The 286,449-nt window shown below is 36.8% G+C and overlaps 27 protein-coding genes, 3 long non-coding RNA genes and 1 pseudogene across 60 annotated transcripts; 9 read left to right on the top strand and 22 right to left on the bottom strand.

Annotated features, from left to right (window-relative positions):
• Nucleotides 1-8,710: 8,710 nt before the first annotated feature.
• On the bottom strand, nt 8,711-12,527 carry LOC124638855. Its single transcript, XR_006985410.1, has 2 exons — nt 11,895-12,527; nt 8,711-9,158 (listed from the first exon to the last, which is right to left on the bottom strand). It is a non-coding gene; the product is annotated as an uncharacterized LOC124638855 (long non-coding RNA).
• Nucleotides 12,528-31,646: 19,119 nt separating this feature from the next.
• Nucleotides 31,647-33,648, bottom strand: LOC124639235. The gene is made up of 3 exons (XM_047176508.1): nt 33,611-33,648; nt 33,407-33,446; nt 31,647-33,110 (listed from the first exon to the last, which is right to left on the bottom strand). The coding sequence occupies exons 1-3, from the start codon at nt 33,646-33,648 to the stop codon at nt 31,647-31,649; spliced, it is 1,542 nt and encodes a 513-aa protein (XP_047032464.1).
• A 1,033-nt stretch (nt 33,649-34,681) lies between these two features.
• Nucleotides 34,682-35,894, bottom strand: LOC124639134 (wiskott-Aldrich syndrome protein family member 2-like). Its single transcript, XM_047176369.1, has 3 exons — nt 35,885-35,894; nt 35,521-35,638; nt 34,682-35,414 (listed from the first exon to the last, which is right to left on the bottom strand). The coding sequence occupies exons 1-3, from the start codon at nt 35,892-35,894 to the stop codon at nt 34,682-34,684; spliced, it is 861 nt and encodes a 286-aa protein (XP_047032325.1).
• Nucleotides 35,895-36,786: 892 nt separating this feature from the next.
• LOC124638998 lies at nt 36,787-38,385 on the bottom strand. Its single transcript, XM_047176205.1, has 5 exons — nt 38,127-38,385; nt 37,683-38,040; nt 37,543-37,608; nt 37,191-37,352; nt 36,787-36,854 (listed from the first exon to the last, which is right to left on the bottom strand). The coding sequence occupies exons 1-5, from the start codon at nt 38,158-38,160 to the stop codon at nt 36,815-36,817; spliced, it is 660 nt and encodes a 219-aa protein (XP_047032161.1). The 5' UTR covers nt 38,161-38,385; the 3' UTR covers nt 36,787-36,814.
• Nucleotides 38,386-38,685: 300 nt separating this feature from the next.
• On the bottom strand, nt 38,686-40,716 carry LOC124638983. The gene is made up of 3 exons (XM_047176165.1): nt 40,357-40,716; nt 39,191-39,374; nt 38,686-39,031 (listed from the first exon to the last, which is right to left on the bottom strand). Exons 1-3 carry the CDS (start codon nt 40,466-40,468, stop codon nt 38,686-38,688), a joined length of 642 nt encoding a protein of 213 aa, XP_047032121.1. The 5' UTR covers nt 40,469-40,716.
• A 4,993-nt stretch (nt 40,717-45,709) lies between these two features.
• LOC124639005 (3-oxoacyl-[acyl-carrier-protein] reductase FabG-like) lies at nt 45,710-46,481 on the bottom strand. The gene has a single exon (XM_047176213.1). The coding sequence runs from the start codon at nt 46,479-46,481 to the stop codon at nt 45,711-45,713; it is 771 nt and encodes a 256-aa protein (XP_047032169.1). The 3' UTR covers nt 45,710.
• Nucleotides 46,482-46,781: 300 nt separating this feature from the next.
• Nucleotides 46,782-77,175, bottom strand: LOC124638929. Its single transcript, XM_047176085.1, has 4 exons — nt 76,739-77,175; nt 52,258-52,376; nt 49,893-49,986; nt 46,782-49,694 (listed from the first exon to the last, which is right to left on the bottom strand). The coding sequence occupies exons 1-4, from the start codon at nt 76,886-76,888 to the stop codon at nt 49,533-49,535; spliced, it is 525 nt and encodes a 174-aa protein (XP_047032041.1). The 5' UTR covers nt 76,889-77,175; the 3' UTR covers nt 46,782-49,532.
• Nucleotides 77,176-84,052: 6,877 nt separating this feature from the next.
• LOC124639055 (glutaredoxin-C4-like) lies at nt 84,053-86,121 on the bottom strand. Its single transcript, XM_047176274.1, has 3 exons — nt 85,911-86,121; nt 85,585-85,689; nt 84,053-84,444 (listed from the first exon to the last, which is right to left on the bottom strand). Exons 1-3 carry the CDS (start codon nt 86,055-86,057, stop codon nt 84,346-84,348), a joined length of 351 nt encoding a protein of 116 aa, XP_047032230.1. The 5' UTR covers nt 86,058-86,121; the 3' UTR covers nt 84,053-84,345.
• Nucleotides 86,122-99,637: 13,516 nt separating this feature from the next.
• LOC124638978 (clavesin-2-like) lies at nt 99,638-101,861 on the bottom strand. Its single transcript, XM_047176161.1, has one exon. It carries the CDS (start codon nt 101,761-101,763, stop codon nt 100,771-100,773), a length of 993 nt encoding a protein of 330 aa, XP_047032117.1. The 5' UTR covers nt 101,764-101,861; the 3' UTR covers nt 99,638-100,770.
• Nucleotides 101,862-114,820: 12,959 nt separating this feature from the next.
• Nucleotides 114,821-126,099, top strand: LOC124639094 (protein quick-to-court-like). 3 transcript variants are annotated; one of them, XM_047176320.1, is made up of 6 exons: nt 114,821-115,095; nt 120,279-120,546; nt 120,857-121,897; nt 122,105-122,206; nt 122,591-122,683; nt 124,278-126,099. In XM_047176320.1, the coding sequence occupies exons 2-6, from the start codon at nt 120,310-120,312 to the stop codon at nt 124,479-124,481; spliced, it is 1,677 nt and encodes a 558-aa protein (XP_047032276.1). In that variant the 5' UTR covers nt 114,821-115,095; nt 120,279-120,309; the 3' UTR covers nt 124,482-126,099. The 3 variants fall into 3 exon arrangements, with proteins under 3 accessions (XP_047032276.1, XP_047032279.1, XP_047032278.1); XM_047176322.1 differs by lacking the exon at nt 114,821-115,095 and adding an exon at nt 116,643-116,660; XM_047176323.1 differs by lacking the exon at nt 122,591-122,683.
• A 165-nt stretch (nt 126,100-126,264) lies between these two features.
• LOC124639093 (protein smoothened) lies at nt 126,265-136,716 on the bottom strand. 3 transcript variants are annotated; one of them, XM_047176318.1, is made up of 10 exons: nt 136,553-136,716; nt 131,278-131,935; nt 130,990-131,203; nt 130,045-130,165; nt 129,854-129,932; nt 129,369-129,593; nt 128,799-129,000; nt 128,222-128,392; nt 127,637-127,840; nt 126,265-127,512 (listed from the first exon to the last, which is right to left on the bottom strand). In XM_047176318.1, the coding sequence occupies exons 2-10, from the start codon at nt 131,933-131,935 to the stop codon at nt 127,116-127,118; spliced, it is 2,271 nt and encodes a 756-aa protein (XP_047032274.1). In that variant the 5' UTR covers nt 136,553-136,716; the 3' UTR covers nt 126,265-127,115. The 3 variants fall into 3 exon arrangements, with proteins under 3 accessions (XP_047032274.1, XP_047032273.1, XP_047032275.1); XM_047176317.1 differs by lacking the exon at nt 136,553-136,716 and adding an exon at nt 136,256-136,385; XM_047176319.1 differs by lacking the exon at nt 136,553-136,716 and adding an exon at nt 133,393-133,594.
• LOC124639092 (pre-mRNA 3' end processing protein WDR33) lies at nt 133,657-136,698 on the bottom strand. Its single transcript, XM_047176316.1, has 2 exons — nt 136,553-136,698; nt 133,657-136,460 (listed from the first exon to the last, which is right to left on the bottom strand). Exon 2 carries the CDS (start codon nt 136,440-136,442, stop codon nt 133,860-133,862), a length of 2,583 nt encoding a protein of 860 aa, XP_047032272.1. The 5' UTR covers nt 136,443-136,460; nt 136,553-136,698; the 3' UTR covers nt 133,657-133,859.
• A 6,653-nt stretch (nt 136,717-143,369) lies between the features above and the next one.
• Nucleotides 143,370-148,190, bottom strand: LOC124638862 (cytochrome P450 4c3-like). The gene is made up of 10 exons (XM_047175988.1): nt 147,936-148,190; nt 147,771-147,860; nt 147,566-147,676; nt 146,776-146,961; nt 146,213-146,409; nt 145,511-145,559; nt 145,045-145,222; nt 144,557-144,708; nt 144,054-144,236; nt 143,370-143,732 (listed from the first exon to the last, which is right to left on the bottom strand). Exons 1-10 carry the CDS (start codon nt 148,090-148,092, stop codon nt 143,581-143,583), a joined length of 1,455 nt encoding a protein of 484 aa, XP_047031944.1. The 5' UTR covers nt 148,093-148,190; the 3' UTR covers nt 143,370-143,580.
• A 1,128-nt stretch (nt 148,191-149,318) lies between these two features.
• Nucleotides 149,319-159,758, top strand: LOC124639088 (cytochrome P450 4V2-like). Its single transcript, XM_047176312.1, has 11 exons — nt 149,319-149,471; nt 151,582-151,747; nt 152,740-152,829; nt 153,671-153,781; nt 154,702-154,887; nt 155,139-155,335; nt 155,412-155,478; nt 158,048-158,231; nt 158,441-158,592; nt 159,205-159,390; nt 159,560-159,758. Exons 2-11 carry the CDS (start codon nt 151,591-151,593, stop codon nt 159,712-159,714), a joined length of 1,485 nt encoding a protein of 494 aa, XP_047032268.1. The 5' UTR covers nt 149,319-149,471; nt 151,582-151,590; the 3' UTR covers nt 159,715-159,758.
• On the bottom strand, nt 159,751-162,945 carry LOC124639089 (azurocidin-like). The gene is made up of 7 exons (XM_047176314.1): nt 162,471-162,945; nt 162,324-162,394; nt 161,888-162,071; nt 161,350-161,555; nt 160,883-161,008; nt 160,492-160,518; nt 159,751-160,107 (listed from the first exon to the last, which is right to left on the bottom strand). Exons 1-7 carry the CDS (start codon nt 162,505-162,507, stop codon nt 159,817-159,819), a joined length of 942 nt encoding a protein of 313 aa, XP_047032270.1. The 5' UTR covers nt 162,508-162,945; the 3' UTR covers nt 159,751-159,816.
• A 2,409-nt stretch (nt 162,946-165,354) lies between these two features.
• On the top strand, nt 165,355-187,878 carry LOC124638722 (dyslexia-associated protein KIAA0319). Its single transcript, XM_047175762.1, has 15 exons — nt 165,355-165,784; nt 166,115-166,348; nt 166,637-167,172; nt 167,741-167,861; nt 168,130-168,359; nt 168,671-168,893; nt 169,200-169,357; nt 170,379-170,519; nt 171,250-171,490; nt 172,360-172,550; nt 172,867-173,157; nt 173,918-174,134; nt 184,112-184,279; nt 185,183-185,640; nt 186,035-187,878. The coding sequence occupies exons 1-14, from the start codon at nt 165,622-165,624 to the stop codon at nt 185,347-185,349; spliced, it is 3,081 nt and encodes a 1,026-aa protein (XP_047031718.1). The 5' UTR covers nt 165,355-165,621; the 3' UTR covers nt 185,350-185,640; nt 186,035-187,878.
• On the top strand, nt 174,870-180,617 carry LOC124638724. Of its 4 annotated transcripts, XM_047175768.1 has the most exons (5): nt 174,870-175,222; nt 175,594-176,863; nt 177,074-177,434; nt 178,475-178,534; nt 178,742-180,617. In XM_047175768.1, coding segments are annotated over exons 2-5 (1,326 nt in total). In that variant the 5' UTR covers nt 174,870-175,222; nt 175,594-176,861; the 3' UTR covers nt 179,645-180,617. The 4 variants fall into 4 exon arrangements, with proteins under 4 accessions (XP_047031724.1, XP_047031726.1, XP_047031723.1 ...); XM_047175770.1 differs by lacking the exon at nt 175,594-176,863; XM_047175767.1 differs by having other exon boundaries at nt 174,870-176,863.
• LOC124638723 lies at nt 180,611-183,363 on the bottom strand. 3 transcript variants are annotated; one of them, XM_047175763.1, is made up of 3 exons: nt 182,195-183,363; nt 181,932-182,111; nt 180,611-181,845 (listed from the first exon to the last, which is right to left on the bottom strand). In XM_047175763.1, the coding sequence occupies exons 1-3, from the start codon at nt 182,805-182,807 to the stop codon at nt 180,653-180,655; spliced, it is 1,986 nt and encodes a 661-aa protein (XP_047031719.1). In that variant the 5' UTR covers nt 182,808-183,363; the 3' UTR covers nt 180,611-180,652. The 3 variants fall into 3 exon arrangements, with proteins under 3 accessions (XP_047031719.1, XP_047031720.1, XP_047031721.1); XM_047175764.1 differs by having other exon boundaries at nt 181,932-182,331; XM_047175765.1 differs by having other exon boundaries at nt 181,705-182,111.
• A 7,950-nt stretch (nt 187,879-195,828) lies between the features above and the next one.
• LOC124638706 (androgen-induced gene 1 protein-like) lies at nt 195,829-197,291 on the bottom strand. The gene is made up of 3 exons (XM_047175736.1): nt 197,131-197,291; nt 196,824-196,975; nt 195,829-196,742 (listed from the first exon to the last, which is right to left on the bottom strand). Exons 2-3 carry the CDS (start codon nt 196,962-196,964, stop codon nt 196,185-196,187), a joined length of 699 nt encoding a protein of 232 aa, XP_047031692.1. The 5' UTR covers nt 196,965-196,975; nt 197,131-197,291; the 3' UTR covers nt 195,829-196,184.
• Nucleotides 197,292-199,966: 2,675 nt separating this feature from the next.
• On the bottom strand, nt 199,967-205,191 carry LOC124639158 (dynein regulatory complex protein 1). The gene is made up of 15 exons (XM_047176394.1): nt 204,928-205,191; nt 204,315-204,502; nt 203,362-203,597; nt 203,043-203,249; nt 202,779-202,946; nt 202,332-202,710; nt 202,107-202,186; nt 201,894-202,019; nt 201,629-201,800; nt 201,372-201,462; nt 201,216-201,295; nt 201,011-201,151; nt 200,833-200,935; nt 200,561-200,724; nt 199,967-200,372 (listed from the first exon to the last, which is right to left on the bottom strand). The coding sequence occupies exons 1-15, from the start codon at nt 205,059-205,061 to the stop codon at nt 200,176-200,178; spliced, it is 2,466 nt and encodes an 821-aa protein (XP_047032350.1). The 5' UTR covers nt 205,062-205,191; the 3' UTR covers nt 199,967-200,175.
• A 586-nt stretch (nt 205,192-205,777) lies between these two features.
• On the bottom strand, nt 205,778-208,043 carry LOC124638974 (60S ribosomal protein L11). Its single transcript, XM_047176158.1, has 5 exons — nt 207,894-208,043; nt 207,494-207,646; nt 206,834-206,983; nt 206,336-206,483; nt 205,778-205,931 (listed from the first exon to the last, which is right to left on the bottom strand). The coding sequence occupies exons 1-5, from the start codon at nt 207,897-207,899 to the stop codon at nt 205,804-205,806; spliced, it is 585 nt and encodes a 194-aa protein (XP_047032114.1). The 5' UTR covers nt 207,900-208,043; the 3' UTR covers nt 205,778-205,803.
• A 1,586-nt stretch (nt 208,044-209,629) lies between these two features.
• On the top strand, nt 209,630-226,838 carry LOC124639180 (zinc finger protein ZFP2-like). 15 transcript variants are annotated; one of them, XM_047176419.1, is made up of 21 exons: nt 209,633-209,817; nt 211,846-212,017; nt 212,415-212,628; nt 212,890-212,955; nt 213,183-213,275; nt 213,687-213,770; nt 214,370-214,514; nt 216,090-216,200; nt 216,353-216,463; nt 216,675-216,785; nt 216,921-217,031; nt 217,523-217,606; nt 218,621-218,791; nt 218,915-219,085; nt 219,347-219,517; nt 220,470-220,539; nt 220,851-221,012; nt 221,355-221,489; nt 222,025-222,131; nt 222,348-222,430; nt 222,521-226,838. In XM_047176419.1, exons 2-20 carry the CDS (start codon nt 211,983-211,985, stop codon nt 222,416-222,418), a joined length of 2,223 nt encoding a protein of 740 aa, XP_047032375.1. In that variant the 5' UTR covers nt 209,633-209,817; nt 211,846-211,982; the 3' UTR covers nt 222,419-222,430; nt 222,521-226,838. The 15 variants fall into 15 exon arrangements, with proteins under 15 accessions (XP_047032382.1, XP_047032385.1, XP_047032375.1 ...); XM_047176420.1 differs by lacking the exon at nt 209,633-209,817 and adding an exon at nt 209,831-210,263; XM_047176426.1 differs by lacking the exon at nt 218,621-218,791 and having other exon boundaries at nt 209,630-209,817.
• Nucleotides 226,839-226,975: 137 nt separating this feature from the next.
• Nucleotides 226,976-234,826, bottom strand: LOC124639182 (actin-related protein 5). Its single transcript, XM_047176435.1, has 13 exons — nt 234,779-234,826; nt 233,912-234,090; nt 233,644-233,809; nt 233,031-233,197; nt 231,522-231,713; nt 230,845-231,075; nt 230,293-230,414; nt 230,125-230,205; nt 229,889-230,050; nt 229,271-229,434; nt 228,160-228,300; nt 227,657-227,811; nt 226,976-227,321 (listed from the first exon to the last, which is right to left on the bottom strand). The coding sequence occupies exons 2-13, from the start codon at nt 234,015-234,017 to the stop codon at nt 227,017-227,019; spliced, it is 1,992 nt and encodes a 663-aa protein (XP_047032391.1). The 5' UTR covers nt 234,018-234,090; nt 234,779-234,826; the 3' UTR covers nt 226,976-227,016.
• Nucleotides 234,827-235,523: 697 nt separating this feature from the next.
• On the top strand, nt 235,524-237,371 carry LOC124639063 (annotated as a pseudogene).
• Nucleotides 237,372-237,376: 5 nt separating this feature from the next.
• LOC124639064 lies at nt 237,377-238,253 on the bottom strand. The gene is made up of 3 exons (XR_006985439.1): nt 238,235-238,253; nt 237,866-238,140; nt 237,377-237,543 (listed from the first exon to the last, which is right to left on the bottom strand). It is a non-coding gene; the product is annotated as an uncharacterized LOC124639064 (long non-coding RNA).
• A 1,812-nt stretch (nt 238,254-240,065) lies between these two features.
• On the bottom strand, nt 240,066-250,861 carry LOC124638641 (V-type proton ATPase subunit H). 3 transcript variants are annotated; one of them, XR_006985385.1, is made up of 12 exons: nt 248,819-249,016; nt 248,652-248,733; nt 248,392-248,572; nt 247,976-248,188; nt 246,788-247,000; nt 245,991-246,125; nt 245,532-245,717; nt 244,971-245,158; nt 244,247-244,435; nt 243,801-243,914; nt 243,015-243,376; nt 240,066-240,179 (listed from the first exon to the last, which is right to left on the bottom strand). XR_006985385.1 is itself a non-coding variant. In XM_047175627.1 (12 exons), the coding sequence occupies exons 1-12, from the start codon at nt 250,759-250,761 to the stop codon at nt 243,301-243,303; spliced, it is 1,629 nt and encodes a 542-aa protein (XP_047031583.1). In that variant the 5' UTR covers nt 250,762-250,861; the 3' UTR covers nt 243,067-243,300. The 3 variants fall into 3 exon arrangements, 1 of the variants encoding a protein (XP_047031583.1); XM_047175627.1 differs by lacking the exons at nt 240,066-240,179; nt 248,819-249,016 and adding exons at nt 249,043-249,066; nt 250,734-250,861 and having other exon boundaries at nt 243,067-243,376; XR_006985386.1 differs by lacking the exon at nt 246,788-247,000 and having other exon boundaries at nt 248,819-249,015.
• LOC124638642 (tRNA-splicing endonuclease subunit Sen2) lies at nt 250,201-252,444 on the top strand. Of its 6 annotated transcripts, none has more exons than XM_047175633.1 (4): nt 250,201-250,335; nt 250,884-251,777; nt 251,861-251,985; nt 252,314-252,444. In XM_047175633.1, exons 2-4 carry the CDS (start codon nt 250,970-250,972, stop codon nt 252,440-252,442), a joined length of 1,062 nt encoding a protein of 353 aa, XP_047031589.1. In that variant the 5' UTR covers nt 250,201-250,335; nt 250,884-250,969; the 3' UTR covers nt 252,443-252,444. The 6 variants fall into 6 exon arrangements, with proteins under 6 accessions (XP_047031589.1, XP_047031584.1, XP_047031586.1 ...); XM_047175628.1 differs by having other exon boundaries at nt 250,275-250,783; XM_047175630.1 differs by having other exon boundaries at nt 250,276-250,650.
• Nucleotides 252,445-253,065, bottom strand: LOC124638644 (COX assembly mitochondrial protein homolog). Its single transcript, XM_047175636.1, has 2 exons — nt 252,889-253,065; nt 252,445-252,805 (listed from the first exon to the last, which is right to left on the bottom strand). Exons 1-2 carry the CDS (start codon nt 252,941-252,943, stop codon nt 252,507-252,509), a joined length of 354 nt encoding a protein of 117 aa, XP_047031592.1. The 5' UTR covers nt 252,944-253,065; the 3' UTR covers nt 252,445-252,506.
• Nucleotides 253,066-253,360: 295 nt separating this feature from the next.
• Nucleotides 253,361-255,300, top strand: LOC124638643 (26S proteasome non-ATPase regulatory subunit 14). The gene is made up of 4 exons (XM_047175635.1): nt 253,361-253,519; nt 253,657-253,857; nt 254,039-254,195; nt 254,550-255,300. The coding sequence occupies exons 2-4, from the start codon at nt 253,680-253,682 to the stop codon at nt 255,148-255,150; spliced, it is 936 nt and encodes a 311-aa protein (XP_047031591.1). The 5' UTR covers nt 253,361-253,519; nt 253,657-253,679; the 3' UTR covers nt 255,151-255,300.
• A 23-nt stretch (nt 255,301-255,323) lies between these two features.
• On the bottom strand, nt 255,324-269,029 carry LOC124639133. The gene is made up of 19 exons (XM_047176368.1): nt 268,819-269,029; nt 268,314-268,408; nt 267,712-267,951; nt 266,423-266,585; nt 265,315-265,453; nt 264,825-265,037; nt 263,852-264,053; nt 263,140-263,314; nt 262,505-262,690; nt 262,011-262,170; nt 261,633-261,753; nt 261,052-261,183; nt 260,550-260,704; nt 260,080-260,182; nt 259,377-259,542; nt 258,732-258,902; nt 258,059-258,123; nt 255,579-255,665; nt 255,324-255,512 (listed from the first exon to the last, which is right to left on the bottom strand). Exons 1-19 carry the CDS (start codon nt 269,027-269,029, stop codon nt 255,324-255,326), a joined length of 2,973 nt encoding a protein of 990 aa, XP_047032324.1.
• Nucleotides 269,030-279,764: 10,735 nt separating this feature from the next.
• LOC124639160 lies at nt 279,765-282,481 on the top strand. The gene is made up of 3 exons (XR_006985444.1): nt 279,765-279,830; nt 280,136-280,286; nt 282,080-282,481. It is a non-coding gene; the product is annotated as an uncharacterized LOC124639160 (long non-coding RNA).
• Nucleotides 282,482-286,449: the final 3,968 nt, after the last annotated feature.

The following is a 286,449-nucleotide window of genomic DNA, read 5'->3' as shown; positions in this document are numbered from 1 at the left end:
ACAACAGGAGTTACCCATCTGCTCCATAAATCGGGCAGTGCCGCGGAACCCAAAAATTATAGACCGATCACTTGTTTACCGACGGTCTATAAACTTCTTACATCTATTTTGAGATTAAAAATAAACCAACATATTGAAAAGTATTCAATTATGTCAGTTTCTCAAAATGGATGTAGGAAGGGGTCCCGTGCTACTAAGGAGCTGCTCCTCACTGATATGGTCATCAGCCAACAGGTTCGGCGATCCCGAAAGAATTTGTCGACATGTTGGATAGACTATAAGAAGGCCTACGACTCGGTCCCCCATACATGGCTTAAGAGGGTACTGGAGTTGTATAAAATAAATACAACTCTACGTGCCTTTCTTGCGTCATGTATGGAGCAATGGAGAACGGTTCTTCACTATCCAGGATGTAGACAAATTGAAGGGACCGGCGATCCTATTAAGATCGAGCGGGGAATATTCCAAGGTGACAGTTTGAGTCCACTTTGGTTTTGCCTGGCCTTGAACCCTTTAAGCACATTGCTAGAGGGTTCGGGGCTGGGCTATCCTTTGCGGAGAGGGGGTCAGGTTATATCCCATTTGCTTTATATGGATGATCTGAAACTATTTGCCACCACAGAACTGCAGCTGATGAAGCTACTGAAGATCACTGAAAATTTCAGTAGTTGCATCAGGATGGAGTTCGGTGTGGACAAATGTGCAGTCATGCATGTAAAGCGAGGGGGAATTGTGGAATCTGAGGGAGTACAACTCTCAGATTCTATAAACCTGAGATCACTCACCGCGAACGATACATATAAATACTTGGGTATGGCAGAGGGGTTAGGCATCAATGTGGTTGTCATGAAACAGTCATTACGGGAGCGTTTCTTTGGCCGCCTGAATAAGGTTCTAAAAAGTTCCTTATCAGGCGGCAACAAGGTTCGCGCCTATAATGGTTGGGTCATGCCAGTCCTGATGTACTCCTTCGGCATACTCAAATGGACTCAAACTGAATAGGATGCCTTGGATAGGAGAGTCCGCACACTGCTGACCGCAGAACGAATGCATCACCCACGATCGTCGGTGATGAGACTGTACATCCCACGGAAATGTGGAGGCCGAGGCTTTTTAAATGCAAAGACGCTCCACAACCATGAGGTGTGCAGTCTCAGAGAATATCTTCTCAAAAGCGACGTGGGTATGCATCGTGATATGGTAGCAGTGGACAAAGGACTCACCCCGCTATCGTTGGCAAATGAGAACTGGCACAGACCTGTGGTACTAACTACCCATGATCGCAAAGGGGTATGGCAGAGCAAATGAAAAAGTCGATGTCACCGTCCCGCACGACGAGAACCTCGTGAAAGCTGAGAAAGAGAAACAAATAAAATATCTTGACTTAGCGCACGAGGTTGTCGCCATGTGGGATGTCGACACGGCTGTTATTGTGCCGATTGTCATTACGGCCAATGGTCTAATAGCCAAGAGCCTCGACCAACACCTCAGGAGGCTCTCGTTGGGCGGCTGGATCAAGGGATTGATTCAGAAGGCAGTACTCCTTGATACGGCGCGTATTGTGAGGAGGTTTCTGTCTCTGGGACCCTAACCACCGGTACCTTGGACCCTGTGCCCGATATCGGTGGCCATCTTTTTATAATCTAATATTTAAAAATATCTATCTATATACAAATAATAAATCTGTAAAAAACTGTGTCTGTATATTGAATATATTAAAATAATAATGATTGGGTGGGGTTTAGAAACAGTAATGGAGCACAAATCCAAAAAAAAAATTCTGTCTGTATGTCTGTATGTCTGTTTGTTTGTACACGCTAATCTTCGGAACTACTGGACGGATTTCAATGATTTTTTCTTTGTTGTATCAGTATTAAGCCTGGTTAACATATAGGCTATAATGTATCTTCGAAACTTGAAGACCTGATGCAGGACACCAACAGACCAACAAAACTATAAGAGATACAAAAATGATGCCATGGCAAAAATTGTTTCATGTGATGAGCATTTTCAGCTGAGATAATAAATTTTAAGATCTGGAACACCTGATGTGGAACCCCAAGAGCTCAGCTTCTCTGTACCATATACAGGTATGACGTTTTAGCAAAAGTTGTTCAATTTGATAAGCACTTTCTATTGACTTATACAAATTGAAGATCTGAAATACCTGATGTGGAACTCCAGGGGCCCAGCTCGACTATAGCATATAGAACTATGACGTTTTAGCAAAAGTTATTCAATCTGATAAGCACTCTCTAAAACACCTGATGTGGAACTCCAGGAGCCCAGCTAGACTATAGCATATGAAGACATGACGTTTTAGCAAAAGTGGTTCAATTTGATAAGCACTCTCTATTGACGTATAAACATCGAAGATCTGGAACACCTGATGTGGTACTTCAAGAGCAATACTGCACTTGAAATGTATAGAAATGAATGTTATGAAATAGGTATGGTGAATCAAAAAAAGTAATTATAGTTCGGCCATTCAGAGAATGCGTTCCTGACACGTCGCGATTGAACTGACGACGTAATAACATTCATTGATTATTGATATAATAATGTTGTTTTAATGCTCCTCAATTGTTAAAACGGTAAACAACCAGCAAAAATATTTTTATCGTAACTGCAACGCCATTGCAAAGTTACGTCGTCAGTTCAATCGCGACGTGTCAGGAACGCATTCTCTGAATGGCCGAACTATAGTCCGTTTTTAGATAACCCTAAAATAATGGACACGTATTTTTCTTTTCTCTCTCTCACAAGCAAATAATAACGAAGATGCAACAACGCTTGAATTTTGTGTTAAGTCACTGCTTAGTACAAATTTTACATATCTAGACGTGGCGTCACGAGCCCCCACTCTCCGACTTTGTTGCGTTATATCTCATTATTATTTTGTATGTCTCTTCCATACCTCGGGACTACAGAGTTCCGAATTTTTGGGAGGCAAACGTGGGGCCGGAGCCAACACGCTGAAGCCCTTTTGAGACAACTTTAATTAAATGGTGACCCAAAACCGACGATTATCCCTTTATACACTATAGAAATGAACCCAAGGACAATCCCCGGTGGACGTCGTTAAAAAAAAGACAATCCCCGGTTCTGTGCTAAACTATTGCTAACTATGGAGGAAACTACTTGGGCTATTGTGATGGGATTTTAGTGGATGACAATGTATTAGGTACATGTAAAAATGGCAGGTGGAGACTCGCCACCTCACTTACTGGGCCCCCGGGAACCAGTCACTGAATAGCAACAAGAGGGCAACAGGGACATGAGCGGCTGAAGGATGAGGATACCTCGGCGGACTTTAAACGCAGATTACGCGCTCCCTGTGCTTACCATGAGGCACCCACCCTCCGAGCAGGGCTACTAATAGTGCTCTAGCGACTCCACTCTGGACGGCCAAGCCAAGCCAGAGGCGTGAGACCTACCCCCGTCATGGTTCACTCCGACCGGCCGGAGATGGGGGCAGTATACTCTCCCTGGAGAACTCAGTATATATAGCCCCGCGGGGTCGCTATTCCCCGTCATCAGCCTCAGATGTCCTGCGGTGCCTATATCTCATTATTATTGTCGTTATTATCTCAAGAGCCTTTGTCCCAATTATGTTAGGGTCGACTTCCAGTCACGATGCAACTGAGTACCAGTGTTTTACAAGCCAACACCCCTTGGTAAGACTTACTGGCTTCTGACTATCCATAACGACTGCCAAGAATGTTTAATGACAGCCGGAACCTACAGTTTAACATCCCCTCCAAATAACGGTCATTGGTATCCAAAATATACGTAGAAAGTACATACGAACTTAGAAAAGTTGCATTGGCAGGCACTTGCCAGACCTGGAATCAAAGACGCACGCTCATATTTGAGAGATTGGTTCTCTACCCACTAAACCACCACGACTTCCATTAAGTCACCACGACTTTGTCATCTATTTAATGTTTTTTTACGTTATAATACGTGTAATATTTTTGCCACACACAACTTAAATGCGGACTAATTAGAATCACTACTTTTATCCCTATGGTCACGTCTATTGCGGTTCAGTTCTCAGCGTTTTGTTTAGTCTGCTGTGCTTTTGCCGTTAAAGTACAAAAATTAAATATATGGAACATTTCTAATGGCTATGCATATTCCGTTGTTTTCAAGTCAACGGGCCCTTAAAATTCAATATCAGACAATTCAGATCTGTCTGATCAGTCGCTGGCATAAGGGACAGGATCCGCGTACGAAGTCGCGGGCAGAAGCTAGTAAATAATATGTTAAAAGTTAAATAAATGCACTAGGATAACATTACATTTTATACCGTGCTTAATCTCATGTCAGTACCATACTTATTCATTTCACATCGAGTTGGGGGGGGGGGTGTCTTTAATTATGTGACCATGACTGTAAATACTTACATATAATTTGATAAGTTTTATTAAAAATATTTTTTGATACCTACGACAGTTGTTACAAGTGTGCGATTTACAGCTTTTAGTTTTTAATTTTCTCAAATTATATATTTTTTTCATCTACTTGCAGCATTCTTAGGCTAGCTAGCTGTGTGATTTTTTAACCAACTTTTTAAAGTATGTTATGTATATTATGTATGTATGTGTGTACGTGATTATTGCACCGATTTTTAATGCGATTTTCAGTATAGTATTTGATAGACTTACAGCCAGTTTCTTCATCAAAAGTAAAAGTCAAAGTAATGTCTAAAGTAAAAGTAACGGTCAAATTCGTTTTTTCAAGGCTAAAATAACAGCAAAACTAATAGAAAAAACTAATTTGACCGTTACTTTTACTTTATGACATTACTTTGGCTTTTACTTTTGATGAAGAAACTGGCTGTTAGAAGAAGGTTAGGTTAGGCTTAGGCATATTACTGACGTCGGTTTTGTATTTTTTTAAGCTTGTTAAGCATCGTTTTCAATATTATTTTATGCAGTGGCGGCGTAGCATCGGGTGGAACCCGGGGTGGACTACCTATTCAACTTTTTGTAGAAATCATTCATGGTGCTTTTTGCTAGCTTTAACATAAAGAAACCGGAGACAGATCACTGCAAACTTATAACAAACAAAAGTCCTAAAAAGAGACTCAGTTACAAAGAATTTTATACGAAAACCGAACTTCGCTGTGCGATGGAAGATTTTCTTTTTGAGAATTAATTTAAAAAATAGCTCCCCAAGAAAGTGACAGATGGCGTTGTAGTGATGTGTGTAGTAGGTATTATACGTGAGTGAGCCTTTGCCAAGTTAAAATATTGCACCGAGCCCTTTATGATAAAGATACCTACGTTTATTTACTTTGAGACGATACCATTGTTTTTAGCGTTGATGACAAAACATTTCGTTATACGACCTGGGGCCCGATTCTCCTAATTTTACAGCGACATTCGACTGCCATCCAATCACGACTCGATTACGGATTGAATTTTTGAAGCGGCATATGTGGCAGCAATTTTTTCTTTGATATAAACGTTTTTATCCTTTTCTGTCATTCAATAATGAATCATTTTGTCTGCAAATGATTTACGATTGCAATATGATTGTAGAGCAAACTACCGTATAGACCAAAATAACCAAAATAGCAGACCAATCTCAAACCAATCGAATGTCGTTGGAATACGATTGGTCTTATATTAGTAGAAGAATGCCCGATATGGTTAAAACTGCTATTGCGGTCATATTGCCAGGCCCGCCGTAAGCGGGCGTGCAAGGCGTGCACCGCACGCGGGCGGCACGTCCTAGGGGGCGGCAAATCGAGTGACTTATCACGTAATATTAAAAAAATACAATATCTTTTTACCAATTATTTGATTTCAATATTTCCGAACACAGCAATAGCCGCCCTCGCTTTGGTCGTCCCCTATCAATTTTGACGGGTTCACCCTTTGCATCCCCAAAAAAATTCGCGCTCGCTGCGCTCGCGCCTCCATGTCAGATATCGCAGTTAGTAGCGGTAGGGCGCGGTTGGGCGACGGCCCAGGGCGCCGGATATAAGGGGCACCGCAGGCGCCCCTAACCAATCCTTGATCAGAATGTTACTCCTATTTTTGTTTTAAAGGACCATGAGTCAAATTGGGCTCATTGTCCAACAGAGTTATAGCATATGCCGTTGTGAAGGTTTTTGTTTGTACTAAAATTGTTACCACCTTCAATTCCATGGCAAAAAAAAGATATGCACCTAAATAGGTTTACATATTACGTAGGTATACATTCTGGTTAACAGAAACGAAATGGGTCGAGATGCCATCGCTCAGTATTACTGCTCGTGTCTAACAGGTAGACGCTCAGTAGGAAGTTGTGCTCATATCATTTCAATAAAATGGTATCTAGGGTGAGGCAGGCACTCACAATTTAATCCACCGGCAGGATATTTAGACGACATTATTATTGATATTGATTGAAATGTTAACAAAAATAATTTTAACTGTTAGCAGCTGTTTTATTTTTTATGTATACATTAAACCTGGAATTAAAACTAGTTAAAGGTGTTCAATAACAAAACCTACACTGCCATAACAGCACTACTTTTTGCAGAATATTAGTTAATTTATGGTCGGAGAAAAATATTTATAGCAAAATAACCCCATGGATTCTTAGCAAAAATGAGTTGAAATCTTTATATTTAGTGCTTTACAAGTATATTCAAAGTGGTCTTATCTCTGTTGGTGGGTGAGCCCAGGCTTCATACATTTTTTCCCATGGTCCTTTCATCAAAGATTGCAACTTACAAGAACTGTATCCAAATGAATGGATAGCATCAGGGCCATCTTAACTTATGGTGCAGCGTATGCGAATAACCCGGGCGCCGCGGGCTCAGGGGCGCCGAAGCGAATTTGTGTTTAATTCCGCGTTAAATTTGAGAAATTCTCGAACAAACACTACTTTTATGTCCCAAAACTCAAAAATTTTCGCGCTCGCTCCGCTCGCAGTTCCCTTACTTTACGCTTCAATTTTTTATCACATATAGCTACTTTTAATGTCCCAATACTCAAAAAAATCACGCTCCCTTCGCTCGCGGCTTCTTCACTCCACAGTCGTTTTTTATTATATATGTTTAGGACTTTTAGTGATCCAAAACTCAAAAATTTTCGGGCTTGCTTCACTTTACAGTTGTTTTATTTTTCAACAATATTTTAGTCTACCCTAGCAAAAAGGTAGCGTCGTTTTTGAGTTCTTTTATTAATAAGAAAGTAACTTCTAGTTTCCATATGAACTTTCTTATTTACGGTACTACTTTAAGTCCCAAAAATATAATACATAGGCGCCAACACCAACAAAGAGTTATGTACGTTTGGGCAAAATTTTAAGTAATTTTTGTTTTGAGTTCTAAAATATAACAAAAAAATTCGCGCTCGCTTCGCTCGCGCAATCAGAAGACATGTTCCGGTGTTTTTGCATTCACCAACCAGCAATAACTTATGTACGATAGGGCTACATTTTTCGTAATTTTTGCTTCGACTTGTTAACTATAAAAAAAATATATTCGCGCTCGCTTCGCTCGCGCAATCAAATTGCAGTTGAAGGGCGCCGTAGAAATCTCGCCCAGGGCGCTGGTAGAGTTAAAACCGGCACTGATCGCAATTTATCTTTGTTTAATTGTTGAGGCATTCTATTCCGAAAAATAATTTTTCGCGCACGTCCGTTATAGCTTTTTGTTCACTTTGGCTTTTTATGATATGTTACTTCATGAAAACTCTAAGGAAAAAATCGCGCTCGCTTCGCTCGCGGCTTCATGTACATTAGCACTTCATTTCTGTGCATATCTTACTTTTTGACTTTGCTTTGTTAATTTACAGTGGTTTTTATTTGTTTTGTGTCCTTAGACTAAAAAAATTTCGCGCTCGCTTCGCTCGCGCTTCCTTACATATGAAATGTGTCTCATGCGTCGACTTTTTCAACGGGAAACCCACCAAAAACCATTAATAACATATTTTACTGAAATTAAACATTGCTATAGATATTTAAGTTCGTTAGTTTAAGTTACCCATAATCTGTTCTAAGCACTTTGATATACATTATGTTGGTACCTACCCATTAATCACAATCTTTCAATACATAGGGGCCACTTGGGTAATGATTGCACTGTATTGATGCCCTAAGCAATTACTTAGTCTGCTTATGGGCTAACCCAGGACTTCTTAGGTTACTCTAAGACTTAGAGCATTTCAAGTAAATAAAAAGTTATGTGTAATATGTTATGTACCTATTGCAATATTTATGTATCCAAAAGGAAGTGCGTTTTTTGCAATCAGAGCGGTGCATGTACATATTTTTTTCTGTTGGACAAGTAAAATGGATATGAATGGGCGGGGGGGTCCGGTCCCCCTGGACCCCACCCCTTATATATTTTTTGACAAAACCCAGTATAATATGTAGTCGTAGGGCGGCATAATCGGTTTTGCACGCGGGCGAACAAACAGCTAGCGGCGGGCCTGTATTGCGATTCGATTTCTATTCAATTTTGACATTGTAAACTTAGGAGAATCGGGCACCTGAAAATTATATGACGTTGATAAGATATGACGTTCCGTTCCATACATTCACGTACCTTGGTCACCGCCATCTAGTCATCAGCTAGGAAAAGAATAAAAAAAAACATTTCTCACACTTCATTACTTAATAATGGGTGGACGGTCATTATGGTAATTCGGAGTAATACTAATCGACTTGTATTGCAGGTAAGTAGTAGGTATATTATAAAACACAGTTTTGGGACTTGCTCCAACTGCCGAAGCGTGTGACGTGAGACAAGTTGGCCTTTATTTGATTTAACGAAACATTTAACAACTAATCACATTAGTGTTACTGCAGATATAACCACTGATAACAAGTACCTAATAAAGATCTATTTTTGCCTATTTCTACAATGTCTAATTATTGCTAGCTTCACATCTTTGTTGAATAACAATGATAAACTGAATTGTCAACTTTCTAGGGCTTAACAACCCTGTTTCATCATAAGATCTGCAAGTTTAAAGATTCGTAGCCAGCTAAATGTTTCTGATGGGCCTTGAAGGGCCGTGGCCCCAGCGGCAGAAGATGCGGTATTGTCGGTGCTAGAGGGCACTCTCTCGGGAGTGCGCGCCGAATGCGATGGAGACTTTTTTTCGGCTTTTTGGTTTTCTGGAGATTTTGTAATTGCAGGTGACGTCATCCTGTAAAAAAAATGTTAAAAGGTAAGTTTAATGACTACTAGAGACGAGTCGAGACGTGTTGTAAGATTAGGTAGGTACCTACCTACTCAAAAATCTTATTATAGGTCCTTACAGATGAAACTAAGTGTGTGTGTGAAAAAATACATTATCGCTAGGAATTGTACTTTTATTTAAAAAAAAATGTATAGGTAGGTACTTATTGGCAGTTGATTGATGATAAATAAAGAAAAAAGGATTACAACAAAAAATTATAAAGTAGGAAGGTAGGTACCTACCTAAAATCAAAAAGTTTTTGAAGGTCAAAATGGGACAATAGGCATGATGACAAATTTTTAAACACCTTTGTATGATGTAGGTATACGTCTATTTTATATGAAAAATTATTAATTTTAAGAAAATGCGAAGTTTTTTTATCAAATAATTGCATTTTTCTCTGTCCACTTTGAATCCGGCGCGAAAACGCTTGTCAGTGTCATGTCGTCACTTGTGACGTCACGACTGAAATTACAAGACGCAAGTAAACAACGCTTGTGCAATAATTAAGTTTTTTGTGTTATTAAATATGAATTCGAAAGTGCATAGGTGTTGTGGGGTCCCCCAGTGTAAGAACACATCCAAAACAACTCCTGATAAGTTATTTGTGTACGTTCCTCACAATAAAAAAATACGAAACAAGTGGCTTAAACTTGCAAGGCGAGATTCAAAAGCAATATTGCCCAGGGTACAACTTTATTTTTGTGAAGATCACTTTGATGTAAGTTATTACATAGTTCTCTAGATTCTAACATAGAAGTTTTTTTAATTAAACTAATACACTTACATGGAAGTTTTTTTTAATTAAACTAGTATACTTACATGGAAGTTTTAACATTTCTAAATTCAGCTGAACAAAAATCTTTATTTGATGCCAAAAACTCTCCCAGCATTATGATATCAATTCTAGGCAAATTAGCGCTGTTTGCCTTGATAAATCCGGGCTCCATAACTCGTGTTATACACAATTAATTAAATAAAAACAAAGATCGCAGTGGAAGTTCACAATAACGAAATGTGACGTTCGCGCGCTTTCGCGCGAGTTGTTTTGAGAAATGACGTCACGAGCTCTGATTGGTGTTCAAGATATCATGGCGGATTGCCTTATTTCGTAATTTTATTTTATAAAAATACATATTAATCACATTATTAATAAAGAAAACAATGCGCGTTTTATATTCCAAGCTTCAAGTTTAATTTAATAAATATATTATTTTAATGATTTTTGATTACTGTCATCATGCCTATTGGTACCTAACGTGTTTATTAGAAACTTTTGTTTACATAAATCCAGTTATAAAGAGTTCGCTTCTGTAGATACGATCTAGGTAGGTAGCTCTAGGTAAGCGGCATTAAAGCAGTTTTGTTCATCACTACTATCGAGACGGTCACATTGTACCTACCTAGGTAGTTTTACATTGCGATACAATTCTATTTCCGTAATTAGGTATCTTTTTAAACTTCATATTTGTGGGAAGGGACCATTTTGCGCTGCTGCTTTTTCTATCCTTCTTATCTGTCAGTCATCATATGGCTCTGCCTGCCCGCCCACGTCCGATAAAATTGGTGGCCGATTTTTGTAAGAGAAAAGTAGAACACACTAATAGCAAAAGTGCAAAATCCTAGTCAGAACGTCCTACTGTTAGGTATTTGCTCGGGAAAAGACAAACTGTCCTACAAAAAGACTAACGTGATCGGATCGGGCAGCCTTAACCTGCCACTTACCTACCTACGTATTTTTTTTTAATATAATATTTTTATGTATTTTTTCATCTATGTATTATTATTTTTAAAACATAACACCATACAGAGATTTTCCCGTTCCAGTCGGAGCTTCAACCTTAACAATACAGTTGTAGGTGTATTTTGTCAATACAAGTAGGGCAATGACCTCTTAGTGACCTAGCGAGGTGGGTGGAATATCTTTAGCGACCTATTTTACTTTTCGTCGTATCTTTAGATAACCGGAGCGGCAAACGCGTAGGTATTACACATCATTATTAGTTAGGTATGCAGACTTCAGATTAATATTCTTGTACGTTCATAATCTGCTTATCAAAGATTTAAATCGCATCACCCAATTTTAAATTTAATTAGGTAGGTACCTACTGAAGAATATTTGTCAGCCTTACTTATAAACGTGAATTAAATAATAAGTAATACTTAAGGGCTATTTAAGAAAATTCTTACTTATAAACGTTGCTTAAGCATGTCTTAACTAACATTTAAACACTACTTAAGACTTTAAGTAGTGATTAGCTAAAATGTTGCTTAGAAGGTGATTAGAGATTTTTATAAGTAAAGGGCTTATTACACTTGGCTAAATTCAGTCGTCTAAATGATTCAGTCACTAAATTCAGTCAAATGTAATCGCATTTAGGAAGGTAGTTTTCATTAAATCATTTAGAAACCTAATTAGACAAACCTATTTAGACGACTGAATTTAGTCAAATGTAATAAGCCCTTAAGTGGTGTGTATCTGACTAAAAGCTAGTAGGTAGTCCGCATAAACAATGACATGAGATATTTATGTTTTGAAATAGGTAGGTAAGAACCTTTAATCTTAGGTATATGAAAATTCACGATCGCCATATAGGTAGGTACTATACCTATGTACTTTTTAGGTGATTGGGTGTTTATTTTAATATTTAAATCAATCATTAACAAGGCAGGTACACTAAATGACTTCTTTTTTTTACTTACCTACGTTCTGTTCTAGTTCTATGCAATGAGAAATTAACACACAAAAAAACAAAAAAAAAAAAAACTTTTCAGTAAATAGACTTAGGCTAAGCAGATTGTTCGTATTTTTATTCGTGTCACAATCACTGGCAACTTGTACGTCCGTGAGTCTGTGAGACAACTGCGATTGTGCTGTTCAGTCCGCGACTGGCTTCATTGTTGATAGTCTCTCAGGGGCACGCCGCTCGTGTAGCTACTGACCTAACAAAATTGATGTCACAATCACAACGCGACTGTTATGAATTGGTCGAATTGAATCTACCTACGGAGTAATACACTAGCTTTAATGACGTAATAGCAATATTATGGAGGAACGTCCTGCAGATTTTAGTTATTTTTTTGAAAATATTTAATACATACTTAGCAGAGCACATTCGTATATTGAACACACTGCCTTAATTAGGTAACAGTTACCTAGGTAGTTAGTCTGTGACAACGCTGCGTTTTAGGCATTGCATTTGCATGGCCGATTACGTCATCTACGCAGATAAATATTAAACCTGTATTCATGTCACGCTCGCGTACTAGCTCGTATGTTGCCTTGAATACTGATAACAAGTACTGTTAGTAAACTAATAAAACGTGGGAAACTCTACAGTAGGTGTCTATACTATAGAAAGCTCTATGCCCTATAGCCTAGGGATAATTACGGCGCCAAAGTCAGATGTCATTCAAAACACATTCTGTAGATTACCATTTTCGTAATACACATGTATGGGGACATATGTGAAGTTTAGGAATTATATCATACATTTCCTAGGAAATACCTAGTTCCTTAACTAATAAAATAAATAGATAAATGGGAGGAGGTTGCCTATTTAGACAATGTTTAAAATATGACTTGAAATATAGGTACCTACTTACATATTTACAACACACACTTCTTAGGAAACGTAACTAACCTATACATTTTTAATTTTATATTAGGAAGTGTATATAAATATTGTCTTCACTGAATACCTAGTAGCGTAAAGTAAATATGAACAGTTACAAAATCTCGTATTTGCACGTCTATTCCAAGAAGATAGACTGAGGTAGAGACTGAGATAGATATGGTGGGACATTATTTTTGAGTGGTTTAAAAAAATCAGGGCTGTAGCGTGGCTGAATCCCAATTAGGGTCAAAGAAAGGAGAGATTTCTGGGGTCGGATTGCTTTGTAGGGGTTTTTGCATAATGATACACCCCCCCTAACATCTTGTATGAACGATGACGATGAACGTATGTGTGTGTATATTTACTAGAAACTTTGTCTAATATAATAATTAAGTTCACACAGTTTTAGGAATTATACATGCTCCATCCTCCGAGCCTTTTCCCAACTATGTTGGGGTCGGCTTCCAGTCTAACCGGATTCAGCTGAGTACCAGTGCTTTACAAGAAGTGACTGCCTATCTGACCTCCCCAACCCAGTGACCCGGGCAACCCGATACCCCTTGGTTAGACTGGTGTCAGACTTATTGGCTTCTGACTACCCGTAACGACAACAACGCCAAGGATGTTCAATGACAGCCAGGACCTACAGTTTAACGTGCCATCCGAAACACAGTCATTGGTGTCTAAGATAAACTTAGAAAGTACATACAAACTTAGAAAAGATGCATTGGTACTTGCCTGACCTGGAATCGAACCCGCGCCCTCATACTCGAGAGGTTGGTTCTTCGCCCACTAGGCCAACACGACTATTAGGCATATACAGACAGACCTCGATCCATTGAAAACATAATTCAGTTCATAATGCATACTTTGTAACATTGGCTTAGCAATAGTTTTCTTCCGAAAAGAATGAGTATTTTGATAACACAGTTGAATAGAACAGTACGTTGAATTGAGAGCAATTAACCTATTACTTAACATTCGAAAAAAGATTGAAAATATTTTTTTTTTATAATTAGGTAGGTACTTAAGTAATCCAAAAAAAAAAATTATATGAACACCAATAATATTTATATTACGTAGATGTAAACAGACGCAGTGGTATTCATCCGCAAGAATTCGACCTAGTGACACAGAATCATGAAGTGAGGCTTCAAATTATAGAATAATAAAATAAATATCAGGTGAATTAAATACATTTGAAATGTTACCTTGTTATCTGGTTGGCCTTCTTGGAACAGTAGTGATGTGTTTGATATATGGGAGGTGTTGGATATGTTTAGGTGCGACACAGCGGAGCGAGCGAGCAGGGCGGGCGGTAAGGCGCCAGTGCCGCCCGCCCTGCGTGCCTGCGCCGACACGTATCCAAACTGCGCACTACGTACCTACCGATTCTATGTACGATGCCTCTCAGAGCATTCTTACATAACATTGAAAGTGAAATTCATTCTCAATTGCAATTATTACATCAATATATGCGACACATAAAAAACTTAGAATATCATCGTAGGTAAGTCAATGGTTCTTTATTCGAAATGCATTTAAAAACGAAGCTTGGTGTCTGGTGTCTTACCAGTTTATTACATAGATGGCATAATGCTGCAGTGTTGTGCCATAGAGCACACACTCAAAGCATTTAGCATTAACCTTGCTCACCTCACTTAAAACGCACCTTTGATCGGGAAGTATTCATATTTCATTATAAGGTTATCGCAGAGCGCTTACTAAGACATGCAACATTTAAAAATACTCATCTCAAGTCATTCGTAAATATGTATTACTAGCTTCCGCCCGCGGCTTCGTCCGCGTAGTTCCGTTATATCGCGTTTCTAAGAGAATTCTTCAAAAGTCCGGGATAAAAACTATCCTGTTCTTTCTCAAGGTCAGCTCTATTTCTGTACCAAATTTTACTAAAATCAGTTCAGTGGTTTAGACGTGAAAGCGTAACAGACAGACAGACAGAGTAACTTTAACATTTATAATATTAAGTAGGGATTAAATAACATGAACATAAAGCTTTATAGGAAATACGGTTAAGAACAAAACACACTGTACTTAGTTTTGATCTTTATTTTTGATACGGGGATTTTGTTCTCAGCGGAAATGTATCTAAGTGGTGGACCACGACTGTTCTGGAGCTACTTTATGAACATAATATTTGACACACAGAAAGTGCTGATTTTCAGTCTATTTTAAATATATTTTTAAATCCGAAACTGAATTGAACAACTATGCACACAACTTTATGCGGTGCGTGTGGAAGATGGGTAGATAGGTATTAGGAAAAAGCTAGGCAGATATAATCATCGGCAAGGATATTGAGCCCTGACCTTCACCTGCGCAGAAGTGATTTATTGGTTTATTGCCTTAAGCGTACAGTGCGCAAAGCGATTCCGATTCTTCCGCCGAGAGCTCATTATCCGTGCCGATAACTATACTGATTATAAGTTAAAGTGAAATATCAGGGTTTTTGTGTCAACAATCTATGAGTTCAGTTTGAAGAGTTCAATTTATCCTCTAGCACTCATGTGATTGGTTCTGGCAATCTACATATCTACGCCCGTTATATTAAAATCCGCTCCATCTTGAAACTATGTTACTTATCATATGATCGCTGTGTGACATAAGATGCGCGTGGGCATGTACCTACGAGAACTGCTACAACCGGTTTCGACTAACATCTAACACTGTAGGTATGTTTTCGCTGTGACTCCACATTTTGTAATGTCATATGAGGAATTAAGCAATCCTTGTTATAACATTATAGAAGACGAAAATTTCACCTCTTTTGGAATAGATTGACTAACTTGTAACACGGCCTTGTTGAATAGTCTTGTATGGAGAATACTTATTTTTTTTAAGAACAAGAGGAAGTTCATTAAGTGGTGAGAATAGGTACCGTCAATTTGTGGTCAATTCAGTCTCTGCCTCTGTTAAATTGGATTTGATGAGATGGCAAGTCGCCACAGCGGGCTATGTAAGTAGATTGAACAAGACACATGTACTGTTTAGATTTTAGATTTATATTAAATTATGATGCAACCATCAGTGCGTGGTGGGTCAAGGTATAAATTACCTACTAGCTTCCGCCCACGGTTCTGCTTACGTTGTTTCTACATAATAGAGAACTAGGCCTATGGTCATATAGCTTACTACGTATAGTTGTGTGTGTTTTAATGCCACGGATGATGAACAGACCTAGTTCCAAGTTTAAAAATATTTATAAAATCAGCAGAGCTATGTGCTGATAACTTAATTAAGAAAAATAAAACTTAGGTATTTTTAGGATTAGACATTATCTTCTTTTACAAAAAGATGAAATAAGTGTGATGTCATAAGCAAATTAGGGTTGTTATGTTCACAGTGCCTACTACTATACGGCAAATCCGTTACAGGTTCTAGAATAGCACCAAGGAAGCGGCAGTGTAAATATAGCATCAAACAATTTTTACGATATTTAAATCGTCGGCTTGTCAGTCTGTTGATCGTCACCAAACTTGGGCTATTTACAGAGTTCGGTGATTTACGACCATTTGCTGTGATGTAACTCCGCATTTGGGGCACATTCATCTATCAAACTCGACTCTCTTTTTGTTTTAAAACGCATTTAGATTTTTTTGAGTAATTATTACATTATTGCTCTATGGGAATCAATTAGTGGGCAGTGTATCGAGTGATACCAAATAAGACTGAGCAAAAGCATTGACATTGTAGTTAATGTCAGTGTCGATGCGTTTGCATTAGTGCCAAGGCAAATATCTTAGATAATCTGGGTTACGCAGCATTTAATAAAGCAACGTTAATGGATAATAATTATGTTATACATGGTATTTAATATTGATTTCAAATAATGTTCCAATACGTATCGCAAATAGGTGGTTATCATTCCTATGTCTTATCGTGTTCGTAACGACGAAGAGAGAATAGAAAGAGGTTAATGGTAAACGGTATCAGGAATAAGTACTTAGCAAAGGTATACGAAATTGTTCTGTATAAGTACCTAGCTACCTATATATTGGCATTTGTTTATTTAACGGAAGGTCATGTAAGTACAGATAAAGTCGTTGAGATGTATCAACAAGGGCTGCGGGATTGTTCGAAAGAGTTACTGCGGCCCTGGTACATAAAAAGCCTACGATGGAACATGACGGTGTTTAGTCAGTAAGAGTCTGACACTCCCTCACCGCGCTGCTAACCCACAGTGGGAGGGGTCATTTGATGATTTTTGACGTCTTAAAAAAAAATGGATCATCAAACAAATACCAGCTATCAAGCTACATCTACCTGACTAGATACGTTGAAATAGGAAATCGTTGTTTGCTATGCGCATCGCAATGATAATGTAAGGCCTTGCCGTTTCCTGCACATATATGTAGCTACTTTGTCAAATCAACAAACACGGCATCTTGCATGTTTACGTAGAACTATTCTTGCTTAGTCACAGAAGTTGGGCCTCTGCTATGCATTTGATGTTCGTTTTCAATACAATAGTTCCAATTAAACGCACTAGATGGCGTAGGTGTTCATATAAAGCGACAAGAACTGAATTTCAGTGGTAAGACACGTGTTTTCTGTAGCTGTACTGAGAGGGCGGTAAGATCAGCACAGGATTTTAAGGAGATCAAATCATCAAATCTAGAGGGAGGGAAGAACTCTGTGTAATGGTAGATTCCATCCATATCCATATCCATTGATGGATATATCCATCAATGAGCTTCTCTTTTTTAAGAAAAATCTAAATAGGTTTAGATAGTCGTTTTTGAAGTTGTTGCATTGATGTAGTAGGCAGTAGGTAGTAGGTTGTTGCATTGAGGTTGTATAATCCAGTAAAGTTAATTACTTACTTAGTAAAGTATTACTTGAGAAGGTACCAAACTACATACTGTTTTTAGGGTTCCGTACCTCAAAAGGAAAAAACGGAACCCTTATAGGATCACTTTGTTGTCCGTCTGTCTGTCTGTCTGTCTGTCTGTCTGTCTGTCTGTCTGTCTGTCTGTCAAGACCCTTTATCTCAAGAACGCGTGGACGTATCAAGCTGAAATTCACATGAAGTACTCAGGTCTATTGTCCCTTTAAGCTGTGAAAATATCAAACTTCTAAGCCAAGCCAATCAAAAGATACAGCCGATTATGTCGCTATTTTCAACAAATTTTCGACACTCGCAAAGGAATCAAAACCTACAGGGTACTTCCCGTAAACTCAGAATCTTGAAATTTGGCATGAAGCATTGTCATATAATGCAAATATAGGAAAAATTGCGAAAATCACATTTTTTTAGTTATGTAATATAATAAAAATATTTTAATAACATGAAACTTACTACCTTATTTCTCACGAACGAATGAAGGTATCAAATTGAAATTTATACCAAATACCTAGGTCTATTGTCCCTTTAAGCAGTGAAATAATCAAACTTCTAAGTTAACGCGATCAAAAGATACAGCAGTTTATACCGACACCTTAGACGAATTTCCGTCACACGCTAGGGAATCAAAACCTACAAGGTACTTCCCGTGAATTCAGAATCTTGAAATTCGGCACGAAGCAACATTATATAGTACAGATAAAGGAAAAATTGCGAAAATGATATATTTGAAGTTACATAAAATATTATTTTTGCTTTTATGACATAAAATATTTTTTTAATATTTATAAACTTACTACCTACCATTTTTCACATGAACGCGTAGAGATATTAAAGTTGAAATTCATATCAAACACTTTTTAAATCTAATTGCCTCTAAACTGTGGTAAATTCTAAATCATTCAAAGGTCATTGGGCACCTTAGTACCTTATTTAGCACCTTAGTATGGAAACCATACCCACGGCGGACACGAACGAAGTATAGCACAGTATAATGATATAAGGCTCTGATTTACTATGGCATTAGTCGCATCAATGTGAACCATGAGAATCTAGAGAAAATCAGGTTTAAACATCAAATATTTTCCTCATTTCAATGGGGAATTTAAACGACCAAGTTTGACGGATTTGAGAAATCATTTCTTTGTGGTGAAAGAGTATAGGTACTCGCCGTTTATTTCCATTGTCAGCAGGTCAGGATCTGATGATGGAAATCCTGAGAAATCGAGGGCAACTATCAGAAATTGTAGGCATGCATAGGGTTAAAACTTGATTCTCAGATGTATGTCTGATGATACTATCAAACAGTGAAGGTTTAGAGCTTACCTGATGATGGAGACGTGAGAAAGTCGAGAGAACTCCTCAGCGGTATGTTTTAGTTACGTCGTGTTTGGGCTTATATTATTCGTATTGACGAGAACTTTACACAAAAGTTAAAAATAGAAAAAGAAAGACTTTTTACAAAAAAAAAAAAATAACAGCTTCTAAAAACAACAAGAAAACTGTTTATATGCATCGGTCTAGATCACGGTGGTTAAATAAATATAGATGCATCCTCTAGACACCGACTTCTAGACCGATGCACCTAACATCTTCTTCCTTTCTTTCTTGTTTTTGTTTTCTTTTTACTTTTTTTAGGGTTCCGTACCTCAAAAGGAAAAAACGGAACCCTTATAGGATCACTTTGTTGTCCGTCTGTCTGTCTGTCTGTCTGTCTGTCTGTCTGTCTGTCAAGACCCTTTATCTCAAGAACGCGTGGACGTATCAAGCTGAAATTCACATGAAATACTCAGGTCTATTGTCCCTTTAAGCTGTGAAAATATCAAACTTCTAAGCCAAGCCAATCAAAAGATACAGCCAATTATGTCGATATTTTCAACAAATTTTGGACACTCGCAAAGGAATCAAAACCTACAGGATACTTCCCGTAAACTCAGAGTCTTGAAATTTGGCATGAAGCATTGTCATATAATGCAAATATAGGAAAAATTGCGAAAATCTCATTTTTTTAGTTATATAATATAAAAAAAAAATATTTTAATAAAATGAAACTTACTACCTTATTTCTCACGAACGAATAAAGATATCAAATTGAAATTTATACCAAATACCTAAGTCTAATGTCCCTTTAGGCAGTAAAAAAATTAAACTTCTAAGTTAACGCGATCAAAAGATACAGCAGTTATGCCGACACCTTAGACGAATTTCCGTCACACGCTAGGGAATCAAAACCTACAAGGTACTTCCCGTGAACTCAGAATCTTGAAATTCGCCACGAAGCAGCGTTATATAGTACAGATAAAGGAAAAATTGCGAAAATGATATATTTGAAGTTACATAAAATATTAAAATATTATTTTTGCTTACACGACATAAAATATTTTTTTAATAATTATAAACTTACTACCTACCCTTTTTTACATGAACGCGTAGAGATATTAAAGTTGAAATTCATATCAAACACTTCTTAAATATAATTGCCTCTAAACTGTGAAAAATTTTAAATAATTCAAAGGTCATTGGGCACCTTAGTATGGAAACCATACCCACGGCGGATACGAACGAAATATAGCACAGTATAATGATAAAGGCTCTGATTTACTATGGCATTAGTCGCATCTATGTGAACCATGGGATTCTAGAGAAAATCAGGTGTAAACATCAAATATTTTCCTCATTTCAATGGGGAATTTAAACGACCAAGTTTGACGGATTTGAGAAATCATTTCTTTGTAGTGAAAGAGTATACTCGCCGTTTATTTCCATTGTCATCAGGTCAGGATCTGATGATGGAAATCCTGAGAAATCGAGGGCAACTATCAGAAATTGTAGGCATGCATAGGATTAAAACTTGATTCTCAGATGTATGTCTGGTGATACTATCAAACAGTGAAAGTTTAGAGCTTACCTGATGATGGAGACGTGAGAAAGTCGAGAGAACTCTATGTATGTTTAAAAAAATAAAAGATCCCATTAGTAGTGAATTCTCATCACCTAAAATAAAATAAGCTCCAACACTAGGTTACGTTATAAATTGTAAAGGAGTTCCCATAACTATATCTGATCTTTGCTATCGATGCCACAATGGCAGTTAAACCTATCTATGTGGAAAGTCTTCGCCAATACGAATAAAATAAGCCCAAACACGTGGTAGTTGCAACATACCGTTCAGAAGTTCCCTCGACTCTCTGTAGTCTCCATAATCAAATCAGCTCCAAACCTTCACTGTTTACAAGTACCCTCAAAAATACACTCACATGTCTGGTTTTGACTCGATGCGTGACTACAATATTCAAGAGTTGCCATCGATTTCTCAGGGTTTCCAGATCCTCATCAGAACCTGGTCATCCGAATTGGCATGTTCTTTCTTTATGAAAAGTCTTTAACAATAAAAACTAGCATTGCAACCTGTACAATCCTCTGAAACTGCTTGTCTTTTATATTTTTCAAACGATCCTGGACATTCGTCTCCATGGAATTTTAATAAAATATTTATATTCAAAGAAACGTCATACCATTCTCCACGATTTAAAACTACTTTGATTCATGTCCGCCACTTTTTACAAAGCGGGTCAGATATGCCCAATGACCTTTAAGACATAATTAGTTATTTTCAATCAGATTTCTGAATGATGACTATAAAATGTTGTATATAAATAACTTTAATAAAATAACTTTTACAAAGTACTGGCCTACTATTTTAGTTATATTATAAAATAAAAAATATTAGCTATTTTGACTCTCACGAAATTACCATAACTATGATTGTTCTAAACTGAACAGTTGGCGCGAGACTCACTTTTTATCTATACAGGATTTGTACGGAACCCTCGGTGCGCGAGTCCGACTCGCACTTGGCCGGTTTATTTTTTGTTTAGGTATAGTTATCAGCACGAATAATGAGCTCTCGACGGAAGAGTGGGGATCGCTTTGCGCACTGTACACTTATCTAAGACAATAAACCAATAAATCACTTCTGCGCATGTGAAGGGTGAAGGTCAGGGCTCAATATCCTTTCCGATGATTATACCTATGTCTTATTAATTTGTTTTATTCATCAATGCCTGAATCAAATAGCTGAACAACAATACTTTTCATATATTGTAATAGTAGGTACATTTTTTTCATGCATTATCATAATTATAAATGAATCATTATGTTGAAATATCAAAACTATATGTCCCTCGCACATGTAAAAAACACTACCTATACGGTGCATTCTTACCTACTACATTCTGGATTCGTCATCGTATGAAGCTGTCCAGACAGCCTGTAATAGCAGTATCTATGACGTCTATACAGAGGTGTGGAGTTGAGGGTCATTTACATTTTAAAATGTTCCAGAAAGCTATCTCGCAGAGCTTAGGGCGACTTTACACTTGATTTATAGGCGCAGGTAACTGCTAAAAAATTCAAATTTCCCGCCGCGTGCTGTAGTTCTCATTTATAAAGTTCGCTGAAACTTCGGAGGACGCCATATGTAGCTGCTGTTGCAACCGCCGTTATGAAGCATTTCAGCTATCTATTTAGAAACAGTTGAAGGTTGTTATAACTACGTACCTAAGTTAGAAAACAAAAGAATTATTTAATTGATTTTTGTAATATCACCAATCCTAGACAAAATGAACCCTTAAAACGTATTGTCGTAGTAAAATCAAAGCCCAGCAGCAGGCAGATTACTGCCTTACTTCTATACATTAGAGAAGTCACAGACATGATTGGCTATATCAGAACATCGGCCTTCAGTCAAAACCTACTTCGCCGCCGATGATGATCAGTTAATTCATACCTCCTATCAAGTGTCACATACCTTTACAAGATGCAGGTATATATACACTTAATTGTGACTGTGGTCTCTCATACATAGGCCAAACTAAAAGAAGCATAAAATAACACATCGCCGATGTCAAACACCGACGTTCCAGAAAGGCAGCAGTTTGTGAACACAAACTTGAAAAAGCCCAACATTACATCGGATTTGATAAACCACAAGTCCATGCTAAAGAAAACCAATCCTGCCTGGGATGATTCGCTAGGCTATTGAAATTTAAAAAAACATCCAAACGATAGAGAAGATGGCTGGAGTGTACCAACTGCTTGGAAACCCAGCATAGAAACATTAAATCCCAATCCAAACCAAAAACTGCTAGACTCTGCTATAGCTCGTTTATTTAAAAGATTATTGTGTTACATTTTTTTTAGTGCGGCAAGCATCCATAAACATCGACAGAAAAACGGTGTATAAATGCAAGCAAAATAAGATACGTTTAAAAAAAGGTAGGTACATAATTATATTACATGCCATAGCAATGCCTTAGTTTGTTTACACAGATGGTTCAGCCAGACCACTTTTTTGTTATTCTCAGGTTTCGATTGGCGTCAAATCAAAGCTCCCGGACACGTTTGGTATCTACGAAATGTTCGAAGTAAAATGTGAAGAAAAGAGGATTTATTAAATGCATTAATTATGATGTGAAGGTAAAACTAGCGCGGATTGTGGTCGTGTTAGTAATTTATATGCGGTGTTGCTAACATCTGCTGTCTGCATATTCAAGCTTGTAATACAAACTTAGTTCAAGACGCGCTGAAGAGACAACTTCAATCACTTACTGGATATGACTTTTGCTAACCATATTTTAAAATATTAGGAAAAATATGTAACGTTACGTTGATTCCGCAGGATAGGATTTTTACAACATTTTATTTCATGGATTTCTGCAAAGTAACGCTTAATTTATTAATTTAACTATATTTTATTTTATTTGTAAGTTATCAGTCAGTTAATGTGAAATTCGTGTTATTTAACCTGGACCACTTAGTACTATTCTGATAAAATCAAAATTTCTTTGTCAAGGGAAAAGTGCCACACTGCCTGCGATATTGTCATCGTACGAGTCATAACCAAGTCATATCGTAGATCATACTGACTTTACTTCACGGCTTCTTTAACAAGATCATCCTACAGCGCTCCTGTTCTCAAATTAAAATAATTTGTGATACATTTTGATAGACGTCATTAATATTCATATGATAAGTCGGGATCCACGAGCACTTCTTGTAGTACCGTCTGACGTCGTGTTGTGGTAGCAAGTTACGTGGGTGCAAGCGGTGACTTATTAACTTAAACATATTATGTAACAACAGGTGCTCGGCAAAAACATCGGACGAGGTGCATTTAATTAAGTTGTATCGTTCACTTACACTTGATATTGTTCCGCAGAACTAAGTTTATGCATCATTTGTACGAGATACAAGTAGAGTTATAAACTATGGAGTTTTAAATTAATTTGTTAAAAAACTTGAAATTCTTCTCTTGCAACTACAAAATACTTACCTACCATGTATTATCCAAATTAATAAAGATAACGGCACGGTCCAAAGAAGGCCACGCGTGGCAAGGATGGTTTCGTCAAGGTGGAGAAGAAAAAGAAGAAGCTGCATTTTCAGCTTCTGCAAATACTCTAGCAATCGCACGTGCCTAATTTCCACCGATTATTCCTTTTAATTTCATATGGAAATCACAAAAAATACATATCATGTATCTGTCCAACATGTAGTATACCTCTAAATACAACTACATATAATCCAGGGTCGAACTATTGATTAGAATGTGTGGCTAGATAGTATACGTTCTATCCCTAATTGAGGATGGTTCGTCCCGGGCCTATCCCATCCGCCTCCCAGATCGAAGTGGTAGTAAAATAAGCAGTTTTACCGATTGCACGTTTTATCTGTAGCTTCGTATTCTCAAGCCAACATTCGTTTCTCGAAAATCGAGTTCGATGTTCTGAGGCGGTTTGTGCATTGGAATTACCTATGTCGAACGTATTCATGTATGTATTGAAGTTTTTTTTTTTTTTTTTTACTAAATAAATGGTATTAATAACTGAATAATAGATGTAGTTACTCCTGCGTTCGAACATTTTTTTTAATAAAGTTTTTTTTTGTTTCTTAAAATATTGAAAAAATATCTGAAAATTACATTTTGACAATTTTATTTAAACATGTTATCTACATAGTTACACGTGGAGGTTCAATATTTATTTTCTCGTTACTGTAAACCTAACATAAAATTTCTTTAATACCTTAATACATGTGCCTAATAAGCACGTAAGCCAAGTTTTCACATAAATCAACAAAGACTTTAGAACACTTCCCTCGCAAGGCTCCCGAGGAGGGCTAAAGGTAAAATTATGTCTTCGCTGAAGTTAATTTGTATTTGGTAAAATTGTGTGTCGTGTATGATGTCACTCAGAGTAAACAAAACGATCCGACAAGTACATAAAGATTTGCTTGATTGACTGTGTTTTGTTTGTCTGTGTTGCCATCCTCTAGAGACGCGAACACGGCGTTCTTTGTTTCTGCGAGTTGTTTTTATTTATCCGAATGATAAATATTTGGTACATGTGAAATATAGAAAGCTATTGATATAACAACACTAGGAAGACGGTTTTGTTACTTAATCTAATTGTTTAATTGATAAAACTAGAGTTTGGTAATGGTATTCTACTGTTTTAAAAGTATCTTTAACTTTTAAGTCAAAAAGAATATATAAAAACCTTCCAACGACCGTTTAAATTTCCATTTTTAGATTTACAAGATGACGTGCTCAAATGCTTCACGTTTATGATGATGTACGTACAAAATACCTTCACAATACGCACCGCTCGGGTACAAGCGGCCCGACGCTCGTAAGTAAGGGTTGATATCTCAGAGGAACGATACACTGCTTATTTGTTATTTTATATGAATTATTTATACGCCATAAATCAGCTTTTATATGAAAGTATCTACAGATCATTATGGTGAATTCAAAGATTTAAGCGGATATCTGGAGGTACATAGTAACAATAGTTATTTGTTATGCAAGAGTGCAAAGTTGCTTTTTAACCGCGGGCTCAATTTTGGTGACCGAGCAAGCGAAGGATTCTAAAATTGATCAATAATGAATCAATGAAATAATGAATGAATCAATAATTAGAATCCTTCGCTTGCTCGGTCACCAAAAGAGCACAAGGTGAAAAATCTTTGCACTCGTAACTTTTCATCCCACCTCATCGAGGAAATTACTAAATGCAAAAAACAAAATGGCGCGCACATAATGAGTATCAAATTAAAAAGAAGAAGGTGCCTATTAAAGTTCATTTATTTGAAAACTCCGTTTAAAAATGAAACGAGGTTAAAAATCTATGTAAAAACAATAATAAAAATTACTTAATTAATTGACTAATTATTTTAAGCAGTATTTTATTTGTTTAATATGTATGTGTTTGAAATCTTATCAAGATTGTCACAAATGGAGTATTACACACGATGTTCTAAATTCAAATCACTTTGCCGCTCTAGAGGATAAAAACGGCTTTTGCGCTCAGATATCAAAGGGTAAAACTACTCTTTCCGAGATAGTGGGATGAAAAATATATTGTTAAATCTAAATGACAAATATGAAAATTAAACAAACGTGTCATGCCGAATAGGAAGCGGTGGTGCTAAACTTGCTAAAAGTTACAAAACTTAGCTCTAAATTTCCTTAACTGGAGATATATAATCATCATCATCCTCCGAGCCTTTTTCCCAATCATGTTGGGGTCGGCTTCCAGTCTAATCGGATTCAGCTGAGTACCAGTGCTTTACAAGAAGCGACTGCCTATCTGACCTCCTCAACCCAGTTACCCGGGCAACCCGATACCCCTTGGTTAGACTGGTGTCAGACTTACTGGCTTCTGACTACCCGTAACGACTGCCAAGGATGTTCAATGACAGCCGGGACCTACAGTTTAACGTGCCATCCGAAACACAGAACTGAAGATATATAATCAAGAGGTGCTATTAAATCATCGTGAAAGTAGTGGAGCTAAAAGGGCCTACATGCGCAGAGAAATAAAATTCCTTCTACCTGAACAATTCACAGGGAAATTGAGTTTTCAATTGGTATTACATTTACTGTTTTGCCCTAAAAACACACACCCTCATCTAATCCTAATTTGTTGGAGGATTTGGTCGGAGCGCCAAATCGTTTAAGGTCGAGAGAATTTGAGGCGTGTCCGACGCCGATGGTGAGTTACTTCAAACTTCAAATGATGCAAATGATGAATGCCGTTTGTTTGTATCTAGGGACATGTTTTTATGCTAAGCAATAAGTATGAGCACAGGCCTCTTCTCGTACAAATTAATAATAAAAAATAAAATTCGAATCCAATTTAAGTACCTGGGGCCCGATTCTCCTAAGTTAATAATTTCAAAATCGAATAGAAATCGAATCGCAATATGATCGCAATAGCAGTTTTAACCATATCGGGCATTCTGCTACTAATATAAGATCAATCGTATTCGATTGACATTTGATTGGTATGCGATTGGTCTGCTATTTTGGTGATTTTGGTCTATACGGTAGTTTGCTGTACAATCATTTTGCAATCATAAATCATTTGCAGACAAAATGATTCATTATTGAATGACAGAAAAGGATAAAAACGTTTATTTCAAAGAAAAAATAGCGGAATGCCACATACGCTTCAATCGTAATCGAGTCGGGATTGGATTTCAGTCGAATCGAGTCGAACGTGAATCGTATGTCGCTTAAGTAAAATTAGGAGAATCGGGCCCCCGTGACTCAACAAAATCCACTTAAATTCTTGAGGAAAATTGGTGGTTATGTATTGTAAGTACTTTTCAGTCAAGTTTTTCTTTAAATACACTGAGGCAATTCGGCTCACTTTTACAGAACAAACACCGCCACTGGAATTACTCCGACAAAGTACCTTCGAGCCTATTGTCTCAACTTCGTGCCATTTTCGTTAGGCTTAAAACTTTTCCTGCCGAGGTTTTCTTTCCGTTTGTTATTGTTGTGTATAATTCGGTGGACATTTTGTCGGCAATGATGTTTGGAGGTGAAGATTGGGCCGTGCGCGGTGCGTCGTAAACACGCCTCGGGGAAATACCTGTCCCGCGTAGGTATACCTGCGTCGCCAGCCCGCAGCCGTCGCAGGAGACCACTTCCCGCCGCCTGCTGACTAAGCGAACGCTCATCGACGTACTTTACCTTACTTTAACTCCAGTTTTTTCTTCTGCCGCAATTGTTTAAGCTGTTATCGCTACCCAGTAAGGTAGGGGCTTCTAAATAACCTTTTTATCTCAACAGACGTCCTCGTTTAGAGGCGTGTAGTGATTTCGCGAATTGTAGGTATTTTTATCTGAAGAAAGGAAATCTAGAATGCTTCATGGTACTTTTCAGAATAAGTATAGCTGCTTAAAATAAACATTATTAACTGCCATGTACGCAGTAATGTTATCATATTATATTGATACGCAGCTGTAATGTTATATATATTAAAGATAACCAACAACTTGTATCCCTATTTCGATAATTTAACATGAAATACTTGAATATTGCATGAAACTGTTATATTCGCTGTACCGAAAGCTGTAAATCAATTCGGTTTCATAAAAATATCTGTAGGAGATTTACTAGATATCGGGGCCCGGCCCACCGTGGGAAATATGAAAATTGGAAATACATGCATAGCCCGATACGGCGCGGAATAAATTTCGACCCTATTTGTAAGCGAACCTCAATATCGCAAAGTACAGTACTTGTACGTATTCCCGAGGATGTCGACTTCACAGCACGTCGGTCGGACCTGACTGCGATACTACCTATAATTCAAATTGTGAAAAGAAATCATAGGTTTATGAGTCTACTGGTAAAAGAATGTAGGTATTCTATTAGAAATAGGGTTTCCCGTCCCTACAATTGAAAATGGTTCGGTCGATGCTTGATGTCGGTCCTGTAGGCAATTAGGTACGCTACAGTCGTGAATCTTTAATTTCAATTAATCAATCGAAAGTATCGGCGTGCCACATAAATCACGGAACCTCTATTAGGTTGCTGCAGGTACAGACTAATTAAATGGGATGAAATAAAACGATATAAACAATTCGATCACTTTATTTCTATGTAATTTGTTTACCTACATACTGTAGAGTACTTAATTAACTAGATATTACTTAAAGACTTAATTAACCACATCGTGCAGTCGGCTTAAAGTCACGTAGAAAAAGGCTATCATTGATCACTCAGTATTACAGGTTCAGGACTTATCATCACTTTTGCCCAGCCCAATTTTCTTTGTGTACGTGTACAACTGTACAGTAATAGTCAGTATGTAACATGCAAGTACCCTCAGACTTATTTCGACATGCGTGAGACTAGCAACAGCTGATGCATTAAACCTATGTGTGTTCGCTTTTTTTCTCGGCCACGTCTATTTAGGATGGACGTCTCGATACGTGGAGAAAGCTTTTTGAAGCTTTTGGAGAATTTACAAGCATTGAGACGAGCAAAGCGAAAACGGAAAAGAAAACTATTGGAGCGTTTATAGCCTTACTATAGAATACATGGACCTTATTATAGAAATGTGATCGTGGCTTTCTTATAGCATTACAACTTGCTAATCATGCCACGTTTTAGTTTGAATTTTGAACCATTAAGCAGTGGACGTTGAAGTATTAAGCTTATAACACTGAATCAATGAGTCGGTCGGTCCATTGCTAGAAAAGGTTTTCTCACATAAAATAAAAAGGTCTGTCCTTGCGGCGTGTGACCCCGTTGGGTCGAAGTGGGATTACTGACAGGCTTGGGCTTGTGTTTTGTTCATCAGAGTTTAATATGTTCCCTGGTGTCCCTACTCATCCCATCCTCCGCTCACTAATTATAATCTATTTTCTGTTACTTTCACCTGTTTATTTTTGTTGTGACTGAAGCGTGCAAAGTAACATGTGCAAATTACATTTTGTTTTCTGCGTACAAATTAAGTTAAGTACTCTTGTTGACAAAAGTTTTTTTAAAAGAACTTACTTGTCCTGAATTTGTTTTTAGGGTTTCTTGATAAGTACAAAGTCATAAAAATTAATCTAGCTCTGAAGCTGATAAATTGCTAAGTTGGACTGTAACTAATCGCAAGCCGAGACCTAGAGCCGATATTGTTATTCACGGCGCATACGCGTTAGGCTCCCTAAGTTCTGGCCACTTGACCCGGCAGGCCGGGACTAAACTAACCATAGCATGTTTGTTACGGTCAGATACTGAAATATTTGGAGCATTATGAGGGAAGGCAAAAGGCGGCAAACTGCGTTGCTTAGTATTCACCGGGCGAACAGCGCCGGGCCGCTAACTCCCGCCAGGTTGTCGTTTGGACTATATTTTTGAACACGTCGACTACGCTCCTCTGTTTGGTTACTCTTTCGGTTCTTTTTATGCGTTTGCTGCTGTTAGGGAAATTTACCATAAAGAATTATGAGCGTTTACCAGAAAGAAAATAATCCCATGTAATGTTCTTCTACAATAAGTTGAACAGCAACAATAAGTAGGTATACTTATTTAGGTAAACCTCCCATGATATGCTTAATTTAAGCAATTTTTAACAAACTTAACTGAACAAATTTTAATGTGTGATGATCACCAGTGGGCTGAAAAGCCGATGACGACGTCTCGCTAACGGAAAGAGCCAGGAAACTGGTGTGTGATTGCAGTCAAATCGAATGTATTGTCCATTTCGTAGAATGTTATTTAGTATCAAAAACCTACAGCGCTAAATAAGAACACTATTTTCCAATGGTGGAACGCAAAGGCGTTTCACAAACACTCCACTCCCGCACACTGTTTGAAGGCATCAAACAAACCAGACACAATTGTCAGCCGCGTTCCTACTGGAATAAGAATTTTTTCGAACTTCCTATCTAAATGCTGTCGACATCGATTTATTTTAACAGTAAAATAAAACATTTTTACTTAAATGTATGATGGAACAAAGAGTGTGTTTATTGTGTTTTAGTGTGTTTTTTAGTGCTTTGTAGCTAATATCTATTCACGGGTTAAGCTACTCCTACAGTAAAATCTACCCTATAATACACTAAAAACAGTTGCAGGAAAAAAATAAGCACTGTTAGTAGACGTTTTCATAATAAAATAGGTACATGTCCTTAATTATTGTGCCCTTTTTCATCAATGTAGTATACTGGTATTTTATCAATTTAACAGGAATGCGAAGGTACGTGTGGTACTTTACTTGCTTATTTTAAAATTTTACCCGGAAAAAAATCCGTCTAAATTCGTAGATCTATGCTCACAAAAAGCATTTTTTTCGGGTCGTGTTTTAAAGTATTTCATAAATCGGCGTCTCACACGAACGTGTCCTGTGACTGTGTCGCGAATATGCACAGAATAAAATTCTTTTCAGTTTGCGGTGTTTTTGAAGACAGTTTTTTTGTTGTTAAATGCAGTAGATATTTTTTGAAGAAAAATCCTACTTTGAATGTATGCGGGTCATGAATATTATTTAAAAATTCCGAATGGGATTAATTCCTAATTAAATAATTTCTGAGCTGCAATACCTCATAAAATTTGTGATGGGGTCTTGTACTTTTTCTGATAAGGTCAAAATTTCGAGTTTTTATAACCAGAACAAGCAATTAGTAGCAACAAGGAGGCTGTGGTGCATAAGGTCGGCGCGTCGCTCACGCTTCAACTCCCACACTGATGGTATATAAACAGGTTTGCAGCCACAGCCGAACTACCCGCCGGCAGAGCACACGTCCCACGTTATGAAATGGGAATTAAATTGTCTGTGAAGAATACAACAGGATTACCATTCATTCCCAACAAGCGGTATTTTGTGCGAAATGGCTTTCCACATATCCACTGACCCTTTTGTTCAAACTTTGTGAAACGACTTGCAGCCCGACAAGCGATGAATGAGGAGCTGTGTCGGTGAGTTCAGGTCGTAGTGAATCTGTTGGGAGCTCTTAGTCCTGAGGTATTCACTGCACTGCAGCGGGGTACAGCTTGGCACGCCACGTCGCCCGCTCGGGTTCGTGTATCGTAAACAGTCGAAGGATTAACAAATGCAAAATCTGATTTGTAAATATTGATTCTTTTAATATCGAAAAATACAGAAATACAAAAGCAGTGTCATATCAATCGAAGAATTCAAAGTGATGTAACGAAGGGTGGAAAAAAGAAGGATGTCTATAGTTTCTTCTTATTTGTCTTCGAAAAGGTGTAAGAAGCGGGTATAAACCTTGTTCAAACATATAATGATGTTTGTTACCCGTGAAGTAATTTAAGTTATGGTTATTTCCAAGTATTGGCTCATATCTTTTCGGAGTAGTCTGTTTCACTAAAGGCATGCTTCTAAGAAATGCCAGGTGTTCAGTACGCGGCACCTTCGTTGGGGAGGGATTCTGCGGGAGCACTGCACTGACGGACAGCGGTCTGATAGGATTCTGAACATGAGGATGAAGGTCAGGATGAGAATGAGGATGAGGATGACTTTGTGTTTTATGTAGAAGTGGCTTACTTGTAGAGACAGATATCGGAATCGGTTTAACTGCTTGTTGATTACCAGAATACATCCAGTAATCGTGGAACTGTGAGTTGTAATTACTTTCCTCCTTATGGAAGACCGTTAGATTAGTTATGTTGGGTGCGTGTGTCTTTGCGTACACTTTGGGGGTTGATGTAGTGGAAATTGGAAAATATTCAACTTTTTTCGGCTCATTTAATATTCTTCTGTAAGAGTTTTCGGGTTTGATGTAATTTGGTAATAAGTTCACATTCATACTAACCTCTGATCGCTTCGTGTTAGTCGAGGGTTGTCTCAATTTAATGTGAGCATGTACTTTTTGCATAGTATTTAAAATGTTTTCAAGATCTTGTAAGCTTAGAGGTTCAGGAGTAGATGCAAATGTTTCAACCTCATTTTCGAGGTTCAGAAGACTTCTTTCATTACTATGCCTCAGAGTACGTGCCTCTTCGAGGTAATTACTAAATGGTCTTAACTGCTTCAGTGGAGATCGGACAGAGCGCTCCCAATACGCCTGAGGCATTTGGCTGTTTTCATTAAGTACTGAATGGTATGGAAGTTGGTGGTGTTCAGATTCTTCTTTAAATTGAGAATTCAATTTAAAGTCTGCATTGCGTATCATAGCAGCTATTTTCCTTCCTAAATTAGTATAGTAGATGTCATCAGATCCTGGTTTATGCAAATTTCTTTGTTGATTGACTTCAGGATGATCGTTAATAGGTGGTAAGTTATAAGAATCGAAAGTTCTACGTGTTTGTTGAGCCTGAATTCTTTGAAGTTCTTTTAAATCCTTGTTAAGATCTAACGGCATCGAGGGTAGTTTATTTTTAGTCTGACTTTCATTCACGCGATGAATAAGTTGAGATAAATACGTAAAATCAACGTCCTCTAATTTGGGCATCTTCGGCTCTTCTGGTTTGTATTTGGACCTTTTGTGATGCGGGAATGCGTCTGGCAGATCCGGAATATCTTCTTCATTTACTGAGCCCACGTCTTCTAGATTATCCATTTGTGCATCACTCGTATTTATTTGTTTTCTATTATTTTTTTTCATTTGCTCCTGAAGTTTGTGCATCTAGAAAATAAGGAAAATTATAAAAGATAATGCTCTATTAAACATGAGATCGCCAAGTTAATATTCGTCGTGATGACATCTTCTCTACATGAAAAGTCTCTTCTCTAGTATTTTACTATCTACCTTCGCTTTGTTCTCTCCCCACTCCAAGGGAACTAATTTGCACCCCTGGATACTAATAGCTTTGGCTTAGACACAGAATAAATAATAGAGAATTCGAACAAACAAACTCTTCTAGTATACTAAGTATAGTTTCAGCGTTTGAGTATTAACATCAAATATAGTATAGGACTTACAAGGTTCTTTCGTTGTTCATGCTTGAGGTTCTTTTGTTTCCTAAAAAATAATATATTTTAGAATGAAAAATTATTGTAACAGCTGGTAGTGGAACTACATACTTATTCAGTTACATTATGTGCATTTATTGATTCCTTGGGTGTAAGTAAATGTAAATGTAATATCACAGAAATGCATCTGAGTCATATAAATATTGTTTTTACCCGTGTTCGCCTGCAGGTGCTATGAAATCTTCCGGCATCGGCTTTCTGAGGCGCTTTTCAAATCTACTGCGCCGGTCACTCTTCCGAAGTCTTGAAGTCGGCGGTGTTTCCGATACTGTGGTTGAGGAGACCGTTGCGGCCGATTCGTTCGCCGGAGCCGCTGCGCCGTTTGGTGGAGTGACTGGAGTGGATGCCTCAGAGGCGCCCCCAGGCGGTGTACTCGGGCTAGTCGCCTCGCTGGCGCCGCTCCCTCCCTCGTCACATGGCGGAGGAACTATATTTCAAGAAATTCGACTTTATAGATATGTACACGATAAAATTTCTATACCTATGATTACAAAATTATTGTGTTCCTATTGCTGAATTGCTATTTATTTGAAATTAAAAACTTGACAGAATGACGTACTAGATAAACTTAACAAACAAGTCCCTTTTATATATGATAATGATGACTTATGTTTCGTCCGCGTCCAGAGGAAAATATTTCACCTTCAAAAACTGAACCTAGCCTTCCTTAAAATGGGTTACTATTTATAATTTTTCAAATCAGACTTGCTGCTTAATATATATCACTCCTAGCCCGTTTTTCAAATAATAATAGAAAGTTATCATCCATATTTATTGCAAAATATCTATTAAATTAGATTTAAATATGAACGACTTTTATATTCGACTATAAAAGTTGATGTGACCTGGTCATATAGTGCTAGTCGTACGAAGTCGTGTCATTTGTAAAAATAACATAAATCTACTGCTGGCAGCATAAACTATTTTTATAAAATATTTCTATTTTTAGAACCAACCAAAAGGATCATTACATAACATTTCAGAATGAATTGGTTCAATTCTGGCATTCTCAACGAGTGTGAAATAAAATAATTGAGTAAGTACCTTGACTTTTGGTAAAACATGGTAATCAATGCTTGATGAACGTTTAATTAATTTGGATTCGCAATTGTTTCTTAATAAAAATATTTTTCACTGATTGGGATTCAGTTAAACTACATTTTTTTAAATATCGTTTATAAAATTTAGAAATAAAAAATTACAGATTGTTTTAAAAGATAATTTTCACGAACCTGGGAATGGAGGGAACATTGGGGGCACTGGTACCATGGGGTACATGGGCATCGGCGGCGGCGGCGGCAGGCCTATCGGCGGGTAGAACGGCGTGTCCATGCTCGGCAAGAATATGAACGATGGCAACGGTGGCTTTGGTCTTCTGTTAAATATTATCACTTTTTTGTGTCCATGGTCTTTGTCATCTTTATCGTTGGGAGGCTTTTTTCCGTTTCCCTCGCTTTCCTTCGATTCAGCGGAACCAGACGAGCTTTCACTATCGTCCTCGCTACCACTGGAACTGCCGCTTGAATCAGAGTCAGAGTCGGAATCAAACAAGCTGTCGTCTTCAGTAATGCGCAACAGTTTCCGCCTGAGACCATGTCCTTTCATGTGTTTTTTCCTCCTGCTGCTTCGCATAGACTTACGAGCTTTTCTCCTGGATTTAATAGCTGGGGCATTATTACCTCCACTTCTGCGCGTTGGTGCTTTTTCCTTAGTTTCCGGCTTTGTGTTATTCGACTTATTAATAACTTGACTCTCAATTGTTTTGAAGAATTGATTGTACAGCCAATCACCGAGTTCATCTGTATCTTTGGGAATTTCATCAATCTTATCAGCATTGTTGTTTGTAGGTGATAGCGTTGACACTGTGACGTCTGTACCATGAATAATTGCAGGAGGTTCGTATAGACGCGAGGGTTCAGGTGCATAATGGCGTCGGAAGTCTTGTGTCAATTTTACACTGAAAAATAAACATGTTATTGTGTTGGGCTTTGTTTTACTTCAAAAATATATATGAAACCACTATTGCTTTTGAAATTGACACATATTGTTTAAAAGAAGATTACTTTAGTTCACATATTTTGGTATCTGTATCGAAGTAATATCCCGGGTGGCAGTGGCAGCCGACGACGCAGCCGGGGATGCCGTCGATGCAGTACTCGAATTTCCCATGAGGTCCACATTCTGAAAACAAACAAACCGCAGTTTTGTTTAGCCTATATGGCGTATTCAAGAAGCAACTATTATGCAGAGTATAGTTATTCGCGCCACAAACTAGATTAAGTTTGAGTGAGATGTTCAGTGAAACCTGCAGTTTGATGCATTGATTGATGTCGAATTTTCTTCAGGAAGTTCCACTCTATTCCAGAGTTGAAGTTGAATTGTTTCTTCTTTAATCCGTCTAAAATAAATTTTAAAAGTGTACTATACCTTGCTTCATCGCCTACGATGCACCTCAAAAGGCGTGCAATTGACACCTTGATATAAAGTTATGACGTACCATACCGCAGCTCATTGGTCGCATGTGTGCTGCAGAATGCTATCAGGTCGGTCACCAAAAAACACAACAAAACTAACAAACTCATTAGTGGAACGACGAAAAGTGTACACATTGAAAATGTTATTAATAAACAAACAACATGTACAGTGATTACGTTCAGAACTGTCTTGAACTTGTTTTTTGCCAAATGTATAAAAGTATTATTTCTATGTAGAACTTAGTTTACACAACACGCTCTATATTTCAGAGGTAGATTATAAGTAACAAAAATCTCAAATCTTTGTCCTAACAATGGCTACATACTTTGATGACTTATTGCTGTGCACTAAACAATGGTGTATTGAAATGATAGAGTGGCCAAATGCTAACTCGAGTTAAACTCATTTCTTTATCTGTGCATGACGATAACATTGTCCTTAAGACAACTTTTTTTTTTACTTTTTCCTCTGAACAGTATCGTGTAATGACAGAATGTGATGTCTGAACTACTTACTTCGTTTTTATGTTAGACTTTTTTCCTTTAAAAATTAAATGCGATCTATCCAGTTATGTACAGATCTATCCAGAACAAAATCGAATTTCATTTACAATTAATCAAGATAAACAGTTTTCTGCATGCCTACGTATGGCTTAATACTAGGTACATTAGGTTAATCTTTGACTAGAAATTAATCGTTTTAAGTTATGAAGGATACTTTGAAGCCTATTTTGAGGAAATTATCGTGACAAAAAAAAGGTAAAATAAAATAATGAATATAATGAAAATAGCTTTAATAAAATAAATAGCTCTAAATTGAATAACTCGTACGCTACAATTAAACCATCACACGTCATTGTTTCATAGTACTTTATTCATTAACTTAAATATCGTCTCCAAGATCTGGGATTCCCTTGAGGCCTCTGTAAAGGAAAATAAGACATTATAGAAAGAACGATTTATACCATCTAAATGCGCGTATCGCTAAAATTGTTAACTTTAAGACATCATCATCATCGAATACCGATCTATCTTTTGAAGAAAACGGCGCCAGAAGTTTGTTATAAACAAGTGGACATAAACTATAACAACATCTTAATAATTTAGAATTTCATCGTCATCATCTTTTTATCGTCTTACTGCTGGGCACAGGCCTCCTCTCTTACTTTATAGAAGAAGGATTCATCATTTATGTTGTATTAATTCTTGGGGTCGCTGTCTCAAAGAAGTTGTAGTATGAGTAAATCAGTAGGACGTACTTAGTGCACTCCTCGGGCAGGACGCACTTGTGGGTCCTGTCGTCGCGCACGTAGGGATGCACGCAGATGCAGCCCGGCTCGCAGAACGGGTAGCAGGGCCGCAGCCGGTCCCGGGGGTTGTCGCACGTCACAGAAGCGCAGCCAGCGAAGCACGCTTCATACCTGCTCGTTTCATTTCAAACAAACACAAAAATATTGAAAACTTAATAAATAAGAAGTTTTTTTTTTCAAGCCAGTAGAGCTATCTTCATTTAATGATTACGAAAATTGAAACATCGTCCTGGAACTATTAATTTTTTTTTTATAAGAAGCCTCGTCTATTGATCATCAACTAAAACTATTTCAGTTTTACCTTTCATGTGGTCTCTCGCAGTTCATTGCCATCGGTAGTTTCTTTTCTCTTTCTGGTTCTTTATCACTGTAAACAAATGTAAACGACTTGAAACATCATAAAAATATCTGGGTACAAATTAGGTACTTGTAAGAACGTACATGTACTGAGGTACATGAGGTGCTTCTGCACTTTTTATAGATTGCTGTAAATTCATTTTTTCATCTTCGTAGTGCCTCTGCGGCCCCGGCCCCGGACGATACGGCGATGATATATCCATGTCTCTCGGCCTGTCTATCCCTCCAAACATCTTCTGTTCCGGTTCATCCATGTACCTAGGGTCTCTATTATCATAATCATGTCTCCTTCTATCTGTCCATTCCTTGTGATCGTCTATTGGTTTCAGCAAAGCTTTCTTCCTCCAGTTTCTTCTGTCATCTATGATTGAGTGTCTTTTGTTTGCATCGATATCATCATAATCATAATTATTAACTCTCGTTCCCATTGCAATGATGTTATCTGTAAAATATAGGTGTACATTGCTTAAACCTTTGTTTTGTGATAATATTGTATCTACTTTTTTTGGATAAATTGACATTACTTACATAATAACAATGCCAGAATAAGTAATTTACGCATATTGTTAAACTTTTTGTGACTGTATTTTAGTTCATGTTGTAGTAATCAAAATGGCTGCTAGATATAGGTATCGCTCCGTTTCACCTTGTATCACATTTGTAACTAAACGACAAAATTAAACTAAGCCACACAAAAAATAAAGAAAAGAAATCAAACGGATGTGATTGCTTTCAATTCTTAGTCGAAACTAATAAAAAATGGACAACAAGGTATGAAAAACTCTTCTTTTACACAGATTTTTAGCAATTGAGTACCTACACTTGATTCACATCAGCTTAATATGAAACGTTTCTTGATTAGGTCTCCCTACTACATGTGTTTGAGAAAAGAACTATACTTGTTTTTCTTTTTATGGCAACATTAACCATGCTCATTAGAGTTTCAACTTTTATTTCAGTTTAGGTATTTTTCGATGTTTTAGAATGTACATCAGGCATTTTCAGGATTTCAATAATATGAATGAAAGGAATTGATAAAATGTAACCATGATCATTTAATTGTATAAATATTTCGTACATGGGTTATTTAGCTAATTCGTTTGGCGCCGTTTCTGAAGTTGTCATTCTGCAGTAGTTTCCTGGGTTGCAGGGCTTTGATGGGCGGCGGGGCTATGACGATGTTGAAGTAGTTGCCCATGCGGGACACCTCGTTGTTGCGCTTGAAGTTGTCGTCTTGCTTCGCGTTCACACTGGTGCTGACGCTGATTGGGGCGGGGGGACTGCCCAGAGAGTTCGGCACGTCGTCAACGAAGTCCATCGTGTCTGAGTCCGAGCGCTTGGTGTGAGTGCGAGGCATTCTGTTCTGGTATTTAGCTGGCGGTTGTTTTGGCTCCTGAGCTCTTTTGGCTGGAACCGGTATACCCATTTGCGTTCTGTAATGTAAAAATAATGAATAGAGAATATTGTCTAATATTTAGTGAGACGTTATAAGAGATCAAAAGAGTTTTTCATTCTACAAAATGGAAGAATCAATTTAGGTGTTGTTTTGCTGTTCTGAAATATCCTCTATTTTTGAAGTATGAGATACTTACGGTGAACAATCCTGGGGCAGAACACACTGGTGTGTGCGGTCGTCTCTGACGTAGGGCTCCTCGCATATGCATCCCGGCTCGCAATAGGGGTAGCAGGGTCGCAGGTGGTTGCGCGGGTTGTCGCACGACACCTCCGCACACCCGCCGAAACACGGCTCATATGCCTCGTTCGGCCAGTAGCAAGCTGGAAAAAGAAATAGGGTCGATTGATTCTGCCAAAGAGGTTATACATACATTGGTTGTGGAAAAAGAATGTTTATAAGATTGACTCAAGCTCCATTTACGATCATTGAATTGAACTATTCAAATGGTGCAGTCTCAGAGGTCTTGTTAGCTTAGAGCTCTAAAGTTTTCGGAGATTTATAAAACGCACGATTTGTAAAGCAGACATTGTGTGACCCTTATTTGATTATTTTGTTTATTTGGGGTGCATCAAAATAGGCTTAATCTTGCTAACTAAATAATGTTTATCAAATATAATGGAAAAGTTTGTAGCAATGTTTTATCAAATAAAATTTATCCTACTTTTAAGATACCGTAAACTTTTTAAGGTAAATCCTACTTCTCTGTTTTACTGTCACTTTACAGGTAATAAGTTATCTAGAGCGATAAAGTTTCCTTAAAAAGCTTTTAAAAGATTCTGAAAATCCGAAGTTACAACTGGGCGTTCCCCTGTGGATGTTCAAAATACATTTTCCTTTTTAAATAGTGCGCAATATCTCACATCGGCACATTATTGGGTATCTAAGGGCACTAAATCTAGTTGTGGACTAGACTTTTCCTTTTGTAGTCGTTTCCACAGGTCCATTACTGCTCCCAGGGGCGCTACTTGATATCCTTCGACTTACACTAGTAGTTCTAAACTTAGACAACGTACTTACACTAGATAAAATCGAGTGTGGGGAGTCTCGTGTGTTATATATGCGCGATCCTCACTCTGAGTGGCTTACGTTGCTAGAACGCACGTCCAAACTACCACTAGAATTAGCCTTATTATTGCAAGATTTAGATACTATAAATTCATGTTGTAGGGGTACCATTGCATGTTTTTCACATCATGTTGAGTAGCGATGTGATTTAGTCTTTGCAATGTACATTACTTTCAACATTGGACCTGACGCTATTTTGAGATGCAGTAGTTTTAGTTAAGAATCACAAAAAAATACCTTTCATGATCTTGTCTTCGTCCCTGCAAATTCCGCATTGGAGCCAGGTCGCCAGAATCACCAAATAAACCAGATTATACATATTAGTAACTGTGTCGACACAACTGCCCATTGCGATTAGCACTATGTGACTATCGGCAATTGTTTTGAAAATGTTTTTTTTTCCCTGTTTGTGTTCATACTCGAGTGGAAATTGCTTTTAATCATAATTACTATATCGGAGGGACACCTAGGTGGGATAAGGTCGTCATGCAACATGATAAGGGTAGGTGTGTTTGGTAAACATGGAGAGAGGTCGGTTAAGCCGAGTCTGATTGAATTATTGCTTGCGTTGTAATTTCTAGGCGGGGCGTCAGGTCACGTACCGCCGATACTATGAATATTGTGTTATACTTGTAGTAAAATGTATTTAATATGCGATATGTTGGGTTACGAGGGAATTTTGGGATTTTAAGCTTGTGTAATTGACTCAAGCGTAGTTGTTTCGTCTTAGCTTCGCTTTAGCTAGAAAAAGTAAAAGAAACCTGTTAACATGGAATCATGCGTAGTATGTCTACTATAAAAAAAATAAGAGTTATGTTTATGACCTGATTCATGCGTAGCAGTAATTTGGTTTTATTCATGGGGCTAGGATATGAGGTATAGGTATATTTCGTAGCTATAATGTAGATTTTTTTGGTTTGAAGCTTACTTTTAATTAAATTACCGAGGATTTTATGAATTGAGCTAATCTTGAATTGGTCTAGGACAGATAAATACTTTCATAAATGTATACAACTGTAATTAACTTGTTTTAACTGTATACAAAGTCTATCCATACCATACCGGATCGCATGTTATCCCACCGATACAGAGAAATATACATTACGGAGCGAAATTAATGAAGTTACAAATACATTTGCCCAAACCACCAGCCGTCACCTTAATTATATTCAGTTACACAGGAATGATCGGGAAATCACGAACGTGTAATTGCTTACAGATTTCTCTGCAGAGCGATATTTGATTAAAATGTACGAATGCTCCTACAGGCACAGAGGTATATGTTTATACTTATTATATGTATGTTGTTTACCTTTCGTAATATTTATGTAACAAGTGTACCGTATTGACAATAAATTTGTCACACAAACTGCTGAAGGGTCAAGCGGAAAACTAAAGGTGTTGTTTTACTGGTTTTATCGTAACTTACGATCGACTCGGGGTATGTTTTCCGGGGGGTATTTTTCTTTTCACCGTGTAAGGGAAATATGTGGACACCTGAATAGAGATGCGTTGAGATGAATGTTCGGACAAACGAGACAAAGCAGGGAATTTCTGAACAGATGATATTATAGGATTCCTCTCTTGGCCGACACCTACTTACTTATATTCTGTTATCTAATTACATAACATTCACTGACTTCCTCAGTTTTGAAGTAATTACGTGTACTATCTTCATTACCTTGTAACAATTTGTTAATTTTGTGCATTTTGTATGCATAGCCGTCGTCTGAACTAATTATAACTAAGTGCTAAAAGTTCGCCAACCAGTTTCGTGCACCGAGCTATCTTAAGAACTGAATGTCTTAATTCCTGACAGTAACCAACTTGAATTAATGGAAAGGGTAATTATCAGTGTAATTAAGTTTATTAATTCTCAATTTACAGCTATACTGAAATTAATATAATTAAGACATAATATAATCATTTTGACCTGTACTACTGCATATTTAAATATACTTCAACCTTATGTCCTCTTACAGGCCTAGGCTATATAACTTCCAACCAGTATAGAGTCATTAATAAATTTTCTGTTTGCAGAAAAGCCGTCATGTAGTCTGTCAATTTTGGTATTTATTGAGGACCCACAGTTGAATGGCTCTTTCAAATTTTCACTGGACCATTTATATTTGGATTCACGGTCCGTCTGCTATGAATAACAACAACGAATGAGTGGTTTTTTGTTCCGAGTCGTTTGCGTTTTTATTTGCGAATTAGGTTCGTATAAAAATAGGGAATATATTTGTATAACCTTGGCTTAACGCTCACGTGTCATGTTTGTATAACATTTGCATATGAATTGTTATAACTTATCTGGGAGCTGGAGGTATTAATTACTTAATAAGCATGTTGTTTGTTGTCATAACTTTGTTTGTGAAAATTTTACTCTGCGTAAATTAACTGTTATTCTCTTTACATATTTTGCCTTCACATTATTAGTCGATTTTGTAAGTAGCTGAAATAATATAGCGGGAATCTATAATATAATCACTGAATAAGTGTCGTTTATTTTTACTTTTATTAAGAATTTTTATTTTACTTTGTTAAACAAACCAAATGAATCTTACATAAGTATAGCTACCTAGCTGCAACATTGTAGGGTTCCTTTCTTAGCAAATTAACACCATGGCTAGTGCTTACCCCATTATTGTTAACAAGTCGTTCCATGTAGGTGAAGGGAGATTGAGGCGTTTCACATAAACGGAGGTCGAAGTGGGATCCGTCTGCGAAAAATAGCTTTCTCGATAAAATATGATTGCGTGGGATCTTTTTATTGCTTCGGGTCCTCACCGGTACGGTGTTTGTAAATAAACAGGAGCAAGGTGAAGGCTCTTTTATTTGTTTTGTTTGTTCGAGAATATAACTAGAAAACTAAAAGGAACCTTGTCACATTTTCATCGGTGAACATTTTCCATGTAGGACACAGAAACTGCCACATCGAGCTGTTTAAATTGTACGTCCATGTTTCGTGTTGCATTAGTGTCCAAAACTAGCATTGGAGCAGAGAAACAACACTTAAAACTACTTAGAACGACAAACTTAAAGATAACTTTAGTAGAAAGGACACCGTTTACAGTTGTTTCTGTATCTTTTCTACGTCCCGTCTTAATTAACTTATGCATATGCATAACATTTTCCTCGTAGCTGCAATTTATACATTCCCAACACGCGCAATACAAATTACAAGTAAAACGATCTTCTGTCCCTTTAAATAGACGTCTCTCGATTGCACATCCCTTTCCTATCAAAACAAATATTAGCTGGTTGATGAAGGGATTGCAGCCTTCTACACTTGCTCATAAGGTCGGAAATAGTTTGGTGTCAGTGCCAAAACAAGAAATGATCACCTACAACCCGCACTGGCCGGTCTCTGGGGGTTAAGAGTTCCAATATATTTGTGCGGGCTCGGGCTGGCAACTCTTCAAGATTACTGTCAGCAAATAGGACAGGCCGACGTGCTCTGCAAAGTAGATGTCCGATAATGCGACCTAGTGCAACTTCCGATCATTGGCTCGACTCTCGGGATACACTGATACTTCCGTGGTAATCTCTTTTTGATATTGCATAGCGGCTACTCAACTATATAGCGAATATTTGTACAAATATATTTTATATTTCAAAGACGCGGTGGTAATACTCGTAACTATGTGTGTTCAGTATCTAGCGGAGATTTGAAAACAGAAATAAATCTAGTCAATACTTATTATACGTTTTATCTGTACTTGTATAACAATTTGATCCGGATTTATCCGGTACGCAAACATATTCATTCTAACCACAATGAAATAAATCAAAGCTCCAACGAATATCAGAACTATCAAAACATTAGCACCACAGACCCGTGCAGTTGACAAGTTACCTGCCAACTAAATACTTAAGTGCACTAATGCATCGAAGTCCCAACTAGAAGCAACTACAGGAGTTTATCACGGGGCTTATAAAGGAACACAAACTGCCGAATGTTACGAGTAATGCAATCGACGTGAGCTTGCAACGTCGCTTACATTTATGACTTATAAATCCTATTCTAATCGCTTCACTCCTGTTTACTGTTTATACGTGGCACGTGACACGAACGAGCTCTTAACTGCATTGTCTAACCAAACTGCATGTTTATAGATGTATCTACATAATTTATTTAGTGAGTTAGTACGCTAAAAGTTCATGTAGCCGCTCTCACTGCCTGAACGTTGTCCGAACTTAAAAGGAGTAACAATATGTTGTACCTTTTTTGTAGATTCGGTCAGTCAGGGTATCATTATTTATCAGGAAAACCATTGCAATTAATTTAATTTTACTTTCCATTAATTATTATAGTACAGTAATAAAACAAAACGAAACAACGCTCATAAAATACAATGTCGAGCTTGCACACGTATCTCTCAAGTTAATGAGGAGATTTTAACTTTATAGTTTTAAATTAAAACATAAAATTAATTACAATAAAAAAAACATAAAAGTCTAGGTAGCACGCAACAGTAAACGTATTTACGTATCTTCACTTTAATCTCTCACCAAAGAGTAGCTGAAGGCACACCGGGTGATAAATCCCCGTGAAACGTGATGAGAAACCGATAAACACGCGACAATAAAGGTGGAAAGAAAGACAATTACAACACTCATTGACAAAGTTAGCGAGCTCAGTAATATCTGTGTGAGTGGCGCGTAATTGAAAGCCGCGGTTTGGCCCAATAACAATGGAACCCCGTACAGTAACGTTCGCCGCGTATAAATTAGGGAATTATATTAATCGCGTATAACGCGCGCCGCCCCCGCCCCCCGCCCCCCGCGCCTAACGAGGTTACTCTTGTTGCGGATTACGTACTTGTAGCTGGAAATTACACTTTATTACGGTTACAGTCTAGGAATCCGAGAACTTTAATTAGAAGATCCTCTATGTGAATATTAACGTTTAAATATTCCGCTACTAACATTTTTACGCTCAGTATAAAATTAAGTTACACTATCTTTTGAGCACTAAAGAAAATACCTGACAAGATTTTCTCGCTGCAAGATTTTGTGGAAGACTAATAACGAGATAAAAATCCAGGTAATTTTTGAAAGCATTAACGTCCCCAGCGTTATTATTTATAATTTAATTTTCAGCGCTGTTGCAGGGAGCACAATCAATTTGCGAGATAATGCGCGGGAAATTAACGCAAGATAACGCGGTATTAGCGACCCACCTGGGGAAGGATTACGTATTCCAGATAAGTAAATATATTGCCCGCCATTACCAGAAAAGAACAGATATATTAAAGAGAAAACACTGTAATGTAATTGTCGCTGCAATCTAAACGAGCCTCGATGAAACGCGAGGGAGCATCCAACAAGCTTTATCAGTAGTATGCCGCGTAGGCCTTTTGTTTATTACGAGGCTCGATATACCGCGTTACATATTTTAATATTCCAAGCTTTTGTTCTGGAGAATATCGTCGAGACATAGAAGTTCTCAACAAACTTATCACAGTTACATGTTTTGTTCGTGAGCACGGGAAGTTGGGAATTATCTCGACAACATGATGTAAATTGAAACACATAATAATCAAATGCTCTTTGTGTACATTAATATGTATTTATTCGTTCATCAATCACAAATTGCCGGCATCGCCCAGCATGAGTCCGCAGTCGATGACATAGCAACTTCCATTAATACAACTTGCTTTATCACTGGCTAGGAACATTACTAGTTCCGCCACATCTTCCCCTTTTATTATTTTCTTCAAGGGGCTATTCATTTCGATGCCAACAAACATTTTGTCACAATCTGCATCACTCATACCAGCCCTTCTGAATAGTTCAGTTTTCACGGGTCCCGGATTCACAGCATTCACTCTTACTCCTTTTGGACCTAATTGTAGAGCAGTGCACTTTGTAAGCATATCGATGGCTGCCTTTGACATGCAGTACGGTGTCATGATCGGCAGAGGTTTGTTGGATAAGATACTTGACATGTTTACGATGTTCCCTTTCGATTTCACCAAGTAAGGCGTCACTTGAGTAGTGAGCAGATACGTGCCGCGCAGATTGGTAGCCATAACTCGATCGTAAGCCTCTGCTGACGTGATTGTTCCTGACACACAGTTTATTCCGGCATTGTTTATCAGGATGTCAATTTTGTTATATTTACTTACAGTTTCTGTGACGATTTTTTCTATATCACTTTCCGATGTTAAATCAGCGACTATGAGGAGTGGTTTGAGATGACTTAGTTTTTCACACTGAGTGCCTATTTTGGTGAGGTTGTCTAAATTTCTGCCTACTAATGATAATGTAGCGGAGCACTTGGCGAAATGTAATGCACAAGCAGCTCCGATGCCGGAGCTGGCGCCAGTGATCAGCACCACTTTATCAGTGAACATGGCGCAAGTTCCGAGTGTGCACTGAGTGCCGGTATGCTGGGGCTTGCATTATACGCGGCCGAGCCGGCAGTGAACACACTTCCGCGTGCTTTGTGTGGCCGCACACACTAACTGCAAGGATCTAATGTCAACTTAGACTTCCTCGTGTATTTTATTTCATCTAACTAACAAAAAATATGGTACTAAGGTTTTCGTTATTTTGTTTTTAAAATCTGATTAATATATGTGTGGGGATGGGGAAAATAAAAATGTTGGTAAATGAAAAGCGTTTGAATTTTTATACAATTTATTGGAGTCATCCCGATATACGAAAGACAACATTTAAAATTTGAAGCGAATTTTTATTTACATCATCATCACTTAATATCAAATCGAAACTTATGATAAAAGCTCCCTAAATTGTCTTTGGCACTTGCTTTACACTAATACTTTAATACATTTAAATGTAATTACGAATAGTTTAAGAGAAGTCATGAATAATGAGCAAGAGGAAGCTGCTAAATGTATTTTCTTAGTTTACGTATTTTGGAAACACAAAATGTTCACAACCAAAGTATGCCTTTCAAACATTCAGGCATTTGGACAAATGCTTCGCAACATAAAATGTGGAATTCTTTGTAGCGATCGATTTAAGTTGCTCGGACATTTGTCCAAATGTCCAAACGCGCTGAAAAGAGGAATTGGACGTTTGTCAGAGCTTCGTCATCTCCGCAGGTGGACACTTAGCCTTAGGCAATAAGGATCGTGAGCCCAATACTTGAGGAGGGAAACCGTTTGTTCCCCAAGAGGGATTTGTAGCGGGTGTATGATTTGCATATTTATGTAGAGCCAACAGAATTATCATTGCAGATTAGTTTTCTATGTAGCCAATATTAATAAATAAATTGCATCGCTATTAACTCAACGAAGGGGTATGAATAATGTGCGCTATCTTTAGTGATTTAGGACGATAAGTTTTTCGCGTGAGCTCATTATTTAGTAGTCGGGGATCACAGTGAGATCCTAAATTATGTGTCTACGTGAGAATGTTAGCGCCGCCATTTTTCAGTTCAAAATCGAGCGAAGGTATAGGTACCGTGTTAAATACGAGTGTGATGTTTTTTTATTCGTTCAATAATTTTTATAAATGTCAAACTATTGTGTCACAAAATAATGCCAACTCGGTACCATCAATATCTACATATAAGTATGTAGCATGGCTTTATTTGTAAATTTTGTAACCGATGATAGGTATCTGAAATCCCCGCGGTCTACCAGAATTATCATCTTCATTAAGTAAACTATGGTGAAAGTTACGTATATTAAAATACTTAAACCACATCAGTGGAGTTTAATAAAGTGGATGAAACGGACTACGTATTTGTGTTCCTTCTAATGGCAAGAACTATCCGTCATTTAAAATGTTTGATGAAAGCCAATGAAAGCAGAATATTAACAGACTTTACTCGCTACCAGGCATTATTATTATCTACAAACAAAACATATTTTCCCAATTTCCAATTCTGATAGATATTGCCTAATGGATGTTAAGTCATTGGACTACAAAAGCTTTATTGTAAAATGGATTTTATTATCATGAAATAGTTCGCGGATATCAGAAAATAGGCCTATGTACGGTCGGCAAAAACATTTCGAAATACGAGTAGAATAAAATTCACGATTACGAGGCGAGTAAAATCTGTTAAATGCACTCTACCGTACACTAGTAAATATAGCCGAATAGTAGCTATAAAACACTCGTAACTTTGTACAAAAATGATGTGTGTAAACACTGGAGGGAGTGCGATACTGGACGTTTGTGTTATACCACCCTTTTACAATTAATACCTTATCGTTAACACGTACTTATACTTAGAGTAGACTAATTAAAACTTAAGTATGTGCTACTTAGTGTAATACTTTCGGTAGAGGAACTTAGCGATAGGGCTGACGGCGCGCGGTTCTTACATACTTGAACACACTGCTAGCTATCGATTATATTCTACGCTTCGCAATATGAAAGGTGTTACACATGTAACACACGATTCAATAGTAAGGTGCGGCCATCAACAAAATATCTTAATATTTTGCGGTATGTAGGGCAGCGAGTCCGGCCGATGTACGTCGGACCAATATATTATTATTTTGTTCAGCGAACCGTGGGGGAGCTACACCAGAATTCCGCTCACAGCCATTTTTAAATGAATTTCGTTTGACTTATGAAAAATATTTTCGATGAGCTGGAAACTTTTAAAAATAATGCATTAGCATTAAACATTGCAAAATATTAGCTTACATTAAAAGTTAACATGTTTTTAAGCAGGTACATGTGACTCCTGGCTTACATTTTACATCGTGTTTAGACAAAGAAGGTTACGTTCAAAACACGCAGTTTACATCCTACTTATTCGAAGTTACCCTTACAAATGCTGACATTGGAATCAACTACCTACACAATAGAAAAAAATACAATTAAGTTCTACATAATGACTAGATAAGAACTAGATTTTTTATAAAAATAATTAATAAATGTTTCTACTTCTAACACTAAAAGCGGCTGTACATGTTAAAAGTAAATTATTTACATCTACAACTGTAATCCATGCCTAAATATTATGCTAAGTAATTAGAAAAATCTAGACGATAACTAGAATCTAGACACCGAATTAGAAAATGTCACTACTTAAAGTCTAACATCTAAAATTCGAGATCACAATATCGCTTGGCAATATAATCTTATAATAATGACTAGCAATCTATTCGAGACCGACACCTACAATGATTTTGATGTAAAATATTTATCGTTGATTAAATTTGATTAATAAGCTCACCAGATTTACTTGTTTAGAATTATGCAAATAAATAGATTAGTTCTTATAGTTTCGAACCAACAGCTTTGTTAATTAAATTACATAGAAATTCTTTGTGTACATGTTATGGAGTAAATAATAGAATAACATTCTTGTCTCATCGAATTCTGTCAGATATCGAAAAAGGGATTCTTTATTTGAAAATCAACGGCCATTGGCGTTCCTGTCAATCAGACAAATATTTCAGCCAGTATATCTAGAGCTAGGCGTTCTTGAGATGATGTGCATCATGGTCGCAGCGGCGCAGCACCGCGAAGTGCGTCATCTGGAAGGTGTTGGAGGAGCGACTGCCTCGCTCCAGCGTGCCCGTCATCGTGTAGCCCATGTTGAAGTCTGCCTGCGTCACGTTCGTCGTCAGGTATAACTGGTGGAAGAATGATTATTTTATATCAGGCTTTGTTTTTAGACGCAGTAAAAACTTCAAGAAAGCAATTGGGCAACTCCGTTCAGACAGAAAACAGGAAGGAGGTATTCAGTTTATTACATTATGTTCAAAGAATATAAGAGAAGGAAGATCAAGAGAGACCAGAGAGATAGTAGGAGAGAAAAGTGTTTCTTTTACCTTAAAGTCAGCGTCAGTCCCCATGTGCTTGAAAGTGCCCACTATGTAGACCGCGTTGGCGCCGCTTATCACCATGCGAGCGTGAGTGCTGTGCCTGCAACGATCATCAGTGGTTATCAACATGCTTTAACAGGTACACGCCAAAACCCTATACAAATGGTCCCCAAAGTATAGACGACTGTATAGAAAGGAAAGAAAAAAGGTGTTTTACTCCTTAAAGAGTTGTGGAATAAGAAGGTAAGGTAGACCTTTGTTTAGAAGCAGGTCCAACAGATAATGTGTGACATCGGCGGCCGTTTGTCACCGCTGCGAGAATTAGTGCGAGACGCTCACCTCGGCCCGCAGCCACCTTGTAATACGCCGCAGACAAGCGGTGATTTATCTACGCTCCACTGCCTCATAACTACTGCCCCTAGGAATTATTTGCTCTACGACATCGGACACGTTGTACCTAGTGATAAATTGCCTTCTACTCCTAAGATTTTCCTACCTACTTTTAGAAGATGAATGTCTAAAATAAGTTACGGTATTCGGATTAAGGAAAAACAAATCAAATTATCTCGCACGCCCTCCGGCAAAGGTGACGTATCGCTGAAGAGTAACCGAACAAACTGTCAAACTGTCTCCGAGTTACGCAAACTAATTTGAAGAGAAAAAGTCACGTGTAAACTTGGAAATTCGAGTGTTCCTGATGCATTTAGGAAGGCTGAGGTGTCGTATGCCGGTCACGTATCCCAGTTAGTAGGGCGCGAATCCAACACGTACCTACGAGCCTCTAACGGCCCTGTAATGGCCACCGCCCTATAATAGTCCTGAACACTCTCGCCTCTGACTACCCACCACCAAATTAAAATCCCTTTATGCGTGCTCTGACCTTACTTTCTCCGGACTAAACGAAATTAAATTGACATTTCCGAAATTAGAGCCTCCGTTGGCAAAGTTCCTTTTAGAATATTTATATCAATGTTATTGTAATCGGAACTCCCGAACACTGTGTAAAGCGCCACTGAAACAGCTATTTGTAACATTAGCTCGACCATTGAAACCAAATCTGGTCGTTACTTCATTTATTTTAGTGCGTGAAGATGAGCCCGAAAGATAATAAAAGCGAAATCGCATCTCTGATTAATTTTAATGTACTCTTTATAGGTAAATAAATACCTCGTCAGATGAATGCTTCTGTACATAGTTTTTAAGAAAACGTAATAAACATTTACTTTTAAATTGTGAGCATTATCTACATCGGCAATACGCGGAAGCACAAAGCTATCTGAGAGGAGAATCGTGAGATACAACTCATTGAGGCAGAGTAGTGGGACGGCTGGCAATAATCATTAACGCTAACTGCCCCCGTTTAACTGTCGCCTCGCAGCTTCGACGTTTTTCTCCAACCAATTTGTTCTCCACAATTTCCCGGTTGTACGAAAGAGCAACCTATATGTTTCAGTTTAATCCTGTATTTAACGTAATGCCAACTACGATTAATGTCGATGATGCAATCAAAGAGAACTTATCAACGTGACCGAGTAGTGGCTACGCTATTCAGCTTTGGATCCGCAACATCGACAAAACCGTCTAATTTACAAAATAAAGCTGTTTAGCTGCCATTAAATAAATGTTTTATGTTGTGGCGGTGTGATAATAAATAGCACCTCATTCGCACTAAGCCCTTTAGCATCCGCCATCTTTATTTACGGCACGTTCGCGCCACTTCTCAGTGGCGCATGGCGGCGCGATCGCGCGATAGTGGCGCCGACCACTTCCCGCCGTTTGTCAAACAACGGCTTAGCGAGCTCACCTGAACCACGCCGGTTAATTGCGAAAAGCACGTTAACGTGCAACAAACATGATATAATGTTTCCTCTCGGCTGTGGAAGCGTTAATTATATTTTTCACTTTAAATCCCCGTTTTGTTAAAATTGTTATTCGAGATTTTTGCTAAAATCTCTTAGCTAACCGCGGTTTTATAAATTGCATTGTCTTATTTTCCTGTTTCGCGAAAATAAGTCGGCCTGCTCTTCAGAAAACCTACTTGGCGCTTTGCACAGTAGCTGCCGCACTAATGGAGAATATTATAGAAGAGTAAGTACCTACCTAGTAAGTTAATGCTAGTCCTACTGACTTTTACAATTAATACTGACAAGCTCAAAGGGACTTTTGTATGCATTTTTGTACGCTATCACAGTTCAGAAATGATTGGTGAAGAGTTTCTACTGACTGTTAAATAGTTTGGGGCATTTCAGAAGGGTGAAACCAAATACTTTATCGTACCTACATATATAGTTTATTCTTATTTAAAGCAGCGGAAACATTAGCAACAAAAAGGCGTATTAAGGCGCGATGGATTTAATTTAAAAACCCTCACCGCCTGGTTCCGGCGACCTCGACGACCTTGCAACGTGACCGGCGCCACCAGCACGGCTGCAGGGTCCAGTAGGAGGAGGAAGCACTGCGCGCCCACCCCTCTTCTGGGAACATCAGCACCTGAACACAACATTCATATTTGAATATATTATTATATTGATTATATATTATGTTGAAACATATGCCATAAAAGAAGTATTTATATCTAAACTAAAAGAGTCAAAAATTCCTCCACATTGCTGTCAAATGGGAGTGTGCGGTTTCGAAGGCTTGCAGCATTGTCACATTGAGTAGCAATGCTTATACTTTCCCCAAAGTAAGTAATAACCAGCCTTTGAGACTGGGAAACGTCAACCAGCCGCTTAGCTAGATACTCTTGAAGGGAACACTGAATTCAACAACATTACTTTTATTTAATGTCCTCCTATTTCTACTTTCTAAACTTTGTAATGGGAACAGACGGGCTTATTTACATTTCCAAGTCCGCATAAATTAATTTAATAACTCCACCAGCCCCAATCATATCTACGCAGCGAATACTCGATTGATGTTGTTTTAACAATCATCGCATTGTTCCCTCGCGATATTTCACGAGAGTCTATCTTCAATCTAAGAACCTGAACGAGGGTTTCACGAAACGTTGAGTACGAATTAACGAAATTACAAAACTTTACAAGCCTTTCGACGGCGGGTTGAAAAATAGCTTTTTGACTAAAACTAATATTGCAGGCCAGAAACAAAACAGAGCGGAGTTGTAACGAAGTTGTTTGAGTCTGTCGAGTTTACAACCGCGGGCGGCAGGAGTGTGTTACCCGCTCGGCGCTCGTTTACGTTTACAGCGGGAGTAGTTGCGCCGGCTACGTCATCGATAACGCAAACGCGAAGGCATATTGCCACCGAGACTCGTTCGCTCGATTGGCTGCTGGCATTCCGTCCTCATTTTCTTCGCCGCGTCTCGGGCAATATTTTTTTTTCGTAAAATGTTTTCCTGATTTCGACAATATTGCGCCAGTTTCAAAGGGGCGGAGTCGTCGAGGATAAAATCGCTTTCACATTGAGTGAGCACACTAATGATTGAGTTCCGTGCGGTGCGGCCGAGCGACGGGCGCGTCGCGGCGGCGTCGCGCGCGGGGACAGCGTCCGCTCACCCTGCACCCGGCCCTTTGATCAATGTACTCCACTGTTTAATGGATTTAAAAGCATTTCATTGTTACGGATTTTGAAATGCAAGGATCTCATTTAATCTAGCCGCATCTGAACTCCTACCTATTCAGAGCTATATAACTCATAGTAGCGGAAATGCATTTTCGTGTAGACGTCACCTGGTTATTACTAAATATTTATATTTAAATAGGTACTGATATTATGCCATAATCTTTATACTACGTAAGTACCTATAGCAAACTTATCTTAAACGTACAAGTTGACTGGTAGATGTGTCAATAGAGCGGTGGCCAAATTAATACAGCTGTTTAATGTTCAAAGTACGTCCGTGGGTCTGACTGGTCGTAATATAAAGCTCTACGGGATAGTTGGAATTTGGAAAGTCACGTCTATTCCCTGTGGTGTGTGCCAACTCGCCGATGGCCATTACGAGTTTTGGATAGATAATTCTGGCTAACATTTGACATAAGCATTTTAGTACTTCTCAAACGGAGTCTCCACAAAGCTTTAACATCGTTACGAGAAATTATTCATCAAAGAACGTTAAAGCTTGTTTTCCATAAAATATTAATAAAGCGTAATACGCGTTTGAAATTTTGTTGAAATTATTTTGTACATCAGTAAGATATTATTTATTCAGCAGTCAGATACATAAATTAAGCAAAGCTAATACGCTTACTACACTATTTGAGTTTAATACCTCTTCTCGTAACTGACATAAAGGCCCTTTAAACAGCAATGGAGTAAGTCTAAAGAGCATTATTTCAGGCTTCTGTACTATGTAGTATACGGCAATAACTATGAATACAAAACTGCCATCAAATTATACGAGTTTTCTATTAAATTCGAGCTTTTTATATGGGAGCAGACAAAACCACTTCAATGACAGCCATTAATATTCAGAACCTCTCGTCGCGCCATCTATCAACACCTTTTTATATGAAGCAATCAACTCGCGACTCGACAGTCGTCCAATTACGAACGTTCTCGAAACGATCTATTAATTACTTGGTGAACTGCGCGCGATTCAATCGTATGTACTCGTAGGTACTTAGGTACTAACCACGTTCGTCTACCTAACTCTAAATGACTAGGTAGTTTGCTGTGTAAGAAAATATTTACTTATAGTTCTATAAAGCTTCAAAAAGTCTTACTTCACTCCAAGATTGGAGAAAGTTCATTCTGGCTTATCTTTGCGATGCTTCCGTGTGTCCGAAGTATACCTAAATTCATGATGGCACTGTACTCATACGTAAAAAATGGACCACGCAGTTTAAATATTGGTCGTACCCTAGTTGTACTTGCATAATTATGGGATATGAAAGAAAGCAAATCTGCTTGTTTACTTCAAAAAACAAAAGTGAAGCTACATAAATTAAAACAAGTTTTATATCAATTACCGAAATTGGCAAAGAACTTCAAATCCCTCTCCAAATATTTGTCGATTTCGAATCGAGAACAAAAGATTGGATGAGATGAATTTATGCTGATCGCTGCAAATGTCGGACTTTGCTGAACTTGCTGAAAAATTTGGCGAGCTACATAGTCGTGTGTCCTCGGATTATCGAAGTATTTACTTCAGTAAGTAAATGAGAATGTTGTATGGGGGCATATTGAAGTCAGCGAAAAATGTTTTTCCTAGACAAATAAATATGCAAACAAAAAGTTTTTGATTCTTATCTACTTGGCCGACCTCTTTATCCAGTACCTACTGGCCGTAAAAACAAAAAAAAAATCATGCAAACTGAATTCGCAATTCGAAATTCAAAATGTCGATGCAGATTGCATGTCGCGCGTTTGATAGTCACGCGCTGACTCTCGAGTCAAGAGTTCGCGCCTCGCCTCGACCCAGCGGCGTTTAGTGCCTCGCCGCTACATGAGCAGCAATTTACTAGACCTGCCAAATCTGCAGACTGCACTCCAAATATTTTAATGACTGCTATATTTTGGCTTCAAGTTAAGAATAAAAAATATTGTACAAAAAAAGAAGAACTTACTGTCAATTTTCAGTGTTAGGTTAGTTATCGTTACTCAGCGCAGAAGGCTATTTCAGTTAAATTACATTTTCAAATAAAATATTGATATTTCAAAAAGTTGGTTCCTCAATTCAATAAATTGCTACTAGATAAATTGCGGAAGCTTGAAGTAATGGAATTCTAGACAGTTCTACTTTATATTTAAGTAAAGTAAAACTTTTTCAGTCCTCAATTTTCTACTCCTTTTCCCGCAAATATGCACGAGTTGATATCATCACGCAGAAGTCAACTGAAAAAACTTCGTCATGTTTCCATAGTCCGTGCCAACAGGATCCTATCCAAATAACAAAAAACCTTCACTGTATTACACGGAGTTATTACTCTTCCTCCTTTCTCGCGATATGCCCAAAAATAATACGAATATTTGCAAAAATAACTAGTGCTGTTATGTTATGGCGAAGTTATGTAATTCGTTGTTCTGTGGGCTTGCTCGACGCGCAGTAATTGGATTTAGTCTGGACTACGGAGTGCGGATTACGGCCTTAAGGGCCATACTAATAATAATTTTAACTAGCTACCAAAAGTTATTGAATTAATAGTCGGTCTTTATTTGATCACCGTGCAGTTAGGATTTGTCCTGTAGTATTTAAAGATAAATAAAATAATGGGATTAGCAATTTACGCATTACGAGTTACCTATTGTTTTTCCTTAAATTGTTTGTTTAACTTCTGGCAAATATTTCAACGCAGTTAGTGTACGGAAAATTGTCATGATCAGAATGGTTCAACAATGGCGTATAATATTTGATACGAAATTCTACATAAAATAAAATACATGTTTGTATAAATGTATGACATTGCGACCTTTAATCTTGGCAGCCATATGTTATTGTAGGGAAGAAAGTTTGTTCGGACATTATCATTCTTTTATATTGCGTATCTGTTTGTTCTGTTATACGAGTTTGTTTAGGCCGCGCGATTGATTTACGACAATGTCTGCTGGACGTCTCGAAACCTGATACCATCGACACGAGTAATATCATAAATATTGCTGTTGGATGGCCATTGTTGGCTTTTCCTTGTGGCTTATATTGATGACAAATCACAGTACTGAAGTCTTTGCTTGAAGTGGTTTATTACAGCTCAAAAGGGTAGAAGAAATAGGTAATGATTTCAGCGTGTAGAACTGTTCAACTGAAAATAATGAAAGCTTTAGAATTTTCAAAAAACATAATGATGATTTTGTCCCTCATTCTCATGAATGAACACTTTGTAGGAAGTCGATGTGATGCAATAACTACACATCCTTATTACCGCTAAATAGAAACGCCTAATTAAAAGTTCAAAACACTTTTTACCCCAGTACTCGTTGAGACTGAGACGCATCTTAAGGAAGTTGTATGAAGTGACGTGAGGAGATGCGGGCGGGAGGTTATCTCTCAAGTTCCCTCATTAACTTATACGCCAACTCGACTGCGTAAATACTCCTTGTAAGTCATGTGACCCTTATACTGGTACCAAGTTATTAACAAACTAGCTTTCCCCACGTTTTCTCTTGCGTGAGTTTTTGGTTTTAATTGAGAACCTACTTTATGGTTCTCTATTGGACATTTCTTTTTTAAAGAAATATAGAAATATGTAACATTTCTTTATATGTAACAATGAAATAGACCATCTATTTTGATACTCAGCTTGAGTCAATAAAAGATTCACAAGTATCATGTTCCAAAATGTCATATGATCTCTTAATAAATCACGGCTTCGTAGCCGTATCGTAGACCGAACAAAACACACGGAAATAAAGTCTCCATTTTAAAGTTGAACGAAATCGACGTTCCGTCTCGGGTATCGGTAGCAAACTGGAGTTCCAAACAAAAACTTATGTGTAGCTTACAGTAGCACTGGTGCACTCGAACTTGCCAACTAGTCTCAACTCGTATGTTTCCTACAATTTAGTTGGGCATCATCCATATTGACATTTTCCGTGTGTTTAGTGCCGCGGTTTCGTGTCAAAATTTGATTAACCTGTGCCAGTTGGGCGGTACAAACTGCCAGACGATGGTGGTCGAGGCCCACTCCATTGCCTTTCATTAGTGACGAGTTTCTACGTGTGTTTTGCTAATAAACCTAGTGAGGATTCATTTGGTATCTATGTCGAACTTAATTAATTTGAGTCATTTTGTTATTTTATTGCTTCATATTTGATGTTTTGTGCACAATCAAAGTGTTGTTTACACAATCAAAGTACAAACCAAAATCATATACTTACTGAATAGTATCGTTATATTTCATTTTGATCAAGTATGCGACAAAGTGATGGAGTGATTATTATTTAAAATTAAAATTAACCTATAACAACATCGTATTTTACTTGTCTCGAAGTTTGTAAACAGCCTCCTATACAATAGAAACAGATTGCTAGCTGAGCACTTAGCTACAAGTGACATTAAGCGGTTGGCTTCCCTCCATTAACTGCAACAATTTACATTGCATGTTAAACAGACGCATACAAACGTACATCGTACTATATAGTACACAGACCACGTTCAGGTAATGCAGTTTAAGGAAGCGGAATGCGACACTAACCGAATAAATTGCCGAATGAAAACTTTTGTCGAAATAATCTTGATTAATAATGAAACTGCTACGTTGCCACAAGATTGAATACCTAATCGAGCTTCAGGGCATCAGAGTATAGGTCAATTATGATTGTTCCTATATTTTCTGCAAGGGGTTTGTTTGAAAGAGTTATCACGGCCCTTGTACGCAAAGAGGTCTAGAAGGAACAGAGGTTGGTTTTAGTCGACCACAATGGACGACATGACATTCAAACCGCGCGACAATTTTTGTCGTTCGGAATGTGTCGCGCGAATACGCTCGGTTTTGTTTTGCGCGGAAAATGCGCTAGGATGAAAACACTGTAAACATTCACTATTTCTCCTTTTTGGAAGATGACACGTGTCACAATAATGAAGTTACTGTAACAGCAGCTGTGGCTTATACCGTCATCGTAGAACAATGTTATACAACGCATGTTTTATTTGTCGGACGCCGATATTTGCGCACTGGCCGGCAGCCATCTACGGCAGCGGTAGCTACCGCCAATTTGCAGTTTGATGACACGACAAAGGGTCGGAACTTTCGAACACACGATAGCGTTCTAACTCAATTCCATGACCGAACCCAATTTACTCACACCGGTCTTCGGACAATTGCTTTTTGGATTTTCAGCTTTTAGACTCATGTTCAGTTGTTTGCAAATTGGTGCTACCTAAGCACCTTCGAACGCAGTGTATTGAGAGAGCATACTCCAAAATGGATATTTTGATTCACATTAAAATACTCAAGGTGTGCATTAGCTTGGTAGCCACCACGTTATGATAACGATCATCAATATCCTCTAGGTACTTGTAAAATCATTCTATTGTTTGTAGAGTAGTGAGTTAGGTTTATATTTTCACAACGGCAGTCGCTGTCCAGTGCCTATGTGCCTATGTATTTGTTTATTCATATAATTAACAAAATATTTGCAGTTTTAATTAGTTCACTAACACGAAATCAATTCATGCCAATTCATCGTTAATTTCGTTTATTTTATCCGCAAACAACGATTTCCATCGATTTTGGATTTAGAAGGTATTAGTGGCTAATGTTATTTAGAGAGAACAGTTTCCGCTAACGGTAACCAATGCATAAATTATGCAATTGCTTTGTGCATAATTAGTGAACACATCAATGATATTAGTGTTTATGGGTAACCGGTTCATAAACAACACACAATTTATATTGCAAACAGTAACAGCAAGCTTCGTTGCCGCAAAACAGTTTAATACTAGGAACAATACATAAAACATGTAATTCTTTGCCGTTTCTCTCAGTAACAATTTCCGCAACTTCCTTTCCCTGCAACATACGAGGAAATTAAAACTCGCCAGACGTTCGCTGACCAGACAATTGTGTTACAGAACGTTGATTCGACCAACAAATCAATTTTATACAACCGAGACTTTTAATTGGACGATAAAGAGAATAAATTGGAAGAAATAATTCTGTTTGCGGCTGATCGGGTGGGTCTCTGCGTTGCTAGGCAACGGGGTGACAACAGAGAGCGCCGGAGGCACGTCGCGACTCGTAGGGTGACGTGGCTTATCAGATAATTGACTGCAACTAGTGGTGACGCGAGAGGAATTGCACGGAATAATACTCCCCCGTCGAGATCACTAGTGTTATTTGTGTCACGTGCCGAATTCATGATCACTCGATATGTAAATTGACTTACTACCCCAATAACCACGTTATGTATGTTAACTACAGGATAACACATCAAAGTAACTCTAGTTATATAGTTGTCCTATTAATACAAACAGAAAATATAATTTGAGAGGTACTACTGGTTTATTTCCACGAAATTTGATTATCCTCGCTGGTAATAAAAGCGACGAGAAATCCACATAGTAGATACTTTCAGATACCCGAGATTATATCGTGAAATATGACACGATATAACACAAGGGTTAATAAATCATAAGATCTTGGCATTTATTCGTAAGTAAAAAAAACTTGGCAAAGTTCACATAAAGGAGGTTTCATGCAGAAGAAGCTACTATTTATATGTATATTGTGCGAAGTTGTCGAGCCTACCCGTCATCACCATATATTTGACTTGTAGCTTTATAGTTTATCTTTTCCGTGCGGGTTGCTGAAGTTACACTGTTATTGTGGTAAATAAGATATTTACTTGCATGATATTTTCATGACGAAACATTTAAGTATTCAGAGGCAAGCGAAAGCTTTATTTACAGCGCGCATTTGGGTAAATCTACACACGATTACGCTAATACATTATCATCATGCGACTTAACTTTACCTTCTTTCAACTTCCTACGTAATACTTGTATGAGAGTAGGTAAATATGTATTTTGGGGTAAATATGTATTTTGCGTACATAAAAAAATGTTAACGAAATAAAGAAAAATTGTACTCATTCGGAAATCGAACCTAGAAACTTATGCGCAACAACAATGAACATTTACCTCACTGTACATTTTCTGGTACTTCTAAGTTTCATTCTCAATATTCCGAGTTATACATCTCCCCGATCTATTAGCAACTACCCTGACGCACCTCCCCAATCAGACTGGTGAGAGACTGGTAACAAAATCAGCATATCACAGATATCATAATGACAGCACAAAGCTATGTAAAGTGAGTTGCCAACTAATATTGGTTGATATGCATGCGCGAACTTTGCTGATTGCAATACATGACAGGAGATCTGAAGGTATCAGTTTAATACGTTTTTGGTGAATAATATATGTAGATGAGTAGTATTATGTATATATAGGCCTTACAGTAAAGGTTGTAAAATACAAAAAATACTGTTATGTTTAGTTAACAATATTTATATAAAAAGGCAATTTATACAAATTGTCAGGTGAACGAGACCGTAAATCGCACGTAGTGGCGACAGGTGTCGATACGAACGTGCTACATGTAAACCAACGGTTATTGAAACAATAAAAACTATTTTTTACAACTCTCGTACGCATATTATTGTAACTTTGGCTTTTGTTAATATTCAAAATTGGATTAATCTAGCTTTGAATTCGTTTGTATTTATAAATATTTAATAACTGGATTCTATTCGCGTCGGACTCATAACCAGCTTCAATACAAAGAGAAAACAACACATTTTTACTCGGAAAATAACAACTAAGTAACGAGTTTGTAGAATCGAAGGAAAATCTGCAGCATTTTCTGTTTTTCTAGATACGGGTATAAAATACGCATCAGCTTATCTTCTCGATAGTTTAATGGTAGCTCGCAGCATTCGAGAAAAAGGCGAAAATATCGGTGGTAGAAAAAGTAGCCATAATTTATCGTACATGATCCAGTGTAGAATAGCCCCGGAGCGCCGGAGCGCCGGAGCGCCGGTGTCGGCCGCCCCGGGCACCGCGTAATGCACAAAGGGCCCTAAGTGGCAGCGCGGCTCATCGATGAAACAAAGGGAATATTACCCGGAACACTGCGAAAAATTGAGATATTTCTCGCACAAAACCAGAGTGGCTTGTAAGCCGTAAATGATTTTGTTTACGATTGTACCGAGGGCGTTCGTCGTAACAACATAACGGAAATAAGGTATATATTTACTTATCATTCACGTTTTTTTGTGTTACGAAAATGTATGAGTTGTTTAGAAGATGATTTATTATGATTTATGTATAACATTGCGTAAAAGGTAACTCAGGAATGTTTCTTTGTTTTTCAGCCCTTTCTTGTTTTGATTCGCTGATGGAAATTAAAGATCAGTCTTTTAATGGGTTAGTCACCGGTAATGTGTATTGATAAATAAGTCCGTCTCCTATCATTCTTTAGTAATTCATACATAAGTAGTAGTAAACTTTAAAATACTAGTCCACTCATAGCTATTTTTATTGACGATTAAATAAGGATATTTTTAAAGATATTTTAACGTATAACCGACAACTTTTGCACAGCTATACAACGCTGTACACTGCCAATCAATTTTAAACAATACATTTTATCATAAACGATTGCACGTTTAACTAACAGCCGACGATTACCGAAGGCATAAACTGCGCTGTGGGACGAGCTGAATTTAATAGCTGAGCATAATTCATTTGTTCCAGCCTGACGGCCTGTGAAACTATGTTCCTTTCGCACCGTGCACTGAGCACGAATGACAACCCTATTTAATACGATACACGATGGGAAATTATTTTCATGTTATTTTCTTTAGTTGTTTCCGAAAAAAATCGTGCAGTGAATGTTTTTTTATGATCTTACATGCGGTGTATATTGAATGCAAGAGAACTGTGGTAAAAAATGAAAGAACATGACATGTTATACCGATCATTGTTCATTTTAGCATTCAGTAGCATAATTTTATTAAGACAATACTCCATTATTCCATCGTGACCAGCACATATTTGTACTGTTTTATTAAATTGTTTCTAAACAAAAATTCTATCCTGATTATTACCTAATACAGTGAGGATTTTTTTCCTATATTTACGAGGTAAAATTCCATTTCAATAATGGTATATTTGAACACAACATTTCGTCATCCACGCACGTACAACAATATCATTACGAGGGTCATCAAAATAAAATTGTGAACAAATGAGCGTCACGCAGAGCGATATGGGTGTATCGGCGAGCGACGCCGGGACGAGACAAATAGCTCTCATTCCCAGATATAGTCCCTAATGTATCGCAAAACGACCAAAACATGTTTATTGAGATTCCGCACAGAAATCGGAGAGACGCGCAGTATACCAAATAGCTTCCTATTTACTATTCAGTTATACTCTCGCTATATCTATTGTTGATGTGTATTTTTTTCATTTCTCTGTTTTTTCACTTTATTTGGTGTCCTTGATTCAGCCCGCAAAAACGTGTGATGTCTTCTTGTAAAAGAGAAGTGATGAAATATGCGCTGTTTTCTTTGAAGACGAATAAAACACTTCATTGAAGAAAGGATATGGAACTGAATCTTGATTTGGAAATGTACTGAATAATCTCTCTAAATTGCCTTGTAACAAATTATCCACAGAAATATTTATTCGTGTTCAAAACTAATTTCAGAAGTCTAAGCAACTTTCTCAGTAAGCATAATCCATCTCATTATGTCAATATCCAAACTTTTAGAACCAAATCAAACATCTAAATTAGAAACAGGAACAATTCACACCGTCAGTATGTTTACAATGTTATAACCGCTTAAAAAGATAAACATGAAACGAGGGTGGCGGTATTTGCTACATCAGCGAACAATCGGTCTCGTTAGGTCCCAGTTGGGCGCCAATTACAGATCGCTATTGGTCTGATTGCACGGAAAATAACAGCTCAGGAAACAAGATTTATAAAGCCAGTGTATTCATCAACTGTGTTGCCCGAATTTTGGGGTTATTACAAACAATGTTGCTTTGTGAATATGAATTTATGTGCTGAAAATTTCGGGTTAAAAAAAAGATTGGTGTTAAGTTGACGATAATTTTTGAGTGTGTATTTTTAAGCCCGTATATAAAAGTAAAATTGAGACATTATTTAGAGTTGCATCGCTTTTTCATAAATACTTCATAATAAAAAGAACTCTAAACATTTTTTGTTTGCTTTTGAGATATGATTTAGTCGGTACTTCAAATCAAAGAACTGTAAGAAGACAGCATTCAGTCACGAACAGACTACAATAGCCATTCAATTTACTATCTTGAACTGAGAAGCACTCTTAATGCCGAGACATAAAACTTGAAAATAAAACTACAAAAATGTACCTACTGCATTAAAAGACGAAAATAAATACTTTTACTTTTTAAAGAAATGACTCTGTTCGTAATTTGGAAATTGTGAAATGAAATTATTCATCAGACCGAAAATTTCAAATGAAATTGCAACAGATGAACAAATGATATGTTAATGAAACAGAGCCATTTTTGTTGGTTGATTTGCAGTGTAGCATCTATTAGGTGCCCGGCGTCACCTACCCACGGTTCGCGGACTAATGTCCAATTTACAATTCACTCGTGTTCGTAATGAGAATAAAAAAAATATTAAAAAAAAAACATTTTTTTCAAACGAAATGAGCTGAACAAAGGTGTGTTATTCTATTGACTGTTTTTATTTGTTTTTAAGATATGTTAACTTGAAGATAAACTTATGTAAAACAAGGAAACGGAATATTTATAGAAAATAATTTAGTGAAAATTGATTTGTTTTTATCATACAGAGATTTAGGAATATTTCCGATCTATATCGACTAAAGAGTTTATCTTTAGGAACTTAAAAACGGTAGAAATTTTCAAACTCACTAGCGCGATCAGAACAATACAACAATTAAAATCCAAACGTAAATATTTGTTCAACCCTACACAACCGTCAATAACCGTTTACCATTTACCACAAAATGATAATGAAACGCAACCATTTTTCAGGTTCATTCGTCACTAGAGCATTCACGAAGTACGCTGCGCCCCACAGAGGTGTAACTACTAATGTCCAATTTACAATTCACGCGTGTTCGTAATGTGATTTATCCGACCCTTTGTGACGGACCCAGGCATCACGTATACGTTGCCCTCGACAAAGTATGCTAAATTCATTCGATATCATTCACTCTTTCACTCCGGGTATAAATGGAAGCCGACATTTTTGGCGCTGAGAACTTTTGAAGACTTTGACCCTCGAAAAGTTTGATTGTTTGAGAATTAAGGGTTTAATTATTTACACCCTCATTTCGGAATGGAATTCGTTTTTTTTCGCTTTAAAGGGCAGTAATTTAATTGTGTTTAATGTCAAAAGGTTAGATTAATAGTGTTTTTTAGATTTGCAAGCTTAGATATTTTACTGTACAGACAAAATACCACCTTAAAATTAGCTCTTCCGCAAGTACAAAGTTTCAAGTCACATGTTTTTAAGAGTAATAAAAACAAATAAATAAAGTAATTTGTTAGTTATTACTCGTAGATTATCCTAGCACTATTTACTATACGACAACACCATACAAAACCAGACAAAATTTCCAAACCAGCTTAAATAATCCTTATTTTCTGTGGAAACGGCCTCTCAACACACACGTTATACACGGGACTAGCTGTCGGTAGTTCATGTTCCTCGTGACAGGTGCTGGTAGCCAGCGCCGCTCTCACGGCATAACACATCATACCTACTATTTCATTATGTATGTCGTGCTCACCAGCGTTTTTTATTTCCGTCAGTAGTTTTACATACATTGCCTTCCTTTTATGAGATTGATTCTAAACACGAGGTTGTTACCAAATATGACGTACTGGGAATTTGCTCAGACCAATTGAATTTACATAAATAAATAAAGGCCAAAATAAGATTAAAGAAAATGTAATTTCAATATTTAATTCTGCCCGGTCGATTTGCCCTCTAACTATCATAGCTTAGAGCCTAAAATAGACCCCACTAAACAATGTTTGATACCCGACTCGTGTACAAACAGCGATATAGTGAATACATAATATAATGTTTTCATTACATTCTTCAGACGTTCAACGTTCCTAAATCGAGTTGAGTAAATTTTGTTACGCCTCGTTTCTCTAACTAAATAAGCTTTCACTTCTCGAAACGAAAACAGAACTACGAAAAGAAATTTTTAGATAAATATGACTAAGCGAAAATTGTAATACATCGCAAAGATAAAATCCAGATGGCTGCGAGATACTCGGGGAAAATGAACAAAGTACTCAAACTCGCCTGCAAAATATTGAATTCGTATTGAAATGATCTTTATAAATACTCAATTGCTTCAAATAATCAAATTTATTATGCAGGAATATATATCGAAAGCTATCTATTGGCAGATTGTTTGAATCTATGCAGATATTGGCAATAACATTAAAATTCATGGTTGTGAAAACAGACGTCGCGTCGTCAAATCAAATGTTTGTCGGGCACGGCGGGGTCGTTGGATTGGTATTTTTGTGTGCTATTAATTTAATGAATGTCGGTAATGTTAATACATTGGAGACGCACATTACGTTGATTACTAATGCCATTACCGTTGTTTTATTTTTATTGTAACCCGACTTAGATTTTAAATTCGAAATTTTGTAAAGATGTATGTTTTATACTCTTTCATGCGAAAACGACTTAATGCATTTTGATGAAACTTGTCATTAATATAGTTTATTTTAGTTTATATAGTTTATATACAGGATATATTTTGTCCATGTGTAGCTAGTAGTTCTCTCGATACGCGGGTAAAACCGCGAGCTGTAGCCAACTATAGAATCTATTGAGAGGCAAAACAAAGTAAAAATAGAACAGATGATAAACGAATAAGCCGTGTTTCAATGAGGTTATGGTAGTTGTCGAGCAGTGAGGGCAGTCCTGTGACCCAACTTCCGTGTAAGAGAAACGATAGGAATTCGATTTAGTCCCTCGAGCCCAGCGGCCTTCCTGCATGTAAATCGAGGGCGAATTTGCGTTCCGCTAAGTTCAACCTTAACATTTTTAAATTATAGCGAAATTGCCATTGTTGGGCCTGCGAAGAACGTTTATTGGGAAATATAAAATACGATCTTCGATGGGAAATCGTTTTTGAAAAGTACTTTTGTTTGGCATAGTCTTTACGTTTGGCATTGGTTATATTCAGCAGGGAATAAGTCTATGGAGTCTTATATTGTATGCATTAGTAATAAGGATCCTCACTACTTGTGTGCTTACTTACTACTTTTAAAATACGCAGTTGGAAAATATTGAACGACACTTTGAGAACCGTCCGTTTCAAAAATTTGGAAATGGAACATTATCTTCATTCACTCGTTTATTATTTAATAGATAGCATAAACTGCTTCAACATATGCTTATTAACAAGAACACCAAATTAAACCCCATTCAGCGCCAACAAGCACTATCATTAAATCAACACGTAATTACAGGCTGAATATTTAACAAACAACCGAATAGCCCTATAATTGTAACGTTATAATGGGTTCAATTCAAACGTGGCTACTTGTAAACCAATAGGCCTTCGTTAATGCGACAACTCATGCAAATAAGGCTTGTACCACACATACTAATTAGCAGACCGGCTTCTCTGATTGGCTGCCAGTAATTCAGTTTAACCGCTATGTTTCATACATAATGTCAAGACACGGGTCTTGAGCAAACCTTATTTAACATCTCAATTTGGTAATTAATGTAAATGTATGTCGTAGGAAACTGAGTGAAACTATTTCGTGTGACACGCGATTGAATTATGTACGTGATCATTATGTGTGTTAATAATGAGATTTTCAGGTTAATAATTGAGACTAATTTAAACTGAGTAAAACCACCAATAATGCTCTAGTCAGTATCATAATTTACGAACACATAATCCAGCTGTATCCAGAGTAACATAAATAACATCGGAAAATCCAAGCGCATGAACCGTGGAGGTATATATTGTGCGCCGGCAGACAAACATGTTTACAAGATGTTTGTTCTGCTCAGAGAAGGCAAGTGAAATCAAATTGAAGTTATTGTGACTCCTCCGTATTGTTATTCTCGTTTCTGTGAATGCAGCAAATAAATTTCTCTTCAGTGTTCATTTTGCGGCTGACGAGGAACTTGTGTTTTCAGGCAATTTAAGTTGTACGGCTGACTCGCGGCCTCGCCTACGCCGTAGCATCGCACCGCTACGGCGCATCGCTACGGGCTACGATACCCTAGTTGTGCTCGCCATTATATTCGCAAACTGTTAAGTCGAAGTTGTTCTTTATTTAAGGCACTTAAAGATACGGATCCGAGTTGAAGATGAGTTGCTCATTTTGAGAAATGTGGTCTCTTTCTTTAGAGTTGGAATGCATATGGCAATAAGTCCGCCTATGTAATATTTTTGTTGCATGAGGTTTAAAAAATAAATAAATAATAAATGCAAAACCTAACTAGAATAAATTGGTATTTAGTAAGAATTTCCTTCCACTATTATTTGACTTACAAAAACTTTTGTTTAAAACTTTTTTCATAAAAAAATCGAGTAGAACAAAGGTAATGATATCTCCATGGAAGCTACACGAAACAAAAATGCAAATTACTTAACCCTAAAAAAAAAACACAACCATAAAAATTCAGACTCAAAGCCGAGTAACATTCAGAATTTGCGTCTGATAATGTCACACAGAAAATACAATCTATTGCGGTAAATTTTGTAGTTCAATGCGACTTGAAAATATTTTCATTTGTATCTCGGCTGTGGCCACGTAATAGCGTTCTTTGTCGCGGAATTAGCAATCAGCCGACGGCACTCGGCAGCGGCTGAAAAAAACAGCCTCCGAGGTTTTTCTTAATTGCTGCGCAGATAAGTTTTCTACCACAGCCCGTGCCGCACAAATTACTAATATTTATCTAACGACGCGACTAAATGAAAATATGAAATATGCGACCCTTTTCTCGCGAAATAGCTCACTCCGCTTGCCATACGCTCCACTAAAATTAACTCCTATTACAGACTCAGAGTGTTTGAAATATTTTAAAACGACCGCCCGAATCCTTTTAGCCGCCGTATCTCGTTATACGACCAGCAAAACTTTACGTTTCTCTTTCTTAAAAAAAATGAAGACGGTCGAAGTTTTCCACTTTACCGGCGTTAAAATGAACTTCGTTTAAGGACTGAATTGTATTTGGAAGTTGATAATTCCCGTCTCCCGCGCAGTTACTTAAGTAAGTCTTTCATTAGCGCTCGTCACGTGAGTTGAATTATAAGCCACGGAGTTTTAAAGGTTGGCAAAAAATTCAAAAGACAATGATAGCGTCGCCGTCCATCCGCAATTCGGAAACCCTTCCCCGGGCCGCTCCTCTGTATACAAATGGACCTCCGCCAGCTAACAACTTTTTATTAACCGTAACCGATCACATTTTTGGCCGAAGTTACTTAAGTTGCGGTATACTTTCGGCCTCTCTGTTGTTTTAGAATCGAAAAGCAATTCCATTTTATATTCTGTTTGAAGTTGTAATTTTATTATTTCAATATTTTCTAGAGTTGGCAGCGAAATAAAATGAAAATACATTTGCCTGCCATTTTAATAAGATCAAAATATATTTTCAGCGTCGGCCATGGAAACAACTTTATACCCTAATATTTAGCACCTGTTTACCCATATTATGATCTGTCTCGTCTTGTTAATATTTCATACTGAATATCGAGTGCCTTGTCCTACATTTTCAAATAAATGTAGTCAAAATCTGTGCCCGAAGAGAAATGCTACACCACATTCCACAATTAAGTGAAATAGTTTTCCCTCAAAAGGGCAAATCTATAGGAGTTCAGTGAATACGTGTGTCGAGGGAGGGCTACAGTGGTTACAAAAAGAACCTCTGTCTGTCAGGCGCGACGGGTAGCTCTGTACGACAATGAAAAACACTTTCACCCCGCCGCCTGTGAATGCAAAATAGGGTAAAACTTTGCTTTACTGCCTACATACGCACCGAGTTACCAATGTAAGGCTATTTTATACAAACCCCGCACTCGTTTATTAAATAAAGAAAGTTACGTAAACCACTTTATTAGCGACAAAGAAGAAATATATGTGAAACATATGAAAAAAGGACGAAACAAATAAAACATGGAAACTTTATATCTGTTCGGCATGTTGAATTCTCTTTTATATTAATATTGACGATAGTATATAACCGCGAGACTCTTTGAATATCGAGTTCACTTCTTAAACAAACGGTTGTATATATTTCGCAGAGAGGGTTGCAGCACAAACATATCTCTAAGGCGACGGTAGTCTGGAGAATTGTAGTGCCATCTGCAATTATTCAGATTGAACTGCGGGTTTCAATACTATTAATCCTTCCAACAATCCATTAATATTGATGGGAGTGAAGCTTCAATGAAAAATGTACGCGTTTGTAGTTTGTTTGTGTTTTTATTCAAATAAGAACAAAAGCTTATCGTTAAAGAATATCAAGGAAGAAACTTAGCGTTTTACCAGATCATTTTCTTTGTGAACTATCTGAGTGAACAAAGGAAATTTGTGTAAGTGCGGAGGTTATAACGAGTGCAATGAGTCGTCGTCTATGTTCCGGCTGACACATTTCCTCGTTTAAATTCATGGTATCCTGCACCCGCAAATAGTTTGCGAACTTTGAATGACAGTAACGGGTGAGGTGAGGTATGAAATCACTGTTCATTTGAAACGCGGGAGTGGTGGAGCCACCCTCGTCTCCTCGATGGAGGCGCTTCCGATGGGTATTATGGATACAGAGTCGAGTGGTTCTGTATCAGACGAATGGAGCTGTGGTTCAGCTTACGGATTCAAACTTTTACTAGAAATTGAAGAAGTCATGGATTTAAGATAGCACGTCTATAAGTTAGTTCTTAAAATAAACGGAATTTTATTCGATAAAATGTCTAGTTATTTGCACCATGGCGATGAAACCATAGCAATTAAAAAGGTTGTTATTTTTATAAATGCCAATTCAGGTTCTCAAATAAACATTCCAAAAATAAAAACCAAATTGAAATCGGTAACCCTGTGTCACATCCAATAATGTCTAACCGGAAATAAAGCTATGGACGCAACGTCGGATTGCTTCTAAATTATTATTTTAGCAAAAAGACACAGGTACTGATACTCCACATTAAGAGCAATTAAGTATTCAAAAGACTTAAGTCACAGTATTTGAAAATGAAGACAAAAAAATACTCCTGAAGTAAAAGTCACAGCAGTAACCAAATGTTAAAAGTAAATGAAAAAATATACAATGTCAGTGAAACAAAAATACAGATGCTCCAAACTTTAATTTAGCTAAGGCATTAGTGACGTTTAATCTAAGCCACAGCATTTTAGCAAATGAAAAACTGACTAAACTATTCACAAAGAGCTTTTAGTTTTAAAAGTAAACGAAAACTTAGCATCGGTATTAAAAATATTAATTATAATCTTTAATTTCACATAAATTGATTTCTAACGTTTTAGGTAGATATTAAATAGTCGAGAAATCACAGAGAAATAAGAGGAGATTGAAAGCCTGGTCCGCTCGATTATTTGCCTCTTGAAATGAGTTTTCCCAGAGACCTAAATAGCTTTTGAGTCAAAGAGCGTATTTCACTTCATCGTATTAAAAATAAGTCTATTTTATGTCAAAACAAAATTAAGTGAAACAGCAAAATATTTAGTTTTAGCAAAAATGAAAACTAAGCAAAATTAAGCTACTAATAATACGGAATAGTACAAAATGTTTCCTAACCGCTGGAAAACAATCAACAGCAAAGTTTTTAATATCTTAGGCCGGTTCGCAATCCCCTGTAGTATCAGAGAGCGTCCTATAATACCCTGTCTCTGGTATGGCAGTTCTAATACTCGCAGACAAGTGGGGGTGACAGAGCCGAGTGTTTGCCGAGCACCCATCCACGTCCAACGATGGGATAATAGCCCACTCGGCGCGACACACAGCCACATCAGATTTCGCTCGGCTTAATGAATTCCCAACGTATAAATACGTTATCGGCCCATTCTATTCGAATTTAGACATTCGTGAAATGAAAACGAACGGACGTTTGGCCTTTTGGAAAATAGAATTGTGAATGTTCGTGGCGTTTGTTTGTTTTAATGAAAAAATATGAAAGCTTTTCACAATGGTTGTAATGGACATGTATGACTGTCTAACTAGTTCTAAAATAAAAACATACATGAAGGCGCATCTGTATATTTTTAAAATTGAAAAATAAAATGTATTCTCGGTAAACTATTCCTAATGATATTCATGGAATCGGTAGCAACGTCCTCAGGTACTGCAATAGCCTGGCAAAGAAACCGATCTTTGCTGTACAACAAAGCGCACGGGAATAAATACCAATTTTCACCTTAAAGGGAATCTATCTGTGGCGAGAAGCAGCCAATCGGAAAGCAAACGCAAGGTAAATATTATTTGGAGATTTCCTCGAACACTAGTGGGGGTTTGAAGTCACGTAGCCGACAGTGATTTCAATTTCGCGCGAAGAATTCCTGCAACCGCACCGAAGAGTCTCGACAAGCTAGTGAAAGTACCGAGAGGACATGACGGGAATTACAGATGTGGAAACACACTATGTTGTCCTGTAGCTATCGCCAAAATAGGACACCCTATTCCTGGTAGGCTTTAAATGTGTTTCACAAAGTTTAGATGTAGGTACTGCTGCTGAATTACTAAATTGGGACTAGTTGCAGTGGTTTCTTAAAATATCAAATGTTTTAAAAAGGTATAATGTTAATTTTGAACTACCTAAGTAGTGTGTAGTGTAAGTGCGTACCTTCCTACCAGCAGTAATTAAATACGTATAACACACATTGCATAACAACAACATAAAAAGCAAACAGAAAACATAATATCCACTTCAGTCCATCACAAAATATTGTTAATATTTTCCCTATAAAGTTCCGGTAATATCAAACGTACATCAAAACATCTGAAATAAAGTGAAGCTGACACTTTCCTGGTGTGAGTAATGAACTTTTCTGTCGACATAGCTAAATACAGTGCTGATATATAGTGTAATGGTGTTGGAATCGTCGCGGGCTCTTGTCTCTGGGGAATGTAGCGGCAGGCCATATTAAATCGCACGTCGCCGCCGACTCGTGCAGTGAGCGCCGCGCCTTATTGCGCGCTCTTTCAAATCTCACTACTCCACCTGAAGTTTCTAATTTAGAATGTTTCTAAAACTGAGCTCGTTAGCGTAAAATCTTTAGAAACACATTTATGTAGCTAAAGGAATACTTAGTTTATTTGCTAAGTTTTCCAATGCCCATTAGTCGGACGTATTTAGTTCAGCCTACAAATATTTTTCCTCGTAATTTACAAAACGATGATTGAGAGTCCCTAAAAGCGAATACTTCATAAATTAATCTTTGCAAAATTCAAACATTTAAATCCACTTTGTACTGAAGCTTGAAAATTAAATTAAACATCTACTAGAGTACGTACCTGGCCACTTTCTACTCAGGGAAGCAGTGAAGAAAATTCCAATTAATTCTTCCCGGTATTTCCAGTTCAACTTTAAATTTAAACTTGTAAGACCTTCTCGTAATAAATTTTCTTATTCAATATCTGGAGCTAAACTGATGTTAGACGTAAAAAGTGTGAGCAGCTGCCGGCAGCGGATTGGTTTAGAAACTACTGTTCCAAAGTAGTTAGCGAAGGATAAGTTCCATGTTTGAACTAGCATTAAGAGTTCAACAAGGAGATGCATTTTAAAATGTCCGGCCAGTCAGAAGTTTGAGCGAACAAAAGTAGTTGGAAACGAGCGTGACGCTCGAGATGCGGGCTAAACGCGGATTCAATGTGACCGAACGCAGTCGAGCCCGCCTAACAAAACTGACAAGACAGCCCTCTCGGCGTACACGACGTATGGTATCCGCATATTATTATAACACAAAGGCAAGGTACCCAAAATAACTACCAAGTTTTCTGTTTACTTCAGCTAACATCCATCAGATACAAATCCCTAAACGGACAAGGCGCGTATCACATCGCCCCGTCAAACAAGATTCATCAATCAATTTACTCGATTCGCAATAACAAGACCAGACTCAGTAAAAATGTTCCACACAATCCTGTACAGCAAATAAACGTCGGATTCTTTCCCTCACTTTATGTCGGCGTGTCAAATAAAAACAGTATCGAACTGTGCGACTGGGTATCGAGTCCCGCGAGCCATCTTTTATATCGGCGCTGGTAAGAAGCCAACGAGAATTAACACTCGTTTAGCCAACGGATAAACTGTAACTGTAAAAGGATCTTTAAATGGCGCTCAGAGGCGTAAATTATTGCTCTCTGCGCCCCTGTTTCAGCCACAATTTATCGCTCCAAAGTCACCTGTGGGACACTAATAACTAGCCTCTCTATAGATATTCAATGTTCGAATGTTTCAAAGAAATTAGATTACATTTCGTTCCTTTCCGACGTTTTAGGATAAGTTTGAGTGACGTTAATTTAATAAAGTTTCGGACCGTTAAATTCATGTTTGTCAAAACGAAATGTAGGAGTATTTATTCGTTTCCTCGTTTAATATTGATGAGTCGAGAAATTCATAATGTTTATTTAGTTGATTAATTTAGACAGGCTAGATTATGGGTATATTACTGTACAAAGTTAATATACTTAGCATGTATTCGCACAGACAGACAAAAGCAGGTACACCATTTATTTATAAATTAATCATAGCGTTATGTAGGTACGCTTTTAGGTGTGGAAGACGAGTAATAATAATACACGATCGCTCTTAGCGCTAATGTGTTTTCATATCAATTTAAATAATTAACGTACATAGGTACGTAATATACATAGAACAAAATTTACTGTTAACAGTCATCATCATGAATATAAGAGCCCAGCTCTTGTCGGTGCAGCTCCAGTACTTAACTTTAAATATGATTTCGTTGCCATCTTTAATAGTTCAACTTAAAATTTAAAAGTTCTACGCAAAACCTATATCAAATTCCTCAGGCTATAAAAACTTGGACAAGAAAATAAATGACTTTTGAATACCGAGCTAACTTATTACTTGAAGTTGTAACTAAAACTCCGGCGCTATGCCTTTCAATAGGAGGGTAGTATCTATACTAATCTTCGGATTATGTTAATGCGAAACTACTTATTCAGAAATCGTATCTTTTTTTCAAAAGATACTCTTTTATTTATATTCAAATCTGCGCCGAGTAAAAAGTATGTAAATCTCGGAAGGCGTAGCTACTTTAATGTAGTTTATCATAGAATTACATAATGTTTACGATCCTCAGAAATATTTTCGACGTTATTTAAAGACGACGTTAAGTAATTCTAATCTTTTATGATGTTAGTCACTATAAGGCGAATAAACCACGTGTGTTTACTTGAAAAGCTTCAATTGAGTCAATTTTATTATATTCTTGCGGTTAGCATGCAGCGAGAATTTAAAAGCTTGAAAATAAAAAGAAATCAACAAGACTGCGTGTTCGTCAGTGTGAGAACAAAGCGCCGCTGCCTCATGCTCGTAGGTACATTCGTCGAAGACTCAATTCTCCGGAACTCCACTTTTATGATTTATGAAAATGTCGTTATAAAAAAAGTCCGTCTAATTTTTTTTCCATCTAATTCCAATTTACGTAACTTTTACTTTGAAGTATTTTTTCGTTTCATCAGCATTTACCGTCAACAAAGGATTCCAAACACTTTTAATTACAAATTAGTAAACTCAGCATTTTTTCAAAGAGAAATCAGTTTTTAGAATAATTATTATGCAAAGCTTAATTAACTGGGCGTAAATTAATTTACTTTTAAGAAATTAGGGTGACAGTTTTGTAGACGTCCACGAGATATTTCGTCATTATGAAAATTGCTAATTTTCCTTTTGCGTCACGTTTTGATAGGAACCTTCCGCTTCCTCATTAGACATATTTTTCATGGAAACTGTTAGCAAAAATATTATTTTCTTATTACATTAGCGTCAATATTTTTCAATGGAATATATTTCCGGCTGTTTTGTATGCGGTGAGTCCCTCTCGATTGAAACATCGATATAAGACTCGAGAGCTTTTCACGTCTAGGTAGCTATACGTAGACACATTAGTCAGATTGAAACCTCTTTGCCAAACTTAGAATTGCAAAATAGTGACTGCAACCGTTCCCGGATGCTGTTTGATTCAAAGAATCACATTTTACTGAGGTTTGTGGCAAGAATATTCAGTGATAACATTTTATTGTTTTTATGAGTAAATCATTTAAATTTCCAACTTCTTACATAGATTTGAAATAGCTTTATCATAATCATGGTTTGGTCAGACAATAGTAGGAGTTTTCAAAAAAATAGCAATGCATTAATTACTATTAGCTAGATGTTACCTCTGGCTGCACATCCTAGATCGGCGGCGCCGGTAGATCACAATTACACTCGCGCTCTATTACACTCCGCACATACTTTAATGAGTATTTTATGATATTCCAGCTACGTATACATACATGTGTGCATTTGTTTCCCCCGAGGAGGTTAATCAAAGTCGAGAAGCGCTCCACGTCAGCCACAACTAATTCGATCCAAAGTTAGCACTTTCGCGGACAACTTCTTTGCCTTACTAGTTATGATCTTAACACAATGTACATAATATCAACTCCAGTCTCGAACTTGCATAATAGGTTTCGCTATGCCTTTGCGTGTATAGAGATAATCAAAGATGTATTTGGTAAGTGCGGTACGAGTCAACCGCCATGGCTGGAAGTTGCTTCAAACTTCGATTATATTGAGCTTAAACGCGCTCTACCTTGAAATATGGCGGATACCTTCGGGTCGGGTGTTTCATTTAAATAACAAGATTGGAGCGTCCTTATAAGTCGAGCGAACTAAATATATTATATAGAAGTCGATTCTGTATTCTCCTTAGTTACCTTCCAATATCCGTTAACAGTTATACGTAATATCTTCAATTCGAAGGAAATCGTATTAAAGTGCTACCGGGCACTCGTAGATATTCGTTTCGATCTGGCGTCCTATAATCCGACTATGTTTTGTACTTTAAGTAATATTTTTTCAGAGTAAATAACTTAGGTACGTCAGTAAATAATTTGAGTACAGATAAAACATTTTTAAGCGTCTATATGAAACAAGTATCGAAATGGATTTGAATAAAAAAAACACTAGAAAATATGAACCTGAATTGAAGTCACTTTCATACGGAAAACTTTTATCAAAAAACGGTCAGACAAAAGCATTGAAAATCCTTTGCGCGCCATCCATAACTTTATCTTTCTCATGTCTCCATTAAAGTGTCCGCTCACTCGAGATATTGTGAACAATGCCATTGGACAATGTATTTACGTAGTTAGGTTGAGATAGTAAAGGTGTGGACATACCTTCTTAGGCTTGCCGTTCTTGCGGAGCAGCTTGGCGCAGCAGAGGCCGCGCGTGTCGGGCAGCGGCGCCGGCGGGCGGCGCGACCAGCACAGGCGGCGCGGGCTGGCGGCGCCCGCCTCGCTGCGGACCTCCTCCTTATCTTCGCACATTATACTACCACCCTACCATTACACAACCCACGAAAAATCACAACCTCCAAGATATCGATGCTTTATGAGAACCTCTGGCATTGTTTCCCCTATAAAACTACCACGATACAGATATCTACCGCTGTACGTTATAGAAAATAGCCACGATTTACCAAACCGTTTTCTCTCTCGGTATCTATTTAAAGCGGTACAAAAATAAACTAAGATACCTTAAGCGATTAAGTTCGATAGCTTTGTACTATTTTTAGAAATAATTAATGATTTGAGCTGCACTGCTATGATAATTGTACGGAAGGCTGTTTTAACGTCCGGTTCAGCATCTGCAACAAAGAGTGTGCAATCTCATGAATATTTAAACGTGTGATGATCATTCATCGTCACTGAGAATGACAGTGCAATTATTGCTACGCCGTAGGTATACAATTTCTGCATTATTTATTTAAGTTTCTGATAGAAATTGTTGGGAAGCATCAAATCATCATACATTTTTTGGATTGTCTCCAACACTGGCAATAGGCGTAGTAATATAGTACGCAACACACGCTACGCCAAGCATCGGCGGCTACGCGCGTAGCGCTACGAGTGTCTATTTAGGAAATCTATGACAGAACACAACGTAGAATATTTGTGCGAGATTTCATCTTCCGAAACGGTTAATAAGATTACAACATCATCTAAAGTTTATGCCGTGCATTGAATCCGCTGTACCAGGAGAAAGGAACCCAAATAGATCAAATTAAAATCGAGATTGTAAAATTCAATTTATTGGTCCAATGGGTAGGTTTTAGAAATAACAGCTTTCGCTGATAACTGGGCAAAAGCTCTGAATAGTTTTATTTATTTTCGTTATTTTATTTGCAGGAAAATGCTTTTAAAACAGTATTTTTGCTACGAGTTTAGTTTTACGATTGAAAATCTAGTTTTACACCCGCAGGCCGAGCAAATAAACGAATGCCATAATTGCTAATACTACCTACAGGATTTTTTTTTAATCTGAATGTTCATGAATTGTTAAAAAGAATCAAGTGCCGGTATTTTTTCAAGATGATGCCATTTAATTTGATACTTTTTCGTGTGTCCAATTCGTTTAGTAATCACGAACATTTTATTTCTTATGTCTACAGCAAAATATTTTCTCAATCAATACGCTCATTTAACAAAGCTTTTCACAAAGTTAAAACATCAATAATCGATTAAGGCTAATAAGGCGATTAAGCCGAATAAGCCGACAAAATCGCTAAACAAAACAGATTCAAATCGCTAAAAACCATCACCGCCGAGGCGATTAACACAATATTCTTTGATTTTATATTCGGTACGCTTATAACACGGGAAAAGGTTCAATGGAGTGCCCAAATATCGAAGGCGAAGTGTCACGTCAGGGTACTTTAAAAAAATGAATTTTATGGTAGTGTATTGACAAAATTCAATGGCTGTTATGATACAGAGACATACGATTTCCATTGTTCTTTTTTATGTTTTCAATACTATGAATTTTATTGTCAATAAGTAAATAGAACAGAGTCCCATTATATGTCATGCGACATACACGATATCATAAAATTATTGATTTTGATAACTAGCAAATATTATAGTGTGAAGCAAAACTAGGTTATGACAATAATATTTTATTGTATTTAAGGCTTTTCCTATAACAACGTTCTAGAGCTCAGAACTACCGGCAGCCGGAACTCTGCATCCTGAACTATTATTTGTTATTCTTTTTAGAATTAATATTTATAAAATACGTAAACAATATGAACTTAAATAAAGAAAAATAAGTTAAAATATTGGAGTTTCGCAAACAACGAGCTCCACTGTCTAGAACAATAAGCAACTTCGTTACTTTACTCAGTGTTTGTAACGAAGCTCGGTTCAAAATGAACTTAGACTAATTTCCATGTAATTTACGTTCGTGGGTACCAGGGATTTGGCAGCCAGTCGTAAAGTAAAAATGTTACTTGTAGACCGCGCTCTGATGAATATTAAACACAACACGACTAATGAATGCGCCAACTTGCTCGACATAATTACGCCAACTCATTGAATTCTTTGCCAAACTCGAGCCGACACTTATTTAAATTCTTAACGGGTGCTCTCTTTAGGGGGAATCTGTGTACCGGACTGAAATGTGTGTACTTTAAAGTTTCTACTATTATTATACCTACACCTGAATAAAACTGTATGTTAAGTTTAATTAATTAGTGCAGTTCCCTTCATAGCAGATAAACTCGACAGATGTTCGTAGTGCATATGCGCTGTGACTAACTTTTAATTAAAATAAAAACGAGGACGGAACTGGAACACGGTTCAACACGTAGATAAACTCGCACCTGTACCTACGTACCCATGTACCTATGTACCTAGGTACAACTAGATACCTTCATTACTAGGCGTAGTTCACGCCACAATTTTGGAATCATTCCAACAGCTAATATCCCATTCTGTTTGTCTTTCGAGGCAATAAAATGACTTTTATGCAAATCATACGAATTCTATACATTTTTGATGAGCCACCCGACGACGCATTCGCGCCGTTTAATTAATACATTTTCCATCAAACTTCGAAAGTTTCAAACTCGCAGATATTTTTATAATGATTTATTTTCGTGAATAATTATTACTTCGTTTGTTTTTGTTTGTATAGGTACAGTTATTAAAATTGACTGTAAGCAAACACGGTCGAATAGATTCGTGAAAGCGATATTGGGTAAGCAAAAATTTTAATTGCTTTATATTTCAAAGCAAGGCAACTCAATCATACAGATACTGAATTTTCAATAATCAAAATTAGTCTACACACCAAAAAATAAAAAAATAGGCAAAATATTTTTTTAAAGGAATAACCACAAATCTTTTTATAAGCCTCACCGAACAAAGATCCACTCTGAGAATAAAATCTCTTTTATATTCAGCCTCATTAATGAGTGCAAATAAGTGCAAACCTACACTAGACCGAAGTTTGTTGACATGCTAGCGAGTAAACGGGGCTTTTTCGTTTTTTCACTTTTCCACTCTCGTGAAGTGTGCCCGCGTCTCGACGTTGGCGTATAAACTGCTTTTATTATAAAATCAAGCGCGTTTCACTCAAAAAACGATAAGTACTCTTGTCTGGCGTTTGAACAACATGGAAATGAGAGTGAAAAGGAAAATTAGCAGTACATTATATAATGAAAGTCGACGTTATTTACTCGCTTTTGTTTTGACACGCATGCTTTTAGATAAAGAGACGCTTTGTTTGTTTGTTCTCACTCGTTGTGTGAACAGATCTTATTGAAAAATAGAATAGAATCTGAGAGCAGAGTAAATAATAGGTATGCCTAAGCTTTTTGCACTTTTGTTGTCTCTTTGAGTTTTTTAAGCTTTCACAAATACGAGTTAAATTATACGTAAATGTCATAATTACCTGTCGTTCATATTAACAAATTGCGTACCGTTAATACAATGTTTTTGATTTAAGGAAAATACGGAAACTCTTGAGATAACTTTGTTCTCCGTCTGCCACGACCCATTATTGCGTGAATACATGTAAAGTCATCGACTCGTTAAACTAAACCTTAGTTTACATTCGGTTCCATGAAGTTATGAAAAATTAACTACTAAGTTTCGATCAAAAGATAAGGTTACTTTGATATTTCTTGTATTCGTGTTCTACAACGATGTTGTAGTAAACTTTTACTTTTTACTTCATGTTTAAGTAGTTTGTATTTTTCTAAAGAGCCGAATTTCAAATTGAAGCTTCTAGTTCAATCGGGTATAATAAATTGTGAACATTGCAAAATATATTTTACTAGCTTCTGCTAGCGGTTTCATCCATATCCCGTGGGCACTTCTGCATGAACCTACATAATAAGTATAGCCAAAGCCTTCCTCAAAAAATGGGCTATCCAACACTGAAATAATATTTCAAATCGGGCTTGTAGTTGCTGAGTCAAGCGCGTTCAATATGACAAACAAACAAACTCTTCAGCTTTATAACATTTATACATTAGTATAGATTTATTTTTTCAAGACTGTGGAATTAATATCCCTGGTAGCACAACTAACAACAAGAAAGTAAAAAGAATTTGCAGTAAAACAGTAAAATCAATTTCTTTGATTGGAACTATATGTTTGATTTGGACATTAACCGTCTTACCACAAAAACTTTTAAACGTCAGTTTAAGACTTGTCTAAAAAAATGGCAAATTATGACGTCGACATATGGTTCATTTTGCAGACACATTTTTTTAGACAAGTATAAAACAGGTGTTTAAGTTTTTGTAGTAAGGCGATAATATTTTTTTGACATTTTTTAAAAACCTTTATAACATTTACGAATGAAAAATAAATTCTAAATACCTCAGTGAAGCAAAATTATCGTTTATTATTTTTAAAATAAGATTAAAGTTAGTTTTACTGAAAGGTACTATCAAAATAATATGTGCAGACAACAAAAAGTTTATTCGAGCTTAATATAATTTGAAGTGCTGTAAAAATAACAACTATTTAATATTCAATGAACCTTACCAAGTAATGAAAGAGCCAAAAACAAGTTCATATACGCGCCACAAGAAAACCACCCGCGAAAACTCAAGTTCTTATTAAAATGTCCTCGTAGAAAGTTGTGTAGAAAGTTCCGTAGCACGGGCTACGCGACACTACGCCGTAGCCGAGAGCTGCTAGCGCTCTGAACTGGCGCCTGTCTGACGCCCGGCTTATATTCACCTCGTAGCAACCCGCCCTTCCCGCCGAAACATCCCCCCAGTTCGGGCTCAGAGATTCTCGAGCTAACTGCTACGGGACCGGTTTAATAATGCTCGACAAAGAAATAAAGGCTCTTACGATTTGAACGTTACGTGTACTTTCTTGAAGTTAATTAGGGATATATTAAAATTTGTGAAATACTTTGTGTTATAGAGCTTTATCGTAAAACTGATTTAATGAGGATATTTTAATACGTACTACCCGTACAGCTAGTAGGTATTGAACATAATATTTTACTTAAACTGATTTCTTTTAACCTTATTCTTGATTTACTATTGTTTTATTACTAATGAAAATAAAGGACCCGTGGACAATGCTAGGCTTTAATTCAAGGCTAAAGACGTGGGTACTGTCATGGGACAGCAGAAAAATCCTTTGTATTTACATAGATATTGAAAATGGGAAAGCCAAGCCTTCTAAAAGCTATGTGTTCACTTATTCATTATATTAGTATCAAACTCTAGTCCAAATGTTACATTCAGGTAAATAGTAAACAAAATACGTAAGTACTTTGCAATTTAACACTATAGTGAACACTATAATGCCCCTCTAATTAAGTTTGCTTAATCAAGCATCTAACCCGTCTAGTTGCACCCAGGGAGGATCATTATCCCCACCATCATCTATTTTGGTGCAAGCCCTATGTTGCATCCAGTACATTATTGTAGGTATAAGTGTAGCTAGGTATAGATATTAATATTATAAAGCTGAAGAGTTTGTTTGTTTGCTTATAATATCAGGAAAAACTATTCCGGTTTGAAAAAATATTTCAGTGTTAGATTTATCAAGGATCATTTATCAAGGAATAGCTATAGCCTTTTTATACGGGTTCGTGCGGAAGTTCCAACGGGATGCGGATGAAACCGTTGGCAGAAGCTAATATTATAAGCATAATATTATAATGCTGAAGAGCTTGTTTGTTCTAAGATGATAATCTCAGGAACTACTGGTTCGAAAAAAATCTTTCAGTGTTACATAGATTCGAGGTAGGCTAATACTTTTCCTAGAACGTGAAGTAGACTCTTCGGGACGCGGGTCTAACTGCGTGCAGAAGCCAGCAGTTTTACAATATTAGGTATTTGATATGTTTCTCTTATCATCCTTTCTTATTTTGACACAACCTTATACTCCAGTTTCATTGAATCATCACTCTGAAGTAGGTATCTGATCCGTAGGGATTAAAGCAATCTTTGTTTCGTTGTTTGTTTTCAGGGCTAGCATCAGCATTATTTAACTTTGCATGTATTTTGGAAACCTAGTTACTGTGAATTTATCAACGAAGTATAGATTCTAGTTGTAATAGAATTAATATGAAAAATCCGTTCGGTTTTAGTTCGTGAAAGAGTAACAAACATCCATATAAAACTTCGCGTTTAAAATATTACTTTATTGGTTTTATAATTAATATTAAATGGCTAATTAAATAGCATGATCTCTAATGAATTCTACGAGTCTAGTGACAAATTCTTCAATTTAATCGTCATTAATCACTGATGCTTAGAATCATTACAACGAAATAAAGCTGCTATGAACTTATCTCATCCAGACTAATAAAACGTAAACAAACATAACGTCTGATGTTTTGTACAAATTAATTTAATCCACCCTTATCAGACGCGACAGTCACATAAACCTAGTTCATTCATTTATCTCGAACACTGGCTTCTGTTATAGCAGTAATATAGCTAGATATATTTAAATAAGTAAAAACATTACTCACCTTAAGATTTCTCAGCCGCTCTTCACAACAAACACATGATTCACACAAACGAATGTTACAAGCGATGTAAAACATAAAATATAAACACTAAACACAGCACAATCCAGTTTGTTTACATGAATCTTCGCTAAATAAGATATAATAATAGCATGTTGTGCTAGGGCGGGCTCGCAGCGCCAACTAGCGGCGGGCGCGCGAAGCCTCGCTGGGGCGGCGGCGACTGGGCCCGCTGGGGGAGCGTGGGCCTGCTCCGTCTCGTTCGCACACACTTCGCCTTAATTGTCACAATACTCTATCGCGTTACGCAAAAACGACGCTTTTATCAATGACATAGGAGATATAATATTAGTAGGCACGCCAGCGGAGCCCCCGGCCCCTCGGTGGCTGCGCGTAGTGGCCTTGAGTAGGCCTGATGTTTTCATCCCGTGTGCGTAATAAAGCGCTTAGGGAGGGACAAGTGAGTTTAGCCGAAGGATTTATGGAGGAATCTCTAAAATTAATTCGGCCCGATTATGGCCCTCCCGCTTGTAGAGTGAAGTCAAGAGAGATTTAAATATTATTCGCGTAGTTGTAAAAATCATAAAGATTATTATGAGACTTGTTTGTTTTCACAATTTCGCCTCAAAATTGGTCGTTACATATTATTTCATTGATGTAAATACAGCTAATAAAGGTGTATTGAAAATGAAACCCGCAAAAACATTCCATAAATTGTTTATTTAAAAAAATACATATACATCACAAAATTAAATAAATCTCGAATGGCAAATACGTTAAGTTATTATGTGTCGTACAGCATGTTTTGTGTTACAGATCCTTAAAAGTATAATACTTTACTGATAGAAGAGAATAACTAACATGATAGGTTCTTGTACTTTGAGAAACATTACATTGACATCATTTGTATCCTTAGCAAATATTCTTTGTGAGCAGCACATTGAAAAGCAATAACAGTATTTCCCATATTTAAATGAACATTCTATTTTTAAATTTAGCCAATCAGCATGGGCTCTAACTTTCCTGAAGAATATAAAGCCTTGACGTCGGTGCCACCGCCCACACAGTTTCCATTGATGAATACTTGAGGTACCTTGAACATTGGAAAGACAGTTTTAGAAAAGGAAATTTAAATTATTAGGTAGTACATTTGCATACTTTATGTTTGGGTTTTCTTTTGTAAAAATATTTTAATATGCATGATAAATATTTTAGTGCAATAATAAGAGAAATGCTACTTTTTTTGTTAAAACAAAAATGATATCATATATCAGTGTTTGTATTAAATATGCCAAGTACTACCTAAAGGCACTAAATAAAATTACCTGTATGTAGGAAATTTGTTACAATTCAAATGCAATCAGATATACTGTTATATTTTGCATTAAATAGTATATCAGATTACATTGAAATTGTCAGAACATTTCGAGTAAAACAAACAGACCAAAAATTACTTTGAGGTAAATACATATAATCAATAAAATCATGCTGCATATCAAATGTAAATAAAATTATGCTGCATAGGTAAATCATCAAATAAAACATTTTATTCTGAATTTCCCACTACCAGTTGAATCGAAAAATCCAATCTATTTTGAGTTTGCCTGTATACTTACACATGAACTGGGTGTTGTGTGTCAAAATGTATTTATGTGCTAAAAATGTGATAAACATCAAACATGATTCATAGAAGTGACTTTTAAAAGGTGAAGATGTAATCCTCATTCTGATTAGTCATACCTATTTTATTGTCTGGTATGATAAACAATGGAACAATAAAAACTGTTATTGTGCCTTCTAATGTAGGTATGCAAGTGATTTGATTGATAAATACATACCTACGTTTACAAGATCTTACCACACATTTTTTAATATTCAAGTTTTCCTCAATATGCCTGCCATGAAAATAAATTAGAACCGAGGCCTAGTTGCATGTTTACGGCCTTTCTAAATAAGACATACACACATATTAGCAGGTAATAAGGAAAATTAATATAATACTGTGAAGGTAGTTTGTTGATTTTGTATGTCAATATAACACATTATTAGATGATGTCATTAAACTACCCATAATGTAAAAAATGCAATCTGCTACAGTAAAATAAAATTGTTAGCATCTAAAGTTAAACATGAAATCATATAATTTGTTGTCCAAATATTGAGTATGACACATCAATCAATAAAAATATATTCACAGACAAACAAAATGAATCATGACTGGAAAAAAACTTACAGTTCTGAAGCCGGTCATCTGTGCCAAGGTTTCCTGGATCACAGCTCCATCATCACGCTCATCCAACTCAATAACCGTCATGGGCTGCTTTACTTTTTGGAAGACCTGAAATTATTATCGTAATCTCTGTGTACACTGGGGGATTTTAAAGATAAAAGGCAATAAACTATTGACAAATGATTGCTGTCAATAATCAAATGTAGACTTTGCACTGGTGGTTAATATTGGGAAACGAAAAGGGTTTTTAGGAGGAAAACTAACAAAAAATATGACTCATTCCTGCTTCTAAAATTCAAGTTTTTTAGGTTTGAAATTATAATACTCACTTCTTTAGCCATCGTACAATACGGGCAGTAGGACTTGGAAAATACTACAACTTTGTTGTCAGTTACTGCTTTTTTGATAAATAGCTGCACGTCTGCTGAACTCGCCATTTTGGTAGTACGAACGATTTTGGTTGACTGAGAGCCCATGTAACCTAACTGGAACCTTTTTGGAGTTGCAAAAAAAAAGCTTGACAATGACTCAGTTGCCGATTAATGTCATTGTCCATTCTGTCAGATACCAAACTGTCATGTTGTATGTTAATGTCAATAGGCTTCTTTTTAGGCGATGGCAACATGGCAATATTCTGCCAGAAAAAAATATTAAAATCGTATGAAGAATTAATACCTCGAGATGAATATTTTTTTTGACGTATCAGTATTTCCCATATTAACGTTCTACTCTAGGCGTTAAGGACCCAAGCCACGTAGACTCTATATTATAGAGGTAACTAAAATAATTAATTCTCAAGGCAATTTTCATTGTCCTTGTTTAACTAAGTTCTTATAATTTAAATGTAATCTGAAATATTTATATATTGTGCATTAAAAGATTATCGAATCACATTTGAATTGCAAGAACTTCGATAGAAAACATTGTTTTGCGTTCGCAGTTGACTTAAATGAATATCGTTTAGTATTACGAGAGTATCAGTACAATGTTGGACAGATAAAAAATAATCGTTTGGCGCCATATTCAAAACTTGATATTGATCGACGGAAGTGTCTATAACTTAACTGAAGTGAAGATTTAACCAAGATTTTCTCAACAGGGGCCCGATTCTCCTAAGTTAATAATGTCAAAATCGAATAGAAATCGAATCGCAATATGATCGCAATAGCAGCTTTAACCATATCGGGCATTCTGCTACTAATAAAAGACCAATCGTATTCGATTGACATTTGATTGGTGTGCGATTGGTCTGCTATTTTGGTGATTTTGGTCTATACGGTAGTTTGCTCTACAATCATATTGCAATCGTAAATCATTTGCAGACAAAATGATTTATTATTGAATGACAGAAAAGGATAAAAACGTTTATTTCAAAGAAAAAATAGCGGAATGCCACATACGCTTCAATCGTAATCGAGTCGGGATTGGATCTCAGTCGAATCGAGTCGAACGTGAATCGTATGCCGCTTAAGTAAAATTAGGAGAATCGGGCCCCAGTTTCTCAAAGTTAAATACTTTATATCTATCCCTCGAGATGGTATGTGTACAGCAAATGAAACATTATAATTCATTTAATTAAAATACAGGAATCGGGCTATTATTTTTTCCTGGAAACAAAATATATTTACCGTCCGCAAATACCTATAATCTCGTCTGTGCCGTACCTTGTTCTCCTTTCAAAGTATTCTATTTACCTTCTTATTCATCTTCGTGTTTTATCCTTTTCCCAACTGTATTGTGTTCATTTTCAGATTACAGAATATCACGTGCGATTTGGGTATAAATAGGAAAGTACCATTATTTGTTTAAAACCATAATTAAAGGCATGGAACATCAAATATGTAAAGTAAACGATGACTGTATTGTATCTTAAAGTATGCAAGACATTGTGTTTAAATATTATTTTATTCAGGTGTTAAAGTTCTTATGTTGTTATCATAGCGAAGGAATCTTATCTGATCAATGTTAGTACTTGTCGGCTTGTTATCTTCTGCCAACACAAAATATCCAGAGAGCACTCGACCCCATGTGATTAGCGCTGTATTTATTTAGTTCGTTAGATTCCGTGTTTATGAACCTTGGGAAATCTTTCAGGACCCATCATATAACCTTTTCGCCTTGAAATTGGCTAACTTCACGTTAGTCATATAGGTTTGTGAATAAAACACTTTAGCACCCATGCACGAGGCGTCCAATAACATCCTTCAGAGCGGCAAAGATATTTGACGAGAAATATGGGAAGCATTCTGTTTCTCTGATGGGACAGATTGCGTTTGTAAAGAGATCAGGTGCAGGACCAACATTTACGTACCAACATATACCTATATACCAAAGAATCAATATCATTTACTGTCATTTAGACTCCGAGCTGCTTTGTAAGTTTCCTTAAAATCTACTACCTACCTAAGTTATTTCGGATACATACATACTTAGTAGTAAGGGTTACTCAATTGATTACCTACACTAAGTAGGTACCGGCATTCTGGTTGCCAAGGTGAAATATATAATTTCTTGTAGATTTATTTGATACTGAATCGAAGTCCAGAACATAAAGGTGCTCTAGCACTAATAATACCTAGTTTACAAAAAAACTTTTAGTTTTTGCAAACTAGTGTTATTAGTGTACTTTGATCTAACCATTTATGCTACAAACTAACAGAATATTACTATTGTTTGAGATGAACCCACGACCTCTAGCTTGTTTATCCACCTCGACCTTAACCGTTGAGCATTGCTGCATAACAACATTTGTCAGACAAAATTTATGTCATAGGTATTATGTATTTAAATATGTTTATTATAATAAATACCTACTAGAAAATCTCTAGGAATCACAATCATGCCTGCATGAGATGCATGAGTGTAAAAGTGAGGCTTTTCATATGTTGGAGATATTAATACTTACTTCTATGATTGTTCTGCTTTCGTCTGAAAGCCGAAAGCTACTTAGTTGGTCCAAGGAGGCGCTAAAGTTGAATTATCTTGTGGTATTATTCTACGCAAGCCCTACATATAAAGTCAATATTACCATCAAGGTAAGCACCTGACCAATCTGAGAAAGGTACCATTTAAAACAGTGGGTACCTAAGGTAGGTAGGTCTCGAAGGTTGTTCCTATAAAGCCAAACAAGCCAAAAATGGCCACGATGATGCACAGAGTACCTCATCTGCATATTGACCACCTGACCGATACCTAAGTAGCACCCGTCCCTACATTATTATTACGCAGAACACAGGTACCCAATATTTCAAGGTGTGAGTCAACTACGCTTCTTCAACTTTGTAAACAAAGAACACGCTTTCTTTATTATATTTTTAATATAGCTTATGTTAATATTTATTACTTTACTTTTATTGCATAACTTAAGTACCTATTTTAATCACTGTCGTTTTGCTTAAGTGTTAATCAAGATGGGCTTACCTAATTGTAATTACCTACCTATTACAATGAGATAATCGTTAATCCGATAATAACAATATTTTGCATAACTTTAGATAATTCCAAGTTAATGGATCTTACAACATAATGACGCGTAACTTTATTTGTTTCGGCAAAAAAATACCACGTTGGTAATTTGTTCTGTAAATTGTTTAATTGAAGCGGCTACTCGTAACAAATGAACAGCGATATATTTATACTACTGTATTGGTACCAGTATTATATATCTGAAACTCTATATGGCATTGCGAGTTGTCAGATACATTGTGGTGAACTGGTGACCAGTGATATGAGATCGCAACCACACTGCGAGCAACATTTTACTTACCGCGAACGGTACAATCTGGTATGCACCGTTAACTAATTACACAAGTTCACGACTCCTATTGGTTTATAAGACTTGTTACTAGGGGTTACTACCATTGTAGTGGATTTCATTAAACGATGTTTTGCCTGGAAGCAAAATCTAGGAATGAATAGCCCTAGTTACTGGCAGGTACACGAAAAATTACAAAATGTCTCCTCGGCCTGGTACAAATGTATCCATCTATTGTTACCTTACGTTACGACAACAAAACAAATCTTTATCATATTTGCCTGCCAACTTTAAGTCTGATGACGACGTTAACTGACATGACGCAGCCGACAGGTGTCCATCATACTAACCAATGAGCACTGCGGTCATTGTAAAATTTACACGAAGGTAGGATTTACGATCGTTAAATATGTTCTTTTATGAGTATTTTCCCCCTTTCTTCCACAGAGTTTTTTATCTACCCCGAGTAACTCTATACATGTTGCCTACGTCCAAAGTCGATGTGTCATAAAGGCATTGTACTGATTCACACACTGCATTTAATATTAACAAAATGCATCTATTGAAGGTCTTCAGAGAACCTTTTGAAATATAGAGGATTGTGACTCAGACAGACATTACAGTGTTCCACCTATTATTTCGCGTTGCAAAAAGACGGCCTTGGCATTAAAGTAGAATTATAACAATAAAAATCGGTTAAAAAACATTGCTATGTACTGCTTACGTTGAGTCAAGGTTTATTCTCTTTATCTTTCTGTAAGTGTCAATGTTTGAACGACTAAGGTTAATACAATGACTTTCACGAAGTTCATTAAGGCACAAACAGGTAAGATTCACGTGCAGAGTAAACATTCATATGTTTGTAGCTTCATTGTAACTGGACGCTATGGCGCTCGTATTCGTTGAGGTTCCAGCAACAAGGAATTCTTGTGAAATACCACGTGACATGGCTCGCTTCCGGGTTGCGCGCGAGCAGTGGCTGACGTTGTTTTGAAACCCTACGCCCGGGCGCTACACCTGCGCCACTTGTTAGCACACACCTTTATTCGCCAACACGGCTTAACCCTTTCATAATTAAGATTTGAACACATCTACTACTATGTATTACAACTGAGTTCACCGTTTTAATGCCTTAACTAAAAGCGTAGTCTACGTCTCTGATTCAAAAAACTCGTTCTTGATTAGGGGGGGATTTAATACAACAGGGCAACCCGATAACCTATTCGCGAGCTATAATCACCTATAATGTCACTATCGATTAATAATCTCGTCATTAGGTGTCACTATTAATTAGGAAAATGCAAGTGTTACAAAATCTATCGTAAGTTTACTCACTGAATGAGTCTGGTGAACGGTTGAGATCCAGTTAAATAAGAAATTGATCAGTGGTGTAATATGACTACGGCAAAGTACTCGTAATTTCAACACTTATTTAGTAATAGTTGTAATAATTAAAAAGAATCTTAATTCCCCAACAAATTCGTTCAGTCGGCTAAAAATATTGAAGCACCAAAACAACTCAAATCTATCAAATACAGACAATATCGTATCAATAACACATATAGGTGATATTGTTCCCATTCTACCTTTGCGTTGTCCATTGTTAGCCTTACCATCACTTTCCTGCTGTTAGTCACAATTCCATGACACAATTTATATATTTACACGGATGACATAGAATTACCTACATACGGATACAGAATTACATATTATAGTCAAAAACGGACCAAGTGCGAGTCGCACTCGAGTTCGAGGTTCCATGGTGGTTTGGAAATATTTATTTTATTCTAGTTTTCGTGGTTCAACATGACAAACAATCTATTGACAGAGAGACGGACGTACTGATGAACAGACCACATACCACCAAAGTATATGATCATTGAAGCGGCAAAACTTCTACTAAAAACCCCGCAATAATACCCGATATAGTACCTTTCTATACATATTCATATTTCTGCATTTACCTGGTTATTGACTCTTCCATAAATAGATGGAAATAAGGCAACGGAATAATTAATAGTCGCTAAGCACGTTATCGTAGAGATAATACCGTATGGCGCACTAAGCAAGCAAGAATAACCATAAACCGAAACGTTTCAACATACCTATACTAAGGCCAAAGTTAACCGACAAAATAAGCGTCAATTCTTTTAACAACTGTCTATGTTCCTAAGTACGAATTTTACCATTCAATTTTCAAAGTTAACAGATGTTTTAAGAAAAACAGACGGTTAAATTGTCGGTGAACTATGGCGTAGGTGTTATCAAGCGGAATGTCGTTTCTTTGCTTTATCCAAATACAAACTCAATTTTAGGAAATCCTGAGATTACCTACTTTGTATTATTTACTGTGACAAAGTTGTTTAAAGGACTTAACAGACCATGATCCATTTAGAAGCCCGCATGCGGGTATACTTTCCTACGTCCAGTTCCCACGTGCCTGCATGTATTCCCAACACAGTAATTTCATTTTGAATGCGTATATAATGAAACCGTGAAAATATCGTAATAGTTTAAACATTTAAATTTAAATAAGAACAAATATGTAGACATTAACGATCTGACCTGCTAAATAAATTTTACTTGTAGGAACAGAAGTCTATAAAAAATGTAAGTCTATAAAGTCAATTAAATAGTTATACGTCAGCATAAAGTAAATACTTATCACCTGAGATGAAATGCCAGCCATAGTCTGAGTGATGACTGATAACATAGAACCGTAATGAGTCACAGTTTAAGGCCATTGAATCACTATCGTTTCAGGAAAACAAACTTAGTTGTAATGTAAATAAACATTCAGCCTTATACAAATTATAATTAATTATGTATATCTACACAATTAGTAACGGTGAAGATATCTACATTGGAAACTTTTTTGAAAAATTCAAACACTACATACTTTATGCTATGATTACGTGAAATGTGTGACTTTCAGATTTTATTTTAATTTAATGATTTTTTGGGGCAGTGGCATGACCACATGAAGCTGACAATTACTTTTACATAATCCTTATAGCTTAGCTGCAAGTAAAACAGATGTGATCCTTTTTTCATTTTTCATGATTTTTCATCAACTGACAGTCAGTTGATGAAAAATATTATAAGAGTCAGTCGAGACATACCGACATGCGAGTAGGTAATTAATATGCTTATCGATCCGCGATATAGGAAGGTCGTATAATCTATAGATCGGATAGCCCTGAATCAATGATAAGCAAGCGCAAATGCTGACTATTCTAGCTGAAACTGAGACCGTCTTATCGAAAAGTGAGATGAGTCCAAAGGTATTTGTTGATACGGAAAGTGTGGGAACTATTGTATTATGATATGCCTACTAAGCGCAAACTATCCATTTCAAGGTTTGTTTTTTAACCGCACTACAAAATGCTGGGTTATAATTTAAAAGTAAGGTTGTAAGTATATAATTTTCGTCTGTTGAAAATGAGTGCAGAGACAGCGCATGCTGTGTCTACAATGACTAAGTTAGCGACCAATCGAAATGAGCTTGAAGATTCATAGGATCTCTCCTACTGAAAGTGTTTGAAAAACTATGTTTACTGTAGAGTAGCATTTTATCCAGGTACGAGAAGAAGTTATCCCAGAACGCTGGTGAAACAGAGACAAATAGCTAGTTCTAAATCAAAATAGTAAGTAGTTTAGAAACACACTCGAATAAAGTAGCGGGTAGAAACTATTATAACATTCATCATGAGGAGGATGATGAGATGACATGTAACAAAACGTACGTATGCTGTGCATGTCTTAGTCTGAATCAGCTAATAAGTCTCGTGCAGTCTTTTGTCTTACATGAAAGAGCACGCTTTGTTTCGGATGATGAAACTTGGAACAATAGCCTATTTATTTGTTTACGGATGGGGGAACAGAATACTCCATGTTTAGGAGTGGTTTTAAATCTAGTTCGAGGAAGATCGACGTGTAAACTTATTTGAATAGGTACTTTGTGTGTGCATTTGAAGATTTTCAGGTTTTCCTCGAGCAAGTGGGTCATAACGGTTCCAGTTTTGTCTGATTTATAGCATAATTATTTAAAAGTAATTGCTTGAGTTAGTCTTTGTTCATACTTAACATCAACATGGCGTTCATCTCGTTTGATTTATTAAAACATTCTCTTACATGCCCGACGTCAATTTGCATGATCACAAAATTGTGCAGCTGCGCCTAATTAGTTCTGCTTGGAGGGGAGTTAAAAGCGGAACACGATCATTTCAGATTTTTTACACAACTCATGCTATAACGGCTTGCAAAGATGTATTGTATAAATAACATCACAAATGTTAATAAACTTGCCATTAAATAACACACAATTAAACCGCTTAATTGAGATGCTAATTTTAAACCAAAATTGCTCTGTCTTGAGTTGATAAATAAAGTATTATACCATCTGCAGTATTCCGATCTAATTTATTCAAGAAACTGTATCTGGAATACGAGTCACCATATAAAACGCAAATCTTCTTCCTATTGTGTGGAAACGACTCGACAATCCAGTCTAAGAGAAACGGGGTCAACAAATTTATTTCTGGGTACACTAAGAGACTATGATGTTAGGTATAAGTAACTTTCATTTTATACTTCGAACACCGTATAGATAGTAAATAGAAACCTATATGGTTTTGCGTCAAAGATAACTTAACAAACTGTTTTATTATAACAGTAAAGATGAATATAGTTACGCTACACATACTTAAGAGAAATATCCCAAAAACATGTAGAACTTAGAATCTATGAAAAAATAATGGCAAACAGTAAAGAAGTTTTCCTTGGAGCAAGAATTTAAAGTTAAACACTTAAAAACTTACCATGCCTCTAATGATTGAATTTCTAAAAATAAATCAGCATTCCTTAAATTAAATAATAGGTATAATAATGCTATATATCAGTTAAACACTAATCGTAACTTAAAAAGATAACTCCAGGATTTTCAGTTAAATTGTTTTTATATAAAATAAACGACATCTTCAGGTAGTTTTCACCATCACATCTTGCTGCGTTTAATATGCATTATTGTTTGTCCAGCGTCAGTAAAAAAAAATTACAACAAAGAGGTTCATGGTATAACCATTTTCAATATCATTGACATGGTTTACGAAATCATGATTTATTAAAATTACTACTTAGTTAAACACTAGTGCTTAAGGAATAATAGCCTGTTCAGCTACTAACCAGTAGGTATCTTTTACCCTAATTCTGCCGCATAAACAGCCTCTGAATATGAATATGCATGCATACATACCTAAGTAGCATTATGTTTTGATCCGGCTCACAGTAGGTTACGAGTTAAAGTGAGGAAAACTCACCTGTGTACTGTACATTGAGAACACATGGAAAAGGAAAATTTTATCATAACTCAGATGATTTGTGAAGTCCATAATTTCTTTAGTTTTATGATCGAATAAATCTTCGTTCTCTCACTTATTATGTTGTAGCATGAGATTCTACTGACCATGAAGACACCATGAGGACCACTTAAAATTGAATGACATTAACGTGTTGATGACAAAATAATACCAATTTTGTTGTTACAGAAATCCTTGAGTTAAGGTCGCGGTTAGTATGAGAAGCAATAGAAACAGTAAATTAATAAATGTCAATGTTTTGTAGTAAATAAAACCTTTTTATTGCAATAATATTTATTGGTACGTGTGATAAAAATAGCAATAACTTATTTCTGAATTTTATTGATAAACGTTTGCATTTTAAGCGTTTGCCTCTCTTCGAAGTAGATAGTAAATATAATATATTTCAACATGTTATGTATGACATGTCAAAGGAAGTGTTGGAATGATCGAGGGCTATAACTTGACCTATTTTTATTCATTTTCCTATTAGCAAAATGTTATCAATTGAAAAAATATGATTGGTTTAGATAATCCATTGTTAATGATTACATATATTTTGCAAAAATGAGCTCAATTTTTAAAGATACATAAATTATGTAGTATCTCTGGTGGATTTTTATCGAATGATGCGTTATTGCGTCATGTTTATTTGAAAGCGATCGATATTAGGCACATGACATTCAGGAAAATACTCCTACCAGATAAGTAGATAAGATTAAGATATGTTAGTAGATTATTTTATATCCTGTGTTTACAATCTTTTCTCATTTTGCTAGGAAACATATATTTTTCGAAATGTACGATATGAAATCGTATCTTTTATAATTTCAGACATCGAACCTTACCATTTGCTCTCCTTTAGAAATTTTACCTTTTTGTCTCAATAGTCTCGAATCTTGGGTATAAATCTAAAACTAACAATCAATCTTTCACGATGTTAACAGCATCATGATTCATATAAACAAACGAGCATTAGGTAATCAAAATGTTAATGATTCCTCAAGTACAGTCGCTATTTCTCGTTATCCATCATTTAGCAAAACGGAAAGACAATTCCGATTTGATTACCTCCAGAGTTATTACACAGTCACACGTGCGTGCGTTCATACTGTAAATTAATCTCAAGGAAAATCGGAGCTTGCGGTCTGACTGGATTACAGTCAACACTGTTCGCGGTACATTTACATAATTATCACTAGCACATCTATGTATAACAATAGTCTGATTGTCAGTGGTCGGACAAAGGGGTTAGTGCGTGATTCTAACATTAAATGCGACTATTTATTACTCAGATCGACATATTCTCCTGTTCTGTTTTAATTATCAATAGTGTCGCTAAATCCCACAGGATGAAAAAGTGAAGAACCAAGTTGGGACTACTTCAATTATAATTCGAATGGACACTTAAAAGTATGTGTAAATAATTATGTAATTCTAATAAGTATACAATCGAATCTAATGTTATCCTATTAAATTCCAATTTCTGTACATGACCAAATGCAATATATAGTTATATAGCATTGTAATGTTAACGAACATTGCATGTGGCAACAGTTTAACTACGGAATTGATCTACAGTTATGGCAGAGCAGCGCACGACTTTAATTCCGGTGTATTGCCTATAACGGGCTCACCACGCAGGTTCCTAATGTAACCTGAATAAAGAGGATTAAATATATTAGGTGTCAATTAGGAGAGGTGGGTTCCTTCCGCTGTGGTCGGTGGACGGAAGCATCGCCACGTGACTCACATGCCCAGTGCGCGTGAGCACAGCACTCGATCCACTAGCTACCCATTGTCTACACAGTCCATAAAGTTCGCTCATTTATGCCATAAGCGAAGCAAAAATAGGAACGTTATGTATATGAGTGAATGAATACAGTCACATTGAAAGGAGTGCTACTATTGTTTAGGGTCGAGCGACAGAATGGATAATTATTGGAAAATGATGACGAGTCAGTGGTGAATAGGGCCCCCAATTGTTTTCAAATTGAATAATAGTAGGTGACAAGGTAGTGCACAGTACTAACAATTTTATACACAGCCTATTTATAAGTCACAACTGTATTTTTTATTTCACATAATGCGTCCAAATAGAGCTCTTATGGAAGGCCAAATTAGGAAGGGATCTTAAAGATGAGAAGCGGCAAGACAATCTATGGAAACTTTACTAGATACCTGCACCTTCTAATCATCTCCCGACCTTTTTTCCCAACAATGTTGGAGTTGGCTTCCAGTCTAACCTGATGCAGCTGAGTACCAGTGTTTTACAAGGAGTGACTGCCTATTTGACCTCTTCAACTCAGTTACTCGGGCAACCCAGTACCCCTTGGTAAGACTGGTGTCAGACTTACTGGCTTCTTTCTACTCGTAACGGCCGCCTAGGTTATAATACATATGACAGCCGGGACCTGCAGTTTAACGTGCCCTCTGAAATACAACCGTCGGTCTCCAAGATATACTTAGTACATACAAACTTAGAATAGCTGCACCTTCTAAATTATAACAATTTTGCAACAAGCCACCTTATCCTCCACTTCTCTTTCAGTCTTCGACTATCTTAGTTCCACGTTTGCCTTCGCTATTAGATACATCGAGGAATAATATAATCGACTGCTTATTTTTGAAGTGATTTCCTTCTTCAGTTACCTATTTCAGTTTCCCGTTAAATATTTGTAGGTGATCTTTTATTTATTGTCATAGAAAGATCCTTATAATTTTTGATAGGATTACTAATATACTTCTTACATAATAACCTATTTATGATCAGTAGGTATTGAAACGAGGCTATAGTTGTATCGGAATATGGGACAGTGTGCGAGTCAGTGTGAAACAATTTCCTCATGATTTTGATAACAACGCGGAAGACAAAGCAACTGTTTTCATTACAAGTTATGTCATCAATCTTTCACCGAGAAATTTTCCTTAGCCCTACAGTATGGTCGCAGGTTGATTAGTGAAAACTAATAGTGGTAACTTTCTAGATACGCACAGTACTAAAAGACAGGTTTAGTCTTTTCAGAATTATCAAATCGGTGAGAAAAGATTTAGTGAATGTTTATGTACCAGTTTTGGCTGAACATCTATCATTTGTAATGTTCTCAATAAGTTAACGTATTCTGCAATTGACTGCAGTTTATACATCAAGTGGGTACTTTACCTCTTATAGTACTTAGGAATCGCTCTACTCTGACTGTGGCAATAATACTAAGATACAGGCCCGCCGTAAGCGGGCGTGCAGCGCGTGCACAGCACGCGGGCGGCACGTCCTAGGGGGCGGCAAATCTAGCGAGTTATCACGTAATATTTAAAAAATACAATATCTTTTTACTAATTATTTGATTTCAATATTTCCGAACACAGCAATAGCGCTAAGAATATTACTTACACTGCCGGTTTCAGTTAGGTACATCTGCTGAAAGGACATTTTCAAAATTAAAGATTCTTAAAAACGATTTAAGATCAACCAGTGGCGTAGCGTGGGGCAAATGCTATTTAGGGGGCGGCAAAATTAAACCAATAAAATTTCAGAAAAAGCCGCCCTAGCTTTGGTCGTCTCCTATCAATTTTGACTGTTTCACCCTTTGCATACCCAAAAAAATTCGCGCTCGCTGCGCTCGCGGCTCCATGTCAGATGTCGCATTTCATCTTTGTTTAATTGTTGAGGCATTCCATTCCGAAAAAAACATTTTTCGCGCACGTCCGTTATGGCTTTTTATGATAATATGTTTACTTCATGAAAACTCTAAGGAGAAAATCGCGCTCGCTTCGCTCGCGGCTTTTGCACTTCGCTTCTGTGCATATCTTACTTTTTGACTTTGCTTTGTTAATTTACACTGATTTTTATTTGTTTTGTGTCCTTAGACTAAACAATTTTCGCGCTCGCTCCGCTCGCGCTTCCTTACATATAACATGTGTTTAAATAAAACTACTTTTACGGATTTTATCGCGTTATATTAATATTATTTAATCCCGACGTTTCGGATCCTTTACAGCATCCATGGTCACGGGCAAACTGCCTCTGACTGATTAAATAATATTAATATAATGCGATAAAATCCGTAAAAGTAGTTTTATTTAAATGTCTAATATTCGCGTAAGTGTCAGAAATCAATATACTTATAACATGTGTCTTATAAGTTTTCAACGGGAAACCCACCAAATAACATATTTTACTGACTTTAAACATTGTTATAGATATTTAAGTGCGTTAGTTTAAGTTAATCACAATCTTTCAATACATAGGGGCCACTTGGGTAATGATTGCACTGCATTGATGCCCTAAGCAATTGCTTAGTTTGCTTATGGGCTAACCCAGGACTGCTTAGGTTACTCTGAACATTTCAAGTAAATAAAAAGTTATGTGTAATGTATGTTATGTATTGCAATGTTTATATATCCAAAAGTAGGTGGGTTTTCTGCAATCAGAGTGGTGCATGTACATATTTTTTTCTGTTGGATAAGTAAGATGGATATGAATTGGCGGGGGGGGGGGGGTCCGGACCCCCTGGATCCGCTCCCCCCCTTATATATTTTTTGTCAAAACGTATGTAGTCGTAGGGCGGCATAATAAGTTTTGCACGCGGGCGAACAAACAGCTAGCGGCGGGCCTGCTAAGATATCATTTACATTTGCGTATTATACCCAGCCTTGTACTGATGCAAGCATCGATAATCATACGTCTAACGATCCGTGATTCCAGACGTAGGTAATATCTGTGATTCATAGCCGTTTTCTCTCTAACCGCGACCTTTTCTATTTGAAGCTCAAAGGTGTTTTGAATGCACAGAGCGATGCCTCGTCCGTCTGCACATTAATTAGACAACAATTACGAGTACAAACATTACACATTTGTATTTAATTAGCACATACTAAGTTCGTGCGCTAACTGTTAGCAACCTCAAACTTTCCGGATCACCTCTTGGTAAATAAAACTAAATGATTACATAAATACGTCGTCAATACATTTATTTTCAAATACTATAACTATAATATCAATACATTGTTTCAGTCATTTCAATATTTACAATCATTCGAAACAACTTTTTTATTAAGCGAGTAGGATTCGGTGTACGAGTACAAAAATATTATTATGACTTTCTGTTACACAGCAGCTGCCTTCCTTATTATATACATACATTTATCATACATTTTACTGTCCTTTCGACGTCTACTATGTACACAAAGGGTCCCTACACTATACAATAAGTAATGAATATGAGAGAGCTCTGGAAGTTCATTAGTGAGAGCTATAAGACCGTTAAAGACGTTACACATCACATACACAGGCCTGGCACGTACCGGACGGCTACGCGCCGACCATGCTTTCAATAATTTAATACTGTTCTTTATCCACCAGCCAAGCGTTATTACTGAAACCGATTACTGATATCCCCCACTAGCAGGACAATAGATACTTATTATTAAAATAAATCGCATCGCCATCACATATTTTTCAAACATGGACTTAAACATAATAATAAATGCGCAATAAGCCTCACATGGTTAAAGCAAAGTGTCTACAACTATCAAGTGATATCTGAAGTATATAAATTAAAACAACTGGTTAGTAAATGGAATAAATAACACGAAAAACATAGGCTTAGTATGTATGCAAGCTTATGTGGATGTAGACCGAGATCCAGCGGCTGCGATCGTGATTCGAGCGGATGCGTCGAAACGAGAGCTGAGCACCGTTACCTGCGCCCGCGCCGAGCGCTCGCCGGACGCGGGGGATGCGCCGACCTCATCGCCTCCCACCGCCACCGAAATGTCTCTGACTCATTAATTGAAATGCAACTAACCTACAAAAATCGACTTCTGTTTGGTTGCCGCTCGTATCTGAGGCCATATAAATGCACATAAGCCCCTGAGTACTTATTCATATTTCTACTCTCTAATAAGCAGTTTACTCTAATCGTCTAAGCAGTCTCAAGGCCTTACAATAAAAATACACTTGATATCACAAAATGCAAACCGAAGCACGGGAGTGCAACGACATATTGTCGCGTTTTCACGGACGGAACAGTCCTTTGTGTCCAGTGGAACCATGCTGCTACCACAATGTGCGATAGGTCAATCTTTATCACGCAATAGCTCTGATTTTGCACTTTTTTCGCTTCCATTGAAAGAGAAGTTTGGATTGTCCTTTTGTTTATATGCTTTATCCAGTTTCGCAGAAGGCGGATCATTTTCAATTGGTATCGCCGGAGTTGATGTTGTTATCGGCGCAGGGTTTATATTTTCACCTCGACAGAAGTCTTGAAGCCAAAGTTCCGAGTTGTATGAAGGCCCCTCTCCCCCGAGCTCTGCCGGCAGTATGTCCAGAGGCAGCGCATCATGAAGCGTTGACAGATTGTTTCCATGCAACATGATGCGTTCTCGAGTCTTCGCCTTAAGGTACGGCTTAATTACAGCGAGAGCAGTTTCCACATACCAAGGCTGCCCAATGAAGTGTATGCTTTTGAAACGCACAGGCATGCAATCTTGTAGACAGTCAATCATCATTTTCAACACTTTAGCTTGCAAACTACACGATTGCTTAAACGTAAATTCAGTCCAGTCTACGATAATGACATAACCGTTGGCTTGATTTTGAACATCATCCAGAGTGCGTTCAATGGTGAGTAGGAGAGCTCTGAAGACGGAGAGCAGAGGGCAGGCGTGAGGTATCCAGTTGGAGGCGAACATGAGCAGCACGCAGCGGCCGCGGCGGTCGCGCTGCGCCAGCACGCCGGGCAGGCCGTCCGCCAGCGCGCGCAGCACGCCGCCGTCCGCGGCCGCCCACAGCTCGGGGTGCTCGCGCCGGTACTGGTGGTAGCTCACCAGCAGCTCGAAACTTTGCTGCACGTCATGTTTGCGCGCGTACAGAAAGCGCCGCAGGAAGTTGTCATCCTGACATCTACTTTTGTCGCGCAGGGCGAGGTTGAGGCTCTTGTCGACTGCGTCTCGCAGGCCGTTGAGAGCACGTTGTCGGTCGCCGTCTGTGAGGCGTTTCCTGGCCACTTCACAAAGGCGCTCATTTTGCATTTGATGCAGCTTCCAGTCGTACTCGGCGTACTCGTTCATGACTGGTTTTGGTATGAGTCATGCGTCCTTTCACTGGTATAACGCGGAGCTGCGCGCGCGCCGCCTGTAGCTCGGGGCCGACTGCGCACCGAGTTCGCGCCGCGCGCCGCCGCCATCGCTGCTCGTTCATTAAACCGTGTAATGCTTCGTTCACACGCGATAGCCACTTGTTCCAGTTAACTTGCCTGATTTTATGGAAGGTATATGCACTGATTAAAAACTACGAATCAACACATGTGCAGGATTTGTTGAGTTGAGTTGCTTCAGATATTACACTTTAATTTGATACCAAATTATTTTCAATAATTAAGCATCAAGGAGAATAATACCAATTATTGTTATGTGTTTTTGAAACCGCACCCACGACCGAATCATGATAAGGAAAGTACACATTAATATTAATTACCGATACCGTGGTATTTCATGACCTAATGTTATAGTAAGCACACTGTGGTAATGGCAATATATCAGGGAATCACCTATCAAATCTCTGTGTGATACTCTTATCCATACCTTGATAAGATAGTAGCCACTTTTGCTAGTCAGGAAATGTGTCCGTCCATACTAAACACAGATAAATTATTCAGTGTAATAAAAGAATATTAAATTCCATGCAAATTATAATTTTCACCTTATCTTTCTAATTGTATCTTAATTGCAATGGCTGGAAACAAAGAAAAATAATAAATTAAACACTATTATTAAGTGCAGTATCATAAGAAAATGAGTTTTTACGAAACACGAGCTATTACTATAATTTTATGACGACCTCGATGGCGCAATGGTCACCATGCCGGACTGCCGAACCTGAGTCTAGTTTATTAGTTGTGTTAGCACCCATACATTATTATAAATTACACAAGTTAATTAATAACTTACCATGTGTCTCGACATTATTATAAAAAAAAACGATTACCTATCAGTTTACTGTAGATTGCAGTAACTGATCCATCCGTTGCTTTTTAGAGAATGAAATCGCTTGTAGACTAGAGATTGAAATTAGAAATAGTTGATTTGAAGCTAATGTCCAAATTCAATCTGACCGCAGTAACGCAACAGGCAAGTGGATAGGTAGCGTTCAAACGCAGCATAACTTACCAGCCAGAGCGAGTTATAAATAAAAAAAAACTGAAGGTTGGCAGTATTCTGGTCAATTGGCTGGCTGGTTTCTGCGATGACGTAGCGCGTGCAAGGGACGCATACGCACGTGTGAGCGAGACACAAACACACTTTGTAACAATTATTTCTATGAAGCCTTATACGTAACGTATAAACGGATGGCCGAAAATCGTATAACGTCCGTGCTTTGTTCACTTTATCGTATAAGTTGCCGTAACAGGCAACACTTATGCCGCATTAATTATTACCTGTAAGTACATCTAGTATACGCTTGCTTGTATCTATGTAGCTGTTATTTTAAGTTACTTTTGCTCTACACATTTGTATTGCATTATCCTTGCATTATGTTGCGAAAATAATTTAACTGAAAGTAGAGCTGAAGTATACAACGTTTTTAATTATGGATATATCTTTCAATTATGTTCATAACTTCAGGAAAAACATTGCTCTACCTATATGTCAAGCAGCCTTTTATAATATGCACGCGTTTCTTTCCTTAAAACTTATACAGTTACTGAAAACAATTTAAATGTATTTCATGCACTAATAATAGCATTGAAACGTTTTATTTATGCTAAACAACATACATGACGTTTTGTTTTTCAATATGAAAGACATCAACGTCATCGCATCGGGAACATGGTACAAAACCTCGAAGAAAAAATGCATGCAAGTGTGTACCTACTTATATCTATATGAAGGCTCTATCTATAGGTACTTATCTTTGTCTCACATGAATCATAACAAAGAACCTCCTTTGTCTGACTTTCACTCGAAACTTAAACATTATACTGCGATGACGGTTTATAATTCTTAATCCTGTCTTATCAACAAAGCCACGGGTTACGATTTTCTATTTATTAAGAAAACAATGGTACAATAATTGACAATAAAGTCTCCATAGAATTTGTCAATAATGACTTAAGGGCATTGACTTTTTTGAAATTAAGCGTGTCGGTGCATCGTGGTCGATGCCCCATGCAGTGAGTGGCCTAGGCCGGGCCGTGGCGCCGCGCGGTAAAAATAGACGCACTTCGTCTCAAGATGAACTGATAGAACCTTCGCACATTACCCTACTGCAAGCTGTCGAGGGCTTTAGTACAAATGGCGCGTTTTATACAACGTTATCGTAGCTTCTTACAGCAGTTTTGAAACAAAAGAGCATCAGAAATGTTTGTGTGACTGCTTTTATGGCTGGTAATATCGGAGCTGAATTACTTACCGTGAAGTATGAAGTCATAAGTAAAATTCTACTAAAAACTCGAAATTATTTGAAGCAAACCTACATATAATTTGATAGCAACAAAGAAGCAGACGGTTGAGTGAATAATGCAAACATTATTCTATATATAAATGGCATGCTTTTAGGCCACTACAAAAATATAAGAAGGATATGAAATTATTATTTCGTTGATTTTTAAAACAAGTTTAAAATAACCCGATCGCTATCAAAATGACATTTGAATCACAGATTTGTAAAATACTGGCCACTGGTAATCTTAACATTATCTATATATTATAAATCAGTTACAATATTGTGCAATAATACCTTTTACAATTAATTTATCTACGGCAATAAAGTCTTATATTTTTGCACTGTACAGTATTTTATCATTTCCACAGGATCCATAAGAAAATCGAAACCAAATCTTGAAACAGCACCTTAACTTCTTAAAAAAATTATGCCGTTCGCTTTTAGGTAATCAAACTAATTTAAAATCTTTACGCTTCATTTTCTTTAAGCAAATTCAATTAAAAATTTTATCCTATTCGTATTTTCAAATTAACTGATTAAATTATATTGAATGATTACTTATACGCTAGTTTAAAATTGACATCTGATCAAACATTTATAAATCATTTAATTGAGATCTAAATAAACTATCTTGTATCAGAGTTCTTAAATAGCATTTTCAATTAGTTTTCATCCAATTTTATATTTTATAACAATGTCGGTTTATCACAAATCACAATGTGGCTTACTAAGCGACCTTGAAGTTTATTACAATTGATTTCTGAGATTACTTATTATCGCCATGACGAATCGCTTTTCACTATACGCCCTCCGACGTGTGCAGAAAAATTGCTTATCATGCTAATGTCATTAAAGATTTTTTTATTGCTGAAATAAAACCCTTGAATCCGATCTAAGGAAAAGGATAAACATTATAATAATTTATTTTAGAATATAGGTACATGCAATTTTCACGCGGTTTTATGCGCATCCCGGGACGAATTACAAGCCTATGTTACTTGGGAATAGGGCTGCCATCTGGAATTTCGCAAAACCCGGACAAACATTAAAAAAACCCGGACATTTGGCGTAAATTGCATTTTTTCCCCGAACGAGTACGATTTATTTTAAACAAAATAGTAGCTAATTTGTAATCCATTTACTATTAACATATACTTAAATTCAATAATGTGCTTCCTTACATGAAAACCGGGGAAAACCCGGACACTTCTTGAAACCCCGCCCGGACGGCCCCCGGACGGCCTCCAAACGAGGACAAATCCGGGGAGACCCGGACGGATGGCAGCCCTACTTGGGAAGAGTGTAGTTTTTCAACAGTGAAATAATTTTCCTTTGAGATACAAACAAACAAAATCTTGTTATTTTATTAGAATGAACGTATGTATAACTTAAGTAATAATTTTTGTTTTTGTGACACTATGTTATTTTTAGAAGTTACACTACATGATTTAACATTTTTTAAAAGGTTATCAAGACAAACAACATCCAAAAAACTTTTATACTTATCTCTGTTATCAAAATGCGGTCATATTATCGATTGCCAGATAAGTTATGATAAGCTGACACTATCGTTATCTATCGCTTGTTCGTGGGTATTACAAATATTGTGCTGCGTTTACACCATGACTGTGTAGAGCGAGCCTATAATGCCAACAAACTTGTTTAGTGACTACGAAATTGATTTAAATATTTATAAACTGTTGAATCAAATTATATAGTAAGTATAGTTCTTAGAGGGTACCTACTTACCTGGATTCTGAAAAGGTAGGCTGAATAGTTTTGTTAACATATTCAAACATTTCCTTCGCTCTTCTCAGAATTTCTCACATTTACAATTACCTTATTATTTTCTCGTACAAGTACTTCAACATTAGCTGAACCTATTTATCCTTAATAAACACCTGACTATCTCTAACAATTGACAATTCATTACGCTCTACTTACATAAAATAATGAAAACGAAACTCTGAGACAACAAACTTGAGTTAAGCAGGTACAGTCAGCACCAAAAGTCGATGAACAGAATCAACATGACAAAACACCTGTTCACAATAAAATGCCATAAGTTATAGTCGCAACTAGGAAACAAAATAGACTGTACACCAGAAACTTACAAAAGTCGTTAAACACGAGTATTTCAAAAGTATCTGTGCACTAGTATTCCTAAAGTCGCTGTACACCATCAATCCAAATGTCGCTGAACATCATTGTATCAAAAGTCACTAAACAGCAGTAAATACAAAATTAGGTTAACAAAGTATATTTTTAATGTTGCCGTGTGTTAATGTACTTTTGACGCTTATGTTGTTCAGCTACTTTTGGGACAGTACTTGCTTGACCTTAATAATGTATGTTAACACGTTAGTATCTATTTCAATAATTTTAATAATTATTTTGGAAATACACTCTTTTGCAAAAAAAGCGGGCACCTATGCGAAATCTTAGTTTTAAGGACTTTACGTGTATTTCAAAGGGTTTTAATGATTGTAGTATATTTCTAGCATCAAAAGGGTTAGCCAAGCATGCGTGAGAGTGTATTCTAAATTTGAATTTTGTACAATTGCTAAGAAATTGGTTAAACCTTGTTTTGGACTAATTGCTGGCAGAAAGTTCGTCGGTGTTTTGAAAAGTTTTTGAAGTGATTTTCAGAAAACTGATAATGCAGTCTTAATTAATGTACCTTTTTGTTAGATCAAAACATTTTTGAAAAACTATGCGTATTTGATAAAATTTTCACCTGCTCTAAATGGGCTATACTGATGATTGATGGCAATGTTAAGAGTTTCGGTATTTAGTGTAAAGCGTTCTTCTGTTTAGATATTATACCCACGTGTTTTAAAATATCGCTTTTTCATAATTAAACACTATTTAGAGGAGTATCAGTACATTGGGCTGCGACAAAACCAATTTAAAGTGATGATGATGATGATGATGTCCTCCTAGCCGATTATCGGCTACGGCGGCTGTTCTCATGTAAGGAGATTAGCCAACTGCGCAGGACATATTATAGTGCACAAGCATTTGCGCAGACACAGGTGCACTCCCTATTCCTTCACTCTCATAGCCCGATGGGACGGCAATCCGACACGACCGGAAAGAGATCAGGCGCAGGACCGACATTTACGTGCTCTCCAATGCACGGGTGAATCAATCACTAACTTCCAGGCTTCGGGCTGCTTTGTGAAAGTCTTCTAAAACCCACAAAGCGATTTCGGCCCGACTCGGGAATCGAACCCGAGACCTCGTGCTCAGCAGCCACACTTGCGACAGCTAGACCAACGAGGCAGTTAAGTAAGCAGTAAGCAGTGCCGATCACAACTCGTCTCCTTTCGGACTTTAACATTTTTAAAAATCTTGAAATTCTACAAAATACAGAAAATACCGCATAGACTGAGCACGAGGTCTTAAGGTCTCGTAATCACTGATTTTCAAACAACCTCGTCTCTTGGGAAACTCCGTAGACCTCCGAAGATCTATGAGTCTGAGCGTTCAAATAGCGTGTTTTCATCCCACGGACATTTTATGAAATAAACTTGCCTGAACCGAGATTTCCTAGCATCTACAGCACTTTCCTGCTTAAATCATAACAATAATTGGCTATCTGCTCATTTCTTAAGAAACATACGTTTGGTCAATACCTTTGAATTCTTGACTCCCTTTCAGCGAAATCATCGTTTAGTAACCCGATACCTATGGAGTTATAGAGAGCTTCAACGCGGCAATAATTAGACTTTTTAGATAGCTTAAACCCTCCTCATCATTTTTCATGTGGTTAATTTTAACATTTATCACAAAATTTGGTATTTCTTAATGTCAAAGTACGATAGGAGACGAGTTGCGATCGGCACTGCTTACTTTAAATTGGTTTTGTCGCAGCCCAATGTACTGATACTCCTCTAAATAGTGTTTAATTATGAAAAAGCGATATTTTAAAACACGTGGGTATAATATCTAAACAGAAGAACGCTTTACACTAAATACCGAAACTCTTAACATTGCCATCAATCATCAGTATAGCCCATTTAGAGCAGGTGAAAATTTTATCAAATACGCATAGTTTTTCAAAAATGTTTTGATCTAACAAAAAGGTACATTAATTAAGACTGCATTATCAGTTTTCTGAAAATCACTTCAAAAACTTTTCAAAACACCGACGAACTTTCTGCCAGCAATTAGTCCAAAACAAGGTTTAACCAATTTCTTAGCAATTGTACAAAATTCAAATTTAGAATACACTCTCACGCATGCTTGGCTAACCCTTTTGATGCTAGAAATATACTACAATCATTAAAACCCTTTGAAATACACGTAAAGTCCTTAAAACTAAGATTTCGCATAGGTGCCCGCTTTTTTTTGCAAAAGAGTGTATTTCCAAAATAATTATTAAAATTATTGAAATAGATACTAACGTGTTAACATACATTATTAAGGTCAAGCAAGTACTGTCCCAAAAGTAGCTGAACAACATAAGCGTCAAAAGTACATTAACACACGGCAACATTAAAAATATACTTTGTTAACCTAATTTTGTATTTACTGCTGTTTAGTGACTTTTGATACAATGATGTTCAGCGACATTTGGATTGATGGTGTACAGCGACTTTAGGAATACTAGTGCACAGATACTTTTGAAATACTCGTGTTTAACGACTTTTGTAAGTTTCTGGTGTACAGTCTATTTTGTTTCCTAGTTGCGACTATAACTTATGGCATTTTATTGTGAACAGGTGTTTTGTCATGTTGATTCTGTTCATCGACTTTTGGTGCTGACTGTACCTATTGAACGTTCAAACATGCAAATGTTTTGAGAAAACACATGCAGATGTGTTAAGTTAGGTCAATGTCAGATAAGTAGGCAGTCGATACTGTGACTCACACCTTGATTATTATGCGTAAGAATCGTAAAACCTGTTTACAAAAGCCCATGCCATTTATTTGATATTTAATTTCCCTTCTAAATATACTTTTCAATTTAAAATTCATAATCGTATTTCAATAAAACGTTTAATATAAGTTGTAGTGCCATATAACCGTCGCCTGCTATCGAGTAAATAAGCAAATACTATTTTTAACGCACAATATAAAAAATCCTACATAACTCCTTTATTCACCTCAGTGCTGACAACTCTTAAAGATTCTAAGATACCGTCAACAGTCATTAAAAAGAAATTATAATTAATTGCTTTCATCACGAAAGATGCAGGCACCTGATACAAAGTAATTACCACATAAAGCGAAAACGGCAACCACAACAAAATTTCAAATGCTTTACATACTCAGTGATCTACATGATCGCAATACTTGCACTATATTTAGCGGCACGATCGTCCAACTCCTTCAACACGATCCGCATTATGAGGTTAGAATTTATTATCTTATCTGATGTAGTTAATTATGATTGAGTCAAATGCATGAGCATGCAAATGTTCATAGCTCCCGGGAAAGGTGGAGAGAGCGCGCATTCAAGCAAGGAGCGTGGCGTTGATGTTTCTTGCGTCAATACCATAGATAACATACATAAAATAACTCGATCGCTCGTTACTTTAAAGTTGTTGATATAGCCGCCCACGCAAATGCTACTTCTGTTCCATCGATCATTAAATTGATATTTATGTATTGAAATCTCTGACACTCCATTTGTATCACAATGGAATGCTATCTGTTGCCCAAATTATCACAACACTAAATTGCAAAAGTGTTTTGTGATAATTTGCGTGAATCCTTTTATGCTGTTGAGTATTGAGAGTGAACATGACTGGCTAATGTAATCACCGTCACCTGTGATAAGTGAACGCACGCCATTGCTCTTGCGACTGAGAGCCCTTTCACTCGCGTATTTACATAGTAAAAACAATAAAATAAAACTCATTGAGACTTTTTTCAAAATGTCAAGTGCTTTGTTCGGTCTATTGTCGACGTTTGACCATAAGGAACAGTCCTGGGAATCCTACAAGAGTCGCATTTCTCAATGGTTCATTGCCAATGACATTGATAAGAATACCGACCTTGAGGGTGTCAGAAGGCGAGCTATTTTGCTGAGCACGCTCAGCGATAGAACTTACAAATTAGCTGCGGCACTCGCTTTACCGAAGCAGCTTCAAGAACTTCCATACGATGACATCCTCACGCTACTGGACCAGCATTTTACGCCGAAACGCTGTGGATTTGCTGACAGATACGAATTCTACGCAGCGGTGCAGCAACCTGAAGAAACCTACCCACAGTGGGCGGCGAGGCTGCGTGGTCTGACTGCACACTGCGAGTTCAGTAATGTAGAGGAGACTATAAGAGATCGCTTCGTCATGGGGATGCGTTCGGGGGCGGAGAAAGATAAACTTTTCGAACTGGATTTGAAGGAGCTCACTCTAGTTAAAGCTGTGCAAATTGCAGAAACTATGTGCAACGCTCGAGCTTCGGCTTCGGCTGCGACGCCCACGACGCCACCGATGCCTTCTACTGACCAGCCTTACAGAATCGAGGAACAAATAAAAGGCCGTCCTGAATTGACTGCAAAAAGTAATAATAGTAAAATACAGTGCCAAGTATGTGGCTTTCATAATCACAAGACGTCGGAGTGCCGATATGCAAAATATAAGTGCAACAATTGCAACATGGTGGGCCATTTACGTAAAATGTGTAAAAATATTTGTATCAACGCAGTTACTGCGGACAAAAGCGATGAAGAAGATGGTAAGTGCCGTACCGTGAGCCGATAACTTTAGATGGACGATGAAATACTATAGAGCTGTTACCAATACAAGCAGTACAAAATATTCATTAGAATACCATAAATAATATGATCGAATTAAGAAACCTCCTCCGTTATTGCAGCCTTTGAATGAGACCCCAGTGTTTCCAGATACTGTATAAATTGTTAAATGTTTTGAAACAAAACTTAATGAAACGTTGAACATTTCACGAGAATGAAAGAATGTTGAAACTCACGACATTGACAATAATTACTGTTAGCATGTCAGTTTAAAAGCTATTAGCGATTTACAATTGATTTCAACATACAGTGTGGCTTTCAGCACCTGCTTTTTTAAATATTTTCTCTACAGTTTAATAAAAACCCTTCTTGTGTAAAATGTTATATGTTGTTATTTGGTTTAACTATTTTTATTTGTAGCTAGAGAGATAAAAATAATTTATTTAGTTAATCTTTCAATAACATCCCATACAATTTATTTGCATACATTGCAGAACTTCATTGTTGTTCTAATTTTAAATCCTTGCGAAGTCATTAGCTACTCGTACACAAGTTACACTAATTATTATTATCCTGCTTTACTTGCTATTTTGCTTACACATACGAGTGAATAAATGGCGACCGTTGGGTTGCACAAAAAGTGGCCTCCACAGGCGGCAAGGTTGCTGAGCCGGTTTTGTCCAAGAGCCCACCCCGATAAATATAGGCTGTAGGCACCGCATACTTTCGTCGGATCAATAGTTAGGGATCTACTGCGAAAACTCGCGGGCAATCTCGCGATTCCCTACTTTAAAACTATGTAAGTAGGTCTTGGAACGTTTTGATTTTATTTCACTTTGTTGTACTGTCAATACAAGTCCTTCATTTAGTATATACTAATGAAATACAAATTTTGGTATCTGGAGAAAAATCCGCCTCATTATTCTTGTCATAGTTCATAGTTCTTCAACCATGAACACGGAAAGCAAAGACAGACGAAATGAGTAAGGATTTCTGCTGCGTTAGTAATTGAACATGATAAATACAAGGTTAACATTAGATTGATATTGAACCTCGACTCTACCATGAGTTGGCATTTTTATGTGAACTTTGTATCATGTATTTTGCACTACTTACAAGCCAGTTAAGAACCTGTTTTAAAAAACTGTTATATTATTTTACTAGATAACTAAAACTCTGACAGTAAATGCTGCATGTTAAACCATCATTAAACAAGACACGAGAACTTCTTTCCTACGAAAAAATATTTTAGGTACTTTTTACAGAATATTCATAATATTGTTTTGGCAGCAAACCAATGCGGGCTTTAGATTGATTGGCTCGCGGTTTGATGGCAGCAAAATTGTGAATACCTATGTATCTGCAGTACCTGACTTTAATCGTGGCGGCATAATATAGTTTAACTAGAGATTTAAATGTTAAAAAAACTTGGAGCTGCGTTGTAGCTGTGCACCTATCTTTGACGTTTCGTGAGAACCTATGACAGGTCTGAAATAAAAAAACTTTGACTTTGAAAACTGTGAAAGGCCAGCGCACTGGATTTTAGACTAGCAGCAAAGGCTTTATTACTGACGCATTTGGTGGGCCGCATCTTCTACCAGTTACCTATTGGTACGAGCGAGTATTGGAGCAATGCAGTATACCTAGGTACGGTAGTCATTTTGTGAACACGTGTGTGTATGAATGTGTGTATATGTATGTGGTAAGGTTTCCTACAGTGTTGCTTGAAGCATCTTTTCAAAGTAACCTTATATTACTATGATGATGAAATATATTTTCAATACATGTCCTCGATCCAGCACCTACTTAGTGCAGACACTTGCACGTTTTTGCAAGAGATTCATTATATAAAGGAAACAAAGAGATTGCAATCCTAATTAAAACAATGAGTCATCTATATTTAATTTCAATAAACCTACTTTTAAACTGCAAATCATACCAAATGCTTTAGAAACAAATGGGCACATATTTGTAATTCTCAAGATTCTGGCGAAACCGAACGTGTTCTCCTACGAATGCATTAATAGCAAACCGGTGTAATTCTAGGTTTGTTTTTAATACAGGTGGGTGTACGATAAGTTCCAGTCGGTGCTCATAGCAAGCATTCTGTTCTGGAACGAATTCGTTTAACTATTTATTTTCAATTCAAGCGCCTTTGTCTCGGTGTGTGGTCATATGATTGCAAAAACTTGCCCCGTTTAAACTAACAAGACGTTCTAAGACCTTCACAAACAATTTTTAAGAAATAAAAAGAAATAGACATTCCGACAACAAGGTTGCATAACATAATATTGATGTTATACTCTGAATAACTGTCAGTTACTCTAACGAACAGACAATTATGAAACTGAAAATGAAATCAACAAAGATCTTGAAGTTTCATGGAAACGGTTTTTTTCTCTTCCTGGTTAAAGCTAGGTGACTATCATATCATCCACGACAAAGAATCAATAAATGGGTCTTAAGACTCATTCATAACTTCCAACTAATGATTCAAGTTTTTTTAATGCCTAGTCCGTCTCGCTGCCTGAACCCACCGCGTGCAAAACTGCTACAATTTTAACAATATCGATTTTTACCAACTGAACATTTTGAAGCCAAAGCCTTATATAACAGTTCAGCACCATTCTTTGATGTTGTACTCATTTTATTGGCCATTTGCCTAACGTTGATTACCTACTTTACGTAACATTAGTGATTGTTCGCGATATCGTCGACAATCATCAAATCTGTAAAGATTTTCACACAGTTACAGTGAAAACCTAGGCTTAAGTTAGGAACTAAATAAAACGAAAGTTAATGACAGCACATACATTTTATGTGTTTATATATGTGTTGTGGTCTCGTGACATTTTTATGGAAACGGATTATAAATTTATTTATCCACAAGCAGTTTTATTTGATAACTTTGTATGTGTAAGATAACGTAAGATTTACTATGGGTTAAATTAATAAAGATAAAAATCAAGACATGACATTTGATATCCTAGATTATAAGCAAAGAAGCATCGTTGGTGAAGTCCGTGGATTTTGTACCTGCTTCGAGGGTCATAAACTGCATGTACATAACACGCAGGAAGTGTGTTAAAATACGTAATAATATGTTGCACTTAAGCAATTAGCGCAGTGAATGGTCCAAGGCGAAATACATGAAATATTATGATGGATGTTAAAAAATACTGAGTAGGTTATGCGTTCAATTACGAAAATTCCGACGTCTAAGCAGAAAAGCGTACGCAAATATTTGAAATATTCAGTTTCAAGTTATTATATAACAAGCTCTATTTATAATGAAACCCGCTTAATTAACTGCGACATAATTCAATGTAAATATAACAAATTAGAAACTTTCATGCAATCGCGCCCGTTTACCCGTGGAACATGTTTTCATCGTTATCAGAGTATGTCGCCATTACTGTGCCAGAACAAACTAGCCGCCAATCCATCCGCGCTCGAGTGACAATGTAGTTGCTGATCGCTTATGAATTACCACTATTGGCATTTTTATAATCATAACATATAAATAACTGCATCATTTAAAACAATAACAATACGCTAGATACATTATGTTTCTGCCTTCCTGGCTACGCCGTAGCCGAGCTACGTGGTCTCTTTCTGGAATCATACATTTTGATAACGAAAAGAAAAGTAGGCCACAACATGATACATGCTGAATCTTGATAATAAAGTAACAGAACTACCTGGTAGTGGCTCTTACATAATGCCGACTGCAACTAGAGCGGACGTTGCAGCGCAATAACACCACCAGATGGCGCATCAAGCACTGGCTCTCGAGACATCGGCGTCTCGCTGCTCTAGCAAAAAAGGTAACGGGTTCATTTCTTAGATTCGCGTTTTTATGCGTTTCCAGCAGGTATTGTGTTGTAATGTAAGTGAGTACAATGGAGTAGATTCGGCGAGGCAGGCGTTGCGACAACGTGTCCGCAGAGGGGCGCTGGCGGCGGCGGCAACACACCGTGAACAAACATTGACCAAGCACGCACTGCGCTCCGGGCCTCGACAACTTGCCGCAACATTCTTAGCGTAAAAGTTAACGTGGATGGTTTACTCTATGTAATTTGCGATGTTCGAGTTGATACTAAGTTTTCCCTTCGACGACGATTGTGCGACCGACTTGTGACGTATTCCGAACTGCCTTTGTGCGATACGATGTGTTTTGCTCATGTTGCTACGAGAATGTTTTCTCTGAATTCCAAGGAGATTGGAAAATTCGTGCAAGATGCAATTAGTGAGTATGATTGATTTAATTTCACTTTCAACGGGCAATAAATAATGTTTCACTGTCGGCGGTGAGACCCGAGACACTTTCCGTGAGACAGTGCATCCGGTAAGTTTTTCGAACTTTTTAACACATTACAAATCTCTGTTGTTGCATTGAATATTTTTAATTGACGTTCGGTGTGCAAGCAGCATTAAAAACAAAACAAATTATTCGATCCTGAATATTCGCAACGTGTGAATAATGTTTGTTTTTTTGCTACATCATAATAAATAATTATATTATCGCTATATGTATACTTACTAAAGTAATTTCAAATAATGAAAATGGCCTTGAACGTGATTTAACAACGTCTCAAATTACAAGTCCTTTGGCGAAACCATACAATTTGAAAAAAACTAAGTAAACCATAGCAGATAGTGCAAAAAATAGAGAGTTTACAGTTTACGCGGAAATCAGTCTACTTGTTCATGACGTTATTATAATTTCAGCGTGTGGCATCCAAACAAAATCGATTGAGCGTAAACTTTAGTAATAAAATTGTTTAATTGAAGGCTTTTTACCTTTACAATTTCTACCTGCACACACGAATATTATTACATCCTTATGTGATATTAATTGCATCCAAATTCATTATCGAACGTGCAGCTAAGGAACATAAAATTCCTATCATTATGTATCACGAATCGACCGTTACAAACTGATAAACTGATTTCAATGCGGTTTCAAAACAATTGATTGAACGCTTCATTGTTCGGTCACGTAAAACAGTTATGCATCATTTTTGAGGCGATTTGTTGATTAATTTTAAACAACAAACACCTTATTTATTACTATCCGTTTTCTCGCGGTTCCAACTTTGTCCCGAGGGAACTTGTGCCCGTACTGAGATAAAATATTATAGCCAGCTCTCCAACAAACAAATAAAAAATGTTTCCACTTTATTACATTTGTAAATACAGATTTCTAACATAAAGTCTCAATTTTCATAAATATGAAAAGAAAAGCATGCATTTCCCACGATACGTATCATATAGTGGAAAATACTGGCACTGTTTTCTAAAAGATACCCACATAGGTTTCGATAGAAGCCGATATCAGATCACGCTACCCATAACGACCCGGCCAGAGTAGATAGCCAGTAGGGTTGGAAAATAGCTTTTCCAGCTACCATTAGTACCTACGTACCTATTTCTATCTATATATGCAGTAGGTATGTGAACTTACTGGCTGATAGGATATTTTTTTATTCCTACCTACAATAGTTTTACTTTGTTGATTACAGTCTTTGTAAGTACAAAATAATATGTTTAGTGCTGTGTTACTAAGTAATTTGTGTGTAGTTACGTATAGAATGACACAGAATGAGTGATTTATGATAGGTTGCACCCGCATGGTAGTAGATTATACCTGCTTATGTCATACTATATAATTTCAAAATGCATTTTCCTGAGAATCCTAGCTTGCGTAAAGAAATATAAGTCTTACATCATTATTTCAGACTTTTTGTAGCGTAGAATAGATAGAGTGCGTACCTTTCTTAGTATCATTTGTTGTTCAGGAAAACTAAGTCAGTGAGTACTTATTTTGTGTTTTATTTAATAATGAGGTAAGGATTTGTTCGTATGCTTGTCTCTGGTTATTATTTTTTTTTATGGATTTCTGTCACTTTAATCAGTCATAAACACATTAGTAGTAGCCGGCCGTTCCTTTACGAAAATCGCTAATTAAGTTATACCCATTAGATCCTATACTTTTCTAGTATGCTGCATATATAATAGTTCTGTGTACTAGCAGTTGATCGAACTCCAAGTAAATCACAGGAAACATTTAGTTCCCTAATGGCTAACTCCAGCCATAAGTTAAGCGAAAAAAAATGATTGATGTTGGTTTATTGGTCTAGAAATCGGCACACGTCATTCAATTGTCGTCCTAGATATTGATCGCGGAATAACAATTAGATACGCAGTTGTAGGTACTACTGTACCTGACATGTCCATACACAGTAGTTTTGCAAACATTTTGCTAATTAGTCAACTATCTAACATATAAGTATATTACTTAAACTTTAAACCGCATTTTGCTAGCTTGCATAAAGTGTTAATTAGGCTTCAAAGTTATTTCATTACTCATTATTAAGTTACTGTGCCAAATCTTGGAGGCATTTTTTGCAACCCGTGCATAATTCGAAGTTTGAAATATTGAACCCAATCATGGCTACCATAGACTAGTGCCCTTTTTATACTCAGTATAAAAGTCCACTTCTGTTTTAAACTTAATCCTTTACGGATGCAAGAACTAAGTTATTAATTAGAGATTCGTGTTAAATAATAAACATATTATTAGTTTTATAATTGCAATAAGTGTTGACTTTCTAATATCAAGGTTTCTGTTGATTTACATAATCTCCATTGTACCTATTTGATTGAATACCTATATAGGTATGTAAAATACACAGGAACTAAGTAATTGTTTTTACTTCTTTAGATACTGAAATTGTGTCCACAAATACAAGTCGTACGTGATATTTAATTTATTTAAAAAGGTCAAACAAACTGCTGAGTCGTTGTTTCTTTGTGCTGTTAAACCACGTATAAAACTCATATTTATATTGAACACCTACTGTTTCTATCTTGTGGGCTATGATAAAAATAGGTAGATTGACGTCAGAGAGTGTCTATGCTAAGGGTTGGTGCTCCCCTTCCATTGTGTCCGTACTTCTAGCTACATAAGTATTATATTATTAAGAACTCCAACTGTACAATAAAATCAAGTAAGTAGGTACATATTCATTGTTTACTAACAAATTCGAACCAACAACATTAAAAGAATACACAAACATACAAACATTGTTAATCACATTACGATAATTATTCACCTTCATGCATCTTCACGCGTTTATCTCTATTAAACCTTGCATAATCTTATTGTAAGCAACACTTTAATTTTTACGTGCCGGTAATATGCAGTGATTGGGACCAAAAGGGACATTAAGTTCAAAGCACCTTAACTAAAGACCAAGTAGATAATAGCCTACCTAAGTAGGTACTAGTAACTTGGTCAAGTAATTTCTTACAAAACTGAATTTCAACACTGTATTACGAATATTTACTACGCTACAAAAGCAGTCTAACGGTTCAGTGACCAATTTCGGCGAAGCATTTATTTTCAATGGAAGTGAATTTTGAACAAGCCTGACAGTCTATTCGTCTGTTCCGGTTAATCTTCAAAATGGCTGGGTACCGATAGACTTACAAAATGCCCAAAGTTTCGGAAAAGAGTAGCGGACTGCAAGCATAAATTAAAATTCACCTTTAGTAGGTACAGACCTCCTTAGAGGTCCTTATTGATAGAATTTTATAGAAAAGGTGTCTCCTAGAAGAGCAGTTAATGTTAAAAAAGATTGCCAATAAAAAGTAAAACAACTTAACTGTATGAGACATGAACAAAGCTATAGAAAATTAGAATTGCTTATTGAAGTCAAACGCCTGCCAGGAAATTAATGAGATGGTGAGAAATCGACAAGTTTTTGTAAGCACTTTGAAACTTGTTATGAACGCAAAAAGTTTTAAGTATGTACTAAACAATTCATGGCAGATAATTACCAACTGAATCAATCCGTATGAAAAAACTAGCAGCTATTTATTTTTCATTGTCAAATCGTAACAGGGAGCGTAATAGAGTAGTTTTGATACAAATATGTGTTCCTTTTGAACTTTTTGCTCCCCTGGTTACAGACTCTTCACTCTTTATTTAAATTCACTATCCTTGGTCGACCTCTTCGATAAATTAAGAATTGAGGTTGATTTTTTTTTTTGTGTAGGTACCTAATCAAACTAGCTGTGACATATCTCCATAGATATAATATAATGCATAGGTATCTCAGACACATTGTGAGTCAGGCTATTTATTTGTATCTACCATCGTGCTATAATTATCTATGTGTATGGACCAATGACGGTCTAATACATAAGTTCTTCTCATAATGTTTGTAAGTAGATAATAATTTTTGACCGAGTTGTGCAACGGTGAATGATGTCGTAATAATCCGTTTACAACACTGTTATATCGGCTCCTCCACACTTACCTAGGCTGCTTGGTACCTGTTGTACAATTTCAAGCATTATAAAGTTTAAGTATCAAACATTCTTATCTTGACTTATACATAAGGCAATTAAATTGCTACATATAAATTAAGTACGGTCACCAAAGGATTCTAAATATATATTTTTTTAATTTCAGGATAACTTAACAAAACTACTTAGGTATATTTAAATATGATTGCTAATGATAAGTACGTCTAAGTTGAGGCCTAAGACGACAGTTTACCTAAACAGCACTCAAAAACTGCCAATTCTATTCTAAACACGTTAAAAAAACTACTCATTTATGTTATTGTTTAAAGCAACCCATTTCCCGCAAACGAATTCCGCTTCATTTTTTAATTGCATACCTTACTTACCTACCTACTTACTTCTTTCATACCAAATCGAAATTAAGTAGACAGGTATGTGTTTAAAATGTAGGAAGTAGGTAGGTAGATAAATATAAGTGTTGCGCCAGTTGCGCTACGTGCATGCAGTTTTATATTCGCGAAGGACAGTTTTCCACGTTCCATGCGGGAACTGGGTCACTTTTGGAGGCCTGGGAAATTGTTCGAACGCTTTGTTTTTTTTTGTTGTATGTCAGTATGAATACTATGAATAGTGCTGAGAACGCAAACTTAGTACCTACCTATTGTAGAAAAATAGGCAACAAACTGTCTGAACAAATATTATTTTAGTTGGTTTGTATGAGTATTATTTGCAGGTAAGTTTAAGAATAACTAACCTCACTGTCAGCGAATTAAAAGCAGCATTTAACTTCTGGTGGTTAACACTTCAACACCTTCATAGGTAGTTTCTGAAGTGAATTGAAGGACGTGATATAAATTTGTGTCACATTTTTAAGTAGGTGCCTAAATATATTATTAACAACCTAAAAGACAGCAATTAGGTACGTACTACATAAAAATATGTTCAAAACGTATAATTAAATATTGCATTCCAAAAGGCGCCAAAAAATTTTGTACCTTTGCTTTATTGTTATGAAAAAATACTGTGCTGAAACAGAAATGTCACAGATTAGATTATTACGTTTAGTTGCCGCGCGGCGTGAATGTGTCTCAGACAGCTGTTTTATTTATCTTCCAGTACACTACGCTGATGTGAATTATTGAAGAAAATGAACAGGAATTATAGTAGAAGGGTCGCTGACTTCCACGATGAACATTGCTGCGCGGGTAATGTCACCGGGAACTTCCGACGCAGCTCCTCATTGCGGCTGCGCGGGGAGAAAATGGTGCAGCGCTCGCCTTTAGCAACGCGGAAATTAATACCAATAATCACGGAAAATACACACCAGAAACAGCGCAGCGATGTGCCACGACTCCAGGAGCCTGGCCATCGCCAGCGGAGCCATGTGAGTAGCCTTCAACTCTTGTGATAACGTATCTATAAAACATGTTCATTACCGACTGTAGTCAAGCCACGCATATGTTAAATAATTTATAACATCATTCCAAACTGGTTAGACATTGTACACAATTTGTTTTGATCGTCGTTTTGATTGTAAACCTAGATTAATTTAACAACTTACAAGATGCCACCTCATAAATAGAATCTGCTCAAGCATTTGTTTTCAAACAGTCATGTCAAGTACATCCAAAAATAGACTTAACAAAGTATAATTTCTCTGACCTAATTCTCACACTTCTATTCTTATCTTTCAGTCATTTAATTCAAATCCTCTACAAAAGCCAAAAAAGTCCTGCTTAAAAACAGAGAGTGGTCTGGACAGGAAGTTGAGTATGACTGACTCTGCTCACACTCCGCCCGGCTCTCCAGAAGACCTACCCGATGATGAATCACTGCACAGTTATGGAAGTGCTGCCACCGCTGCATCTGTTGATGCAGGGTATGCACCTTTCAATGGAACAACATTTAGTGGAAGATCTATGCGTTATGTGTTACATTGCTCATCACATGCTGGCCTCGCTGGGGAAGAATATCTAACGCCAACTCAGCGTGCACAGAAACAAATAAGAAGACTCAAAAATCTCCTCAGCCAGGCCAAGAAAGACCTTGAGAAAAAGGATAGTGAAATATTCCAACTCACTAAAGAAGTTGTAGAACTACGGCTGTATAAGGCATCAATATGTTCACCTGATGAAAAATCCAACTCCAGCGAGATAGTCACAATTAGAGAGAATGCTGATGAAGCATCCATTGAGCAAGACAGCCCTAAACATGGGGATGCTTGCAGATCATTTGACATCACTGATAGTCCATTGTTCAAAAACCAAACACCAACAAGATGTCGCAATGAAATGCAGGGCTCTTTCACTGACTCTGGGCATTTTGATGATCTCACAAATTCATCATTACATTCCAAAGAATCTGTGCATATGTTAACACATGAGGCGTCCTGTATGACTGAGATAGGAGATGGAGATGAGGAGCGTCGTAGTTTAATATCATATTACGAGAAGAAGATAGAAGACATAATAAGGGCTCATGTTGGAGAGACACAAGAGATGAAGAAACAGCACAATGATAAAGTAGAGGGCTTGCTGCAAAAGCTTGCCGATGTGAACACCCGGTATTGTGAACTTTTGCCCAACTATGAGCAAGCCAAGGAGAGGATTCACTCTCTAGAGAAGCAGCTGGAAGAGGTCAGCAAGCAGCTTCAGGAGGAAGAGACCAGACACCGCTCCATCTATCTGCAGATGTACAACAAAGGGGTTGAAGCTGCTAAGTTTGAGCTTGATAAGGTACTTCACTTTTTTTATTTATTATCTGCCCTGACTGTATTTTGTTTTGTTTAGCCACTAGGACCCTTAATAAAGTGTGTCAATAGCAAAAACACAGACACAGTTCTATATTCTACAAGTACTTATTTCTCTTTTATAATAATAGGTAATTTGAATCTGAAAATTCTAAGTAAATTGGTTAATGAACAAGTATGTATAATGTTGCAGGATAATGGACCTGGTACTTCTCAGGGGCAAGTTAGCCGCGTGTCCGTGGAGGAACTACTGGAGCAGTTGCAGATTACTCAGACCGAGCTCGAGAAAGTTCGAGTGAGTTACTCTCCCCATATCCTTCCTGTCCTAAATAGGTCACACAAATATTGTAAAATCACATTGAAAATTATCCCGCTACAGCTCAATTTTCTTGAGCAAAAAAAAATAATTTTTTTTTATGATTAAATTAAAGGATATTTTTCACAGTGATACCTCCAACATTCTCACTATCCTGTTCTAAAATCATTCTCAAACTCTAACATTTCAATTTAAACTAATCTATCTACTATCTTTAGAAATAGAAAGAGATACAATCACCATTTGAAGTTGATTAACAGTTTTGATTCTAATTAACCCACAGCATTGTACACGGAATTAGTGTTAGTGTGTGCATGTAGTGGCCATTAACATATGCCAGCTTTAACGTGTAGTGCATTCCAGGACACGGCATTCACAGAGGACCGATCAGCAAAGTCACAAGTACTACTAAGTGCAAAGGAGGCTGTTTCTTTATGGGTCCTAGGAGCTCGAAAGGTTGGATTTTTATACCGGACCAGCAGTGCTCGCTGCTGAACACATTTTCTTATTATTTTTTTGTACACTACACCCTGCTTCCCTACACAGGCTATTAGGAGAAATGTTAATTGTGTTTAATTCATTTATACATTGTTACATACCTACCTGATATTTTTAATTTAATGTTCCTTTAAGGTTTTGGACTTAAATGTTGTATTGTAGGATTTTTAAAATTGTGTTATAATGATTTGTTGATTTTGTTTATACCTACTTGCAGATTTAGTTTTTTTTATTGTAAATAGTTTCATAGGTTGTAGTGGTATGGTATTGATAGAGCTTACAACTAATTTTCACTCTTTAGCAAGGCTTCCTTTGGTAATAACTAACCCGTTTTAATACATTTTAATTTAATTCTTGCCTAACCTTAGCTTCGCATGTAACCTACTTGGTTGAAACAGCCTCTTTTGGTTTTGGGTTATCTTATGAACCTACTTTTTGATTATTATTTTTAAGTAAAGTGTATGGACAGCTGCATTAATTAGTTAAAACTTATTGACGCATTTAATACATTCGAATGGCCTAATTAATGCAGGTGTCAGACAATGGTTTTATTTACGTAGTTTTGAGTTTTGGTAATTATAGTTCGGCCATTCAGAGAATGCGTTCCTGACACGTCGCGATTGAACTGACGACGTAACTTTGCAATGGCGTTGCAGTTACGATAAAAATATTTTTGCTGGTTGTTTACCGTTTTAACAATTGAGGAGCATTAAAACAACATTATTATATCAATAATCAATGAATGTTATTACGTCGTCAGTTCAATCGCGACGTGTCAGGAACGCATTCTCTGAATGGCCGAACTATAGTAGAAATTGTAATTATGTTTATTTCTACCTAAGTCTGATTTCACACTACCGTATTTTTCACGTCTAAGTTGGGTTTATTTAGCAAACTCGCGCTTGCTATACAGTGATTTCGCGCTGCAAAAACCCTGACGCGCATCCATGCTTTCAAAACCGAATGAATAGGCCCGATAAATCCGGTGGTTAGAAATCACTAGTGTATACCTACTAAAATTATAAAGTCGATGAATTTGCTTGTTTGTTTGATTGGACGCTCTCAGGATCTGCTGGCCTGATGTAAAAAAATATTACAATGTTAAATAACTCTTTTTATCAGAGTGCACAAATTGATGCTTCGGGACGCGGTCGAAGCGGGAAATAGCTTGTATAGTAGTAGAATTAAAAAGTGTCTTCATGTTTTAAGTTATCACAAGTCTTTTTTGGCTGAGTCTCTCTGAGTATCTGTCTTCATTTATTGTATATAGTCTCAAATCACAGTATGCAATGATTTGCAAAGGTTACAGCTTTCCACATTTCACGCCGCTTATTACACGGTATTTAAAGACTATTGAAACGTTTTTGCAACTTTATAAACGTTTGATTCAATGTTTTCAAAACATTAAGAAGCATACAGATTATTTTGGGACTTGTGATTAACCCAAAAAAAAAGATTTGTGTAAACAGTTCTAACATAGAAGTTTGTAGAAAAATGCATGACCCCACACTTCATCCAAATAAAGATACTTACAAGACGTTATTTATTTCAGGCAATGTACCGTCGCATTGTCCAGTCGCAGAAGGGTAACAAGACCAACGTAGATCCAGAAGTGACATTGCAGTTCCTTAAATCGGCTATCTATTACTTCCTTACGGACCCTGAGAACCACCAGGGACACCTCAACGCTATCGAGAACATACTTGGCTTCACCGATGCAGAAAAGAAGAATATACGCAAAGCAAGGACATCGTAGGAAAGACTGCTGTGAACGTGTGATATGACATTATTACTAGATAATTTTGTTACTATTTAGATAGGTCTTATTTTATTATTTGTCGTCTGAGACGAGGTAGCTCATATAGGTTACAATTTAGGTAACTAGTTGTGTGCACATACGGTACTCATAAGTCGCGTCTAAACGGTATAAGTTTGCACATAATCATAAGTTTTCCTTTGTTTTTTTAACGTTTGTTATTTTTTTGGTTGTGTACATCTACTTACAGTTTCTAATTTGCTAGGTTTTAAACCGAATTTATTTCTACATTGTGATTTTTTAAATATTTAGTTTGTAAGCACCAAAGATCGAGTTTTCTGTAATAAAATCGTGCAATTTTTACTTAAAAATAAGCTAACAGCGGCCAATCTTTTATACTGGGCTGCTTTAGAATAAGTGTTAAAATTATGTTCCTTTTGGTGTTGATTTCCTATCTTTTTGATTTTTACTATGCATGCTGGTCAGCATTTTAATATGATTTAGAATGGCTATGATAACTAAATTAATTAAATTACCTTAATTAAAAATACCGGGTCTATAACAACTTTTTGAAAACAACTTAATTTCCAAAATCAAGACTGCTGTGAGAAAATGGTATAAGTATCTGTAATACAAAGTCATCTTGAAATTCAGTTTATGACATTCCAGTAACAACAAATTATTCTCACTAAGATAATGGAAATGATAATATGCAAATAATACTGAAGATATTTTTTATGAAAACATTATTTTACATTTGTATCAAATTACTATCCACATCTTTCAATTCTTTATGTAAAGAAGCGTTTGCTCTGCAATGGAATGTAGGCACAGTATTATTTATTTATTATAGATGATAAAATACCAAGTTTAATTGCAGAGCAAGCTATCTTTATACCATCACCTTTAGCTAGAAGATCATAAGATTTATCTTCGATTATTTGGATTCACTCGAATATTGAAATACGACCTTTTAATGTAAGTATGTGTTTAAGTACTTAATCAATTTATTCTTGCCACTCATAAAGTTGCATCTGTGATTAAATGTACCTTACGATGATGACAATGCATAATAATTTTGTTCACCTTTATTGAGGATAAGTATACTTTGTATGTTCCATTCGATAATTTGTCTTTGACATTTCATCTCATACGACACTCTTTACAGTTTGAAATTTTCAAAAACATGTACTAAGCATGTTTTTTCTGTTAATGTCAAACTGGAGAGATACAAGCGACTTCATATTTTCTTCATAGAATTTTAAGTATATTTTATTTCACTAAAATATCGAATGGAATCTTTTGCATAATATTTTGTTAACGTTTTTCTTTTACAAACTAATATATGCAAATTATATGTTGTTACATTTTATCTTGCCTCTATAAATAAATTAGGATCGCGTATGCAGTGATACTAAGCTATTTTGATAGCATTGTTAACGTCCAATAGTTATACAAATCTTGTACAATAGGTATCGTAGATTTGTAATATTTTAATTTACTATAGATTTTATCACTAGTAAATAAAATACATGACATTCATTACACAGGTAATACAAGTATTTCTGGGACACTAAGTTGCTTGCTTTGGTTCTCAATTATAATGGTAAATGGATAATTAAGGTTTTTATTTTCCTCCACGTTACAAATTAACCAACCTCAGGTTCACGACTCCACTACAGTTTCCGCACAATACCGACTTCATCTTTATACTGGGGTGTGTGTGGTCTCTGGTCGTAACAATGGAAGCACTCTTTTTCTCTCGTCTGACAAATAAAAGTCATTTTATGAAAAAAGTATCATTATATTGTACAGTTAATTAAGTTCATAAGTAAATTATTGGTAGTAAAACTTATACAAAATTATATCAAAATTTAAAGCTAGCCCAGACTAAATAAAAATAATATACATACATGTCTTATACACAAACGTGAGTCTTATTGTAGCCGCCAGGTGCAAAACTTTTGAGGATCAACATTTAATACTAAGTAGATAGTAAAAAATAAGTGGCGATGTTATTGTCCACATCATCAAAACTATAGCCTCACAAATATCTGGTATCACAACCACATCTTGTACACAAGTTCTATGGACAAGCAACATATTCTATCAAATATTCGTAAAAAATTAAATATTAGAAAGTTTTCAACATTGCTTTCAACATCATTTAACAATAATGTATGATAAGAAACTTGATCCTTACATGCTAAAACTATTTCAGTCGATTCCAATGAAACATTGAGGTGCTACCTTTATAATTTTGTTTTATGGCACATGTAGAGGTCATGAATATCACAAAAATGCATTGTCATGGATATTGTTAGTGTAGAAGAAATATAAAACATTACTCCTTTGAGATTCTGATCAGTCTTTGTTTCCTTATCTTCAATGATAATCACAAATTAACTTGCCCTAAAAACCCTTAAAATAATAAAGGGCTAAAATGTGTGCTTGATTCACAGTTAGCAGTCCATTGGGCATTTGCAATTCTAATTTGAACTTTGATCCTTAAATCTAGTGAGTGTAAATTATTATAAGTAAACAATCCACGGATACTCGTTTTATAAGTATCATAGTTTTCATAGTGCTATGCATGAGTTGCAAATTTGGATAAATATCACGATATGAGTAGTATCAGTCGAAGCTGAACTTGACCTCCTCGCGGGACGGATCGTTGTTGGCGGCGACTGCCTGCAGCCAGTAGCGACTGATCTGGCTCTCGATGGACGGGGTGCTCTCCTTGCGGTTGGAGGCGGCGCGGGCCTTGCGCTTGGCCTTGCTGTGCTTGGGGCGGCGGCGACCCACCTTGGTCTTCATCTCGGCTATCTTGACGGACAGCTGACTATCGAGCGAGTTGCGGCGCGATTCCACGGATACGTGGCGTAGGCTAATACTGATCTGTGAGTCCTGAGAGTTGCGGCGGTCGGGCGTGGAGCTGAGCGAGTGGTGCGTGTGTGTGGGCAGCACCAGCGCGTCGCGGCGCCGCACGAAGCGAGGCAGGGTCGCCGCCCACGATGATGATAATTCTCCACTGAAAGGATTTTGGTCTCTATTACCTTTTCTAATTTCAGCACTAATTAATATGCGTGTGCATAAAAATTATAGCAATATACCTTTACATGACAAAATATCGATATAAAGTGTTATAATCTAACCTTTCGTGCTTAGCATCATCAGGGTAGTCAGTAGGCGAGGTGGGGTCGATGCACAACCCCACAGGGTCCTGCCTCGAGCCGCCGAGCGAGATGGAAAGCCTGCCTCGCGCCGCGAACTCTCCGCGCCGACGGTACGCGCGAGCAATCAGCTCGTGCTTGCGAGCGCGACGCGTCACTTCTTCCTCGACTGAGCAACCGCATTTCCTGTGAATGTATGTTAGGATCAATGTCTTGTGCAAATTCTCTAAATTGTTAATACATAGAATTCATTTATAAATGTGGTAAACTGAACATCATTTGAACCTTTGCACAAAAACTATAGTGCAGAATAAATCTGAAAAAAAAAAAACTGACTTTTTCAGTCTTATGAAGGTGAAGGAAAATCATGTAAGTAGGCATGGAATGGTGGTATATGTAGCATAAAATTGCTTGGGAAAAGATCGGACTCATTTCTACTTACAAAAACAAGACGCCTTGTTACACAAAACAGCTAGCGCTATTCAGCTCACTTATCTCACCCTTAATTATACACTTCCCAGGTACAAAAAATCTATAGAAAGTAAGTAGTGTATATTCATACCACACCTTGCCAGGTAGCGCCTCCAGGCGGCGGCTGCGGCCGGCGTCCACGTCCACGACGCCATGAGCGCGCCGGCCGCGAAGCAGCACAGCAGCCGCAGCTGCAGCACCGACACCGACGGACGGGCGCCCACGGAGCACTCCTTCTCGGGCTGCTTTAGCGCTTCCAGGCGACAACTGTGATAAAATTTTAAATTAAATAATCACTACGTAGTATAAAACAAAGTCGCTTTTTCTGTCCCTGTCCCTTTGTATTTATTTTTTAATAGATAGACTGATTAAAGAGGAAGGTTTATATGTATAATAACATAGATTAAATAGTGGGGAAATACTGTTATCCCGTGCGAAGCCGGAGCGGGTTGCTAGTTGTAAATAAATGAAATATCTCAGCGAAGTTTGCTGTCTAAATACATAGCTTGCTTCGTATATTTGATCCCTCCGCATGCAACGAAGTGACATATTCATCAATGAGCATCAACCATATTTTGATCAAAAGTTAAATGTAAAAGTATGTACTAACAAAAAAAGTGCTGTTCAAAATTCAAGGTTTCTAATTTTTACATAGGTACACAATATTACTCACATAACATTCTTCTTAAAAGACTCCTTCCAGAGCTCAGCGTTTCTAAACTCGTAGATATGGCAGGCGAAGGTGACGCATATGAAGACAGCCACGAGCGCGGCCGTGAGAGAGCAGCGCGTTATAGTCTGACGGATCTTGTTGGCGGCGCGAGGGGAAATCACGTCTTTGCTTGACACCCGGACCGCGATTAAGGAGAATACACCTGGGGAAAATGTTGGCTTTAATTTTGATGAAATAAAACTTTTTTTTTAATTAGGTCAATAGCACATATAAATGCAGTTGCTCGTAATGAGTAGGCAAGCTTTACAGTTTACAGGGACAGGGCAAATGTTGGGTCTAATATTGAAAGTTATACATAAATGATTAAAAAAAATATGGTGTTAGGTGGATGTGGCATGGCACCCCGGTGAAACTATTAGCATTCATATCTGTTATTGGGATAGTTCATTTATGATTCCACATGGAGATAGTTATCTGGGGACAGAGATAGACTACTTATTTTCTAGGGGCAGTACGTGGTTTGACGAAGTCGTAGACAAAATCTAGACACAATAACAAAATTCAACAAACCTCTTAACAAAAAGTAGCCTCCCAAAACCAGCACAACCGACAAGGGCGCTAACAAAAGCGCCGCTCTCATCGGATGGTTGACGTAACCCACGAAACAGATGCCGGTCACGCTGCTGCCGTCTACTTCGCCGAACGCCATCGTCGCTATCGTGAGGATTAATGGTAGTGACCACGCGACCAGGTGGAAATACGCCGCTTTCTTGTCTATGCGGTCTTGGATTTTACCTGCAATGGGAGATTATATGGTGATGTTATAAATAAAATATTCACATTGAAATCTAGGAGTTATTTTTTTCCTGTGATTTCTACACCACCGGTAGACCGGTAGAGAATGCCTATTGGCCATAAGTCCGCTGTTTCACATTGTGTAAAAAGTATAAATACCAAGCTGAAGAAAGTAAACGGTTAAATACTCCTGAAGAGGTGTAGTTCCACATTACTGGGATGACGTTAGTGCTAAAGTAGATATTAGTGTTCAAACTTACCCAAAGCACGGAAGCTCATATGCCAAGCATATGTGAATATGACGAACCAAACACAAGCTGCCATCATGAAATAATACACCTAGAAAGAAATACAATACTTTATCCATCTTTATAATAATCGTATATGAAAACCATTTTGTTATGTATTCAGATGCTTTGATGCGCAAACTCTCAGCTTAAAAAATAATTACCAGTACAAAAACTACGACGCAGGATAGGTTTTCCTCGGCAGAAGGTTCGCCTTGTCGCCTGGTGCCGTCTTTTGAGCAGACAATGTCATCACGTGATCCTACGCCGAATTGAATCAGCCACCTGTAAAAAAAAATATGTGACAGACAATAAAACTGATGTCGCCTTCTAGAATATTTTGGGTCATAAGATATCGATTTTTTGGATCTCAAAATAGTCTCCTAAATAATTGAATAACCCTAACTTTTATAAATTACTTTTAATTGTTTAACTTTTTCAATGTACCATTTTTGTATTCATCACATTAACTAGAACATAATAAAACAACGTTGTAACAATGAGACAATAAAATGTGATATAAATCGCTGTTGAGACTACATAGTTAACGCTCAATAAAATAGTCAACGTGTCATACAACAACAATAAAATGATCACATATACGATAGTAAATACAAAAACTTAACAGCCTTGGATAATTTTACTGATTTATTACTGTTATATAACATAATAATTTAAAACCATGACAGTTGCGAAAGTGTCTACCATAAATGGAAAACGTTAATTGATCTCATGAGAATGGGCTTAATTAAATTAAAGACCGACGTGGCTGTTGGGTCAATAAGTCAACACCGTCAACTTTATTAGGACCATAATGTGACACTTCGTAGCGTGGAATAAGGACGGCACCATGACATATCTCGGGTTGTATCTTTGTCTCCCACTATTGCACTTCGCATTAAAGTAATCGAATCGCATTACATAGTACTAAGTTAGATAAATATTTACCGTCTTACCACAAAAACTTTTTAACGTCAGTTTAAGACTTGTCTAAAAAAATGTCAAATTATGACGTTGACATAAGGTTCATTTTGGAGACACATTTTTTTTAGACAAGTGTAAAACAGTTGTTAAAGTTTTTGTAGTAAGGCCATTGAAGTCGGACGTACCCCATAGATGCGACAGCGAAGCACACGTTTATATAGAAGATGACCAGTGCAGGGTACTTGTTGGCGCTACGCCAGTCTATCAGGAACGTGGCCACAGTCAGCAGGTTGAGCGCGAGACACACGCCTGCGCCCCACGCCACAAGGCGGTGTATCTGTTGGTGCTCGTCTTCAGTGTACAGCGGGTCCCGGCACGGCAGGCCGCATCCCGATATTCCTAGAATATAAACCAGCGTTTAGAATGCAAAGGTTCATTTATGACATAGAAATCACTCAGTTCACCAAACTCACCTTCATAAAAATGCAACGGTTTATCCGTATGTATAAGGGGCGGCAGACATTTCCCACTAGTATTGAATTTCAACTCCCTCACTGCATTCTCACATCTCGAAGGAAACAATGTAACATTGCATTTCAAAAAGGACGGAAAGTACGAGGTATTGTACAGTATCGAACATGGCTCCATTGTAATCTTGCACATTTCATACGAGGGCAAATAAACCATGTCTTGGCCCAGTATTCGTTCGCATTTGGGCATGAAAGTGGAGCAAAGCAAAGGCTGTATAACGGCCCAGCAGTTTGGCACATTTATTAGTTCTCTATAGAGTTCCAGTTGAGTCTGAATTTGATACTGATTTTCATGTAACGTGAGGTGAATACTCGTTTTGTCATAGGGCAGCCTTGTCCCCAAGCAATTCGTCTTGTTGAGTGGTTCGCATTGAGCTCTCCTCACGCAGCTGTCGAGCTTGATCTGCGGCTCCGGGAACCACTGCGGACTCTTGTCTGGTTTAATCAGTCTATAGTTTGGCGTGCCATTAATAGCTTCAAGGTGTTCTGTAGCATTGTCGTTCATATCTGTTATAGCGTTTTTGTCGCCACCATTGTCGAATTGGCTCGCTCGACATGCTAATATCATTAACAGCCAACTCAACCATCGCCAAGGGGTCATCTGGAACAAAAGAAACTTATGTTGACTATTTGTGTCTAGCAAACAAGGCAGGGGCGAAACGTAAAAAAAATTAAAACTACATTTCATTTCTCAACAATTCTTTATTGATGTAGGTTGACGACGGTATCAAATGAAACCCTTTGAATTTTCAAAATTTTATTCATTCAACAATGTTGTGTTATCAATCAAACCTCCTATGGTTACTTAGTTGAAATATAGCTATTGACCCAAGTTCGATGATTGTCCAAGGGAAAAGGAATTTTGGTATGTGCGGGAGAGTCAGTATATTGTCATAAAATATTTTACGACCTATAAACAGCAGCTACCTTACATATTCTGAACTGAACTACTGTTGGGCGTAAATCCAACAAATAAATAGTAAAAACTCGTATGGTAGAAATATGGTATATTGGTTGTTAAAATGTTAATGGTTAATGGTATGAGCAAACGCGGCTTGGTTGGTGACCGATCGTTAACTAACTTTATAATAATTTTAATATTATAACTAAATATTTGGGTCAGCGTGGAACTGCTGACTGCGCGCGCGATTGACATCAATAAACTGTACTTTGTACAACTACTAAAACTTCAATTAGCTCACAGCTGTCCTAAATTGTACTCACGCAAAATGATTTTAATGCATGTAAATAAAAATAATGGTAACATTTGAAAGAACAAATCATGTTTTATGTACCTATATAATGTTAATCGAAATTAGTCCCGATGACTTCGGGATAGACTATTTTTTTATGAAGTAATGGATGATAAGATGAGCATAGAAGGGAACTCGAAATCCACGATAGGATTCGAGTGAAACCGTTGGTAGAAGCTGGTGCCTAAGCAATATGCACAAAATATTTTCGTTTTTTTCATTAATGTAAACGTCGATGTTTTACTATAAAAAAAAAAATAATGCTTAGTCTTCACAGTATGGCATGCATAGCAATGCCACATAAAAACAGCGTAATCATCACGAACAGGTAATTTTACGTCGCATTATAAATATTCCACTTTCTCATAAATACTGCAATGCTTTTTACTATGGACATACAACGTGGCGATGGGAAAATTTCCAATCAATTCGTTCAGAATGTTTAACCGCTAAATATCAGAAAACAACAAAAAATATTATTGATATTCTAAAGAATTATAAACAAATTCGGCAACCTAACGCCATTACAAAATATTGAATAATGGCAACATAAAGGGTTAATTTCAAAACATAACCACTGGCGCACATTTATGTTTAACAATAATGTTGGTACTGACTAGCACGATAAGGACAGGAGGGCCCTTGGACAGGGTGATATTTATTCATTTATTAATCATTTATTTCAACCCCAATCTGTCAAATATATTTTATTACAAAATTGGATATTGGGTAAAACTTTATTCATTTGAGATTCTTTATTTCTTTATTATTGACAAAACAAATTCAAAAAATACCAGGCTCTTACTATAAGAATGGTGAAGATGTAGAGATGATCGCACGACGTATATCATCCAGACGTAAGATGAGTGTTTCTACGACCTGCTGCTGTGCCCGACTCCGGAATACACCGACGACGATGTTCCCTTTTCTTCTTGACCAAACAATTACCTGATACGATAACAAATAACATGTTAACATTTGGACAACAGTATTAATACACAAGAAACTGATTAACTTACCAATGATTGCAGCAATTTAGATGAAAACACACCTGTACAAAAATCTAATGTTTTGTGACATAATATAAATTTTATTATGTGTTTAGCTTATCAAAATAAAATACAAGGCGTAAATAAAAATTATGTACAACCTTTTGCAACATCATCACTGTATTGTCTTAACACTTTCGAAACACGTCTCGAAGTCTCGATTAAAACGTAAGAAATTAATAATAATAAAGTCTATATTAAGGTTGAACAAAGCGGCGCTGTGCTAGTTAGGTACGGGTTTGCCGCCTCTTCTAAAGCTCCTGTTGGCACCGCCGCCGCGGCGACCTCTGGAAGTGCCGCGTGAGCCGCTGTTACCCCTCCAGTTGTTTCGCCCACCATGGCCGTTTATGCCGCGACTTCTGCCGCGCCCTTGCCCGCGCCCTCTATAGCCACCCTCCCATCTCTGATTCCGCATATTGTTGTTATTGTATCCGTCGTCTCCATTGTCGTCATTATTATAACCATCGTCATCATAGTTTTGATCATAGGATGATTCATCTTCATTGTAATCCTCATCATTTTGTGAGTATTGTTGATTATCATACCCAGAGTCGAAGTGCGGTTTATTAAATCCATTATCGGGAAAAGGTGGACGTGCTGGCATATTACCCATTGGTGGCATGTTACCCATGGGTGGCATGTTACCCATTGGAGGCATATTACCCATCATGTTGGCAATGTGTGGCGGCGGCATATGCATTGGACCCATAGGATGCATAGGTCCCATTGGTGGACGAGGACCCATTGGACCCATATTTCCCATTGGCATAGGTGGACGCATCATGTTGCCCATTGGTGGAGGCATATTGTTCATAGATCCCATATTATTCATTTCAGGTGGCCCATTGTTAAAACCTTGTTCATCGCCTTGATTGTTTTGTTCACTCACATCCATTTCATTATCATAATATTCATTATCTTGATCATAATTATCATAGTTTTCCTGTTCATTATTTTCTTCATCAGGATTGTCATTTTCATTTCCAGGTTCAGGGTATTCAAATGGTTGGTAATTATCGTCATCAGCATCATCTTCTAAATGAGGCATCACATCATGCAGTTCTTCTATTTCTCCTGAAGCTATGTACTTTTTCAATGATAAAGGACCATCAGATATAGCCTTCTCCAGTTTGGAACCAGGTTCTACTGGAATAAGTTTCCCATAAATAAATATAGCTGATGGTGTTATTTGCTGCAGAGGTATAGCACCTGGCACAGATTCAACTAATGCTTGAGTCAATGCTTCAGTAGCGGCATCATCATTAGTTGGCCCATGATTCCACTGTGCTTGGAAGTTTCTAGGAATAGGTTTACTGTATGGTACCTTTTTCACCTTTTTCTCAAACTCCATTGGAACAAAAGTGGTATCCAAATCCAAACCTGGAATGACCTTATCAGTATCAGAGGAGAATATTTCAACCTTATCCTCAGGACCCATGCCAGGTATAATTGCTGGTTCTTCTAAGTCATGGTCATCCTGAACACCTGGTGGTAATGTGTTGAGGTTATATTTGTCTCTCATAAGATCTCCAGGACGGTTTCGAGTCCAAAACTTTGATGTATGGTCATTAGATCCTGAGCATAATATGTGACCAAGAGGGTGCCAGGCCATTGTCCAGACAATAGATTCATGAGCTCCTTCAATACAACCTACTTCCTTATCAGTCCCCACATTCCAGAATAAGATAGCTCCATCAGAACCACCTGAGCAAAACAAACCCTCATGAGTAGGATGCCAAACTACACTAGAGGCTTCTTTCTTATGACCTCTGAATATTTGTAGCTCTGTTCCTAATTTACGGATATCAAATAATTTAAGTAAATGGTCACGAGATGCTGTTATGAGCCAATTGCCATTATCATTCCATTTCAGATCCATTACTGTAGACTTATGTGCATGCAGAGTGGACAAAGCTGTCCCAGATTTGGGGTCCCATAATTTTATTGGTTGTTGATTGTCTTTGCTCCCTGACACAATGAGTGCTTTGGTGGGATGCCATTGTACACATTTAACATCAGCACCATGACCTCTCAATATTCTTTCTTCTTGACATCTATAGAAATCAAATATTCGCAATGTGCCATCGTCAGAACATGTAACAATTTTAGAATCACTAGGACTGAAACTAATACCTCTAACAGCTTCTTTATGTGCCTGATACATTTTAACATTGTTCATATTACTTTGCCAATATTTGATAAATCCTGAATGATCACCAGTTACCATCCAGCCTTCACCATGAGACCAAACCATTGACCTCACAGGGGAATCATGAGCTTGTAGTATTGTTTCAAAGTTAAATGTTAACCCATTCCATAGTGTGAATTCTCCAGATGATGCCCCAGTGATCAAACGACGACCCTCCGGCGTCCAAGCCACCGCAAAAATTGGACATCTCATTTTGTTGGTAGCAGTTTTAACAAATCGAGTAGTGACAGCATTAATAGGGTTATCGGGATAAGAGGGTGGCGGTAACAGATCAGGTGTGTACATAGCGTCGGGTTGCAGCGCGTGCCTGTCCCGCCAGTCCCTCTGCCAAACGCGACATTCTAAAGCTTTTATAATAGCAGCATTATAATCTACAGTTTTTCGCATAACGGATTTACGTAAGCGTTTACCATCGAAATCATCTTGAGTCATGTTCAGTGGCCCTTGAGGTGGAAACCGCATCTGGTAGTTGAACGGTCTAAAATTATGACGAATGTTGTTTCTACCGGGCGGACCCATGGGTGGTCCCATGCCCATGCCCATACCCATGCCAGGAGGAGGCATCCCCAAATTCGGCGGAGGGTGTCCGAAATCCATGGTTTAATACTTCGATACCTAATTAAAGAAACAAGTTCATTACAATCTCGGCCATTTGAGAATCAACTAAATATGGCCAATTAGACAGTCGTTTGTATTATTATTCTTACCTTATGCTTATGAAATACACTATAACATTATATACGGCTCTCTTCACAACTACACAACACACAAATTTATTTATAAGTACCACCAAACAATGCTATATGTACAAACAGAAAAACTTAGAACACAACGTTAACCTATTTGGAATGCTAGGCCAAGCAAATCAGCCATGTTGCTAAATGATAGTGATGTGACCAAAACAGACACCACAGACTTACTAAATCAAGATAATTGACTAAAGTAAAATTTCGATTAATAAATGTTACACATTTTATTTAAAGCACCAAAATATAAACATAAATTCATCAATATTATTTGTTTAATCAAATTCATCTCAATAAAAAAAATTATATTATTTTTCGTATTTGTACATCAATATCCAAAATTCCAAACTCGAGTTTTTAGAGACCTCATTGTAAGGAACTTCCTAGACGGTCAATATAAATATACAATATTACTATAAAAATACTGTGGAATTAAAATGCTGTTCACTGCAAAATCATTGCACGATCTACAAACAATATTAATCCTAAACGTTAATTTTGCACAACTTCGTAATATTGTGCAGTCCAGGGACTGCCTAAAATGTACTAAGTTTCCTAACAAAAGTAAAAACAAAACACATAATTAACTTTTAGTGAAAATTTATTTATACCTACATCTTCGCTTTCCGAACAACAAACTTATTTGTTTTACCAGCGTGTACCAAAAAAAACATTAATTACTTATGTTTTTAAGACTGGTATCACCAAAAAACGCGTTTTCAAGATGGCAGCCGTCGATTGTTCCAAGGTTTACCGCTGTGCGGCGCTGCGCGATCGCACTGCGGCGCACAGGCCTCACCTTTGTGTAGCAATATTGAAATCCGCTACTTTTAAAATATTCAATTACCAATGTACTTATCCATATTAGCTGAATGTATTTAAGAAACGGAAACAAAAAATCTAGAGGGCCTAGAAATTTAGTTTCTTTTTCAGTAAACCGCCACTGGCCATAGGTACAAGATATACCCGATCTACCAAGCAAAGTTATAAACCTCGAGGCCTAACAACAGGCCACATCGAAAAGTTGGTCATTACCTACTCAGAACAGCAAAGAAAAAGAAGAGAAAAACGAATAATTCGTCAAATAGACATTTATTTAAATTATTAATAAAAAATACATATTCTAAAGCCTAATTTTACCACACAGCTTTAATTATACACACATACACTTGATGAACTTGATCTAATGAGCGCAGGTTCCAGGTAGCCAGTAATAATAAGAGAACTAATTAGAGAAAAAAACATAGAAAGGATAGTTTGAAGTAGGTACTAGATTACTAGAAGGTTGGTAGGGTAAAGCGGTCTACACACCAAAGCCGCTGACCCGGCGGCACAGCCCGGCGGGTTAACCCGGCGGTTTCAGAATGTCCAAGCCGAACGACTTTGCCGGCGGCAATGCCGGCGGCAAGACAGCCGCGGCATGTGGTGTTCTAGTAATTGCCAAATACTCTATGAAAGCCGGCAGGCAACTGAGTGAGTGGAGAGGGATGCCGTCAAGCCAGCAGCTTTGGTGTGTAGACCGCTTTAGGTAGGATCTTTTTATTCAATTTCGCTCAACACATTTTGCATCTCCTGTTGTTTTTGCATTTCACGTTGAGCCTTTTCGTTGTCAGAAATCAAGGATATTTGATACTTGACCTTTTCTATTTCTATTCGTTCGGTAATCAAGCTTAGGGTCTTCTCGTGCGCATGATATGATGACCTTATACTGTTGATCGTGACTTTTGCATCCTCAGACAAGGTTTCCATAGGATCTGCAAAAAAGAGATTGTCACAAATACGTAGTACCTCCTTTACTATCTGAACGTGACGTGTAATTAGTTTTTTAAGATTTTTTTTTCTTCTCACTTGCATAGTAGGCAGTGGTGTATCTGCCGTAGTGGGCACTGCGGTTTTGCAACTACCACGGTACCTTAGAAATGGTTTTTTATTTTTTTAAATGCTGTTTAAGGCTGTTTCCACCTCCGGTAGCAGGAAGATAGGTAGGAATAAAGATCTAAAAATACCAATATTGAAATGATTTGTATCTACGCTACGTATCGAACAAAAGCTTATATCGCCTATTCGTGTCAACAAATAGAAATTGTTTTTGTGATTATTGTTATTTTTTATGTATTAGTTTATAAGTATTGCAATATTAAATTATGTATGTATTGTACTTTCTATGGGCCCTAGTTGCCTGATGTAAACAAATAAATAAATAAAAATAAATAAAAAATGCTAATTACTCACGATTATGGACTAAGTTGTCGAGCTTGGTTAAGATTAACTCATTCACCGTTATCTGAAAAATAAACAAAAAACATTTTTTTAAACTCCATTACACGACGTTAAATACGGATTAAAATTCCGCCCATAGGTACATAGCCTAATTACTTTGCTTTCGTTATGTCGTAGAACATAAATTGATTCCGGCGTGTTATGAACCTCTCGAATGGATGAAATTGATACCTAATTGGATAATTACAGTTTTGTGTTTCAGAAATTGTCTCGTATATATGGGCAGTTTATGAAATCATATCTGCCGGTGAACGTGAGCCTTATTATAACGAACTAGCTTCTGCCAGCGGTTTCACCCGCATCCCGTGGGAACCTCTGCACGAACCCGGATAAAAAGCCTATAGCCTTCCTCGATAAGAATTCCTGAGCTATTTAACACCGAAAGAATTGTTCAAATCGGACCAGTCGTTCCTGAGATTAGCACGTTCAAACAAACAAACAAACTCTTCAGCTTTATAATATTAGTATAGATTTCGTCACTAGAGGTCGGCAACCCCTTTACTAAAATTGTTAAAGCAAATACCAACCTACTTAAAAATTTGTGTTAAAATAAATACCAACTCTCCTATTATGTATATTCGATACAAGTGCTATTAAGGTAGGTAGGTACTGTAGCGCGTGGTGCGCTAGGAACCGGGGATCTTCAGGATATTAAATTAAAACATTCAATAATAACTTTAACTTTGCGTTTATTCGCTGACTCGGGGGTGAAGTCACATACTTCAATATATAAAAACTATTCTATTTCTATTTATATCATTGTCCGGCCAGTATCAATTACAATTAATAAAACCTACTTCTAATCTACTTCAGTACTACATCTCTACATCAGCTACGCCCTTAGGATAAAGTTGAACTTTATCTCAAAAGCGCAGCTTTAGGCGGACAATCATATAAATGTTACCTGCCTAAACCTATCAGAACTTTACCTACGCACGGAATTAACAATAACACGTCCCTTACAATGGGATAGTTAACGATAACATGCGTAGTCAATGATTTAATTGTGCCATGTTGCACCACAATAACGCACGTTAGCATTAACTCGCACGCAACAAAAACCGTGCGAAAAAGTTGCGTGGCGTGTTGCTAACAGCAAAGGATATTCAAAGTGAACACCCGTCCTGAAGGGATTACCTTTTAAGCGAAGAAAAACTCTGTATTGATAACTTACAACTTCGCCGGACGCTAACGTGTCAGATGAAGGGATAAGTCACCGTTATCAAAGTTTCTCACCTAACGTGATATAATTAAACATCTTACCCAATAATTATTTTTTACAATTTTGGAATATTAAATAATAAATAAATCAAATATAGGGATCATAAATCTTCGGCAGAAACCATTGTGTCAAGCAAACACTCTTCGCGAGGCTATGCCCCTTATTGCGAAGTTGATCTCAACCTCAATTCACCATCCAAATATTTTTTTTTCAAAACCAAATCAGATAATAATTTTGGGATCAGATTTACAGAGCAATGTAAAAAAAAACTTATAAAAATAACACAGGCTTGACCACATTGGTTATCTTCATCTTCCTTCATATTGAAGATGAAGTAGCTCTGCCGTGGACATCATCTTCTCACGAAGATGGAGTAGCTCACCTTCTTATCCCTTCACCGGCAATGCTCGTACAACTCGTTCCAGGTAACATGTAATTACAAAACACGTATTAGAAACATATAAATCAATCACAATTTTCTCTATATTTATATTTATTTACATTCTGCCTATTTAAAAATTCTAAATTGCTATTAATATTACGCAGAGGAATACGTTTTTTATACTGGGTGTCTATCCTCCCCTTTGAAGAACAAAAATAATTATTTTTACTATTTTTCCTAACATTTTTCCAATAACAATAACCAGAACTCATAAACTTCGCATTATTTAATACCTTTGATGACGTGGAAGTCTTCCTAGATTTCGAAACAACACGTTTATGTCGCTTTCGCAAAACTTTATTCCGATTATACTTTGCTTTCATTTTGTTTCGAAAATAAATATAATTAATTTTCTTTATTTTGTTGTCAATGTCACCTAATGTTTTGTCATTATTTTTATCACTATGGTGACCCTTATCTGTCAATTTATTTGACTCTGACACTTTTTTTCTTAAAGTGTCAGCATGAATAAATTTTGAAACAAAACTCCTTTTCAAAATTAAATGATTTTTGGAAAAATCTATAATGCAATTATTTTTGGAAAGAAAATCTCTTCCTAAAATTATATTTTGGCGAATATTTTTTATAATTAGAAATTTATGCCTAAATAAACACGAATCTATCAAAAGATTGATGTATGTTTCGCCCAGTACATTCAACTGCGCACCAGAGACTGAAGAAGCTTCATAAGAACTGTTCTTGGTGTATTTAATGTTGAGTTCTGAAATGAACGCCTCAGATAAACAGGAAATCGACGCTCCTGTGTCGACTAACGCCCTGAACTCCTGTTGAGCAATCAACACATTAATATTTGGACCGGTCTCACCAGACTTATATTCTACTTCCGATCCAATCGCCAGCAGTTCCACAGGCTGCTCCGCATGCTGCTCCTCATCATGCTGCTCCATCTCCACATCTTTGCTGGGCGGTGCTTCTTTCTCCACACTAAAAGCATTATGTGTATTAATATGTGAACAAGGGGCATTTCTTTTATTTCCCTCGTCATAGAATTTCCTGTCATCATTCCTCGGTGGAATGACAGGCAAATTGATAATTTGATTTTGTTCTTTTCCGAACAAATATCTCACTTGAACCAGCGTTTCACGCAGCTCAGATTTGGTTGCGAATAGTTGTGAGCTTAATATGGCTTTATATTTAGAAATAAGCCCTTTTAAATATGTTTTTATAAAAATATTGTCGTCTACGATATTCGCTTTTGTCTGTAAGCCACCCAGACGATAATAATATGACAACAATTCTTCTTCTTGCTCCTGTCGAGCGTTGTAGAATTTTTCTACATAATTTACATTATCAGGGAATTCTGCCCTTAATTGGTCGCATATGGTTTTATATTCAATCCCATCGACATAAATATATTTGTAATACGCAAGAGCGGGACCTTGCAAATATGCACCTAGTAGTAGTGCAAAATCGTTTTCTTTCCATTTATTTATCGCCGCAATTGTGCGAAATTCGAAAAGAAAGTCGTCGACTGACATGTCATCGACTCCGGAGAACAACTGAATATCTTTGGACATTTTCCTACATTAAATAAATAAATTCCACTTAGCTCTTTTCTCCGTATTCCAATATTTCATTAGAATCAGTGCCCAGGGTTCATCTTCCAGGCTTTCCTTCCCGTCTTCGACGTCGTGTCACCACGCGACTTTTTCGCGGTAATGACCTGAAAATTATACTGGGGCTTTGGCGTCGGCGCCTCCACCAAATTGTAGCGCGTGGTGCGCTAGGAACCGGGGATCTTCAGGATATTAAATTAAAACATTCAATAATAACTTTAACTTTGCGTTTATTCGCTGACTCGGGGGTGAAGTCACATACTTCAATATATAAAAACTATTCTATTTCTATTTATATCATTGTCCGGCCAGTATCAATTACAATTAATAAAACCTACTTCTAATCTACTTCAGTACTACATCTCTACAGTACCTAAATGGGGGGCACTTTTAATTCTATAAAGATTGATTTTAGATATACTTACGTATGATATAGTCTTATCCCAGTCACTCTTTGCACACAGCATTGTCGGGTTGATATCACTGGTAGCCGTGACTGACCGTGACTGAAAAACAATAGAATATAGTCATTTTAGCCGACTGCCAAGAAGGATTACCGATTTTCGCGCGCATATACATATATGTATAGGCATATAGGTTTATAGGTGTCTGGTTCCCGCGTGCCGTGTAAACTTCTTCCCATACCCGGACTTTAGCCAATGTTACTCGGGGCTAGTGATCGGGGATATATCCCCACCGTAAATATTGTTTCTAATCGGTGTAATAGTTTTGGAGATATACCATAAAGAATGGTACCAAACAAATAAAAATGTTGCTTCTTTATTATGGGTAGTGTGATATGTAGAAGTGTGGAATAGATTTATATATCATAAAGCTCTCTTTGTCTTTGTTGATATAACTCTTAACGCAATCATGAATAAATTAAATCCATAAGGAAAGTTCACAACATAAACACTTACCTACCTAGTTTTATTAACACTAGGATCGTGTTTTATGGCGCAAGATAACTCAATACAGACCAACGCCGACTGGCTAGCCCGGGAGAGCCCTAGCTGGCTAGAACGAAAAATGCAATAAACGCATGCGCGCTGATGATATCAAGTTAATGCATTTTTTGTTTTCTCTCTCACAGCTGTGTGAAAATTAGAAGCTTTGATTTGATGGCTATTTCATTATGTTTCTCCTTAGCAAGAGATATTTATTCAATTGGTATTTCAAATATTGAACTGGGTGTTATAAAAGGTTTTGAGGTAGGTATCTTCTTAAGTATCTTTGAGAAAAGAAAAACACATGTTCTAAACAAAACAAAATAAAAGTATATTTATTTATGAATTATTTACATCTACAATCTATAAAAATATACCTAAACCTTAATTAAGTATGTCCTTATTAGCTAGATACTCGTACAATTGTAATCATATATAGATAGTTATTATGAAAGAAATTATAAAATTATTGCAAAACTTCTTTGTACTGTAACCTGTAACACAATGGTGTTGATACACAATTATAACCGTTTTTCAATAGTTATTTGATGTCCATCGACTGGGAAGAGAAGTATTTCTATTTTCAAACGATCGGGTGTTTTCGAAGAAACTTTGTACGTTCTCAGAAAAGTAGCGAGGATACTTTTCATGGCAAGCATTCCAAAATGACGACCTGAAACAAAAAGATAATTGCCTTTGACTTCAACATTACACAAATGATTAGGTACGCCACACACAATGGCAAAATTCTACAGGATTAATGGCAATTCGGTTTTAATCGCAAATCACTACCACCATTACCAGCGAATTTTCAGATCGTTTATTTTTGTTTTGTTTTTTGGTGCAGCAAACAATTGACGACTACAAGTTGTTCTATAAGATATTTGCTGGTAAGAATGTGTCATTATTTTATTCGGTTACTTTATGTCAGTTTGAGGCCAAGGGAAACCTCTGTAAGCAGCATTAGATACTCTAGTATACAAAGTATAATCACCTATACAGTTCCGTGTCCCATAGCTGAACGGTATGTAAGCACAGGGATGTCTGTCCACACTGTTCTCTGGCAGGAATCGGTCAGGGTCGAAGCTGTCTGCATCAGGTCCCCACAGTTTCTTCGACCGGTGTAACACCATTGGCACTACTGCACAACCCACGCCAGCGGGTATCGTGCACGTGGCTAATGAAAAACAAGACATAAATTAGTAAGGAAAATAATAATGTTTTTGTTGATATGAAAAACCGGTCTAATATAGTACAAAAGACATAAACGATAGGAGTTGGAATTGGCGATAAATTATCTTCCTTCCTATCTTTTTTTATACCTGTTTCGAATGCTAATATTTAAAGAGGTTTATTTACACAAGGAAATCGAACAGTAGATACCTATATTTTTCTACGCTTCACGATATTTTTTAATATAATGTAATTTAGTGTGGTCACAATATGTGTATGCTATATTTTCTGATTTATTCCACTAATCACATACTTAATACTTACATAGCTTTAGTTCTTTCTGTGTTGTTCTGGCAATGATGGGCACCACGGCGTATAACCGCATCGTCTCCTTGATTACTCTTTCAAGGTATTCCATCTTCGTTAAATCTTCCTTAGTAGGCACCCTTTTTGAGTCTCCAAAAATACCTTGTAATCTAAAAATTTTAAAAATACTTATAGATAGTAAAATTACAAAAAAAAATAAACCGACTTCTATAATATACGTAAAACCCTCTCCTAACAAATACTTTGCTGAAAACCGCATCGAAGCGGTTCAACCAATGATGAGATAAACGCGCACAGACTAATAAATACGGGTCAAACTGAGAACCAAATTTTTTTGGAGTCGGTAAAAAAATAGTTTCTGGTATTGCTTAATTCTGAATGTCACTTAATAAAATTAAACCAAGTATCGAAAGAGGGACCGCCAAATCTACTACAATTCAATTTTTACCAACATTTTTTTTCCATAAATTTATAGGTATACTTACTCTTTATAAACTTTGTCCTGTGCATCTGGATGGTCTCCCAGCAACACCAACGCGTAAGATATGACGAGCGCCGTGGTGTCATTACCGGCTATCGTGATCGAGTCAATGTGTTCCCGTAGTTCTATGTTACTGAACGCTAACTTCCTTTCTAATAGTAACTGAAGAATATCTTTTCTGCCTGGAAATAAGATTTATCTTTAATAAACATTTAAAATTATATCTACTAATAAACCTACTGGTATGTAGCTGAAGAGCGTGTTTAATTGTTTTAACCGTCTAATCTTAACGACCACAGTACCGATTTTTTTTTTCAATTTCACGTAGCTCATTTATCGAGACAGGCTAAGGGATTTTATTCGGGAGTAGTTCCCGGGTGAGACTGGCTGGCTGACGCTGGCGGGAGCTTGTTTTAAATAATATAGTCGGTTTTCTATATTAACAAATGTTAATTAATGCAGATAATTACCATCTTTGTGACTCAATTTCTCAAAACTAGCTATTTTCTTGCTTATCACCTGTAACAAGAAAGAAAAATATCATCCAATGTATGGTGTTTGATCTCATCCAACGATAGGTATGTCAAATCTTAACAGGTTATAACCTTTTTTACATAAATTGTTATTTTTCAAAATCATTTTGAGTAAAAACTAATAAATAATAAAAAATTGTCGAAAGACGAGTTACAAGAGGTTGCAAGACGATTAATAAATATTTAAAAAATGTAGGTATATCTCCTTGAGGAAACAAACACTTTAAAGTGGTTCCACTTATTGTTACTTTTTTATCAAAGTTGTATTAAACTAGATAAATGCACGTTCTTATATTTTTTTTATTATTTATGTTTTTTTTGGACTTAGGTATCGTAACAGTGCACGTGCTAAGTACAAGCCGGTTGCTACACCGCAATTTGGTTTTTAACGAAACTTACAAACGGGCAACGAGGTTTGTTTTTTTTTTTGCAAAGGCCTATATGAAATATAAACTTCGGCTTGACTTTTGTCAAATGCTAAAAGTCTGTTAATTTATGCCTCCTAAAGCTAGCATTCTTGAGACATCAACACCTTTTAAACTATTCAAACATAATAGTAAAGAAGGGTAGGTGATTTGGGAATTTCTTTTGTAAATTTTGGCGTTCAAAAAGTACTGTTTGCCAAGTTTGTACTCTTACCTCATCGGTGAACTTATGCGTGGCATCAATACTCTCTTTCTGTACGTTAGCTAGTGACGTCAGACTGAAGAGCGCGTCGGGCTGCAGCCACGCCTTGAACAGGCGCATGTTGATGATCGACATGACCGTCTTGCGCGCGCGCAGGTACGGCGTGTCCGGGTTGTGTTGCACGTCCATCTTCTCGCCCATTGCTGTCTCTGTTGGGAAATAAATGGGTATATTCAGTTTGTTGATGTGCATGGAGATGATAAATATAGGCAATGGATTTTAAAAAATTAAAGTTTTAAGTTAAAATTAGAGCAGAAAGTCCGTTAAGTATATTAAAAATATTTTTAAGTAACATCGATATCATCTCCACAGGTATCTGTGGAGATCAAAGGGGGAGGCCTATGTTCAGCAGTGGACGTCCTATGGCTGAGATGATGATGATGATGATGATCGATATCTGCAATCTGTCAAATCAACATTATCCTCCATGACTGTCAAGCAACAGGAAACAAAAAAATAATAATATTCTAAGATGTCAAGGTAAACTTGCAACTGCATTAATCACAAGTTCTCACCAAACACGATGTCCAGCATACATGACGTAACGTATTCATAGACATCGAAGGGTCGCTTCCCAACTTGCTCGCCCAAAGTCTTGACGAGAATATTTCCCTGTTCCCCGAACACTTCTATGTAATCCTCAACGATACGGTTGTGGAATATCGGCAGGAGTAACCGCCTGTGAGCTTTCCATAAATCGACTGTAAATAAAAACGTCATTTAAATACATTAGGAACAAATATTAAATAAAAATTTCATAATAATTATGTATTTTGGTTACAAGTGCTACGAAGCCGCTACGCATGACTACGCGTGCTACGATAGAATTTTCCAGAACTGACTACGACCCCTGCGTGCTACGAGCGCTACGAAATGGCTACGGGATAAACAACGATTGTATATAAAAATTAATTGTAAGTTATCTGGAAAACATTGTATTGACATGACCAATGATCATCCAACTACGCAATATCATTGAGGAAATGTCAATACAGACACCTTAATGCTATGTTTGTGCTTTATTGTGTTACTTTGTAAAGTTTGAATTGCTAGGAAATTGCATGCTTATTGTTAGGACTATGACCATTTGTTTATGTTGTTCACGGGTTCAGATAATTTATTTGCTCGTTATTGTATGGTGTTAAATGGTTCTATACATTTGTAAAATAAATCTTGGTTATTTTCCTAAGCGTTTGTACGTAATATCTTTTTATTAAATAAAATATGTTTAACAGTTATTTATTATCCTGAAATAAATAGTATAATTTTAAGTTTGTAAATATGGTTCTTATTTAAAAAATATACCTGGTGCAACAAAAAGTCCATTTCCAAGCCAAGTTTGGAGGAATTTATAACTGTAATCTTTCTCGAGGCAGTTCTCCAATATCTTCTGCACGTCCTCAGGGTTTAAACTCACTAGAAGAACACAAAAATAATATTTGTTAAACCATATAAACTTTTCTTTTGAAACACCTTATTTTCTAATTTGAAAAACTGAAATTGAACTTACCTATGTAAAGAGACGGTCCAATCCAAATCTTAGTGACACTGTCCAACTTTTCAATTTTTTCAACTAACTTTCGTATATTGTTTAGAATCCCTGAAAATTAACACAAAAAGTTAACACTGCTCTAATTTCAAAAAACAAAAATGACCACGTAAAGTGCTAACTTACTTTCAGGCCCACCAATGAACCAATGGGTATGTCCTATTAATGGCAGATCACCAACATTGGGCAAAGTTTCAGAAAACTGATACAGCAATTTACGTGAATGTCTAAACTTTACATAATATAGAGCAGCTAACACCACTATTAATATCAAAACCAACATCTTCTATTTGTGAATAAAAACTCTTTTGTAATTTTATAGAACACTGTATCTATGCCGATCTTGTCACCATAATGTCGCGCGTTACACTGAAAAGTAAGACGAATAGAGTTATAGTTTTACGGACGTTTCCTTAAAAGCACTTCAAATGTATCTTGTGAATAAGTCGCCAATGAGGATCGAATTATGTGTGTATGACGTCACATGACGTCTATAAGGCCTATGTAAAGTTTGCGTACTATTGACCGAAGTCAACGCTCAGCAAAACTGAAAACATACAATTCAGTGAGTAAAGATATTTCAATGGAAAACTAATCTCTAACTTAGTATTTTTATATATGATTAGATAAAGTAAGTTGAAAGATCAAAATTTATGTTGACCCTTTCGTGATATAAAGATGCGAGATAATTAACCTGTCTACAGAAAACCGACTGAAAAACGAAGCTACTGGCATACATACTCGATTAGAATTTGTTTCAGTGTCATCAAGTTTACAGGGAGGGCAGAAATAACAGTCACTGAGGATTGTCTTGCCCAATTTGATCACTTTTAAAAGAGTGCTAATGAAATATCTTTAAAATGTTATGAATAAACTTTTCAATTATGTACAATACCTACCTACTCTGGCACGTTTGCGATGTCCATACAAACTGTACTTTAAAGATAATAAATCATCGTTTTACCTAAACGTATCCTGGCAACTGGTATGTTCTATTTGCTAGCGCAGATGTAGCATCACTAGGTCTAATTATCACCTCACCGAGATTTTAACGTTACTATGAGAAAAATTGAAGATATTTTATAAATCATGATTACTTTACCTATAATACACTTTAAGGTGATATCCTGATGTAAAATGTTCTAGAACAATTGTGGACACATTTCGTTGTCCAAAATTTAAGAATTTGCGTTCAAAAGCTAAGTACTCGTGATGCGAGTCAATATTCAAATGGTCAAATAAGTAGGTAGGTACTTACTTTGACAAAACGAAAGAACTATTTTCAAACAGTGTAAACAATAAAGGCTCTAATTGAGAGCATACATTCTATGTAATCTAATTTCTATAGTTATGTATTTCTTAGAAGGTTACAACTTATGCATTTTATGAATAATTTTATGGTTCAAGGTTCTATTTATCACTTGGAACGTGTAGTTCTGATAAACTGGAACTTATTATCGAATACCAAGCTAAGTAATATCAATATAAGTATGTTTAGATGTGAGTGAGTAAATAAAGCTCATTACTCAGTTCGGTGCTACGATTTTAACATAAGTTGATTTGTAATCGCGAGCGGCGTTACTCGTCCGCGCCTCTAATGGAAATAAGATCAAGTGCGTTGAAGGAAGAAAATTTAGTTTTTCATTTGAAGTTAAGAGAATTGTGAGTATTAGCCTTTATAATTTTAATTGTTAGGTATAGAATAGTATTTTCGAAAAAACATCATTTTTTTAACTGGAAAATCAACGTTCTTTTTTCCTCCGATACGTGTTGAGTAGGTATATTGGATAAAATGCTGATAAGGTGACTAAATAATTAAGCGAAATAGGAAGTTCGTAACAATCCTTTGCACAATTCGCGTTCGCGAACAATGTGTCTGCGTAATTAATGCGAACCCTGGGCTTGGGTTTTACTGATATAAGACAGGTAACCTCACAGTATGTATGTAAAACAAAAATGCCGTGACCTTAACCACTGCCAACTCTTTTTATATAATCACATAAATCTGCTAATTTGTCGTGAAAACTAAATTTTCATTTTTTTATAGAATTTAATACATAGACATTCAGACATAGACATAGAGTTTATTAACATTATTTAGCGATGTGGCAAATCATCGATAATTGAAAACGCGTTATCATTTAACACGTGCATTAACTGGTAGTGAGTTTAAGATTTCAATTCAGCATATAAAACTTATTTGCAGGACCCAGTCAATGCTAAAATGCCGTCTCTGCGTAAGATATCTGTAGTTAATCGTAATGTACCAAATAAACCCATTAACCGAACAAAATAATAATTATTCGCAGTCGGTAATGTTAAATTACCCCGTAAATACAGATTTTCACGCAACGATAGTATTTCGTTAATCAACATCAACGACACTTCATCAACGATATTACTTTACTCAAAGGCACAGATTTCTGGCATCGCAAACCCACGGATTGCAGCTGAGGACAGACAAAATGGCTCATTTGGCATGCTTATTATAAATTCCCTAAAATATGGTTCCCTTGGCTGCGGATCTCTAAAACCTACGTGCCGTCTGGCATGCGGCCCAGTCTTATAGTAAAGGAAAATATTTTCTCGTGAATAAAATGTTTCCAACATAATATTGATAGTTTCACTTAGCATGTCTCAGGTTGGTCTTATGTCCTATTTAACGTAGCGTAGTGAAATAACATAGACCTGACGTCACGTCGGATATTAAAAAAAACGCAATCGCTTGAACATATCCTACTAATATTATAAATGTGAAAGTCTATGAGAATGTTTGTTTGTTATTCTTTCACGCAAAAACGGCTGAACCGATTCAGTTGATATTTGGTGTGTAGATAGGCTCTGGATTAACACAGGCTACTTCTAATCAACACACCACGCGGGCGAAGCCGCGAGCAGAAGCGAATATTTTTATAAATTACTGATTGTGACTGATATATTCTATATAAAACATCGTAGGTGTCCAACTTGTCACTTTTTCGGAGAAGTATCGACGAAAATAGATCCGCAATGTAGATCGTTCATGTATTCAAGTACAATAGAACGTATAAGCGTTAAGTTACTCTTCTCTTACCTTCAAAAACGCCCAATGGAAACATTTTATTTCAGTCTTATATTATTTAGGCAATAAACAAATTAAAAACCACAAAACAAAAGGCTGACTCTAAGTACGTACCTACAATATTTTTGGATTTTTAATTAATACAGCTCACCTTAATTCTTTCTAGCCAGAGATACGCCTCTATATAGCTAAACAGTGACCGTATTCCCTGATAGCACTAAGTATAATAAATAAATATTTTCCTCAAAATCTTTTGAACTTTTAAATATCCATCTACAAGTATACCAGTCACGTGTGCATCGTAAAAATGAAGTCAAACCGGAATATTTTTTGGCTAAGATTAATTTTTTTCCAAAAAATAAGAGTGGGCCCATCACTTAGGTACTTCTTCATATGCCCAGTAAAAGATAACCAGCAGATGTGTGCATGACTTAGAAAGTAGACATAATTATATACTAACTTTTTAGGAATATCGAGGCAGGGAAGGTAACAATTTTGTTGGATTTTGAAAAGTTGTTGTCAGGCAAAAATTATTATGCATTATTGAGTAGGTACTTTTTTGGTAATAACAAGGAAAATGTACAAATGCAGTTGGCGTTCTGTCGTCTACATAATTTAAAGAATAAAATGCTTATCACCTATTCTTTATTATTTATTTTATATATATTTTTTTATTTTATAAGTTTATTTTATATTTTTTATTAATTTTAGGTGCTCGCCATGATTATTCTAACGATAATATTCATAGCTGTATGCATCTACTGGATATACTGGCTTGCGCATGCGCGACGCATGGATCGCATGACGAAATCTCTGCCCGTGCTCCCGACTCTACCACTCATTGGAAATGGCTCACTCTTCTTAGGAGATACCCAGCGTAAGTTGATACTTTTAATATCTATAAAACCACTCTATCAACAACTTCGTCAGAGCAGGAGTTGAATTTCACAATAAATTAACGATGCAATATCTACACTAATATAAAAAAGAGGAAAACCTTGTATGTTTATTTGTTTGTAATGAATAGGTTCAAAAACGACTACTTTCTACTAAATTCTTTCACCATTCCAAAGCTACATTATTAACGAGTATCATGTTGGGGTCGGCTTCCAGTCTAACCGGATTCAGCTGAGTACCAGTGCTTTACAAGAAGCGACTGCCTATCTGACCTCCTCAACCCAGTTACCCGGGCAACCCGATACCCGTTGGTTAGACTGGTATCAGATTTACTGGCTTCTGACTACCCGTAACGACTGCCAAGGATGTTCACTGACAGCCGGGACCTACAGTTTAACGTGCCATCCGAAACACAGTCAATGGTGTCTAAGATATACTTATCCACGAGTAACATACGCCATATAAAATCCCGGAAGGGTCAGAGTTCCCACGGGACGCGGTTCAAACCGCGGGAAAATGGCTAGTATAATATAAAATGCTACAGTGTCGCCATTGACGGAAACTTTTAGTTTTAGACCAAAGCTAGGACCCTAGACTCTAGGAAGCTGAGAGAACATCGTCAATATTATCTAGCCACTAATATAACCTGAAAGTTCACCTCTGATCGTCAAAACGGTCAAGCTATATCTATTATGATTTTTCGAATCTAGATAAGTACATAACTAATTTATTCAACATCCTTGTGGAACTCGCGTAACATAATACCTTACTTCAAAGGTATGTCGTAAGTACTGTGACTCTTGAACTATTTGCTCGGCCACTGCATCTATTGACGAAGTACTCGAGGGCAATAAGTAGGTACATAGTATTTACATATAGATGCGCCTTCAAAACGTTTACTTATCCGTCATTCATAACAGATGACAAACTTGCTTGTTTACTTACCTATATTAGCATAACCCTTTGTTCCAGAAATGCTTAAGAACCTTTGGACTGTCGCGAATTTGGCTTTCAAACACAAAAACTCTGCGAAGCTTTGGCTTGGCCCTAAATTATACGTAGGTAAGTTGTCACGTCTATGCTAACGTACTAAAGGTAAGGAGTACCTAAGTATGTACATAGGTATATTCGCAGAAGCAGAGAGCGTCAAAAACGTCACCAACAAACAAACACAGTTTTATTAAATTAGATATATACGAGAGTAGAATATTAATTAATTACCGTCTAAGTTATAGGTTACTTAGGGCTGATTTTTCAATCATCAGTTAACTTCTATCTGAGGAATAAATATGGCGGTTTGACATATTTTCAATACAAAAGCTGTCAAAACGTTAAAAATACTCCTCAGATAGGAGTTATCTGATGGTTATCTGGCGATTGAAAAATCAGCCCTTAATGAAATTAATAACCTGGTAATATTACGTCATCTTCTTTTTCTTGAAATTTATTAGTACCTACAAAATAAACTTCCTTGACATTCTTTCTGAATAATATCTTTACACGTGCATGCACTACCAAGCAGACCAGTTCAAAAAACTCTAAATAACCAGTCAAATTATGTATATCACACATAAACGTACAAAATAAGGTAAAATATTTAATTATGTCTATTCCTTCTCAAAAATTGATAAGATTTGTTAATTTTTGATCTCGCCTGAATTGGTAGTTGCGATAAGAAAATATTTAAAATTATATATTTTTTTCCTGTCAATTGCTGCCCGGGTTGAACGGCATATACGCGACTCTACGCCATTATGGTAGTTAACTCTCTACCCCCCATCCCAATTTTTTTAGGGTTGCAGCAACATATCTTGTTCTTCTTCCATCTTCTTTCTCTGAAATTAAAATATTTGTCCCCAAAATTACAGTAGTAAGATTTATTGTAATATGTTTGATATTCCAGCAATCGGAGATCCCAGAGACGCGCAGGTTGTACTAGAGAACTGCCTTGACAAGGATGTAGTGTATCGGTTCCTACGGCCTTGGCTAGGTCACGGGCTCTTCGTGGCACCAGGTAAACATGCCGTGTTTATCAAACGTGTTGAATCTAATTACAAATGTGAACTAAGCGCGAGCAAATGTACGAACCATGAATTCTTAATCTGTCATTTCGCAAATATTGTCTCTGATACAATATTTCTTTTGATATTGCGTCTTTACTTCATTTGTGTAAATTATTTGCTTTTTGAGTTCATGTCTATTATGCCGCACCTCTAGACGTTATGTAGGAAACCCCGCCTACATACCAAAAACTAGTGATTTTCCGATAAAACTTATAAATTACTAAAGTAAATGACCGGATAATTTATAATTCTTTCCACTTAACTGCCAATAAAACAAATAATTACAATATATTTTTGCACGTCTGCCTACGACAGAATATAAGTATTTTACTGTTTGCTTTTAACATTAGCTTGAAATTGCAATATTATGACTTCGATATTAGTTCTAGGCAATCAGCTACTGTGCTACGCATCGCATTGAGTTGCTCAATTCTATCATGAAACAAGGACATCCTGGGATATCCTTATATCTAGGATATCCTGGTTGAATAAATTGACTGACACAAAAAAAAATATGTTCATATTTTCTTTGTTTTTAATCATGACTAAAGAAATTAGAAAAAAGAATTAACTTTCCCTGATATATTAAAATTGTGGTTGACACAAACTCTCAGTGTAAATCCGTCATATAAACAAAAACAAGATTATCTAATGTTGGAGATATAAAAAATGCTCTTACGTCTTTATGTACCTACTATTCTGATTCGCGAATAATTACCTACATATGTATGTATATTACTATACTCCATATACTTAGTTTAAATTACGGATAAATCGCTCTTTAACTCTAGTACTTATTTACAAAGATTGACCCAACTAGGTACTTACGGAATGACGTAACTACTTCAACATCCATATTTATGTTTCACAGTGAACCTATGGAAAACACATAGAAAAGTGTTATTACCGGTTTTCCATAACAAAGTAGTTGAAGAATACTTGGGAGTCATAGCGGAACAAGCGGACGTGCTTATAGACCGACTCGCGGAAAGAGTTGACGGAGATAAGTTCGATGTACTTAAGTACATTACTGCTTGTACCTTGGACATTGTTTTTGGTAAGTTAAGATGGACTATTGAGAATCAGATATGAAATACACAGATCATTTAGATCTCGATCCTAAAAATATTTGGTCCATCCATGATCCACCTTGATGATAAGACCTACATTCTTAATTAAACTGTTCAATTTGGTAAGTTTTTGCAAAAACTCTTGTCAACTGACGCTTTGAACACGAAGTGTGTTCAATAGCAGTTTTTTACAGCTTTTCTTCTTAACTCAGATTCCTATTCCTTTATTTATCTACAGAAACAGCCATGGGCGAGCGTATGGGAGTCCAGCAATCACCTGATACTCCTTACCTTCGCGCTCGTCACACAGTTATGACGATTCTCAACATGCGTCTATTCAAAGTTTGGCTCCAACCAGACTGCCTCTTCAACCTTACACAGTACGCTAAACAACAGAAGGATAACATCGACTTGACTCATAAGTTCACAGATGAAGTAAGTTCAGAAATCTACGTGAAAAAAAATACTACCTAAACTGGCTTTTACTACATACTTACTTCTAACTTTGCAGGTCGTCCAAAAAAGGCGACTGGAATACGAAGAGAATAAAAAGAAGAATATCGTCAAGGAACAACGTGGTAAGTGTTTTTTACAAGATAGCAAAGTATTGCGAATTTCACACGTTGTAGTAGGATCTAGCTATTTGCACCTAATCACTAGATATTGACGTCATCTATTAGTAAATATCAAGTAGGAGTAGGTACAGGTACTACTTATGTTTGGCCAAGAGCTTGTCGGGCAACGTTTAGCTTCCTGTCTTTCACATTAAGTGTCCCCACTAGACGACTTCATATCGGTAGGTACTCGGAACATAAAGGATTTCATAACGCCAGTAAAACCACGAAAAGCTTTATTTAACTTTCTAATAAAAATTTAAAAGTAACTATGAGATTGACAATCCAACTGTTACAATTATTAAAGAGGAGACACCTAGAATAGAGATCGATTGAGTTGGAGAATTTGTAAATATTTGTATCTGGCTACATTTTCAAATATGAATACAGTTCGCAAAATAGAGAGCTTTTTGAAAAATAGTCATATTTAATGCACAGTTTGCGAGGTGATATAAGGTTTAATATTTGCATTAGACTTTTTAATTCTTTGACTTGAGCATATAGCAATTAGCATATTGTGCGTATAAGGTATGTGGATAAAGAGAGCAAAAAAAAATATGTCTATTTCGTCATAAGTCATTCATACATACTTGATGTAGGTAATCTCTAACGTTTTATGAATGACGTAAGCGTCAACGTTTTTTTAAATTGTATTTTAAGTGTTTTATAAGTTCGGCCATTCAGAGAATGCGTTCCTGACACGTCGCGATTGAACTGACTGAATTATAACATTCATTGATTATTGATATAATAATGTTGTTTTAATGCTCCTCAATTGTTAAAACGGTAAACAACCAGCAAATAGTTATTTGTTATACAAGAGTGCAAAGTTGCTTTTTAACCGCGGGCTCAATTTTGATGACCGAGCAAGCGAAGGATTCTAAAATTGAAACACGAGCGTAGCGAGTGTTTCAATAATTAGAATCCTGAGCGATAGCGAGGGAATCAAAAGAGCACAAGGTGAAAAATCTTTGCACTCGAGTGCAACACGTAACTTTTCATCCCACCTCATCGAGGAAATTACTAAATGCAAAAAAACAAAATGGCGCGCACATACGAGTATCAAATTAAAAAGATGTACCTATTAAAGTTAACATATTTGAAAACTCACTTTAAAAATGAAACGACGTTAAAAATCTGTGTAAAAAACAATAATAAAAAATACTTAATTAATTGAATAATTATTTTAAGCAGTATTTTATTTATTTAATATGTATTTGTTTGAAAAGTCTTATCAAGATTGTCACAAATGGAGTATTGCACACGATGTTCTAAATTCAAATCACTTTGCCGCTCTAGAGGATAAAAACGACTTTTGCGCTCAGATATCAAAGGGTAAAACTACTCTTTCCGAGATGGTGGGATGAAAAATATTTTTATCGTAACTGCAACGCCATTGCAAAGTTACGTCGTCAGTTCAATCGCGACGTGTCAGGAACGCATTCTCTGAATGGCCGAACTATAATGGGATTAGTTAAGTATTTATTGCGATACCTACTTATTCTTGAGTATTTACCTACTAGCCAATTTATCATAAATATTCCTATACGTAATTGTGCTTAGCTAATGTACTCCTCCTCTGAACCTTATGTACTCTCGTATGTACTCTCTTATGTAGGTACTCTCTTATGTGCTCTCTTATGTGCTCTCTTATGTACTCTCGTACGTACTCTCGTATGTATTCTCGTATGTATTCTCTTATGTACTCTCTATGTACTCTCTTATGTACTCTCTTATGTACCCTCCTATGTACTCTCTTATGTACTCTCTTATATACTCTCTTATATACTCTCTTATGTACTCTCTATATACTCTCTTATGTACTCTCTTATGTACCCTCGTATGAACTCTCTTATATACTCTTCTTATGAACTCTCTTATGTTCTTTTCTTATATAGGTACTCCTCTTATGTAATCTCTATATACTCTCTTATGTACCCTCGTATGTACTCTCTTATGTACTCTCTATGTACTCTCTTATGTACTCTCTTATGTACTCTCTATGTACTCTCTATGTACTCTCGTATGTACTCTCTTATGTAGGTACCCTCGTATGTACTCTCTTATGTACCTACTCTCTATGTACTCTCTTATGTACTCTCGTATGTACTCTCTTATGTACTCTCTATGTACCCTCGTATGTACTCTCTTATATACTCTCTATGTACCTACTCTCTTATGTACTCCTCTCATGTACTCTTCTTATGAACTCTTATGTTCTTTTCTCATATAGGTACTCCTCTTATTTACTCTCTTATGTCATCTCTATATACTCTCTTATGTACTCTCTTATGTACCCTCGTATGTACTCTCTTATGTACTCTCTATGTACTCTCTTATGTACTCCTCTTATGAATCTCAAATTTACCTACCTTCCTAGGGATTATTAGTATATTTGGAACCTTTATCTTTACCTGCTAGGATAATTTTATCATAGGAGTTACTTTCCTTTATTGCTGTCAAGGATAAAAAAGTAAGATTAAAATTATGTACCTACTATTGTTTGAAATTATTTTTTTTTTATACGTTTCAGAAGGAAAACTTCGTGCAGTTCTCGATTTATTATTTGGCAGAGAAATAGAGTTTACTGATGAACAACTGCGAGAGCATATTGACTCCATCACGATCGCTGGCAATGATACCACGGCACTGGTCATCGCTTACACTCTCGTACTGCTTGGTATACATCAGGATGCACAGGAGAAAGTTCTAGCAGAGTAAGTAAGCTCTTTGTCTTAAATCATCCTAAAGTCACGCCATCAGGTTACACTACTGATCTAATTTAGAGGAAAATTTTACTTGAAGACACTTAGGGCCCCAGGACAGATAAAGGGTATTATTTATTCGATGTCCTCTAAAGTTCGGAATAGATTGACAATTGCAAATGTGTAAAAAAAAATTAAGTTAACTGTTGTTGTTATTTAAGGCAACAAACAATTTTCGGATCATCAACACAAGGAGCTACTAAAGATGACTTACAAAAGATGCACTACTTGGAGCGAGTGATCAAAGAGAGCATGCGACTCTACACCGTAGTACCAATCATTGCTAGAAATGTCGACAGGGATATCTATTTGCGTAAGTTTCTGAATTCCAATTACATAAAAAAACTTTTTAATAAGTATATATATATAATATGTATGTAGATTGTATATATGTACCTATATAATAGTATATAAGAATATCATTCTTAGTAGAAAAAAAAAATTTAATCTACATATTTATATCGAGAATGAGGGCGCGGGTTCGATTCCAGGTCAGGCAAGTACCAATGCAACTTTTCTAAGTTTGTATGTACTTTCTAAGTATATCTTAGAGACCAATTCGGATGGCACGTTAAACTGTAGGTCCCGGCTGTCATTGAACATCCTTGGCAGTCGTTACGGGTAGTCAGAAGCCAGTAAGTCTGACACCAGTCTAACCAAGGGGTATCGGGTTGCCCGGGTAACTGGGTTGAGGAGGTCAAATAGGCAGTCGCTTCTTGTAAAGCACTGGTACTCAGCTGAATCCGGTTAGACTGGAAGCCGACCCCAACATAGTTTGGGAAAAAGGCTTGGAGGATGAAGATTTATATCTACTTGGTCGGGTTTCTTTTTTAATTCTTAAAATCGTGATAACATGTTTTCTGATTTATTGGATCCAAACAAAACTGCGCTTGGGTTTATTTGAAGATTTTTAATTTTTTTAAAGCAACTTGTGGAGTCACTCTGCCGGCGGGCACAGGAGCGGTGATCGGTGCCTTTGCGATACACCGATCGGCAGCGTGGGGCCCAGACCACGACGAGTTCGACCCTGACAGGTTCCTACCAGAACGTTCCCAGACCAGGCACCCAGCTGCTTTCCTTCCTTTCAGCTATGGCTCCAGAAATTGTATAGGTAAGGAATATTTAGGAGTAAAAGTTTAGGCAAATTAAATTAAGCTTAAAATGTCACGTGAAAAGACGCAATAAAGAGAAGAGAGGGACAAATCAGTAACAACGTAACGTAAATCTGTTAAATTAAGATTAGAATAGGTAATTTCAATTTAATTGCTTTTTTTTTTCAGGGCGTAACTTCGGCATGCTTATAATGAAAAGTATAATATCGAGCGTGGTGAGATCATACAAAATAGAAGCCGACGACATCGGTCCACTAAAAATAGAAATGCTATTATTTCCCATAAATGGACATCTAATTAAAATTTCTAAAAGAACTCTTTAATTTAGGTACTTATTAATAGTAATAAAACAATTTACCAAGACAAATATTAAGTGTTTAATTTTTGTAATAAAAAATAGCAAACAAATACTGTTACTTATGTACCTAATTATTTGGGACTTTGTCAGCAATTGGTTCTTCCATACTAATACTAGTGCTATTCTCTGGCATTATGGTTGACAGCTCTGGTGTGAGAGGTACACCGACGGTGGTGAAATCATACTCCATGTGGGTGTCATGGTCGAGAACATCGCGAGAGTCGTCCACCCCGCAAGTCAGGAACTTTGTATACTTGCTCAAATCCAGGAATCCCACGCCACAGGGCCGGTCTACCAGACGAGATGTCATAATTCCTTGTGCATAGCCAGAACATACGATTACGGAACCTACATCGTCCTAAAACGAAAGAAAATACTTATATAGAGTGAAGCTACTTTTTCGTAGCTAGCTGCAAGCACGAATTTATCCATGTTTACTTGTCATTGGACGTACAAAACCTAACTATTGTGAGTGAACTTAAGTAGTTTTGGATTAAGCAATACATAAAAAGTACACCAAATAAGGTTCTTAAAACATTTTCACGGATACAAACATATATTACGTTTTCTCACAAATTTTCACGGTCACGTGTTTTGCGCCCGCGCATGTTATTTATTGCATTATTTGCACTGTACAACATTGAACAATAAGCTATTTGTATAAGCGATAAACACGGGCTTGTGAAGGTGAAATCTTGTACATTTAATATGTGCTTTAGACAGACTATAGTAATGCACTTACTGGACACAGAGCTCCGAATTTCGGGGACTGAAAATTAAAACAAATCACTTATTGCCACAAATACCATTATTTAACTACACTAATAGCAATGTACAGTGAAGTTAAATGTCTGATAAAATGCTGCCCTATTTGTGGTAAGAGTGATGAAATTAACTCACAAACAAGAAGTTAGGGTACCGTACGTACTCCGTACAAAATTCTTACAAAAACAATGTTTGACAATGGCAAATAAGTAAGTACCTAATGCAAGATTTGAGTAAATGTCAGATTATTTTTACACCATGTTATTTGTCAGGGTTGATGATGTACCTACCTATTCAACATCCCCAAAACAGTCGGATATGAAACGCTAATTGTTTTGTCTACGTCAGTTACGCAGCGAATACATTACCCTGCACTGTCCTTGCTGGATACAAAGAAATTTGTCTTGATAGTTAAACATCGCCAAACATTTGCTCCTGGGCAAAATCACCACGTCCACGCGATATAACTCAATCAACAGGGGGATCATATAACCCTGAGGATAAGAGAAAATTCTTATAGCGTTTTAATAGTAGCTCCTTGGTACAAATAAGATTCTTACAATCAAATTATAAACTGCTAAACGAAACGATATGGTTTTTCAAAAGTATATTACTAAAATGTCTAGTCCAGATAGTAGGTAAATTTATTTCAGAAACACATGGAAAATATCGCAAAGCCAACTGATTTCTAAATATGTCATTAAAGAAAGACTAGTAACTGTTTCATGATGTGATCGGCTGATCGGCTTATAAAGGAAGGACTTCGAAGACGCATGTTCTTCATGTGGAGTTTATCTAGATACCTATGCAATCGAGTGACATAAATAAAACTTACATTTCTTCTACTGCCCCAACCAAAATATTTGCATGAGGTGTCTGTGTACAGGCTTTCGTCTCTCGGTGCACTTACACCGTAACGGACACGATTCAGCAAAAAATCGGTACCGTCTTCCCGCTTATTGAAAGAAAACTGGTGGTTCAGAACCATTAATGCCAAATTGTCAATCATACAATCCGTCCATCGCTGCGACGTATTATAACCTAAGTTAAAATGAAAATATTACGTGAGACGTGATCCCTATTAATTAAGATGAAATCGAATTACTTTATTAACTGGGACAAAGGCTTGTAGGCTACATTTAATAGTTTTAGCGGCAATACCAGCTTCCTTGAGCTTAGTAGTTTAAGAATTTATTTTAATTACAGACCATGAGTGAATGAAATCAATAAGGCAGTAATTAAATACGATACAGAAGTCCTTTAGCAAGCAGATTATGTAACAGGGAATATTTTGTTAATGATATTGATACCTAGGTATACTACTACGGCACGAGTTATCATGCATGATTATTTACACGGATTTATTTAAATACCTTTATGAATACAAAGATGCTCCACAGTCCGGGTAATTCCCGCATTTTCAAGAAACCTGTGTGTACCAGCAACTACGGGGAACTTATATTTTTCTCCGTGCACACAGGTGGCGGGTGTAAGCACTACATGAGCCTCTATAAGCACCCCCACGCAAAACATCAACGCATGTGATAAAAAGTGAACCTGAACGAAAGAAATTATCCATTATAGAGTGCTAACTTAGGCGTTTTGTTATTTGTTTTTAATATTTTCCGAGACAACGATTTTAGTGTGCAGTTATTGATTTTTTTCTTGTGAAGTTTGTTCCCTAGTTTGTTATCACATCACTTTCGATCACTCATTTAATTAATGCAATTCTAATAGACGCTCAATTAAACTACATATATCGATCTTTATTTCATAACTGAAGGATAGTTTAAATTAGGACTTACTTACAACATATTGAGCTTCTGATACTTCTGCTGGTTCTCCAATAAACCCAGGAGCATTTTTAAAATCTATATCCACTGTAATAACAATTAGTTACTTATTACAGAATACAGTAAGACATAAAATTTGTTATTGAAAAAAATGAATAGGTACCCAATGTGGCAATGCCTCCAATTTGACCTGCACCCATTTTCAGTTATTACGATCCCAACCAAAATAGGGGTTATTAAAATTTCATAGAGGTCATGTAACATTCAACATTATTGACAAAAAGAAATTGAAATTATAATTAATTCCGTTAATTTTAATTTCCGTATCATGCCTAACAACTAATCAAAACAAAATTATTTGAGCGTAACCGTTTTAATTAAATGAACTGATTACAAGTGGCGTATCTACCGTACGTAATGGCCACTGTGGAATGCCCACAGCGACCTCCACCCTAATCTACTCTACTTTCGACATGTACTTCTTCCCCAAGTGTATAATAATAGGTAAAACCCTTCGAAAGTACTTATTAAATTATTTATTTTTTACTCGCTTATGTATTCCTCTATGTACTTCCCCTAACAATACGTAAGTAACAATAATGAATGTGAATAATCAATACATAAAGCATGGATGGATGTTCCCACTACCATTTTCAGCCCCTCTTGATACATGCCAAAACAAAGAGAGTGTTTTTGTATTTATGTAATACCTGTACCTTTTTCTAATGTGCACACAAAGTTATGTACTTGAGTCGAATTGAGCTAAAAACATATCGAAGCGTAACCCGTACATAATCGAGTGACTCGATAAAGGTTACTAGAACTATACTGGTACTGACTCAGTTTTCATAATTCTGCCTCGCCTATTCCGAACAAGTGATTGTAAAAAAATCCTGTGCCTGTCGTACCTTACCTAGCGTTGGAAATAGAAATTCGCACGTGTAGATATACGAGTGGTGATTTGGCGTATAACTTGATAGGAAGGGAAAATTTCGCAGGAGAGCAATATTGTTCACGCCGACTAACTTGGTACTTTCTTTTTTTTTACAATCGGTCGCAGCGTCACCTGCCTAATTTTAAATATGATTAACTTTAAAACGGCCAATTAAAACGGGGTTGGCCGGTGATTTTTCAGTGAAATAAGAAAAATAATGAAACTGAGTCGTAATTATTAGTTACTAGCTTCCGCCAGCGGCTTCGCCCGCGTGGTGTGTTGATAAAAAGTAGCCTATGTATTAATCCAGGGTATCACCTATCTACATACCAAATTTCAATCAAATCGGTCCAGCCGTTTTTGCGTGATTGAATAACAAACATACATCCATACATTCTCACAAACTTTCACATTTATAATATAAGTAGGATAGGACAGCCGTTCCCAAATGGGGTTCCGCGGAACCCTGAGGTTCCGTGACAGGCCCTCAGGGGTTCCGTGGAAAATTCAAGATTTCCATATGGTAAATCGTTTCACTTTTGACAATATTACATTATTATTCATTTTCAATTAAATTGTTTTAAATATTGCATTCCAAAATTCCATTTTGGCACCATGTAGGTTGGTACCACTCGGGAGTGTAAGTCTCGTACTTTCGCGACAAGTGGCGGGGGAAGGCCACGGCAGCAGATAATTAAATTCCGTTTTTTAACAAATTGTAGATTAACTTAATACCTCCAGGTCTTCGGCAATCGGCAAAAGTAGGTAGCGAGGCTTATTTCATCGCCAGGATTATACGTTTTCATACATTTGACAGGACGTGAAATGAAACGGCATACGAGTATTTCCAGTGGCTATTTTTACCATGAATCAAAGTGTGACATTATTTCCAATTTTTGCACCTCCGCGAATCCGAAAATTTCGCGCTCGCTTCGCTCGCGACTCCATGTTACGTGTGATGCTTTTAGGTTCGTTTCATTGCTCAAGTATCCAACACCGAAAAAATTTCGCGCTCTTGCGTCGAGTTTTCCTTTGATGTTTATTTATTATTCCTCTGGTTCAGAAAAAGCAATAGCGCTTTCTTCGCTAGCTGCTTATTCATTTGCATTTGCTTTTTTTGTGGATTGTACTTTTTGAGACCTTATTAATTTACAGTGGTTTTGTTTATTTTGTGTAGGTACTTAAACTAAAAAAAATTCGCGCTCGCTTCGCTCGCGATACCGGCTACCACTGAATGTCTTTCAATGCTAGCGGGTGCTTGGAACTTCTTCTTTTAGTTAAAAAAAATCGCGCTCGCTTGCCTCGCACCTGTACAAACCCAATCTATTTCTTTTTGCGTTTACTTTGTCAGTCTTCAAACTGAAAACTATTCACATAATACACAAAGTCAAGGGCGGCTAAATTGTTTTCTCGCCCTTGTGGCAGATAGGTAGCCATGCTACGCCTGAGTATAATGAATATGTCTCTAACCATATAACCATTTGGTGCGCTACCACGCGCCACGACCCGTACCTAAGTGTATTTACGTTTTTAGTTTACTTCTTACTTAAGGTAAGGTTCCGCCGAAAAATGGTGAAACGAAAAGGGTTCCGAAGCCAAAAGAATTCGGGAACCGCTGGGATAGGATAACAACATTGAGTAATAAAAATATTTTGCAATTTAAATTTTCATTGTCTAAAGTCATGGCGCAATCTTCAATACTAGCTCTACTCGGTTTACATTTAAAATTAATTTATTTACAAATAACTTTTTACAATATCTTATCTTAATAATAAATATATATTGGTTAATACTCTACTCGGTTAATTTTACACATTTCGTAATATTTATTTCAATTTGCACATTTTAATTGATCGTCTAAAGAATGCCTAACATAGGAGTTTCGAATTTTGTCATTGCCTTGCCTTTGATAAAAACAGTAAAACGTCACATACGTCATAAAATAAACTGTCGCGAATAGAGCACGTTCCAGATAAACGTTCCAGTATTTAAGGCATCCCAAATTTTGAAGGAGGAGACAAAAAATGCGCACACCTACCGATAGAACGTGAAGCAACTAACTTGTGTTTCGTAATTTATGGCTAAGTTTGATTATTTTGTTTGATCATCAGATTTTCTTTCAGTCAAATGAATGTCATTCTGAAGTTGTCCGACGTTTTCAATTTACAATGCGAAATGAGGAATTTCGATTATTTCTAGCTGTATCAGAGTTAGCAAAACAAAACAGTTAAATTGGTCGTCCCACGCGTAAATTGCATATCTTTCGTTACGTTTAGGTTCCTGTGATTGAGATAACTGAATTCGTGCAGTATATTTTACCATCGAATGAAACAGTGCGACGAAACTAATAAGTCTCGGAATATTTTTTAGATAATCCAAAATGAACAGTATTCATAACATATGTTTGAGTTTATTTATTATAGTGGTTTTATTAAATATTAGACTGTGTTTGTCTCAGTACAATAAACCATGGAGTGAAAAGTATGAAAGCAATAAGTGCCCTAAGCTTTATCCAAAGAATTTTTTGAACTACATGCCAGTTGGTAAGTAATTAACCGTCTAATGCTTCAGTGAATAAATTAATAGAAGATTATATTTAAGTACTAGAAGTAACATTTTATTAATAATACTTAGGGCAACTTTAACAGCTGTTAATGAATTTGCTTCTACTAAAATATTTTTTGATACTATAAAAACAATTTCTCAGTCAAATTAAAGTTACTTATGCAACATATATCTTTAAATAAAAGAAGTAATTTCAGTCAGTGGGTTGTCTTAGGGTTTCACAAATCTTAAAAAAAAAGTAGTTGCATCAATTATGATGTTGAAGTTTACAAATCTAAAATTCACATACACAATATTTTTTTTCTTAGGAAATCTAACAGCTGGAAACTACACAGAAAAACCTAATTTAAAAGGCTTAAAACAATGTGTGATGGAATGCTGTCTATCTGATACCTGCAACATAGTATTCATATATGACTTGAGGTGCTTCCACGTGGAGTGTGTCAGTGACGAGCTGTGCTTGCCTCTGCAGAGGACTGGCAGCCGCAAGTGGGAGGCTTCACATGTATCCATGATACTTGTGAAACCAGTGCTACCTAATGGTAAACTATGAACTACATTTTCTTAAAATATATCTACATATTTGTAAATAATAATAAATATGTTAATTTGAAAAAAATCCTCATTTTATTAGCAAGGTAAAAAATAATTTGTTTGAATGCTATGTTAGATAGAAACATAATTGGGTACCTACATAATTAATATAAACCATTTTAACACTTCCTCGATTGTTTAAATGTAGGTATTTAAATGATAAGAATAATAAATAACACTGTTAATGCCTCTGCTGACAGATATGTTCAAAGCTTCATAAATATTTTCTATTACAGAAAACTGGTCAGATATATTGGATCAATCTAGTTATAGGCCAGTAAACAACAACTTCTCTCCCGAGGATGATTCCTTGTATGCCCCTTACACAAGTCACCGCAATGACTTGCTCAATGATGATGAGGAATCCAACTTTTTGTCTCATTTCCTCAACAACTTGCCTACAATGGATGATGATGAAGCAAGAACCTTTGATAAATACCGTGACAATAATGACAGTGACATGATTATGGATGCAACAAATTTTCTGGAAAAGATACCCTGTGAACTAGGGGCTGGTGATTGTCCATTTAACTCAGAATGTATACCAGTGGGTCATAAAATGCGAAATGGTATTTGCAAATGTGTGCCCGGCACAGAGGAGAATGCTCAAGGAGCTTGCGTTCAGACGATGAGACCATTTTCTAAAGGCCCGACAATACCGGTTGATGCCATGAAGAAAACTGATGATGAATTGAAAAATGATGTTCTGAAAACTGAAACTTCTTCACAAAAAAGTGTGCAAACATTGACAGTTTCAATTTTATCTAAGCAGGTAATCACTTTACTAATCCTTGTAGAAATCTAATTGAAGCTAATGTGGAGAGGCAAAACAAATTTTACTTAATCAGAGTAATTGTTCTGTGTTATAACAATAAAAATGTTAGTTGCATATCATACGTAGATAAGCCATTCTATGCTTATTTTGTTTGTTTTTCTAGTTGGTCTAGACTCTAGTGGTTTGCAAAACTCAACAGCTGTGTAGCTGATTTCCTTATAGAGCAGCCATAAACAATAAAACAATAATAATTCGACGACCTCGATGGCGCAATGGTCACCATGCCGGACTGCCGAAGCCGAGGTCCCGGGTTCGATTCCCGGCTCGGTCGACATTTGTGTGATGAGCATGCTTGTTAGCCGTGGTCTGGGTGTTACAATATGTATTTATAAATATGTATATATGTAGCTATATGTAGTTTATCAGTTGTGTTAGGACCCATAACACAAGTTAATTAATAACTAACCATGGGGCTAACCGACCGTGTGTGAAAAGGTGTCCTTTAAATTAAAATTAATTGGACAAATATAATATAATGTTAAGGTGCTATATTTGTATTTGTTAGGTACAACTGCCAGACAATGAAGTGACCTTGGCTGCATACACTATACCTGATGAGAAAGCAACAATGAGTCATTACAACTATGTATGGACGCTAGTTGACCAACCAAAGGGAGGTTTTACAGGTAACAACTATGTGCTATTTGTACCTAAACATAGTATTTAATACATTGCAAATAATCCTATAGCAGAAACTTTTCCTTATCTCAATTGCCATCAATCTTCAAACTAATTTATTTTTCACTGCATAAAACAACTACTATAAAATATCTCTTGATCTTTTAGATGTACTAGGTTTTATATCATAATATTTTCAAAAATTTCCAATAAAATTGTTCCAAATATACAACAATACAAATAGTTTTTCATAACTACATCTTTTGTTTCATCAAGGCAACATGAACCAGAACGGAGCTAAAGTCACACTAACAGACTTGACGGAAGGCCAGTACCGGTTCAAGGTCACTGTGAACGGTACCAACTCTTACGGGGAAGGGTTTGCTAATGTGACGGTGTTACCACCGCACCGCGTGAATACTCCCCCGCAAGTTGTCATCACGCCACAGACACAAACTGTGAAGCTGCCTAATACTGTCGCTGTACTTGATGGCAGCGCTAGTAAGGTAAGAAAAGCTTTATAAACTATAATGCTGATTATAACTTTAAACTGTTGCGAATAGGAATATAATCAGCCATTGTTCTGTTGATACGAAATTTTGCAGAGGTATAAGAAAGTACCTAAAATCAGTAAGCCAAATAAAGAAAATATTTTCTTGACAATATTCTTTGCTATAACTTTTTTGATCTCCCTGTTAAATAATGGACATCCACATGATTTGAGGTTTTGTAACAGTAGATTATGATAGACACGTTGCGTCATAAAGTTTACATCAATTATTTTAGTTGCATGTAACATAATATCTTAAATACACAGGACGACGACGCTATCATATCCTGGCATTGGGACTTGACATCAGGCCCTATCGGTTACCAACCTCCTTTACAAGATGGGCCTACTTTAGTGCTAAATGATCTGAAACAACCTGGCAACTATACATTTAAACTGACAGTAGAAGACTCAGATCATGTGAAGAATTCAACGGCAGCTAATATAACAGTGTTGAATCATACGGATTATCCGCCAGAAGCGAATGCGGGTGAGTTTGAAATAAAGCAGTTATTTTGTTTATCTAATAAGAATTCAATTCAAAAGATTTTAGTAAAAAAAATACTAAAATCTTGTGATTACTTAACACTTTGGTAAAGCACCTTTGACTATTTCTACTGCATTGATACGCTTCATATGCAATACTCGTATGTACGAACTCGAAACGAAATCGATATCGATAAATGTTTATTTATTAATTATGAAGCATATCGCCCGAAGCCTATCAGTTTTTACTCAATACATATAAGTGTAATTTCTTTAACTTACAATAATGTTACTTTTTTTTGTTCTTCAGGCCAAGACGTAATAATATATTTGCCGAACAATAACCTGACTTTGAATGGAAGTCTCTCGACGGACGACCACGAGATCACGTCATGGGAATGGACGAAGTCAGCTGAGGACGAAAACAAAGCTGTAGATATGCAAAACACGCACTCTCCTTATTTACAAGTAGGTTCATGGTATTTTTTAATCCATAATTCATACTTATTTATGATTGGATCGATCTCCATAACTAATAATTATTTCATCGACACATTTTTAACTGGCATGGAGTATTGAATTAATTGCCTATCTCAATCAAACTACTCACGAAAATCCTTTTTTTCATTGGCGATGGAATTATATATTCTATTATATTTAATAATGCACACTAAAGTTAGCATGTTTTGGTACATAGGAAGCTATTCCGGTCATGTTCCATTTATTCCTGTTCAATGCCACCGTCCTTATTATAAACATTACATAAATACTATAGATAAGAGTTAATGAAAAAACGAGGTTTATAATCATATCCTTTTTTGTTATCGCCCCTTATCAATCTAGCGCATGGCGTTTTACAATGTTTCCTCTTTTTATAAACATTCATGCTATATTTTAGTCGTTTGACTAGGTACTATTAAACATTTTATATTTAGGATTTGTATTTTGAATCGTACAATAGATATGACAAGGAGCAGATAATTTTGATAATCATATTTAACTGCATATGTAGGTATATTTGTTCAGAAACCTTTGGCATCTACACTGTACAAATAATAACATAATTTTTCGATTATTGAGGGTAAAGACCGTTTGACTTGGTCCTCAGAAAAGTAGGCTTTAACAAAATGCATCTCTACGTTTTTCCGCACACGCTACTGAATGAACATAGGCGGGATTTTGTCTTGTCTAATGTATGGTCACTGGCACTTGAGTAATTTAGAAATATGTACAAATCTTGTTAACAACCATCAGATACTTTATCTCGGCCTGCCGAGGCTGCGGTTCGAAAGAGTTACCGCGGCCGGCCCTGATACATAAAAAGCCTACGACGGAACAAGATGGATTTTTAGTCAGTGAAAGTCTGACACTTCCTCACCGCTGCTAACCCACAGCAGGAGGGGTCATTTGATGATTTTACCGTCGTTAAAAAAACCTTTTCTCATGGTCAGTCACATTTATAATACTAACTCCCGATTTAATATTCCAGCTGTCGAATCTATCGGAAGGCGTGTATACATTCGTGCTGAAAGTGACGGACTCGTCGGGCCAGTCGTCCACGGCTGACGTGCACGTGTTTGTCAAACCGCCAACCAACACACCACCGGTCGCTGATGCACAAGCTGAGGCTGTAAGTATAAACGAACCTAGGTTTTACGTAAATTATATTTGCTGGTAGAATTTAAAAGCTAACATATTGTCAGTTTGCATCGTATTTTTGTTTTGTAAAGAAATAAACAAAAACTTCTGGCTGTAGATAAAATATTAGTTGCTAAATAATCAGATAGATTTTGATAATAATAAAATAATTTGAATGCCCCTTTATGTGCCAAAAGCGGAATCGCTTCTTAGTCGAAATTCAAAGATTTTTAATGAATACTCAAGGTGGAAGAAACTGCATTTCAAATATGTACCTATCTTGGCAAAGGATGTTTATGTAACAATAAAATGCATGATCACTTTACTAATAAATTGTTCTCTTAACAACTTAATTATGAAGTCTTTGGATTACGTATCTAGAGGTACATATGTTGTGCACGTGCATGTTGGTTCTTAAGAATGTTATGACAAATTGTGGTGAAGGATCAAATCTATTCCACCCAACCATTGCATGATAACAACCTACTGGTTGACGACACAACTAAAAAATGGTTCCTTGCAATATTTTATCATCACAGAAGATGCTTAATAAAAAAAATATTCTGATTTTCATTGCCGGCTTCAGTAATATCAAATTACTTTGGCTTTAATGGCTTCTAAATAAGAAGTAGTCGTCAACACGAGTTAAGTAGCTGTTTACTATATGCATATCGCAACGAACCATACCAGCTAATCAACACTGTAATATAATATACTTGCAGTTCATATCACTACCGCAAACGTGGATCATCCTGAACGGATCCGCATCGCACGATGACCATAGGATAGTCGCGTACACCTGGCGTTGCCTGTCCGGTCCTACTAACTCTAACATTATCAACTTTAACGAGTCCGTTGCGAATGCCACGGCTCTCACTAAAGGGCAATACGTGTTCTCGCTGACTGTACTCGACGACAATGGAAATTCAGCGTCCGATAATGTCACCGTCACTGTTACTCAAAGTAAGTTTGCTAATTTTTTGTATGATATAAACTTCAGAACGTAGTATTAGGTGTTACGTAATTGAGGCCAGAATTTTGCGATATGTCTAAAAAAATATGCTTAAATGTCAATTTTAGCTACTTCGCCTTTTCTGGCGTCAATTACACGCAGTATAAAAATTTGTGATATGTTTTTTTATATGGGAATACGACTAACCATGGCATTCCGAAATTATTCTCAAACTGGGAACACTAGGGCAGGGAACTTACAAGAATATGTTTTTTTTTTAAACAAAATTCACACATTTCACTAATATTTTCATGGTGAAATGAAATCGTGATCGTGAATCGTTTGTAAAAAAATTGTGTAATGCATGATTGTGAATTCTATTCATATTGATTGTGTGCTTGTGGTTGAAATGACAGTTTCACTGATTGTTCATGGACTAATGTACACTGTATCATACGAACCATATAAATAACAACATCAAAAACCAAACACACTAATTACCGTCTCCCATCGCGCAAGCAAACAATATCTCTGTTATTTAACTTTACCTTATAAATGATTGAAACATAAATTCTTACAAGCTCGCTTTTATAATAATAGAAGGATTTTTTACATGCAAAACACTTCCTTACCATAGACCTAAGAAATACCTACTTAATATTGACATACAACCTCTAACAATGCTACCCACAGATAAAAACAGTCCCCCAAAAGCGGACGCGGGCGGTGATCTAGTACTAAACCTGCCAGTAACAGTGCTTATACTAAACGACGTGTTAAACGTCAGACATTGATATCGATAATCGACAAACCGTCCCTTACTATAGACGTCAGAAATACCTAATTTATATTTTTATTAAAACCTCTAACAAACCCACAGATAAAAACAGCCCTCCGAAAGCGGACGCGGGCGGTGACCTAGTACTGAACTTGCCAGTAACAGTGCTCATACTGAATGGCTCCAAATCCTCGGATGACTTTCGCATCGTGTCGTGGAAGTGGACTCGCTCGCCGTCCGGCCTGGCTGCCGGGACGGTTATACTCAACTCTGATACACAGCCTGTGCTTATGGTAAGTGGAAACAAATGGGGATTAAGACCGTTCTCAGAGTTTTTTAAATATTTGAAATTGTTGCACGAAATAATAAATTCCCTTACAGAGATAACACCACGCAGTTAAGAACGTTTTCAGAACAAATATTACAATCGGGAAAACCTTCATCAAAATAGTCGTAAACAGAAATAACGCCTCTCGAAGTGTAAAAAATTGGATTGAAAGATGCTTTTCTTAAGCACAGAATAAAATGCAGGGCCCATCGTATTATCGTCCGTCAAACATTTTTCAAATAAAATTTCACAAGACAATAATAATTTCCTACCGTCCACAGCTAACAAACATAGAAGCAGGCAGATACGTATACGAGCTAACAGTGACGGACGACCAAGGCGAGTCAGACAAGGACACAGTGAGCGTGCAGGTCAAACCAGACCCCCTAGAGATGAACCTCATGGAGTTGACCTTGAACGTGCCCATTTCGACCTTCACGCAAAGTCAACTCGACTCACTAGTGCAGAAAATGACCTTGCTTCTCAAAGATGATATCAGAGTCAATGTCACGGAGGTACACGGACAAATTGATTCTGGAAATACGCAGTTGATTTTCTTCTTATCGGAGCAGGTAAGAAAAAAAATGTTTAATGTGTTTTCGCAGATTGATATTTTATTGATGCAATATTTTCCTTTTATTTGTGAGGTCTGTTAAAATTTTCCGCCACTTTCTCTGAACACAGGAATTAGGACGGGCGTTTTAGTTCAAAAAGTACCTACTCAGATTTTGACTTTGTGCTCAAAATCAAAAGTATAGTATATATACAATAGTAACAGCGCCAATTAGATTTCCTTGGCTCAATTTTATTCCAACTTCTGACTACCGCTCGTTCGCACAAATGGATATCCCGCCTCACGCATTGCTCATAATAACGTGGAGCGACCTCCCTGAAGCCACCTCCCTGAAGCCCCCAGTACACATTGGCCTGTGATGGGCCACGCTTTGCAACGCACAATTGTAGGCCACGATCAATTGGTGTTCACACATTGGCGCATGGGTCATTGCTGCCTGGCAAGCCACTTACGATGGACGTCGAAGTAATTACGGCTGCGGCTCTTTATTTTATACTACACCACTATATTTATTTTTACACGCAACACAAAAGTGTACTATCCTCAGCGGCCGGTGACGAACTAAACATTGGCCCATTGTGTAAACACCACAGGCCACGGTACGACACGATTCCTTTGATGTGAGCCCAAAAAAGCGACAACTCCCCGATTGCACGCCACGATTGACAAATTGTCCGCCAACATATACCAATACCCCCTGTACACATTGGTGATGGCGTGAAGTAGCTTAAGTTACTTTACATATCCCAAACTTCCAGGACAAACCAGTGGAAGGTATTCGCGCCCTCTCGCTAGTGCGGGGCACATCAGGCGCGTGGGGCTTGTGGGGCGGCGGCGGCGTGCGCTCGCTGCGCTGCCTCAGCACGTGCTCGGGCCGCGGCGTGTGCGACCACGCGGCGCGCGTCTGTCGCTGCGACGCCTTCTGGATGCAGAGCCTGTTGGCGCAGCTCGATCCTGACGCGCAGCCTGATTGCGGTAACTATGTGATGCATTACTTAAGGATTTTTTTGCTGAGCACAAGAATATAAGTAAGCAAATAATATAATAATATTGCTATTTTCAGAATACTATATTGACATACCCAAGTAGCAAAATGTAGCCCTGTAATTATCCTAGGAGCACGTATTTTTTAATCCTATAGAAATCCTGTAAACGATAATATAGCCGCATTTGGGCGCAGTTTATTGGACTATTTCGCCCTATAGTCGCTTTGTTATAATCCGGTAAAGTGCTATTTGATTTTATAATTACCTTATCAAGTGCTTTAACAAAATATATTTGTCCTATAAAAATCCGGTAAATGCATCTAAAAAGAGCGATTGGTCCTTTTATGGTCTGGCGTGTGCCGCTACTAGAGTAATTGGTCCTACAGTGATCAGCGTAATATCATAAGTAGATTCATTCAGTCGATCATTCGTTCTTTTTTCGTTAATTCATTGTACTGTGCTTGTGCATGACATTGAATCCTCTTTTATTTTCAAAAGATAAGTAAAGTCACATTATAATGAGGTTTGTCATTATGTAACATTTGCCATGTGCCTGTTTCGTAAAGAGTGCCTACACAACTTGCGAAAATAATTTTATTGATGAAATGTTTGACGTTAATAAACATCGCCTTCAAAATTTAACATTTTCATTATTTGTTAATTCAGTAATAAATTAATAAATACCCCAACAAGCAAAATCAGTACTTTAAACGTTCTTTAAGAGCATTTTATTTTCACTTATAAGAATCTTGTAGCATGCTACAAAGTTGAATTTGGGCGCAGTTATACGAGCATTTAGTTCTATAACTATCTTATAATCATCTTATACAATGTTATTAAGCCTTATAATATACTTGACGAAGCTCAATAGCGCCTTTAATGATATGAGACTAAACAATTACAAGTGCAAACACTCTTGTTAGTATCTGACGTAAGTATTTTATTAGAGCAATCTTGTTTATAAAGCACTTGTAATGGTCTTAGAAAATAGTTTTAAGTATATTTTAATACAAGTTATTTTCGTTGTTGCTTTGACTGGTCGTGCCGGATTTTTTGTGTTACCACGCACGTAAAAACGTAAGTAAACTTACTATTACTATTATTACTTGTAGTACTTTAAAACATCGGTAATATATTGTAAATATAGTGTGTGAACTCGTGGGGAAGTAATATTTACTGTAAATATGTATCGAAATTTAGTTAATTTCACGGGGCCCTTCGAAAATTCCACATTAGTATAATGTTGCGAATAAATTATTTCATAAATTCTTATGCATATCGGCCATGTTTTAAAATTGCTCTTGATTAAGTCCTTTATGGAACCATTATAGGTAAACTAGTACTTGTAGCAGTTTCTGTCCAGACTACTCGCCTCCATTTTAAAACAAATTAGGGTTCCCTTGAAGTAAATTAAAGTCAGCTAGCTAATGATTGATTTTCCTTTTTAGGATTTAATCAACAAGATGGTGGTCATTTTTGATGTTGACTGTTTTTTGACCAAATCGTCATTGATTTTACTAAATCATGTGAGATGGCCTTGGACAAACACACATTTTGTGTTATCCGAAAGCTGCAATGGGTGTGGATTTCCAGTTTATTTAAACAATATGGATAGACCTACTCACTTCATTTCTAATCAAGAAAATCTAAAACTTTTCATGCATCAAAGCTTTTTTTGGTGCCCGAATTGCTCCCAGTACAGCATATATGACCATTACATAGAAGATGAATGCACAAATTGCTACTGATTTTGTATCCACATAACTTTTTACACACGCAAAAGTACTTAACTAATTTTAGAATAGTGCTATCCAATAAAATAATAATAAAAAAAACATTATACGGCTGGGCAACCGAAATAACAAGAAATTCCTTCCCGCGCCACCCTGTTTGACAAATATTTTGAAGGTACGATTATACAACTGCTATCTATCGAATTACTATCTGTATCAGTGGTTTATAGTACGGCCGCGGAGTTATAACCGATTTGACACATGACGAATTGTCAATTTTAGTGAAGTAAGGATTAATTTAATTACTTTATTTACATCGAGTATACACTTATATGTAAAAATATGTAATGTATCTACAGTATAAGGATGTTACGAAGTTTTTTTCCGATTCCGAAAAGTCGGAAGTTCCGATTGATACACCTCCGACTCTGGTTTCGGCTTCGACACTATTAAATCGGAAGTCGATCGGAGGCAGCGCCACAGGAACAGCAGTACCTAAGCATGTACGAACGAAATTAAACTTGCCGCACGGGAATCCCCTCTCTCCGCGTGCTTTCTGTCGATTACTCTATCACTTCTTGTTTTGCATGTAATGAGATCGTGTCATTTGTTTCGTGATTGAATATTTATCGCGTCCAGCAGGCTCAGTAGCAAGCGAGCAACTTTTTAGTGGTTCTGGTCTAATCTATGATCCGTTGAGAAATAAATTGGAGACAGAGATAAAGCTGCGCAGTTTTTGTTTATTAAATACAATTTGCTACTTTTGGAGTCACTTCATTTGCTTTAATTTAATTAATTGAATAAAGGGAATAATAAATATTAAGAATCTGTCAAATCAGTAATAACTCAGCGGCCGTATTATAGCGGTAGTACCTACACAGCTGCAGTACGGGCGCCAGAGGTGCGGGGGGCGGTTGCATGTCGAACCAGTAGCTGTCTAGCAGTAGTAGCACCTGAGTTGTCAGGAAGAGCGCGTGTGCTTAATGTGAGTAAGGTGTATCGCCAGAGATTTACGTATTTTTACTATATTTGAAGTAACTTTCCTAGAGTATAGTAGCTACTAGTATTTCCTAGAGACGGACCTGATCACGCGTTGTGTTGAAACTCTCTACGAGGCAAGGTCAACGTGTTTCCACAAACTTGTGGGTGATTATATTATTCTTTTTTTTCTAGTCAAACATTATTTTGTTTACAGGTTCAAAATGCCATTTAAAATTGTTCAGACCATTGAAAAGGGTAACATTGTATTGACATGTGTACCACATCAATGGGAGAGCGATGGAGTTTTGTATTGGCCCAGAAAACAAACCCAGTCACAGACGAGTAAGTTACAAAAGGATGAAGGTAGTTGGCCCGATGAATCTTGGGAAAAAATAAACTGTGCGGTAAAAAGGCGGAGCATAAAAACGTATCAAAATGCAATACATGAAATTGATATAATGAGCAATAATTCAGACACAGAACCTGACATAGAATACGTCTCATCAAAAAAACAGCGCAATTGCTCTGATCTTCCACAGCTGTCATATGATAATATGGCAGAAGAAATTTTAAAGGTTTGTACAGAAACTTCAACTCATCTTGGCGCGCGGCTCTATGTGTGCGTAAAGCTTGTAGGCATAGATACCATGACTGCGGGTGACTAACTACTAACAACCGCGGGCGGCTGATTGTGATTTGATTGTTGATCAGACTATTAAACTGATTAAATATATAGAAATGTAACAATAAAGATTTACGTGACGTTAACATTATCCTTATTACTAACTAGCCGTTTTCCCGCGGTTTCACTCGCATCCCGTGGGTATTACTGCCCGTACCCGGATAAAATATAGCCTATGTCACTCGTGGATAATGTAGCTTTCGAATGGTGAAAGAATTTTTAAAATCGGTCCAGTAGTTTTTTAACAAAGTTTTCCTCTTTATAATATTAGTATAGATAAATATATTTACAGTGTTTAATCTATACAGTGTTTTGTCACGAACTCTCTTATTTTGGAAAAAGAGCGAAAAAGACAAAACACTGTGTAGCGTATGTATACACTATGTAAATATTTTTGTTAGTAAGGTATATATATATTTATTATGATATATTTAACAACTGTATGTGACATTATAGGTATTTTCAATTACTGAACCTGCACACGTGTTGCTCGGACGACGACTGAGCGTCACCCGCTTCACTGTCACACAAATCAAAGCTGCATATTTATATATATGTGCACACGCACTCTAGAGCCGCGCGCCAAGATGAATTTAAGTATACTTATGTGCTTTTGAATTAAAGTTAATTGATTTCAAAGTCGCTTCTGAAATACCTGTTTATAGTGCATGTAGCTGACGTGATATTTTCACAGATCGTGGATCGATTTTACATTAAGTAGGTATTTCCTTTTTGTCTGAGAGATTATATGAACTTAGACTGGTACAAACAGCGTCACGCTGTGCTAGTCTCTCGTGTATTAGCGTCACTATGTGGAAAGGGCTAGCATTATCGTGACGCTCGCCGCGCCGTCTGTACCACACGAACGAAACCGTTGCTTTCAAAATTGTTGTCCGTTATTTTTTAAATGATTTCAATAAATTATATTTTCAGAATAATGAGCATAATGCTTCTTCAGCAATAATACCTGAAGATGGAGAACAAATAATGGTGGTAAGTTATAAATACGTAACATACAAATATATTGATGTTATATTACGCAGAGAATATTAGACAGCAACATAGTAAAATGTGCCGTTACTATAAGTATATCACCGTTCCAAACATATAAGCTCACTGTATTGTACTAACTTAATATTTACTTACATAAAAAATAGTATTGCCGTCATATTTAGCTAACTCATGATTGTTATTGTTTAGACTAATTACGAAATCACGACACCGAAAGAGTCAACTCCATCTGAAACACCGTTGAGCGCGCCGCAAGAAAATATTGAAAAATACATTGTTATTCCTGAAAGTAATCAGTCGGACACACCTATAATATACTCGTACATTAATAAAGAAACAAGTTTATCAGAAGAACAATGCGAATTAAAATCCATGAAAATAGATATCACCACTATTAAAAGTGACCTAAAATCCATAAATGACGATATGAAGACTATAATGGGGACCCTAAACACAACACTAAATAATCAAGCCGTATTACACGAAACCCTGAAATCGATTTTATTACAAGTGACTGAAATACAAGTTACGAACGAAGAATTCATTAAAAAATCTATTACAGAAAAACAAAACCATTCGTTGATGTTAAAACCAATACAAGATTTAAAAGATTTAGAAGAGTTTGAAAATAAATTGATGGATTCTGATTATAGAGAAGATTTACTAAGAAAGTTTAGTGTGTTTGGCACTAAAGGGACAGGGAAGGGAATCACAAGAGCATATACAATTATTGATATTTTGTTTGAAAGAAAGTTTTTCAAATCGTGTTCGTGGACTGGAGCTTCACGTTCCCAAAATGAAACAACAGAAAAAATCTGCTTAAAAGGTTTCTCTAAGATGATTGGTTTCTTTTTTGAAGTTATTTATAAACAAGACTCGTCGTTCCATTTAACTGACTGTCATAATTTTTTTAAAACAATTTTGCGAAATGCCGATCAGCGGGCCAAATCGAAGCAATTACGAACTTCCGCAAGTAAATGCAGAGGAAAAAATAGCGCCAAAAGGACTTCTTCTGAAAATCCTACATCTACACCACAAACCACTGGTAACCAATTAGAAGTTGAAGATGTTACAGAGGAAATTTTTGTCTGAAACTATTTGATCTAATTTTTATTTGACTAAGTGACTTTTGCATCAATATTAATTATAACACGAGAGACATTAGACTACCCCAATCTGTCTTTGACAGTTTGGGATAGTCTGACGTGCTGTCGTCACTCAAATACAAATAGATCAATATCCCTAGTAACTAAATCAAATCATTTCAGACAAAAATTTAGTCTGATCTGATTTGCTGAAATTATCTTCTAAGTTGTGTAGTTTTAGTAAATTTTACCAGACTGCGACGATGCTCAAAATTAGGGTTATATATTTGACCTGAATTAAAGAATATAATCTTATATTATATTATAAAAAATATTTCAATTTAAATTTGCCATAAAGATGATTACATGATCTTAATGGCGAAGTTAAATTGATATATTTTGTTTAACTCGTAAAGTTTTATTAGTTATAAGATTTATTAGTACAAGGAAGCTAAGATAAATTTAAAATTGTTGCCAGCACATTAAGCAACCCCAAAAAATCTGACAAATTTCTTTAAATGACTTTCAACTTTATTACACATAAAACATTCATAATATAATAAGGTGCTTATATGTTATGGATTACGTTCAATTTTGAAAATTTGTCAGATTTTTGAGATAGGTTGATGTGCTGGCCGCCGTACAAAGAAGCTTAAAAATTAAGTTTGTTGAGACTAGTTATAAGGACTACAATAGATGATTATAAGATTGATTAAAAAGAAAAAAGAAGAGGCCCATACCCAGACATAGGTAATGTCAGGCTAAAATGACGATGATGATGAGTGATTATTTTATTAGTCAAACTGATTATGAAGACTACAATAGATTATTATATGACTGATTATGAAGATGACAAAGATTATAAGACTGATTATAACGATTATAAGACTGATTATGAAACTGATTATAAAGATTATAAGACTGATTATAAAGATTGTAAGACTAATGTTTAATTTTGAATAAAACATAATTGTTATAAAGTATCGTTTTATTTTTTGCTCTTTAAACTTGAAATTTACAGGGTATGTAACAATGGTAAGAAAAATATCTCTGAATTGTAAGTAATACTAACTAGTTTACATTTTATATTTTGAACTTTGCATAATACCTCCGATTTTTCAATAGGAGCACAATCGCATTTATAAATATTCAAAAAAGAAGATTTTAGTGGTTTTTCAAAAGCGTCGAGGATATTAACAATGCGATATCCCGTGATTTCTATTTCAAGCTTAGTGTTGTCTTTTAAGCTGATGGATTTTAATTCTATTACATGATTTTTGTCAGTAAGAAACCACTTGTCTTCATCTTTCGATGATAAAATATATGTTTCTAGGTGTAAAACTAATAAACCGTTTCGCTGGTTTTTTTTAATATATGGATAGTGTACAATTTCTTCGCTAAGATGCTCCGTTTCGATTAACTGCCTTTCAATTATTCTTCTTGCAACTTGCTGTAATGGTTGTTTTCCATGTCTGATAGTTTGTTTAATAGCGTATAATTTATTTTCAAAAGGATATGCATTAAAAGTTTGCAGAATACCAAATTTTCTTACTTCGTCAACTATATGTGTTAAATTATGTATGTTACTAGTAATGTAGTCTCGCCCGTAGAAGGCCTTAAAACTTTCTGTAAAATCTTCTAACATTTTTTCAGCAATTGGCAAGAGTGGCAAATGCTTTTCATTTGAGCAAATCGTTATGGCGCAAAACAAGTTTAAAAAATGATAAAATGGTTCTGGTTTGAGCACGTGATTTAAAATTATAACGCTTAGATAATAAAAAAAAGAGCGGTATTCGGAACCTTTCCAATGGGCCAAAACATCTACAGATCTCATTGATCTGTGAATTTCTTTGGGCATTTGACAATTCAGTAAAAAGCTATTGACAATATCAATTTCACGAGCACTCCATTTGGTTAGGTATTTTCCCAACTTTCCGTCACGCCATCCAATCAACAACCGCTTCATCAAGCCAAGGTCTATTAGGTGTAATGAGTCTGCCACAGGAAAATCCTCTATCATATCTATGTTTAGTTTCAATAACGGAGAATCATGCTTATGGTGTTCTTCATATTTTTTAGCACGAAAATCTTTATCGTTTCTTTTAGGACAATTGGACTTAGGAAATGTTACAGTATTTGATTTATGTGAGTATTCGCCAATCACCGTACATTTCAGACAGCCATGCTTTCCATTAAAATTTGTGACACCTGTAAGAAATTAAACATCCATATTTTTCATTCATATTAAAATATCAGATATCAGATAATTCAAATAATATCAATACTAAACTTGCCTTTAATCAAGGCTCTTGCTGGTGAATCACAAATGAAGGCTCTTAATTTGACTTTGATTTTAGATTCATTTGGCGCCAACGATGTATCTAATCCATATTCTTCAAGTTCGTTCATTTCTTTCACAAAAGACTCTAAATAAGCATTTAGATCAGATGGTTTTCCTTCACCCGCATAAATTCCTTGAAAAATAATATATCTATATAAATAATTTAATAAAGTAGGTAGTTAAAGTTTCTACGATATTGAAATAGTGTTATCTTACCAATCACAAAGGGAGGTATGTGGGGAATTTCAAAGATGTTACACAAAATAGGCCAGAGTTGATGTCTTGAACTTTTGTATACAGGCAACCCATCTATGTTTACATTTAACGAAATCGTATTTCGTAAAGTATTCAAATCCAGCCCCTGCAGTGTATTTTTTAGGCATTTAATCAATCCGTTATGCCAATACTGTCCTGGATCTGAGGTTGTAATATGCACCGTTTCTTTGTTTGTATGAAGTAAAGTACGAGCATCTTTGGGTAAAACATTACCTAATCTTTTGTTCAAAAAAGTAAAGAGTTCGTTTAGGGCCAGGTGAGGTATATTAAATTTTATAGCCCAGCTTTGCATGTCTTTCAGAAATTCATGATTATTGTCATAGTCAGTGGTCTCTTCGATATATTCTTCTTCGCTGTTCTGAACTTCTTCACTTTCTGAGTCGTGGGGAAGACGTGGAAAAATATTTCTGCTCACGGAACCCTCAATTATTCCGCCTAACGCACTTGATTTTATTTCTGAAGACCCTGACATAATTAATTCTTTATACCTATTTTTTACCTTTCTCCTGTAACCACCACTTCTTTTCAATCGTTTCCAATCATTTAAGTTCATATTAAACTGAATTCTCACAATGGACGGGTACAACTGAATGTTACAAAATGGCTGACGTTTACTAATAAAGTGTTTGATCTACAAGTTTATAAGTTTTTTTTAACTTATAGCGCTCTTATTAAGTTCTAAGGCTAATAAAAGTCTTGAGCAAGACTATGACGGCACAAACTTGTAGTGGTCTCAGCTAAGGATGTTATAATATCGTTTTCTCTCACAAAATGCTAGTATAGGATCAAAATATTATTCAGGATTGTTTAGTCCTATAAGTGTCCTAAAAGATAATCTTGTAGTTAACTATAAGACTGATATATAAAAACAATTACTCTTGAGCATATCTATGCTTGTGAAATGCTGCTACTAGTAAAAGTGTCTTATAAATGTTTTAGAGGTCAGTCTTGTAGCGGACTATAAGACCGAGATATAAAATCTAATGCGCTTGAGTATGTTTAGGCTTGGCAAATGCTGTTATAAGTCATAGAGTCTACCGCAATACCATAACAAGAACGTTATAAGTAGTAATAGACTTATAATTTTTCTTATAGGATTACTTTGCTTGTTGGGACCTGTCCGACATAGGGTGCCATTACATTGCATTTATCAGAACCTTTATATGACTTTTTAATCTAAGTTAAGACGCTTACATGACATACCTACGCCACCATATTTAAGTTTCAAGGTTCCTTACTTATAAAAATCAGAGGCTGTGCTAGCTTGCTGCTAAAAATCCGTTAAGGGTCACGACTAAGATAAAATTGTTCTATAATATCTTTACCTCTAGCAGCTTTATCTGTGGCATTTATAGGAAGTGCATGTCTTATAGAAGAATGAAACAAGACGTTAACAAGATAAAACAATCTTACTAAATGCGATTATCGGATCAAAAGTCACACTTTGCTAATAACTTTTATAACTTGCATTTATAAGACTGATCCTGACTGACTGCTCTAGTAAGAGTCGTGTAAAATAATCATATTGACATTTATAAAACTAAACTATAGGGTCGAAAGTACTTGTAGTGCAAATCATCTTAGAAGATGCTTTAGCAGGATCAGTGGCCTAAGTTAATGCGTAGGTCTACTAGATTTCTATAAGGCGTGTAATCTTATTAGTTAATTGCTATAGGAGAATTTTGCTAGTTGGGATACATTTACTTATTATTTAAAATCGTGCAGTCGACGCCGCGCCGCGATTGACACGTGTCAGGCCTCTGCCTCGAATTTTGCGGGCAGCGGGGCGGCAGCGGCGGCGGACAAATTTAAAATTTTAATCAAACTCGAAAAATAAGAAATATTGTTGTTCGTCAGAATGGTCTGTGGTGTACGCGAGCCTGGGCGGGGTGGGCGCGCTGTGCGGGGTGTGCGCGCTGGGCTGGGCGGCGGCGCGCGCGCTGCGCCGGCTGTGCGCGCCGCGCAAGCCGCGCGCCAGGTCCAAGTACCGCCTGCTGCCGCTCGCCGAGCACGACGACAAGCCATGTGAGTATACTGTCAGAGTGGCCGGTGGTGTACGCGAGCCTGGGCGGGGTGGGCGCGCTGTGCGGGGTGTGCGCGCTGGGCTGGGCGGCGGCGCGCGCGCTGCGCCGGCTGTGCGCGCCGCGCAAGCCGCGCGCCAGGTCCAAGTACCGCCTGCTGCCGCTCGCCGAGCACGACGACAAGCCATGTGAGTATACTGTCAGAGTGGCCGGTGGTGTACGCGAGCCTGGGCGGGGTGGGCGCGCTGTGCGGGGTGTGCGCGCTGGGCTGGGCGGCGGCGCGCGCGCTGCGCCGGCTGTGCGCGCCGCGCAAGCCGCGCGCCAGGTCCAAGTACCGCCTGCTGCCGCTCGCCGAGCACGACGACAAGCCATGTGAGTATACTGTCAGAGTGGCCGGTGGTGTACGCGAGCCTGGGCGGGGTGGGCGCGCTGTGCGGGGTGTGCGCGCTGGGCTGGGCGGCGGCGCGCGCGCTGCGCCGGCTGTGCGCGCCGCGCAAGCCGCGCGCCAGGTCCAAGTACCGCCTGCTGCCGCTCGCCGAGCACGACGACAAGCCATGTGAGTATACTGTCAGAGTGGCCGGTGGTGTACGCGAGCCTGGGCGGGGTGGGCGCGCTGTGCGGGGTGTGCGCGCTGGGCTGGGCGGCGGCGCGCGCGCTGCGCCGGCTGTGCGCGCCGCGCAAGCCGCGCGCCAGGTCCAAGTACCGCCTGCTGCCGCTCGCCGAGCACGACGACAAGCCATGTGAGTATACTGTCAGAGTGGCCGGTGGTGTACGCGAGCCTGGGCGGGGTGCAAGCGCTGGCAAAGGCTTTCTTAATCCATATCCAGAAGTACAAACTATTGTTAATCCTCAAAGATATCTACCATTCAAACTGATGTAACAAAACACATGTTCTCACATTTTGCAGTTACAAGTAAAGACCTATCAGAAACAGAGACGGATTCGGACGTGTTGTTCGAAACCAAAAGCAAGACGACATCGTTCGGCACGCGCGCCATGAACGGCGAAGCGTCGCAAGGCAACGGCTGGAAGAAAAACGGACACTACAAGACTTCTAGAAAAGTGAAGACGTAGTTCATCGCTCTACGCCTAAGCTGCCTACGTATACAGACAGCTTTTGGTCACTGTAAGTAAACTTACATATTCCCAACACGGACATTCATAACACGTTGCCATTCCAAATTGTGTATAATAACGCAAATAGTGTTACTGCAGGTAGGATAGAACAAATGCTAGAGTGAATTATAATCGCCTAAAATGTCGTTCATGTTTAGGATAAGTAGGAAGATAACGTCTTTGACATTTACATGTATTGGTTTCATTATGTATGTGTAATTTGTTTTGTATTTCTTAAACACGCGTATATACAAGGTGTTGATTTGCATTTGTGCCATACTTCAGGAGGAGGACATAAAATACGTAAATAATCGATTGGAAATACAGTAGATGGGAAATAGCTAATATGCACTGTTTTTTTGTCATTGTAATGTAGTAGTATTTCAGAAGTAATCCAATTTTATGAATGAAATTAATGAATAATCGTTGCGTATGCTTTGTGTTCGCGTTTGTGTGAGGGAGCAGCACGGTTTTGAGGCCAGTAACATACGCGCCGAGCTTGAAAACGGGTAGGTGACATTGACGAATTTCCGAAAAAAAATTAAAATCAAAAATTTTCGTACCAATTTTTTGTTGATTTGGGTTGAGAATCATTAGTATAATTACGTCCTTGACTATGGCACGCATGCAAAACAACAGCTTGTATATGTACCTGCTGTACAAAACTCGTATGAAATTCTAAAGATTCAAACAACCCTGTTTGTATAACTTCTCAAGAAACACAATTAACTTTATGACTCAATAATAGTCTATTTCAAACAATTGAATGAGACGGAATTTGGTTTTCAATGTGCTTAATGAATAGCCTTTTTATATGAACGCATTTTGTTGATTTAACTAAAAATGACAGCTAGATATTATATTGCAAATAAAATATGTCCAAATAAAATCGGTCAGGTTCGTTCAGGTAGCTCGGTTTTAGAAATTAAAATGCCACAGAGACTATAAGAGTTTAATGTTTAAATGTGTGTAATGGAGTCGCCAAAAATTTCAGAATTCAACCGCAAGTATCGTTAAACAAGTACAGGGGGACCAAATCAGGTTTATTATGCATTCCGTTCACTGTTGTCCAATTGTGTTCTGCGCCTTACTATCGGTGGCACGATTGGTTGATCCATGATAGATTAATTTTGGTCGATAACTATAACTTATCCGCCTTTATTTGCAAGCAGAGGCACAAAAGAAATAGTTATAACTTGAATTCCAGCGCGACAAAAAATATGGCTATGAAAAAACTTACTAAATAATGTAGAATTTAGCTAATAGATTAGGATAGGTTTTTTACTTATAAACGTTACATTGAGAGGGTTGCTATATGGAGATGTGACTTGCAGCTAAAATTTCTTAAGCTTATCTCGTGTTTGAAATAATTTTCTGAAAATGCATTTTGTATCCTCTATTTATTAGATACTTGCATATTTATTACTGATGCGTTTTGCTATAGTCAACTTATTTAAAGAAAATTACAAAAACATGTCACTACAGAATATACCTTGTACGGTAAAAAACTTTGTATGAATCCCATATACAAGGTTTGTTTAGATAAAAACAGTTTCATAGTAATAATGTTGTCATAAGTATAGTAGTTTTTTGTACTTCAATCATCTGAATAGGTTGTTACATCACATCTCTGTTGCTACATGCAATACCTTTATTTTCGTTGACGTGAGAGTTAAGAGCACGTGCGAAGCACAAATAAAATCATGTATAATTACATTGAACAAGATAACAACCCTGTTGATGTATTATATATTTTTTGTATTAAAATTTGGTCGAATGCAAATGTCTAAAATTGTTATTACAAATCGAAGGTATCAAATAGTTTGTAAGTCTCTATAAGTAGAAATGTATTCTATAGAAATTATGTAAAGTTCTTAAGAAATTGATGTAAGCATAATTTTATTTACAAGTATTATTGCAGCATGAATTATTTTAATCTCCTTTCTTAAATATATAATTATATCAAAGTTATTTATTTGGACAATACTTTATTGGTATTTTTTTTTTATTTATTCACTGTTTATCTTTTTAATTTATTTATTGGATTTTTGTGCATACTATTTACATGATACTTTTCGAGTGTGAAAATGGTAATATGGTATTGTTATCGTTGTTGCAAATTGATACATTATTCCTAATAACTTTCATAAGAAACAGTATACTTTGCCATAAATCATATTTTCCTTACCTACATAAAGAATTATTTATAATTATGTAGTAATGTTACGGTTATTGTATCCATTATATTTTTTAATTTGCTAAGGCGTCGTCGTTAGTATGGCAAGACATTAAAGTGTGACCAGACTTAAGTTAATAATGCGCATAATTGAATAATCTAGTCGTGTTAAGTGATAATATTTTAGATTTTAGTACACGTTGCATACTATGTATTATTTATGTAAAATATTTTTACTGTGATTTTGACAAGTATTTTATAATTTGAGTGTACTTATTTTCTTCGGAATTAAAGTCGCAACATGCTTCATAGTCGCTTGTTTTACATGTTTACCTTCCTCGATTTATAGAAATCGCTCACCAGGATGTTTTTTTACAAAAGAAATCCGAATTGGATAGAAAAAACTCAATACTTATTTTATTTTTAACTAGCTCCAGCCCGCGGTTCCGCCCGCCCGCGTCATGTTCGGTTATATCGCGTTTCCAAGAGAACTTCAAACTATCTCTGTACCAAATTTTATTAAAATCAGTGGTTTAGATGTGAAAGCGTAACAGACAGACAGACGGTTACTTTCGCATTTATAATATTAGTATGGATGTAATAGACTTTTATATTACATCCATTGAAGTTCGATAACATAAGTTCCAACAATTGCAAAAAATAACTTTCCGTGTCGAGAGCAAGTGACCTCGAAATTACCGAAGCCTTTGCGGAGACTAGTACAAAGGTACCTAATAATTATGACGAGCCTATTGTTTATTCGATGTTGACACGCAATCCGCGAATTTTTGTGTCAAGTAAACTGCGAATAGATCGTAGCTACTGACTACCTAACAGATACACAGACGGTCGATCAAATGTTATAGCTAGTTTGATATAATATCCGTACATAACACCTACATAAATACATATATGATACCATAGCGCCTCAGAGACTAGTTTTTTTGCTGTCAGAAGCTAGATTATTATAAAACCAGTCTTACAAACCTTCTTGAAAACAATATTACTCGCTGCATCTAGTAGTTACAATAGAATGGGAAGAGATGCAATAAAACGCAGAATAATCATATAAACAATTTATTTATTATAAAATGTATTGCTTCCTTATAGATAGTGATCGGTTGCTAAAGTTTATAAGTGATTGAACACTTCATTATTTTAGGCAAAATAGGCACTCGACCACAGTAGATAAGTAGGTAGGCACCAAAGGTCAAATAAAAATGCACGTAATATTTATCTTGGTTGCCACAATTATTCTTCAGAAAATAACTATCAAAGTCCAATCCTGTTGTTTGTAAAAGCGTTTTTGATAACAATGAAATCTTACTTTATCAGGCAGTTCCACTAGATAGGATTTTTTAGTTACAAAGTCCATTTGAAGTTCGACTTTGTACTCTTGGTGGGAAGCCCGGTTTATTAGTAATTTAATTGAAAAGTTTTCATTTTTGGACCTTGACTCATTTCCATAATTCATGGATAGAACTGGTCGTATATCTAGAGTTATAAAAAAGTGTTCGTTAAGCCTATTATCAAGAGATTTTTTGTCCACTTAAAAGGATACGAGAATATGTTAGAGAAATCATTGAAAACCCGTTACAGTTGCGCCTTTAACATCCAGTGCTTATTAGATCTCACAATTTAGCAAGATCACTTATAGGGACCACAGGGGTCCATAAGAATTACGAAGCATCAAAAGCCTACTTACTCTAATTTCGGACCAAGTATAACAATTTCGTATCTAGCAAATGCTAATAGAGGGCTGTCACTACTTAGAAATCTATCTTTACCTAAACATAAGGTTTTTTTTCAACGTTTATTATCGTGCCAGAAACATTTTTTGTATTAACAGTATTTTTATTCATCACTGGATTTAAAAATTAATTTCATATCTAGACTTACGTTATCAGATAAATAAATGGTATTTGTTCATTAAAAGTTAGAATTACGTTTATCAGATCAGATAAGAATAAAATAATAAATTAAATAATTCTACGTTATTAAGCATATCATTGTTTTATGGAATGTATTAGTACAGCCGACTCCAGAAATGAACACTTCTATAAGATTTTCATTTTAAATAAGGTTGCTTTTTTGATATTTACTAAATATTGCATCTCTTTTTTTATGGTGATATATCGCAATAAACATACTCATGTTTCAGTGAATTTAAAGTGTTTAAAGTTTGTGTTAAAAGATGCTTTGTGGTAATATATACGTAATTAAAAAAAAATATATCCTATTAATGAAGACGTCTGTACCAAACAAAATAATATAATAATAAATACAATTACTAGAGTATTTTTCCTTAAAATTATTTTAACAATTTGTTACTACAGAGTATTTAAGCATTTACTTATTTAACGTATTTACCATTCTACAGCTTAATCTCGATAAACTTTTAGGAAACACATCCCAATTACAGTAGTTTTTATAAGTTAACAATTATTCACATTTGCACAATAATCAAGCCATAAGCAGTTCACACAGTTTTAATTAAGAAATTGGTTTTATTTTAAAGCTATCTTCGTAAATAAATGCTGATGCAATAACTATCAAGAGACACTAAGCTCAGTATCTTTAGTGGCAAGTAACATCTAGTCATGGTGACAAGGAGTATTTTCTGAAACTTGAATTCTAAAGATTTCCGATGGAATTTATCATTAGTACTCTAACAACACCTTTCTGGTCGATCATCTTTTTAATTAAGTAACATGTATTAACTTACCTACTTGTACGTTATTTTACTTATGAAACGCATATATCATGCGCTAAATAATTATCGCTAAAGGCGAGGTAGGTACGCAATGATGTACCTTTTCGTATCTTGTATACTTTATTGCTGAATACATTCACAACCAATGTTTGTGTTTAATGTTATCGGCGTTATCGGTTATCTCAATGAATGATTACGTAATTACGAAATGAGTCGCTTGAGAACAATCCAGTATAATAAACAGCTTTGTTCACACAATGGTATTTAATTGTTTGAGAATTACTGAATTAAAACACAGTTATAGACAGTTGCAGTTTTATGAATTGAATGCTATTGTTAGGTATGTTTGTGTGTGTCATGGGCTGTTTGGTTAAGAATGTTTTTATTTTTTACAAATAGGCCATGAAACTAGAAAGATTTAAATACAAACTTTTAGCACAAACAGCACAGAAGATATTAACAATAAGTACAATTCATTACAGCTGCATGGCACAGCTATTAATAACAATTACAATTTGTTGTGAACTCTCAAGACAATATTTTATAGGAATAAATGACAAAGGTCGATAGTACATTACTAGACCACTTTAATCAATAAAACAAAATATTATTGACTAAACATAAAATAAAAAATTTAAGCCAATTAAGTTTACTTCATCTTAATACCTATAATATCAATTAACAAATGCATATTATTGTTGGATTATATAAAGCAAAAACTAATACCCCTAACTTTCGATAACATTGTTCTTTGTTCTATCTGAACAATCTACTGTTTATTTAACTCTACACACACTGCGTCACGGGATCTTGTTAGACGGACGTATTGCTTCCAAGTACCATTTAAAGTATCAAATAAATATTTCAATATCAAATTAGTATATTATTTCTTTTAATCCCATACCTCCTATAGGTTATGGGCCCAGTGCGAAAAAGGACATTTAGTAGTGAGAACATTCAGTAGTGCGTAGTGACAGTAAAGTGCATAGTTGTAAATAAAAATAAAGTTGTGACAATGGAAAAAGTGAAAAGAAACATTAAGCCTTTTAATGGAGAAAAGTACAGTGTATGGAAATTTAGAATTCGTACACTGCTTTCAGAGTTAAACTTGCTCAGTGTTATTGACGAAGAAATTCCTGGAACGCGATCCGCTGAGTGGGAAAAGAATAATAAGGCAGCCAAAAGTATTATAGTCGAATATTTGGCGGACTCATATCTTAATTATATTAATGAAAATGGGACTGCTCAAGCAGTTTTTAAACATTTTGACGCGATCTATGAAAGGAAAAGTGTAGCAACTCAATTAGCGCTGAGAAAACAATTATTGGGATTAAAATTAAAAGCCGATATACCCTTGATCAAACACTTCTCAACATTTGACGATCTGCTGACAGAATTATCAGCTGCTGGAGCTAAATTAGAGGAAACGGACAAAGTAGCTCATTTATTACTTACTCTCCCGAATACATATGATGGCGTTATCACTGCAATTGAGACACTATCTGAAGAAAATATCACTCTCGGTTTTGTAAAAACTAGACTATTAGATCACGAAGTAAAATTAAAAAACGAGAGTCGTGATACCAGTTTAAAGATACTCCATGTTGAAGAAAAATATAATAAAAACAGATACAATCGCACAAAACAAAACTATTTGAAGAATACAACATTCAAGAAAACAAACAAACAAAAATTTGTGAAATGTCATTACTGTGGACGCAAAGGACACAAGAAACAGGATTGTTTCTATTTCAAAAGACAGACAAATATACAAAACAATGCCCCAGAAAGGACAAGACAAGTCCAAACTATTGCCCTGCAAGAGGGAACGACCTCGAATTCTTCTTTTTCAGGATTTGCGTTCATGACAAGCGCATACCATTATGAAAAAGACCACTCGACAATTAAATTCCTATTAGATTCAGGAGCGTCTGATCACATCACAAATAGAGATGATCTCTTCACATCGTTTGAATGTTTAAATCCTCCTTTAAAAATTTCAGTAGCTAAAAACAATACATTTATTTCAGCAACTAAAAGGGGAAACATAAATCTTATCAGTCAAACAGGAGTGCAAGGAATACTTACAAATGTATTGTTCTGTGCCGAAGTACCATATAATTTAATATCGGTATCAAAGATGCAGCAAGCAGGATTCACCATAATATTTGATGACAAAGGCACACAAATTACAAAGGAAGGTAAAATCATCATGAAAGGTAAGACATTGAATAATCTTATAGTTCTAGAGTTTAAAATACCAGTAATAAAAGGGAATCCGCTTCCCAAGCATGTTATGTTAATGAAAATAAATATGAATTATGGCATCAACGCCTAGGACATATAAGTAAAACTAAATTCCTGCAGTTAAAATGTCATAATATGATTGATGACTTAGATGAAATAAATACCGTAACTCCAAATGATAAGTTGTGTGAAGCATGCATAAATGGGAAGCAGACTCGCCTGCCTTTTAATAAAGTTAAAGACAAAAGTTACATTAAACGCCCTCTGTTTATTGTGCATTCAGATGTTTGTGGTCCTATAACACCTCCAACAATAGATAACAGAAATTATTTTGTTTTATTTGTTGATGAATACACACATTATTGTGTGGTGTATATGTTAACTTACAAATCAGAAGTGTTTACAGCTTTTAAAGACTATGTCGCTAAAAGTGAGGCTAAATTCAATTTCAAAGTAGTAAATCTTTATAGTGATAACGGTGGTGAATACTTATCCACCGAAATGAAAAACTACTGTAGAGAAAGAGGCATAAGCTATCATTTAACAGTTCCTAGGACCCCACAGTTAAATGGTGTTGCAGAACGTATGGTTCGCACAATAACAGAAAAAGCTCGTGCTATGTTAAATGGCACTAAAGCATCAAAACGTTTTTGGGGAAATGCAGTTTTAACTGCAGTTTATTTAATAAATATTACGCCTACGAAAGCTTTAAGTCAATCAAAGACACCATACGAGATGTGGCATGATAGGAAACCAAGCGTTAAAAATCTCAGAGTTTTCGGTTCAACTGTATATGTTCATAATAAAACCAGTAAAAACAAATTTGACAATAGGTCGTGGAAAGGAATACTGGTAGGTTATGAACCCAATGGTTATAAAGTTTGGAATACAGAATTCGAAAAATATGAAACTGTAAGGGACGTTGTAATTGATGAGACTAATTTTATCGAATCTAGGCCTTCATTACGACCTGAACGGAGTAATAATACATATTCCCAAGACGAAACTGATAATGACTCCGTAACAAAATCAGTGTCTTATAAGTCTCATAGTTCTGGCCCTAAATCAGATAGCTCTCAATCTGATGAATGCAGTACAAGTAAAATTCGAAAAATCGGTAGTCATGAAATACCGAATGAACCTGAAAATGAATCTGAGAGTAGTTTGAAACACAAAAATCAGGATAAACCTGATGAATTTTTAAATTTACGAAGAAGTGAAAGACTGAAAACATGTTCGCGTAAATCATATAATGAAAATGACTATGATGTCTATAGTGCGTTATCCATCACAAGTAATATACCAAAATCATTAAATGAAATTAAATCTCTGAACGATAGGAATCAGTGGGAAAAAGCAGTCAGAGAAGAACTCAATTCTCTTAAGAAAAATAATACATGGACATTAGTACCAAAACCATCAAATAAAAATATTGTAGACTGTAAATGGATATTCACTATTAAAAATGACGTTTCAGGTCAACCTTCAAGATATAAGGCACGTCTTGTCGCTAGAGGTTTCAGTCAAGAATATCTTAGTGATTATAATGAAACATTTGCACCAGTTGCTAGAATAGCAAGCTTTAGATTCTTAATTAGCTACGCAAATCAATATAATTTACTGATTCATCATATGGATGTAAAAACAGCATTTCTAAATGGTACACTAAAGGAAGAAATCTACATGAAAGTTCCTGAAGGTGTAAAATGTAAAGATAATTACGTATGCAAATTAAACAAAGCTCTTTATGGCTTAAAACAATCAGCTAGATGTTGGTACGAAACATTTGAACAATGTCTCAAAGAAATAGGTTTTCAGAACTCCCCAGTAGATAGGTGTATATATATGAAAGGTAAAGGAGACATTTCTAAAAATATTTACGTAATCTTGTACGTCGATGATTTGGTTATAGCATGTGCAGATTTGCAAACAATGAATAATTTCAAAGCATATTTAATGACTAAATTCGAAATGACCGACTTACACGATATCAAATTATTTTTGGGCATTAAAATAGAGAGACACCATGATAAAATTACTTTAGACCAAAGTGCTTACATTAAAACCGTTTTGAATAAATTTAATATGAGTGATTGCAATCCTATAAACACACCGATGGAGCTTAAATTAAACTATGAAGCTCTTAACGCTGATAAGAAGTGTGACGCACCATGCCGTCACCTGATCGGTTGTTTAATGTACATTATGCTTTGTACGCGTCCGGACTTAAGTACATGCGTAAATATTTTAAGTCGGTACACAAATAAGAACAATAAAGAATTGTGGTTATGCTTAAAGCGAGTTTTAAGATATATCAAAGGCACAATTGATTTGAAGTTAACATATACAAGAAATAATTACAATAACATCCTAAGTGGATATGTCGACTCAGATTGGGGTGGCCACGATTGTAATGATAGGAAAAGCACTACTGGATATGTGTTTAAATTATTTGATCAAAATACAATTACATGGTGTACAAAGAGACAAACATCAGTAGCGGTCTCGTCTACTGAATCCGAATATATGGCTTTATATGAAGCTGTTAAAGAAGCATTATGGCTTAAGTCTCTGGCAGAAAGCATAAACTTAAAAATTAATAAGCCCATTATTTTATATGAAGATAATAACGGATGTATTAGCATAGCTAATAATCCAACAAGTCATAAAAGGTCCAAACACATAGATATAAAATATCATTTCTCTAGAGAACAAGTTGAGAAAAATGTAATAAAATTAAATTATATTTCCACAGGTAACCAGTTGGCAGACTTGTTAACAAAACCTTTACCAGTCGTGTCTTTTATAAGACTGAGAAAAGGATTGGGTATAGAATAAGTTTTAATTTAAGTACAATTTCATTATGAAATGGTCTGATCAGGTTTTTCTGGGTTTTCCCTGATCCTGTGCAGCAAATGTTGGACCATTATTGTACAGTTGTCCCAGACCTTACTTGGAAGTATAATATGTTACGTCGTATTTATAAGTTGGTATTCACTTTGTAATGTTGAATTGTAGACTAGATACTGTATAGTAAACTAACGAATGACTAAAAGTTAGGGATTAATTTTTGAGGGGGCGTGTTGGATTATATAAAGCAAAAACTAATACCCCTAACTTTCGATAACATTGTTCTTTGTTCTATCTGAACAATCTACTGTTTATTTAACTCTACACACACTGCGTCACGGGATCTTGTTAGACGGACGTATTGCTTCCAAGTACCATTTAAAGTATCAAATAAATATTTCAATATCAAATTAGTATATTATTTCTTTTAATCCCATACCTCCTATAATTATTTTGTGAGAAAGAATGATCTACAAATGTTTATAATATAAATATAGGAATCAAATTACTGATACAATAGATTTTTAAGTTGGTTTCTCAATTGGGGTTATTTTTATCACTTTTATAAAAAAATCACCAATAAAATGTATTTACGTTTAAATCACATCAGCAGCAATGTTCCTATGCCTGCCACTTTCAAATTTTGCTCATTCAGAAAACACATTCTGTATCTATATATTTCCCAAATCTTTTACTTACTTCTGTAACCATGCACCAATTAAAACAAATTAATCCTACTAACAAACCTCAAAACATTGAGTGAGGTTATCACTAGGCTACACTATCTAAATTGTTGCTATGTCGTTATTATTTGGCCTTTTTCTTTCCGGATCTTACAGTTTTCTCGACTTCAGAGGACCAAACTGCCTTGTTTACTCTTTCTCCTAAAATATATCCACAGCTTGCAAATGCAAGACAGAATAAATAGAAACCTATTCTCAAAGGCCAGTTCAAGACATGCAAAATAGGGTACACCCAAAAACCAGTATTGTAGTAAATAACATGTACCCAAACTAAATAACAAATCATAAAGAAAGAAAGAATAGACAGGCCCACTTTTCTTTTGGGGTACATTCTGAATGATGTAAGTAGTTCAATCAGTATGAACACAACTATGTTTGAATGCATCACATGATTAAGCCATGTTGGGAAGAATTCATCCATACTTCTGGGCAAAATTAACTCTCTGTCAACAGCATATATGCCCCAGAATGATACTCCAACAAATAGTGCCAACGGAAAAGCTAAAGAACTAAAAACTGTATCCTTAACTCTTCTTATGAGGGGCTTCTGTGATGGTGAAGGTTCATTGGTACCAAAAATATCATTGATCAGGGCCAGTGTAAAGTATGTGGTTTGTATCATCTGCAAAATAGGACATTCAAAACCTTAACACAATTCTGATTATTTGTATCAGTTACATTCAAAAGTTGTAATAAGACTTACCGCATCCAAATAAGTTAAGTACTTGAATTTGCCTCCGTAAGGTGTTATATATGATAAAGGCATTTTAACGTAGACATAATCATAGTAACATCCATAGAAAAATTGGATGGCTCCAAATAGATGAAATAATGTCTTCAACATGTTTGAAGTCACTAGAAGAAGAAAAAACGCATTCTTAATAAGGCTAACGAATAGTTCATAATAATAATTATTCACAATACATTTTCTTGTTACATGAAATTCACAAAATATAACAATAAAAAAAAATTAACTACATCACAATATTTAGCGCATGAGAAATACTAACCGTATATTTTCTTTTCTGTATTATTTAACGGTTGGAGAAGACGCTTATTCAACGGAGCCTTTGTTAAATGGTCCTGATTATTCACAGCACTGTAATAATGATTTTGTGACTTGACTTTCAAATTGACAATGCCTACCGATTGTTGCTGTAGCTGTCAGTCAGTGACAATATCGCGGTATGACGTTTGTAGTGAAGAGACAAATTATAGTAAAATGTACTCAGAGAATCAATTATTTTATATCAGTTTGTTATACGCCATGTCTTTCCAGATTAATTAACATGACTAACCTAATCACCCATTGATTAAACAACATCACTCAATCACTCGACTAGTTTTATAATCGAATAGTTGAGGCGCTCATAACGTTAAACATTACAGATGAAAGGTCGCCGTACATAAAAGTTTATTAGAGTAGTTCCAGGCCCGCGGCCATGGCGCTAGTTGCGTCCCTAAGGCAGTGCCGGATTTATATTATTAATGAGTGTAGGCTACTTTATTTCCGACGCCCCAAGTATAAATCCTACTAATACACACATCAAAAGTGTCTAGGGATCAAGCATTTTTATGCGGATTTCTTGAGATTGAGATGTGGCTTTGTAATAAATTTATGATTTTATAAATTTATATGGATCCTTTTTGGTGCATTTCATAATTTGAATCAGGAACTGTGAATCAAATTCGAGTAAAAGATGAAAATCAGCTGTCAATATTTTCCCTATAAACACATACAACGCATTGAAGACATTATTAGTGCTACTGTTTCCCTACTACTGATTAAAACCAACGTTATTATGGAGCGGCGACGTCATTTAAGCAGGGAAGAAATGCTCAGAGCCGTGGGAATGATAGAAGCTGGTTCCCGGCAACGTACTGTGGCTTTAGCTCTGAATACAAGTCAGAGTGTTATCAGTCGACTTTGGACACGTTACCGAAGCACTGGTACCGTAGCTGAGCGCCATGGAGGACGGTATCGCTGCACCACACGGAGACAAGACCGATACATTCAAATCTTAACTCGAAGAGCTCCAACAATAACCGCCATGATGTTAGCCGTGAGGCTTCATCACTCTTCAGGGAACTTAATTAGCGACCAAACAGTCAGAAACCGCTTGCATGAAGTGAACCTTCATTCCCGAAGACCGCTACGGGTACCACCTATAGCAATGCACAATCGTAGGATTCGATATCAATGGGCTCTTGAACACAGAAATTGGGCAGAAGAACAATGGCGTTTCGTGTGCTTTTCTGATGAGTCTCGTTTTGGTATGAGACCGGATACAAGACGTATACGACACTGGAGAACCCCTGGACGCCAACAGCGATTAAAATCCTGCCAGGAAGTCCATCCTTATAGTGGTGGAACCATCATGGTATGGGCGGGTATTTGGATCGGCGGAAGAACTGAGTTGATTTGGATCAGAAGCAACCTCAACGCTCAAATTTATGCTGAGACGATTGTATCAGACGTCATCGTTCCTCTACAAGTGCAAATCGGTCCCTTATTTCAGTTAATGCATGATAATGCACGACCGCACACCGCAAGAGTTGTAAGACAGACTCTCGCGGCAGCTAACATCAATGTCCTGCCCTGGCCTGCTCAGTCGCCAGACTTGAACCCGATTGAGCATGCATGGGATATGCTACAGAGAAGAGCTCTGCCGAATATGGAGGGTATCCAGTCGCAAGAAGACCTTTTTTTGTTGTTGCAACGAACATGGGCGGCCATTCCACATCGTGATTTGGATGAACTCATTTTGAGTATGCCAAACCGATGTTCTTGTGTTGTTAGTGTTCGCGGTAGAAACACGGATTATTAATTGTTTAAGTTACCCAATAAACTTTTAAAGAAAACTGTTATTTCAGTCTTTTTTTTCGAACTTTTGTGTTAGTGTTTCAAATGTCAAAAATCCCTTTATTAGGAAAATGGCAAATTTCTTTATTAGTGCAAAGGTGACTTGGTTTATCGTTACTGTGACAAACGAAAACACTTTATTTGATGAATCCTTAAAGAAAATTTTAATTAATATCAATCAGGAGAAAAGTTATTGCAAAAATATATGTTGATCCCTAGACACTTTTGATGTGTGTATTATAAACGCGAAAGTTTGTATGTATGGATGTATGGATGTTTGTTACTCTTTCACGCAAAAACTACTGAATGGATTTTAATGAAACTTTACAATAATATAGCTTATACATCAGAATAACACATAGGCTACATTTTGTAAACATATTGTTCGAAATACTAAACCTGCGCAGACGAAGTCGCGGGCACCAGCTAGTCTTACAAATAATTTTGTAGTAAATTCGGCCAATTGAGCCCTTTTAGGACTGAACTATTACAGTCGACGTGTTTGACTTTTATATTCTGAAATCTGCTGCCCCTAGGCCGCGGCCCATACGGCCTATTCATAAATCCAGGACTGCTCTAAGGGCCTTTTCACATGTGTGCTATACCTTTATGCTCACCAGTTCAACGTTGCAGTCAAAAATTAGGTCAATACAAAAGGCCAGATGTTCAATGAAATAGCTATTTCAATCAGTTGGCTTGACTGCAACATGATTGTGGTGATTACCCATTATACATTATGTACTAATCACTACATAGTATAAAACAATGTCGCTTTCTCTGTCCCTATTTAAGTATGCTTAAATCTTAAAACAACGCAACGGATTTTGATGCGGTGTTTTCATTGATAGAGTGATTGAAGAGGAAGGTATGTGTATAATGTAGTGTATTAAGTATCAGGATAGCACCCGTGCGGAGCCGGGGTGGGTCGCTGGTGCATTATAAAACCCTCTAAGGATATGCCTACACTCGAATAAAAGACGTTGTTTGATTATAACCATTTATTTAGATTATTTATGAATATGCCATTATAATATATCTCGGCTCGATTACATGACGTGTCAATACGCTAGCACATTTAGGTTTCGCTATTTAATTCATCATGCGTGAGAGTCTATTTAACTTTCACCATTATGCAGTCGAAGCATTTGAGATTGACAGAAAGCAAGAAGCAATAGTGTTGTTTTATCGGCCTTTAGTTTTTGATGGGCGGCAGTCTGGCATAAGCCAAAGGTGCAGTATCAGGCACAGGTGCAATAAACGTCCTAGGAGAGTGACGCATGTATTTGGGAGTCGCCGTCGGTAGCTCGGGCAGCGCGCCGCGAACCAACTGACGAAGAGCAACGTTGCGTCGCCGCAATTCTACAACCTCTTCGTGGATACGTTCGCGCTCTGGAAATACATGAAACTCTATCTGGATAAACATTACATTTTATTAAATAACTTATAATTATATACATAAGAATAGATAACGACTAGTTTATGGTGTAGGTACATGAAAAAAATAATCTTATTTTAATAAATAGGTAATCATAATTCAAAGTGGTAAAGGAGAACCTAAACTGCTTATAAGAACATACCTTGCAGTATGGACAAGTAATTATTTAGTCCAACCAATAGTCCATCCCAGAACTTGTCTTTATCTGGTGGGAACACATTTTTCCATTGAGTCCAATAGTTGCTAATTTCTTCTGCAGTCAGTTTGCGCGATGGTGTGTCAAAATTAGGAGGCTTTAAGCTGTCTCTGTAATATTAATTTAATTGGAATTAGATGGGTACATGCTTTCTTCGTTCTAGCTTTAAGTCTCAGGTTTTAGTAGAAGTTAATATGTAAATGTAGATATGTACTAACAATATATCGTTATATCTCTTCTTGTCGGGTGGTACGAAGGCCGCTATGAATTCACTCAAAGCTGTCAACACTTGCATGGGCTCTATTTCCAAGACATGTCCCACTGAAAGAAGAAAATAGGAATAAGGCAATGTCATGAATCAAATATACATCATCCTACTGTAACTTAGTTACTAACGTGGGCATAGAAAAGGATTGACATCCTTAGGAGGGCCAGCATCATCCTTCTGTTGCGCGGCTACGGTGACCCCTCGCGCTCCGGGTCTCCTGCCAGTCGCCGATCCAGTGTCAAGCGTGCCCGCTGTCACCATGACATTTGCTGAAATAAGGCACAATCGTATTGTAAAGCTATAAAAAAATTGACCTACTGCACCAAGTCTCACCTTGAAGATCGCCACATTTCGCCATTATTTCGTCAGCCTCCGTTATCATCAGTTGTTCCAACGGCGATAATTCATGACTCCTGTAAAAAAAACTATGTAGTTAAGTTCTTTGTTACTACAGAAAAAATAAATATAAATTTTGTATGTATTGCAAACTTGAAGCCGATGTGCGCTGATCGCGATGTGCTTGCTGAAATACTTCTAGCGGCAATACTTGCACGACCCCTGACCATTGACATCCTATCTCCTGCAAAAACAATGAACATGGTTATTTTCGTTCTTTATAATCATATGATTAGTTTCAAATTGTCTTTTCTTTCTATAGATCTGACAAACACAAACGAATAAATACTTGGGCCAAAATTTCAAATGAATGGGTGAATGGGCTACTAAGTCCAGGGTCCATCACTCACCCCGTGGTCTATTGACAGCTCCTGAGGAATCTGCCTTTGAAATCCCGTCCTGTGACGCGGACGGCGCTGGTTCAGTTGCCACTTCCAAACCCACGCAGATCGGGCAAAATGCGTAGTTCAAAAACGTAGAACACAAAAGTTCTACGTCTTCCTCTGCTTGAATTTCTAGTGCCTTGAAAATAACATACGAATATTGAATTGCCTACCTTCTTGACTGTGGTAGTGTGGTCCTATAGACACAGAGTTAGACATAGTTGGGACTTACCATAAAAATAGCATCAAGCGTACACAAATTTCTGGAGCTCAACTGGTACTTTTCAATCAATTTAAGTAATCTGTGTTCTACTAAAAATCCAGTATTATCTGCTACTAATTGCAGTATATGTCGAACCTGAGAACATACATTAATATATACTTACGAAAATGGGATAAGTTCACTTAAAAATTATGATGGATTTATTACTAGAAATGACGTTACCAATTTATCCTTTGCCTCCTCAACTTCAGTGCCTGTAGGTTTCTTGACAACATCTTTTGCTGCACGTTTGCTATCATGCTCTAAAAATTAAAGTCACTATGTACTCGTTTCAAACTTTCAACAATCAAAAGAGTTACGGAAGAAATGTAAAATGTATCATCTCTAAAGAAATGTTAAGCAGGCAATGTATGTTACATACAGTATGTACCTATAATGTATACCTACCGTTTTTACTCAATGGATTTTTCGGTGGCTTTAGTGGTGGTGGGGGAGGTGGTTCCGCTAGTATATGTGCATGCAGAGCTATTTCCCCCTGGCGCAACTGTTTGCTCAACTCTGTACATCTGGCCGTAGACATCCGCCACACTTGGGTGAACTTGTAATGATTCACGCGAGAGAAATGATCAGATTTTTTCTCTAAGTCGTCCATTGTCTGCATTAATTTTACGATTTCGGCGTCAGCTTTTATTTCTTCTATCGCACCATCATCGGCTGCCTTCCGAATCTTTGATCTTAAAGAATTAGCTATATCGGACATTTTATTGAGTTTCCTCTTTTGTTGAGATCTTACAAAGACATTCTCCTCTTCACGTTTTTTTAGCACCTGTAAAATATATTTATTAATTTCTCGAATTTATGATGAATGTCTGATATCAGAACCTCGAATCTCACCTGATAAGTATACCCAATCTTTTCTGTATTGATGATACATGTAGCTTTTAATTTTTCTAGCTCCTGTTGCAACTCCTGAATTAAAGATTCCAATTCTATTTTAGCTTCGCGATATTTCTCATGATGGTCCCACATGATGGTCTCCATTTCTCTTTTGTGTTCATCTAACTGAAGAAAGAGAACATACGAGTATGTAGAGAGAAGTAAGCAGAAATATTACCAATGTCGTGTTATGCTCTTATAACACCAATCTATTTCTTCTACCTGTAAAAACCTGTACTCCAAATGTGCAACTTCTTCCTTATCACACTGCTTGTAAAGAGCTTCCCACCTCTTGTTGTTGTGCTCAGTCATCGCCACTCGCTCAATATTAATCGCTGTTTCTATCAAACCTAGCTGTTTTGCATAAGCCCTTTGCATGATCGTTACTTGCTTTTCAATTCTATCAGACAGTTCTTTAATGTCATTGTCCTGGAATTTCAATAAATTATGAATTATTTTATTTCATTTCACCTTATCTTCCTAATGTAACCTACCGCGGTCCTGCATCTTATTGATCTACATAGTAGCTATGTGAAGTCACCTGTTTCTCTAGATCTGCATAATACGCCTCGTCCATTCTTTTAAGATCACTTTTAAGTTCAGCAATAAGTGCATCCTTTTGTGCAAGTAAATCGTCACATTTCTTCTTCTGCTCTTTCATCTCAGCATCAATGTCTAACGGATCCTTGATTGCCAACATATTATCCCAGTTCCCCGAAATAGCTTCGTACTGGATCTGAGCGCTATTTGCTTCAGCTTCGATCTTCTGCATGGAACCTAATAAAATATAGGCAGGTACATACCTACACGTACTAGTCATATTTTTTTTAGGTTCCTAGGTACTAACAAAACCTGACACATAAGGGTGCGTCCACATCTGGCGAATGCGCCGCGAATGCGCAGCACGCGAGCCGATCGCGAGCTGTCCGCGAGCTGCGCGCGTGCATTTTTGTTCGTGCGCCGCTTCTGCGCCGCCCGCGCGCAGCTCGCGCGCGACCTAAGCGCCGCACGCGAGCGGCGCGCAGGCGGCGCGCGACGTCTGCCATCTTCGATAGTACTGAGCCAATATACGGAACTGTAAGGGCGAGAACTGATTGCGCGCAGATCGCGCGCCGCTCGCGCGCTCTATACGAGCCTTGCGTGAGTTGCGCTAAAGAGGCGCACCGAACTATTGCAGTGACTGCACGCGCGCAGCTCGCGGACAGCTCGCGATCGGCTCGCGTGCTGCGCATTCGCGGCGCATTCGCCAGATGTGGACGCACCCTAATAGGTAAGTATATTGGTGTTCGATTAATTAAAACGGTAAGGTAAATAATATAACGATAGCCGAAGTAAGTCGTTCCCTCAGCAAGAGGATGGAACCTCGGACGGAACTATTGTAGTATAGCTGCTCTGTAGAATGACACTGGTTAATTTAAAACCTATTGAGTTTGATAGTTTCTGACTCCAGCAATTTAGGAACTTATTTACATTTAGATATAAAATAATAGTTACTATTCATTTTATGAAAGAACTGCGTGCGCCTGACGACTTCTCGCTCGTCGGTGGTGACCTTGACATTAGTGACTTTAGCAGCGCCATCTAATGCTAACCGCTGCAGTTCCTCGGCGGCTGTGGCAGTTGCCTGTTCTATAGGACTCGTTTCTTCTTCGGCCGCAGCTTCCTCGGCAGGCTGATCAGCTCTAAAAGAAACAGTATACTTATTTACCCTGGTTACCTATGGCTATTCGAATGACCTAACAATTTCTGGCTACAACTTGACTAATGATTATTTGTTATAGAAGGCACTCGACTGTTATTTGAAAATCTTTTGTATCTGGAATGAGGAATCATATCAGGCAGTTGCTTCGTATAAAACGCGTCTTTTTAGCCGATTAGACTGAAAGCTGGCCCCAACATACAACATAGCTGCACCCAACTGGGAAAAAGATGATGATGATGACTGCCCAATAAGCGATTGAACAATTATGTTTGTGTAACATTGGAATCGCCTAGCTAGAAGAAGGAATCCAAACAGAACGAGTAAAAAGGTTGTCGCCAAGGGCTCACGATGCTTGCTTGCTGTGGGTATCTACATTTGATAGATAAAAGGGCTTAAAGCGATTACCTTTTGAGTGCATCTTGCCTCCTTTTAATTCGTAGAGATCGGGCTGCTTTCCGTTCCTCGGGGTCCAAACCCGTAACCTGAGGTTCCTTCGGCGCCAAAACATCATCTTCGTCATCTGCATATCTCGAAGCCATGGTTTATTTTTTATGGTGATATTAAATACGTTTTTAAAGTACACTATAAAAAATCCTTCATGTCGGACTGACAATTACGCGTTGTTATGATAAACAAATAAACACTTGGTTGTAACTATGACAACGGATTGAATGAAAGTAGGTACTACGGAACCAAGGAGTTATAAAGCACCAGCAACACCAGACGCTGGTTTTCAACATTGCAATGCAGTATTATAGTAAGTATAAGTCATGTGGACGAACAAAATAATTTCATTATTCATAGGTACATCTCAGTTCAGCTTCAGTAGATGCCACTGATCTCAAATGTATCGTATTTACGTCGCTATGGAAGCGGAGATGTGAGCTATTTCTCAGAGATCCTTAGCTAGGCCGCGCGATATTTTTTTTATATAAGATTTGTAATCTAGTTAGTATTGTTGTTGTGCATGTGTAGTCTTGATAAATAAGCTGTAAAACATCTTTCATAGTCTCATTTGTGCGAGATCAGCCCTTGAATAGAAATACGAATGCGAAAGTGAGTTTCTTAAGAGTGAATGAGAGGATTACCTCAGGTTCTTAGATCCTCATAGCAAATGTGCTTGTCCACCAAGATTGTGATTCTATGGCAGTATAATATGTGATTGTGTCCAATGTCCAAAAATAAAGTTCTCAGAAGGTTTTATCAATGTTATGCTGTTTGCGGGGGTATGTATGTTACAAATAAAACACAAAAAGCTTTATAGATATTGTTTACTTAAGTTTACTTTTTGCTGTTAAGGATGATACCATCGTATTTCTGTTGGAACCACTTCATGGCATCCTCCTTTGTCAGACGATGGGGGAACCCAACCTTGCCTGTCTTGCGTCTCCTGTGGGCTACATTGAAACCTAGAACAATACACAATAATTGTATTAAAAACTGTAGTAAACAAAAAAAAAAAGTATTTAGTCTGGTGATTCTGCTAATGTACAACCATACTTTTATGAATATGAAGAGAGCCCCACATTATTCTAACAAAGTAAGGTTTTTACTATAGCACATTTTTTACAGAGTGATGCTTTGTTATTGTCATCACTCTTGAACAGATGTGCAATAACACTGCAGATCTGAATTGTAAAAAGAAAGTATAACAATACACTGTCAAGACACAATAGACAATCATCAATAAATATTTCATAAACTTTTAACCATACATAGTTTTTTGAAATTTGGTGTATGCTACATTATTAATTTATTTTGCAAAAAAATCAAAACATGGGTTCAAATATTGTAAACTGAAAATATTGCTTACCTGGTCTGCCCAGTACAACGTAGAAGTCAAGACCATAGATACCAATGGAAGGATCGTATTTGATACCCAAGTCAATGTGTTCCTGAATACCGAAACCAAAGTTTCCAGTGGCAGAGAAGTTGTCACGCCTCAACTCGTATTCCCTAACCTGGAAGGAAACATTACAATAAATATGAATTCTTGCTGAAAAATTTTTAATACACAGCACTGTAACCTCATACATTTCTAAACTGTTAGTTAAATATGATAGCCCAGTAGATTTTCCAAGAAGCTATAAGAATATTTTTAACTACTAAATGACTCTATGTGGCATGTTAATTCTAAGAACTTTGTAATAAACGAGAAAATTTAACACTTCTGAACCGATTTGAAAAATTCTTTCCATGTTGCTTAACTAAAAGAAAGCTACTGTATTGCAGAGTAACAGAGGTTATTTTATCTGGGTATGAGAAGATATTTAACAGCTAGTAATTATAATATTATATTTAAAATACTTACTTTGAGACCTCTTTCGAGGATCTCCTCAGCCTTAGCACCACGGACAGTGCAGTGGACCGCGATCTTTTCATTACGACGGATACCAAAAGATCTGACAGTGTACCTGGCCTTCGAGAACACTGGCTGCTGGCCAGTAAGCTGTTCCAACACCTGAAATGACAGACAAAACATCTTAGAGGCTGCAAACATTGTTTTGTAACAATCTGAACTCTGTTGTGAAAGTTTTTTATGTTATTTCCGTAAGTATTCTGAACAGTAAAGAAATAGTGCTCAGAAGTTGCAAATTGGAAATATTGCTCTTGCATGAATTTACAAACAGTAACACAAGTTATGTTACTCTTGAACAAGTTCATGCTGCCTAGTTTTCATTTTCTTGTATGCATTTAGGACACTGGATTTATTTATAAAAGCATACCTTGGTACTATGAAGATGGTCACATAAATATTCTGCACTTATCATTTAACAGTAGCAGCTCACCAAGCCAAATCTCTCGAAAAGATAGGTAGCCACTTGATCTAGGTTGAGATATCTAACAATTTTCAATAACTTTCTATGGCAATTAAGGAACATGGTGTGGTTCTGATTGTCATTGTTTTGAGGGTTATGACGAAAACGAAAACTCTCAATACCTACTAGGTATTTCAAATCAATAGACTAACCTTAGCAGCACGAGTCAGCCTGTCACCAGACTCTCCCACACAGATGTTCAGGCAGAGTTTCCTGATGTGAAGGTTTCTCATAACATTTTTAGAGTTGTCCTTAGGAGGCTTCTTCTCCTTCTTGTCTTTCTTCAACGCGGGCGGTGGTACACGCTGAAATGTATACTCGTAATTTACGTTTTGCACTTTTAACACACATTTCCTTCAATAATACAACAGATTAACCTAAGACCAGGTTATGCCGTATCTAACATCAATGTACGAGATTAAATCGAAAAATAAGATATCAATAGACAACATATTTATATTACTAAAGTATTGTAATACAACACAGTGTAGAAACTACGAAAATTAAACCGATTCAAATGGATAAATTAATACAAAAATCAAAAACACCCACCGCCATGGTTACAACTTATCAAAAAGAACCATAAACAATTTTGTTGCTAAAGTCAATGTCAAACAAGAGTCAGAAGCAAACGTTTATCTTTTTATCTGTATTCAAACACATGTCTTTTAAGGCCAAGCATTTCGTTCAAAATGCGACATAAGCACTGACCTCTGACATTAGGTACTTAAGGGATATCGTAGTTGTTAAAGAAGCCGGTCAGGCAAAACCACTCGCATGGAGATTCTGAAGTTGTATATATGAAATATGGACTAATTCCCGTACATGATCATGTAACAACTGTGAACTTTGTTGTAACTATGTCATTTTATCTTCTATGAAAATTTTATTTTCGATTTAATGTAAATACGGGATTCACCACGAAACTTCGGTTCCGTAGTTCGGTGATTCCAGATTTACAATAAATTGAAACAATATAAATCAATATAAATCCTTTAAAATATTTGGCAACACTGCTATCTGCAAACGATATGGCAGCCTTATTTTGTACAACCTTTTATTACAATTCAATGCTTTCCTTGCCTGCTTCATAATAATGGCCTTCCTTTATAGAACATGGACTATCTTTTTCAACTGTTATTTATGCATTAAAACTAAAAACTAATTATATCTTACTTTATTAAAACATGAATTTATAAAATCAAAGAAATTAATCTAATTTCTTCCTCAGCTGACACATTAACCTGTTCATGATATGGAATGATGACTTACAGATGACTTATGGATGGTTCTTCTAGAAAGGAAAATCATTATTTTGGTTTGATTTGGTATACCAAGGTATAAATAAATAAATAAATACCTTTCCTTCTGGGTACTAATATTATTCAATAATTTATAATCCCGCTAACAACGGAAGTTAAATAACATATTAAAAACTTAATGTTTTTTTATTAATAAAAATATTATTAACTTAACAAAATACTTTAATATTACCTATGTAAAGTATGTTAAAAATAATATTTGCTATTATTTTGACGAAGTTCCGTTCTATTTACCACAATCAGTACTATAACTTTATAATATTACGGACTCACTTCAGACTTCAGATTGACCTATATTTTTTTAATCACCTAGTATAAATGTAATTCTTAAGTACCTCATCGGATCCATTATATTATACCTAGATTCTAGTGAAGATTGGTAGATAATTGAAATTAATTTGACTAAATAAAATTGATGTGGGTAGGTATAATAACCTCCTTATTTGAGTACAACAGGAAGATACTGAATAATTAATCAGAGTCAGTTGTCTTGCAGACTTTGATATAGGTTATCTGGCCTAGTTCGCAAGCAGAACAGCATAATCAATAAATCAGTAGTTATCCTAGATAACACTACCAATAGGAATCAGATAAGTTTGACATCTAATTTTATGATGGCTGAAGAAACACGGAAATCGAAAAAAAAATACAAGAAATTTTATTGCTCAGTATGCCATATCTTCACCAACTCGGAATATCAATTAAATCAGCATTTAAACGGAATTCGCCATCAACAGAAGAAAATATTTTCACCATTAACTAGCGACAATTTAGATAAATTTGAATGCAATAGTCTTGTTTACATTCCCGCGTTCATAATTCTTATCATAACAGTATTCGTTTTTTGTTATACAATTGTTTTGTATTCGTATTGACAGCCATCGCTAATGATTAACATAAATAAAACATTAAATTGTAGTTAACGACGCCTTAAATTTCGCGCCATAATTTTAATTGGCGGAGAAGTCGTCCCCAAGCGTTCACGGCTTCTATGCGCACGAACGAACGCGCAGAACAATGAGGTAGCAGCCATTTTATGTCGGTGTCTAAGAAAAACATAATTCGAATGGCCAATCTTAACGAAATTGTGTAATTAGTGATATAATTTATGTGATTCTGTATACACTACTATATTTAGGTGTTTCTTTACTTATGTGAGTAGAATATAACTTTTGATATACATATATAATGGTATAATAACATAAGCGCGATGAAACCTAACATTTTGCATAAAAAAGAAATAATAATAAATTGTATCTCATTCCCCCCATACATTATGAAAGGTCGTTGTATTTCCAATAACTACAAGTCTTTCGTTTGCAAATGTTGTTTATGTTTACAGATAGTAACTAAAGAGTATTAACACAAAGTACTTTCTGTAGATTTAGCTCGGGATAATATGACATAACTTTCACCGAAACGTTGAATAAAGTATTATAACCCGTTTTGTTTACATTAGACTTGTATTGGTTACTAAATTACTTGTCGTATGACAACCGGCGTCGCGCAGCCTCGGCTTGAAAGTTGGGGACAAAATTCAATAACGAATTGGCCATTTTATTGATGGCCGGGGGGGAGGCTGGGTGGAGACAGTCGGTCGGTGAGCTTCCGCCATTTAATTTGTTAGACATTTTAGCTGTTTCATTATGTTTTCTTGTTTACATTTTCGTATATCTACCGATTAGAGTTACCGCTGTATATGTGAACAAGTTTACATAAATATCTGCATATGCTACACAAATATGCTAAAGATAAGCGTTCTTGTGTGAGTGCATGCTATTATATTATTCGTATACATGCCTATATAACTACTTATCTATTGCGTTTCGCATACATATCTCCGGCTTTTTATGCACCTATCTACTGTGCCCAGTCAACGGCCTAACTACTTATATAAAACTGCAATTTATATTGTACCTACCTAATACCTAATCTATTTTGTTTTTGTTTACCTGTTTATTTTTTTTTGTTTGTCAAGTGTACTTTGATGTCTAATATTGGCTAGATTATCGTGTAACCTATGTCAGTGCCTGCCTATTTGTGTCTTAGCACATTGTACCTAATTTTTTTTTGTTGCCTTGTTTGTTTGTTACCACCTGATTTTGTATTATTTTGTTTCTACCTAATTACATTTGTTACGAAAACTTAAGCTTTTTATTTCCAGTTTATTAGTTAGTCTCTCATTTTACCGAATGGAATTTATACCTATAAATATACCCATTGGTATGATTTTTTGGTCATGTCGTCAAGGATTACTAGTAGAATATTTATGATTTCAGTGTTATAAGATTTGCGTAAACCATTACTACCTTATCGGACTTGAAACTTAACGGATTATAATTTTTCATTTATAGTCTGCAGTCTATTAACCGAGCTTTTCGAAGTGTATTTTTGGGCGCGTTTATGCCACAACACCCGGTCCATAACCTTCCACATTCAAGCCATTCCAGTAACTTTTCTAATCTAGTTATTTAAACAAACCTTTCAAATTAATTACCAGTGTTTTATATAGTTACTTACCTACTCCATCAATTTACATTACTCTAGTTTTCTCAGAGGATGTGACAACTCATCTGCTTTTTTAACTCTCATTGCGGATGTTAATAGCCTACGATCACCGCTTATGTTTAGGCGGGACCTCAGGTTATCGACCTTATCTTACTATTAAATACGAAAAAACAAATAAAGTCATCCAAATGAACGAAACATTCTTGATTTTATTTTGCCATACTTTTACGCCTTACCTATGAATCATTAAAGTTTAAAGTAAATTCGTTGAATTGAAGGACCAATCCAGAATCCATTAATCAATGATTGACGTCAATTGGAGAGAAACAGTAATATTAAGACAAACATTTTTGTAATTACTATGCAGTGCGGAGACTAATGTTTATTATGGCTTTTCGGGTCTTAGGCTTTGCATTCCTCTTATGTATAGAACAGATTGATGCATCAAGTAGGTGATATGTAGGAATTGGTGCTTTCTTGCACGTATTAACAAATGAAGTACAATCTTTCAACTCCCGCAATTCAGACACAAGTCTCGGGACGTGTTTCAAAATTCCTGGATCACCAAATTAATTTATAATTGTACCTTCTCACGAAGTTATCTGGCACAAGTTGAGAGAAGAGGTGGTGTTAGTTGCAGTTTCTATAACCATTTGACGTGAAGTTCTTTGCAGGTGGCAGAAGTTGAAAATGGGGGAGCAAAGAGGTCGCCATTAGTTTCCCAGCACATTGGGGCGTAGGCGTCGGGGGTGTGGCACGGGGCGTGGGGGTCCCCGTGCCACCCCCTGGCGACCTACTCGCCACTATCTCCATGTTCGAACAGCAGATAAAGGCTGAACCCATGAGGTAAGCTCTTCCACAAGGCACAACATTGGCGTAATGTCATAGCCGTTCCTTGTTTTGAAAGCAGTCAAGGCAACACAACACATTATAAATATTTTTCTAGAAAAAGCTTTTGGAATGATCACCGAAGGATTTTTAAAAGCTACATAAAATAAGTCGCATTACTAAACTATAATGCAGGCTACAAACTTTCAAAGTTCAAAATTATACTTTCAAAGTCACACTAAGTCACGAATATCGTGTTCTTGCTATATTGGTTAACATACCAAACCTAGACTTCACACAATTCCGATTTAATTAGGAAGGTTATACACAATTGACCATGTAGGAAATAGGGACAGGACTAGGTAAGCTGGATAACTTCAGGGGAAGTTACTGACTTGCATTTTTTACGTTGCAGTTTCTACACATCTCATCCACACGTACACACCGGTCCCCCAACAATAATTCGGTCAGATTCAAGCCATGCCTCTATCATCAACATGAACCAGCATCACCAAACACACCAGGAGGATTCTAAAGATAGCCTCATAGTACAACAGCAAGTACAACACCAGCAAGATCTCATGGAACAACACCAGCAACAACAAGAAATGCAACAACAAGACGATGAGGTAAGTTGCCAATTAGGGGTTAACACGTGATCATTGAAAACAGTAGAATTTCCTCAAATGTCCCATTCCATCTTTATCTGGTAATAAAAGTATCCTTTTGATTAAATATGAGCGGTCGCAAACTTTTGGCATAAATGTAGATCCCGGATCAAAATCAAATCCCGGAATTTCCGCTATAAATTCAGATTCCTCAACATTATGTAACACGCGGTAAATAAAAAATATCCGGAACTGTTTCTGAACCTTCGAATAATTTTCCAGTTGAGCTTCAAAGGCATGGAAGATGAAGGAGTTGAAATGGATATGGATGGACGACAATGTTCTCAGGTACGACTATTCACTCTCCATTTACACATTACGGAATACCTACTACGTGCCTTAGAAGATCTTATGTTGAGAAAATACTTACGGTGAATTGTACCATTTGACTATTTAAACTGAGACTATAACTGACTAGATAACGATAGCCGAACCATATCGGTTATCGTTCACCGTACGTATTTTCTCCAAAACTAAGAGTTTTCTTTCTTACAATGATGCAATCGTTTGAACAGGGTATGGGGGTGGATATGGGATCAGTACAAACTAAAATGGAAGTATCAAATGGTGGACAGTCGACGCCTCGATCTAAGCCACAGGCCTGTAAGGTGAGTGAAATAACGAAGCTTTCGTATACTGGATCTGAAATGTATTAAATAAACAAGAAAAAAACCTACTAGACAGAAAAAATATATATTCCATGTTGGTCTGAGGAATTTAATAAAAAAACCGACTCCCCCATGGATGAGTGTTCCGGTTCCGACATACCTACTATCATTATAAAACCTAAATAGTGTAGGAATGTTATAGTCATTATAAGTAGGTAATACAGTTGGAAAAAAAAAGAATAAAATAAATTTTACAATGTGCACATCAAGCCCTTTCATTTGATTCCCCATTTGAACTAGTAGCTCCATTTTGAAATTTCGACACCCTTCAAAAACAGACAATTATTTGGTACAGCTGTACCTCATGTGGACAAAAGTACCTAAATAAAATCTTGTTACCCCTTTTTCCAGGTGTGTGGCAAAGTTCTGTCGTCAGCTTCTTCATACTATGTCCACATGAAGCTCCACTCAGGAAACAAACCCTTTCAGTGCACTGTAAGTATATGAATTACGGAATATCCAATAAAGATCAGAAATATAACAAAATAAACTCACCCAAACACGTGTAAGCGCCTTAGCAAATTTACTTACAACTGGCCCAAAAATGTTGCCAACTGATCATAGCCAACGTACCTGGGAAGTATTGTAAAGTACAGGTTCTTACTATCTTTTGTTTGGCTGATCCGGTTTTTGCTCACCCTTGATACTTGGGTGTTTTAAGAAATGCAAAATGCTATTGGCATTTGTACAATACCCCTTTCAGGTAACGAAGGGTCTTGCAAATGCACTTATTGTTAAGCAAATAAAATACATTGAATAAAAAAAACAACAATGTTAGGTACATTATTGTTTTTTTAGCGTTTGTGATTTTCAAATTTTTAATAAATAAAAAAGAACATTTTATTGAGGCTAGATGCGACTAACAGACTCAGCAGGCCCTTTGAACACTACCTAGTCGTTTAATACCATTTTATCCAATTCACGTAGGAACAACTTCCCGTAGGCACCCTAATAAATAAAACGCGTTACTCGGAGAACGTGTAGCATTATTATGAAAGAATGCTAAAGTATAGTGTACTTTCCTGTCGACATAGGTGTGCGATGCAGCTTTTTGCCGCAAGCCGTACCTAGAGGTGCACATGCGCACCCACACGGGCGAGCGCCCATTCCAATGCGACCTCTGCCTCAAGCGATTCACGCAGAAGTCCAGTCTCAACACGCACAAACGCGTGCACACAGGTCAGTGTAAACCAACCCTAACGGAGACTTGCATTACAAGCATCTCGGTGTTGTACACAGGCTTACAAAAAACAGATTCTAATAAAGTCCCTTGCACAAAAAATCGTTCTGTTTTTCGTCCGCCTAAATAAATAATATTTTTCAAACAATAATTATCTAAACTTTTAATGCGAATTCAAGCGAACGCAATATCGCATTTTAGCAGTAAACAAAATGAATTTAAGCTTGAAAAATATTGATTTATTCGATACATTTGTTGTGGTATCTTAAGATGATATTGATGATTGCATCATTGTTGTTGAATGCAATTTAATGTAATTTCCATATTATTTTTTATCTGCCAGTCAAGTAAGGATGCATTATGCACAGAAAAATACCATTTTATTTTTTGTAAATCGCTGTAAAGATTCCCCCCCAAAAAACTGATATTTAAATTGTTATAGGGATGAATGTTTAAACACTGATTTTAGGATGGAGGTATTAGGAGATGTATATGGAAGTTACATTTTACCTACTCTGAACTGGAAAAACTCAATAAATAAATTCCCATACTTTAAGAATGTACCATGAGGGGATTGTTCAAAAATTACCTATGAAACAAATTGGATTCTTATATTTTCAAGTTGACCTCCTCCTGTTTCCGCGAAACCAAAATATTTAAAATTATTTTGTTATTGTTTTAAATTTTCCATTGGCTACTTGTTGTTGATTATGGCTTATATCCTGTTTTGACGCCCTGATAAACGAGCTATTTTGTATTTATACATATTATGTATTGTCTTTTTCTTGTTTACTCATACTTATTATTTTATTTACGCTGGATGTGCTACATATTTATTTATTTATTACTTGCATTTTGCTAGGAAAGCATTATGATATATATTCTTTTATGCAAATATGTTTCTTTTTCTGAAACTATGTATGTAAGTAGATAGTGATTTTGTCCTTCTGAAGAGTTGGTCAAGTTCGTATCACCATGTGATATCAGATTTGCCCCATAATGTCTTATATCCCTACCTACAGTACATATAATGCCGTCTCTCCTTTCTTCCATTAATTATCAGTACCTCACTGGGTAGAACTTAATTTTCTTTATTTTCATAGTGCTTATTTATTCTTACTTATAAGCACGCGGCCTCTGGACGGAGCTTTTTACGACTTTTATTCAGACACTTATTATACAATATTGTTTATATACCATCCATTTTACTTATCATATTCAATCTAATGAAAGTACACGTACTAAACATTTAGCCTAGTAGGACACTGGTGCGACACACAATTCGTTGACTTAGTTGACAATACATATGCTTAACATACGACCTGTGAATAGTTTTTGAGTTGTGCCAATAGAGCTAATAGTCTTTTCGCAAAAAGATCAGGGCGTGAGGAAGGCTTCGTTGATGTGAGGTAAACAGGGGGAGGTAAAGAACTCACAATGGATACGATGCGAGCTCGGGCACTCACTGTGCCGTAGTTAGCAACCAGTCGCTGGGAATCCTTTGTGTGTTCTTGTTTAACGTGGTGTTGCCAACAATGTGAGCGTGTGTTGTTGGAATGTGGCCTGGGTTCTAGATGAGCACATGCGCGCGTTGATGGTGAAGGACCGGCCCTACAAGTGTGAGCTCTGTCAGATGCGGTTCACGCAGAGCTCCAGCCTCAACCGACACAAGAAAATTCACACGGGTGGGTTGATATGTTTAGCACCGCCCGTGCCGACTCTCGCTGCAGTCCCAGCGTACTGTCCACTTCGAACTCGGCTCTTAAAGCCCGACCTCTTAGTCCGTTCAACAGTTGAGTGTAAGCCGTATTCTGACTCATTCGATGGTTTCGTTCAGAGGAACACAGACGTGCGCTGCTGGCTAAGGATCGGCCCTACCAATGCGGCATCTGCTTTGTGAGATTCACCCAGAAATCAAGTTTGGGCCGGCACGGAAAAATACATACCGGTGGGTCCCTACCTCTACCTCCTGCCAACTTGTGCGTGACGTTTTCCTTGAGGCAGAACGGTACTAACGTGTATTATGTTATAGAGATAGCCTACCTCCCCCTGAATGTGTGTGAATGGTTTCATTAATTTAACATAGTAGGTAATATAATGAAATACATATTGTTTGAGAGGGTGCTGCGATGCTATATCGAAACTCGTATAACTTATAGAGGAGCACAGACGAGCCCTGTTAGAGAAAGTGCGGCCGTACCAGTGCCACATCTGTTTTATGCGCTTCACTCAGAAGTCCAGCCTGGGACGACATGGGAAAATACACACTGGTAGGCATTTTCCCCTAAAATCCTTAAGTAGACAATGAATTTGTTATTATACGTTAGCTCACGTTACTAGGCAGTAACATTAGCAGTGCGTCGAGCTGGACCGTTACTTTAGCTGAATTTTGTTGGTATTTCTAGAGGAGCACATCCAATCGCTGATCAACAAAGTGCGCCCCTATCAATGCGACATCTGTGACAAGCGGTTCACTCAGAAGTCCAGCCTTGGCACTCATAAACGTATACACACCGGTGGGTCCCTTGATATTTCCTTTATTTTGGTTCGGTCTCGAAGTCACAATGCCTGTAGGTACACAGATCTTTCATTCAAACATGTACCTACAATTTTGGCTTTGACACCTACGTTTTGTGAATAGTTTTAAGGGCTCCCTGACCTATGTAATAGAAATTATTATTTTGCATGTCATCCGTACATGGTTAGCGATTTGGAAGTGATACATTGTTTCGTTTCAGTCTCTATATATAAAGCTTACATTAGGTTACACACGCTCAAAAACTATTCACAAACAGTTAAGTAAAGCATGTGTACGTTGTGATGATTTCCGTTAAGTTATAGGAGAGAGAATGTCTGATGGACAAATAACGTGGTTAAAATTCCCTCATGGTAGTCAGTTGGAAGCAATGGCAATCGGTATACGGTTACTGAGCTGAGTAGAATTATTTGTCCATCGTGGTTTTGTTTTGTTTCTCTGTCCCCCCGTGTCCGTGTGTTGGCGGCGCAGGGGAGCGGCCGTTCCAGTGCACCGTCTGCCTCAAGTCCTTCACGCAGAAGTGCGCGCTCAATTTGCACGAAAAAATACATACGGGTTAGTAGCCCACATATATTATAATCCGCAGTATTCCTATCGGTACGACTAGCGTTAACTTGCGACTCGTCATGCAGTCATTTCATTTAGCGTCATGCTTCGCTCCTATTTTTCCGTTGCCCGCCTAACCCGTTATTTTACCCTCCCTGTTTTTGATAGCTTCCATCTCGTTGCTTTCGACTAACATCTCGATTTCTTTAACTCATTCAATTGCGCGCTTTACGTACTTCTGCAATCACTGATAATTTCCCGCCTATCATATTATTAATAATCTGCCGGTCATTCGCCCTCTTATTCCTCTCATTCTGCATACAACTCGGTGTTTTAGCATTTATCATTTTATCATTTCTTCATGGATATTAATTCATTCACAAAAGCGGTAATGCAATCGCCGCAATGACGCATTCTTGGCGCCCCAGCACCGTTGTCCGGTGCTGGAAATCAAAATTGGGTTTACGAAATTGGGGGCGAATCGGTCGCCGCGTGCGACGCTCGGTGCGGTCGAGATTGGCAGTGGGCGGGTGGCCAAAGCACACGTTGCTACGATGCGTCGGCGACGTGCGTTACTCGCTTTTGTGTGTGCACTGGGCGCAGTGCAAGGGCGTCCTTTCGCGTGCGGGCAATGCCCGGCGGCGTTCGCCCGCCGCCCCTACCTGGACATTCACATGCGCACGCATACAGGCGAGCGGCCCTATCAGTGCGACGCGTGTCTGAAGCGCTTCACGCAGAAGTCCAGCCTCAATATACATAAGAGGACGCACACAGGTGGGTGACCCCGCGGGCCGGACTGGCCGTCCGCCCGCCCACGCCTCTCTCCACTCGCATTCCGCCTCTCCTCCGAATCTGTCCCGAGTACACGAGCGATCGCGAGCCTTTCTCAAACTAACGTAGTGAAAGATTTGGAGCGGAGTACGCGGCGAGCGGCGACCGGTCCGCGCCGCGACCTCCGTAGAGCGAGGGCGTCTAGCGTCCTTGCGGGCTCGCCGCCGCTATAATATATGTGTTGGGCACCAGTCCAGGGCAGACCGTTCCAGTGCCTGTCGTGCCCAGCCGCCTTCACCTGCAAGCAATACCTGGAGATACACACGCGCACCCACACCGGCGAGCGGCCCTATCAGTGCGACATCTGCCTGAAGCGCTTCACACAGAAATCCAGTCTCAACATCCACAAGCGGACGCACTCAGGTACGTGGGTGGCCGGCGAGCAGCGGCCACTAGGGAGGAATGAACGTATGTGGGCTACTAGAGTGCGTGCACGCGGGGAGGCGGGCCGCCACGCCGCGCGCTAACTGTGTCGCTCGTCCACAGTGCAGGGGCGGCCCTTCCAGTGCCTGCAGTGCCCCGCCGCCTTCACCTGCAAGCAGTACCTCGAGATACACAACCGCACGCACACCGGCGAGCGCCCCTACCAGTGTGACGTATGCCTCAAGAGATTCGCGCAAAAATCTACACTCAATATACACAAACGAACGCACACAGGTCAGTCGACAACGCTCAGCGCACGCTTTCATATGATTTTTTCTCCTTTATTTAAACATTCATTTTCACTAGCAAATTCTTATTTATTTGGTATCATTATTGCTACATTTTCTGTATTTTCACATGTTTGTATTCAAAGTTGTCGGTGCCACATAACTATGTAATCGTAAGTCTTATGTGAGTATAATGCTATGCTGTGTATGGTGCAATAGCTATATTGTAAGAAATGAATAAAGACTAATATTGTGCGCGGGTGGTCAGTGCAAGGGCGTCCGTACCAATGCATGGAGTGCCCGGCGGCGTTCACTTGCAAGCCGTACCTGGAGATACACATGCGTACGCACACGGGGGAAAGGCCGTTCGAGTGCGATGTCTGTTACAAACGCTTCACGCAGAAATCCACGCTCAACATTCACAAGCGAATTCATACCGGTACGACCACGTCGCGTTCCCTCCATATGCGTGTTTTGTGCACACAACCGGCCCAAGCCATTTTAGGATCGTTTAGTTTTTATAGACAGATATCGGTCACTCGTTAATTATTAAATGTCGTAGACATATAGATCTAGGAATGGCCCTCGTTGCTTATTTATGGTTAAGCGTAATAAATAGGTACATAGACATCTACACAAAAACTTATATCCGTCTGTTGAAACTAAACGACGGCTGTGTGTACAAGTGCTCTTACAGCTCTTCAACCTACTTGAAGTATTGAATGCTAACCGATGATTCATAGTAAAAGCTTAGTGTGACTAACAGATAAAAAACATTGTTTTACTAACTTAACTAGGAGTATTTACGTAACTGCTGCACAGTAGGGCAATTAGCAACACAAACGAAGCAACTATTGCATGTTGGGCGTACATTTGGATGCGCAGTCAACAAGCTCCATAATACAAACAAACACATTAAAGCTTACTCAACTAGATTTATTTGCATGACATAGTTCAAATGCGTTGAAAAACCGCATGTAACACAATATAATCGCAACTCAATAATGTTTTTCGTCTGGTAGCTTACTATTGATAGAAAGTAGTGATATATTCACTTAGGTTGGAAGATAGCTATGGTTCGTTTAGAAGACGGCAAATTGCTTTAACAGGCAGAACCTTTGTCATTCTGAACTTAATGATGTGGCACCGACAACTGATTGTAAGTTTTAATTTTAATCATCCGCTACATCATCACTTGAGTTTCAGTATTATTATTTATTATAATTTCTTGGCTTACATTCATTAATTTCAGACTGCATCACTCTCTAATCGCATCTTGCCGTCTTTCTAACATCATTTGCCTTCATTCTCGCTTTTCACCGATTTTATTCAACTCATTGCTATTGTTTCCTCTCTTTTTTTCTAGTTTTACAGCAAAATCTGTGTTTCAGGTGAACGCCCATATGCTTGTGATATTTGTCAGAAACGTTTTGCTGTAAAGAGCTACGTAACAGCGCACAGGTGGGTTTATCAAAAATAATTCTTATTTAACTTTTCAAGGTATTTTTTAACCCAAGTTACATGGAAACCCTATAAGAATATTATTGAAAAAAAAAAAACCTGATTATTGTGAGTCCAATTAGAAGGGGATTAGCGTACAAGATTTCAAAATTCGAACACCATCCAAGGAGGATGATTGATAAATGTTTGCTAACTCCTTAAATCGGATGGTCCCGAAATAAAAAAAGGGAATTACCGGTCAACATTTCAAATTTCGAACATCTTCCGAGGAGGATGATATATAAACGCTAACCACAAACTCCTTACACCAGATGGTCCCACGTGGCCGACAAGCCGCTGAACTGCGACCGGTGCTCGATGTCGTTCACGTCCAAGTCTCAGTTCGCGCTGCACATCCGCACGCACTCCACCGGCTCGTGCTACGAGTGCAGCGTCTGCGGACGCTCCTTCGTCAGGGACAGCTATCTAATAAGGTAGGGGTCTTATGTATGTATGTTAAAATGTGTATATCTGAATTGAACAAATAAAAATACTTTAATGAAAAATAAGGTAAGCATGTACTACAGATCAACGTTGAAGTAGCAATGGGTTATAGCACGAAAATCTGGGAGATGAGTCTAATAAGTTCTTCAGAGGAGACCTTGATGTCCGACCTACGCAGGGTTCTATCCTGGGCTAAGTTGCTTTGAAAGCAATAACATCTTTTTCTCAAGTTTTTGTGTGCAAAAATTAAAATCGCTTCAGTAGTTTTTGACAGATTTACCGACGATTATACCGATTTTTATTATAGTAACGATATACTTACTTGTATACAGACACCACAACCGCGTCCACCGCGAGAACCATAGCAACGTGTCGGCGAACAGCATCGGCACCATCAACAGTGTTGCCACCAACACCAACAATTCTAACAACAGCAACTTCGACTCCCCCGGCGTTTGTGACTTAAGGTATGCCGTTATAAGTAACACTACATTTTAACCTAGGAAGGGGTCAGTTGAGCTTTGTGACTACACTAGTTTTTTGCCTCGGTTTCACACGCGTACTGAGGGAACTTCTTCCCGCATCTGGCAAAAAATAGCCTGTATGTTGTTCTGATGCATAAGGATCACTGCAAGTTTAATCAAAATCCGATCAGTAGCTTTTTTGGGAAAGAGATACAAGCAAACACATCTATCTATAAATCGGAACTCTCATTCTCACAGTCTCATTATATCGATGCTTATCTATAGTTTATATTCATATAATATATGTAGTAAGCATAGCGAAATAAAGTATGCTATAAATCAGGATGTCTCTTAGAAATATAACATTAAATTAGTTCATATGCATTCCAAGTGAGGTACCAAGGTACGGCTTAGAATCCCTCTCTACAAAGCACGTAGTAGATTTTGCTTCAATAATACGCATCGCATACTTAGAACAAATTGCTTTACCTTAGATCAGATCCATAGAAGCGATTGATAGACGCCAATTTCTTTCCAGCTTTGTACCAATGGTGAATCGTTACATGACATCCCAAGGGACCCAAGTGTCCATGCAAGACACAAGCAAAATGTCAGCGATGTCGCCACAGTCTATTGCGTCTATTTGTAAGTATAATTTCAAAGAAATATGTTAAGTTTTATCTCATGAAAGCAGGTAAACTATGCATACATTGTTCTTGTGACTCGACCACTGCTGAACGGTCCCTAACTTACACATACGAAGACAATGTGCATGTACCTTCACGGCTTCACCCGTTTATACAACCGCTTTCGTGAGATAAAATTGAGCTCCTAGTTTAAAATTTTAATGTATTTTTGCAGCGTCGCCCCCTCCTTCGCATACCCCTACGCCGCAGCCCCAGATGTCCGGTCAGTTGCATCTCGCAGACTGATCACCAAGTTAGGTATGTTTAATATCAGTACTTATACGTAGCAAGTTTTTATACATATATTTTAAAACAGGAGTTGTAATTGTGATGAATGCGTTCTTCCAGCTCTCGGTTGAACAGCATGCAGCCAGAGTGCAATATTATATATTTGGCAGCCATCAACAAGAGCAGCTATCATTGATAATGATGTAATCGAGCAGGAGACAGGCAGCTCCTCGCTAGGATCGTCAGCATGGACTCATGCAGTCTTATTTGTTTATTATATTTGGAGTTATTTATTTATACTGTTGATTTGGTCGGGCGTGGTGTGAGCTAGAAGTGTCCGCGTGGACTGCAGAGCGCAGGATCGAGTTGGTTTCGTTACGCTTGTGGAATCCCTCGAGAACACCCGGTGGACATCACAATAGAGACGAGGATGTAGTGAGTAGTCACGTAGCGGTACCGCCTATGATAATATATGCATTGTGATTTATACCTACAACTGTGATTTATCTATACCATCACATGATTATATTAATTTCCGTGGTGGCGTTCATAAATCAATACTTAAAAGTCTCATCATGATAGTTTGTAGGCCTAAAATTTTGATCTCATATTCTAATTTGCTTAGTGATAAATTTTGGAATCGTAAATGGTAAATCTCCAACTTAAAAAATTCTAAATTTTAATGTTCGTCATTCGCTTATCATCGTCATACCCATCCTTCATTAGTTGTAGAGAAATGTAACAATATCTTATTGCGATGCTTTAACTTAGAACGTGTCAGTGTATATGGAAGTTCAGTAATTTTATATAAAGCTGTTACCGACGAGTGGTAATGTATTTTGATCGCTGAAGAATATAAAGGACTCTAGATAATACTCCTCAAGGCTAATCCATAAGAATACTTTAAATAAAAATCAGGTTTCATATAAAAAAAATAATAATAATAGTAAATGATAAGTACAAATAATAATCCCATAAACTAGCAGAGTCCTGAGAGGCAATATTGAAAGCTTCACAAAATTAATAACTTTTAATATGATGTTTATTGGAGAAATCCAGAGAAGTGCCTGTTGCAACATAAAATTGGCAATATTTTTTAAACGTATTACGTTCAGACTAAAGTTATGTTCAGTGTTCAATGTGTGGGAGAGCGCGGAGGCCGGCCGGAGTCCGCGCTGTACGTCTCACAGTAATAAGTGAGGCGTACTGGTTGTTAGGAGTCGTAGCTGTATCTTGTGGGCGTTTCATAAACAGAGAGCATAATTTGTGAAGCTTCTTACTAAAACTTTGTGTGCCTTCTAGCGGATAGCGACATTAGGCAATATCAATCATAACACCATTGATAAACTTCATTTATATTTTTCAAATTTCTGATGAGATTAAATATTCACTTTAAAGTGTAGTCATCATAAACATTGTTACATAATTATTTACCCATTTAGGATATCGCAATATATATACATATATATGTAACAAACGTATTTTGGCAAGAGGCATAACTTTACTGTTTTTCGAATAATAGTAATAATGAATAGTGTATAGTGCAGTAGTCTTCCAATACCTTGAGACAGTTCTTGCGCACTGAGTAGTGCAGCTAAAGTGTCCGCTGCGGGGGTTCCTTATGGTTTGCCATTATTGATATCAAAGATAGATTGGTGCCATTTCTATGTAAATGATGTGGTAGAGTAAGTTTAGTTAAGTCTGCAGGTCAGGGTAGAACTGGAAATAAAATATTGTAAGAGCTCTAATATGTAATACATAGTGTTAAACCGACATTTATACCTATTGTTTTACAACTTCCCGTGTTGTTAATTTTGATGCATTATTTTATTTCCATGATGTATGTGTCCATGTGCTGGTTCAGCAAATGTAAATAAATATTGGTAGTGTTTATTTATTCAAGTATATCGAGGTGAAAACCATTCAAAATTATAATAAGTGTATGATTTGTAGGAATGTCTCATTCTACGGTCATACCAAATATCGAACTGAGAATATAATTGGAATTAATGTTAGATTTAGCGCAGAACTATACTTTGGGTACTATAAAGATCAAAATTTCTTGTAGATGTACATAAGTATACATATAATAATATATACATATGAATGTTGTTTGATAGTCCTCAATATTTTTTTATATTTTGATAGTTCTGTATTTGATGGAAACACGAAAAAAATAGGCCAATATCTCATTATCATTTTAAAATAATAAATGTGTACACCGTATGTTAAGATAAAGTAAAATATGATGAGGATGCATTTAGTTGCCCACAAATGTAAGAGTAACATCTAAACTTTTCCGTATATTAATAAACTTTTAAACGTTTTTAGTAAGTTTCTTACCAAGCCATTGATAACAGTATTATTTAGACAAACTAGAACTTGGGTTTAAAGAGTAGTATAAATCTTTCAGCTACCATTATAAAAGATCACCATTGAAATTTTAAAACCATAGTTATCAATAGTTTGTATGTAACAGCATTGGTAGGGACGACAAGTTTTAGGTGCCATCCAATGCTGATTACCTTATATAATTATATTATCCATAGATATTATTGATGGAAATAGAAACACCAACATAGTGACCTAGTACATAAATACATATTTTAAATATATTGATGTCCCTCAGTTTTCCTAACGCTCGGCAAGGGTGATTGTTTCTTTTTGAATTCTAGGATTAGTAATATATTTTTGTTATTATTATATTATGTTCACTGTCTTTATGATTGTTTTATCTTTATTATTATTGCATTACCCTATCGTTACTTCACCCTAGCCGAGTGAGCTGGCGAGTCGAGGACACGCGGTCCTTGTTAATTACGAGATGTACTCTGGATTCTTAATTCTACACGCAGAGTATAATTCATATATTTATATTGATAAGAGGAGAACTTTTCGGTGAATGTTTCGTAATAAATAAGGACCCTAAAAATAACCGTGAAGGCCACACTTTGCAACTGATTTCTAAGAGCTGCTAAGTATACGTTGGATTTGCAATTTGTGTGCCTTCGTTGGCAACTATTTTACATACCGATGTTAGTTAACCTATTTTAAGAAGTGAATAATGATACCCTTGAATTTACGTAATTGTGAAAGTGGTGATGATTTGTTTCTCTTTGTCTACTTATTTTTTTAAACCGTAGAAAAGACTGAGGAATTCACAACGTTAAAAAGAATACTCACGCGATAAAATTGGCAGTGTTGGTTTGTGTTGTTGTTATTTTGTTGTTAACATCGGAGTGGTTGTGGTTGACGGACCAACCAGTTTCTTTCTTTGTAAGCCGTTATTGAATTTTGGTTAGAGAAAATCGTACATATCCTTCCCCGTGAATGTATAACGTATACTTCCCTCGTCGAGGCGGACTACTAGTCTAGGGGGCCGCGTGCCGCCGACCACTTACACTAAACTTGATCGTGGTAGTTTTATGAAATAACAGTGAGCCTTGTGTAATCATAATGTCTAAGGTACATAAATATTTAGTTGTATTGTATCGTTAGATTTACGTGAACTTCCGCTTTGCCAACATATTGCGTTGCTTACATTATAATCATACGAGAGTACAGCCTAAGGATTTTAACTTTTTTTATATACTGAGAGCTATTTCTAAGTCACTGATTTTATACTATTTCTAATTATACGCTAAACAAAAAATAAAAGGCTATGAGCCACACTTTACCAAGTTTTGGAGTATTTTACATCCCTTTGAGTGCAATTTTTTATTAAAATTCAAATACAAACATCATGGCATGATGATAATTTGTACGGTCATTTAGTTATAGCTCTTCAGAGTTTTAATGACCAATATTTTAACTACAACCGTTTTTTCTTTATTGTTAAAATTTTTAGGCTAGTTTATATTTTGAATAAGTTAGATTTGTTAATTGTGGTGTATTACATTTACATTGCACGTGATTATAGCTCTCACAGCCTCCTTTACAGGTGATTATTTAGTTATTTTTGTAGTCTGAAATGATTGTGATAAATTTATTATTATAATTATATTGGTTTGTTTTGTAGAACTGGAGTCTTTCATATTGTTTATTGTTGATACTTTGAGTATACAATCTGCAACGTGATGTAGCGGTAGGGAGAGGCTGTTAGAGCGTTTATGTAGTCAGCATTATATATATGCTTTAATGTGATTTTTTAAATGTACTCTTTATTATAGTCTCATCAATCAATATTATAATTAGCGAACTAACAAGAAACCTTTAATTTTTTTCAGTTCATAGTGATTTATATTGAGATCAAAATAAATACAGAGTTTATATTTTAATTTTATGAAAAAAAATATACATTGTAAAATTATTCTTTAGTGCTCATTTTGCAGAGCTCTATAAAAAATGAAACTATATGAATGCAAAATAACAAGTCACGATTCTTTTAGAAGTCGCCATGTAGTGGAAAAAAATAAACGTGCCATGATATTTGTGGCTATTTATTTTGTTTATTTTCAATACCCATTTTTATTTTATTTTACCAACATCCCTTAGTTTTAAGACACCACATTATGGAAAACTTTTCAGGTTTTCCCAAAAGTATATGTAAGCTGGATATAAATAACATATTTTAAATATAGTTTAAAAGATACTTTAATAATGCAAACCTTTCACATTCAACAATCCACTACTATTTCTTCCTTCACAACGTTAGAATCGATGGACGGGGCGAGCGTATTATCCACGATAGGTGCTGGGCTCATGTAGTACTTATTACTGGCATAATGTTCCTTCAAGTATTCTGCGCCCATTTCATAATATTCTTCTTTAGAAATACACCATGTTTCGAACTCATTGCTTCCCGCGAAGTCCCGGGCTCCGTACCAGGCATCAAGACTAGGGTTTTGGGCCATCACAACTTTGTGCGTGGATTGGAATGGTCGCATCTCTAGCAGTTCTCTTTCGAGCCTCTCTTTTAAACCTGGAATGTGAAAGGTTTAGGATAAGTTTGGGTAGGTACATAAGAAATTGCAATATCGATTTGAAATATTAGACATAATTTAGATAGAGCCAAAGGACAGATTGCTAAAAATACAAGAAGTATTTTGGTAGTCGGCGAAAAATAGGCTTTATTAGAAAAAATCCATAGGAAATGAAGATTGTATATACACAAAATACATACAATTTTGAGTACAACATAGGCAGGCAGGCAAAGGAAAATGCTTGTCGAAGTTTCTAAAAATAAACTCTAGCTACACCAATTCGGAATTCACATTTAGGAATGCAAAATGTTATTTTATTATCTTTAAATCTCACCTGGGAATTGTGAACAGCCACCTGTCAAGAACACATTGTTAGCTAACAACAGTTGGTCCTCAGGACTGAAGTGTTTGAACATGTATTCCATGGTTTCGGCCAAGCCTGCCTCTAAGTTGCCCATCATGGAAGGCTGGAACATCAGTTCTGGAGCCCTGAAATAAAATAAATAAAGCATATACACAATGAAACACCATACCTAATAACTTGGGCCATCAGCAGCAACGACTTGTTCACGCCATGAGGGCGAGGATATTCCACACATGAGAATTTTTTTATATACCATTATAAAAGTGCCGGTAAACCTTAGTATGGCAAAATAACAGGTCTGCACAAACGTTACAATATCAATCGTGTACATTCAAATACATTGTAAAGAAAGTATAAAACGTTGTTCATCGACATGACCACCCCTGAATCATATCTAATCTTGTGATGTAAAAGCGTCACAAAAAAACACGCACACATTCGTATTCAAAATATTATAGTTAGGATTTCAATACCTCAATGGCTCTATAGCCAGATGCAGTTGATGGTGCTGACTGGAGTTAGCTGGCGGGGGTTCGTATTCACGAAGAGCTTCCTCTAACTCCAGCAAACGTTCGCCGTCCGCTTCTGAATCCGAATCTGCTTCACGGCTTATACTGAAACAAAAGATTTGGAATTAGTACAAAAATAGATGTTAGAACAATGTTTCACCATAAAATAATGAACTATAGTTTTGTAGGCATTGAAAATAAAAAGTTAATAAATTCCTGTGTAGTCTCATGTGTGCGTTACCCAGGCCAGATGTTGTCGAAAATGGTCATTTTAGTCTTATAGATAATTAGTTGTGCGGCTTCTGTAATTGTTGCGCACATTTTTAAATTTGTTGCTCTTATAGTTTTTTAATTATTTCACAAAAACATTTCCTGCTGGCGTAATGTTACCCCAGCCAGACCTTTTTCTTTCTAATGGGAATATTTAAATATAATAAAATTTCAGCTCAGTACATTGGATAATTAATGAGATAATACGATTAAAGTCATTAGGAAGTGAAAACGTTTAAAGGAAGTCTTTAGACTTCTTATTGAGAGTGCTGGGACCAATTGAAAACTTTTTTCATTTAATGAAATAACCTTTAAGATATGCATTATTTTGGTTTTATTATTGCCGAACAAATTTAAACTAAGTCCTAGGAAGTCATGTACAAAATATGATAAGAATCCGCTTAACCATTTCAGAGATCTAGCAAAACCAAAAAACTAGTCAAACAAAGCGCGGGACATGCCCTCTCGAAGCGTTTCGTCGTGTTATTTTACCCTTGGGTTCAATTTTTTTTTTTTTTTTGTATTATTTTTAGTTCTTGACATTTTATTTGTTTTAGTTTAATGTTTTCAATGTTTTCGGTTCTTCTTAAATTTTTGAAATAATTTCTAATTTATTGACATTGTAAAATTTCATTTGTTGAAATTTTTGTATGGTACCTTTTAATAATTATGCCCTTTCATATTAAATTTGCAAACTGAATATGAGGCGAGATATGAAGAAACATCATTGTATTTTAAGACCTAATTGTAACCATATTTCAAGCAAATATCACGGGCTTACTTACAATCCAGCCTGCAAAATTACCTTTTATAAGCATCCCAGTCGGAGTCCTGGTTGCCGAAGTCGTCCCCGGCGGCGGCGAGGCGCGAGATGACGCGCATGCGCTCGGCCGCCGCCGCCGTGCGACGCTTCACCATCGCCGCGCGACGAGCCCGCCGGGCCTCGCGCCGACCCACCAGCTCGCGGTACTGGACCAGACAAAAATACCTTATGAATAGGACTATTGTTGACTCTGACTTAAATAATAGACAAGTTTCACCAGCACAGCATACTGAGAGGAATATGTCCCGCAGTTATAGATATAAGTACCTTATATCTTAACCGTGTCATTAAAATCCATTTCGTGAAAGAGTAGCAAATATACGCATCCAAACTTTCATGTTTCTTATAAATATGAGTCAAGCACAACCTACTCCCAAAAGCGTTCATTGGACCACAGAAAAGTCAAATATACTCCTAAGCTTTAACTGAGAAACAATAAGAAAAACACATATTCACATCCTATTTTTACACGTCATGGTAGTTCAGTGTAGAAGGCTCAAAACTACACGATAACAAGAAGCAAACAAGCGGAATTTTAGTAGTTGGAGTCCTGATTTTCAATTATAGATAAATTTCCTAAAATTGATTACAAAGATATACCTTATTCCGTGTTTCACTAAGCCACGCTTGAAATGCTTCTGGTTCCGTGGGAGGGTTCATACGTCCAGTGGGACGCGTCTCCAAATTCTCTTCAGCTGTAGCAGCGGCCGCAATGCGTTGTTTGTTTTTCTCTATGCGCGCGTTTATGTTCGAAATTTGTCTCTGTTAAGTAATAATATAATTTATTAAATGCACTTTGAACACCTTAAAATGTGTTAATATATGAAAAAAATTACCTGGAGATCTTCATAGCTTTTGATATCAAAACCTTTAATTGCTTCATTAAACTCATCAGTATCACCATCTTCTATCATGTCCTAAAAACAAAATATTTTTTTAACATCACTATCTAAATACCTAGGAAATGTGTATTTTAATTTTTTCAGTGACTTATAATTATAAACCTTTATAGCAAGAAGTTGATTCAACTGTTCCTCATCCTCAGCTAGTCTCTCTTCTCGTTTTCTTGCATTTATTTCGAGCAGTCGCCTCGCCATCTCTTTCTTTCTTTCCTTTTGCTGCTCAGCTGTAACAACAAGACAAATGGATTTTAGAAGCAATGTAAACACACTGCGCTAAAGGCAGCAAACTACAAGAGTATAAACATATTATATTTTCTTTTTGGTTAGACGAAGTCAGTAGGTACAAGTACACTTCTCGTAATGTTCAATAGCGGCCATGTGGCTCACACGCCTCCGCCATCCGCTAATACTACGATAATAAAATTGTTTCAACAACGACGCACACAATGTTCTGTGTGATCTACTTAGGGTCAATTCCCACTGAAAGAGCAGCGGCCGGCAGCGGCCGTAAGAGCACGGACAATGTAAGAGCGCGGCGCGGCGCGGCCCAGCGCGGCGCCGCGCGGCCCGCCGCGCTCGCGCTCAATCACTTGCATTTACGGCCGCTGCCGGCCGCTGCTCTTTCAGTGGGAATTGACCCTTAAACAGCTTTACCTGTCAATCCAGAAGAGCTAGCTGCTTGCACATAAGGCAGTTGAACTCTCTTCACATTAGCTTCATAGTAATCAGGATTGGCCCATTTCCTGATCTCCTCTTGGTAATCCAGTGCTATAGAGCAGTGCTCTTGAAGTATTTCCTCAACTCTAGACATGGTTATGGCATTCACATGTACCGGGTACTTTAGTTGAAGCAGCTTGTGTAAGTAGTATATCATTTCACTGCCTCCTGTAATGCAATGATGTTAATATTTTTTACATGCATATTCATAGGAAAAATATTTTAAACCTGTTAGGAAATTGGACCAAAAAAAAAAATAACCATAAGCTTTATAAGTAAAATACATATATGTGTATGTAAAATAAAGGTATAGTTATCGGCACGAATCTTGAGCTCTGACCTTCACCTGAAGTAATTTATTGGGTCACTTTTGTGGTATGAAGTGAGGCGCGGGGGCGGGCTAAAGCGGTGATTGGCCCGCAGTGCATCGCGTCATAGCCGTCACTCGGGATTGGTTCTTTGCTAATAAATCACTTCTGCGCAGATGAAGGTCAGAGCTCAAGATTCGTGCCGATAACTATACACTCATCAATAAAATGTTAGATCTACTATAAAATAGGTACAATGGAGAAGTAGTATAAGAAGATTGTATTATTCAATAGAGTTATTCTTACCCAAATTAATTCTTCTAGCATGATCCACAATAACTTGTCCCCTGATGACAGGTATGATATGTATTGTATGGTAGCCACAGTTGACAATGAGTGCTGTGTCTCCTATGTTGTTCCTGTACATACTGAACAAGGAATCAATTCCATAGCTCACTCCTGGCACACCATAGCCTTCAAATAGCAGCTCTGACATTACTGTAACATTTACATAAATTCATGGTCACTATAACATCAGTTACAGAATACAGACATTACAATTACCTATTGGCAAAGTGTTGGTATCCATTCTGGTGTAAAAAAATGTATTAATCCCTACATTAGTTTTTATGAAACTTAACAGTTATATAGCTTGAAAAGCTGATAATACAGAAAAAAATATACATATAGGATGTATGTTGGTCTGTCATAGGCTAAACACTTTATACATTGAAAAACAAATAAATAAATAAAAAATATAAAACCTTATAATGTGGGTTTCAGTCATAGATATAATATTACTAAACAAGATTGCGCACGCTCAAAATATATATTTACGAAAATGAACTCTATTCTAACGCAATAAGGTACTAAATTGGTTGCATAATACACAGAGGCAAATCCGAGCCGAGAGGGATAGTTCGAACGGAGGCTGTTTGTCTCTTTCTAACACCTTGCCAGCATAAAAAAATGTTGTGATCAAAAGTTTTGTCTTCCCAAAAACAATTGAACCACTTATATTTTTATCTTATTTTAACAATTGTAAGTCAACAAATTAATAACAATCGCATTAATTTATTCGTATTTATTATTAAAACATAAACAACATAAATTTTTATTTTGCTTTTTTTTATTTTCTAGCGGCAACCCTGAACATTCTTGGCGCGTAATCAGCATTTAAAATTTTGTTTATATTTTTTTGTATTAAATCAATTTAAACTATTAAAATGGTGAAAAAGTGTTGCGTTTCTACTTGCAAAAGTGAATACTATGGTGGTTGCAATATATCGTTCCACAGGTTAGCTAATAATAACATTTTCGTAAACCAAACAACTAGGGTGCCCATGAATTCTTGTAACGAGTCAAAATATGGGTGATGGATTTTAAAACTGTTGTACTATTGTTATAGCTTCCCAAAAAATGAAGAAAGGCGACATAAATGGCTCAGCAGTCTATATATGAAGTAGAAATACAAAAAAAACAGTCTTCACTTCGAATCTTCCTGCTTTTATACTGCTAATTTCCGCTAATTATTAAAAGCCTTTATTAGTATCTTAAGGTCACAAACTGCGTAAGTTAAAACTTCAATACTAATCTGTGTTTAATAATCTTAGCAAATTCGGATTTGTCTCACATAGCTTAATCTCATAGTCACCCTATTAGAAAGGGACAGACAGCCTCCGTACTAACTGTTTCACTCGGCTCGTTTTTTGGGTTTATATGCGCAGTCCTGTTTACTAATATTATGTCTATGGTTTCAGTATACTATGTAAATAAAATTAAGAAAATTTTACTCAAAGTAAAGTTAATACATACACTGCCTACAATAGTTTGGAGTAACGAAGGCTTCAGTCATAGCAATAGGATGCGGCACACTGCCCTCGCTGTCTATTCCCAGATGTGAGAAGATGTAATCAAACACTTGCTCCTGTGCTTCAAAATGTGTCACCACATTCTTATCAAACTGAGTCTTTAGTTGAAACCTGAAAAAGTTTATCAAACAAGTTGTAGTACAGTATTCAATACTGGAAATGGGTATTAACATAAGGAACAAAAACCAGTGTTTCAAACAGCAACAATATGAAATGTTTTGCAAACTTAAATATTGATACATTTCAAGAGTCTAGAACAAACATCTAAATACACCAATGTATAGAGAAAGAAATCGAATTCAATTCAATTATAACTCTTTTCGACAAAATGCTCCTATTAATACAAAATGATATCTTCATGTTAAGAAAATTAACTGTAAGTTTTACAATTTAAATCTCCAAAAGCTAACTCTACTCTCTCTATACTCTCACTAATAACAGTAGTACATGATTTATTTATCATTCTAGATTTCAAACATTAGATCCTGTCTGGAATTATAAGAGACAACTTTTAATAGCCAAATACCAAAACTTGTAAGTTTAACTTATTTACTAACCTTACTGCTTCAATATTGATAATATCATTACCAATCTGAATTGGTGGTGTAGCTGGGGGCTCTGCATCTTTTTTACATCGGTCCTTTCGAGGCCTGGCTATCAAGTTCTTGAAAATAAGGTTAGGCTCATCATAAATCGACCAGCCAACTCTACATTGGTACGATCCTTAAATTAAAAAAAATTCAATGATATGATATACTCAAGGTAATTATTGAAAACCAGCACAAATAAATGTTTCTTTCATAAATGTAATAAATAAGTGCTAACCATTATCTATCACCAAAGGTATGTGTCCAAACTTTAGCGTAGGACTATATTCGTGTACAATATCCGGGACAGTCTTGTTGTCTTTTAGAACTAATATATTCTCCATTCTGTTCGTGAACTTTTCAATTAAAATGAAACGGTTTTTACAGAGTTACTTCACATTTAACCGCAAATCCAAACTCAGGGGGAGGACACTCCGTACATTTTGACAGCTAAGTAAACGAAGAGTCGCCACCTTTTATTTGGCCCGGAAACTATTTACTATCTAAAAGATACCTTAAATTACCAACAGATGGCACTACACTATAATCGATTTTGTTTGTTAATATAAAATTATTTATGCAATATTAATTAGAGAAAAGTATGAGGAAAATATTAGACACTTTAAAAAAAGATATAATAGGCGAATAAATTAAATACGGTTTAAAAAAGCACAAATATCAAATTTCATCTAAAAAGACCTGGTGTCAGTATTCCAAGTAACTTAACAAAACCGATCATAATAATATCAATATGGCGGTTTTTTGCATTCCGCATACACCATACACGCGTAAATAAAAAGTAATATATAATAATTATTTGTTTTCCTTCGACCTTTTACTATATTATATAACGATGACATTTTCTATTAGGGTAAGTAGCACCATGTAACTATAACGATAACCAATGTTATAGTTATATGGTGCTACTTACCCTAATAGAAAATGTTATGAATATGATGCATAATTATAATATTTTTATAGCTATAGCTATGTAGGTAGTTCGGGGCCAATTTAGAGAAAGATGGCGCATTGTCAAATTGGGTTGCAAGAATAACACGTGAGTGGGCTCTCTTTTCCCTATATATTACTTTACTCTTTGTCCAAACTACAAAAGCAAAATATAAACAAGTTTGACAGTATTGACAATTACTCTTAGGGACACGAAAAAAGTATCGATGCTTTGTTGTATCGAGTACATTCCAGTTCGATACCGATACTTTTGTACTCGATACTTTGCAGTCGATACTTTTACTCAATAAGTACTTTTTCCCAGGTATCGTATCGAATGAAGAATTTAATTTAACAGCGCTTTCTAGCTCACTCGTTGAAATGTTTTAAGACACTCCGTCTTAAAAAAAGAAACGACATTTGATTTCTGGAGCCACCATAAGAAGTTGGCACACACTAAAAAACAGAATAATAAAGCAAGTTCTTCATCACAGCCTGAAATGAAGGATGAATTAAGCTACTACTTATCGGCACAGGTTTCGCCACTTTCAGTAGATCCCTTAAAACAATGGGAAGATATGAAAGTAGTTTTCCCAAAATTATATTAATTGGCACGAGAATGAATATATATCAATCACTGCGACGTCAGTACCTTCAGAACGATTATTTTCTAAAGCAGGAAGTACCATCACAAAAATTCGAAACCGCTTATCTCCAAAAAGGCTCAACAAACTTCTATTTTTAAGTGACTCTACGGAGGAGGAATGGGAACTTTAATCTACTACGCGGGTGAAACCGTGGGACACTGCTAGTTTTTAGTATACCTCAACTTAATATTGTTTCCTTTTGCTACATTTTCGATTTGTTTCATTCATTATATTTTCCATTTTTCTATTATGGGCAAGACGACAGTAAGACGGAATCATTAAAATATTGTGTTTAACTGATAAAATATTGTGTATGTATGGTGGAAAATGTCTCCATTTTAAGATTTAAGACGAGATTATTATTTTATTTGAGAAAATAAAATTACAAAATACTGCCATCCGCCATGTTTTTTAAAACGCCAATCACAGAGTGTTACGTCAGCCCTTAGTAAATACTGTCACTGTCACCGAATTTATTTCGAGTTTCGACTATCTCTTGAGTTTTATCAGTGTTTAAATTGACTAAAAGTATTGCTAAAAGTAGTATCATAAGATCTATATCGGTCTTTTGCTTACTTACTTAAATTTGCTTTACTAATTAAGCCATGGAACAAGGATTTACTAAGGCAAACAGTTCTAATTTGCCTCGAGTGGATTTGTTAATGTTGGGAGAGTTCCTGGCGTCAAACAAAGATTTCTGTTCAGCAGAATTCAGAAACGTGAAAACTGCAGCGTAAGTACTATTATTACTGTATGATTTTTTTATAAATTTAGAAGATATTTTGTAAAATATCACTTGATATATTAAGTATTTGAGGTTATGTTTTCGTTATGAGAATATGTTTTGTGTATGTAATCTACGATTAAGTATGTAACTCTATATTTACACGCCTATTTTTTTGTTATAGGTCTTCCAGGCCGTCGTACGGTGATGATGCCATAAGTTATGTCCAGTTAAAACGCGATGGCAATCTGTGCGTGGTGAAGTCAAAAATCTGTCCAGAACACAAGGTCCATGGAAAGTTATATGGAGTAACATTAGTAGTTGACGAAGTCAATGAGACAGTTGTTTCGGTGGATTGCCACGACTGTGTTGCATCACAAGGAGGCTGCAAACATGCTGTGGCTTTTCTTATGTGGGTGCATCGCAGGAGTGAAGAACCATCTGTTACATCAGTTGAATGCTACTGGATGAAATCCAAGCTATCAAAAGTTGGGACTACCATAAAATACATGACAGCAAAAGATTTATCTGATGCTAAGCCTAGCTTGCCATCAAATAGTGTAGTATTAGACAAGTTTATCGAGGAAGGGAGGAAAAGGCAACTTCACAATTGTGAATTGATCAAATTTCAGGAAGATTATGTGCCTGATAAAGTGATTACATTCTCCATGCACAAACTAATATTAAAATATAAGGAAAAATCCTGTGACATATTCTTGGAAAAGCTTGTATTAACCGATGCAGATGTTAAACTTATTGAAGAAAAAACAAGACAACAAAATAAAAGTAGTGTTTGGTATGAACTAAGGTATGGTAGGATTACTGCTTCATGAGCATATGAATTCACCAGATGTAATACCAATGATGGAACCTTGATTGCTCAGATAATGGGTGGAAGAATCCCAGACACACATGCAATGAAACGTGGCAGAATGTTGGAGGATGAAGTCAGGGAAACAGTTTCATCTAAACTCAGAAAAACAATAAATAAATGTGGCCTGTTCATCAGCAAAAAATATCCCATGATAGCTGGATCACCAGATGGGGTCTGTGACGAGAGTATAATAGAAATTAAATGTCCGATAAGTACTAAGACTCTCAAAAATTATGTTAATAATGGGAAACCAACCAAAAAATATTATGCACAGATGCAGTTGCAAATGTATTTGTCTGGTCGTCAACAAGGCTACTTCTGTGTTGCAGATTGCAATTATAACATAAATAAAAATGTAAATATAATTTGTGTGCAATATGATGACAAATATGTTTCAGAATTTGTTTTAGCCTTAGTCCATTCATGGAAGCATAATGTGTACCCACTATTGTACCAAAGTGTTGTTTAGTTAGTCATAATATGTAAATAAAACAAACAAAGTTAATTAGTACTTTTATTTTTTCCTATTTAATTATGATCATACAAAAAGAGGTTAAATAATCATAGGTTCTAATTTGCTCCTTTGCTCCTGAATTTGTGTGTGATGTAAACTTGGATGGATTTATTTGCAGACTTATTTTTCTCTTGTGTAATACTTTCTGTATTTCCATGCACAGCTGAAAAGCAAACACATAAATTAATATTTATTGTAACTTATAATTATAACCCCATAATTAAAACTCAATTATTTGATTTTAAAGGTGTTCCATAATGAGATACACATATATAATGAGATATTAGTACACACATTTAGTACCTCACACATGAAAGTATTTGTACCCATATTGTTTACTATAATTAAAAATTAGGTTCTACTATTAACATGCGATACAATTTACATAAACAGAATATAAACTTTAATGATTTACATTTTATACAGGTTTTTTACTTCTAGTTCTTTTAGTTGTTGTTATGCTTGTACATTACAAAGAACCATACATTCAAAATTGATTGGTACCGGAACTTGATGATGTCTCTCCAAACTCTATAGCTTTATTTACAATACTTTTATCTTCCAGATCTTTTATAGAATCTTGAATTAATTCCTGTCTTTGCTTTTTTACAGTATATGGTCGTTCGGTCATATCAGATGCTCGTTTTCTCCTATCTGCTTGGCATTCAAATTTAGTGGGTATACACCCTGGTTTCATTCGAATTTTCGACACAGAACCCATTATGTGATATTCCATATAATTATCCATATCATGTGGCAACTGGAAAATGAATAAAGTAATCAATAATCAATCGTGAATATAAAGTCGATAAACAAGCTCTATACATTTCGAGGTTAGATTTACTACCGAATACCTTGTAATTAATGTTTAGTTTGTAAAACAATGTCGCAGAATATTATGAATATAAGGAATAACGTTAAAACTTACGTCAAAATTATCTACGCAGAAATAAATAGATGTATCAAGACGAACAGCTTTAGAATCTCGCCGTGCAAGAGTTAGCCACTTATATCACATCGTTTTATCGTTTGGCACGTAAATAAACACTTTGTTAGGGGTTTTTATTGACGTATTAGTGCACTGCGGGACCGCACACCACTTATATCCTTTAGAATTCATATTAAAATAATATTTAATATGTTTTATTTGTTACTCGACTCTAATGTTTACAAGTTTGCTAAGGATTGACGTCACAGCAAATGTCAACGTCGGTGACTGCGTTTTGGCGCGAATAAATTAACATTTCATTAAAATTTAATTTTTTTCAATAATTATTTAATAAATTACAGAAATATTATATTTTTTAGAAATAGTAGATAGTTAAGAATATTTTAAAACACATTTTCAAAAATTGTCGTCTTGCCCATTCTATTAAATTTGTGTAGGTACCAATATCATTTGTTTTTTATGTCCTGCTGAACTGAAGTAAAACTGACATTATTTACTAACTGATATTGACCTAGCAAATTTTGATCTAAAAAGTACTCGATACCTTGAAGTATCGATACTTTTATTTCGATACTTTAATGAGTACGATACTTTGTTATCGATTCTACTCATGAGTACGGTATCGATACTTTTGCTTCGATACCGTGTCCCTAATTACTCTATGGATCTTTCGTAGGGATGTGAACCATATGTGTACTGAAGTCGCTGACTAGTAGAAGTCCACAGGAGGCCAAAAAAGAAAGGTAACTAAAGGGTACCCTAGACCGCACAACAAAATTGCGCTATATTACGATATCGTGTAAAATTTATGTCTAGAGTTACAATAGAAGATTGCGTAATTATTTTTTTAATATAATGTATGTTTGTTTGCTGCTCTTTGACGCAAAAACTACTATGTCTATTTTAAACCTGGCAGTATTAATCCAACTTATCAGAATAACGTAGTAACGGGCGGTGGTAGTTCCCTCGCCTCGGGATGCCGGGGAAACTGCGGGTGTAATTATTGTTATGTCCTACATTGCAGTTATCATGTTTTTGTGGGCTTGTGGGCAGTTGGGGGAAAGATTCTTAAGCACTGCGAGATGGTACCAGGGGCCCGATTTTCCTAATTTTACTGCGACACAATTCCACATTCACAATTGCCACATTCGACTGCGATCCAATCACGACTCGATTATGATTGAAGCGTATGTGGCATTCCGCTATTTTTTCTTTGAAAAAACGTTTTTATCCTTTTCTGTCTTTCAATAATGAATCATTTTGTCTGCAAATGATTTACGATTGCAATATGATTGTAGAACAAACTACCGTTTAGACCAAAATCACCAAATTAGCAGACCAATCGCAAACCAATCGAATGTCGTTGGGATACGATTGGTCTTATATTAGTAGATAGTAGTAGATATGGTTAAAACTGCTATTGCGATCATATTGCGATTCGATTTCTATTCAATTTTGGCATTATTAACTTAGGAGAATCGGGCCCTAAAAATACCAATCCAAATATCTACCATCAAGACCAAGCCAAAATGTGAAGTCGCTCCTTTGATAAATGACTGTAGGATTATTCGAAAGAGTTACCGCGGCCCTCGTACATAAAAGGCCTAAAAAGGAACATGATGGGTTTTATTATGAGTACTTGCTGTTGACTGCTTTTGACGAGAAGAAATCCGTTTCTACTGAACTGACATGGTTGTTCAATAATGATAAACGAGTAGGTACAATAAAACAGGTAATCAACATAATTATGATGAACTTTATTCACAATACTGATGTCGCCAGTTATCACATCACAAACCACTAAAACTCTATTGATTTTAATTATTGATTATATAATTATAATATCTTTTCTATACATATAATAAATCTGTAGAAAAGTAATTTTTGTACATTGAAGAAATTGACAAAAAAAATAGCCAGCATGTTAAAGGATAACTAACAGAACCCATTTCCATCATTTTTGTCATTTTTGTCTGTTTGTCTGTTTGTCTGTTTGTCTGTTTATCTGTTTATCTGTTTGTTCGTTCGGGATTCACGTAAAATCTACGAATTCAATGCAGAAAATGCTTATATACAAACATTCTACGTAACTTGGGGTATTACTTAGTTTTTGTTTCATCGAAATCGATTCACTCTATCAAAAGATATGATTAATTTTGTGAATTCAAGATGTAAAATATTACGACACGCAATCTGTTTGTCAAAACTGTACATTTGAATGTTGTACTTATATTAGTTGATCGACCTATTATTAAAGATTAACCTTTACACAGAAAATCACACCTTCATAAGTAACTTCGGAAGAAAAAAAAAATATGAAAATTTTGTTTAGCCAAGGTTAAAGTAGCTCCATCTGTGGTAATCTGTGTTAAATAAAATACATAAAATTTGTCAAAGGAGAGAGGTGGTAAATGACAATAAATTACCATACATTCTTTATAGAGGATTATTATTTCAACAGATGGAGTTGTGTATTTTCCGTAATTCACCATATTTTAACACGTAGTGTAATTTTTCGATAGACATTTCAATAGTGTTTGTCAGTTTGCCGTGCCACATCAAAATCCAATTATAATTATTACCTTGATGAAAGGAAAATTAATAGTTCTCAGCCAAATTTAAAACGGTGCCATCTAAATTATTTTTTGAACATTATGTCAAAAATGATGACTTTAGTATAACAATTAATTATCATTTAAAGTTACAGATGGAGTTCATATCAGGATGTTTTCATAAACATAGTTTAGCTTATCTTCCACTAATGTGGTGGCCTTAAAACAAATTACTTTGAGTGAGTAGTATTAAGTAGACCTTAATTATTTTTTCTGATGCAAAATATGTAAACTTAATCCTAGAAGAAAGGAGGATCTGTATCTCGCAAGCGCTGCTAAGCGTGAGGTAGGTATGTAATGTAGGATTCTGTAGCTTTAAGAACAAGCCCAGATACAAAGTGCAGATAAGAAATGGGAGCTTTCTCGATTTAATACCATACACACGTAAAATGCTTTATGAGTCTGAAAACGTACAAATTGCGCGTCGCATACCAGAGACATGCTTACTTTCAACTTCTGATCGCAAATACACTGGTCACGATTACGAACAGTCTCAGTAAGACCCGAGCCAAGTCTAAAAAAACACCTTTTATATAAAACTACGTTTGATGTCATTCAATCACAAAGACAAAATTGTTTTCTGTTGCAAATCCTATCCACCTGTATCCTATCCTAATCCAGCATGCATTGCAGGTGTGCATTACACAAAAACCAATGGTATCCTATTCGAGAAGTCAAAAGAGTCGACCTGCCAACGTCAGCTTCTGCGCTAAGCAAGTGTTCTTAATAGTACCATCAGAATTACATTCATCGTTGAATGAGGTGAATAAATTTTCAGAAACCACAATAACAGTAGGAGCCAAAGCGTATTATCGCTTCATAGAGCTCTGATTGGCCCCACGTGACCAAGTTAGGTCTGATTTGTTCGTTCATCAGATCTTTGAAAGTGTTTCGGTGGATACTTACTGTCGTCCTGTGTGACACAAAATATGGTATATAAACGTCCTCCGCAAGAGCGAAATTTTCCCGGTGTGCGGTAGTGACGCACAGTATACAACACTTATGTTTCTTTCGATTTGCTGGCTCCACCAAGAAATGACAAATTGCAAGCGTACATTTTGAAAATCTTGGCAAAGCTGCAGGTTTCAAGTACGAACACATGAAGTGGACTCTCACTCACTCATTAGGCGTGCGCGATCCTCGGGCGTGTGAGTAGCGCGGGCGCCGCGCGTGCGTCGCGTTTTGCTGCCCTGCGGCATTTACCTACAGCGCGCTCGCGGCGCGGACGCGCCGCTCTCCTTGACGTTTAACTGCTAAGGCGTTTAGCGGGCGGCGGGGATAGCGGGCGAAGGGGTAAGAACGCAACTCAAGCGCCGCGTGCTCGCCACGAGCGCGTCGCTTGCACTCTTCACACATGCCGCAGGGCAGCAAAACGCGACGTTCATGCAGCGTGCTCGCGACGCCCGCGCTACTCACACGCAGGAGGATCGCGCACGCCTAATGTGGGGTCAGCCTTACCATAGTGAGTAAGTGCACAGAAAATCCCCGTCATACAAGTGTTTCTCCCCAGTAGTGTAACTATCCTACCCTATGCGCCTGCTGATGATGATGACTCATTTTATCATCCATCCAGCTATTCCCCAACTATGTTGGTGTTGCCTTCCAGTCACCGAATCTGTTTGAGTACCAATATTTTGCTTGGAGCGACTACCTATCTACCTATCTTCAATCCAGTCTCACTACACAAGACGATATCCATGGTGAAACTGACAGACTTTCTGGCTTCTGATTAGTCGCAGCAGCTGCAGAAAATTTACAAATGACAGCTTTGTCAGACTCAAAGCATATAGACATAGATTATAACTGTTTCCTGTGAAAATTACTTACGCACCATATGTAATAATTTTCCAAATTGGCTGACTAGATCCAGAGATATTCACAACGTCACAAACTTTACTTCTTTTGTTTAGATAAATGGTCACATCCACAACACAACCTTGATCAATGAATCTATGCGACTGCTAAGTGCTAATCCTAATTATACTGTCACGTGAAAGAATGCACCTACGGGATAAGTAGTATTTTGACTATTCTATATTGCCTACGCAGACGAAGTTGCGGGCAACAGCTAGTTTTAAATAAATCACATTCATATTAAATTTTTTTATGCAATAAAACCCTTAAAGGAATGTGTACACTAAATATTTCAAAAAATTTAGTGCTATTTTTATTGTTTTAAGCTATAATAGGCATGTAATAACAGATTACGCAGATGCAAGTTATGTCAGAATGGAAAGAGGCACATTATTTACATTATGTTTTACGTAATGCAGTTACTATATCTGTAATATTGCCTGGTACATTCAAGACAACAATAATAACAACGAATTAAATATTTCATTTACAATATATAACATGTTTAAGCCTTAGCGCCGACAACGGTGCCAGCCTGCTTGTCGATCTGTTCCTTCTCCAGTTGCTTGCCAAGGTACTCCCTGGAAACAAGAAAAATATTAAATGTATAGAGAATCTGTGTAACATAGTATTAACGCAGGTCAGCTGACCATCCAATGACGCTATGTTTACAGATTAACGTTTGTTATACAAAGTTATCGTGATTATGTAATCATCTAATCAGATACATACAATGTACTCATAAAGCAGTTTGATAATACTTTCACTTGCAATACAATGTTGCTTATGCTTATCCTGGTTGGGTGAAAAACCTGTCTTCAGTAGCTTATTACTTACACACCCATGCGTGTGAAGCAATTAAGCTGGATATTATCTGACTATCTTCATCTACAATTTTGACGAGTCAACCAAGTGAAAGCCTGAATCAGTGGCCACTCCCCACTCCCTATGATTAAAATAAGCATTTATACATTGAAATTGCAAAGAAAAAAAAATTAAACGTACCAGTTGTGAACCATCAATTTCTGGACGGCGAGTAGAGCTTCATATCGCACGTTAGGGTCTTCGTGGCTGAGCAGGTACATCACGCGTTGTTTGCCACCCAGTTGCTCGATAATACTGTACAGAATAATATGTACCAATAAATAAAAATTAACCTTTTTATTATTTACTATTACTATATTTGATAATCCCTGTAAACATAAGAAAAACACATTTGTAATACCACCTTGGAGGATGAGACACACATACGTCTAATTATACTTTTCTGCAGGTATGGAAGTAGTTTTCTTGGGTAATATATTATTTGCCGTGGAGTAGTTGCGAATATATTGGCCGACATCATAACCAGGGTACCCGACAAGCTCAGAACTCTAACTGTTTAACCTTACCCTCCAGCAATAAGGTTGAAAATCGAATAATAAACAAATGAATATAGAACATATACATACTGCTTGCCCCTGGGGTAGTGGCGAACATATTCGCCGACGTCGTAGCAGGCCACGGCCAGCACGACGGGGTCGGAGCTCTTCTCCAGCAGGTGCACGAGCGTCCGCAGCAACTCCTGGCCGCGCTCGTTGAGGCGGGCCGCGTTCTCGCGCCAGAACTTAGCGGATTTGTGGACGGGAGACCATTCGAGACTGGAATAATATAGGTTGTATAAACAAAAATTTTGTAAGAGAGAAAAAGAGTATGCAAAGAGTGTACATTGCAAAATTTTATGCAATCTGTGAAATTTCGTGCGGAAGCTAGTAACCACGACATTTTCCTTCTTCTTGGGAGGTAATTGTATATTTGCGTGAATGTAAGGGGCACGTAATATAAAAATATTATACATAACCATAATAAAACAACAGATGTTATGTAATCTAAAAGCGCATAAGGAACTGAGGAACATTGTTAAAGGTATACCAAAATTAGCGCTTATTAGTATGTCTGTCTTATTTTAGTAAGTCACATAAAAAAACTAAAATTTAATCATTATCCGCTTGATGTAAATAGATGTTTATCAATTTCTTCATGTCCCTTGTAAACAAGTCTAAGAAGTCTTGTGATTAATTCACAATCACCAGCGTTTGTTCAACCGCCATTTTTTTAAATATAATGAATGAATAAAGATTATTAATAAAATGGCGGTTGCACAAATATAATTTAAAAAAATTGTCTGGCACATACCGGCCACTCTTAACTTCAGTGGCATACTGGTCGAAGGAGCTGAGGTCTTGCACGGAGGTCTGCAGGCGTTCGTTAAGGAAGTCCACATCGTTCATAATGTCCTCGTCATCAGAACGCTTCTGCTCCAAGATGGAGAGCTGCTTCAGGACCTTGCACTGCACCATGGCGATGCAGTGTTCTTTGGCCACCTGGAGTAAATAAATATGTTTGATGAAAGTTCTAGAGAGGAACCATCATATACCACTATATAGTTTTTTTGATTAGCCTATGTTGTCCCACTGCTAGGCAAAGGCCTCCCCCATAGCCATCCATCTTTCCCTATCGGTCGCTATTTGTAGCCAGTCCTTGTGGAAGCTGTCTAAATCTTCTCTCCACCGTTTTCTTGGTTTTAATTTATATTTATTTCCTTTAAATTTTATTTGAAGGTGGTTTAGACCCGTTTGATCTAAATTTGACCAGCTGTTTGTCAAATTGTTTATTTGTACAAAAAAAAACAAGGCAGAATAAACTCAGAGGATCTTTTTTCTTTATTTTTTGAGTTATTGAGCATGTCATGCATACCTGATGATCTTCAGGCTTCTCGATCAGGTTCCTGAAGACAGCGAGCACAATGCGAGTGACCTTCTCCTTCACGGAGTCGCTGAGGATGTCAGCCAGGATGGGGATGGCGTTGAACTTGTTCATCTTCTCGGCTAACAGCGGGTTGAAAGTCAGCACCCACAGGCAGAACACCAACTGATATTGCACCTGGAATTAAAAGACGGCATTTAATGTACTATTGGTTATTACAAAGACTGATTTTGTGACTATAGTATGTAATATTTAAATGACGAAAAACATTAGCTTCCATAATATCACGCTAGAGATTCAAACCCAGTAAAATATTGTAGAAGCTGTGAGGAAGTATTGCTTATTACGAGGAATTACTTGTCTTATACATAGAAAAATCAAGTTTCAGAGTAAAAGAAATAGAGACCCATTTCTTTAGGAATTAAGGAAAGATAAAACATCCTTTATTACCTGGAAGTTGACCCTGGAGGCCAGGATAGACAGCAGGGTGGAGATGCCGTCCACAGACAGGAACGCGAAGCGGTACTCGTCCACGCGGAGCATCATTTGCAGGCAACGAGCCACCGATTGAATGTAGTCATTGTTCTGTACATAAACCAACATTTTATACTGTGTACATAACCATTTCTGGCAAAGTGTCGCCCAAAAAATATTTCATCCATTCAAAGCTTGTAAAACTGACTACAGACTCAAATACTAAATTAAACAATAGTAATAACTAAATATTTGTAATTTATTTGAATAAAAAAAAAGAAAGTTCTCAGTTTATACACAGTAAACTGAAAAACATTTAATTAGTGAGTTAAATCACATAGAAAAAGAAAGTTTAAGCATCCACTGAAGTAACCCATTAACTCAAATGGCATTTAAAATAAAATTCTTTTTAGCTGAGGGTATAATCAAAATGAAATACATTTGTAGACTGGAGAAAATAATGTATAATTTCAATTAAATTTAACAATCAATAATAATAAATACTAAATAAATAACAATATTTCTAACAAAAAGCTACAGATTTAAGCCTGCATGCATGCATGCACATTGCACATACCTTCACATCCTCCTATTGTGAGTGTAAATGAACAAGATTAGTGTTAGCATGCAATATAAACACATTCTGTTAGGAAAACTGTCATACTGTTAGCAAACACCTAGATACATCCAAAGAGAGTTAGTTAACACTGTTATTATACAAGAGTTTTGTTTAACACTTATGTTGGTGCCGACATCTACACGTGACAGGGTACCTTGTGCAGACCGGGCGGCAAGTCCTCAAGCGGCTTCAGCTCATCAAAGGAGCTGTAAAGGCTCGAGTACTTCTCTGGGCCAGCGTCGACACTGTCTTTTTCTTTGTGGTGATGTTTCAGATGTTTCTGAAGTTTATCGGCGGCGAAATGCTGTTTCTCGTGCAGCAACATAACCTGCTCGGCATGCTCTAACTCGGCAGACATTTTCTCCGCCTTACCAGAAAACAAACCTCTCAATGATAATTCACCCGCTTCGTCAAAGCCCCAACGATGCGTGATGCTTGCACGTGATACTCACAACATTGTGTTACGTTTCAGTCAGTTTAGACACATTGATGATTTATTTATACCAGTCTGGTATAAGGCACTAAGCATTGCTGCACGTGACTATCGTGAACAGGAGTTTACGTTCGAGTATGTACATAGTTTAGATGTTTCACTATGTGTAGTGTTGAACTAGTTTATTCTAAAGGTGAATACAAAATGGGTTTGCTTGTGAATGCGACTAACAATGAATTAAGAATGTGTCACTTGTTTAAGTGTGTAAAGAGTTAATGAAGTGTGTGCTGCCATTAAATATTCTGAAGATATTTGCTGCATATATATATTTTGTATGTATGTATGTGCCTAGTAACTAATATCCATCAGCAGAGCAGCATCAGGGAAACTTTATGATCTGCCTTACAGTTTAATACAACAGGCTTTCATAGATTCTAGAAACATAAAACATTATTGTCTCCACTCCAATAAGAATTTGATAGTTCATATCTAAAATGCACACAATTTTCCATATTTATTATCATAGTTTTGTATTTAAAGTTGTAATGTTTGATTATAGCGAATCATCCTAACACAGTACTGCTTGTTCCTTAATTGGTGAAATATATTTAATTTAAAACTAAGAAGTAGGGTGAATGTTAGTTATTATTTTATTAGAAGCATTTTATTTGAAAAGCTTGATATGATTTCTTTGAATGTTTTTAAAGTGACGTTGTATCGTGGTGTGAAAACTACCAGCAAAGCTTTGATGAAACATGCTTCAGTTCAAAATCATTCAGTATGTCAAAATATTAATACTGCAAAATATTCATATTATAAGTCAATTTCTTCATGCATATAAAATATTTAAAACACATGCAAATATTGCAATTATTAAAAATTTAAGTTTTTAGACAGCGGTAAACTTACGTTCATTTTCAGTTGGTCCTTGAGCCAGGAGAGGTAGAAGTGGAGGTCGCTCTTCTCCATCAGGTGTGGGTGCCAGCAAGCCAGCTTGGCGATGATGCGCGCAGTCATGTGCTGGACAAACTCATCCTGACGGTTCAGCAGGTTGAGGAACGGCTGCCACGGGTTGCCCAGAGACCTCGCCTCACGGAAGATCTTCACCCTGCTTTTGTCTTCCTGCAAAATTATAATAAAATCTTCAAAATATTTAAATTGAGATTATGTTCGTATTAAATGATGTTCATTGTTATGTTTAAGCTTCACTGCATATATTTTTAAAACAACAACACGATTGTCTGCTACAATCACAATAGGTTTTCCCACTTTAGTTTGATGAAGGTGTTCAATTACATAAACTGTGGGTATCAAGTGGCACTTACAGAAAGGATGTCATCAATCAGGACCAGCAAGTACTGGATGGTGTGGTCCTTGCTGATGTGCGTCAGCAAGTTCATGAACACCTCAGCACAGGTTTCTGGGTTCCTATCCGGCAGCTCCTTTTGACCACGCTGATCCAAGTTCACAATGAAGTCATGGTCACGTTGCGTGATCATCTGAGACCTGTCATATAATTAAAGTCCTATTAGCAACAGCATATCAGCTTAGGAAAAGACATTAGCCACTAACAATCAATACTTACTGCAGATAAGACTGCCAATTGATCTGAGTTTGGCGGATCTCGCTTGCACGAATTTGCAAGACGCTGGTGGCTGCAATCATATCTGGAACACATTTCATAGGTAAAGTATCTGAACAGGGAACATCAGCGATTAACTTGGGGAATACTGCGCAAGTAACATTACTTACCGATTTTTTCATCACCCAGCGACGGCATAAGTTGACTAACATTTTCATCCCCGATATTAGCCATTTTGGCTATAGAATTGATAATCACGTCTGTTATTACCGAAGAAGAATCGAAAAACTTTATATTTGGGAAAAACAGAGAAATTAAGACAGCCTCAGCTGAGAGGTCTTGTGACTATGGGAGTGACGTTAGTTTTACTTTGCAATGATAATTATTTTCTTACCTTCTCTGATAAACACCTTTTTAGCTAGAAAGAAAGAGATACAACATGAATAAAACGGTTGTCAACACTGATTTTCCATACAGGACGGCAAAATTCAGAAAACTAAAATTGTGTCAAAATATTTTTTAAAGAATATTAGACCAAAGTAGTTTCTGATACAGCCAATACTGCAAAAACATCGGTTTTTATGTATTCTAAAAAATATTAGTATAGATATGTATTTAGTGAACTGTATGAAATCGAAATTAACGTACGTAAGAGCACAAATAATAATATCTTCTTTATACAATAGGAGGCTTATGAATTTTACGCGAATAGTGTGGCTAACTAACAAAATCGTAGGTATCGATGCAATGCTTGACGCAGTTAGTAACCATCTATGTATGTAGATCTTAGCCTGGACGCACACATTTGGTTTCTGGATTCGGTTCCCTGATCAGGAATTCCTGATCGGGATTTCGTGACACTAGCGCACACGTTCCGGTTCTGACTATCTGAACGCACGGAGAAGATTCCGAACGAATGTTAGGTTTTGTTTCCGTTCGAAAAAATAACAACGTGTGCGCTCTTGTGAACATTTCGTACGAAAAAAGAGCATTTCGGTTTCAGAATCTGAATTCCTGATAAGAAAGCCGAATCCGGAAACCGAATGTATGCGCCCAGGCTTTATGAGTTTTTCAGCGATTAGTCCCCGCTATCATGTCGTAGCCCGTAGCCCATACGGGTAGTCGGAAGCTAGAAACTCTTACTTATTGGACACAAAATTGTCCGGGCTTCGAGTTGAGAAGGTCAGAAAGGTAGTCTCTTCATGTAATTCTCCTTCTAGCTGTCTTATTCCCAATTTTATTTGGGGTTGGCGCAATTATGTCTTCCGCTATCATTGATGTTTAAATATCATTATCTCAAAGTAGTTTCTGTTAACTCCAAAAGTGATTTGAATTCAAATGTACCTAACATGATAAACTTTTGTAACGCAAAATAAAAATATACTGAAAGTTGAAAGAATTTATATCTGAAGCATGAAAAATTATTATTTCATTTGAATTTCCCACTAATAAATGCGCTCCGTACGACCGAAGCGAAGCTTTATGATAGTAGTATCATAGGTTTAAAAATATGACCAACCAGCTGTTTCTATTAATATTTACTTTATAGAATTCTGTTTTCAACCTCAATTCCATTTATTAATTGTGTCTATTTTATTTTATACTAGCTTTTTTTCTATTGAACGAGTACCGTAGAGCCCTCGTAGAGCCATACCATAAGCATTTCTGCGGATATCGGAAAGAGAAGGTGATGGATGAGATCTTTATTTTTCTAGTGATGAGAATGGGACGTTACGATAAGTGTGATTTATAATTTGATTTCGTTACTTAGTAATATTATTTGAGCTATATTTTTGCTTCACTTTTTTTTTAAATAAAATAAATTACTCCGTTCTAAAATTCTGTATAAATTATAAACGGTTACTATAAATACGGTTTTTAGAATAGGAGTCATTTTTGGTGGTTCCTGTTTAAATATAACCTTAAAGACAATGTAAATAAACAAAATAATCAAAACTTATTTATCAGAGTACTTCAAGATATTGGAAATCATCGGAAGGTTGTACGTTTCATGAAACACTTTCAAATACCCTGTTGTTTATAAACAAGTCGTAACGTTGAAGAGCTAAAAATAAATCTACTCACGATTAAATTGTTCGTCGTATGGATCCATATTTACTTTAATTAGTCGCAGGGTAGGAGATAAATCACCGAACTTTCGAAATAATTTTGTATATAAGATTCATACCAAAATATTACTTATAAATGAATAAAAACTGATTTTTTATATTGCAGTATCATAATTTGCGCTCTACAAGTCTTCACTTGGAACTGACACATTCGGCTGTAAATAAATTTGGGAACTGGCCAGTTCTTTTGTCATGACTACTTTGCAATCAGAAGATTGTCAAACTAATGACCTAAATGACTCATTTCCGATGGCTATTGAATCATTGCGTTTTCCATTAGATAATTCAATGCGAATTGTGTTTACTGGATATTACAATGGATTTAATGTAGAGGTAAGGTCTGTGGAAGAGATAGCACTTCTGTACCACATGGGATGTTTTGGAAAAGGATCAGCATCGCGCTCGCAACCGAAAGCCGCCCAAAACGACGTTACGCCGCGCATCATGCGTAAGAGACAGTTTTTAAAACGAAATTATTGGTTTAAAAAATTTGGTGGATTCAAAGGAACTGCAGAAGCAGATAATTTCATGAAAGATGTAGAAGGACTTACTGCAAAAATAATTGGTGATGGCGAAAAGAGAACACAGAAGGATGTCATCGATTTGGTATCCAGCGATGAGGATGATGGGACAGAAACAAATTCTACTCATAGTTCTGAAAGATTTCAGAATCATGACAAGGAAGACATTGTGGTGATAGTTCCCAACAGTGAGTCTGAGGAAGAAAACTACTTTGCTAATATGAAGCCAAAATGTTGTTTGAATAAAGTTAAAATACAAGAAAAGCTTATGTTGACTCCGCAGGAAGCTTTTTTTTTGCTTTATGGCTTGGGGTGTTTACAAATAGTGAGCCTTGACAACACTTTACTCAACATTGAAAAGTGTTGGGACATATTCACCACAGCAGATAGTAAATTTGTAAACAAATATGTAGTTTATCACTACTACAGATCTAAGGGATATGTTGTGAAACCAGGAATCAAGTTTGGTGGAGATTATTGTAAGGGTTTTTAACTGTTGTTAAAAATGTTGTTGTTGCATGAAATTATTTAACTTCACTTCACCGTATTTATTTATTTTCAGTATTGTATAAAGAGGGTCCTGGGATATCACATGCTGATAACATAGTGGTTATAAAGTCGTCTTATAAAGAAGATGACTGGGTTTCTATTCTTGGCCATGTAAGAATGGCAAATACAACAGTTAAGGTATATTTCATACTTTTACCATTATAGTCACTTAGAGATAATTCAGCTACAGGCAGGCAGTCAAAATGGGTACTATAGTTTAGAACCTTGCAGGCATTTGCTTATGGTTAAGTTACGGTATAGATTGGCATTCTTAAACATTTATTATTAATTTATTGTTTAAAAATTATAATTTTAACTGGACTCGATTCCTATAAGAAGCAGCTTGGCTAGCAAAATATAATCTTTATTTAGTTTTGCAAGAGGTTAAAACTAGCTACTAGTATGCTTTATAATATAAAAAATAAACAATTTAAAACTTTGTGTTACTATTGTGATTTTCTTTCAGGAAATACTTATTGTTGAAGTAATAAGACCTACTGAAAGTGTGAAGTTACCTGAGGATTTAAAATTGTTCAGCATTCGGGAACTATTATTAAGCAGGAATTTACCAGTAGTAATAAATGAAGATGACTAAAATAAAATGATTTTCAATTATATTTACACAAAACTAATAACAACATATTAACTACAAGCATTACTTAAGCCCTCTTGATGGGTTTCTTAATCCCAGTTCTTCTGTATTCGCTTCTTTGTGCTAAATACTCTTCAGTACATAGTTTTTTGAACTCTTCATTTTGGTACCAGTTACCCATACAGTCTTTGAGCGCAGAATTTTGCTTCCTGCACTTCACAACCATTAGAAGTGATGATTCTTTACAACAGTTCTCAAAGTCTGCCACTTCCTGAATACATTTCTCTTTCTTAGCTTTGTCTCTGATGAGTTTTGGTATCATTACGTCTTTTTCAACCCTTCGCAAGCTTCTGTCATCGGGATCACCTAAAAAATTATTTTCCTTCATAAAAACGACATTATTTTTAGGGAGATACAAGTTCTATCTTTCGACTAAGATAATGGTGTACCTAAGCCGTGAGGTCCTTCAGATAGTTTACTTGGAAGTACAGATTTTTCAGCCATTTTATTTTGATGTTTTACTATTAGATACTCTAGCAGTTATTGAGTAATTCCAATTTCTTTTGCTATCATTTCCAATCTCAACTACAGTGAGATAACGCATTGGAAATGAAATTGACATTGACATATTTTTTTGACAATGTCAGACAGTTCATCAAACTTCACCAGTGCTGCCAACTCTTAGGCAGAGTCGTAGCAGTGTTCGCTTTAGGTTGAAATAGTCAAAATATTGGCTTAAACGAAAAATAAATAAGATTCACAAATTATTTTCAACCTTTTATAACTACTGTTAGCTTTATTACATTACATAGATTACTATTATTACAAAAAAGTTCAAGTCCAAGTTACTAATTCTCAAGTAAAACTACTAAAAATCGATGAGCATTTAGTAATATTGGCTAGGTTGAGATTAATGATACGTAGTAAACGAACACTCTTTCATGAGGTTGCAGATTCGACGTGGGCTGTCATTTTCGTTTCCATAAATTGAATTCATTCGTTCCTTGTTTCAAATCCCGTTCATTTTGGAATTAGGCCGGAGTTTTTCGGAAATAGTGTAAATGACTGTGAATTCTTTGTGTAAGTATGAATTTTATTGAAGATACTATTTTAACACTCAAACATTTGAAAGTAAAGATCATCGATATCGTTAGCATCAGTTGTTGATGTATCATGGTGTATGATGCTATATAACATGATGAGTTTGCTTTTTGTAGTGTAGAAGAAAGAAAAGTTCAGAATGGATCGTCTTTTACGTCTCGGAGGAGGTATGGCTGGCTTATCCCAAGCGCCGCCGCCAACCGACGCTCCTGCTGTTGATACCGCCGAACAAGTGTACATTTCATCTCTGGCACTTCTGAAGATGTTAAAACATGGTCGTGCTGGTGTACCTATGGAAGTGATGGGGCTCATGTTAGGTATGTAAACAAATTTAAACATACCTTCAATTTCCAATCTATTAAAAATGCTGTATCATGTCCTTTTGTTGTATAATGTTGTGGTTAACCTGCTTTTTGTTTCTTGACTTTGTATGTTGTTATTGATTGCTTATGAAGGACCAAGGGAGCAAGGAAGTAATGAAAATGCTTTGATTTCCAGGTGAATTTGTGGACGACTATACTGTGCGTGTGATTGATGTGTTTGCCATGCCCCAGACTGGTACTGGGGTATCCGTAGAAGCTGTGGACCCAGTCTTCCAAGCTAAAATGTTGGATATGTTAAAGCAAACTGGTAGACCCGAGATGGTGGTTGGATGGTCAGTATTTACCTATTTATGATGTTGCTTTAAATAATTTTTTTTGCTTATAGAAGATGTTAATTTTGATAAAGTTATGTTGAGTTGCACTGTTTTACTCTAACTGAACCATTTGAGTTGCCAAATGGCTGATTTGAACAATGGTTAGCAAGTAAATGGCTGGCTATGGTTTGGTTATTGTTAAAACTCAACTGCAATTGCAATTGGCTATTAATAATAATTAAACTCTTGTTTCTCTTTCTCACTACATAGTATGACATTCTGATATTAATGGTCATAGCATTATAAGAGAAGAGTATTTCCATGCATTTTTTTTGCCAACTGTTGTGTTAATTTATATTTGTATATTTCCAGGTACCACTCTCATCCTGGATTTGGTTGTTGGTTATCGGGTGTAGACATAAACACTCAGCAATCATTTGAAGCTCTGTCAGAGAGGGCTGTTGCCGTCGTGGTGGATCCTATCCAGTCCGTGAAGGGAAAAGTAGTGATTGATGCTTTCCGCCTAATCAACCCTAACATGATGGTACTTGGCCAGGAGCCGAGACAAACCACATCAAATTTGGGGCACCTCCAGAAACCTTCCGTACAAGCCCTCATCCACGGACTGAACCGTCACTACTATTCCATCAGCATAAACTACAGGAAGAATGAATTGGAACAGAAAATGTTGCTGAACCTGCACAAAAAGTCCTGGATGGATGGACTTACTTTATCCGATTACAAAGAACACTGTTCAATCAATGAGACCACAGTTACAGACATGTTGGACTTAGCTAAAAATTACAATAAGGCATTAGAAGATGAAGAGAAAATGACGCCAGAACAGCTAGCCATTAAGAATGTAGGCAAACAGGATCCCAAGAGGCATTTAGAGGAGAAAGTTGATGTCCTGATGTCCAACAACATAGTGCAGGGTCTAGGAGCGATGCTCGACACCATGGTGTTCAAATGATCATCATGTGAGACTTTTGTACTGTTACATGTTAAGGCTATAGTAAAGTGGTAATAAATGAATCCAGTCTCACAGTTTTACCTATTGATTGTATGATACTTATAATTTACTTAATGTACTAAAACAAAAAATAAAACAGATTTTCATAAATATTTTATTATAATTTAATAGGTTTAATAGAACAGTTGCTGAGGAGCTATCTGGCTACGAATTTTGTTCAGTTTGTTCTGTACTGTGGGATAGCCGGAATAATGAGCGAAATCAATGTCAAACATGGGCTTCAAGGTTTTTTGAGAATTGATAATATTCCGAATAATTCCACGCACTTTCACAAATGCTGCATCTGCGTTATCCATGGCGACCTGTCATCGAGAAAGTTCATTTTAATGTAGGCTGCATTATCAAGAACCGCGAAAATAGAAACTTACCGTATCCCAGAACAATCCTGGACATTTTCTGTGTATATGCTCATAAGGATCTGTTAAGCTTGTGGTAATAGGGTCTGATAGTAATTGCTGGAAAACAAATTATTATTTCATAAGTAAAGAGTTATATCGTTCTTTTTGCGTCTACTTCAGCAGAGCTCCAAGAAATGCTCCAAGACCTGAGCAGGGCAAGCCGAGAGGTTGGACTTCAAATGAACATGAGCAAGACACATACGATGACTAACAGCACGAAAGGTAGGGTTGAGGTAGATGGGCAAGCTCTACACTATGTCGACGAGTACATCTACTTGGGCCAGTTAGTTTCCTTCGATAACAGGCAAGAGAAAGAAATCGATCGCCGCATCGAGAACGCCTGGAAGAGCTACTGGTCCATGAAGCACTACATGAAAGGGGATCTTCCCCTTTCACTCAAGCGAAAGTTAGTCGACATGTGTATCTTGCCCGTCCTAACCTATGGTGCGCAAACCTGGTCCCTCACCGAGTGTCAGAAGTCCAGGCTCAAGGTTTGCCAAAGAGCGATGGAACGTAGCCTTTTAGGTATTAGACGAACTGATCGTGTACGAAATACCGACATACGTTCCAGAACGGGAGTCGCTGATGTGGGCCGAAAGTCGGCAATATTAAAGTGGAACTGGGCCGGACACGTCAGCCGAATGCATCCGGAAAGATGGGCCACTATCGTCGCTCAGTGGACACCTCAGGATGGACACCGCAGGCGGGGTAGGCCCCGGAAGAGATGGCGTGACGACCTTGACGCCTATTGTCGAGACTGGTGGGCTCGGTCGAAAGATCGAGAAGTGTGGAAGCAAGATGGGGAGGCCTTTGCCCAGCAGTGGGACAGTATGGGCTAAAAATAATGGGCATCTGAGGCGGATGACGGGGAGTAGCGACCCCGCGGGGCTATATATCCGAGTGCTCCAGGGAGAGTATACTGTCCCCCATCTCCGGCCTGCCGGAGTGAAGCATGACGGGGGATAGGTCTCCCGCCTCTTGGCTTGCCTTCATCGGCCGGTCAGAGTGGAGTCGCTAGAGCAGGGTTAACAGACCACTCGGAGGGTAGGTGCCTCGTGGTAAGTGGCGAGTGGGCCGGTGATGCTGGACCCACAGGGAGCGCGTGATCTGCGTTTAAAGTCCGCCGAGGTATCCTAACCCTTCTCAGCCGCTCATGTCCCTGTTGCCCTCTTGTTGCTTTTCAGTGACTGATTCCCGGGGGCCCAGTAAGTGAGTTGGCGAGTCTCCACCTGCCATTTTAACATGTATTTAATACATTGTCATCGGCAGGTGCCATAGTTCCCGTAGTTTCCCCATTCCTAGTCCATTAGCATCCCATCACAATAGCCTAAGTAGTTTTCATCCATAGTTAGCAATAGTTTAGCACAGAACCGGGGATTGTCCTTGGGTACATTTCTATAGTGTATACAGGGATAATCGTCGGTTTTGTGTTACCATTTCATTAAAGTTGTCTCAAAAGGGCTTCAGCGTGTTGGCTTCGGCCCCACGTTCGCCTTCCAAAAATCCGGGACTCTGTAGTCCCGAGGTCAGAAAGAGACATACAAATAATAATAATAAGCCCCGCAGGGCATCTGAGGCGGATGACGGGGAGTAGCGACCCCGCGGGGCTATATATCCGAGTGCTCCAGGGAGAGTATACTGTCCCCCATTTCCGGCCTGCCGGAGTGAAGCATGACGGGGGATAGATCTCCCGCCTCTTGGCTTGCCTTCATCGGCCGGTCAGAGTGGAGTCGCTAGAGTAGGGTTAGCAGCCCGCTCGGAGGGTAGGTGCCTCGTGGTAAGTGGCGAGTGGGCCGGTGATGCTGGACCCACAGGGAGCGCGTGATCTGCGTTTAAAGTCCGCCGAGGTATTCTCACCCTTCAGCCGCTCATGTACCTGTTGCCCTCTTGTTGCTATTCAGTGACTGATTCCCGGGGGCCCAGTAAGTGAGCTGGCGAGTCTCCACCTGCCATTTTTACGTGTGCAAACATTGTTATCGGCAGGTGCCATAGTTCCCATAGTTATCCTAATTCCCAGTCCATTAGCATCCCATCCCAATAGCCCTAGTAGTTTTATTCCATATTTAGCAATAGTTTAGCACAGAACCGGGGATTGTCCTTGGGTACGTTTCTATAGTGTATACAGGGATAATCGTCGGTTTTGTGTCGCCATTTCATTAAAGTTGTCTCAAAAGGGCTTCAGCGTGTTGGCTTCGGCCCCACGTTCGCCTTCCAAAAATCCGGGACTCTGTAGTCCCGTGGTCGGTTAGAGACATACAAGATAATAATAATAAGTAAAGAGACACTGAAAGATACCTATCTCTTCCTAAAAAGTGAAACTCAAAACTAGGAAACAAGGTTACTAAGCTACAGGGGCTTTGTATTAATTTGTAGACACTTATCCACGAACTCGCACAGAAACTATCTACTTCAGTTTTCTGTGCCCTCAGCGGCGCCCACGCTCTACTTACCGTATCATTTATTTGACGAATAATTGAATCGTCCTCTATTTTTGAAAACCGCTGTGTGGTGTCAGCTGCAATAAAGATAACCAAAGCTTGGTATTATCATCAAGAATAATATTAAACTTGTAAACATTTCCTTTCCTTCAAAACGGTTCATAATGCCGGAAATTAAAGAAAGGGTGGAAAATGTTTATAGTGGAAAATATAAAAATAATGTCGTCCACGGCTTATTTCGGCCACGGCGGCTGTTATCATATCAGGAGATCAGCTGCGCAGGACATATTATAGTGCACGAGCATTTGCGCAGACACAGGTGCACTCCCTTTTCCTTTACTCCCATAACCCGATGGGATGGCAATCCGACACGGCCGGGCCGGAAAGAGATCAGGCGCAGGACCGACATTTACGTGCTCTCCGATGCACGGGTGAATCAATCACCAACTTCCAGACTACGGGCTGCTGGAAGTTTCAGAAAACCCACAAAGCGATTTCGGCCCGACCCGTGAATCGAACCCGAGAACTCGGGCTCAGCAGCCGCGGTTGCGACCACTATACCAACGAGGCAGTGGAAAATATATTTCAAGTGGAACCTAACTGAAAAAATACATATAAATGACTCGGGAACAGGGCAGAAATAAGGGACCTAACTTAAATAGGTACAGGTATGTTTTAATTTTACATGAACGAGCGTTGGTGTCGCTGGCTTGCAAGTATCCAGCTTCAGTCAGGAACGCGAGCCACAGGTCCGAGTCCTCCATGTTCACGTTAGAGCCATGGCGGGCGTGCCACTCGTTCGTTTGCCACGGTATTCGCGTACTAATAGATCGTATCGTTTTGTCAGTTTCTTTGGCTGTGAAAAGAAGGTGCTAATTTTGTTATTCATAATACAATAGTAGAGAAACTTCTTACGATACATAAATCTATACTTAGTATTATAAAGCTGAAGAGTGTGTTTGTTTGAAAGAGCTAATCTCAGGAACTACCGGTCCAATTTGAAAAGTTCTTTCAGTGCTATATAGCCCATTTATCGAGGAAGGGTATAGGCTTTACATTATGGGTATAGGCATAGAGGAAGGGTATAGGCATACTTTTTATCCGGGTATGCGCAGAGGTTCCCACGGGATAAATGAAACCGCTTGCAGAAGCTAGTAGAATATAAAAAAAAATATGGGCAGGCGTTTGAAAAGACGATGTGGTCGAAAATGGAGCAAGGAGCGCTTGCCTAGAAAAAGATAACATTTTCACCTGAAGAGTCCCCGCTACTCATCAAGTTACCACATCATCACCTACTTAGGTACTTCTTTCAAAAATAGGTAAAACTCACTTTCTTTTTCCACCACAGGCGGTGGTTCAACAATTAGTCCAACGAGTTCCACTTGTTCTCCTTCTGCGTGCTCTTCTTGTGACGTGAATGTCACTGACTTGGAGTTCGAAGACTTCGAACTGTCGGTCACCATCAGTCCTACAAACCACGAGCTACTATAGTTTACCTAATAATTTCAAAAGAGTTTACCGTATAAAAAGTGTGTTTGTGTATGGTTTGTAGAACTCCAACCCTAAATTAAATTTCGATCGCAGAGGACACCTAACTTAACGCATCTCAATAAAAATATCCTTACGGACCCACATCGAAAGATTAGGTCATGAACAAGTCCAAGTTTAAAGCTTCTCTGTGTGGGCAAATGTTACTTATTAGCTACTGGCCATTTACATAGGTATTCAACTTTATTTTCAAGCTAGAAATCTTTAAAGACTCGACGACTTTATCGACACAGATGACAGACGTGGAAGTGAGCCAGAGTAGAATATTAGGTTTTTTTAAAAAGATTTTACAGCCCACAGAATATCGGATGTTGTAGTTACTTATATATTTCGAATTTTTAGGTCAATGTAAGCATTCTTTAGGTACCTACCTACTTCAAGGATGAATGTATAATTTAGGGTGATTTCCATTATAATTTTTGGAAATATCTGCTTCCCTATAGCCAAGTGAGTTTATTTAAAAAGTGTTTCATTATTTAGCTTACGCTGTGTTGCTTCTGTATGAGAGATGCTAGAATGCTTAGAATGTTTATCTGCTTGTTTTGAGCGCGTCGGAGCACTGGCTGCTGCTGCTCTGTAATAAATGGACTTCATCAGGGAGGTATGATCATCAGTCATACTTAGATATTATTGTCGTATACCCATGGTAACATCGTCATTCGCTTTAGATCACTGAAAAGCCTTTTTGCCTTCATTCACAAAAAAAGCAATGTCTTTGTATTCTGAGTGGCTCTGATATATATGTATCGTATCACGTGACAACTTACTTTAATCAACATAAATATATTCGATCGGTTAGTAGGTACCTACCTAATTATTATCTCTACTGTACTTATACCTATGCATAAACCTTGAAATCAACAAGATTTGACAAATGACTTGAAATAATAAACCAACAAAGTTACTTTAGTTAATACCTGGTAGGTAAATTATGTAAGTACATCTCGTAGCTTACTTTTTGGACCGTTCCTGAAATGAGCCTTGAATCTGGCCATTGACGTCGCTCGTATATTCCGCAGTGCCCTGAGATTCTTTAAACAGGGAGTAAAGACTCCTTTCTTCCATGGTCTCTTGTGGAGCCTTCATGGCATCATCTAGTGAAGTGGTGCTCTAACAAACGAAATAACTTTAGTTTATAAAGTTACGAGGTAGGTTTGCTAACTAACGGCCAGTTTCTTCATCAAAAGTAAAAGTTAAAGTAATGTCTAAAGTAAAAGTAACGGTCAAATTCGTTTTTTCAAGGCTAAAGTGACAGCAAAACTAATAGAAAAATTGAATTTGACCGTTACTTTTACTTTAGACATTACTTTGACTTTTACTTTGGCTTTAACTTTTGATGAAGAAACTGGCTGTTAGGCAACTAAGGCTCAATATTTTTTTTATCAAGTCTGAAAGATAAAATATCCATAGCTACTTAGAACCTAATTTATAAAGAAACAGTTTAGTCGATGACCTACTGAATTCAGAAGGGCTAGAATGTTGTATCCTTTTGCATAATCCTTTATCGCCTTGCGAGCTTCACTGTCCATCATGAGGGAACATTCGGATTCTATCATGAATTCGCTTTGTTCCTTGTCATCCGGTAAGCTCTGAAATGAAGTACATATATTAAATAACTTACAAAGTTCCGTACCAATCTTTTTCTTCAGAACCTCGGTATGTTAAGGGCTAAGTACCATGTACTAACTATGGCTAAGTACCAGCCTCACAAGTCGATCAATCATAAGCAACATGATTATAATTGAAGAGTACCTAACCCGCTCCGCTGTGCCCGGTTATGTTTAAAAACTTTGACTTTCACCTTAAATCAGTTCATCTAAGTGTTGTTGAAATTCTGGGCAGCATTTTTTAAATTAATCGTGACCAGACATACAGACGTAGCGTGGCGGAGGTGTGTTTTATAATTTAGGTGTATAATGGCGTCATAATTTCTCATGTAGGTCAGTAACCCTACATAGGGTTAACATAGAAAGAGTTAGTGACAAGTGTGCTCTTTACACTAAAATAATTATAAAATGCACTAATAGGAATGTCGTACCAATAAAATTTCATTGATGATGCCTGTGATTATAATCCGGCCGGATAGAAGGACTTGTAAAGTTGAGCGTTCCAAAGGCGTTTCTAGCGACATGCGTTCGCGGTTAGATATGTCACGATACCTGTAAACAATAAAATAAAAATAATTGGATACTAAAAAATCGCAGATACAAATATAAGTAATTCAAAACGAAAACTAAATAGAAATATAATACATACTACTTATTTCCAAGTACCTATTAAAATGAGTCAGCGCTTTCGATAGACTTTAGTACGATTTTTGTACCTAAGTAACAACATAGGCAGATATGTTGTAACAGTGACATCGCAGAAAATAACAGATTCGCGGATAATATGAGTGAGATAATAAGGTACGTACGCTTTGCGGAGATCTTGGATCCTTGACAGGGCCCGGGAATCCATATACGTCGTGAGGATCATATACGGGCGGTAGCCACGTAATTTGAGCATCAAAGCCGATGGTAAATCCAGGCACACAATCTTCACTTTTCCTTCTGTTATGAAGGCTTCTTCGCGACCTGTATGACACAATAATGTGGTATTTTCTAAAGAAAGTAAACCTGCCTTTTTGTGATTTATTTGAGCCTTTTTCTCTTAGGTAAGGTAAGTATATATATATATATAATTTCAAGCTTTTAGACACTGTCTATTCTCTTTTTGGACACAATCTAATCTTCTTAAAACACATCAGCTTAAAGTAATTTGGAACCCGGCTGTTTTGTTTAGGTGATTGCTACGGCCGTCTACATAAAGAGTTCGTAGCACGTCGTAGCAATCTTGCTACACATAATTTTTTAAAGACGAAGAATTGTTACTCTAGTTTTAGATACGCTGTAATGAAATCAAGCATACTTAGCCCATATGAGTGTCCATCCATTTCGGTGTAGGTAAGGAAGTCTCCAGCAAGCAGCATATCATCAAACTTGCTTCTAGTTATTTCTTTGTAGTGGTTCAAGAAGTGGAAATCAGCTGTTGTGTGTTGTAGCGCGAGCTGTATGTTTGCGCTGCACTCGGTGGCGAGACGGCGCGCCAACGCTCCTGCAACCATGTGTTTGTTCAATTCCGATATCGAGATTATATTGTCATTTGCCCATCTTGATACAATAGTAATTGGAAATATTATAGAGCAGATATGTGTACTGTTTTACTTAGTTTGAGTGGTCTTGTTTACTTAATAAATTATTAAAATTATCGATTCGGTTAACGACCTTCTACGGTCTTGTTCTGTTTCGACCACCCGTGTATGAAATATGTTAAGGACTAAGTACAAGTTTCTCAAACCTTTTTGGCAAAGCTCTTTAGATAAAAGCATACAAAAATGAATAAATTTTTCAATATAATAAATAAACTCGAATTATTCCTGGAAAGTTAGGATAAAACGTTACCATAAAACATATTCCCACAGTGTACGCAACTATTATAACTATCCATCAAAGTACACACCGCTGTGCCTCCCGGTTCTTAGAAGCAATTAAAACTTTATTTACCTTTGCCGACACCCTCGTGGCCCACTAGTACCACTATGGGCACGTCTACGGTGTCAGCAGGGGGGATGTACGGTGAAACCTTGGCTTTAGATAGCTGCTGGATGTAGATCAACCGTAGGAGCTTGCGAGTGGCGTGCATCGATATGTCAGGTCGAGTATCCATCATTATTGTACGCTGTAAGTTTGAAAAATACATACAACCTTTTTAGAAATCGAGTGACCATAGACTGGTACATTAGGTATGTTAACGTTATCAAGGTGGGGTTCGATTCGCAATAATGAAATGTTGATTTAATTTTGCAACTAATTAAAATGAGGATTGAAATGAAATGCAAATATTGCGGATTATGTTTTGTTTGTTTTATTTACCATCGTTACATTAAATCCATTTAATAAATAAGCACTTTATACTAGCGTAATGAATGAAGTAGAGCAATTTAATGTTAAATTATTTAACTAAATGTTTTATAAGTGCAAATAAAGGCTTCATTTATTATTTTTGTTGAAACAAATTATTTAAATAGGCACAGCAGGTTATAAATTTTCATGTATAACGCTGTCGTTCGTATCCAAACACGAAGATTGACGAGATATGTAACAGTTATAATTTGTACAAAACATAAGCTCAATTAAATCCTGTACAAAAATTACTTTGTCGAAAGAATACCCAGAAAGCTGAAATATTCGAGTAGGTACCGCTTTTGTTACTGACCTGTTCTATAGGATCGAGTTCAGCCGCGTCCAAACTCAGGAGTATGGAAAAGGTGTTGATGACGACGTTCTTGTAGCCGGGCGTGGCGCAGATGGGGTTGGCGCGAAGGTCTAGCACGATGAGGCGGCGCATCTGACGCATGTAGACTGCCAGCTCTAGGAGCACGCTCAGGCGGTTGTTGCGGAGATGGAGTTCGCGAAGTCTGTAATGTATTAATGAAGATTATGAATTATGAAGAATCTGCATAGTAATATGGAGAAAAACACGTGCTAAACTAAATTTTTTCATGAAAAGCTGTTTCTAGGACGAAAACATACCTACAAGCATTTTTTTTTCATTTAGATTGCAACTATTCGGTAAATACTTTACACAGTAAATGCAAAAAATGCGCAATCTATGGGTACTTCTATACGAATATAATAGAGGAAACATTTTTTTCACTGTTTGTTCCGAAGCTACTGAACCAATTTACAAAATTATTTTTCTGTTGGAAAGCTTCACTATTCTGGAATAACATGGGCTAAATTTCACCTAGGTACGGGAAAAAGTGCCACAGGACGCGGGAAAACAGCTAGTTTATTGTATTCAAGAAAAAAAATATCTACCCCAAAAACTGAGTCAAAGAAATGTGTGAATCAATAAGTTCAAGCATATGTCGGCAAAAACTTATTTGAGTAACGACAGTTCTTGTTATTCATACACAGTTTTATTTATTAGGTATTCTGGGCGAACGAACTTAATTCAATACATTATGTGGTCTTTTGGCTACCTACTAAAACAGTAAGCTCATAAACTCGAACAAAATAATAAATCATACTAGCTACGTAATTTATCGTCCTTACTATCCTTCATGTATAGTAGTGAATCGTACCTGATGTACGGCCTTTGTTTCATTCATTAGCGCGCCGGTGGAATCAGGCCCGATTGGACATTGTGGTGACAACGCGGCCACGTCATTACCGGGACTACTTACCTCGTACAATACGAGAACATTTTCATCGAAGTCAGATTGTTCTCGTTTAGATTTAGATATTCTAGGTGTAGGAGAGTCCAGAGACCAGCGTTGGGTCCGAACTCACAGCTCGATATGTTGTTGTAGGATACATCAAGCCATAACAGGCGGAGATGGTTCAAATTCTCAAGACGCTGTATGTGATTGAAAGATAGGTCCAGTCTTCGAAGGTACCTAAAAATAATCGTGAAGAAATTTCGTTATTACATACCTACTGTAAGGTATGATGATGCTTTTGGATAGCTACAAGGCTACAAAGATTATTAATGGCTCGACGTCACGCGATGGACATCGGGCGTGGGATGTATTTGCGCTGTGGTTATCTACTGGTAACTTTTGTGCATATGTAAATACAAATAAACCGACGAACTAATGTAAAGTTTAATCAGTAAATGAATTATATATTTATATTTCATCGTAGGTACTCTTGCACATTTAGAAAATGACATACTTTAAATTCTGCAGTCCAGTAATAGACTTGATGTTGTTATGCGACAGGTCGAGGACAGTTATCGACCAGAATTCGGTCAAATCTCTAATTCTCTTCACAGAGTTGTATTTATAATGCACTTCAGTTAGAAACCATTGAGCTGAAAAGTGAAAAGGGTTGAGCTTTAGACACACTGACGGCAAAAGGATAGAACGCGTCGTTTTACTCTTAAATCTAACGTGGCATACTGAATTTTAAATTGTGGGCAGCCAAAAAGGCGAACGTCGTTGTTGAAGGAAAGTTTTCCTCGTACTCTTGTAAAACTGTATCAGTAGGGAGTGTATAGTTTGACGACAGGAATTCGCAAAGTATTTTGGACAATATTTTAAAGAATAAAAAAATGATTTATCACTGCATCAAATTTCGTTTCGTTTAAACTTAACTAATTCTGGAAACTGACATATACACGCTTTTTTAATACAGGAGATAGAAGTTCCAATAGAGACCCAAGAAACGCAGGTGGGCTAGTGTAAAAAAAATGCATTTTGAATAACAAAACTCTTGAACAGTAAAATATATCACTAATTATTAAAAATGGTTAAAAGAGTAGGTAACAAATAAAAGCTCGCATCACTTGTGATTGTTTTGCATCTATGTGCCCTGAGCCTCGCAGTTGCTAAGAGTTTGTGTCTACATTTCTGCGTTTGAAGTTGTGTGTCTTGTGAAACAGAATAGCAACGCGGCTAAAGTAAACAGTGATCATACTGTATGTGTTTTTTGTGTTAGTATTATTGGTCCGCAATCTATCAATTTTAGCGGGAACAAATAGAACTGCATCGGTTGGATATTTTACGTATAGCAAGCTTAAATTGTATTGTAGGTGCCTTCATTTTAAGTGGTTTAGGTTGCTGGCAAACGAAAGTTTGTGAAAGCGTGATCAAAGCAAATGATAAAACTCACATAAGTTTACGTGGTTTGTAAATATGTGACCTACTATTTCAAGGTATTCAGAATTTCTTGAACCTGTGTTTTCTTGTACCTAAAGTCGTTATCCAGAGGAGTTCCGGTGTAAGATTACCTATAATTTCGAATAATATCCACAGATACGGGAAATCGATTCGGTACTCACGAGTTTTATATTCGAGGATCGTGCCAAGCCTGTTGAAAGCCACCGACAGGAACTGCAGGTATGGAAGGTTCGACAAGACATTCAGCTCCGTCAGCAAGTTGGAAGACAAGTCCAGATATACCAGGAATTTGTAATGTTCCAACACATCTATTTTTATGAGATGCTGGAACCACAAAATTTTCAGTTAAATAAAAATCCTATGTTTTAACAGTGAAAAGTCCGAATAATGTTTGAAAAATTTTCACGCTTTTAAAATTAGGTAAGGAATTCTTAGCGTCGGGCAGCCTTGCCGCAAGGAATTTCTCATGTATTGTGGTTGCCTTTGCAAATGTAGCTACATCTCAGATGCACAAACATTCAGACTCAACATAGGTACATGTCCCTAGATTGAACAAATATTTGTTTTCAGCGAGGATAGAACGCTCGACACATTTCAACAACCTCTGAAATGATTTATTAATCAAATAAGTTTTATTAGCTGAGTATTGATATCCTTGTCAACATTTGAGACTACAACACTCTTTTTATGAAGCCATTTTTATGAAGACCTTATCGTCAAGAGCATATTGTAATTTTATTATGATAGGGTTTTTGTAAATTGCTGCCATCAAGCTCACGACAGTTTACAACTAAATTCGACCTCACTGGCCTGTAAAGCGAGTAGGCGACCTGTACTAAAGTCGGCCATACACGCTACGGTCTACCGGAAAGGTCCACCTGTGCAGGTATGCCTGCGCAGGTAGACCGGAATGTGTGTGGGAATAGACCTGTGTAGTTTTTTGAACCTGCGCAGGCAACCGGCGCAAGATCGAAAATCGATTCTTTCGAGTGACACCGTACGGTGTACCTGTGCGTGTGTGCGTGTACTCCGGTCGCCTGCGCAGGTCGCGTCAGTTGTTTTCTAGTGTTTCTTTCAAACGGGCGTTTCATCTGGTTCAAATTTCAATTCACTTAATAAATTAACATGACTATATGTTTTTCTTTTCAATAACCAATGCTTACACCACTTTTTTCGCTTCTTTTTCGTATTATTCATCTTCAAAATTAAAGCAAGACCTAGCAATGCCAGCGTGTCATCGTCCACATTCGATGCCATCGCAAAAAGAACTGAAGACCGCTCCGATACACCGGAACGTCCCCATACACGCTACCAATGTTCGGTTGACCTGCGCGGGCATACCTGCACAGATTACCTCTCCGGTAGACCGTTGAGTGTATGGCCGGCATAAGATGGATATACCATTTCTAGGAACCTGATAGCATAGTTACATAACAAAGTTAGTAGGTACCTTCCCCGAAAGGTTCAATTTGATATAAACGAGATCGCCCAGTATAGGTGTGCGTGCAAGGTAGGTTAGACACGCAGTGATCATATCTCTCGTAAGTTCGCCGCCGACTAATTCGGGCACATCTTCCACATCGCGAATTTTCACTACTGGAGAAAACGTATCCGAATATAGTTCGGGAAAAACGTAGAAACAACCCCAGTAGTTATCTTCATTCATTAGTGACGTCACGTGTTCGGAGAACTGAAAATATTAAAGACATGTATTCATAGCCATACTAAGTTATGTTATGCTAAGCTAAGCCCCTATCCAGAGCAAAAAGGGATCGATTAACGTTTAAACTCAGTGATAAAATAAATTCGATTACTGTATATTGTATACCTCAAAGTAAATTCATAAATATTTTCGATAATATTCCGATATATTAAAGGCTAAATCGAAAGAGTTCGTAGTCCCAAAAGGAACAAAGAATTTAATATAACTTGACTTGCAACATTAAATTGATTGTTAATTATGCCCAAAATGTGATTTATGTTCTTGGTTTAGTCGATATTATTTTTTCCAAAACATATCTATAAATATACACGTCAAGGAGATACTCGTACCTCCTCTACGATAAGTTCTCCATCACTCTTCTTTTGTAAATTATCTATTTGGTTAGTGGACATTGCAGCACTTCTACGTTTAAATACACTTGCAACTGAAAATGCAACATTTCCTAATATTAGAATTTATACGAAGTGCGGCAGATGCCGAATGGGCGTGTTTAGACGTTGAACGTATGATGGTGGTACTTTAAACTGTAGCTATTTGCAATCCCCTACCACAAAACAAATCTGAAAAACTGCTTTTTAGGAATTGCAATCAAAGCTCTTTCCCAAATGCATTACAAATGGCCTCAAACGAAATATTAAAAAGGGAAACGTACGTAAGATAGTTACTCGTTTCAATTTAGGAAAAACCTGAACTATTAAAACGAGTAACAACTTCCCAACTCTGGTGTTGCATCTATTCTTTAGAAAGCACTAAGTTGGAAACTTAAGCAGCCGTTAACTTTCAAGTGTTTTACTTGCAACTTTCTTAAAGTATGTTTATAAATTTTCTAGGTACCTGAAGCTAGAGGTTTGCTTAACAAGTAGTTGATCTTGGATTCTTCTGTGACCTTCCAATTATGTAAAGCACTTTCTGACCGGTCTAGGTAGCCAGATCTATGGTCCACAGCCTCTTTGTCTTTGTCCTCTGCACGGGTTTTAGTGTCATTTTTAGCAGTGGCTTCAATTTCCGCATGCTTCGTTTGCGATTCAGCTTGCTGAACACTCATTCCGATTTTATATTTATTAAATAAATATTCTAAAACGGGAAACAGGTCACATCAAACAGGACGTCAACTTCAATGTCATTCATCAATAGCTTTAAGGCATTTTTTAAGGCCAGTGTTAAAAAAAGTTTTGAAGTGCAATGACAGCAAAAAGTTTTCACTCATACCTCCATTACCTCTTTACCTCTAGGTTTTAACGTGGCTCTGAGTAACATGAACTTAGCGATGCTAACTAAATTGTCGATGGAATTTGATTTTCATAAAAGCCATTTTTATACTGAGGTGCTTACAATCTCGACACGGTTTGTAGCTATGAATATCTTTGGTTACGTGCTAAGAAATAGGTGTTTGGTTTGAATAATAAGTACTAGCAATATTTTAGATCTAAAGTATTTTCATGCCATGTGTGTGATCCGATAATATTAGCCTATAGCCTTCCTCGATAAATGGGCTATCTAATACTGAAAGAATTCGGACCAGTAGTTCCTGAGATTAGCGCGTTCAAACAAAAAACAAACAAACTCTTCAGCTTTATAATATTAGTATAGATAAACTAAATATGTATTTTCTTCTCTAGTGACCTTTGATGTTCCCTGCTGTATACCAGATGATTTCCAAAAATTCGCCTGCAATATACGTACTCAATATTATACGCAGAAAATGTTAGCTCATTATATGACTTGAAAGGGTCTCTCGAGGGGTCGCGTTAATAATGTTGAGGACACATATTTTAAAGTGTTCTTTTGTGAGCTTGTTGCCTACAGTTGTATACAGTGAGACATATACCCCGCGGTCTGGTAAAGGAGCGAGATAACGAACTATACGGCTTTTGTTTTGCAATCTCCTTTGACTGCACAAAAAGCATTCGTTGATTTCCATGTTGCATTTTCGTTTTAAATAGTGCCTTTTGGAATAGACTTCTTTGAACCCAGTCGTTTTCTCCAAAACGATTTCTTGGAATGGAATCGAGCTAATTTATCGTGATTTATTTTGTGCTTTGAATTCAAAATAAAATTTTCCAATTAGGGAGTTTTTAATTGACCAAGCTTACACGATACGAGTATTATTTCAACATCAGAACTCTTTAAACTTGTCCAATCGTACTTTAAGTTCTTAATATCATAAATCTATAGCGTGAGGTGTAGTTCTCAGTTGTAGCTCGAAGTTCAAGAAAGATGTAACGTTCAATCCTAGACTACAGGGATTTGTTACAGACTCCAGCAACTGCTAAACTTGAGCTGTGATAACATAATTACCATTAGTTATGCTTAGAAAGTAGGTTATGCTTTGTATATGTTACCTACTGTATATCTTCGGGTTGGGTGAACAAAATAATAGAATTCCAAGTTTTTATTAACATTTTCACTCTGAACTTCTTTTATGTTTACCTATGTGAAATTTATACATACCTACATATACTGCGACAGCCAGAATAAGTATGAGCAAAGTCAAAAATATTCAGAAAAACAAGGAAAATTGGAAATACAACCGAATTAGGTGACATTACTTAAAACTTTTGCTAATTAAGTTGTGCGGAACGAAGGGAGGAGTGGAGTGTGAATTACTTACATTTCCTGAAGCAACAGCGGGAAGGGACAATTGAATCGAGAGTTTTGAGCATTCAAGTTGTTGCTTATATTTATGTAGGGCGGTCAAACAACAACAAAGTGTCATAATTCAAAGTTATCTGCAGGGGCTTTGAAAATATGAAGAAGTGTCTTGTGGACGGAGCTCGTTTGTGATGAGAATGGTAAAGAAAAATGTCGCGTTTCAGTGGCGGCGAGTTCGTCTCTCAGTTCCCTACCCGCCTCTCGCGCCCCTCAGGCACTGCCGCGTCAAGTCGCGGGGAAATTTTCAATTTGCAACGAGTACTTATTTTAATAAGGATTAAAATGGTTTTCTGTTAAGTTACTAACTTTCAGTTCAAGTTTCTTAACTTTTTTTTATGGCATTATAAGAAGGAAATAGGTGTGAAGTGGAAATAATAGTTAGCCACAGTTCTAAGGAAAACTTTGTTGTGTAACAATACATTATTTCATTTTATGAAGATACTTAAATGAGTAAGTACTTCTCGTCTCCGTGGCAGCAAGTCATTATCTTGAGTAGGGACGAATTACCTAAACCGTAGTATTTTTTGAGCTGCACTAAGTGCAGTCGAGGACACTTAAATAAATTAGCATTCTTCATTTTATGGCGCGGCCGTTAAAATGGAAATTACGTTACATTCCGTTGTTTTACTACTGACAAAGTTTTGTTTTTAATTAAGGCTTCGGAGAAACGTTCTAATAACGTTTTCAACGGTGAACTGAATAATTAAATTACAATTGAATCGACTGTCAACATTAAGGATGTTTATTTTGTGATAAAAGTCGATTCATGGGGTAAGTAATGGTTCTACATTTTATTCCCTTGGGTAGCAGGTTATCGAGAAAGTTACAAAATTAGTCCAGATTTTTCCAGCTCTATCTGAACATTTATTACGGAAAGGGCAAAATTTCCGAGCGTGTTTAAACCCTCAGTTTGCCACACATTAAAAGGTCACTTAATTAGGGTAGGGCTGCAGTTAAATCTTGAAACTGGCAAAGGGTGTACCGGTTTAAGTTGGCAGTTCCGGCTTGCGGTAGTCGGCCTGACCGAGTATGTAAAATTGCGAGGACTTTCAACTAAATATATAGAGGTGTCTGCGTGTTTCGTATTATATTACGAACTAGCTTCTGCCAGCGGTTTCACCCGCATCCCGTGGGAACTACTTCCCGTACCGGGATAAAAAGTTGCCTATAGCCTTCCTCGATAAATGGGCTATCTAACACTGAAAGAAATTTTCAAATCGGACCAGTAGTTTCTCAGATTACCGCGTTCAAACAAACAAACAAACAAACTCTTCAGCTTTATAATATTAGTATAGATGTCTCTACCAGACTTTGGGACAATAGAGTCGCGGATTTTTCTCTTGCGTTAGTTTCTTAAAGGATTTTCCAGGACTAGACATTTAAATAAATATTCGTTGATAAATCTGAAAACTAGACACTTGGACCTGCAATTTTCGACTGAAATGTCGGAGATTATAATAATTCTTGAAAATCATGAATGAAAACCAACCACCAAAGTGACCTCATCAATAATTTGTGAGAAGTGTATTAACTCAGGATTATTGTTAGCTAGAGCCATATCATGAATCTTCGTAAGACAATAGCCTGCACGGATGCTCTTTGATATAGACAGATACAGGGTTCCAACACATAGGGGACACCTATATACCTGTATCACCTATGTTGACGTTCATATGTTTTATTTACCTACTACCATCATATATGTATTAATAAACCAAAAATAGTAAAAGCATATTATCGCCTCATCAAATGTCAAGTGTAAAGGCCACAAAATGTCGGTCACTGTATACATTTATGAATTGGAAATGCCTGGTAGTTACATAAAGCAGGCATCGGGTAGGCCTTTCAGTTCATCGGTATGAAGTATGTATTGTGGAAAAATAAATAGGTATCCATTTGTAAGGTCCGTTGTAATAAGCTACTTGACTTTCCCACCACTTGTGTGCGTCTGTACCTAGACTTTCTTTAACGAATGTTTCTGAAGGACCTTCTTTATAAGGTATAGGTACTTATGTTGTAAATTGACTCTAAAATTTGGAATGATAAAAATAATGGGACGATAAATGACTGTAGTCGAAAGGTTAGGTTAGCCTGATGATTATGATTTTTTTTTCTTTAGTGACTTGAAAATTACGTAGTCTGAGGCTCGATAGAAAAGACTATTTGAACAACCTTTGCGACCAAAGGCTCTTGCACCCTGCCTGTAGGTACATTTCATCCAAAATTTTACAATTTAACATTTACTTGCTGTTTCGTCCACATAAACAGCCAACGATTATCATAAAAGTCTCTCAATAACCATTTTCTCGTTCGCCATTATGGAATATTTTTCAAAAAGTCTACGAAAATATTGGGTTTTGTGTGTATTATTCTGAAGGAGCTCTTTGTGTGGGTTATTGAGTGTTCATTAATCAAACTTGAGCAGCGACACTTAGGTATTGTCCGCCGTGAATTTGGGACGCTGCATTATTATTTACGCCCGTGTACAACAAGCCTTATAAGATTAATGGTCGATCGAAAGCACTTAAACGGAGCCAAGATAAAAGATTATTCTGCATCGAAGTGACTTTTTAATGTTTTGATAAGCTTTTCCATTAGTTAATTTGCGAAAATAAAATTAAGTTAAGAAGTTGTTGATAATGCTTTTTTTATAATGATCATTTAAAAATTTCTTGAAATCTTTAGCTTACATCATATTTAATCTAAGTTTATTTTAGGAGACATTTTATTCGATGCTTTTCTCTTTGGCTTTACATTCCCGTACCAGTATTGCATTATTCATATATTTGTTTATAAATACGTACAATTTGTATGATATTTAACTTATACAAATTATCACTGCTTTCAACTTTGTGACAAACGAGCTGGTTTACTTTACATAATATGCAGCGCAACTTCACATGTAGTTGTCCAAATAAAATATGTAGGTACAGCAAAACATTTTATTTGGACATTAATATACGAAAATAACAACTGTATCTCGCTAAACGGTTCTGTAAAATGTATGTAAGTTGTGTGTGCTATGTTCCGTGAATGCGAAGTTTTGGAAAAATCCTTTCGGCGAGGTCGGCGAGATTTAGCCGGCGGCGCGCGCCCGCTGTCACGTCTGCTGTGGCAAACAGATCGCGTTACTGGGCCAACATAGTGACGAACAAATACTTACGAATTTATGTACCTTTCATTCATGTACTATTCACATTATGTGTGCATAATAGGTATTACTGGTTTGGACGAAATGAGTTTGAATCATGCAGTCATTGTGTGAAGGCATTTTTAGGAATGGTTATCAGTAGAGCATTTTTCTCATTTACGTCCAAATCCAAATAATGTAACTGTGTAACAAAAGTAGAATTATCCTCATTTCCAAGGAAATATTTTTTTGTTAAGATGAATATCATTACGAAAAGTCTTTTTAAGTCTTAACATTGATATTTTGATTGAATATTCATGTCTGTGACTTGAGATGGTAAACTTTTGACTAATCTAAAATTTTTATTTAATTCCCCGCAAACTTGCGAACAAGTTCCTTCTTAAACTTTTTACTAACATCGCTCTCATTGCTTTTAGTGGGTGTGTACTTTGCTGTTGGAACGCAGAATTTCAATATTTATTTGAATATTTTATGTACTTCCTTTTTTAATTTTAGTAGTATGATCACTCCAAAAATGTCATAGGTACCTATGCCATTGAAACTGCCATATATTTAAAAAGGATACGTGTTTCTAAATGTGCAATTTACAATTCAGTACTCTACAAGTTATTTGATAAAGTAAAGGTATCATATATTTCATTAGACATCTCGTCGAGCAAAAGTAACGCTACATGGGAGTTCACTCTCCGTTTGAAAACAACTTTTGTTTCGTTACGAACAGTTTGAAAGTAGACTCGGATGGGGGAGACAAGCGGACGACTACTTTCCTGATAATGGATGAGCCATTTCCCTTCCGTAAGTGAAAGTCAAAAGTGTTGTTGATTGAAAGACGTGGTGTCACATGTCCCCACTCATTGTTTGCTCCGAACATATTTATTTTGAACGTCCGCCATGTTATGTCGGGTATGGGGTGGCGACATAAAAAAAATGTTACGGTTTCCAATTTCCACACTTTGCGATATTTATTTGCTGTTCCAATTTCCTTAGCGCAGCGCTGGGTCGTAGCCACAGTGAACACGGTTTTATAATACCGACATAATTGGACTTCGATTTTTATTAAAGATAAACTTTATTGCGCAGCTTTCCCATTCACCTGGATGCGAAGCGTTTAAGTCAAGGACGCGTTTTGGTGAATTCTGCACGATTAATGGGGTTTGGAATAAGAATGTTCAGTTGAATTCTTTTCATTGTTATTTTGTCATAAAACCAACACAAAGGGCACAATGAAATAAGTGGTGAGCGTATTCTTCTGTGCCAAACGTTTGCACGTGGAATGCGTGTCTGTTATATAGTCTGGGTTTTATGTCTAACTTTACTTTGGGTATAAACTCGCCTGTTACCTATCCTATATCTATGCCCCTCATAATATTAAAACACCTTTTTGGTAGAACACAGTGTGATCTCTCTTCGAATATAAATGGCATCGAATTTATAGCAACCACAAAGACGATATTCATTTGTCAACAGAGTAAAGTAATTAAATTCGTATCTGTTTCAGTTGACTCCCGATTTATGATTCAGAGTATTAAATTCAGTTAAACTGTATTATTTATATGTGTTTCCGATATCTGCGTGTCGGAAGTGGGGAGCCGCGCTAAATGTGCATCAATCACGGAGCCGGCATCGATAAAGTGATTATGTTCGTGTCTATGCGTATATCTACTGAACACTGGGAGTTACGCTTTGTTTACTAACCGACTAATAGAATTATGCGCTAAGTAATAATAAGATATAATATCTATACCTACTAATATTGTATTTTTTTTTTATTAGATCATTAGAAAGTGCTATGTAACGTTTTGTGTTTCGGTCTTTTTACCTCCGTAAAATTAATACAATTTTTAAATTACTTATGTACTAAAAAGTTTGATCAAAAATATCAGCAAAGAAAATGACACCCCATTTATTTCAATTAGCCCGTGAATCAGCACTTTTTGAGCGGCAAACTGCAAGAAGTATCACTACCTGCCATCACCACAATGTTATAGATAAGTTTCCTTGGTGAAACTTTATTGTTACTGAAAATAAATGAAAGTCGTTTCACAATTGCTTCAGAGAATTTGCTGGTCTAATATTTAATAAGCAACATAATATTTTCAAACAAGAACATTTTACATTTTAAAGTCACAAACAAGAACAAAGTTATTTTTATTTTTATTGTTGTCCATTAACCACACAGGTCTCTATTAAAAAGGACGGAAATGACCTGCAGTTACCCCCTCGGGAAATAGACGACTGACAACATTTTAATATTGCTTTTAACATTGTGGAAAATAAAGACATACTTGCCCTCTACATTGAAACTGTATTTTTTATCTGTACGTCTTTCTATCTTTATTCGTTTTTATCAGTGGAAATGCTCCTGGTTTGTTTCTTTTTCTCACAAAAACTTATTTGTATATTTTTCCAAAGCATTTGGGCGGTCCCTACGACTCTAATGAAATCTGAGAATTATAACGGTTTAGCAATAGAGCTTCTCAGTGGACAAGATTACAAAAATATTCAAACTGCCGTCGTACATCGTCGACGTACGTCGTACATTTAAAGACATCTATTTGTATTTATTAATATTAAAAATGCTATCAAGCGCCAAAAGCGAAGGATAATTTTCATTGCTGAACTTGGCAGATCACAACCCTATTCCCTAGCGATACAGTATCACCCCGATATTATTGTAGGTTATGTGTAATAAAAGCTATGGAATGTTCGAGATTCATCCACAGGGGTGATGCGTGGCGTCACATGATTGATTGAGGCTACCAAAAGGCCTTGTTTCATGTATTAGCTGCGAGAGAAGGAAAACGCCTATTTGTTACCGCGCTTACCGTATATCATCATATTTCGCTTGATTTCGTTACTATATTGCTTTGTTATCTTCTTGTTTGTGATTGGGTTCTAGTAATCGCTTTTAGATGTAGATTTGATTGTGTTTTTTGTCTGGATGCTGTTTGGATAGGATTCTCTCGTCTCTTTGTTAACACATTTGTAGTGAATACAATTTCGAAGGCGTTGGATTGTTCGTTGTAATGTGTGATAGGTCGATTAAAGTATCTATTTTAAAATTGTTTGAATTATGTACTCGTACTTGGAAAATAAAAACAAACAACTGACAGTAAAATAATACTTCCAATTGATGCTTTATCTACCCACAAAAAGATATTCCCACGTCTCATAGGGCTATAAGAACTCATACATAATGTATGTTTATATCCGTGTAACTCAATTTCATGATTCATAATACATATTATATTTTCGCCGTCTGTTTTAGATTTATGTAAACGAATAGGTTCCGTTGAAAATTCGAGTAGGTAACCACGGAGGGAAATAATAAAAATGAATTATGTATTGGTAAACAGTGGTGTGTTATAATCCAGATGGTGCAGACCAGTTCAGGCGAATACACGATTAAATAAAGGCCGGATTAAATTTAAATAAATGTATGAAGCGATTTCTGCTTAAGAATCAATTGAGAATAGTACCTAGGTAAGAGCTTTTTTTCTAACCTCATTGGCATGTACGTGAGATAAAGCTTCAAGGCCTTTAGAAGATCGATAAAGTCATTAAAGACTAACATTAGCCAAAAGCTTCCCGGCTTAAAGAGTGGTAATATTTTTATCCCTAAAAAAAGCAGTTTCCCAATAACGAGGCGATGATAGTGAAAATCAGCTCGCACGCTCCCATATCGTGTACAATAACCCAGTCGTGACCTTTCCTGCACCTACATTCAATCGTATAGTTTTGGATTTGCATGTAAAGCTTATAAATGGCGCTCATCTGTATGTATTCAGTCGGGGAGCATTCGCGCAGGGATGGCCGCTTCGCTCATATTTAATTTATATCTATAGTGGATCTGCCCAGTTCAGTGTTTGCGCAAATAGTCTCAAAGTAACAGTGTACCATTTTATACGAGAGAACAAAACTGCTGTTTGTTGCATTCATGAGTTGTGATGCATTCCCATCTTTACTTTGATATAAGATGTACTTTGACTACAGATAGCCCATCTGGTGATTGTCTCTTATCATCTGTCTATCATGTCTGACTAATTGTGAAAAGAATCATATCATTTTGAAGCAATATTGAAAAGAATAACAAAAAAGAAATTATGTTCTTCGAGAGTGATAAAAGCTAATGTTATGACACCTAAAATATTCATAACCGAGGGAAACCGGAAGCGAAAATTCTGTTTTTGTCTTAAGAATTTCGCCTTATCCCATCAGTGAATCAAAAAGGGTACTTATTTCGAGTAGATAAACAATTTTCCCTTCCATTATTCTAGAAAGCGACATAATAAGTTTACGGTGTCAACGGGCGGACTCATCCTATGGACAAACAAAGGCTTTTTATAACTTTTTTGTAGTTAATTTGAAGTGGGTACAAAGAGCTGGCTAGGGAAGCCACTCTTTTATTCCTAATTATTATGAAAGCGCGCAGTGGACGCTGTACCATATTTTCTGACGCTAGAGGAAATATAATCACATTTGTAAAGTGAGGCAACATTATGGGATACAACTGTGACAAATAATACGACCGGAGAAATGCATAGCAAAACAGGAAGAAAGGGATTTATTAAAGTTATGCACTTTGCTAGTTGAGTTCTGAGAGTTACTTATTTAATACCAGCTAAAAGTAAAGGAGTTGAAGTAAAATGTTTTGAAGATCGAGAGATTCTTTACCTATGTAGTATCAAAACTACCCTAATGTTGATATCGATTTGGTCATGAAACTAGCACAGAAGCTTTGAAAGATGCTTTCAATCGCAATGTAGGATCTAGGCATTATACGGGCTACAAGGCTTGGATTGGATTACAAGGCAAGGATTGGCTGAACTTTTTTTTTCAGAATGTAAGTCTGTCTATAAAGGAAATAGAAATAGCAACAATTTGTGTGTACCTATTGATAATCTAATTCGCTCCAGAACTTTCCTATTATTGAGTAATGCATATTAATTTATTATTTGGTCAACATATGTCAAGTTGTATTGGACAACAGAAGTTCTAATTAATTTAATGGCATTTTCCGACCGATATGGGGCTCCGATAATATTGTCATTTGAATTAGATTATTACCTGTCACCGCTAGACTATGTTTTGTGTGTTGTTAGTTGCTAAAAGCTCATTTGTATACGCGACTAGACGTCAACATGACGCCTCCGTCTGTTCTCGTTAATACGTACTTTAGCACTAATGACCGACCCTACATCGATCCTATATCCAAGATCTTCGTGATAAGTGAACTGCTTCTCGGCATCATAAGACTCCCTGTGCTCGGAAAAATACACTTTATTTTCTACATATTAGCAGTTATTTACGCGTTATTGGTGTCGCTATATTATCTGAGCCTCTTGTTTACTCTTTTGGACAAACCTATTCTGAATATTGTTATTATCATATTCTATCTCCAGATTATCTTCTTTATATTGTTCAATTTAGCGTCAATCCGGCGCTTGCAACGATACTACAACGAGCTCAATGTGTTTGACAAGGAAGTTAGCTGCAGGCCGAGGATTTGCAAGGGGTCGATCAGGAACATCTTGCTTGGTGCCTTTATGTTATTGTACATTGTGGTCCTCTTCACCGTGTCCTACATGTTTATTACTCTCGAGACCTTGTACGTGGGAATGGCACCTTTTATTATTTGTCATATTTATGAAGTCCACTACGTTGCTCACTTGCTCAGTCTACTAATACCGCGGATTCGTTTGATTAACTACTACATGGAGTTGTCGCTGTCGAATAGCAAAATTACGAAGTCGCTGAATATAGAAGAGTTTGGATACTCGAAGTCTGACAGCAACAAGGCACTATGTAAAATGGAAAAGGTGATGAATTTGTACCACAATATGATAAAAGCGTATAATTACTTGATAGAGGCGGTTAAATGGCAGGTAAGAGGTACAGGCAACTATTAATTTAATGTACCTGCGTTATATTCCTTGTGGTAACATATATTTTTTGTTTCCAGTTGCTGGTGACCATCGTTTCTGCTTTCCTCAATATATTGTCCTGCTGTTATAGGGTGTCTTTGACTGTTATCAAGGAAGATGTAAGTTTTATTATATTTCAATTCATACTTACTACAGAGATGTAGGGATTATACAAAATATAAAAATTAATTAAGGAAACCAAAATATCTTACTTTTGTGGAAAGCATATTTCTTTTTAACTTATAGAATTTTCAGTCTTCGAGGCAAATCACATTAGGTTATATACCCTTGATAGGTATAAATCAGCACGAAATATTATTATAACTACTCGTAACTGTACAAGACAAATAACACCGTCCCTTCTCGCACCGCAATCATGACCCTATCACAAATAAGGTCTATTTCACTAATTTATTTGTTGCAGGTGCCTTTATCGTTCATTATTACATATGTGGGGCTATTAGCTAGTATTATGTTGCCGTTGTTTGCGCCTTGCATGTTGGGAGACCAGGTCCATAACGAAGTTCGCAGACTTAGGGAGTTGCTTGCTTCACGACTTTATGAGAATCAACTGGGTATGTTATTTGTTTTGTCTATATTTTGCTTAACAGATCTTTCATACCGGCGGATTATTGTCACTATTTTTTTGTTTAACATTTTGAATACAAAATAATATAGTATTATCAATTGTAAATAGCAACAAAAGCCACTAAGGTGTAAACATGTGCTATTGTGAATCTATCTCAAAATCTAAATGATACAAAATGACTTTTTTAGCGTATACCTTCGTTAGTGTCGTTAACAATATTATAAAATATTTAAATAAGCATTTTTTATCGTCATTATCATTACTTATAGTCTGTTTTTTAATCTTGTAGACTAAACTGACATTACGAGTGTGGTCAGTCCATTGCAAATTCTTAAATAGTGATGTGGCACGACCGAAACTTAGCGTTAATAAAATCAAGTATCGTTTTTTTACAATAAGTCATCCTGAAATAATGTGCTTATTCTTGATGATTACGCATGGTGTTGCGTGGTCAGATATCCCTGGCAGTTTGTAGCACGTCGTGCAGCCGTGTGTACGTACGTGAATTGTAAATATAAAACTTTGAATGAATATTTAATTCGTCTATTATAGATAAAAAGTTACGATTCAACAAACCAGTATCGTAAGTTCAACACTGCACAAAAAAGCTAGCAACATTATTTGTAAGTTTGACATTTTGCAAATGTCAATTTAGTCTACGAGATTAAAAAACAGACTATAAATTAATATTTAAGTAATCTAATCTTTATGTTTACATTAATACTTAGAAAAACCGAGCAAAAATCCGTTAAGCGTAGGTACTAAGATTTAAATTTCTTTAACTGCCAAGAATTTGAGTTGAAGCGACAGGCGTCGTCCTAATTGGCAGCGATCGTACGATGGCGCGATGCGTTTTTCATCTCACGATCTCACGATCTCACTTGCGAGGTCAATTAAGACACTCTGATGAAATCTGTATGTTTGAACTCATCGCACGACGAGAACGCATCGTGTCATCGTACGATCGCTGTCAATTAGGACGACGCCTTAGATGAAAAACGCATCGCGCCATCGTACGATCGCTCCCAATTAGAACGACGCCACAAGGTAGCTTTTATAGATTAAAATACAATATTTACTAGCTGTTGCGTAAAACTGTCCAACTTTTAGAAGTATGAAATTGTAAACTTAAAATGTTGATCAAAAAGTTATTCCAGTCTAAGCCTTCTATTTTATCTGTTCATACACAGTCTATAGATACAATAGTGAGTATGACACAAGTATGGATATTAGGTTTAACATCGTAATTACAACAGAAGTCCCAATGCAATTAGTAACTTATCAAGTGTCACTCTCATGTGGATTCAACTCGTAGTCAAACTTGTTATTACCGAGTTAACTTTACCAATGTTAGTGCGTCGTTATCTCTTTGACGATGTATTGGGTACAGATAACTTATGTCCAGTAAGTTAGTGTTAGTGTATTCAGTAACTGCGTAGGTGGAATATTGTAATTTTACCTACTTAATTTACTTTGATTTAGTGAGTCTTAGTTAGCACAAAAATATTTACAAAAATCTACCGCTCAGAGGCTACTAGATCGTTTTAAAAAAGTATTGAAGAATTAGATGTCTCATTCATCGAGGAAGCTTTAGATTCCTTTTTATCCGCATGTGTAAAAACTACTCCAGTTTTCCCGGGAAACGTGAAACCGCTGGTGGAAGCTATTACCTAATCTATGCGTTGCTAAAGTTTATATGACCATGACCACTATTCGATTAGTTCTAAAACCTATAACTGAATAATTAACAATGATTTAATAAAATATGGAATTTTACAGATAAGTCAAGTCGCGGGATGGCACGTGCTTTACTAGCTTGGACAGAGACAAGAGATCTCTCCTTCTCACTCCTGCGCATGTTGGACATCGACATTTCACTGCCTTTTAAGTTCGTCGGTCTTCTTGTCACGTACCTAATTATATTGTTGCAGTTTCAGAAGGTTATTAATCCTTAAAAAATATATGAAGGTTTTACTTTAAAGGTTACATAAAATTTGTTCCCGAGCACGTTTTATGAGTGAAGTGAAAATAAATTAACGGAAACTGTATTGTAACTGCTCATTTTTCTCCTATATTCGAGGTTCTCAATTCGGATGTTTGTATGGTTTTTAAAAAATTATTATGTGATTTTGGTCTGAGGTTTCTACATTCCCTAAATTCAAAGTTCCTTCAGTTTTCTAGGTGCATAGTTTAGAATCACTGAGCACCATGTTTTAATTATTGTGTAAATGCACCATTATTTGGGATTTATAAATAAATACAGAGTTACTAAGTTAGTAGTTTTATTGTTACCTAACTGTCCCAAAACATTAAACTATACTTAAGTTCTACCTACTGTTGAAAGAATACTGTCGCGAAGTGTCGGTTTAAAAGCCACGAATGAAAACATCTATTTCCAAGTAATAATGTTAACAAATCGTTCAAAAGGTAAATAAGCAAAAGCAAGAATGTTTAAAATGAAATTGCCGATAAATCTCAGCTTACAAGTTAGTTTAAAGGCGCCTTTTATTATTTTGTAATGGCGTACAACAATCGTTATAAAAGTTTCGAGCTCGTTAATTAATTCTTTAAGTTTACGATACAAATGAAATATGACTGTAAGAATTTAATTTGATTGTTGACAGTTTTATTTATGATGTTATGTTTCGGGACATAAAATCAGTTTTATTTATTTTGTTTTGGAACGTAAAAATAATTAAGACTTTATTATAATTATATTATTGCTATATATCTATATACCTACATAACATTTATGCGCATCAACCATGTAAAGTATAAATAAATTAGGTTCCTAACTGTATACCTAACAACCCAGTCAAGAGCAAGTTCGAGTAAGCAACGTTCTTGGGTTTCACATAATGCGTACAAAATATTGCTCGAACGAAAAGATCTTGAGGTTAAACTCAACTTACCTGTTAGACAACTGTTGTCCTGATATACATCGATGCAGGCGCAGTTAAGTTACCAACTGCGAATAATTTTCTTTGTGGATTTCGTATTTTTTCAAAAATAAGTACAACTTTAAACATAGAATAGTTTTTAGAACGTTTATAATGTCTATTGAGAGTTTCATGACTTGTTTTAACGTGAAATAGATTATGTTTTGTTAGTGTTATAGTAATAAAATAATAATATTTGTTTAAGTTTTCCTTTCCAATTTGCATACAAAGTGAGTAGAATAGAATATACAGACAGAAATGAAAGATAACACTAAATTCTATTTGTTTAGTTTTAGTTTCTGTAGTACGCGAGATCATTAGCATGGAAATGCAGTGAGAGTACCTATATTATATATTACGCAGTGCACTAAGTGAGACCAGCCACGTTTTGTATTCTGAGAATGTCTGGAGTTTCATGTGTAAGCTGTAAAGCTAGTTAATGTTTTAAAATACAAATGTATTTATGAAACCAATAAATAATACCTAATGAAATCAATCATCAGAGCGTCATGTATTATTGTAGTGTGTCTTCCTAAGAATAATTTGACCAGAGATAAGAAGATTGCTGATACAATTGCGTCTAATTTAATCCTGTAAATTAGCCTCACCTTAGAAATGGAAACAATAAGATTCTCACTAGATTTATTTTTAGTTACTCAGCTATATTTTGTGACAAAGGTTCTTTTCTCGCGGTAAGATGTCTATTGTTATGGGGAGAACGTTAAGGCACGTTAAGGTTAGTCCTTTATTCCGTGTAGAAAACATTTTCAACAATTTCCCTTTTTTATTTTTTACAATGACGAATGAGGAGCATTCCGCAAAGATATTTATTGCCTCACAATTTGGGGAGTACCTGCCATTGTTTGTGATGTTTTTTTCCCCATACTTGCTTGTAAAATGGATTAAGGGTGTTTCTAGGCACTTGGAACTTTGCATCTTTGAACCTGAAAGAAGTGCTGATATTCTGGTACACAGAACTTTATTGTGATAATGAGTGTAGAGCGGATGATCCTCAGGTTCTAGTACACCAATGACAGTGAAGCAATTGTTTTTGTATTGTGTGCACACAAAAAAAATTACTTAAATTACCGTGCTGTATTATTTCGTTAATAGTTTGTTATTGAAGTGCATACCTAATGGTGGCATGAACTTTGATATGGAATATACCCAGTTTACACTACCGGAAAATGTCATGATTTATTTATAAACTGAGTAGGTCTTCAATACATAGTATTTGAGCAACCAATGCGAGTGTCAGCCTGCAACGGAATACGATACAGGAGCCGACAGGAACATGACCTAGTGCATTCTCAAGCCAATTTCATTGCAAATGCGATTTGTTACAGAACGATGCACTCCGACGCACTGCCGTAACGAAGGCGAATGCAATTGCACAAAGTAAATCTTGTTTGTGATACGGTTGAAAGAACTAAATCTGGGTTAGTTGCAAATAACTTATCAACAAAACTATGAATATTAAGGTAGCAAACACTATAAAAATTAATCTTAGATGAAGCTTTGACAATTAACACACTAAAACGAATCATACCAGTACCGAAATAACTACGTTGTTGTTAGATGCAGAAGAAAGAATATCTTGAGTGATAATGTAAAGGCGAGATTCTACCGAAAAGTGTAGGTACGCTTCAGTGCACAGTTTTGCTAACTTTTTAGAAATATTCGAGCGCATTTTACTGTGTGATAGAGCGATTAGATTAGAAGAAAAAATGTCGTACAGTGTGGAATCTCGCCTTAATGACGAATACTACAGAGCAAGCGAAACGAATAAACAAAGCTCCTGTCATAGCTTCGTGTCGGCTTTAATTCGACCATTTACACCGAAATAGGCGTTGTTTGACGGCCGCCTTCTTTGTGGAACGCAAACAATATAATTAAATTAAAAACTTTGACGATGACCTTCATACATCATGTTTGTCTGAATAAAAATCTATACAATTCCGAAAAGCAATTAACGTCCAACGTTTAGGTTTTGGAAACAACGTTTAGGTTTTCAACGTTTAGTGGAAGTCAAATGGAAACTATAAATTAATGTGAATTTTAATTGGTTTTCCTAGAAATAAAAGTTATTGTTAAAATACCGAGCATGTAGAATATGTATAATAGCCAAAACGTTTACCAACTAAACGATATATAAACATTCTCATATATCCAGAACCAAAGATCGATTAGATTACAATTTATATAATGGACTGAGTGACCTTTTTATAGTTCTCGATAATATATTTGTTATAATAACCAATTATAATAACCATATTTTTACTTCATGAATTTTGTGACAAACATAATTATTAACCGGTCAGTCAGTTTACACAAGTTAACAAAATGTCACGTCCTTCTATTCTTGTGAATACTTACGTGACACCCGAGTGTACAACCTTCGTAGATATGATATCAAAAGTGTTCATCATCACAGCATTGTGTTTAGGTATCAATCGAATCAGAGTGTTACCCAACCTTTATTTAATTTTCAAGATATTTTCGTTCGTTTATTCCTTCATATGTGCCAGTATGTATACTCTTATATGGGAGTATGTTGTTGACGATCTGCTTACGGCCTTAGCTTTTAGCTTACATTACATTGAAATGATGTCCATCATGATCATAAACTTGGTTGCCCACAATAATCTGCAGTGTTTGTACAACGAGTTGAATGTGTTCGATGCTGAAGTAGGCTGCAGACCGAAGAATGGGAAGGAGTCCATGTATAATATGATATGTACTGCTTTTATGTTATCATGCATTATAGGAGCATTGGGAATCCCAGAAGAAGAAGAACTCCGTCAGGACCTGCATACAATGCTGACGCCTTTTGCGCTTTGTCACATCCTAGAAGTACATTTCTGTGGTCATTTACTCAGCCTTCTTCTACCACGACTTCGTCTAATAAACTATTACATGGAACTCTCATTATCTGACTGTAAAATTATAAAGAAAACAAATATGAATGACTTTGGATACTTGCAAGCAAAGTGCAATAAGTCTCTCTGTGCAGTGGAAAAGATAATGCACCTATATCATCTTATGATTAACGCTTACAATTATTTGGTTGAAGCGATTAAATGGCAGGTAATAGATAAATGAAAAAAAAATACACATTTAAAAGTTACCTAATTTAATTCGTTTATTACACGAATAATAATGTTTTTTTAGATGGTAATTTCTTTATCGATTGCGTTTGTTGCGATTCTG

The sequence above is a fragment of the Helicoverpa zea genome, chromosome 18 (genome assembly GCF_022581195.2).
Source record: "Helicoverpa zea isolate HzStark_Cry1AcR chromosome 18, ilHelZeax1.1, whole genome shotgun sequence".
NCBI lineage: Eukaryota > Metazoa > Arthropoda > Insecta > Lepidoptera > Noctuidae > Helicoverpa > Helicoverpa zea.
Note: the sequence above shows the minus strand (reverse complement) of the source record. Positions and strands in the feature narration are given on the sequence as shown.

Bases quoted from the DNA above. Each gene is read 5' to 3' on its own strand.
- LOC124639089 (XM_047176314.1), bottom strand. From the start codon at position 162,507: ATGGGTGCAGGTCAAATTGGAGGCATTGCCACATTGG. The intron at 162,395-162,470 runs GTACCTATTCAT...TTGTTATTACAG, and splicing joins TGGAGGCATTGCCACATTGG to TGGATATAGATTTTAAAAAT. The intron at 161,009-161,349 runs GTAAGTTTTATT...TCTTATCCTCAG, and splicing joins GTTGGGGCAGTAGAAGAAAT to GGTTATATGATCCCCCTGTT.
- LOC124639182 (XM_047176435.1), bottom strand. From the start codon at position 234,017: ATGGAGAATATATTAGTTCTAAAAGACAACAAGACTGTCCCGGATATT. The intron at 229,435-229,888 runs GTATATCTTTGT...TGTCTGGTCCAG, and splicing joins TTAGTGAAACACGGAATAAG to TACCGCGAGCTGGTGGGTCG. The intron at 228,301-229,270 runs GTAATTTTGCAG...CTTTTGTTTCAG, and splicing joins GACTGGGATGCTTATAAAAG to TATAAGCCGTGAAGCAGATT.
- LOC124638974 (XM_047176158.1), bottom strand. The intron at 206,484-206,833 runs GTAAGTATTTTA...GTTTCCTTCCAG, and splicing joins TCCTCGAAAGAGGTCTCAAA to GTTAGGGAATACGAGTTGAG. The intron at 205,932-206,335 runs GTAAGCAATATT...GTATTGTTCTAG, and splicing joins CGTTGTACTGGGCAGACCAG to GTTTCAATGTAGCCCACAGG.
- LOC124639094 (XM_047176320.1), top strand. From the start codon at position 120,310: ATGAACAGGAATTATAGTAGAAGGGTCGCTGACTTCCACGATGAACAT. The intron at 121,898-122,104 runs GTACTTCACTTT...ATAATGTTGCAG, and splicing joins CTAAGTTTGAGCTTGATAAG to GATAATGGACCTGGTACTTC. The intron at 122,207-122,590 runs GTGAGTTACTCT...AGTGCATTCCAG, and splicing joins CCGAGCTCGAGAAAGTTCGA to GACACGGCATTCACAGAGGA.
- LOC124638929 (XM_047176085.1), bottom strand. From the start codon at position 76,888: ATGTGCGAAGATAAGGAGGAGGTCCGCAGCGAGGCGGGCGCCGCCAGC. The intron at 52,377-76,738 runs GTATGTCCACAC...TGTTGTGTTCAG, and splicing joins AGAACGGCAAGCCTAAGAAG to GTGCTGATGTTCCCAGAAGA. The intron at 49,695-49,892 runs GTAAAAGAAACA...TTCTTCCACCAG, and splicing joins GGACTGACGCTGACTTTAAG to TTATACCTGACGACGAACGT.
- LOC124638724 (XM_047175768.1), top strand. The intron at 177,435-178,474 runs GTTTGTACAGAA...TTATATTTTCAG, and splicing joins TGGCAGAAGAAATTTTAAAG to AATAATGAGCATAATGCTTC. The intron at 178,535-178,741 runs GTAAGTTATAAA...GTTATTGTTTAG, and splicing joins ATGGAGAACAAATAATGGTG to ACTAATTACGAAATCACGAC.
- LOC124638978 (XM_047176161.1), bottom strand. From the start codon at position 101,763: ATGAACGAGTACGCCGAGTACGACTGGAAGCTGCATCAAATGCAAAAT.
- LOC124639055 (XM_047176274.1), bottom strand. From the start codon at position 86,057: ATGGGCTCTCAGTCAACCAAAATCGTTCGTACTACCAAAATGGCGAGT. The intron at 85,690-85,910 runs GTGAGTATTATA...TAATAATTTCAG, and splicing joins ATTGTACGATGGCTAAAGAA to GTCTTCCAAAAAGTAAAGCA. The intron at 84,445-85,584 runs GTAAGTTTTTTT...CCAATGTTCAAG, and splicing joins AGATGACCGGCTTCAGAACT to GTACCTCAAGTATTCATCAA.
- LOC124638644 (XM_047175636.1), bottom strand. From the start codon at position 252,943: ATGGCTGAAAAATCTGTACTTCCAAGTAAACTATCTGAAGGACCTCAC. The intron at 252,806-252,888 runs GTACACCATTAT...ATAATTTTTTAG, and splicing joins TGAAGGACCTCACGGCTTAG to GTGATCCCGATGACAGAAGC.
- LOC124638983 (XM_047176165.1), bottom strand. From the start codon at position 40,468: ATGGGCAGTTGTGTCGACACAGTTACTAATATGTATAATCTGGTTTAT. The intron at 39,375-40,356 runs GTATTTTTTTGT...TTCTTTTTCCAG, and splicing joins CGAAGACAAGATCATGAAAG to CTTGCTACTGGCCGAACGAG. The intron at 39,032-39,190 runs GTAAGTATCTCA...TTTACATTACAG, and splicing joins CTGCCCCAGGATTGTTCACC to AACGCAAATGGGTATACCGG.
- LOC124638862 (XM_047175988.1), bottom strand. From the start codon at position 148,092: ATGTTGGTTTTGATATTAATAGTGGTGTTAGCTGCTCTATATTATGTA. The intron at 145,560-146,212 runs GTAAGAGTACAA...TTCTTGTTACAG, and splicing joins CGCATAAGTTCACCGATGAG to GTGATAAGCAAGAAAATAGC. The intron at 144,709-145,044 runs GTAAGTATACCT...TAAAATTTTTAG, and splicing joins CAGGACAAAGTTTATAAAGA to ATTACAAGGTATTTTTGGAG.
- LOC124639134 (XM_047176369.1), bottom strand. The intron at 35,415-35,520 runs GTAATCTTCTTT...TTTATTTTTCAG, and splicing joins ACCAAAATATGTGAACTAAA to TGTAAAATTGACACAAGACT.
- LOC124638641 (XM_047175627.1), bottom strand. From the start codon at position 250,761: ATGGATCCATACGACGAACAATTTAATC. The intron at 245,718-245,990 runs GTAATAAAGGAT...TTTTAATTCCAG, and splicing joins CCTCCAGGGTCAACTTCCAG to GTGCAATATCAGTTGGTGTT. The intron at 245,159-245,531 runs GTATGCATGACA...TATTTACTCCAG, and splicing joins AGAAGCCTGAAGATCATCAG to GTGGCCAAAGAACACTGCAT.
- LOC124638722 (XM_047175762.1), top strand. From the start codon at position 165,622: ATGAACAGTATTCATAACATATGTTTGAGTTTATTTATTATAGTGGTT. The intron at 172,551-172,866 runs GTAAGTGGAAAC...TACCGTCCACAG, and splicing joins ATACACAGCCTGTGCTTATG to CTAACAAACATAGAAGCAGG. The intron at 184,280-185,182 runs GTGAGTATACTG...CACATTTTGCAG, and splicing joins CGAGCACGACGACAAGCCAT to TTACAAGTAAAGACCTATCA.
- LOC124638706 (XM_047175736.1), bottom strand. From the start codon at position 196,964: ATGTTGAAGACATTATTTCATCTATTTGGAGCCATCCAATTTTTCTAT. The intron at 196,743-196,823 runs GTAAGTCTTATT...CCTATTTTGCAG, and splicing joins ACTTAACTTATTTGGATGCG to ATGATACAAACCACATACTT.
- LOC124638998 (XM_047176205.1), bottom strand. From the start codon at position 38,160: ATGCGTAAATTACTTATTCTGGCATTGTTATTAT. The intron at 38,041-38,126 runs GTAAGTAATGTC...TATATTTTACAG, and splicing joins TATTCTGGCATTGTTATTAT to ATAACATCATTGCAATGGGA. The intron at 37,609-37,682 runs GTACGTTCTTAC...ATTTGTTTACAG, and splicing joins CCTCATGTACCTCAGTACAT to TGATAAAGAACCAGAAAGAG.
- LOC124639180 (XM_047176419.1), top strand. From the start codon at position 211,983: ATGTTCGAACAGCAGATAAAGGCTGAACCCATGAG. The intron at 212,629-212,889 runs GTAAGTTGCCAA...ATAATTTTCCAG, and splicing joins TGCAACAACAAGACGATGAG to TTGAGCTTCAAAGGCATGGA. The intron at 217,607-218,620 runs GTTAGTAGCCCA...GTTGGGCACCAG, and splicing joins GCACGAAAAAATACATACGG to TCCAGGGCAGACCGTTCCAG.
- LOC124639005 (XM_047176213.1), bottom strand. From the start codon at position 46,481: ATGTTCACTGATAAAGTGGTGCTGATCACTGGCGCCAGCTCCGGCATC.
- LOC124638643 (XM_047175635.1), top strand. From the start codon at position 253,680: ATGGATCGTCTTTTACGTCTCGGAGGAGGTATGGCTGGCTTATCCCAA. The intron at 253,858-254,038 runs GTATGTAAACAA...TTTGATTTCCAG, and splicing joins AGTGATGGGGCTCATGTTAG to GTGAATTTGTGGACGACTAT. The intron at 254,196-254,549 runs GTCAGTATTTAC...GTATATTTCCAG, and splicing joins CCCGAGATGGTGGTTGGATG to GTACCACTCTCATCCTGGAT.
- LOC124639158 (XM_047176394.1), bottom strand. From the start codon at position 205,061: ATGGCTTCGAGATATGCAGATGACGAAGATGATGTTTTGGCGCCGAAG. The intron at 204,503-204,927 runs GTAATCGCTTTA...TGTTTCTTTTAG, and splicing joins AGGCAAGATGCACTCAAAAG to AGCTGATCAGCCTGCCGAGG. The intron at 200,725-200,832 runs GTTAGTACATAT...TTAATATTACAG, and splicing joins AAGAGATATAACGATATATT to AGACAGCTTAAAGCCTCCTA.
- LOC124638723 (XM_047175763.1), bottom strand. From the start codon at position 182,807: ATGAACTTAAATGATTGGAAACGATTGAAAAGAAGTGGTGGTTACAGG. The intron at 182,112-182,194 runs GTAAGATAACAC...TTATTTTTCAAG, and splicing joins CATACCTCCCTTTGTGATTG to GAATTTATGCGGGTGAAGGA. The intron at 181,846-181,931 runs GCAAGTTTAGTA...AATTTCTTACAG, and splicing joins AGCAAGAGCCTTGATTAAAG to GTGTCACAAATTTTAATGGA.
- LOC124639133 (XM_047176368.1), bottom strand. From the start codon at position 269,029: ATGAGTGTTCAGCAAGCTGAATCGCAAACGAAGCATGCGGAAATTGAA. The intron at 268,409-268,818 runs GTACCTAGAAAA...TTGCATTTTCAG, and splicing joins AAGCAAACCTCTAGCTTCAG to TTGCAAGTGTATTTAAACGT. The intron at 266,586-267,711 runs GTACCTACTAAC...TTGTGGTTCCAG, and splicing joins AATTGAACCTTTCGGGGAAG to CATCTCATAAAAATAGATGT.
- LOC124639235 (XM_047176508.1), bottom strand. From the start codon at position 33,648: ATGCCGGAAGATTTCATAGCACCTGCAGGCGAACACGG. The intron at 33,447-33,610 runs GTAAAAACAATA...ATTATTTTTTAG, and splicing joins GCACCTGCAGGCGAACACGG to GAAACAAAAGAACCTCAAGC. The intron at 33,111-33,406 runs GTAAGTCCTATA...CTTATTTTCTAG, and splicing joins ATGAACAACGAAAGAACCTT to ATGCACAAACTTCAGGAGCA.
- LOC124639093 (XM_047176317.1), bottom strand. The intron at 129,594-129,853 runs GTAAGTTTGAAC...CTCCCATTGCAG, and splicing joins TATGAGCTTCCGTGCTTTGG to GTAAAATCCAAGACCGCATA. The intron at 129,001-129,368 runs GTTTGTTGAATT...CATTTTCCCCAG, and splicing joins AGGCTACTTTTTGTTAAGAG to GTGTATTCTCCTTAATCGCG.
- LOC124638642 (XM_047175633.1), top strand. From the start codon at position 250,970: ATGACTACTTTGCAATCAGAAGATTGTCAAACTAATGACCTAAATGAC. The intron at 251,778-251,860 runs GTAAGGGTTTTT...ATTTATTTTCAG, and splicing joins CAAGTTTGGTGGAGATTATT to TATTGTATAAAGAGGGTCCT. The intron at 251,986-252,313 runs GTATATTTCATA...ATTTTCTTTCAG, and splicing joins TGGCAAATACAACAGTTAAG to GAAATACTTATTGTTGAAGT.
- LOC124639092 (XM_047176316.1), bottom strand. From the start codon at position 136,442: ATGGATTTCGGACACCCTCCGCCGAATTTGGGGATGCCTCCTCCTGGC.
- LOC124639088 (XM_047176312.1), top strand. From the start codon at position 151,591: ATGATTATTCTAACGATAATATTCATAGCTGTATGCATCTACTGGATA. The intron at 155,479-158,047 runs GTAAGTGTTTTT...TATACGTTTCAG, and splicing joins TATCGTCAAGGAACAACGTG to AAGGAAAACTTCGTGCAGTT. The intron at 158,593-159,204 runs GTAAGTTTCTGA...ATTTTTTTAAAG, and splicing joins CGACAGGGATATCTATTTGC to CAACTTGTGGAGTCACTCTG.